At 42.9% G+C, this 288,358-nt stretch overlaps 1 protein-coding gene and 1 long non-coding RNA gene across 6 annotated transcripts; one reads left to right on the top strand and one right to left on the bottom strand.

The window, feature by feature from the left end:
• Window positions 1–93,225: 93,225 nt before the first annotated feature.
• On the bottom strand, window positions 93,226–217,379 carry CXXC4 (CXXC finger protein 4). Of its 5 annotated transcripts, none has more exons than XR_006165648.1 (4): window positions 215,877–217,034; window positions 155,930–156,060; window positions 111,183–111,441; window positions 93,226–93,483 (listed from the first exon to the last, which is right to left on the bottom strand). XR_006165648.1 is itself a non-coding variant. In XM_042796389.1 (2 exons), the coding sequence occupies exons 1-2, from the start codon at window positions 216,951–216,953 to the stop codon at window positions 198,259–198,261; spliced, it is 1,122 nt and encodes a 373-aa protein (XP_042652323.1). In that variant the 5' UTR covers window positions 216,954–217,034; the 3' UTR covers window positions 191,084–198,258. The 5 variants fall into 5 exon arrangements, 2 of the variants coding, with proteins under 2 accessions (XP_042652323.1, XP_042652324.1); XR_006165649.1 differs by lacking the exons at window positions 93,226–93,483; window positions 111,183–111,441 and adding exons at window positions 143,770–143,886; window positions 144,470–144,556; XR_004407805.2 differs by lacking the exons at window positions 93,226–93,483; window positions 111,183–111,441; window positions 155,930–156,060; window positions 215,877–217,034 and adding exons at window positions 191,084–198,303; window positions 203,582–208,548.
• LOC116962823 lies at window positions 118,702–126,710 on the top strand. The gene is made up of 3 exons (XR_004407834.2): window positions 118,702–118,858; window positions 121,405–121,616; window positions 126,047–126,710. It is a non-coding gene; the product is annotated as an uncharacterized LOC116962823 (long non-coding RNA).
• Window positions 217,380–288,358: the final 70,979 nt, after the last annotated feature.

The raw sequence follows: 288,358 nt of genomic DNA, 5'->3' as shown, positions 1-288,358 counted from the left end.
AAAGGGGTGATCATCTTTCATTTATGAGAGGTGTAATTATCATATTGCTTAATGACTGGTTGATTTCTCCATTTATCCTGTCCAATTTACTGACTGATGTTCAGTGTCTGGGCTTGTCGTGATAAATTACAATGCAAAGTAGAAACTATGCATGGCTAATCCTTTCTTATATTATTTTCATGAGTGTGAGCATGATTTGATGAGACAACTTTTGTTATTTCCTATAGTAATAGGAAGATTTTTTTCCTGTGGAAAATTTGCTTTTATACAACTTTTCTTTATTTTTTCTGCTCTTCTTTTCTAGAAAAAAAAAAAAAGCCACTTGAAAATTGAAATTTTTCTTAGCAAAATTTTGAAATTTTCAGTGTAAATTTTCCACATAAACATGAAAGCTGCTCACTTAGAATGTCTATTTCTGTGAAAAACTGTCTCAAACTAATATTTTGACTCATCCCTTACAGTAACAGAGTTTCTATTGTTTATTAATTCAGCTATGTTTTTGAGATGCATGATTCTTTAATTGTTTATATGTATTTTTCAATGAGTGGGCTCACACGTTTCATAGGTGGACTCTGATCTACTCTCCCATCAAAGTAGCTTTCTTTTCTTAAATCCTTAAGGAACTTGAGTAGTTATGCTCATTGCTGATAGCATAACTCAACTAAGAAGCTGCTATCAATTTATTTATGTACCAGGCCAGGAACTAGAGGTTGTTACTTTAAAGGTTGGACTTCCTTTAGACTATTAGCAAGAGTTCAAGGAAAGACGCTCAGCTACTAAGCTGGATCCCCTCAGAACAACAACTCTTCTGTTGCTCTTGGGACAGCATAAGCTGGTAAATTGCCTTGAAATATTTGTTTGCTCTTCTGTTTCAGTTACAACTCCCAGCCGGGATTAAAAATACAGTTAACTCCACCTTGCTTCTAGTTTCTCACTTCTGTAGCGCCTGGCTTTAGGGCATAACAGGATAGCATTCTGCCATAAATCTTGTGTGTTCATGTATGTGTGAAATAAATGTTATACACATCCACAAAATACATATGTACACATAGAATGTTAATTGAATATACTGTTGGTAGGAAAGTTGTCTAATGTGCTTAGATGGAAGGGTACATTTGAAGAAGGCCCGTGGCAACTGGCTACTAATGCAGCTCCTGTGAGGTATCCCGTTACAGCCTGTAGAGCTGCCTGTGCCTTGCCACTTCTTGCATACTACTCAAGTAGCAATGTCTCAATTGTCTCATTTGTCTCTTCTTTCTTGTCTGTCAGCTGAGAGAGATTTTCATGCTTGCTTTTTCATTTGTTTTGACATGAATTCCTGGAAAGATGAATTGCAGTTTTTCATGAGGATACTTGGCATTTATTCTTTCCTCTAGGCTACTTGATCCTTATAAGCATCCCATTACGAGCTTATTGTGGTTTAACCCCCACAGGCAACTGAGCACCACACAGCTGCTCACTCCCCCCCCTGCAGTGGGATGGGGGGAGAGAACTTGAAGGGTAAAAATCATAAAACCCATGGGTTGAAATAAAGACAGTTTAATAGGTGAAGCAAAAGCTGCATGTGTAAGCAAACCAAAATAAGGAATTCATTCGTTATTTCCCATCAGCAGGCAGATGTTCATCCACCTTCAGGAAAACAGGGGTCCATCATCGTAATGGTTACTCGGGAAGAGAAATGACATAACTCTGCATGTCCCCCACTTCCTTCCTTCTTTCCCCAGATTTTATTGCTGAGCATGACATCATATGGTATGGAACATCCCCTTAGGATATTGGGATTGGGATCAGCTGTCCCAGCTGTGTCCCCTCCCAACTTCTTGTGCACCCCCAGCCTACTTGCTGGCAGGGCAGTCTGAGAAGCAGAAAAGGCCCTGATGCTGTGTAAGGACTGGTCAGTAATAATTAAAACATCCCTGTGTTATCAAGACTGTTTTCATCAGTAATCCAAAATGTAGCCCCACACAAGTTACTGTGAAGAAATTTAACTCTACCCCAGCCAAAACCAGTATAGAACTCTATCCACAGGATCTTAAAATTATATATTTTTTAATATCCTCCCATGTGATATTTTGTTTGCCTACATTTTCCAACGTAGGACTTAACACTCCTAGACACACACTTTCACCTCAATCACAGGTGATGAATGTTTTCACTGAGATGTTCCATCTCCATGTCCTTAGATGAAGAAAGAACACATGGGTCTGCAAGGAATAGACAATACTTATAACAGAAAGCACAAGTTTCAAAATGCTGACTGTGGAAGTCAGGCAAACAAAAACCAATGGGAGTAATTCTCTTGGGTAGGTTTGGAAATATCTCCATAATATCTTTTGGTGTGCAAGATGAAAATCAATTTTTGGAGAATTATATAAAGGTAGAAGGTTCTCTAAATGTTCACTTTATTTTTCTTACTCCTCAAGATGGCTTAGAAATAGTTGGGTAGCGAGTGATCTGAGCAACTGGGTAGAATTTAAATACCAAGATAGATGGTCAAGACTCTGAAAATTTTCATTGTTGCATTTCTGTGCATTTCCAAAATATTTTCCCAAAATGTAATTCAGTTATTGATTATTGGGTTTGTCACTGATTCTCTAAACTAAAATCCAAGTTTGGAGGATTTCCTTATTACATTTTATGATATGAGGGTTTTCTTTCTTGCTGTTTTGACAAACCCCTCATACCTACTTATCTGAAAAGAATTATAAATAATTCAGCAGTGATCTGAGTTTTATGCACTTTGAATGTATTTAGTCAGAGAAATTTAATTTGCAGTAGAGATCCAGTTTTCAGTAAGGGTGTTCAGTTTTCACTAAAAAGCATCTTGGGACACCCAAGGATATCAAGGATATTACTTTTACTTTCTGTGAACTGTTGCCTTTAGTCTCTGGTACTGTCGTATGAGTAGTTACCTTGGCAGCTATGTGAAGAAGATATTCTAATCACTGTCAACAGCCCTCTGTTAAAAAGACTAGAAAATTAGATGATACATTTTAAGAAAGATTGGAAGGGGCTTGTCTTTCTCTTAAAATAAAATATATGAAAATAAAATTATATGTCCTTTTGTTCTCTGATGATGATGGGGGTAGCAATCATAAAAAGCTTCTTTCTGGCAGAAGAGATGCCTGCTGCTACTTTCTTGACCACAAGAAAATGTGAGTTGCAAAACGGTAGAGTATCTGTCAGTTCCTCCCCTACAACACATACCTGTGTATGTACCTGGTGTCTTGTGTCTTGATATCATGAGTGATGCCACTCCCTCAGGAAACAGGTTGTGAAAAGTCATGTCACTGTCTTTTTTTTTTTTTTTTTTAATGTCTCAAATATTGTTGTATGAAGGTTTTTGGTGTTTTTTGTTGTTGTTGTTCTGTTTGTTTTTTGTTTGTTTATTTGTTTTACTTCGTAAAGAACAGGTATATGTAATTTATCTTTTGAAAAGAAACTCTTATCCAGCACGTAGGTTTTCAAATAAATGTTTAAAATATTCCCATTCTGTACAGTACAAATTAGCAGTAAAGAAAGATGATGCGTTTGTTGAAAACTGAAAAACCACAGAAACCATATTTTAATATGGCTTAATATTCTATTTCCAAGAAAAGATTTCAGAGAATATATTTTTTTAATATGAGGGCTATCTCTGCTCTGAGACTGATGTTGAAAACAGATAAGTGTCCTAAAATCCCAGACATCTTCGGGAATTTACAGTTAATCAGTAAACTGATGCAAGACCATTTTTTTTTCCCTGCTTAGAGAGATTTTCTCCCAATTACAGATTGCAGTAATTTCACTTCCCTTAACTAATTGACTTAAACTTTTGTAGTCTTAAATTGACTTTATGACAAATCTGTTTGTTGGATAACTTGTTTTTCCTAGAAGAGAAGGTAATCAGAAGCAAAACTGAAACACTGTGGCAAGTTTAATGGTGAAGGGGCTATGACAGCTCCATAATTTCTAGCTAATAAGCCACTTCTGATCCTTGTTGCTGTTTTTGGAACAAGAAAACAACTTTTATGTGGAAATTATAAAGAAGTTAGTAGGTAACACTGCTACTTCTTTCCTGACCACAGAGTCAAAGCAGGTGGATGGACAATTTCTACATCCATAATGCGTTATTGCATCCACAATGTTAATAGTTGATCATCTAGCAATTTCTCTAACCATATTAATCTTTCAACAGCATTGTTAATTTTAAAGGTTACCCTTCATTTAGGGTTGGCACCAGGTAGCATTCTCATGCTATAAATGACTTCTAGCTTTACCAGTCTTTTTAAAAATAACAGTGAAAACCCTTTCTTGTCTATGTTAGCAGTACAGGAAATGGCTCACAGCCTGAATTTTTTCACACTCCCACCCTGGTTCAAAGACATAACAGATGGATGTCCTAAAGTCAATTTTTGTATCTTGTAGTTGAATTATTACTTCAACAAGCGACAAATGAAAATGAGATCTACCGTATTATGAATTTACAAACTAAGCATTACTATAGAAAAAAGCCCAAACAAACCAAACCAAACCAAAAACAAACAGAGGCAACTACCCTTCCCCAGTGCAATGGATCTTATGAGAGAGTAGCTACAAAAAGGACTATAAAAAGAGTTCAGGGTTCTGGGATTTTAAAAAAATAAAATGTGACTCTTCCTTAGCTTTCCTGAGGCAGGAAGAAAAAAAAAATCTTTTGATTAAATCTTCCATATTCCCTTCAGGCTATTGTCTGAAAACAATTTATTCTCATACATGTAGCAAGCACTTAGGACTGAAGCTGTTTTATAAATCTTTTACTCTTTAAAAACCAATACAGATGGTTGGTGTTGATAAAATATTTGTTGTCTCACTAAATTGTTCAGGTAATTTAATTTTGTCAAGTAGGATTTGTAGTGGTAGGAATGTGTGTAGAGGTAGCATTTGTAAGCTGAAGAAATTAATTTCTTGTGTCTGACTTCATGTGTTCAGTGTTATCTAATGGATTTATTTACAGATTAATCTGACGGAGAAAGGGCCCTTTATCACTCTTGCTTTAGAGCACACTTTTCGTGTTATAGATGACAGAGATAGGGAAATCCTGGTGAGCACATGTACTTTGGGTGAATTTTTTCATTGCCCTCATGAAAGACTGCTATCCCAGAAAGATGAACTAATGTTCCATGCTGCTAAACCGTGTTTTTGCCTCATGTTCTTGTTTCTTACTGAGGCAGTGTGTGGGATGCCCAAGAAGGAAAGCAAAGGCTAGTTGCAGTCTGGAGCTGGGGCAGCAGACAATGACAGTCATTAAAACCAACTTCCATTCAGAACAAAGAGACTGAAAACTAGAGAGAAGAAATCCAAAGGAAGAACAAAAGGGTGAAAGACAAATCAATAGATAGCAAGGAAACAGGAGGTTGGAAGGAGAGCACTGAAGATAATTGGGAGTTGAACCAAATTTTTTGGCAGAGGGAGAAAGGACTGAAAAATACACTGTTTTTGTCTGTGGTATAAAGATACATTTTGTCAGGCATCCATAGCGAGACCTAAAGATGTTACAGTTTTTTCTGTCAATGCAGAACAGCTTTGTTTAGAATCCTGTCTTTCATTGACAGGATTTTATTCAGCCTCCATTACCAGAGAGCCCAGATGCTTCTCATGTCTCCAAACCTCAAATGAAAGCATTTGACTTGCGGACTGTGAAAATAATTTATTTTGTGAAATATGACAAAACATTTTGTTAGTTTGTTTTTTTTTTTTGGTTTTTTTTTTTTTTTTTTTTTAAATCTAAACTTTTTAGAAATTCCACTTGGGAAAAAAATTAATCTCAAGCTCTGTGTTGATGTTTTTATCTTGATTCAGGACCAAAATACGTATTGAAACTTCTCATGACTGTACACTGGAAGGTTTTTTTTTGCATACTATCCAGCTCCTGCCATTTCTTCACAGGCAGTCCAAAGCCTTAAGGTCAGAAAACAGTGGTTTGATACTGTGGACAGAATATAGTATGTTTCACTTAAAGGTTTTCTCTATCCAGTTGCATCTCCTTTACCCCAGCTGCCATCAATCTGCAGCAATCAACTGTGTTTTTCACCTCTGTCACTTCTTATTTGAGAAGAGCAAACTGTTCTTTTTTAAAGTGAAGTGCAACCTGGCATTCCAGGTTTATATGACTGATAAATTCATATTGATATGCTAATCAATGCATATTGTCACCTTTGTGCTGAGCTCTTTCCTGTCAGAATGTTCTGCGTCCCACAGGCTTTGCTTTCTGCATGACACTTTGCTAATGCAATTAATCAGCTAACTCAGGAATCATCTCCCATCAGAGAAGACTGAAATAATATTTTCTGCTGTATGTACTCTGCATCTTTTGTCTATGGTGGAATCATATACTCTTAGATAGATCTAGAATGTGTTTTATCATTATGCATCATTACCGGCGCTGGCTCCAAATCCCATAGAAAGGTGCCATTGTATACATACATTTTTTAAGGCTTGTCTGTCTTTACCATTGACTTTACTGAGCATTTGGTCCAGTGGAAATCCCTCCTTCAGTCCTATGATCTTAGTCTTGAATGACACACAGATCCAAAAGCTCTAATGCCAAGGTCTATACAGAGTATTTCTTGGTTAGCATAGAATCTGTGAAACTAGATTTAGAGACAAAAATCCTTCAGTTTTATGAGAAAGGAAGCTGAGTGAAGTAAATTACTTTCCTGAATTCCTGCTGCAATTAAAATATTTTTCAACAACTACTGAGAGTTTCACATGAGGAGTGATGCCGGTGCTGTTTCTTTAATCAGTAAAACAGATCCCAGTAGTTCCAGGTGAGTACAGGATGACTCTGTAAAGATGGGCTTCTGGGTGAAGACCTGGGCACCAGGTCTCTTCCAGCACAAAGATGGATAAAGCTGAGCCCTCACTGTGATGATGATCAGCTGCAGTTTTCTGTGTCAGAAACCGAACCGGAGTAGTGCAATTCAGCCTTTCCCACGGTGTGCCATTCACCTTTCTGTTATTTGGTGTCCTGGGAGTTTACTGAGATCAGAGGGTACCATGTTTAATAGCTGTGCTGAGACCTAGCAAAAGTGGTTTTATTTTTACTTTTGGTATATACATAATCTGGCTGCAAGATCCAAAAGTAAACAATATCCTGTGCCAAAAAGGATTTAATCTTGTCTCTTAAATTTGTGGCCTGATAATTTCTTTGGACTTTCTCTAATATTTTTATTTCTAAAACTCAAGAAATAATCATTCTCTATTAATTTTCTCCAAATTGTTAAGATGTATTAGATGTGTTTCTTTTGCAAGCAGAGGTTTTCTAGTATTTTTAAACCTTCTTGTGTAAACAACACCATATCTCTAATTTTTGTTAAATATTGCTGCCTTTCTCTGCAAATCTTCTTGTTATCTATATCTTTCTGAATGGTTGTAGTTGCATCATAGATTCGTACTGTGGTATAACTGTGTTTTGTTCTTTATACCCTTTCTAACAGTTCATAACATACTATTTGGATTTTGGCTGCTACTGAGTCAGTGCTCTCTGAGAATATCTACATTTATTCTACCATCTTTTTTCTGAGTGAAGACAGTCAGTTAGTGTTTAACATGGTGGGCCCGTAGCCATAGGGGTATGTAGTGAAAGCTCTGTATTCCATGAGAGTCGATACTGAATCATTTGGTAGTAAAAGATCTTCATATACATGCAGTATTGGTTTTTTGCAAGACTTTAAGATTCTTTCATTGAAAAAAATTCTACTACTCTTAGCTGCAGAAGGGAATTTGAAAAATTACATTCATACCCCAAGAAACCAGAAGGCAAATGGGAAGGTTCTGCTAATTTTTAGCCTTCCTCCCCCAAGCTGAGGATTTTCAGTGGACTGCTTTGCTTTCTAAAATCAGAATCCTAATTTTCGGATCCTTGAGATGATTGTTCTTGTGTTAGAGAACTGGAAGGGATGGGTGGACAGAGAGAAAGGATAGGACAGGCTGGCTGTGGAAAACTTTGAAGCAGCCACCACTTGAGGGAAGGCATAGATTAGAATAAATGAGAAACAAGAATTGCTCTGGTGGAAGAAATCTGGGGCTTCCTTCTTTCAATGAAATTCTTGTAGAATTATCTTTGTGTCAGCTAATGAGACGTGAAGGGACAGGTTTTTGTTCTACATTGAGTTGATCATTTACATCTGAGGCAGTAATATGGCTTTACCTGTTTTTATTTTCCTGGAGTATTAAGATAAAATACAAATATGCCTATAGGGCTTTTAAAAAAATATAAATTGGAACAGCAATCAATTGTCAAAACCTGTAGAAAAATGTTATTCCCTATTACATGCTACCTGGGTTTTATGTCCTATAAAAATGAATTGATTTCTTCTAAATCCTGTATGATTTTTCTGTTTGGGATGGTATTATGAATTTTTAAATGAAATTCTTTGTAGGCTTTATCTAGAGTATTTAGCAGTGCCTTTCAGAATTATATAAACCACAAAATGCAAAAGAGAACCATTGAATAATGTTGGTAGGTTTAAAGTTTCCAGAGGGAGTGTAAAATGCATAGATTCTCTCCATAAGGAATATTCAGTACGGTAGATGAAAAACAAACAACAGCTTTAAGTAATAAATCTCCAAACAGGTAGGACTATGGATTAGAAATAGATAAATGTATCCTTTATCTGGCAAAATTAACATCAAAAGAAGTGACAAAACATGTACTTAATTCCTCATTAGGCATAATGAGGTCACAAGTGGTCCCCAGGGCTCAGTACTGGGGCCAGTTCTGCTTAATATCTCTATCAATGATCTGGTCGAGGGGATCAGGTGCACCCTCAGTAAGTTTGCAGATGACACCAAGTTGGGTCAGTGTAGGAAGACTCTACAGAGGGATCCGGACAGGCTGGATCGATGGGCCAAGGCCAGTTGTATGAGGTTCAACAAGGCCAAGTGCCAGGTCCTGCACTTGGGTCACAACAACCCCACGCAGCGCTGCGGGCGTGGGGAGCAGTGGCTGGAAAGCTGCCTGGCGGAAAAGACCCTGGGGGTGTTGGTTGACAGCCGGCTGAATATGAGCCGGCAGCGTGCCCAGGTGGCCAAGACGGCCAATGGCATCCTGGCTTGTGTCAGAAATAGCGTGGCCAGCAGGACTAGGGCAGTGATCGTCCCCCTGTACTCAGCACTGGTGAGGCTGCACCTTGAATCCTGTGTTCTGGTTTGGGCCCCTCACTACAAGAAAGGCATCGATTTGCTGGAGCGTGTCCAAAGAAAGGCAGCAAAGATGGTGTAGGGTCCAGTGCAGAAGTTTTATGATGAGCAGCTGAGGGAACTGGGGTAGTTTATCCTGGAGAAAAGGAGGCTCGGGGAGGCCTTATCACTCCCTACAATTGCCTGAAAGGAGGTTGTAGCGATGTGAATGTTGGTCTCTTCTCCCAAGCAACAAGCGATAGGACAGGAGGAAATGGCCTTAAGTTGCGCCAGGGGTGGTTTAGATTGGATATTAGGAAAAATTTCTTCACCAAAAGGATTGTCAAGCATTGAAACAGACTGCCCAGGGAAGTAGTTGAGTCGCCATCCCTGGAGGTATTTAAAAGATGTGTAGATATGGTGCTTAGGGACATGGTTTAGTGGTGGACTGGTCAGTGTTAGGTTAACAGTCAGACTTGATCTTAAAGGTCTTTTCCATTCCAACCTAAATAATTCTATGATACTATGATAATCAAGCTTGCTGATTAATTTGATCTTCTAATTTCCCTTGTATCTGAAAACAAAGTCTGTGTCAGAAACACCTTGATTGCATAACTGAGTGTCATACTCTTGTGATAAAACATCTAAGAACTACACTGACATAAGAGAAAACTGAAGACAGCATAAATGACAGGACGGGAAGATTAGCATTTGCTTCAGAAAGGCAGGAGGCTGTTTACATTTATGTCTGTCATGCCTAATTCTTAAAGGTCAATACAGTTTCTTTTTTAGAAAACAGTAAATTAAATGGTATAACAATAAGACATCAAACACCATAACAAAATATGTACTGTCATTGAAGACGAATGCTGACATTTTGTAAGAAGTGTTGGGGGAGTCAATGGAAAACATTGAAGAAGGGAAATTATGTACATGCAAACACTAATAAGAGTTAGTGGTAATTTTTTTAGTGAAAAACATGTACTATAATTCAGGAGAATTAAACTGCTTGCAGTTCAATAATGGCATTCATTTAAGGCATTTGAGTCAGAATTTTGATTTAGAGCAGCTGATGTAGAACTCTGAGCTATCAGCCCAGCTAGTCCTGTGGAAGCTAACAGAACTGTTTAAGGAACTGCTCAGGAGCCGGTATTTGCATCTAAGCCTGGAGTAATGCAAAATTATTAGCAGTTACTTGATGACAGTCATTCAGATAATCTAAAAACCATCTAAACTGAGGTACAGAATTGTTCTTGGAAGAGAATGCTGCGTTACTGGTGATTAAATGTTTTGATTTTATTAGTCTGTTTTCATGCCTTGAGGAAATACTACCCATTTTGGAACTTCTGATATGGAAGTTCATGAATAAATTGTGGAGCCTGAGAGGGTTCATCATTGCTCTTATAATGACTTGCATGCACTTGCTGAAGGAGGCACCTTCAAGTCCTTGGAGAAACCTGAAAGATTGGTGCTAATCAGAGAGAAGCAGGAGACGTGGGAAAATGTAAAGGTGCTTGGCTGGAGGAAGAAGCAGCTAGTGGATATATAGAGGCAAAAAGAACAGAGCTCACTGTGTAGCTACTGTCCATTAAAGCAAGCCTCTGTAAAAGTAACAGAATTAATTTCAAATGAGGACTTCCCCCCTCCCAACCAAGCTCTTATTAATATTAGTCAGAATAAGTTTTTATTAAATGTTAGTCAAGCTGGTTATTCCCTTTAGCTGGCTGAGAGCGGAGAGAAACATAGAGCAGGAACAGCTCATTTTGCTGTTAATAAGGTCTAGCATGGTGTCTAATTGGCTGTGCTCAGAAATGTGCAGGCCAGCTAGGACAGTTTGTCCTTTGATGCTGTTTGAATACAAAGACCCTAGTTTATAGGGTGATCTTTCCAAATAGAGTAAGACAGACTAACTTTTAAATGATTCACTTCTTCAGCTGAAGTAGAAAAATAAACTCATAAACAATAATTCACAGTAATTATCCAAGTGATTTTCCAGCAGAGATTTATGTTAGAAGAATGTGGAAGGCAAAGCATGAGACAAGGTTAAAGAAAATATCTCTGGCTTGTGTTCTTTAGGCATTTACCTAATAATCATCTCCTTTGAATGATTGTTTTGTGAATTAAATAACTAACGTTTACAAAGCTTTTTGGAAAATATGAGTAGAAACACTGCACAAATGCTCATTATTACCATTACACATGTATCACTGCATTAAGAACAACAATTGCCTGTCTCAGTTACAAACCCAATCCATCTCCCAGTGTTTTTGATAGGATGTATTTCCTCTAGGTTAATGAGTAGGCCAAAATAATTGACTTTTCCATGTCATTTAGTGAGAAAATAATTTTCTTTCCCAACATTATCATTATATCATTATAAGTATTTTTCTGCAAGTATTCCATCAAAAGTGTCTCCCTTCTGGTGCTGAGGTCTTCCTGTTCAGTTTATTTTATAGTATCTTGTTATTCTATTTATGATGATGCTTAGATAGGGTTTTTATTCTTAAAAAATATTGAATGCAGATATCCTCTGAATGTGAACATTTTTTCTTTCCATTCAGAGAGTATCTGAATTCAATTTGACTCTTCTCTCTTTTTGATGCTATAAAAGTTTAGTGTCATTGGTCTCTTGAATTTATGTCTGTACCTGTACCTGAATTTTATTTACCTATTTTTGAAGAGTGAAAGGCAATAGACTGTGAGCTTTTTAAAGTGAGTGTGTGCTTAATGTCAGGCAAGTTCTGCAATGCCTTGAATTATATTACTTTGATATTGAACTGGCTAGATTTAGAAGTAGATTCAGTTCCAAAAGGTACTGAAATTCTAGTGCTCTTTATACCAGTTAAGCTAAGGTTATTATTTCATCTACTTCTACAGTTGGGAAGACTATGAGACTCCTACTGTAACTCACCCGAAATTACTGCCAGTGGGATTTTGAAGATTTCCTGTGTATTTCCATGACACTATCGCAAGGGTCAGCAAAAGCAGCTATATGATACAAATGTGATTTGCATTAGATGCAAATGTGATTTGTGGTTAAAAATAGATACAGGTATAGAGAACTGTTAATGACAGCAGGGAGTGAATAAAGGTAACTCTAAGAGCTACAAATGGTGAGTGTGTGGAAACTTATGTCTCTGTAGGAATTATAGAAGTCTCACAGAATATCAGAGAAATACTCTTTTCTACTTAGATCTACAACCCAGAATGTTATCCTGAGGGATAATTCATCATAAATAATATTTTCTAATTATTCTGTAACAGAATTTATGCTTTTCAGTCACATTGCTGTTACTGCTGACCATGTAACAGCCAGCTGACTAAGAGTCCTCATCTACAAACGATGCAATTGCTGTGAAATTGTCTAACTTGATGGGTGCTGTCATGAATCTGTTTCCAACTTCCTCAAGGTCTGGATCACAACGCTGCTCTGTACTTGGCACTCTTCTGTTGCAGTTGGGCCAGTGTCCACTAAAGGACTGAAGAAGCAGAACTGGAAGAAGGTGGGTTTGTAGTTCAGAGATGAGAGCACTTGTCTGATGATCTGTGTTCAGATACTTACCTCAGTGCCCATCTCTGTATTTTATTCAATGACAGATTAAATATATATCACAGAAACAAGTGCTGCCTGGGATGGAAGAGGTTTCAAATGCAGCTGTCTAGTGACTTAAACATGTGTTGGGGGTCATAAAAGAGAATGGTTACCCTTAGACATCAAGAGCATTTGTTTTGGTAGTTGGGCAATACACCTTTTGAAGTGTTTATTCCCTAGGACTAGAACATAACTGACTGAGCAGAGAAAAACAGCTGATAAGATTTGATGAAACAATTTGTTGCATACATATTTCTGTGCAAAACTGAAGGCAGTGGTGTCATGGAAAGTTATGGTGATATGGGTCCAAAGAAAGATATGTGAAGCCCATAAAAGATGTACCTTGTTTCTTCTGGTGTTGCACTTTATGGGTGTTCTCCGCCAATTACTGTGTATGATAGCTAGCTTGAAGACAAAAAGGATTTTTAAGAACAGCTTCGGGGATCCCATTCATAAAATGACGGTGTTCACCTTGTGTCTGCCATGCTGCTATATGTGAGAGAACTAGTTTGTTGTTAGAACTGACTTTCTTTTAAATCAAGAAAGTTAGTTTGTGTCTTGTTTTGTTCTGTGCAAACCCTACTGCGAACAATAATTCTTTGTGACCATTGAGAGGGATAAATCTTTAAAAAAAAAAACAAACCACAAACCAATTCCCAATCTCCTTGCCTAAACCCTACCCTAAGAATTTTAATTAAATAGTTGCATCATTCTGTGAGTCAAATAAGAAACAGCAAACTACACTTTCTGGGAATAATATCTTTGTTAGGATGCTTTTAAAAAAAACCCACCAACTGGATTATCTGTTTTGCAGTCCTGAAAGCCCTTAATGTAGTTTACATCTATTCTTCAAATCAAAAGGGTCCGAAACTAAAGCTAACTCAAACTCCAAGGACCCTAAACTGTTTTGATTTATCTTTTAGCTCCTTAGTCTGTAACTAAGGAAAATCATCCCTTCAGCACTCAGGCCTTATGTTTTTTTGAACTCTCTTCCCAAGAGCCAGTAGTGTGTGAGGTTTTTTGGTTCCCCACAAAAGACTCATCACTATATGTCCTATATGTTCTCTCTGCTCAGATACCATTACCTTGGTTAGGGCTTAGAGTGAACATGAAAAAAATATATTCACTAAAGACACTGTGTTTATCAGAGCCACAGCACCTATGATATGCCAGTTACCTATTATACAGTCACAGAGGTTTAAACTTCAGCAGTATTCAGTGGCAAAATATTTGGTGTCTGTCTCTCACTAGAGCTGGGTTTCTTCTTTGCAGGTAAAAAAATAACCCCAAACCCAAAACTTAGCAAAATTTCAGTAGAGAATGTGAATCTTCTAAGGGTCTTTAATTGCATCAAGAACTCTGCACCTCATTCTCAGAGCACCAGGATTTTCACTGACCGCCATACCCAGAAGAGATGAGGAGTTTGGATTGCTGTGCTTCTTGTAGTTTGGAATCATTAGATTCTTCTTCCTCGTAGGATATTTGCTGCCTTGAACCATCTGACAAGAAACATACATGCAGCTAAGACACCTATGACCCTGGGAGAGGGATGGAATGTTTCCAACAGCCACAAACTCACTTACCCACTTCTGTCGCTCAGTTAGAGGTTTTGATGATGTCTTATGCTGGAGGATCCATGGCTCTGTTATCCTGAGCAAGTCTGGACCCTCATTTCTAGGTGCAATCAGAGATGCTTTGGCACGTAGAACTGCAGTTTTCATATCTGATATCCAATATATCTCCATGGCAGATCTTTTGTTTTGAGAAAACAAACATGTTTGATTGTTTCATCACAGTAAGTTGTACTTGGTGAAAAAGCCAGCTGCTCTGACAACACATAGAAGACTAGCAGCAATTTCTGACATTCCATGCATTTCTTGCTATTGAGTCTTGACTTTAGATTTCAAACCAAAGAAATAAAAAATGATTCTTTGGAGAAATGACTTTGTGTTAGAAGGGGAAGAAAAAAAATGAGTGCCATTACTCAATAATCCTGTTTTTACTGCTCCTGGCCTGGTCTCCATCAGCGTTAATGATTTTTTTTCTATTAAGTAAGCATACAAGTAAACCCTAGCAATTGTCAAGGCTGAAACATTTCATACACAGAATAATTCCTCTACAGGTGTCAATTGCTGAAGAGTTCAAAACATATTTACTTAGTTGTTCCTGAAGTAAACTAACTCCACCAGCACCAGCAGTGAGAAAAAGGATTTTTACCCCCAAAAATCTGGCTTCACCTGGAGTTCAAACAAATTACAGTTTCAATTCAAGCAGGTTTATTGGTCCGTGGAACTAATACTGTGCCTTTAAGACTTCAAGGAACAAAACTATCTTAGGATCTAAAACTGACCTGACATAAGGCAGAAAAATGACAGAGAATAGCTGACATGCCCAGAGAGACTGTGAAAGAATTAAATTTTTATAGTTTCTTTGAATATTCCCCCACGCTTTCTGTCTTTAGCACTCTATAACTGCATGCATTGCTCTTCTGAGATTTACACACCCTATTTCCCGCACCCCACCCGCCCCCCCAAAAAGTTCAGAGTAATGATAATATGGCATTAATTTGTGTAAATAAACAACAATTTCAAATTGGACAAAGGGAAGGATAAATGCATTAAGATGAATTAAGATGCTGACACTTATTAGTGTCTGAAGCAAATGAAATTAAGTAAAAGATGCTTTGATGTTTTAGCTGGGAGGAAGTAGCAATAATGGTCTTTACTTGAGTAATTATCGCAATTGAAATTTCCTGCTGTGATCAGTATTTATTAGATGTTAATGTTTTGATAATACTCCATATTGCTGTTAAAATCTAACTAATTGGTGGTGCTTTTATAAATACAACCAAAAGCATATTCAAAGGTAGTATTAGCTGGTATTTCCTAATGAGTTATTCACAACATTATTTGCATTCTAAGTATGCTTCAGCCTTTTGGTGCTTCTTGTAATGCTCTGAAAATACCTCTAAATAATTCTTACTGGCACTTATCACACTTTTTTTTTTTTTTTTTTTTTTTAATAACCAGGAGACAAGAAGGAAGAGTTATGATTAATTTGTCTGTTCTTCTGAGTACCTCAAGTCACTGAGTTCTACTCAGGAATTCCTTCAGGAAAGGAGAAGAGCTCCCTCCAAATCTGACAGGACCACCTCTTCTGGAAAAATGTTCAGTTTCAGTTCAACAACTCCAGGTTCAGCTACATTCTCTGGTAACCTAATACAAATATTTATTCCCTTGACTACTTCTAGTGGTGTTACCAAGGTGTACCCTTCCAAAAAAATTTGTTCCTGTCTTCTAATCAAGATTGCAATTATGTGAAACAGTAGTATCCTCTACCAACAGCCAGCTGTGAGATTGTTAATTCCACAGCAACTCTCTTAATGTCCCTCCTTCTGTCCTTGTTTTTGTTCCCTGCTTGATCAAACTGTTCCCTCTTTTATTACCATTCTCCAAACCTATGCAGAGTTTATCAGATGTTTTAATGACTTCTAGTCCTTTAACCCAGTTTAAGCTGAAATCCTGGATTCTTCTCTGACTTGTAGCCCTATTTCCATCTGTCCAATCGCCTCTTCTAATTACTTGTATGGCTCATTTTGTCTGCGCTTGCATTAGGCTGTTTCCCATATGAGAAATTAGAGCTTTCTTCTCAGATCTTGTATTACCGGTCTTGGTAACTTGATGCAGCCAGGGGTAACACCTGAACAGTCCTGGTACAATCTTTGGATACATTTGCTGTCAAATTCTATAAAGTGTCTATATGCAGGACCTGTGACCTTATATAGCAAGCCACAAATGCTGCCAAATTTCCAGGCTTTGTTCTACATCATGAGATGCTAGAGATTTTCAGTAAACAGTGTACGCAAAATGATGTATTCTTCCAAGACTTCTTCTGTGAAACATCTGGAACTTTCCCCTGCAACGCCCAGAACCCTCAAAAGATCCAAAGTTGGGACTAATCACTATATGATATGAAAATAACCTAATTTCTCTAGTAAGGACATGATCCTATGAACACATATACACAAGTATTATCTTCTTTATTAATGTCTCATTGAAGCTAGCAGACACACATATAGTCTAATGTTTGTGGGATTAGACCTAAAGTTAATGTAATATTTAGAATATGGGGTATTTCTGGAGAGGGGTCAGTCTTTGAATGGGACTGGGTGTAGGAAACTGAAGTGTTATTACAGCAGAAATTGTGCTGTGATGCTGTAGTTTTCTCTTTAGGACTCTTCCTTCATTAACAGGAGGATTTCGTGGAATTTTTGACTAGGGATGAAATGATGCACATATCCAAAATGTGTGCTGGGGGTGGGAGGGGAGGACACATTTACAACTCATTAGTTTAACTAATGTATTGAAGTAATTAATTGGTGCCTTAGTCCTCTAGAGATTACAATGATTTGTTTTCCTTCTCCAGAACCATCCGGTTGTCATACAGCCCTATTTATTAATTTTACCCTTGGCTCTTGCAGCATGAATACAGTGTCTTGAGAATTTCTTAGACTGACTGTGACTTATTTATCTCTGTATTTATTACTCCTTTAAAATAAGTATCTTCCTAAAGTGTCTTTTTGAGACCAATCTTCACAGAAAAAAAGGCATTTTGTGATATATTTCTGGGAGAAATCTGGAAATACATGACTTCTTTCTTTTCTTCTTTTTTTTCTTTTTTTTTTTTTAATGAGATCTTCAGTTATTTTAAATCAAAGCATCTCCACTATTATCAATGATGTATCTGTAATTTACATCTGGTCCATATCTATAAATTGTGCCTGGCCTAGAATTCTAAAATTTCTTTCTAGAGGCCTTCTATATTTTCTTCCTCTCTTTGCATCCTACCTGCCCATTCTCTCTTTATGTTTACTAGCTGAATGTCAATAGAAGCTAGAGTTTTCATTCATTGAACAACCTGTTAGTTGTCATGCTTGGATCTGATATTTCTTTAGAAAACACACACTGATAATATCTACTCTATTAGATTCCTTGCAGTTTTAAAAAAAGTTCCTATTCTTATTCTTCTGAACCATGAAGATATGATTGCTGCAGCATACATAGAAATGATGTGGTTTGTGAACATTAGCTGTCTTTTATATTGCAGAAAGCCTTTGCAATATGTCAAAACACAAACTTTTTTTATTAAATAGGCCAAGTCATTGTCTAGATCACATTGTATCTTGAGACAAAACATATTTTCAGGTAACTTTTACATGTTTTAAAAAATTCTTACTTTCTGTGAGTATGATGCCTATATAACATCTATCTACACGACACAGTTATTGCTATTTTTGCAATATTTTTATGAGCTAGCTCTCATTTGCAAATGATCTTTCGTATATCTGACTGTTTAGTGACATCAAAAGTCACAGAGTAAATCTACAGCATTAGACAGGACTTTCTACTTTGAACTCTTAAACATTAAGTCTTCCTTAAACCTTTTTGCAACCCAGACCTATATCTCCTAAATGTGCCTTTGGACTAGAAAACTCTGTCTTTTATTGCTGTAGCCACTGCAATAACAGATACTTAGAGTTACAAAAGCAGTATCGGGCATTATCGGGCTTTTTTTTTTTTTTTTTTTTTTAAGATAAAGTGAAGAAAAGCTTGCATATTACTTTAAATAACAGGAATATCAGTGTCCCATGGGAAGGACTTTTGATGACCTGCTCTGTTGGTAGATGTCCCATGACTGGACTACTACTTCACATAGGTAGCTCACCACATTAAGATAAGACCACTGTCCATTAACTTAATTATATTTTGAAATTTTGATTTGAAGTTCAAGTCCCTTTCAAGGGGAAAATAATATTTTCAGCTCTGAAGTAGATGCATGGCTTTGGAAAGAACAACTAGTGCTTTATAACCATTTCGCATTACAAGTCAAATCATATATGGACTAAATACAGGTTTTAAAAAAAGCTGTATAAATTTAATGTCTAAACTTCTTGTATAGACCACTTCATCCACATCTATCTGTATTAATCCCTGACTGCAAGCTGCATATATCACAGTGAGATTAGCTATTTCACAAACATATTGCTTTTTCTGTAGTGTAATCACTGAAGAAACACTGAACTCAGTTATGCCTTCTTTTCCATCAACGTTGACTAAGTAGAGAAAATATAACCACATGGGACAGATTGAAAGTTAAGTGAACTGGACACATTCGCTTCATTTTGAGAAATTAAGTGCTGGGATCCCACTCTCACTAAAGTGTAAGAAAAGTCTTTCACTGATATTGGGAAGACGTGGCCTGAACCTCATACCGTGTTTGTTCCCACATCCAAAGAGAATAAGGTGATTTTGCATAAAAATGTTACAACCTGTTGCTAGGAATTAACTGGGGCAGCAGGGCTTTCTCCTTTGCCCTATGACTGCAAAATATTTGCAATTCTTCTGCCTCCCAATGGCCAAACATCTTTGGGTTAGAGCTACGGGATGGGGTTAGAGCTAGGAGGTTATTGCAAGGGGATAGGGTTTTGGAGTTTCCAAGTAAGGGCTTGCTTTAGGGACTAGTGAAAAGAATTAGGCTAAGGGACTAGGGTAAGATGTAGGATGTAGGGTTAGACATAAGTCTTGAAGCCTAACTGAAGTGATCTGCTATAACTGTCCCAACCCCATCGCCGTGATGACTCAAAACCCCACTATTTTTTTCTCAGATACTGTATCCTCAGCTTCATGATCTGAAGGGGCCTGAGGAATGCTGACCTATCGACAGCTGTATCAGTAACATGGTTACTTTTACTGACTTTATTTGTCATAAAGGTTCATAGCAGAAAGATTTTTCTTTTACCTGTTCTTTAGAAGGAAAGAGGAAAGTGATGCTGGATGGTTAGACCTGCATCATGGTCATCATTATGCAGATTGAATTAAAGGTGAATCTTTCTCACTTTTAGATTTTGTTTTCCAGTTTTAATATAACTTCTGTGTTTCACTTAAAAGGTGACATTTTTAAAGTCATAGAAATGTCAGTTGGAGGGATGCCTGAAGGCCATCCAATCCAGCCTCTGGTGAAAACAACAGGAATAGAACAACAAAGAAAGCTTGTTGTTCAGCTATCAAAATATTTTACAGTTTAGTAAGAGTCACTCATTGTCCATTGATGATGGGAGAGTGTAATATTGAAACAAGTGAATCACAGCATTTAAATTCCCTGAAGATCTGTGGGAAAATCCACTCTGAGGGTAGCAGGAGATTTCACGTGATGATGTACAAATGAAGAAATGAGGTTTTGGAAGAGAGAGAAATCTGGCACATGGGATCAAACCCAAAATGACAAAAAGTTGGTTTATGAGTTGTCACTGGGTTCCCCTCCACTAAACAATCTAGCTGAAAAACTGCCAGGAAATACAAGAACTCAGATGGATGAACATTCAGACAGCTTCTGTGTGAGTCTGATTCAAGAGTGGAAGAATCAGATGTTTGATCCTAAGAGAGGAAGGGAAGGCCTAGATATTTAATTATGGACAACAAAGATGAAAAAGAGTAGCTGAAAACTTTATTACAGCTACAATGGAATTTTAAAGTATTGTAATGAAATGGGTTCAAAGCTGTATGAGACACCTACTGTAGTTCAAATCTGTTCTGTATCAGTTTACTTGTTAGGAGATAAATGTGAAATTGCAATTTATTTGAAATTGATACTTAAGGCTGTTTGCCATTAATATATATTAATTCAATTAAGTCATCTTTATGTCTGCTTTTAGTTAAGTTGGTCTAACCTGTAGGGAAAGGCAAGGCCTTTCAATATATAGACAGGAATGCTGCATTATCCCTGAAAGAATATTCAGTGGTACTGATTTTCACTGTGTTTGAGCATGTGAAAAATATTAATAGATATATCTAGCAGTTCCTCCATAAACTAGAAAATAAACATTGTTATGAATCTTCTTTTTGTAAATAGGATTTTACCATGTCGATCAAAATTTTATTGTTTCTTGATAGAAACATAAAAGGGGAAGAGAAGGTAGTGACACAAAAAATATAAACTGCTTGGAATTTGATTGAATTTCCTATAAAATATTAGCTAAAGTGAGTGTGAACTAGCTTGAATAGGGTTACAGTAATAGATCTTAAGCTAACCAGAACTGTGAACATAATAGGCAATGAATAACAGCAATCTGTCTGGAAATTGGTATTAGAAACTATTTTATTAAATGTCTCCTTGTTTAAGCACTCAGAGAGGGTATTGATAATAATTTAATGAAATCTGAGGATAGTACTGAAATGAAAGAGACATGCTGCACTAGTTGAAGCAGATAATGAAATGATAATTTTAAGAAAGTATGAAGTTACAATATGAGAAATTAACAAGGTGAATGTTGGGAAAAAAAAAAAGAGTTAAATTATATAGCTGAGGAGGATCACAGTGATGCCTTATAAAAATTCACATATGCTAGTGGGAAGAGACTCACGTGAAAAGTGCCTATAATGAAGGAGATCTAGGGTGACAAAAATATGGTAGAAAACAATGTGCTTATGACATAGCCTCAAAGAGAATCCATTCAAAGTTGACTTGCCATGCAAAAGCATCTAAAGTAGGGAACTCTTCTTTGTATGGCACTGATGTGACAGCTTGGAGCAATTTATTACCAGAGAAGTAACAAAATTTAGGAATTTCAAAGATTCTGGGATTAGAGGTGGATAGATTAATTTAATAATTAGATGTATCACTGTTACAGAGTCAAATGTTCCTTCATCTCATTTTTAGATCTTGCATGTGCCATTTTCAAGTACTGCATTTCTTGGGTTTATGGACTTTCAGCTGGAATGCTGCTGTTCTCCTCTACTCCAACATTCAGAACGGTGCAGTACACTAAATAATAATGCTTTTAACCTTGCAGTTGGTCATCTACAGATCTTTCCTTCAAGAACTGAGACCAGTGAAACTGCAATGATACAGAAGTTTCCTCCAACAGAGTACAGCTGTCATCTTAATTGCAGTAGAAAAACCTGCAAAAAGGCCTGAAATGTTGATTTTTTTGCACAACCAATATTGCAACCATTTATTTAAGACTTAGCTTTTTTCCTCAAAGGTTTAGGCAGGCCAAGAGCATTAGGCCTAACTCACTAGTCTTGCTTGCATCTATCTGCAAACAACTCAAATCAATAGTCCCTGAAAATGTCTTGTCTGGTTCTTCAGGAACAGTTTTTATTTCCCACTGTGACTCCCCTCATTCCCCAAACAAAATTGCTGATCCCAGCATGCACAGTTTGCATCTGTATTGTGTGCTGTATTTTGGTAATTGGGCTATCTCACCGAGGTAAGATTTACAAGGAGAGGTGTATTTTGTTTTAAAAATACAGTCTTGACTCACGTCTAGATTATCAAGGCAGCACTGCTATTGTATGAATCATCTAAACCTATTTCCTGAGAACTTGAAATATGGTGATAGTCTAAATAACCAGCACAGTGTTACTTACACAGCTGTATAGGCAAATTTTAAATTAGAGGAAAACAACACACTAGGAGGTATGTGTAATTAATTCACTTCTTAAAGGAACAAATTTTCCCAGAAAAGTTTAGATATTAAATGCAGATTTAGGAGAAAAAGAACAAAAAGCCAAATAGTAACAATGAAAATAATTAGCTGACTTTCTCTATTCTTCCAGAAAAGAATTGTCAAAAGTCAACACTGCTAGCTATTGGGAAAGGTTTAATAGTGGTAAAGATCAAAACCAAAGAGGACTGCTATAATTGCTCCAACCAATCTTGTTGTTAGAGCAACAGCTAATTACAGTTGAACTTCAATGATGTAGATGTAATGGGGGTTACTGAATAGTTTCAGATAATTAAAGTTTTGCACAAATGACAGAAATTTCAAAGTAATTAATCTATTGAGAGGATTTTCCTTGTCTAGGGAAACAAATTATCTCAATATTTATTATATTAGATAACTCAGACTCAAAGACTAAAATATCTGTTCAGTGAATTCAACAGTGCATAAAGTAGGAGCGAAGTTTAAGAATTTTGGGGAAGAAATCCCACTATTAAGCTGTCAGGACTGTTTTCCATAGCTCCTCTAATACTGATGTGTATGTATTGAAATTGCTTATGGCAGGTTGAAAATAAAAAAAGCAAAAAATGACAAAATACAGATCTAAGCTATGTAATTCCTTGCCAAAGGCTGTTGCAGATGCTGAAAGTTTGCAGGTGTTCAAAACCAATTGGATACATAAATAGAAGAAAAAATTATCTAGGACTGTTAAAAAAATATGCCAACTCTGGTTCAGAAAATTTCAGAACAAAGAGCTGAAAGCTGGGAGGCAATTCCTGGGAAATATGTTTCTCATATTCTTTCTACTATTCCGTAGGAATCCTCCATTGGCCATTACAGAGAACAGCATATTGAACTAGACACATCTTTCATCTGACATTTTATGGTTGGTCCCATTTTCTCATTGAATCTTTTTAAACCTAGAGCTGTTACTTTATTTAAATCTGGTAAGTGATCCTGACCATTACTTCCCCTTTACCTCTCAAGAAACACCAGCAGGTCTCATAGATGTGATCACTGGGTCCATGTGGTCCATACGACAATGAGACACCTGTTTTTCACTAAATGGTCTCATTTAAAAAGAAGGCATTTTCTGGAAAGAACAAGACTGTAAATAAACAATGAAAACTTTGCTTAAATATGCCCTTTTGGGCAATGAAAATACATATTATTCTGACATGTCACCCATCCCTTCCTTGCAAGTTTCCATTTGCCTATGTTCCTGACCCCTTAAAAACTGACATACAGGTATGTATGGGAACTAGCTGTAGAAACTGTTGGACTTAGAAAAAAGCTGCTGGTCTACAGATCCTTGATATCGCTTGAGGAATAGTGTGCTTTATTTTGAATAAAATAGCATAGCTCTGATGAATGCCTATGAATTCTCTTCATGCAATGAACATTTTGCTTTCCAGATAAATTTAGATGCCTCCGATGTAGACAATTTCCCAGGAAAACTATTTTCTTTTTAGTTCTGCAGTAGAGCACAGCTGTCCTTCAATTTTTGGCAGAATTTTTTCACAGACAATCCTTACTTTGCTGTACTTCATACATTTATTTTTCATCAATTCCACCTGTATTGCTACAGTGAGAAAACCTTGTGGCATTATATTCCCAGGAGTTTCAGGAAAGAAAATAAAGTTGATAAACTTTTAGGTTAACTCTTGTGGTCCTTCCTGAAATGTGACATAATAAAATCAGATCAGTGATCTTACCAGCAACCCAACCACTTGTTTTATTAACAGAATATGATCTTCATTTACAAAAATGAACTGAACTAAACTATAAAGTGAGCTGAACAGAACAGTTAGTGGGGACTCATCTGATAGAAATAGGGCACTCAATGGGACAAATGGATAGACTCTTAAGTTCTAGACTAAAATTTAATGCCCTTGTGAGTTCTTAGTCTCTTTAGCCTGGACTGTGCTCTGTGTTTGCAAACCTTCTGCTTCTTTTTGAAATGGAAATAATGAAAAGTTGTTATTGGGGTGGTCAAACAGAACTAACTGTATCCTGATGTATTTTCAAGGATAAATAACCAGACTAAATTTCCTGAAAAGAAATGTGTGGCTGAAACTGTGATTGCCTCAGTATACCTTTGATTTAAGAGATAAATTTCACTCTTTCCTACTATGAGGTTATAATTTATTTGAAAAGGAGATTCACTCATTTGTAATAGTTAGTGGTAGGATTACTTAAACAATCCTCAGAAAAACCTGTATTCTCTTTTTATATGATACTCTTCAATTAAGTTTATTTGAAATCTAGAATGAAGTTTATGTATAAAAAATTAAGATAGATGTGTAGATCAAATTCCAGTTTTGGATAATTGGAGAAGTTTCAAGGGAACCCTAAATTCTGGTGTCTGATGTGCTAAGAAAATGGTCTATGCAAAATCTACCTCTGGAATAGTCCTGCCAAACATACAAAAATATGTGTTTAAAAAAAGTGTAGTAATGGAAGTGCTAAAAGAGGTGGAAATATTCTTTGTTTACTGTAGGTAGCATTTGGTTAAGGTATACATTACTTTCTTGTTAGCAGTTAAAGAAAAAACTTTCTATGCTGGCAGGGAAATTTTTACATAGAAAAGTAAAAATCCAGTGTTAATCAGAGAAAGACAGTGGTTTAAAGTGATCAGTACTCTGATCTGGCATTCCACACTCCTACCATCTCCTTACTGCTGTGTACTGGGGTAGGGATTGTGATATTTTAATCCTTCAAAACACTGCAAAAATAAATCTCTCCAATCAGGTAATTCAAATGGAAACAAAGCTTGAGGAGTAGTGGAAAGGAGGAGAAATGTTTCTCTGATGGAATTTAAACACCTAAAGAGCTCTCAAGTGTCCATTAAAGATCCATAGGAAGATTGGAATACACCCTCTACAGACCCAACTGATTTTTCTAGGACAAGCCACTCTGTTCAGACAACCAAGAGATCCACCTGAATGTGGTGGGCACATTCTGTTTTCAGCTTTTCAGTCTAGCCAGTAGTAAAGAATACTCATCATGAGTTGTATTTTTCATAGAAAATTGCTAGTGATAAGAAAACCCACTTAGGCTGGCAAAAGCTGAACTGTTAGAGGACAATTTCCATTAGTTGTCAGACTTCTTCCTCTCTCACTGCTAGGGTAGCCGCTTTTGAGTGCCCCCTTTGAACGACCTAGGAGGTAATTCCTGCTGGGTATGTGAGAGTGGATTCCTCGGTGTGGACTATACCGTGCGTGCCCTGCTCCTCCAGGGAAGCTTGCGTGCTGGTTTGCAAAAGGATGGAGCAGAAGGAAGAGATGAATATGCAAGAGAACAAATAAGGACTGCCTGGTTCCTTTGTACTTAAGAGTAAACATCATGTCAAGCAAATTCCTCCACCACTGGTCTCATGGGATGACTCCATGAAATGAACAATCATTAAAAGTTAACAAGCAGCATTGTTGCTAGATGGTCATCTGATGCTCATATATGTTGGTTCTGTCTGTGCTGAAAAGTTTCAATTTACACTGTATGGCAGGTAAACATGCTTACTGTCAAGCCCTGAAGCTGCCTGCAGGCCTAGTGTTTGATTAATCAGAAAACATTTATTTGATCAAGCCCTTAATGGTTATATCTAGGTATACCTCCAACAAAAGGTAATAGGATGCTAGTGAAATTGTGCCTGATTAACTCTGAGCTCACTATGCAAACTAAGGATCCTGCTCTGTAATACAGATGGGACCTCCTCACTCCATGTGTCTGGGATATAAAGACCATTCAATACCGAGGGAGTGAAAGGAAGAGCAAAAGGCTAGGAATTTTCTGTCTGGGAAAGGTGATAAGAATGCATGGAAAAGATGAAGAGGGGATGATTATTCTAGGGTTTGTCATTCAAGTATTAGTTTTGGTTTCAAGAAATCAGGGTTATAAAATGAAATTATGAAGTGGTAGATTTAAAAAGCTGGGGATTTTTCTTTGTGCCTTGTATAGTAAAACTGCGGAGCTCTGCCACGATGTGTTGCAAAGGCAAATGTTGATCTGTTATCAAGAGCCTGTTAGTCCAAAGATATGACCTCAAATCTCAGGATTTATAAATAAAGATCACTAGATGATCTTTAAGGTCCCTTCAAAACCAAACCATTCTATGATTCTAGTAATTTCTTGCACCACAGATCACTTGTGACTAGATGACTACATGGGGAGGAAAAAATACATTCTCTGTCTTATAATCTTTCTTTTACATTTGCTGTTGTGTGCTGTCAGAATAGTTGGATGTTAGGTGAGGCTATCACTATGCAAGCTGAATCTCTCCCCTGATGCTGATTTCTAATGTGGTGGACTCAGAGTTCTAAACTGTAACAAGTGTAATGAGAATATTCATTATAGTTTCAGTGATCTTTGACACAGCTGTTGTGGTACTTATGTTCTGGCATGTCTATGACTGCAGCCCCTTAGATCAGGGCTGTGGGGTCTTGGGAGAGCATTAAGAGAGGAGACATCAAGGAGATGTGAATTTTAGAGAGGGGAGAGTTAAAACAGAATTATAAGACTGCTAGTGCATGAAGTCATCTCTGCTCTTACTGACATTTTGCAAGGTTATATTCAATGATGAATCATTAAACTGCTCTGTCTTTGAAACACCAGCAACAGAAAGCTCAGCTGTTGCTTTTTTTCCTTTGGTTTGACTTTATTCCTATGTGTCAAGATTCTGAAAAACTGCCAGTAAAATTTCTGTCTAAAGCCTCTGAGGGTTGGCATCTTCTATAATATAGATAAATATTTTTATGGACTCTTAATTCAGTGTATTTATTAGACATCCAATGTCCTCAGTAGCAAAGTAATAAACCACATACAGACACATAGCAGTTTTCCAGCTAATTTTTGAAGAAACCTGTTTTCGATTTCTGCTGTATTGATTTCTACTTTTCTTCCTATTAGAAAAACTACTTACCACCTACACCTTAGCGGTACTGTCAATACTCCAGGTCTTACATTTCTTTTAAACTTGATTTCTTTGCAATGTTGAGAGCATTTGCTTCTTTTGAATCAGGAAGGTTTTTTCCCCTTTTTAAAATTTCTTTGCATAGGAACAGGAAATTGTTTCATTTCACACTGCCTTGCATATGTTTATAAGAAGCAAAGATATATTTCTCATAAGAACTTGGTGGAGGGAATTAGATAACTTGGATGAACATTTGTCACAGAAATGTTGATCATGGGTATGATCTCCAAATAGTTTATCTTCCCCCTCTCCTCTTTCCATTACCTCCTACAAAATGTATACTGCAATTAATTTCTAACAGCTATATTTAATCGTGCCTGGAATATGAAACCTATCTGCAACGTACTGCTACAAAACTAGATAGTACAGTGAAAAAGTGAAGAGAAACCAAGATCTCTGCATCTGATTTCCACTAATGCCAGAAGCCATTTGTGCATTGCATGGACAGAGCATTTCATGATACCATTTATCATATATATGTAACTGTTCCCTCTTTTTTCTTTAGGAATTTGTATCTGTAGATACAAATTTTGCACTTTCCTCAGGAAATCAATGTCAAAATTAAGATGAAATTCTTTCTATTTTGTTCTCCTCCTTTAATATACCACTGTGTTTTTAATATAATTTCTGATGAAGATTTCAGTAATTCATCACTATTCAACTCCATTAGAAAATGAAAGAGAGCTCAGGGAGAGAAAGTTGTCTCACTGAAGTCAGATTTATATTTTGTCCCAAGAGAAAATGTCTGGCTATCTCGGACCTACAGATGTAACCAGTTATTAAAATGCTGCATGCCTTTCAATAATACAGTTAACCTAGGTATTAGTCACGAAGCAAAACATACTGTAATATAAATGAGTAACAGTAAAATCACTTAGCAACTCTCCTTTTTGCACATTCATTTTATCTGTTTCCGAAGGTTCAGGCTGCTGTCACAGAACCATTCTGTCTATTTACCTGCTCATGTTTATTCATGTATGAATGACTGGAATTATTACTTAAAGTAAGAAAGCTCTTTCTAAATTATTTTTCCTCCTGTGCTGGCAGTCTCTGGCATATGCCCCTGAAGTCTGGAAAACAAAGTTTATGGGTGAATTGAACGAAGTTTAACATGGTCTATTCAAAATTGTGCTCTTTCCTCTTGCCAAGTGATAGGAGCAGTCCCCATTGACTTCTGACAGTGCTTGTATTCTTCCAAACACTTCAGATAGATGGAATTGTAATATTATAACAGTATAATGGTCTCAAGTAGGTATCCCTTACCTTAAAATTGGCTTCATTGCAGTTATTGGCAGTATCAAATATCTTGTCTGCTTGATTTTCTGAAATTATTTTTTAAAACCAGTTCTTTATATAGATGAAGAAATTCTGCAGATGTTCTTATTGGCGCTTGTGCTGAAATATTATTTTCCTAGAAAAATCACAGAAGATTTGAGTGAAATTTTGAATGCTGTAAATGTTTTCAGCTTGACACAGTGACAAATTTACAAGACTCCCTGCAGGGGCTGAGCTAATTTTAGATGTAATTACGAAGATGCATTTAATTGATTGTGTCTAATTAACATCAGAAGGTAAAACTGGAATTTTTATAATACTGGAATTCATGAAATCTACTTTATTATTTTGGTATAAGTCTAAAACAACACATCTGCAGTATCTCTAAATCAACAGAATACAAAAAAAAAAAGCCATCTCTTCCTGGTTGCATATACTATTCTAGGAACCATTGTTCTATTAATGCATGAAAAGAGTGCAAATGTGCTCCAATCTACACTGAGAAGTAATTTTTATGGTAACAATTTACAGGATACTGTCCTGTATTCTACATCCAATGACATGAATTAATTAAAAATGTAAACAGCATTTCTGTATCTAGAAGGACAAAATTTAAATACCATGGAATATTGCTGCTGTTGAAACATTCATCTGATTCAAACAGAACTAATGTATGTCTAGTTCCAAAACAGAAATAAACTTGTAGTAATGAATTTAATTACTAACGTCGAATTTCATAATAAGTTCATAAATTGTTTTTGTGCAGTGCCTGCTAATGATCTTGTGAAATACACAATTGAAAATATATGTGCAGACACAAATGTGCTTAATGTGCTCATGCTAGGGAGGGGTTCAGCTTATATTTTAAGAGAAAAAATGTTTATGCAAACATTGTAAAACACATTGACACGAAAGTGCTTTACCAATCATGCATAAACACCCTGGTCAGTCCTTTCCAGCTGTTTGCAAAGTGTATGAGACAAACTATACAGAATGCTATATTAAGACTTTTTGTGTTTAAATTCTCATCAGCTCTGCAGTGCGGTTCACCCATGCATCAACAAATAGATAACTTGGAGAGGGGAATAAGGGAGTTTAGCAAGAAAGCAAAAATTGGAGATTTTGATAGCCAATTTGATATCGACTGTTTTCATTTCCTCTGATGTTTTGCTTCATGCTTTTCATTAATGTCTAGTTGGAAATGGGAGCAGTGGGAACGATACTGAATGACTGATAGGCCTCTGGGGGGAGTAAAAGAACTAATACAATCAGAACCCACATTTTCACAAAGTGATGTCTTGTATTCTGTCAATGACCCAGGTGCTAAACTTTTTATTAATGCTTTCCTTATTTTTCCTCTGTGGGCTATCAGGCATAAGTCACACTGTAACGCAGGTATCAATAACCATAGCCACTTTTCAATCAGAAATAAAGCAATCATGGGGCTAGCTGGTAGTAGAAGTGTCTGCCAGGAACGCTGGCTTAATGCAGGTCATGTAGCATGTTACCACAGGAGAGGGAAGTACCTTACTCCTGTAAGAAAAATCTTACATACACATGGGCAAAAAACATAATCCCAGTTCCAGAATAGAGTGTAAACAGATATTCTCATGGCTCATTTAGTAGCTGTGTCCAGCAAAGAAAATCTTGCTTGATTTCAGATATCTGCAAGGTGGATTTCTACATCTAAGTTAGTTGTCTAAGTTCCCTGTGTAGCCAAGTGAGAGGAGTTGCGCACCTCCAGGGTGCTGTGCTTAAATGGAGCTGTTTCATCCCCATCCTGTCACTCCAGTATGATTTCAGAGAGTTTCAATGAGCATCTTTGGAAATAGCTACAGACAAGCGGGGACTCTCGTCCACTTAATGAACTGAACTCAAATACACACTACTGTTTGTATTCCTCTTAAAGACGGGAATCTTCTACCTCATTACTCAAGTTTGTAGTATCAACCCGGTCTTACAAGAATTGAGCCATGTGTATAATATTTATTTAGATAATACCATGGGTATTCTTTTATTATGGAACATTTAATGATGGGTGGAGAGGTGAACAGTAGCAAGATCTGTTGGCAAGATTATGCATTGCAGACAATATAGAAAGGTCTAGAATGTGAGAATGATTCTTTGTTGGAAAAGCAAAAAACTTTACCATTTATTTGACTAATAATGCAAGTGATTTATTTACCATGTACTTGATTTAATTTTAAAAATAATAAAAATCATACCTCATTCTGAGATCAGCAGACCATTTCCTTGCATTATTTTTAAAAATCAATATAATTTCAGTTGTTTTAGTGATGAGAGTAACTGAGAGGACGAAAACTCCAGGTGATGTTTTTGTTCAGATTAGTCAATTGTGCTATTAATTAATTTTAGTGCTTGCTTTGTCATCTTCATCTACTATTTATGTAAACATTCAGAAATACTTGTGGACTGTTTTGATGTTGGCTAGAAATGCTAGAAATGGTTCATTTCTGTTTTTGCTTCTTTCATTCTGCATCTGTACCTATAAACATGGAAGCTGCCTATAAGAAGGAAGAATAATTTTCTGTATGATGTTGTTTTAACTTGCAGGTAGTTCTTTCTTTCCTCCTTCCCAGGTTTTGGTTCATTCTGCCTTGTGTAATGTAATTCTAGTAATAACCTCTGTTGTTCTGATACTATTCTTTACCCTGACAGGAACTTTACTACATCTCATGCAGTTTCTCAACAATATTTTGTGGCTTGTGCTGATTCTGGAGCTACAAAGGCAGCAAATCTTAACTGTGATTTACATAAGGGACTAAAGCATGGCTACATCCTCAGTCAAGAGCATCTATTGTTATTCCCTTAAAAACTTACTTGTACCTAGGCAGCAGGATTTGTCAGTGTTCAACAAAGGGAGAAGTTAAGTTTCACTGTTTTAGATTGTTTAGGAAATAATTAACTTTGGTGTAACTCTCTCTAGAAAAGAGGGCTTCTGCACAGCTGAGGCAATCTCACACAGAGAGACAGTGGTAAATGTTTCTGTGGAAAGATCTAAAAACCACTGTAACTGAGACACTGCTTGTTTGTGTTCCTTTCTGCTTTGCTTTACTTTACTTTAAAATATTCAGAGCTGGCAGAAATGATTTTTCTTGTCTGTAGTTGTTATGTCTTCTCATGTGACTTTTGTAATCATAGTTGTGAATTAGAAAGAAAAGGGAGAAAAATATTGAAATTTGACATGCTGTTTCATGTTTCCTCAGGTCTGTATTCTTGCTAATCTGGGAACAAAAGTACTGGACTTAATCCAAATACTCGTGTAAAGAGAGAACTAATTTATTCTGAGTAGTTTTTGCCACCCTTATTGCTATGTTTTTAATTTGGTATGGATAAATTTCCAACTATAAAAGTTACTCTTTCCATTTAAAATCTAATGTAATTTGTCAGTCTATCATGGATGAAAGTGTTAATACGGTAATGATTTAGCAGAAAATCAAGATTTATTAATGACTAGCAGCATTTAATCATTAACCAATTTAAAGATTTACAAAATAATTCAGTAAAATATGTTATAATTAAAATAGCGATTTAACTACAGATTCAAAGATGACAAGTTTCACACTAACTTATATGTGGTACCTTAAATCGATACATATATATATGTGCATTCACAAACACAAAACTTACAAACAAATACGGACAAAAGTATTTGGATCCAGTGGAATAAGTAGGTACAGTCATGAAAATAACAGTGTATATCCAAACACATCAGTAAGCAGACAGAGAGTGGGTGAAAGAGAAGCTACTTCAGAGTTAAAATTTCCCTCTTACTGAGTTTAGAGTAAATACTGACAGTGCATCAGCATTCCTCAGTGGGTGATAAATGAGACTGAAGCAGGTTGACTTTGCCCCAGCCTCCTGTTGGCTCTAACAGCGGGCGACACCGTAAGATTTTTGGTACCTGAGAGGCATCCCAGTTCAGGGGAGATGCTGGTCACAGGCCCGCTGTGATCCAGGAGAGCTCAAAGGGTCTCACTTGGGGTTGCCATTTGCAGGGTCCAATATAATTGACTTTTATCAGGTACTTTTCACTCTGGCCCAGTTTGAACAATGGAGTATTCTGGTGTTTTCCACCAGTTGCACAAGAACTTGATGGATGTGCAATTCTGTTATTGTTCCCCTTCAACCACATCCCAGGTACAGGTGTGCCAGGCTGTCAGAGGAGGTGATGGACTGTTGGAACTGTTTCCAAGCGATAAGGAGAACAGGAGCCAGGCTCTTCAAAGGGGCACCTTAATGCTCTGGTTCACTGCCATTAGCAGTCCTTACCTTCCCAGGTTGGTCTGTGTCCCAGAAGGGTGGCTGGAATCACAACAAGCACTGAGTGGCCCAGCAAGGAGTGGTGGGGAGGGAGAATTGCACCACCACATAGTTTCTTGGGTAGGGCTGAGAAATTGCGGTGTGTGTGTGCACGTAAGAAACTTTCAGCTATTCTTCAGAATGTAAAAGTTAATATTTGGCGTTAGGACACACTTTGCTAGATTAGAATTTTTGTTAAGCCTCTGGTCTAACCCCCTTTAAAGTACAGGGAATTGCTCAGGGCCTTGTCTAGCTGAATTTTGAATACACCCAAGGGTGGAGATTCCACAGCTTCTCTGGGCACCTAATCCAGTGCCTGACTATCATCAGCATGAATTTTGTTTTTCCATTCATGCTGGCAGAAGTTCTTTTGCTTAAACTTTTGACTGTTTTCCTTTATCCTTTTTTTGGGAAGGTATGTAATGTGCCAATATTATCTATTATTGATAATGCTGTCTCAGTATACAGATATACTTGCCAAATCCTGTATTTCATTCATTACCACGTGGTAAAACAGCCTTGAAAAATACCACTTACAAACAGCCCATAAAATAGTACCTAATGACTTCACTATTTTTTTTTTATATGTGGGGTGCTGCATTTGCAATGCTTATTTAATTGAAATTGATTCAAACTGTATTAACGTCACTAGTCTACTTTTCTAATCGTGACATTATATACATTGGCCACTGTATTTTCTTCCTTTAATGTCTGAAGTAAATCTCCTTTTAGAATACATCCTCTATTAGATTTCTGATATATAATGATTAGGGTCTTGTAAACTAGTTTTTCCCACCCTTACATGCTTGTATTTAGGGATAATATTAAAGCGTCCATTGCAAACACAAGAAGAGGGCAAACACAGAAAATCTTTTTTTTTTTTTTTTTTTTTTTTGTGAAAGCAAATCCTATCTACACAGCTATTCTGTACTGTTCTGAAAAGAAATAAGGTTACATTTAGCTCAAAGAAGAAAACTCTCAGGATTTTCCTGTTTATTTTTTGGTGCAAATTCTCTGAGGTTCAGCCATCCCCTTCATTCTTTCTCTAGAGAAATTAATTTGCAAGTATCAAGAGATGAAACTCCTCTGCAGCTTGCCACAGCACTATCCGTACAATAAAAAAAAATCATACCCTAAATGTCTCAGACAGACAAGTCCAAACTGAGATCCAAGCCTCATGACTATTCAGAAACAGCTGTAATCATTTAATTCTTCATCACAGTTGAGTCACATGAGTGGATTTTACCACAGGGTGGCTGGCTTACCTTAACTTGCTTTCACTTGTCTCCTTGAGCTGAAAATTACTTATTCAACAAGTATGTTAGTGACAGCAAGAGATACCATCCCTAAAGAAGAAAAGGTCTTTACTGTACTCACAATGAATAGCACAAGTGGCTTTACAGCTCCTCCTTGAGAGATACTTTGGTTTTTTTACTTAAAGTAAAACTACATGAGGATAAAAATACAGAAATGTAAAAATACATCAGAATTTCGCTTAACATTTTTAACCTCATAAATACTGAATAAACCAGTGAAAAGTATCTACAGTTGTAACAGGTGTGAATTGGGGAAGGAATCTTTCACAGCTGGAAAAAATCTCCCTCGTTTGCTCCTCCAAGCACAAGAAAGAGAGATCTAAGTAACAAGTAAATTGCTGGGAAACATTAACATTGTTCTAATAAAATTACAGAATACAAATGGGAATATCAATTGGGATAAACCAGTTTGTCATCTCATAACAAATATTAAATATGAAATATTGGCAATGAGTTATAACTATAATCATGTTTTGATTGTGAAGAAATAAGATTGTATACTTTTTAGTTATTCTTTGACATCCACCAAAATAGCTTAATTATAGCCACTCTCTCAGGGAAAAAAATCAAAATATAAAAAGGTTTTCCATGGGATTAAATCACTCTAGTTTATGTAGCTGTGAAGCAAAATGGACCACTGACTCACAACAGTTTTGAAAAGCTGTCCTCTTTGCTGACTGGAGTCCCAGTTACAGATTTATTATGTTCTTTGGTAGCTTCTTAGGCTTCTTTTATGTCTTGGCCCTCCATTATGGATGACAATATATGCACCTATTTTTTCTATGTGTTTTGCAATAGTACCTGCAAGTCCCAGGCACAGAACAGAGTACAAAGGGTCATGTGTCATGGGTTTGGCCAGGAAACTGAACTGAATTCTACTCCCACTAAACTTGGCGAAAGTTTGTGGCCAACTCACAGAGAACAGAGAGCTTCAGCAAGAACTTACCTGTCTAAATAAATGAGATATATGGGGAGCAGAGCTTATGTAAAAGGTCTGGAGTTTCTTACTTGTTTTGTTATAACTTATTGTGGAACACTTTTCTTTCTTGCTTCATTTAAGGTTACCTGGAGCTTTTTCCTTGGTTTGAATAGAAGCTAAATCTCACTCTATTTTTATTATTTCAGTTCATATATTTTAACAAATAAGGATAATAATCAGCATTGTTAGAACCTATAGAGTTTGTAAATTATATTACTGGAGTAATTATAATATCAACACAAGAACTGTCAAAACTAACCCTTGAAATCTCTTGTTATTTCCTTCTAATGTTGTTACCAGTTATGCATATTAACTCTCTCATTCTAAAACTGAGTTTTAAACTATCAGTTTTACCCCTTGCACTTCTTTACCTTAGCCAATGTTATTCTGTGTGATGTATCCTGTGTATTCAAACAAAATAGATTATTTTATTTCCCTTGAACACCATAGCAGTAATGAGGTTAAATAATCAATTGCTAAATTCCTAATTCTAGTAAAATTCTAATATTTTTCCATTAAAAAGACATCACTATCATTACTAATACTTTCCCTATGTTAATCAGAGATCCCACAGTTTCTATCTACCTGGTACTATTTAACATATTCCTTGATATAATTTACAGTCTCATTATATCTGCAAATAAATTAAGTACTTCCCAGCCAGGCAAGGCATGTCATCCCTCCCTGATAATATTCATCTGAATGGCCTCCTCTGACATCCCTTCTCCTCGTAATTCCATTCACCAAAATAATGCGTCATACCCTGCTATTGTCTGGGAGCAACCCCTTGTCTGCCTGCCTGTCTGAAGAAAAGTTTCCCTCCACTGACAGATGAGAGTTTCAAGGTGCTCCCCAGCTGCTGGGTGGTGGTGGGAGGAGGAGGTGGCCACAGGGACGGGAACAGAGTGAAGTGAGGTGTTGCAGGAGCACTGGGGGAGAAAAAAACGAGATTGACCCTCCAGCCTATAGCTCCACTGGGAGCCGTGTTGCACATGGGCTGTGCACAGAGGTGAGAGCCAGCTGGGGTGGTACAGAGATGATGACAAGAACAAAATTTCCAGGGTGGAGGCTGGAAGGACAGATGTATGCAGGAACCTAGACACTCATCTCCTCGACAGTTAAAATGTGTTAAAACTAACTGCTCCTTCTCCTGCCACTGGGAGTGGACCTAGGAGAAGGCTGTAGATGCTGAGCTGGTCTGTCATCCCAGGATGGAAAGCTAGCTCTGACATGAAGCAGTGATAAAAGCTGAATAAACCCCTTGTTATCTTCCTGTGACCATAAATCAGGTGCAAACTGCTTTACCAAGCAGTCAGGGCCTCAGTACAGAAACAGACTGTTGTCCTCACATTTGTGAGAAAAATAGGACAAAGTATGCGCAGATTTGACATCCTACTTTCAGAAAATAAATATGTATTATTCCCATTTCTTTGAATAAAGATTTATGTAGGGATTGTAGGCCATTATCACATTTTTTTTTGTATAGTTGAGATTTAAAAACTTTGAGGCCAGTATTTCCCCTCTGAGACAGTTACTGCATGATCTGATGGAAAAGTTTCCTAAATCAACAATGAAGTGATAGAAAGAACAAAAATGTTTGGCTTTCTGCCTATTAGACTGCCCCAAAGCAGCTCTAGTAAAATATTTAAAGAATTTGCTGTCTATTTATAGTGCCATTTATATTCACCAGTTTCACTAAGAAGAGTAGCTGTCTCCAAGCAGTGTACAAGATAAATGGCAATGGACTTTCTCCCTGTAACATCTCTTAGTGCCACCATCATCACATAATAACAAGTGAAAAACAATGAGAAGAGTAACAGACTTAGGAATCTGCAGAATGACGAATAGTTGGAGGAAAGTTAGTTTTTTATTTCAGAAAACAGTAAAACAAATTTTTACTCCTTTGTTTTTGAGAAGTAATAATTGATCTTATGACAAATCATATTTATTCAAAACACTAAGTCACACCGAATCCTTAGAATAATTTTGCAATGGTAAGTGATCAGTTAGGATTTCCACTGATGTATGAGGGAATGAGTTGCAAAGATCTGAATGATTTGACCGTGCTAACATCTGGTGTACTGGTCCATAAATCAGAACTTGGCCTTCTGGCACTCAGATCTTTTCTCGTCATGTGCCCAGAGCATCTGGCAGCACAGAGCCAGCACTGTGTTTTAAAGATTATATGGGTAACTGAGAAGTTTAGGGGTTTTTTAATTAAAAATTATCAGGAACCATTGGTTGTATGTGGTAGCAAATACAGTGTAAATAGTAGATGTAAAGGTAACTTTTAAATTCTGTTTTCTGTGCAGTACTAAAGCATCCCTAGGCTGCTGGTTTTCTCCCCCATGTACCTGGCATGGATGTCCATTCCTGTGACAATCTACAATAAATACAAAGCAGTCACAATGTCAGCATTGTATAGTTGTCAGCTAATGGTATGAAATGAGTGAATGTAGAAGGGAATGGATATCAGTAGTGAGCAACTACAAAATTTTGCTGGGTAAACTGGGATTATTGGTAACAAAATACTGAAGGGGCACATTTTGTTCTCTATATCTAGTGTCATGCAAATGTCTATTTTTTCTCTAACTTCCTATTTGTTAGGGGAAAACATATGACTAAAAATTTAGTATATACAAAATTGCCACATCAAGAGTAAGACATAGCAAGGAAAGCAGCTCATAGAATTTATAATTTGATGGAAATAAGAAGGAAAAATTGACCTTTGAGGAATCACAGCTGTAAAAAGATAATAAATAGGACACCTCACACCACTGCTGCTTTTTCTGTGCACGGGTTTAAGAAAGAGAGTGCTATCGTGCAGATTTTGCCTCTGTGAAACCAAAACATGGGAAGGATATGATTTACCTTATCTTTCTGAAATGTGATATTTTGGTGTAAGTATGTTCTGAAATCTATTGCTAACTAGCTGTGTGCAGAACAGGGGAAAGGCTACCTTAAAAATGAATATTTATGGTTTCTATCCACTAATGAGATGGGCAGCATGTACATATAGGTATCTACATGTAGAGATATATGTAGACATATGTTATAAAATGGGGAAAGAGGGAGAAAAATCCCTTTCTCCAAATCCATATATACTTCATTTCAAAACACACTGAACCATTGTTTTCATCCTCAAAATAGTCTAGTACCAGTATGAGGAGTTGCTTATTGTGTAGGGTGATTTGAATTCAAGTGAAAGATTCAAGCCTGAAAGGCATTATTCTGATGGAGATGCATTATTTGTTTGTTGCTTTATAAGCAAAAAAGTAATTATGAAAGATTCACTGATGCCTTAAAGCAACTATTCTGTTATGCCAAAGTGGTTAGACTCTTCTACTGAAGAACTAGCTCAAAAAGAAAGCACCATTCCCTTTGTGTTGAGACCTGGTTTGTCCCAACCCCAAGTTAATTGGCTGTCTGAGGGACAGGCAGTCATACAGAGCTCCTCTCAGCTCATTAATCTCAGTGTTGTCACCACTGGTGGTGACTCCAGAATTGGAAAAGTGTCCCCTAGTCCTTCAGAAATGAACCAACATATATCCTGAGGATGTTGTAGCTGTGGGAGCACAGACTGGACTGGGACAGAGCACTGAATACGACAGTGTGTTGTAGACGAATTTTGAAGAAGTGGGAAGTGATTGTATGAGATTAATAAAAATCAGAATAACTTTAATAATTAGCATAAAGGTCCTTGCAAGCTTCTTCCATGGTGTCCATCTATACAAAATTAATCACTGGGGGTTAGACAGGATGGAGAGGGTGATGTGGAAGTGATAGTATAATCTGGGGGACAAACAAACAATAAGGATACCAGTAAGGTATAAAAAGACCCATCTTGCTTTTGAAAGAGACCCAAAACTAGGAGACCTGCTTTGATCCAGTGGTAGCGTGGAAAAGGGAAGAGAGGCATAGTACAAAATAGGACCTCTTGTTTTGCTGGAAGTTTCTCTTTAACCAGGACCCTCTTATATCAAGTATGATATCAGAGCACAGGAAATCTAGAGATTTGGGTACCCATCTGGCTAAGAGAGTGGTGGGGAAGAGAGGAGACTAAGAGAGAAAGAGCACGTAAGGAACAATTTTAAGATTATCAGTTTCAAACCAAGTGTCATGGGTTTATTTTTTTACTCAAGCTTCCCACTTTCTTGCAATGAGATCTCTACGTATGACAAAGTTTCCCTCTCCTGTTTGGTTACCTTCCTGCTAGTAGATCAAATACAGAAGCAAGCACAGGTTTTGCAGCTGGGCTAGAAGCATGTCTTTAGACTATATTAATTGAAACACTGCAAATTCATTTACTAGTAGTTCAATAATGAGTTTAATAAATGAATCCAATTCAGTTGAAATTCCCTCTGTTGTGTTTATGACAAAATGCAATTCCTCAGTGCAATCCTGAAAAAAACCTCCCAGCATTCATGATACTGAGAGTTTTGCAAGGAGCAGGGAACCTGACCGGAGCATTACCAGCTCAGAGCTGCTGTACTTTACGTGAGTGAGTAGTGAGTTGTACTAGTGAAGAAAGAAACTGCTGCTTGATTTTAACCAAAAAAAAAAAAAAAAAAAAAAAAGAGCATTCCCTCCCCCATTATATTTAGCATACTGTGGACTTCATTATAACACACTGAATTGCCTGGTGATGATTATAAGCAACAGGTGGAGAGCAGGGGTAAGGGCAATCTGGGCTGGGTGGGGGTTAGTGGGAGCACCTGGAGGCACTGTTGCTGTGGTCATGGGATGGCTCCGGGCCGGACAAGGGAGTAGGCATTGCTTGGTGCTTCAGAGGTCCCTTTTCCTAAGAAGGGTGTATGATGTGAATTAAGCTGTCTTGGGTTGTCAGCAGGGTAGAAAGGAGGTAATTGAAGAACCTGAAGAAGCAGGAATACTGTGCAAAGACAAAGCCTTTAATGCTCTGTGCAAGAGGCATGCAGAGAAGGGTGTTGTGCTCCTACCTGGTGCTAAAGGTTTTGAGTCAATGATGGTCTTATTACTGTGATTTCTTCTGACCACTGTGGAGGACTAGAGCAGCTTCCAGCAGTTTTCTTTCCATCAGTGGTAAGTATGGCCTTTGAAGGGTGTACCATATTGGGTATTTAGAGGATACAAATAAGTAAAGCTGATGTAGTCTGTTCTTCTTGCGGTTCATGCTAACAAAAGCTTTTAAAATAGTTTTTTAAAAAATAGGATTTTTAAAGCAGTGAAAGCACAGCTTCAGGATGGAATGTTCAGAAATATTTTCTTCAAAGCTGGCACAATTCTGATACTTGAAATGTACTGCACATCCTGTGTAGTTCATATCTGTTTAAGTTGTACTACGTAGCTTGCTGAAAAATGCTGGTGATGTTTTCCATGTGTAAGTAAAACTAACTTTACACTCTGCATAACTAACTGCATTTAAATTATTCTTCTTGATTAAGAGAGGAAAGAAGCTTGTTAAAAACAATGAAAACTTGCAGTAAAAGTTGTCCTAGGGTTTTGCATTTACATTACATATAAAGGTAATCCTAAGGGAAACTAAAATATGGAGAAAACTGTATAAGCACATGACAGCTGATTGTAACAGTATTACATTCTACTAAATGTAGATATCATCAACTATCAGTTGACTATCATTAGATAGTTGTAAGGAAATTATTTGCTGAAAGGTCTTTGTAACTCAGTGCCATCAGGCCTAGAAATACAGAAGTTAAAACAGTTGCAGCTGACTTCTACTACTCCTTTTAATAATGTCAGTGTTGTGGGGGTATCCCAGCAGTCTGCTGACCTGCACATTACTCCTCTTTATGTTGGCCAGGGAATCCTGATTACAGAGAGGTGTGGTGCCTAACTATGCCAAGTCTTACACATCTTAAGACTTTTACGTTTTCCGACTGTTGCTATAGAGTTTCATGTACTACTGCAAATACCATGTAGCCACCTGCCTTACCCTCGCACTGGGCTACAGAAGTTGCTTCTTATTAGTGCATGTGATTTGGCTCTGAAGCAGTCACTGTATGATTAGAAAACAGCGGATTTTAGTACTTTTTTTTTGCCCCTGTCTGACTTTAAATTCAAAGATAGTACCAACTGATATTAGTGGGTTTACTATTCAGTTTACCATATACAAATTATTACTGTAACTGTGAGCTTCTATGATGATAAAGTTCACAAGCTTTGTTTGCTTTATTTTTGCTCTTGTTATTTTTATTTACTCAAGGATTGTATAGTAAATAGCAGAAATTCTTTACAAATAGCTTGTCAATGCCAAGTTGCCTGTGTATACCTAGCTGAAATAATAATCACAGGAAACCATATGTGGGAAGTCTCAGAGCTGTATCATAGACTTCTTCAGGCACAAAGCATATTTGATCATGAGAATGGTACTGCCAAAGTGTGTGGAAAATTAATGTTTTTGAAACTCCTCTACACACTTGTTTCACCTCTTTATTAGCCTATGGAGCCTTCCTAAAGGTATTTGCTTGTAGTGCTCCATTTCGGTCAATGTTTCTGCTGGTAACTTAATGAGAATGAACTTCAGGAAGTGTTTTAACAAAGTACTTGTCTGAGCAGAGCCAAAGAAAAGTTGGGAAGGTACCACCTGCGTAAAGTTTCTCTGTCTTAACACAGAAACAAGGAGGGATGGGGAGAGGAGCATCATGCACACTCTAAATTTGTGTTGCTCACATATTTGGCTCATTAGTACCAAATGATCTGACCTGTAGCAGGGGTGAGTTCCGAGGCCTCTTGACAGATGATACCAGTTATCACAGCACACTGCTTTTTCAGGTTTTATTCACTGTGTTACACATGGTATTGGGGTACCCCAGTTCCTTGTGGTGTTTAGCCCTTGGTGCATCCTCAACAGATAAAGCTACAAGTGTAAATTAGAGGTGTGAAGCTTTACTCCTGTCAAACTGTGAACTGCTGCTCATCTCTCTGGAGCTATTTGCAATATAAATGAGCACTGGCAAGTCCTGTGCTTGGCTGATACATATTTTACTGACTCACTGTGGACATTGGATTGTTTCTGATCAGGCTGCCCAATAGTTAAAATGCAGAATAAAGCCTCTCAACAAGTTAAACAGGTACAAAGAAAAACAAGATTTAACTTTCTAATCATACAGGTATATTAACTGGGATTAGTGCATGTAGCTCACTGCTGGCTTTTGACTGACATCAGACCAGATGGCAAATAATTATATTGAGAGAAAGATGGGCTGGGGAGCATCCACTTTCAGACCTGCCTTTGGGGTCAACTGCAACAGTACTGTTTTGTAATTTCTAGTGTGCTGAATAAGTATGTCAAAGGAAAGATGCTGCTGCTGATAATGGTTCTCCTAGAGCTTGCCTTTGGAGCACTTCATAAACACAAATTAAAGAATCACTGCAATAGGCTTTGTCTATGGGTTGATGTTATTGTCTCTGCTTTTGTGGATGAGAAAATCAGTGCAGAAGGGATGTTTTCCTGCAGAGGAAATCAGCATAGAACTGATACTGTTGATCAGGTCTTAGGTCCCAGGACAGTGCTCAGATATCTTGCTATATAGGGAGGATCCACTGAAAATGTGGATATGAACATCAAGACACTAGAGCAACCTTTTTAAAAATAAATAAATAAAAATGCACAATCTCTTAACAGAAGCAGCTTTCCTGAGTGAGAATGCTTGCTTAGTTCCCCAAATTTATTCTGATCTCAGTCTCTGTCACTAGTGGAAAGAAAAGAAAACCAAGGCAAGTTCTTATTTGCAGTTGATTTTTTTTTTTTTTTTTTTTTTTTTTTCCCAGCCCTTAGTCTTTTTGCTTGATAGCTACTTCTAAAGTCTGGGCTCAAATGCAAGTGTCAAAGGATTCATTACTTTACTAAATGCAAATCTGAAATTGTCTCTCTCTTTCAGAACTTCTCTTTGAATCTTATAATAGGCTGGCTTTCAAAAGCTGCAAATTTTTAACAATTTTTTTATTTTCAAATGGTGTAATGGCAGTTTCTAGCTGCTCTTGTAGTCATCATTGCTTGTCATTTTCTTCTGGTGTAAGTAATGACTATATGGCTAAACTGCATCAAGATGCCATGTAGTTCTTTCTGTATGGCTATTTCAACCTGTCATTATTGTAATGTGTTGTACATTGTATCATCCACTGTGTAGTCATCTCTCACACAGCTCAGTTTCTTTGGAATTCATTTAATGAATAATATGGAGGAGAAATATTTCAAAATTACGTGGCCAATTTAACAATCTGTGTAACTGAACAATCAAATTTTGTTTCTTTTCAACCTTCATGTTCAAATGTAATTCCTAGTTCTGCTGAAATGATCTTTGCAGAGGACCTTGCAGTCACTTCAGGAGATATAGCTAGGAAAAAAAGTAACTTGTTCTTCATTGTGCAGCCTCCCCAGAGATTAAGCTTTAATGGGTATGTGATTTGCATCAGTTATAATCATGTCTTAATATAGAAACACTTAGATTTTTTTTTTTTCTTTACTGATAATCTGTTTGTGTAAATATCTAAGTCTTAATAACTTAATATCATCAATGTCATGGCTGTACAGGTGACCTTAGCGATGTGTGCCACAGATCTACATGGTGTCTGAACTGATAGAGTTCACTGTGCAAATAACTGGCACACAATACAATCTGATGCCAAATGATACTATGCAGTCAAAAACAGAAACCATGTTTTGAACAATCCTAAATTCTTGCTTAAACCCATGTGCCAGGGCCTATGGAAAAGGTGAAGAAGTCTTCAGGTTTGGGAAGAGGGGTGTGAAATCTAGACTGAATGAGGAAAGGACAAGAGGATATACAGAAGGAGAAATGGGAAGCCTCCATTAAAAAGGAAGAGGGAAGATGAGGAAGATAAAAATGTGAACAGAAAAGAACCATGGGTATAAGGAAAGAGCATGTGTGAGCATGGAGGAAGGACCAAGATGCTTAGAAAAGGAAGGAGGCACTATTGTTTACCTAGCTGATGACTCTGGATTTTTAAGAGGTTTTCTTGTTGGTTTTCATATAGATAAGATACTAGGAAGCTGTGAGGAAATACTGATCTGTTTCTGTGTGTGTGTGTATATATAAATATATATATTTTAAAATGTCGCAAAATTATTGATGACTAAGTGTACAAAATCAAATTCTGAGAAGTTAGGAAATGCTAATGATCCTTGACTTTAACCAACCCCACCTGTATATGAGTTGTGATAGTCTTCAATTATGATTACATATGACTGGTTATTTAAAAATAACCGGGCAGCATCAGGATTAGTGAATTTTATTTAATCAAATAGCATGAAATACTTTTTATTGTAATTTATTAGTAAAGGCTTAAACTTCTTCACCTGACCAGGCAATCTAATTGTAAAAGTAAAGTAGCTCTGTTTTCAAGGTGTTTACAAATAGTTTTAGGTGCTACCATATGCCTTTAGAGAGAGCACAGTTCACGACTCACTCTGACACTGTGGTGGCACTTTCATAGATAAGTTGTTGAGTTATAATATCTCTGATCTTCAGCTGCGATTAACATGCCTCGTTTAGCAAATGTAATAAAGTTTTTGGCTTGCATCAGCAATCCTCACACCTACTCAGTTGGAAGTAATATTGATGTGCCAAGAGACTAAACAACTGTAATTGTTAATGGCAGACTCCATACAGGTAGAAAACAGGAGTCCACACTAATAATGGAACTTCAACTTATAGGCTGAATTTATACGTATCCGTGGCATAGAAAAATAGCTTCTTATGTGTTGTGTGCAGCTCATTCACAATAAATAAACAATAGGCCCAGTAGAGTTGATTATGATGACTTTCATTAATTGGTGATGTTTCATTTTTGATGAACTTGTGGACTTCAGTCTTCTGAAAATGCAAGTCCAGAAGCTGATGGCTTTCCATAAGTACTGTAGAAGTTTTAGCTGGCAGGAGCAATACTCTGCATATTGTTGCAGTTGAATTTCAGGCTGCCAAATTCAGTCTTGATAGTTAAGTTTGATTACAGCCTATTTTGAGCTGTTTTGTGCTTTTGAAAAAAATGAGGCAATGTAATTTAGGGGGTTTATTTATTTGTTTAAATAATGGTAGAATCGTAGAATGGTTTGTGTTGGAAGGTACCTCAAAGATCATCTAGTTCCAACCCCCCTGCCCCGGGCAGGGCCCCCTTCCCCCAGCCCAGGGGGCTCCCAGCCCCGTCCAACCTGGCCTTGAACCCTTCCAGGGAGGGGGCAGCCACAGCTGCTCTGGGCACCCTGGGCCAGCGCCTCACCACCCGCACAAGAAAGAATTTCTGCCTTAGATCTAATGTAATCTACACTCTTTCAATGTAAAACTGTTACCCCTCATCCTATCCCTACACTCACTGACAAATAGTCCCTCCCCACCTTTCCTGTACCCCCCTTTAAGTACTGGAAGGCTGCTATAAGGTCTCCCCGCACTTTCTCTTCTCCAGGCTGACCAACCCCAACTCTTTCCGCCTGTCCTCATAGGAGAGGTACAGAAGAAAAACTGAAATTATGTTAAGACTGGGCTGCTTGAATGGGAAGGACTGTATAACTGCACACCAGAAATTCCTTTAGATTTGTTAATATGAAGTGTCATTCACTGTAATTTCATTCATCTTCAGTTCTTGTATGTAACAGTACAAGACCAGGTATTAGAAGCCTGTGAGCAGGTTCTTGGCTTACATTAAAGATCACTGATATCAGAAGTGCTATCCTTTTCTTTATAACATTCATCTAACATAAAAAGCAGCTTGGAGAGAAAGGAACGGAAAAAAGTCTGGTTCTTTCTAAGATGGGCCCCTTGGCTTCTGGGAAAGGAGCACACAGCAGCTATATGGGAAGGAGGCTAGAGGCTTATGTTGGCCTTCATTCAGCTGGAGGTATATTTCAATACAGGTTTAATATGTCTGGAGATTTCAGGAGGTGGCTGTAGTGGCTGATTAAACTCCACTGTGCCTCTTTTTCCACTGCTTACATTGATAGAGATGCACCACTGTCACTGCAGCATAATTTTTTCTATTCATACCATGGAAAGGGTTGAGGGGAAGGTATTAGAAAATTCCACTTTCTTCCTTAAGAAGTGTCATTACTTCTGATTCTGTCTTTTCATCTTCATGAAAAGAAGATGGAAAATGAGATTAGACTAAAGGTTAGGAAAGAATAGAAACATTTCCTTCCAAATTACAATAACAACATTTAATTGCAGTATAGCATAATTTGGGAAGTGGGCAAAGACAGCTGGTTAGCCTTAGGAGTGGCTGTGGTGGCTGCCAAGGAAAAGAGGAAAATTAAATAATATCTTAATATGAACTTTCACTGTAAACATAACCAGGAAGGAAAATTGTGGCCTAGAGATGTGTAGTGAATTGCTTTGTTATTGAGATTATAACCCAAGCAGAGATCGAGCTGCTCCACTTCACCCATCCTTTAGCCTGTATTTGGCTTCGAGGCAGGTGCCCGCACACCGTTACCCTGTGGCTGGTTGTGGCAGGACGACTCCTTCCCAAGCCGTGCCCAGGGACCTGTTTCCCACAGGTGCCAGGGCTTGCAGGAGGGGCAAGGGGACTCGAGAGTGTACGTGCCTCCTCCCCAGCACACCGGCTGAGCGGGGCAAGCAGCTGGGCCAGGGGAGCCAAGAGTGCTCCCACCTTCTGCGCTTGAAAGGCATCGGTGTCGGTCATGCCTGCAGTATCATGTACCCTTTACTTACTCGGTTGGGTCCTGCCCCCTTGGGCAACTTCAGTCAGTGTCTGTTTCTGCAATCCTGAGATTTCTCTTGGAGCAAATCTCCAAATGAAAGGTAGTCTTATTGCATCTCTAGAGTAGGACAGCTCTCTAAACATTACGGACAAGACTACAACAGTTCAGCCTTCCTTTCCCCTACACAGCCTTCCACCATCCTTTCGGTAGCCTGTGTACCCTAAATTAATCCATGTGTTCCTAAGCCCTGGCACAGAACATGCCACACAGTCTACCAGCCTCAGGTTATGAAATACAGCTCTGGTGAGGCGTGACCTGCTGCTTCAGGTGTGTCTCTGTGTGTGGGGGAACATACTAGGATATAGTATTTATGTTTCAGGGTCATTGCATGGTGTTTTCTTGTCACTTGGGCAAAGTGTAAAGGGGGTTGGGTGAGACCAGCCTGCTCCAGAGGGACCCAGCCTGCCCCAGTACACAGTCCCATGCTGTTGGTGTAGCCTTCCTGAGCCACGCTGCACTGCGTGTTTGCTAGCAAAGTGTACGAGGCTGCATAGAATCCACCTGGAGTTTTAAAAGAAAAGCATTGCTGGCTATTTAGGAAGAGCTGCACACAGCTGCTCCTCATGCGTGTTTTAGCACAGGCTGAAACAGAAAGTATCTTCTATATCTGAAAGGAAGCAACTTGGGGGCTTATGTAAGCAGCAGCAAATAGATGTCTGTTATTGAACCAGGAGAATTATTCTCCCACAGAGACTGTAAACACCCAGAACATAGTTGTGGTTGTTCAGGGACTTGATTGCTTCTCCCTTTTCAGGATTCAGCAGAGTAAAGGCAAGGCCTTGCTGAGAGTGCTTTTGTCCTCCAAATCTTACATTTCATGATGCTAATGGCAACCATTTCCCCAGGACAGAGAACTTGATCTGTCATAAAGATGCTCAGCATTTAAATAAATAAATCACTTACCTCTGTCACAGTGCACAGCCTGGGTCTATCTGGTGGGAAAGCGCTTGTTCCCCTTGTTTTCTTTCTTCTACCTTTAAGAGCATGTCTGGCAACATAAAGGGTTTGAAGAGTTTAGAGCTTGACAGTGTTTTTTCTCTCCATACAGGTGTAGTGGAAAGATGCTAACTGTTGAAGTCTCCCAAGCAGAGGAGGTTGTTACTACTGCATGGTATTTCAGAGGTGTGAACCCACTTGTGTGAGCTGATCTTCGTCCTGCTGAGGTAGTTCAGTCTCTTCACTTTAGGCTGGTCTTCACTTCTGTAAGGACACTGTTTTATTTTTAAAATACTTTTTAGTCTTCTGGTGTGTCTTAAAATCTGCAATACCCTGTCTACCACTAGCAGATTCAGGGTGTAGCTTTTCATCACTCTTCAGCCTCCCCTGCTGAAGATGAGTTGTGGCACGAATACGCTCTGTGTCAAGTGGTAAAAGCACAGTGTTGGAGCTACTGTCTGTTCTGCCACAGTTTGCAGCATGCAGGAACACAAGGAAACAGTGTTGTGCTATGTGTGAAAGGAGGAATTGGGGAACCGCACCCTTTATTTGGCTCAGTTGATGCTGGTGGCTCAGGTATTACAGAGGTAGAGTGAGAGATGGATAAACAGCCCTCTTCTCATCTGCTTCCTCTCTGGAGGGTCCACCTAGCTTTTCAGTGCACTCTTGTTGTTTGAGACCTGTTGCAAAACAGTTATATGATTGTGTGAAGGAATTTGTGAACTGTTAACATTATGTCATACCGCCTCCTCTAGTTTTTCTTTCATTATCGTATAGCTTTTCTTTAAAAGGTTAAATGCTGATTCAACTCAGTATGGATAATATATGCACAGCTAAATCTGCAAACTAATTCCCATGAGGAGAATAAGATGATGCTGCCAGTTGCTGACTGGAGCAAAGTCAAAATACTGTAGAATTTAGTTTATTTATCCATCTGTTCAGGAGCGGCATTACAGGGAGGCAAGGCACGTAAACTGAAAGTGAAAGGAAAGAACAGCAGTACCTTACAGGAATACTGTTCATTTAGTAATTTGTTAAGTCACATCTCGCTTATATACAAGTTCCTACCACTTGTAATACTTCTGCAGCCACTGCTCCAAGCTCTGCTGGAGTTAGCAGCTCCTCTGGCAAGTACCACTGTTTTTCTTTGGCTTCTTCTAGTCTGTGTTTATGTAGTCCACTGAGCACAACGGGATGGTGCTCAAGTGCTATATTTTATAAAAAGACATACTGTGCACTGAAACAATCCAATATTACTTTCAGTCTGTACTGAGGTACGGTTTTGCATGGTTATGGTGGTTAAAAAATGAGTTAAGCAGCAAGTGGGTCCATACCTCCTGTTGAACCTCCAAACCCTGTGAAAGGGCTTTGTGTGGCTCCAGGCTGACTTAGAAGTGTACTTTGTGAGCACCAGCTACTGCTCATCATCTTGACACTTCAGTTTGGGAGGGGGAGCAGCTGTTATAGCTGATCCTGTAATAAGCAAAGACTTGGCAATTTCCAGTACCTGTTAATTTCCCACAGCTATCTGAAATCTTGTAAAATGCTTTCTGGCTGCTGCAGGAAAGTCTTGCGAAGCAGGCTACAAGACAAATTCCCTCGAGGAAAATCCCTCCCTGCAGGTAGCTATTACAGATTTCCAGTCGCTGCCTCGCTGCGTGCAGATGGCCGGCCTCACACCACGCTCCGCTTCGCCTGCGGCCCCCGGGGAGCCACCGCCGGCATTGCTTCTGCTGGTGGCACAGGGGCACAGAAAGGGGGTTTTCTGCAGCATTATCAGCTGAGGAAACCTTTTAAATGGCCGTCTTTATCAACGCTTGTTAGAGCACTTACTCTCACTCGTGTTGTCCTAGTGCCACCTTGCTTCTTTTGAATACCTTTTGTAAGATTTAAGGATGGGGAGTGGGCAGTCAGGATCACTCCTGCAGTAACTGAGCATGGCAACACCTTAGTGGATCTTGCCCACCCTCAGCAGCGCCTGAGCAGGGGCTGTCCTTTCTTTTGTACCACATGTACCTTGGTAAGCTTTGAGGCCAACAGGGAGGAAGGGTGGAAACCTGCTTAGAGGTGCAGTGATGACAGTTGTCCCCTTCTGCGAGGGCCCCTTGCAGCTGCAGATCCCCTGCAGAGTTGGTTCTTGTTTCACAAGGGCTGGAATGAGGCAAATCCTCAGGGTTTTGGTTTATCTTCTGTGTGCCAGTGACAAGGTCAGAGTAAGAAGTCTGACACTGAAGCTGTGGAGCTCCTGTTCTTCTCTTGAGTTTTTCAGACTGCCTTTCTGGTGGCAGTCTCCAAACAACATGGGTCTTGAGTACCTCTGTGCTTAGAACAATGAGAGACTTCCTGTTGCTGAAGCCCCTTTAATGGCAAGCCACCATTTTAGCCAATTTGATAAGACTTCATAGTGCTGACCTGCATTTGCAATCTGATTTAGGGCAGCCTGTCTATGTCTAGACACCATGACGGTGACATTTCCTTACAACAGCTGTTGGTAGGGACTTTTTTGATATTAGAGTCTATTTCTAGTGTGCAATCAGTGATTGCCCAGCAGTTAAATATAATAGCTCTCTAATGGCCTCTGTCTGCTGCTGTGCTGTTGCTCACTATGAATGAGGCACTCGGGAAAAGGAACTTGTCTTCTGGATGAGAATTTATTATAGAGAGGGAGTTGGCCTTCCAAAACAGCTTTGTTTGATCCATTCCATGAGGTAGAGAGGAAACACCTGAGGGTACCAAGGATTTTCCCAGAAGAGGGTCTCTTGCAACAGCCCGGGGAGCTCTTTGTGCTGCTGGCCAGGGACTGCCACAGAGCAGCTTCTCCCTCCACAGGGACATCCATCTTCTCGGCCAGGCTGGTGCTACGAGGGCTGCCCCTCTTTTCTGCTGGATTTGCTGTGCTGCTGCTGACAGCGGGATTGCACAGCAGCTGAGGCCTCAAACAAGAGGCAAGGCTTTGCCTATGCTGCTGGGGGTAATCACAGCTTAGCACTCTGGCAGGCTTGGACCCAAGTACCTTAATATCTGTTCTGCCACCAACATTCCTGTCTCTCTGGTCTAAGTGCTGGGCAGGCCTCATATGTGAACAATGCCACCTTGGGAAGCACTCCTTTAAACATGAATAAAACCTTGCTGGGGATTAACTTGAGTGGTTAGTCTGCTGAATACTGGCTCTGGCAGGCTTGTGCTCGTGTGCCCAGGTTGTTCTCTGACCTTAGGCAAAGCTCTTGACCTTCTGGCACCTCACCATTCACATCCTTCTGGTAAAATGCGTTTCACGTCTTAAAATGCTGCTATGAAGTAGGCTGAAATACCTGTGTGTCTATGTGCCTTTAAAATACTACTGTGAGGAATAACACTGGTCACATTGGAGAACTTGAGCTGGGCATCTCAGTGCTTTGCAGAATCACCATGAACCTCTCCACAGGTCCCCCTGGGGTGGGATTTAATTCCTCAGAAGGGCCCTGACAGCTTGATGTAAACAGCTACTTAGAAATTAGCGACAAAAGACAGTTTACTACTGAAGTCCTTTTAAATGTCAAGCCAAACTGCCAGGAACACCCAAAGAAATACAGTGTTGAAGGATAAGGGCATCGAGTAGCAGATTTGAAGCAAATATTAAATTTTATTGCTAAAAGAATTAGGCTACACAGTGTACATAAATTTTAAATCTACCATTTTACTTGGATTTAAACTTAATCAGCTGGCTACAACTTTTTCTTTCCCTCCCACCTATTGCAGCACTAAAAAAACAAGGTAGTTATATGTAATAAGATAAATGATTCAACTGCTCTTGTATCTAGGAAAGCTACTGGAAATGAACTTTTCTTTCATGTAACACCTGACCCTCTCTGAGCACTCTGGCTGTCAATGTATTATCTGATTAATAAAGCCATGGTCTGAGGAAGATACCTTTAAAAACATTGCTATTAAGAGCAGTAAGTGCTATCTCTTGTATTGGTATGAAAGTCTTTCCTAATGCTGTCACTCCCACTCCTTGTTACTCATTGCAGAAACTCAGAGCAATTCAACAGATTAAACGTTTTGGGGAGATAAAGCTTTGCAGTTGTTACAGCCCAGTAGATCTTGCTGTCTGGAGTTCAGCTGCCTTACAGCAGAGCCTGGGTTTTTCCGGAGCTAGATGTCACAGTGCTCCTGGGGCACCCCGTGTACATCTGGATGGGATGGGTGTCCATGGCAAGAATCAGGGTATCAGTGGAAAGGAAAGAAAACAAAGCAGGGCATGTCAGCTCCACAAGCAGAGCCAGGTTTTGCCTGGGTTTGGAAAAGGAGCAGGTTGGTAGCCACTCCCAGATATTTGGAATCTGATTGCTCCAGGTCCCAGTTTAAGTCACAATTCAAAACTTCTTCGCTCCCCCTTTCATGCTCCTGGTAATTCACCACCTCCTTCAAGTGTTGCTGATGGTGGAGCTGGTATTCTGGAGCCAAAACCACTGCTCTCTTTGGCTCCATCAACTGTCTCCTTATCTGAGTCTGGCTAACAGCAGAGCCAGTTGCTTTCATCCCTCCTCTCTAGCCTAGGTCAGCCCTCTTAGCCTCTTCCTTTACTAGGCAATTTTGCATCCTGAGGCAGAGAGACTGAGAGGACCACAGCAGCCATAAAGGTCCATGTGAGCATCTTCCTTCTGTCACATTCCTCTGCCAAGACCTCTTTCACAGCGTGCACAATTGTCATCCCTTCACTAAGACACTAGAGGAGAAATGAGGGGAATGAAAAAGAAAACATGTTGTTGACAAGCTGCCCCCCAAGCTGCTGCTGAAATTCAATGGGATAAATACAAGAATTGTTTGAACTTGCAGGCAGAGTACCAATTTGTTTGGATTTTTTTTTTTTTTAATAATAGAACAGGAAGCCCAGAGACATATGAGTGTGATCAGATCAATTTAAACTCTTGCTTACCGCCCTAGAAATAAATTTTAGGGTGTATGGGAGAGGTGAGCTTACACACAGAATACCAAAGTGCACACCATGATCTTGCTTTGGACTCTGTGTCTAGTGTTGGTCAGCTCAACTGAGGAGAACACGACAGTACTGAAATAGAGTGCGAGGTACAACAAAGACCTCATACTGACGTGTCTCTTTACAGAGCCAGCTTGCCAGCTTGCCCTTATTCAATCCTGAATTATAAATGTACTTCACAATTGCAGGGTAATTTTAATTGTTCAAAAGGAGGAGTTTGTGGTTTTGTGGAAGATTAGGAAGGAGGCAATGTGATAGCAGGAAATCAGACTGCAGCAGCTACAAGTCAGGAGAAGAGAATTGCAATAAACTGTCAGGCTTGCTCTTTTGAAATGCAGATAATACCAGTGATCAGAGAACTACAGAGGTGATTTTAATGATCTCTCCAGTTGCTCCTCAAGCAGACTGATCTACAAAATAATAATTCTTCGTTGTACTGTATGTACTTGGAATCCTTCTTATGAGGGCTAAGTAGTATTTTCCTTGCACTATCTGCTTTTCCTGCAGATCTTTTCTGATGTAAAATTACTTATCTAGTCCAACCCAGAGATAAAGCTTTGAAATAGAAGTGATAAGCAGTCTGTATTTGAGCAAAAATTTGCAGCATTTTCCCAGGGAATATGTTCACTGGGGTTGGCTTTTGAGCCAAAGGGCAAAATCTGTAGCTTCCTTGTAGGAAGGGTCAGCAATGGACAGTATTAATATTTCCTTAACTTTATCAGAAGACATTCACCAGACACTCCATGGTGCTAGCCACATGTATTTCCAGGGCTCTCGGAAGCTGCTGTAACTCAACTCCTTGTGAGACCCTACATCAAAGGGTAAAGCACTGCACCTAACTTGAGGTGAATGACTGAAGAGAAATCATCCCAAAACTCACTTTTCAAATGCCTAAATGTCTAAAACCTGTTGACTGAAAGTCACTTTAACCTTCCTAGTATTTATGCCCCCCCCCCTTCATTGCAATTTAATGTGCCCTTACATTTGGCAAGGTAAGGAAAATCGATAACTTGACCCACGTGCCCTTTGCACCACGCTGGCTGCCCTCAATATCTCAGGAAAACCCGCACAATCACGGAGGGACTGTTACTGAGCCAAAGCCCAGGTAGACTCCGGCGGCAGAAGTCGGGCCAGGTTCCTGCCAGGACAGCTCAGTTCCAGCGCTGCCGTTGCCTTCCCCTCCCTCGGGACAGCCAGAGCTTGGCAGCTCAGCCTGTGGACTTTCTGCAGCCCTGTTACTGCGGGGAGCAACACCCCTGTTGTCACTCAAATACTCTTAGCAAAGTGTTTTCCCAGAAGTTATGACCCTTCCAATATTTTTGTCTCCACACCTGGACTGGCATGGGAAGATGCCTGCCTTTCACCTGCCTGTCCGTGCTTTTTTACAGGTAGGTCTCCAAACCTGGGGTCCACTGAAATTCCTATGTTGGTACCAATGACCTGACAAGGACATCCTTATGCAGACTGAAAGATTGCTGGGTTATAGGACCACCTTTGTTCTTTTTTTTTTTATAATGTATGAAGCCAATAGGTACCCCTACACAATACTGTAAGGCAGCTAGTGACATAACAGAAGATGTTAGAGACATTCTGGAAACCATGATGATGTTATCATCTTCACTCAATCTAGCAGCCACCTCCTCATAACAGCACTAAATGCAAGGAATGGAGTGGTGCTGTCATAAAAATTGAGAAAACAAAAAACCAAACTTTTTTTTTTAAACTGTGTGTGCATTTATGAACTTCCTTGCAAACTAAAACAACAGAGCTGATATTATATATCTTACTTCTGAAGTGATACTTATGATGATTTTTTAATAGCCTTATCCTATAAAGTTTTGTGGAAATTTATCATAGAAATATATAGCATAGTAAATAAATTAACCCCCCCAAAAAATTGTGTCAAAACACAAATTTAACATGTGTGCTAATGATTTACCTCACACCATGCCAACACTAGAATTTAGAATTCTGTAATGCAGAACTCCTGGCATCCAGGTTGGTCAGTAGGTTTTGTTCAGGGCCTTTAATTTCCCCACTTCAACAACTCCTATTTTGAATGGCGTTTAGCTGAGATGGTTATTAACACACTTTGCAAATTTTCTTTGGACACTGAACTGGCAGTATTACCTGTTGCAAACACTTCATGGTTTTTGCCTTGCATCTTCTTTTCTTCTCTTGTGTTCATTAGGAATAAGGAAAGGATATATGGCACATTTAGACAGTAAATAAAAAAAGTACTTTTTGATAATGTTGTAATAATTAAGACATGACGCTTTTATTGAAAAGAGCTACTGTTTCAGGAACAGGATTATAGAATTTCTACATTCAAGTGGGCATGTAGACAAATAGATCCAGTATATTTCCTTTCAAATAGCAATAATACAGACAGGTAATGCTTAGAACACATGAGATTTTTAATGATGGAGGGAAAAAAAAACATAACTGTGTTTTTGGAGCCTGTTAGGCGGTAGAAGTGGCAAAGCCAGATACAGTGAATCTAGACATGAACATCCTTTGGGGATGTGGTATTGCACATATGTCCTGTGCGAAGACATCAAATCTTATGACTGCATGACGTGTTTAAAAATTTGACTTCTTTGCGGACAGCATAAACCAAAGCTTCTCTGAAAGCAACAGCTGTAACTAAACTGTGAGTACTGCCCAGGTACAAGGGCATTTGTCTTTTGAGAACCAGCCAGAACTGAGACACTTATTCCAGAAAGCTGTCGGGACTTCAGGATCAGCTTCAGTTTTGGTAGCGCATGGTTTCATTAGCCAAGCATTCTCAAAATGTACTTTATTTCTGGGTGTTTGTTGTTCATTTAAAATACAGCTGTGTTGACAGATGTCAGGATGCTATTACAAACACCTAAGCTGCTGTTCAGAGGTCAAGGGCCCCCAGGCAGATTTCCCTAGGACTGTAACTTCTGACAGCAGGGGGATTTTTAATAAGCAAGAGAGAAGGAAAGATCTTCATTTACCTTAAGACAGATGACAGCATAGTGCCTAGGCATTCCTCTGGGCTGCTGTAAAAAGGGTTCAAGTCTTTTTAGCAAATTGGATGAAGGGAGATTCTCTGAAAAAAGTCCTTAGTTTGCAATGTTGTATCAGCTAATTTGTTCTGGGAGAGACCAAAATACTTCACTGTTTTAAACAGAGTGAATAGGGAAATATCTCCTGATGATCATTTTCTTTACATTTTAGCCTAAACAGCAGTTTTAAATGTATGAAAATAAGTTCTGAACTGCATATAATATTTATATAGAATTTATATCTATATTTACATAAACTTCTGTATTTGTAAATTCATTTTAAATAAACCATTATTTTGGGGATGTGGGATGGTGCACAGCACCTTAATCCTTTGGTGATACCATCCATAAGGCACTTTGCTAATACCAGCCTGAGCTAAACTACTGTCTTTGTTATATTCGTTTAAAAAAAAAAAAAAAAGATATCCAAAGAGGTAGAATATCTAGGGGTTTCTCTGAAAAGAGTTGGAAACTGTAAAGACGAGATACTAGTGCAATGCTTGAAGAAAGGTTTCAAGTTGATTAGAGGAGTCCCTAGGCTGTGAAATTCACGACACTTAAGAAAGAAAAATACATGCCTCCTTAACAACTGCAAGAACCACTGACAAGACTGAGTTAACTGGTTTGACTATATAAAGTACAGCGCTTAGTCTGGCATCTCCTCTTTTGACCTCCTCCAGTTAGTAGCTGTCCTTCCCATTTAAATAGGGTCATATCTCATCTTCAACGCTATTTAATTTCCAATTCAGAACTTGAAGCTCACGTCCTTTTCCTCGGTTTGGCTACTTGACCATTTTATTTTTGCTGATTTTTATCTCGCATTTAAGAAAATGCCGTGTCTGATTGCAAAATATTCTAGAAGCTACCTGTAGGGTAGAGTTGAGTCATCAAAACCTGGATTAGTAGTTGTTTAACAGTATATCAAATCTAGATGTTCCTTTCTTCATTCATTGTACAGCATACAGTTTAAAATACACATTAGTAAGCATTACGTTGTGATGTATTTTTGCCCAAAAGCAACACCAAGATCTGTGTTGTCTTGTCCCATGGGCTGAATAAATACAGATAGAAGACTTGGAGGTTATCCTCTGACAAAACCCATCGACCAAGTTTACCAGCAGAGGAGTAGATAAAGAAACAGAGATGACCTCTTATTTCTCATAAGTCATATCTTGTGCCACTGCCTTTCATCTTTCCAGGTTTACGCCGCAGGCAGTCTGTAGCAGAGCACCGTGTGTACCTCCCTCTCCCTTTACCTTGGCAGTTTCCCCAACCTTGCACGGTGCCGGGCTGGTCCCCCTGCACCAGCTCAGCCCGAGTTCTGCTGAGTGAGCAGCAAGACTGCCTCTCCCCCATGTCCGTTTGGTTTGTCTTTAAGGGCAGAGGTGTTTTATGGTAGACTGTAGGTGCAGGTCATTCTGTTGACTCTAAGTACTGTGCATCACTTCATGTGAAGCAACTCAAATGTTGCTGACTTTGGAAACCTGAAATAACGGGGTTCTGATGACTGAATATTAATCCCCCAAGGACAGCACATGTTGCATATTGCTCACAGAACTAAAGGGCAACCTCTCAGTTTTCAAGATTTCCTCCTTGAAATCAGGGAGGAAAGACTGCCTGAGGAATAGCAATTGTTGCTATGACATTGGAAATTAATACCAATGCATATTTGCTTAATGGTCTTAGCACTAGCTAATTTCCCATACGGACCAATCATCACAAATCACCTCACTAAACTTCTCTTGGCAATGCTGCTTTCATCTTAGGACACTCATCTTTAGTATCCTGACCATAAATCCTCAGTAGGATAGTCTGGTTTCATCAAAGAATTCCTGCAATTTGCTGGAACAAAGAATTGAAGTGGGTGTATTTAGACAAGAAAATCTTGACAATGACAGGGCGAATGTTTTGGCCTCTGGCACAGGGGGAATAAAGCAAGAGTGTGAAAGACTAGGAGACAAGATACCTTGGCTTGTATCTGAGGGAGAGGGAAAAAAACAAAGATAATGACAAAGTTGTTAAGTTGAGGTAGGGGTAACTGGGGAATATCATCAGCAGAAAAGGTGAACAGAAAAATATGCTCCATCCCTTTTTATGCCTACTTAATTAGAACTATCATAAAATCAGTGCCCAGTGCATGGAGAAGACTTGGAGAAATCTATAGTGGTCCAATGAGCCGAAGGGGACTAATGAATAATGAATAGCATCCAAAATCCTCTAATTACATAGCAGATTGCTTTCTTGGAAGAAAAACAAGCTAATATAAATAAAAAAGGACTAGAAACAAACCCCCTGAAATAATCCACTTGATTCAGCAAGCTGTCAGCTGCACTATTTCATTCCTTCTCTCTTAATCCTTCCCTCTGCTGAATGCCTTCCTAAGCAGCAGCTCTTCTGAGTGGAGTTTTGTTAGGTCTCTGGCTTCCTCAACCTGTACTGATGCATCTAGTGATGCCACACATTTATAGGAACTTTTGAAATGGTTACTTGAAACCTCCAAATCATTTGTAAGTCTGGCTTAGAACCTGTTATTTTCGGTGAGATTTTGTTGGGTTTTTAATTCTGTGAAGAGCTGGGCACTAAGAGGAGACAGGAATTTGATGAAAGAAAAGGAAACTCATGTAAATGTTCTGAGACCCAGATGCAGGAGGGGCTTTATCTTTTTTTAGACCTTGATTTCCCAGTGGCCTGAATTTACAGCATTTCCATTCTAGGAACTTTATCAGGGAAGCAAAGGTCTCGGTCTTTTCATCTTAGAGGCCGTGCGGAAAGGTTGCACGGCTTTCTTGCACTCCTCTGCCTGTCCTCTGAGAATCATAGTTACGTGCCCTTTACAGTACCTTCCAAGATGCCAGGAACATAACTTTTGATAACTCTAATTTGTACTTATATGAAGGCTATATTCACCTATTATAAAGTCTTTCTACAGAATTCTGTCAACAAAGGTCATATTGATTTTTTTTTTTTCTCCACCAAACCCCCTACATTTCATGGATTTTATATTTATCCTCAAATATTTTTCTTTCTATGCATGAGGATGGCTTTCTAAACACAGTGTAATAAAGAAAAGGAAATGATCATGTTATTTTCACTGTGGCTTTAAAAAAAAGGGAGTCTTTAATTTTTCTGTTTTATGGTATGTAGTTGTCTATAAAGAGTAGTGACCAATTAGTATGGGACATATGTATGTACATACACACACTCACCTGCACACATGAAGAGGCTAAAAACTGTCAGAGAAGGCCTAAGCTTCTATTGAAAATGATGTGTAGATCTGTCCCTATGGCTGAAAGGAGATCTGTGTGACCTCTGGAGTGGAAGAACGATTACTGTATATGAAAGATGATACTGTCACAACAACAAATGTGTATAATTTGGCCACATTTAAAGTCAGAAGCCTTCTTCTAATGTTAGAGCAGCTCAGTTTTGGAGTAAACGTCCAAAGTGAATGACAGCAACCATTTGCAATAGGATAGGACAGAACCAGAACTGGATTTCCTGGTGTGATTGACTGCAGGAGCAAAGAGTTGACCACCCTCTAGCAGCTTCCCAAGATCCTTTGGCTATTTACATGCATGATGCCTTCGAAAGTTATTTTTGCTTGGCCTTGCCTTTTAGTTTTCTCTGTGCTGTCATAAGCTACACTATCCAAAGTGCTCCCACTTGCTGCCAATAGCTGGCTGACAGATCCTGCAATCCCTGTAGTGGCCAATAGTTGCCTGTCCACCTGAAACTATGAGCTCAAAGATCAGTAAAGAAAAGAGTTATCTGCCTTGAAGATCAACAAACATGTCAGAGATCCAAAAGAACCAACTTCAAATGCACAAGGTAGAGCTTTAACAGGAGAAAGTCGGAGAGGAGAAATTGGGGAGATTGCAACATGAATTAGGTGAGACAGAAGAGCAGGAGAGGCAACAGTGGGTCATCTCCAGCCACAGACAAAATCACACAAGTCCAAAATTCAGCATACAGTAAACTCTTTTCCTTGCTAACAAAGTTTGGAGTTGATAACATCTACACATCCTAGAGTTTGCTGAGTCCTGAAGCACATGCAATCGTGGATGCAGAAATGCTTAGGAAGTAATAGGTGCATAAACTACTCAAAAAATGCTGTACAATATCAGGGATGTTGTTTGTGAGGCACTTACCAATATGATTAATTTTCTTTCGTATTATTTTATGTACCCAGTGCTTTGGAAGACATGTCAGAGCACTTGTTTTGTTTGTTTTTTAATATACACTTCATGTCAACAGGTGGAAGAGATTTTACTAAGAGGGAAAATTAGGTCTGAATGATACTGTATATTTTGTGATGAGTAAATCGGGCCTTTCTTTTGGTAGGTCACAATGCTGAGATAACTTTTATGTCAGTAAATGCCAGACCAGACTGTACTAGGTCTCTAGAATTTTTTCAATTGCTGAAAACTGTAGGTAATTTTAAAAGCCAAAAGAGTATTTGTACTCTAATTATTGTCAATGCAATTATGTGTCTGTCTAGTGTAATTCTGCTCTTAAAGGCAGAATGCTGCTGGAAATGGGATGCTTTGGTTTTGTGAATGTTCTGTAATGGTGCAGTCAAGCAAATGTATTATCATATTTAAACATTTTAGGTAGGTTTTCTGGGTTATCTCTGTAAGTGATTTATAGGTTCAGATGACAAAGGACAGACAGTATTTGGAAGTGTGCATCAGTCATCTACAATCAGAGATAAATTTTCATAGTGCTTTTTTGTCATCTCAATTACAAGGTTTGTAAGAAACATTTCCTTCTGCAAGAGAATGTGGGACTTGGAGAAAAAAGCACCACATTGCAAAGGCCTGGGGAAGTCAGTGAGGGGATATATACCTAGATTAAAAGCTCCAGTTACAGCATTACTGTCTAATCAGATGAATGGTTTTGTTTTACAAGAATACAGACCTTTGTGTTTTTAGAGGGCACACAGAAGTTTGAAAGTACATAGAATGGTTTGGCTTGGAAAGGACCTTAAAGACCATCTAGTTCCAACCCCCTTGCAACAAGCAGGGACACCTTCCACTAGACCAGGGTGCTCCCAGCCCCGTCCAACCTGGCCTTGGGCACTTCCAGGGAGCAGGCAGCCACAGCTTCTCTGGAAAACTTGTTCTGGTGTTTCACCACCTTCACGGTAAAGAATTTCTTCCTTATATCTGATCTAAATCTACCCTCCTTCAGTTTAAAACCATTACCCCTTGTCCTATCCCTAGACTCCCTGATCCAGAGTCCCTCCCCACCTTTCCTGTCCCCCCTTTAAGCACTGGGAGGCCTCTATAAGATCTCACTGGAGCCTTGTCTTCTCCAGGCTGAACCCCCCCAGCTCCCTCAGCCTGGCCTCCCAGGGGAGCTGCTCCAGCCCCCCAGCATCTTCGTGGCCTCCTCTGGCCCTGCTCAAGCAGGTCTGTGTCCTTCTGCTGTTGGGGGCCCCCGAGCTGGACACAGCACTGCAGGTGGGGTCTCACCAGAGCTGAGTAGAGGGGGACAATCCCCTCCCTCCACCTGCTGGCCACTCCTCTTGATGTGGCCCAGGATATAGTTGGCTTTCTGGGCTGTGAAGGCACGTTGCTGGCTCACAGTCAATTTTTCATCTACTACTACTCCCACGTCCTTCTCTGCAGGGCTGCTCTCATTCCACTCATCTCCCAGCCTGTGTTTGTGCTTGGGGTTGCCCCAACCCATGTACAGGACCTTGCATTTGGCCTTGCTGAACTTAAGAGTTGCACGGGCCATCTCCCTGTGTGCATCTACCTGTGGTTCATCTTTTGTACAAGTGGATTGTCTGTAATTACTGTTTAAGCAGTGTTTTGTCACCTTGCCTGGACTGTGTTGCCTGAGCCTTTGTAAAGTGCTGTGATAGCGGAGGAGACAGTGCTGGGTGTGCTGTACATGACAACAGGTCATGCAGTGCACTTCATGAGCCCAACCCAATGTTTCTTTATGTGTTTTGGGATACTAAATTGCTAGTCTGACTGTCTAACACCATTGTAAATTTAGTTTCTTTTTTTGTCCTGATTTGAGGAAAGGCGTTTTCAAAGCTGTGTTAGCTACTGTGTGTCAGAGGGGCTTGTCCTATACCATCACTAGCACCAAAGCACAAGAAAGGCAAGCTGCTTAGACAAAAATTTCATTTTTGCTGTTTAAGAAACTTAATCTTTACTTGCAGGTGTCTGTTAAAAGCTTTTGAGTGGTATGTGTAAGTAGTCAGCAGTTTGTTTACCAAGAATCTATCAAACTAATTGTGAATCTAAGAAAAACTACTTTTGTCTGTAAGGTCCTTTACTCTCAATAAAGCTGCTCTTCAGCCTTGTAGTTCTGTCTCTGATGAGATATGGGCTTCACCATTATCCCAATGTGGTCAAGTACTACTTTTCCAGTGGTATCAGCAGCAAAATCAAGCCGTCATCATTCCCAAACAGAAGCTAATCTAATAAAGACTATTGTAGGTCTCTGTTTGCCACATATTTTCGTATATAATGTTACAGCCTAGGCATTTTCTCCACCAGAAAACCCCTTTTTGTGCTAATAGTGAGTCTTAACTAATAAAGGCCTAACTTCTGAATTAGCACTTCTATTTATAAGTGAGTTTTTCTCCAAAGTTGTAACTTATGGAGTACTTATTTGTTGTTGTGAAGCTTGGATGATGATACAAATATTTATTTTTTGATGGCAACCTTGGTCTAATTTATTACCAACCAAATATCAGGTAGAAATTCAACGCTGTATGTGATTTTCATGAGATGCAATTAATCAATACCAATTCATCAAAGCCCACAGTCTGTTAATTCCAAAAGAAAATAAATATAATTAGAGAGCAGCTGTCAATAAACTTTTTGTCAGGAATTGAAGCTGTGTTTGAACTTTTCAGTAAATGGAGAGAAGCTGGGCTCAAATAATTTCAAGCTTTGGAACTTGAACAAGATATTGCTAGCACTAACTCTTGATTATGAAAGCATTTTTTCACACTTCAGAACACTATTTGATGTTCCAAACTTCAGTCAGCTCAGGTACGAAGTTAGGTTGGTCTGTAAATAGTTGATGTTCTAGAAGTCTGTGGAGTTAGCATTGATTGGAGATGATGTGGGACTCTCCCAGCTTGTTTTATTCATCCACAGGGCTGTTACTGATATGAAAATTTAGACAGGATATATTTTGTGTTTTCTATCTTCCTTCCGCTATTGTCTGTGGATTACAAATTCTTGGCTTCACAGGGCTAAGTTCACAGCATCAAATCTGTGATAGGTGTTGTTCAGTAACCTCTGACAATTGGCCACAAAAATGTTTTGTTATTTTTGGTCCTAGTTAACTCTCTCCCCGCCCACCCCCATACTCTTCTTATTCTTCATTTGTATCACAGTGAATCTCACGTAGTGGTGAAAAGAACCAGAAATGGCAACCATCACTTCTTTATTTCTAAAAATAAATAAATTGGTAGAGTATCTGTGTTGATGGAACAATCAAGACAATGAATATTAAACAGAAAATTATGGATGCAAGAAAGGTTTATGGGTTTATAATTCAAAACAAATCAGCAGATCATATCCTCGTGTTGCTTATTCAATATTCAGAATTTAAGCACTAAATAATTCTATCACCCAGTTTGATATTTTGCAACTAACTGCTAATTAGGAAGATTTGAGCAGGAAAATTAGCACCAGAAACTGGCAGGTCTTTAAAATTCCCCTTGAAAAATCATCTAGAAACCTTTTCTTCAGAAGCCATTTAAGTTGGTCGTTGCACATACAAACATGTGCCAAGTATGTGGATCCATAGCATGCATATGCTAGGGTTATTAAGCACTAGGGAGTTCTTCACAGTAATTTAGCAATTCATTATCCTGAGGTAGATCTCTCTCAGGCAGTTAGCTGGCAGTGTGTGTGTGCAGTCCTAAATCTGGTGCTATGCAAAATAAAATGGATGCACACCATTGACCACTGATTGTGATAGAAGATGATTTGCAAAAGCTGTGTGACAAAAATCTGTTGTTAGGCTCCAGGATGCTTGACATCTGGAAACTTATGCAGCGTGGACTGCAAACAGCAGCAAAACAGCTTTTCTTTGGAGTGATGGTGATTGTACTTCCGTGTCTAACTTAGCCCTGTAACAGATTAGAAGTGTGAGTAAAGCCAGTTATTGTGCCTCTCCCGTGGATACAATAACCTTCCAGGTGAAATGACCATTTAACTGCTTTGATGCTTGTATTTGTGTTTGTTCACATTCTATTAACCATATGCCTTCATGGAGAACTGTATAGAAATATAAATACCTGAGCTTTAAAAGAGCTTGCTTTGATACTAAAAGCAACACCACTTTGTTAATGTGGTACTCCACTGCTCAGCTGAGTAAATTAGCTGTGTTACTTGGCCCCTGGTGAGTGAGCTCATTTAGACATGAGATAGAGGCATGGAATTAGTTTGGAATTGCTGTTCAGAAATTCCAGAATAACTCACATTGTGTTTACACACTTCTATTTCATAATTTTTGCTCTTGACTCCAGTTTGATTTAGTTCAACCTGCTTCCTAATTGTACCAGAATAAGATACTCTTATTGCGCAGTACAGTTTTCTATACACAGATTACTTTAGGAATAGCTGTCATATTTTATATTTACACCCTGTGTTATTCTAACTCAGCTTCCAAATGTAGATCATCCTTACCATTCAAAAAATCAGAAGTATGTACAATTTGGAAAGGCAAAAACTTTAAATCAAAGAATTAAAAAATTATCAATAATTCTGGCATCTACACTGAGAATATGAGTAGAAAAAGTTATGTGAGATTGTTATCCCAAACGGATGACTAATGAAAACACAAGTTTAGAAGTAAACCGTCCAGAGTGCAGCTTTTATGTAAGCTAAGAAATACAGAAGAAACAGCTGAATCCTGAAGTGGGTAGATATTTGTTAGAGTCACTGTAAAGAATGGATCAGAATCCCACCAACTGCAACCAACAGTGATAAGAAAATCAGTAGATAGCACATTTAATACCAATGCACTGGAAAATTTACAACCATATTACTTCTGATAAGGTTTGTCACAAAAAAATATTAATACCTTCTCCCCACAGACAGAAGCTGTGAAATTAGCTCTGCCTATATTTGCAGTTTTCTTAGCACCAGGTACGACCAGGTATGAGTGTGGGCTATGATATACAAAGACACTATATCCGGCACAGGGATTTTGATCCAATAATCATCGAACATTAGGAGAATATATAAATATCACTATCTGTTGTCCCTCTTCTGGCACACAGCCATACATGTTTGATACTACTGGAGATAGCACACTAGGCTACATGTACCTTTGATTTGTTGTGATACACAATTCTTGTACTTGTGGGTGAGCTGGAGTAAGAAGGATTGATTCAGAAATATATTTCAGATACTGAGTAGGGAAAATTAAGGACGACTATGCAAAGGCAAAACAAGAAGCCCAGTAGTGACGCAAGTGCCACATGGTGTACTGTAACTTTGGATAGGATTTGCAAAGTGGATTTTGATGGCTGCCTGGTTTTCTCAAATAAAATTGGAAACTTTATCGGAAGTTCCAGATACATGATTCAAGTTAATTAAAGGACAGTAGCTTGAAACAGAGTTTGTATTTTGTATGCTTATTCCCCAGCCTGCACTTCAGGTGCTGTGATGCCCACAGAGGGTAGAAATCTGGAGCAAGGTGCCAGCTCTGCTCCTGACAGCAAGCAGAAGGCACAGCAGAAAGCATGTGATTGTATATAGCCTTATGCATAGAGATGAGGCAGTAAAGGGTTTCCTTTGGACAAATTAAGTCAGGGGTTTATCAAAGCATGTGAGGAAATAAAATCTTGGATTAAGAACTGCACTGGGACTGTCTTCAGTTTCTAACTGCTCCTCACCTGGGTACCTCTGAACAAGTTGGTTAGATGGTTTCCTACCTGGGGGGAGGTGTTTGTTTCCAAATCCAGACTGAATCTCTCTTACTTTGAGTTTCTCTTTTGAAAACACAAGGATGCACTTACTAATGTGAAATCATCAAAAGGGCAACTTTCTTTTGTTTTGTGTTTTGGAAAACAGCTAGAACAATAGGGCTCTATCTCAACTGTTGTTTATGGATTCCTAATTATTGCATAATAATACTGTGGTCAATGTATTACCCCCTGAAGCAGAAAAAAATCTCTCCTTTGCCAAGCAGAAAGACACTTGGCAGATGGCTCTTTTTGCCATTGGCCTAAGACAGGACCCAGCACATTCTCTAGGATAATGCCTTTGCAGCATACACAGGACCTTTTTAAACAGAGGTGGGGTCATTCAAATGGCACACAAGCAATTACACTTGCAGGGCTCTCAGACCACTACATCCAGCTCTGTTTCCAGGAAACTGCGCTCATTTTTCTCCCCTCATTTTTGGTGTCTTTCTCTGCTCCTAGCTCACTGCCAATTTCTATATTCTGCTGCACCCTGTGGTTTCATTTGGCAAAACCTCTGTCTCAGCTTTGGTTGCCCTGAATATGCAGTGCTTATTATTCTTTCACTACTAAACACAGCATAGTTCAGGGATGGAAGTATGCATTAGCACCATTTTTTGTGTCAGGTTGATGATGGCTAATGGCCCCTGCAGTCAGTTCCTGATACTGTCATACCAAGAAACTATGTACTCTTGCACTGTGTCCTAAGCAACATTTCTGCTTTATTACATACATGAGGCAAATTATGCCAATATCTTTCCATTACAATATGTGGAGAAAACATGCACAGAAAAAGGATGTGACTAGAAAGCAGAGTCTTTACCTTCATTTTCCAGGCAGAAGAACCAAAGCGCCCTGGTCTCTGAGCCTGGACATTGCAGTTCAGTGATTAAGCTGCAAATACAGCAGCAAAAGAAGGCAGAGAGAAATCATCGCAAAATTTTTTCTCAGAACTTCCCATGCATGTTGCTAAGTCACCTCTGCTTTTATGAAGAACTGTGCTTCTCTGACACAAAACGCCCCTGGTCAAATGCAAAGCTTTGAGTAAGGAACCTCACTTCCATGTCGCCTCTGATGCTTTTTTGTAGACTAACTTTCAGTGAAATACGTACCCAAGTGTTTTTAGATTAAAGCTGGTCTGCAGCACCTGCCAGCTCCCCAGCACAGAGTAAAGTACCAGGTCTGCTCTTACAGCTGTGCCCCAGCAGCTCGCTGCCATTAGGCTGGGAGAAACATCCAGGGAGCACTGCCTTCTGCTCTGCCTCCGTGTCCCAGCGCTGAAACTGGCTGTGAGAGGCTAGGGGGAAGAACGCCCATAAAATGAGAAAATCAGCCTGACACAGGCTGAGGAGCCTGCCAATGGCAGGAGACTGGCACAGGGGCTTTTTGAGCCAGTTTGACTGGGGAACAGCTCCATAAGGCATTTTTGTCATTGGCATGCTTGTGGACTGGGTGGTCTTGCTGTAGGAGTAGTGGACTGTTATGATTATTAATTGATAACACAGATCCTTAAATGTTAGCATGTAGATTTTCTTTGTAAAAAGGAAAAATTTGGGTTTTATTTAGGTAATTTAGGCACTGATAGTGGTATACTAGTGATCTTTGGCCTCCTTCATAAATACATGCTATCTGGGACAAGCTGCTGAACAGGCAAATCAAACCCAAGCCTATAACTAAAGGAGCCCAAATATAACACAAACTGTGATCTTGGAATTAGAAAAGGAAGTTTACATTGAACAGAAACAAGCAAGAAAGAAAACAAGTTTTGTTTTGTTTTTTTTTTTTTTTTTTTTCTTTTTTTTTTTTGTTTGTTTTTTGTTTTTTTTTTTTGGAAAACCAAATCAGGAGCCTGCTTGCAGAAATTATCATGTGCTACTTCTTTTCTGACTGGCTGGGAAAAGCCTTTCAGCTGAAAATAGTTTAAGAAGAGCCTCCAGTTTGCCATAGTTTGTCCACTTAGCCCTACAGTGTGGGTGGCCTCGGCGTTTGGGGCTCCGAGGGTTAAGAGAGACAAATGATGAGATGCTTTCCATAAAAGCCAGTGTGGCCAAGATCTGAAGCGTTTATGCAGTGCCCTTGTTTTCTGGGTCAGCCAAAGAAGCCAGCATGCCTCAGAGATTGTCTTGGTAATCCATCATCTTTGCGAGGAATTGAAAAAGGAAATGCGATGCAAGGCAGCATCGTTATGTTAGATTCGTCACTGTCAAAGTCCAGATGGCTGTAAGATACTGAGCTATGAAATGGCTCCAGAAAGCTAATATATACCCCTCTCCTAGTAGCCCATAAATTTTTTTCTTCTTTTCCAGTAGCATTTCTTGAGAGAACTGGTCATTGCACAGCACTGAAGGTCTCTTGAGAAGCACTAACTGGTTTCCAGTACTGTTGGCCCAAGCTGCCAGAAGTTAAAAGTACTTTGAATTCAGATGCAAAAAAAATGTAAAAAAAAAGATGTGAAAAGTACTTTGAATTTGCAGTTTAGGCTGATCTGAAGGTAAGGAACCTAGGCTGGATACCCCACACCTCCAGATCATTTGGCTACCAACCATTTATTGATTTAAGTGAGCTAATGCTACTGATAGGACAGAAGATTAATTCAGTTGTTCCTTATTTATATTACAGTAGCACCTAGAAACACAAAAAAATGCCAGTTATGTTGTACTTGGTGCCATTTATAAGTATAGTAAGAGGCTATCTGTCCCAGATCATAGCTCATCAAAACCAGAGTCAACAAAGGGCAGAAGTGGAAGTGAAAGTTGAGTAAACTGAAGTAGCTACATAAGGTCATGCAGCAGACCACTGGCAAAGATGGTGTCTCCTGATTTCCAGCCTTGCGCTGTGCCTGCAGATTGCAGATGTATGTTGCTGACACTTCTGAAAGGGATAGTAAAGCAGCTCTAGTCAAAAGCCTAAGGGAGTTTGATAACAAACCATAACATCTATCTGTCCTGCAGTTAACCAGTTGCATATTTATCCCCTTGAAGACAAATAGAGGAGAAAGCAAGCAGCCTGTAAAGCAAGTTAGCCCCTGACTTCTGAGGCGTGATAGAGGAAGGTGCAGTTCAGAGCTCATCGCAGCAGCCACAGTAGCCAAGTATTTTGGGTGATTGTTATTGCTATGCACGCAGATGGTTTGGCTGGAATGGGACAGAGGGCTGGGACCAGCAGATAAGCAGCACCAGAGATATATTTGTAATGAGCAGTTGTAGCTGTACTATATTTTTTTTTTTTTGTCCCACAGTATTTATTATTCTGTTCAGCTGTGCTGCAGGGGCTTGGCCCTGGAGGTGTGTAGCAGTGAACCGATATTAAGTCTGTCACAGAGAGAAATCTGAACTGTAAAAGAGCTGAAGCTATTTTTATATGGTTCAGGGGTGTGTTGGAGGAAAAAAAGATGGGATAAAATCTACTGCATTTTAGGCTGAATTCAGAGAGATTTAGAAAGCATCCAAAAATGTGGATTATGTCAGATCGATAGAAACTAATAAAGGTTAGCAGACAATTACGGCAGCAGTGGCAATAACATTTCTGGCCTAAGTGCCAAGTGAAAACAGATTTCTCTCAATAGCTCCGCTGGAAGAAATAATCCGTTTCTAATTAAAAAGAGCTGGAATGGAAGTGTGGGATGTTATGGCAAATACCCTTAGCTGAAGCATGATTAGACTTAAAGCCTAACTGGCTAATACTAAAGAAACTTTCTAGCTCTAAACGCTGTGAGTTACAGAGCTAGAGAATAAAATGTGCCTTTGGAGAAGTGTATGTGTAGAATATGAGCCATTCCAAACTATAATTAAGGCTGCACATTCAGATTTGTCATTAGCTTTTCCTAACTTGACAATGAATTAAAGAGGTAGCAGAGAAGAGAAGACAGTTTAGCATCCACATCTTCTAAACACAGCCTCATGAACAGAAACCAAGCTTGTAAATCAGGCAGGCTCAAAATATCAGGATCAATGGTCCCTTCACATCATCTTTGGTAACTGAGAATCCCAGGATGTTATCTTGGACTGTAGTCATTTATGCAAACTTCTTCAAGGACTTGGGGAAACTAAGGCCCTTAGTCTGTATTAATGAATGTGCATAAATTAGTGCTTCTGGCCTGACAAATTCATATTTATCATTTAACTCATGTTTAATCACTGCTTTCATGGCTGAATACCTCTCCAGACAGGAGAGACTGCTTATGAGGTAATCTAGGCTTTTGTGATCTGACTAGCAGATAAATCATACTCTCGAGCAGTGTCATAGTGTATTCCAGTTTAGTAGATTGCTTCATATTTGATTCTGAAGTATTTCACAGTATTTGGAACATATTTCAGACAGTGATATCTCTTGCTGCTGCTCTTAGTATAGTACTCTAACTGAGATTAATTTTATTGTAGTTCAAAGGTTCAGTCAGTTCAGTTCTCTCTGAGGCAAAGTGGTACAGCTCCATTTACTTTGGTCTTCAGTCCAATTAAATCTTAGAGGCTCATTCTGACACTCGCCTTTGAGTAGGACATTAGTATGTATGTGTTCTCTAGCTCTCTTTGCACAGGGCAGAAACGGGCTCAGTGATACAGTAGAGCTGCCTCTGCAGAGAGGTATTCAGAGATGGTAAGAGGGTCAAGAACTGACCTTAAGGAGCTATTCAGCATGAAAAATGCTGAAATTATGAGCCCTACAGTAAGAAAATTCTGTTTATTGGAACAAGAGATGTGACACAGGGCTTTCCAAAACTTTTCATGTGGCTGAGAGGGTTATATGGCCAAATTAAGCAAGGAGTTGGGGTTTTTCCCATTTCCTCCCTATCACTCTCCTGCAGCTGAAGTTGGTGCAGACATGAGTGTTGCTGTGAGGGATGAGCAATCGCGGTATCTCTGCAAAGATGTTGAAGATGTGGCTGTTCCTGACCATCTGTCCCCAACAAATGTTGGCCTCAGTGCAGGCAGCCCCAGCAACATCCTGATGCTACACTTAGTCAAGTGTCCCAGCAGGAGCATCTACATGCCAAAACAACAGCAGAACAGCAGACAACCTTGCATGAAGGCTGACACGTACTGTTAGTAATGCTCACAGCTGTAGCTGTCTTAGCAGCATGGTATTACATGTCAAACATCAAAACACCTTCAGCCAGCCAGCATAAACCAGTATTGGGCACTTCAGCCCATGACAAACCTTGCATTGTTTCTCACGGCAGAGTTCAGTGGGGGTCTTCTGGACCTGGCTGGCATCCAAAGTCTTGCCCTGTCTCCTGCCTCCCTGCTCACCAAAGGGAAGCTGGCTCTTTCTAGCAGTAGTTGTCAAACAGCTGGCTGGGAGACAGAAAGACAATAATCGCTCACTGTAGGAATCTCCTGAATTACCAAGTCCTGCCCCTATTCTTAACAAGCAATCCTGACACGTCATCCCTTTCACAAATGAGCCAAACATTACCTTAAAACAATTTGGGTTTTTACCCTGTCTACTTCTTTTGGAAGACTGTTCCATAACTCCACAGTTCTCGTGGTTAGAAATCGTCTAATTCCCAGTTTCAATGTATTCATGGTCACTTCATATCCATGTGCTTCTTTCTGACATTTTTAGGCCCACGATCTCAATTTGATTATTTTTTTTCCCTCAAGGAAAATTCAAAATGCATAAGGTACGGTATAGGAGGCTAAGCCTTGACCTCTTCTGTTCTACTTGGCATAATTGTAATGTGACTGAACAAATAACATGGATGAGAAAGTATAATGTGAGTCTTAAAGTTGAATTGCAAAGAATTCATGCTAATTGAGCCTGTCACCTTATTAGTTGTTTTACAGTGTGTAAAAAGTAGCCTGAAAAAGGGATTTGTTGGCCCTGGAATGTCCCATCAGACATTAAAATGTCAGTGCTGGTCATTTCCAGTTTTTCCCAGAAGACCACCTGGATACCTCTGAGCATGTGCATTATGATCTCTTAACTGGGAAATACTTAATGAAGTTTTCTCTTTCTACTGTCTGCTATTTGTTGGAATTAACTAGATGCCTAAAACTATATATTTTTATAACCTACCTAGGAATCCTTTCCTCCTCCTCATCCAGCCTCCTGGGTGGTTCAGCATGGTCTTTGCTATTTCAGCATTTAAAAGGTTTCCCATGGTTTTCAAACTCTCAAGAACTGAATATGTAAAACAAAACCAAAACAAGGTAAATGGAGAAAAACACTCCAAAAAATAAAAAGCAGCACTCTTTTCAAAGAACAAAGACAATAGAACACACGTCTATTTCTTTCTCAGATTACATCCCATTTCTTTAATGCATTAATTATTTTAGCCGGTTTATAAACATATCACAGATCTCATATATCATAACATTGGGTTAACTGCTTCATACCTGGCATTCAACTCTGGAGGTTTTTCTTTCCTTCACAGTCAACAGAGCCAGGAACAAATTAGGTACTTTTAATCTTTAGGAGCTTCAGTAGAATTTGAATTAATTGTTTGAATTGATTTCAGGTGACATTAAGATAGGAAGAGTGATTTGGCTAAATATGTGTCTGTTTGCTTGCTTTGCTGATGGTAACAAAAGCTGTTAAAGCCCAGGTCTGGTTCTGTTCTCACTTACCTGGCTACAGTGGGATGAGGTCAGAGGAAGCAGTTGTGGTATAAATAAATGGAGTTGGAATCGTCTAGGGATGGCTTTTACTGGAAATCCTCTACTGGGATTTTAACTACTGGGTCTACGGAATGGGGCTGGATCTGCTCCTATAACTCGGCAGAGACAAAGCTACTGGGTCAGTGTGGGACACCACACTGCAGGGATTCAGCATACACTTGCTCAAACAGTTCAAGCTAGATTAAGTGACTGCAATTCCTCTAGATGAAGGACTTTGCAGCCCAGTGCAACTGGACATTTGCACAGGACATCTAACCTTATACCAGCACCTGCTGAAAGGATAATTGTCCTGCTGTGTACTACTGAGCTCTAAGGAAATAACTGCTCGAGGAATACACTGGGGGCTCGACTTGGCTCTCACCTAAGCTGGTGAAGTGCATCCAGTGATGTGAGTAGAGTAAGAGAGATGTAAGTCCAGTCAGAGCGAAGTCCTGTAAATTTAATCTTCCAATGTGCTTGTCAAACACACTGCAGGGACCTACTGAGGTGTATTTAATAAGGTCTGGGAAAAATGTTACTTAAAGTTATGACTAAAGCTAAGAAAAAGGTGGAGTAGTATATAATTTCATACCAGGCAACACAATTTTATTCTCCCACACTCCTTGCAAGTGTAGCACTGTGCTTTATGGTTTGATTTTTGCCTTGCAAAGCAGCTAAAGCCTCCTACCTTTGTTTTGCTGCTAACCAAAAGTGGTGAAAACATTCTAAACTGGAAATTTCTTTCCCCTTACTCCTGAGTAAGGGACAAAAATAAACAGAGTTGGTGATTTACTGCCAGCTGCAGTCTTCTTTTGCTTTTTATCTGCTTGTTTGCCCGCATCAAGATGACAAGCAAAGTAAAATCCTGTTTTGGTACAGCTCAAGATCTGTGGGCACAGGAATACATCATGAACAGAGCTGTGAATATTTTTTAAAAACGGTACTCAGAAATTACAAATTCTATGGCCATTTTTATTGTCCTCTGTTATTTCTGGGATCTGCTGACAGACAGCAGGCACTTTGATTTAGACCCTTGCTTTGCCTTCACTGTCTCTGATTAAAAAAAGAAAACCACTGCTGGCAGGGGAACACTGATGCTGGTTATCTCCATCAGGCAGGACCTTCTCCCCGCCGCTGTGGGCAGGAGAATGCAGCGGCGTCGATATATGTGCTACCCTGAGCCCACTCACATGGCACAGAAGCATCAGGAGAAAATACAGAGGATTTAAGAAAAGGCTCTGCAGTCTGCATTTTAAGCTGCGTGGCCGTGGCTCTGAGACAGCCGCTGGCGGTGTGCACGGTGGCTCTGGCTGGGCTGCACAGGGGCTGCGCGGAGCTGGCAGCCTTGCGCCTATAAATAACAGTCGTGACAGTTATTACAGGCAGCAATGAAAGGGCAGTGTCTTGTGTTCCCTGGGATTTCAGTTATTTATTCATTCTTGCCTTTCCCAGCTTCTCAGCGCCCGGCAGAGACTCGTGGCGTTGTCATTAGCAGAGGGTGTGCTGCCTTGGCTCCCGAGCAGCGACTAGCGGGGAGCGATGGAGAGCAGGGAAGGGGGATCCCCAACTCCTGCCATGCCGAGGGCTCACGCTGAAAGAATAGGAGGGCACGTTCGGGGTCACGCAGCCCTCCCCAGTTCAGGGAACTCATTTCGGGTTTTGCTCTGCATCCTGCGCCCAGCTCCTGCGGTGAACTGGAAATGTCAAACCAAGACTTGCCGTAGGAGGTGCTCACCCAGCTGTACTCTTGGTAGACCAGTTCTGAGAGTCAGTGCAAAACTTTGGCCTGAACATTTGCAGAAGATATTTTGCTTGAGTTATGACCATTATTTCTCTAATATGTCCAGCTTGGAGCAAGTTTTTAGTGTACATCAAATATTTGGAAAGTGAATCCAAAATCCTAGTATTGTATTTCCATCATAGAAAATAAGTTTTCTGATCTGTTTTAACCTTCAGACTTGTGATGCCTCCCAGGTGCTTTTCCACTGTAGTCATTTGACTGTGTAAGTGGGAAAAATCAGTGACATTTTCAATTTAATATTGCTAACAGACTTCAGCTGGTGACTGAGACCACCGCTTTTTTTTTTTTTTTTAAAAAAAAGAAAGATCCTAAATACTACAATGATAGCTGAACATTTAAGAAAATATCCTTCTGCTGTTGTTAAATCTAGTAATAATCTAATTTGAGAGGCAGGCACAAATCTCTGAAATGCAAAACATCAGCATCCATTTCAAAGTTGAGTGTATTACTTATGGAGGGAATAGAATTATTCTGCCTCATGATGACTTCTGTCTGACTGTCCTTCATTCCTCTGGGCACCATAACACAAGTCACTTAAAATTTCAGTCTCAGGACTGGAAGATAATGGTCACTTCATACAGACTCCCTACACAACATCTGGGAAGTTATTAGTAGTGATAAATGTCACTGTATTTCCACAATTTATATTTCATTTATTTTTTGTTAAGTTTCTTTTTTATTCTAACCAAAACATTTGCATAGTTAAATAATGAGAGGAAAAGAAAATCCTCTGTCTGCCGGATAATACTTTTTACAAATTAGGCATTGTAAATTGGCATAGGTCAGTGTGGTGGGTTTTGTTTGGTAATATGCATGAACTTTGTAAGTGTGCTTAAATTCCCGAAGTCCTTTCAAATCAATATTGACTATATTCTCCATGGACAAGCAGTTGGACAATGAAGAACCAGAAAGAGCTTTGCTGAGGGTGCAGAAAGTTACTGCTTGTTGAACTTGGTGACTGATTTCATGCTGGTTGAGCTATAGCCTGGGCAAATTTTGTTCCACTGCCAAAGTGGTAGAAAAGGTGAGATGGAGCTCCCTGTTGAGCAGGAAGCAGCACAGTCCTGTTACTCTGTAAATAATCTGTCACAGTCCTGTCATTGCTCCAGTAAAGCCACTGTTGAAGGGGAGATTCAACAGCTGCTGATGGCCTGGGAAAGCAAATGTCAAGGAAACTCTCCTGATCTTGTCCTACAGGTTTTAGAACCCCTGTGGCATTTTACAAGGATATGTTGTAAAGCTCAGAGGTCCCACTATCCCAGTAACCATGCTTCAAAACATATCAGAAATAGTCTTTGTTAATTATCTGTGAAAGCCATCACAATTTCTCCCTTCTCTTTCCCTTGCCAAAACCATTGGGCAGCAGCTCTTCTGTGTCTTGTGGTTTATTATGCAGCATAACCTCAAAGGCTGAGAAACCTTTACCCACTGAGACCACTGGGTAAACTTACGCTATTTACACTGAGCTGCTCCTGCAAGGTGGGAGAACTTGGGTTTAATTTGTGCTGAGGTCCTTGCTGGATGAAATCCTAGTATTAGTTACCTGTGGTCTATGTTGATAATGTCAACTATATTGACCGTATTTCCACCAGGTAGTTGTTTTACTGAATGAATCACAGATGTGACTGTGGATCTTTGTTATGAGAGAATAAGAAATTGGTGTGAATGTTTTCTAAGCTAGTTATGGATATGCAGAGTAAATGACTTTTAGCATCTTCACCATCTAGAGATACTTGTATCATTTGCAGAGAGACAAAGGGAATGGAAAACTCTCTTGTTCCTGTGTTACAGTTGCATTTCTCAGGTATGGCTCTCTTGGGAACGAAGCATGGCACAAAAAAAACACATTAAACTCTGTCTGCCACCAGCGTCCCCCACTACAGTCACACAAACCCCTTTAGGGGAGCAGTTGCCACTGCCACAAGGGGTGAAGTCCAGCCTGTGCCCATGGTGGGAGGTGGAGGTGTCCAGCTCAGGCTGAACTGGCCCACCTTACCCCCCCCACCTCAGGGGCCCTGGGGTAATGGGTGCCACTGCCTTGCCTCTGGGTCACCCCCGCCATCCTGCCCCCCGGGCCCTGGGAGGGACGGCACCCTGAGTGGGGTGGAGGCTTGGGGACATCCCTATGGTAGCTGGGGAGTGTCGCAGTTTTCGGTCTGTGCCAAAGCTGGGGTGACAGGGAGAGCGTGGGGCCTGAAGGGCTGCTTGGGGCACAGGCTGGGTGCCTTTGAGGAAGGTGCTGGGCTCGGGCAGAGGCGAGCAGAGGGCCAGCTAGAAACGATTTGTAAACCTACCACCCTACTTGTTACTTCACAGAAAAATAAGTTGTTAGAGGGAGCAGAAAACAGCATGCTCAAACTCTCCTCCCTGCTATGTGAGTGTAGCCTAGCACTGCTTTTTCAAATAGAGGCTTTCACAGCAAAATGAAGTTTCAGAAAAACAAATCAGCTTTTATGTTTTGCTTTTCCTCTGATGCTATTGGAGAAATGTTTGTTTGAAATGAAGGATCTTCACAAACTTGGCTCTCCTATGTTTTTTGACTCTCCCAAGCAAATTTGTTTCATTTCAATCATAAAAGAGAGAGACACACAAAAAGAACTACTAGGCAAGCAAACGGGAAAGCCTCGGAGGGCACGCAGTGTGTCCCTGCCTGTACCATACTGCCCACAAAGGTTTCTTTCTGCCTGCACGTAATCTTAGGGATGAAATACCAGTTGAACAATGTAAAAGACAGTGCGCTTGGAAATGTAAAAATATATCAATCTATATCCTATCCCCACTTAGGTACCCCCACTATGGGTGTTGAGCACGCAGTGGCCTGTTGTGCAGAATTGACTCAAAGCTCTCTGGTTCAGCATTAGTCTTACTGGCAACAGCCACAGGATGTTAGGAAAGATAAACCAAGTGTATCCTCTTAGTAAGTAAGAGTTACTAAGTGTGATGATGAGGGTGAGGAAGAAGGGGGAGAGGTGGAGGGTGCTTTCTTACCAGCCGCTGTCTCCTCCCCAGCCAGACTGCTGGCCCTGATGCCCCTCGATCTCACCAGCTGAATGTGCACTTCCAGTTAGCTTCTGGGAACTCTTCATGTGCACCCGCACTAGCTGGTGTGCACTGGCCTTTGAGGGAAATGAAAGAGCAGATTTCAGGTTCCTGATGATATGGTTTTACTTCAGCCATAAGGAAAAGAGTAGGAGTAGGAAGAAACAGTAATAAATTAAGAACTGTAATAAATTAAGATGGTATTTCACAACAGCCTGCTATCAGCCAAAGATCCTGTCCCTGTTTGTGATACCATTTCTGGTTTTAGACTCCTGATTTTTGAGGAAATCACCAAATAGCTGAACTGATCGATCTTTGTATTGCTAAGGAATTGCAAAACAGTAAGCAGTCAGCATTATTGGAATAAATGTTTGCTGACAGCTATTAACCCAGAGAGTTATTATGCATGCAAATCTGAAGAGCCCAATGTATTGGTTCCAGAAGCATAATCCCTGTGCATTAGTCTCTCTAAGCAGTGATTACACGATCAAACATTATAGATAGGCTATTACACAGGATATCTGACCCACAAATTATACTCTGGAAGTGTTTGATATCAGTCACAATAGTTTGGCAGCAAATAGCATAAATCAGCTGCGTACGTTAAACCATTCCCACACTGCTTACCAGCAGGATATGGGGAACTCCTTGTGTTGCTTCACGGTTGCACCTTTTTTAAAAGCCCCAGATCAAGTATTTTTTTTCTCTCTAGGTTTCTTTCAAAACAGTGTTACTGGCCACTCAAACTCTGTGCTTTTAATGAGGTGCGACAGCAGTCGCACTTCTTCTGTGGCAGCACCATTTGCACCGTCAGTCCCTGGTGGCAGCGTGTAAAGCCAAATCTGCCCTTCAGAGTTGCCCTTCGTGTGATTTTTCTGCAGAGCCCAAGGCTGTGGGCACCCGTAGCAAGCACCAGCCTCCCACCAGCTTGCTGCCCTGGGAAGCAGCTGTCCTGACAGTTTGCATTCAGATGTGTTTATTGACTGGATATCTTGCCAGCAGTCCCCAGGTGATAAGCAGGTACTTAGTAGTCAAAATTCTATACAGGTTGTGAATTGCTACCAGGCAAGTAAATGAGGACTTGGCCTTCTGAGAACTGAATCTGTGTGTCCCAGGAACCGTTTCCTTGCTACATTTTGCCATCAGATTTGCTAATCCTCCATGTAACAGTTCCCATAGGCTTGAGCCCCGGCCCCTCTCTTAGCAGAATGGAGCCAATACACTCACTTTGCACTTCCAGAACAACAGACGCAGCAGGGCAGCTGTTAGATTCATGGATTGATCTTTTCTCATCAGTGGGAAAAGCATGAGCTTTTGGCTTTAAGACATACATTTCTACATTCTTCAGTTCACAAAAAGAAAGATAAAAAATGTAAGGGAGTACAGGTGGAGTAAAGAGTCAATACAAGGTATAGTCAGAGTTTGATAAATCTATTTATATTATCTCAGGGGGTTTTTCTGGTTTCTACATGGGACTAGGCATGCTTAGGCTATGCAAATCACTTGCCAACACTGAATTTCCCAGCTGTTTGTGGAAGGACACATGTCTAGATAGTTTTAAAGAAGGAAAGCGACTTTCCCAGATTTGTAATGTTTTGGCACTTCTAATATTAGGGGCTCTTTAGTGAATGGGAATGTTACAGTAGCAGATAAGCCAGCATCACACTCATCACTTTTTATAGCTTCATGCTACTCCAAACATTTCCAGGTGCCAGGTGGCATGCGGGGGGCCAGGAGGTGTTCGAGGCATTTGTCGAGGCAGCGTGGCAGACAGGTGTGTGAGTGGGGCCGTGCCACAGAGCAAGGGCAGCACCATCTCTAGGAGGGCTTTGAGCAGTGGTACCCTGCCTTGCGGGGTTTAGCAGGGGAGAGAAACTTTCAGATGGAGAAGTGCAGTGAGGCAGAGGCCAAGTATGGGTTTTCACGTGGGATACACGAGACTCGCTTTGTTTCTGGGCACCTGGGCAGCGCTTGTCGCAGCCACCACAGCCCTGCAGCAGGATCAATGAGACTGCAGATGAGGCACGACTGCTGCTTTTCTGAGCAGCCACAGCTATCCAATGCCACCTCAGCCGGGGTGCACACATGCCCCACTCCTACATCTCTTCAGCAACCCAGGCTAGCACGGAGGGATGCTCCCCACTGAGGACTGTGTGAATCTAGCCTCTTGTTTCAAATCCAATTATAAACTGTATTATAAACCTCCTAGAAGCCTTGTTACTGTTAGCAAAAGGGTCTTCAGGTACTTCTAACACCCTTTAATTTAGAAGCTGCTAAGTGGGCGTACAGCATGTTGTTTCCCCTGTGGGCCCCAGCAGGAGTATCTAAAACAAGTAATGGGTGGGCCACAGTTTGCAGCTGCAGGAGCGCACAGCCCGACCGGGAGAGGCTCGGCAGGCTCGCACTGCTGCCCGCAGCCACGGCTCTCTGGGGAGATAATTACATCAGCGTTATGAGGGAGAAGGGATAAGAATCCTACTGTGGCAGCAGAGGTAATAAGAGCAGCTGTCTCCCTCAGTGGGAATAAAAGACAAGTAAAATCTGTCAGACAAAAGCAGAAGAAATTCCCTTCTGTGCCAGTTGTTGCACCAGCCCAGAGAGGACTCTTGACCACAGAGCTGACTGATCACACCTGTGACTTTCTTCTTACTGAGAAACTTTTGTTTAGCTCTTCTTGCCACAGGATTCGCTAGTGTCTCTCTCTTCCGTTTCTCTCTAAGTTATTTCTTTACCTAACAGATTCCCATCCCAAGAGCCTACTTCTTCAGAGCCCAAACCACATCACTCCTTTCCGTCTTGGTCTCCCCAAGAATACAAGCAGCCCATCTAGAGTCTCCCCCTGATTTGAATGGCTTTTTCCATGTCGGGAAGCATTCCTTGTCCTTAGCCTTCAGCAAAGCTTTTACATAATCTATCTAAAATACTATCTAAATAAAGTTTAGTCTGACTGAGGACAACTGAACTAAAGCCCTGCTTCACATTAATAAAGCATGTTTATATACCTCACTGAATGAGTACCTTATTTTCTACAAACATTTTTTTATTTCCATTCCCGTTCTATAGTCACTGATTTCAGTTACAGTCTGAGATATTTCCTTAGCATTGCAATAGACACTGTATTTTTTCTGCCCTTGGAGCAGTATATTAGGTATTTCTTGTGTATTTTCTCTCTGTCTGTGTTTGTGTTAGTTCACCTCTTCTGTGTAACCAAGGGTAGAGAAACTGATTTTTAAGCCAATGTTGCCCTCTAGTGAACAATGAGATACATACAAGCACCTCCACTTTTGGGGAAAGAGATGGGTTGCAAGAGAGCTTTGAGCCTTTATTTTCATTGAATGGAGCTATGGCATTGAAGTTTTGGGGAGGAATTCAGCTGAGGATAGAGACCGTGTGGAGGTCCAAGTACTGATCTTAAAGTTTCATATGAGCACTGAGACAATGTATAGATCCAAGGTTTAAAACCCTGTCCTTGTCAGGGCAGCAGGGACCCACTGTGGGCACCACTCCAGCTGCATGGCTGGAATTGCCTCCAGGTAGGAGAGAAGTATAACCTGCTCTCGCCTGTGAGTGTCCACATACGTCTGGCCTCCAGGCACCAGAGTTGGGCATCACCTTGTGCATCGCTTCCAGCTGCTGTTCTCACGAGCCACGTTCGCCCCTCCAGCCTCAAGGCACAGAGGGCTGTTCCCTAACAGGAAGCCTCTGTGGTGCATGTGGCCTTGTGAGAGAGAGAAGTTTGCTGGCATTGGAAAAAGGAGTCCTTCTTGCAACCTATTTCTTTCCAAACTGCCAGAAAGTCACTGTTTATGAAGTGTCTTCTCACAAACTGTTAGTGCAAAGTCAGTGCAAGCCCTCTTGTCGTTTTGCAGAATGAGCAACCCTTAACTGGTGGGTGATGGTTCCACTGCCCTCTGCATGTTTTCACTCATCTATATGACTCCAGTGGTCTGTTACGACCTTGTACAGTGGATGGGACTGGCAACATGACTGAATCCTCTCTGTGGAAAGGTGAGCAGTTTATATTTAAAAACAGGCAAGCTGAGTACAAGAAAATGCAGGAGGCTAGTACTGTCATGACATTTAAGACAGCTGTGAACTTAGACTGGGATGTTGCAATTCAGTGCAGAGCTCTTTCCATAAATATTGAATGCTGGAAGATAAAGGAGAAAAGCCTGGGCCAATAGGAAGGAAACAAGCAATAAACCCAGTAATTGTCTATATACACATGCAGAGTGTATGGGAAATGAGTTCAAAGTGACATTACAGGAAGGAAATTATGACTTGGCTGGTAATGCAGAAATGTAATGAGATAAATCAGAGAGCTGAAATGTTAATATTGATGGAAGCAATCTGTGCAGAAGGGACAAAGAGGAAAAATGAGAAAAGGTTGTACTGTACATCAAAATCTTGTATGTAAGCTGAGTAGCATAGGTGGATATTGAAAGAAGTGGTAATGGTGATTTTTTATTAGTCAAGGTGAGAAAGAGACAATATAAGAAGAAACATGCAGGTAGCTCCAGATATAGATCACTGACGTGGAATTAAGAGGCTGATAAACTGTGTCTGGAAAAGATATCAGAGCTGACGGAGTTGCAGAATTATGAATATGATTGAGCCATTTTCACTATACTGACATCTGTTATACATACAAAGAAGAATATTGATTATCAGTGCACTATGGAAAAGATTCCCATTTTCAAAAAGTCAGTGAGAGATAAATTGTTTCTGAATCCAACACTGCTCACTAAGGAAAACATTCTTGGGAGTAGTAATTCATGAACCACTAATGTTCATTGTATTGGTCCCAAGATAGAGCCACCAATAGTCTTCACAATCTGTAAAGGTGAGATGTTATAATGAGCAGTAAGATGATTCTTTCTTGAGGTTCCTGTATCCACAGAATAGTCTACAGCTGGGTTCCTTTCTTCTTTAAACTCGTTCTTAAAATTAATGGTAAGAGTATTAACGCTAGATTTAGTAGATGTGTGCTGAATCCTACAGCTTACACATGAATATCCCTCCTATAAGACTGTAGGTTATTCCAGATTTAGAAAAGAACCATTTTTAACATTCCTTTTGAAAGTATTCCACCTTGCACAGGCTGAGTATAAATGCAGAGCAAGAGCAATGCTATAGCAAAAGTTTCATGTGCTTGACTGAAGAGGAAAGCCTTGGTTTCTAGTCCTTGCACTGCTGAACATCTAATACAAAATTACTCAGTAGAGCAGAGCTGGAACCCTGTGTTGCCTTCTCCCAGTTAAGTATTCAATCCATTAGGCTTCTACTGGCATCAATGACTCTATATAATTTTTCTGAAGCCTGACTGCCTTTTGAGGAAGAGCAGCCCTTGTCTTCTTTCATCCCAACACGCTTTGCACATCGGTGGTGTTGCATATTCCTGTGATGACTGAGATCTCCTCAAGAGCACTGCATTCACATCTCTCAAACGTTGGTTAAATGCTCTTTGGGCTGGGAAACTGATAATGAAGGCATCACTGGGATGTCGTCAACTGCCAGTGAGAGCATCACCACTAGAAGTGCGCTGTGTGGCATCCGGTGGGTCTTTGAGAACGCCTGCTAGCTCGAGTCCCCACAGAATGCACGCACAGACAAACACACAGTGACCCCAGCAGGATTGTACTGACAAAAATCTGAGTCATGTTCAGGAGCTTCCAATGTTATGTGTGAGCTCTCAGGGCTCTGAAGATCTGAATTTAGCTAGCACTGGCTTTTAAATAGTAAGCAAAGGTTTTGGCATAAGTATTTTTATACTGCAAAGAGTAAGAAAAGTTATTAATTTGGCAAATACATATATTCTCTTACTCTAATTATTATTATTGTGATATGTTTTACTTCTATGTTAGTGGATATAAAGAGATAGAGTAAGAAAATTGTTGTGAAAATAAGAAAATCAACTGTGAAATAGGACAGGAAAACTGTAGAGAAGAGAATACAGTGATAATCGGGCTGTTTGAATAATGAAGAGAACTATTAATTGAATGCATTACTTGATTAACTGTAGAAATTATTTCCAACTCCTGAATACTCTTTAATCACTTGACTATATTTTATAGAAGAATAAGGGAATGTGCTCAAGAAACACGGAGAAAAGAATACTAAAAAAGAAGGGAAGCAAGAAAAGAAGAAGAGAGGTCAAGTTCTCATTCTGGTTTCTTAGTATTGCACTGGCAAAGTAAAGCAGCCATAAAGCAGGCTTAACTGGTTAAGATGGCTTTATAGATGCTTTGCATCAGCTGAACAGCACAAAGTAGCTAAAAGCACGAGTAGATCTAGCCATCCTTCTGGAAAGGAATGATGTCCTAAAACGAGGGATTAACACTAAACTTTATAAATGAACAAATAGATGTTACGAAGGAAATTGCAAAAAGACCGACACAGAAATAATTTGAAATGAGATAATCAAAGGAAGAAAAAGAAAGCAAAACAAAAAAAGAGCTGCAATTTAAGAGAAGGAAAAAGAAATCATTAAGGGTAGTGCACAGTAGTACCCAGTAACTATACCTGTCTGTCAGCAACACAAGTTATTCAGTCGACACTGTGAAATCACCAACTTAAATCTACAGGTAGCAAAATAATGAAGAATGCTTTTTATTTTCACAGTTACACTCTCAAATTAATCACCTTCAGCTACATTTCTGCCTCATTTATGTATGTTATCAAAACTATTTGTGTCATGAAACTACTTTTAGAAAATAAATAGAAAAGCAATTCTTCAGTTGCAACTTCAGGTATTTCAGGGCACCAGATTCTGTATCTGAAGGTCAACATATTGACACCAAGGGTGTTGGTGTGCTTGCTTGAGAAAAGAACTGAGGTGTTATCAGGAAACCTATCTGACCTCTTGCAACCAAACCATCATTTGGGTTTATTTGTCATTAACCCATAGTTGAGCATGTCTGGTGTAAATCTGAGTAACATTTCAGCAGCTAGAGAAAAGCACAAATATGCTTATGGATATTCTGAGTTATGATAAATTGGCTTCATTGGCTTAATGAATAATTTCTAGTTAATTCCTCCATTTGAACCATAACAAAACTCCGCTCTATTTAAGCTTTGTATCATAAATCCAGACATGAGTTTCCTTCATTTATTTTTCTGACATCATCATGTTGTTCCTTTTATCCAATTAAAGGGGAGACTCTTATTTTTGTGCTAGAACAGATCCAGAAATGCCTGGCCTAGTCCCAGCTCCACTGTGGTAAGCACCGTAAAAATGCATATGAAAGAGTTATGCTAGTCACAACAATTTTATAGTTTAAATAGTGAAAACAGACAACCAGTGAAAAATGGCATCACTAACAGCTGAGATGAAGAGGCCAGAACTATCAAGTGAGACAGATAGCTAGCAATGGAACACAAGCTCCCTGATTCCTAAGCCGGTGTCTCTCCTCCAGATCACACTACTACTTTCATGAGATTACTTTGGAGCTTTATACTGAATCCCAATGACTGAAAATATAAACCCCTTCTTATTTAATGTTTCCTCAGCTTCAAATAAGATTCATATGTTCTTGCATAAGCACGACATATCTGCTCTAGGAAACAGTGTTTTAGCCAGGGTGAACACAATACTATTTCGAGTTTGTATGTGTCACACAGAAAGATCCCAGTATTGTATCTTTTAGTGATTTTTATAACTTGTATATAGTATTTTCCTATCATGCCAATAAACAAAAAAGTAACCAGCCCCGGTAAGATTCAGCTCCAATCAGCCCACCATAATAACACTATAAAGTTTAATTCCAAGACAAAATACGATGAAGCTTATATATACCTTCTGGAGAATATTTCCACAGACAAGACAAAAGTAATGATTATAAAAACCATCTTTTTATTTGGATGTGCAGGAACATAGTGAAATACCAGGGTGAATTTGCTGTGGAGTAAGTAAAGGATGAAACATTAAATCTACATTAACCCTATCACAGGTTGTGCCTGAAATGCAGGTGTTCACTTCTAGTGTTTCTGATTTTAAGCATAAATTAATGATGCAGAGACCATATTTACATGGAAATTACATTCACCTGCACTGTGGACTAATGACTTTCAGAAAGCTAAACTGAAGTCAAACAGTCTTTGAGGTTCAAATATAAAAAAAAATCATGTGGCTTGGAGGATGCGCTTGCTGTCTTTGGAGTTGTACAAGAAATGATTGATAATCATCTCAGGTAATAAATAATGATTAGGAACAACAGGAAAATAAAAAGATCTGCAGCATTGTGCCGTGCAATATGTAGGCCAGGTCATTACATCACAGCTGTCATACTTGCAAGACTGTGAATAAACCCAAGAAGAATAAATCACAGCAAATCACAGGCTCAGGCTTCCATCTAGCTTTCCATCTAGCTCATGTTTATTCCAGGTTTGTTCCTTTTATTTTTTTCTTTTTTGACAATGGAATTACGTAAAGACCATCTGTCAAACAGAATATACTGAGAGGTCTCACTATGCAATATGCTAAGTCTTTTTTTAATATAGAGGCTGTGAAAGTACTGGGTCCTTAAGCAAGGAACACCTAGGAAGAGATTAAACCATGCAATGTGTTATTACTGGGAGCTGGAGTAGAGGGCAAAATGTGTCTGTTTCTGCCAATGCACTGCATTTCAAAACCTAAATATAACAGGCTTAGTACTGAAGTCAAATTTAAAGTGAAACAGAAAAGCAATGTTTTCTCTGATTCACACCCTGCAAGTTACATTTGTTAGGCAGTTTTAATCTAGGTTCACAGAAAAATCCAATAATTGGTTCTTCATATAATCATAAAGATCTAATTCTGTGCTCATTAAAGTAATTGATAAAACTCTCACTGACGTCAGTAGTGTGGGATTGAGCCCTAATACAGCATATTGGCTCTTAGACATATGTGTCACATGAGAAAGTTAATAAACGAAAGGCATAGAGGAATATACAGGAGCTACTCAGAAGAACATCTTTTCAAAGATTGAATACTGTGCCCTTATCTCACAGACACACACAGGCAGTGAAATGCTTGATCCAATCCAAGACTACTCCTGTTCCAGGATAATGGTGATGCCCTTAGTCAATGATGCAGATGTAGTGAGAGAAAGGGAAAGCTTATAGATGTGCTTTAGCCCAACAAGGAGAAAACACACTTTTCTAAGATGGTGAAAAAGAAAATGAGAATGCATGCTAATTTTACCAACCACGTGACAGCGATGTTCTTGCAGAATCACACGAATTAATTACAGTATCGAATAAGCAATCTGTGACTTCATTTCTTGAAAAAACAATTCTGCATGCACAAAGCTGAATAAAGGTTTAGTAATTTAGGACCAGCTGACATGCTGAGCATGGTATCTGTAGCTTACACAAGGTGTAATACTTTTTCACCCAGAATACTACTTCTACGTTAGTAACTGCAGACCAGATGCTTTTCTAGTGTAAACAGGTAAGACAGGCTGGACTTTCATTGAGCTATAGCAAACTAAAGCAGTTATAGATCTATTAGCACCAGTAAATTGTGGTTTACACTTCAGGAACACCTGTTAAACTGAGTTCTCTCTTCATCCTCTGCCTTCTTCTCTGAGACCCTTCCACCTGGTGTGGTTTTTATCTTTAGCCTGGTAACACATTTTTGTTCCTCTACTTGCTCTCATTCTCCAAAACACCAGCTGTGTGTCTGCACTCTTTATTTTCTCCAGACCCGAATTCAATCTGCTTTCCATAGTAGGCCAAATCCTAGGTTTATATAAAGTAACAGAGTATAAATTAATTTATGTTGATATTTTTGTTTAGATTTATGGCAACAACTAAAGCAGTCAACCTGCAAAACTCTTACTTCCTTTTAAAATATTATTCATATTTGCTATAATAATGACTAAAAACTAACCAAAAATTAAGTTCCATTGTGCTGACACTGTATAGAAACAGTCTTTGTTCTGAACCTCTAGTCATCTGAGTGATCTTTGGCACTTTTCCTCCCCTGTCTTGTATTCTCAACAATTTATAGAAACTAGTGTAATAACTGTCTTTTGTTCCTTCATATTTTGTGAATAGGAAACTAGTCTCATCAATAGTCATGAAATGCCTCCTTTCTTTCACTTTCTATCATTCATAAAACCCATAAAATCCCACAATCAAATGCTCTTGCAGGATTACACCCACACAAAACCAGACCAGGAATTTAGGCTCCTGCTGACCCAGAATTAAACCATGCAAGTGGGTTCACATCTGCAGATTTGAATCCAAACTCCTTCCCACATAAATTCAAAGAGGATCAGATCTGAGGTTCTGGTTTTGCACCATTTCTAATCCTAATAATTTAAACTTAATCCAAGCCTCAGCCACAGAGCTGTACAATTTTAATCAGGACACTACCGACAAATTTGAAAGTGAAAATAGGAAGCTGAGAGTGACATTTGCAGCTACTGCCATTCATTAGTAACACATTTCATACAGAGTAGGCATTGAAAGAACCTAATTTTTCTCTCAGTCTGCTTCTGCACTGTTGTGACTACTAATTTCAGTGGAGTTATCCCTAACTCACCCTAGTATAAGTAGAAAAAGGTTCCATCTTCAAAACAGGAATGAACATGGCCTTATATAGGCAGCATTAATTTGCATCTGCTCTCTGTTCTTTGAAAAAAATGTAGTTTTTGTTTCTCCCCAAGTTTTAAGTAATTAATTGCCTAAATCATCCACAGTGTGGACTGGGTTTTTGGTTGCTGAGTACATTTTCTGGTTTGTATTTACTGACATGAGGCGTCCTGGCTTTGTAGAACATGTTTTACCAGGAAAAGAATTGGGATTGCCACCAGAGTTTTCTAGACATTGCCTTGATTCAGTCTGAACCTGAGTGCATTTTCAAGTTCACTAAATAAAGCTTCTTTCGTCAGTGAGCATGTCGAATGTGGCTCTGCAGCCAGCTGTGGCGCACGGGCGGTTAAAAGGGCCACATCAATTCTTGAGGCTGTAAGTGGATTTACAGCCGGGATGCCTTGGCCCACCCGCTGCCAGAGGGCAGAGTACAAACCTCCACAGCTTATGGACAGAGAGGTAGAAAAGGTCAAGCTATTTGCCATATCAACATCAACAGATATATTTAAAAACAGTAATTTAAATCCAGGCGCAAGCCAGTAACTTTTTGGTTCAAGCTGAGTTTACAGCTTAGTTCTGCTACACGTGTGAAGAAAGCAGTTCTCTGACTTCATAAATAGATAAAACCTCCAGGCTTGCTTGATAATAACGTAATTGGGAAGTTTTTCCCAGATCAAGCAAAAAACTCATGTTTTGTCTTGCTAAGTTGCAAGCTCGTTTCCTTGCTGGGAATTGTACGTCTAGAAGAATGCTGCTGTTACCAGTGCGAAGGCCATTGTACCCGCTCCAGGCACCTCCCGGCCATACCCGGTTGCCCTCAGGGGCCAGGACTAGCCCCGGTGCACACTGAAAGGGGGCTGCTTGGTCTTTCCACAGCCCCCATTTACAGGCGAGATTCGACATTGACTGAGGCCAATCAAAATTATTTGCTTGTAACCTTTATGAGAAAGAAGTCTCCTTCTGTACCAGAGGGACGAGACAACCTGTTCGGGGCACAGCGGTTGGGTTTGGCACTCTTTTAAGGAGGCCTGTTAATACGGTGAGGCCTCAGAGCCAGCGGGCCTGCACTTGGGCTTTCATTGCGAGGAGAAATGGAGCAGGAGAAGTGCAATTCACGGCTGAGCTGGTGTTTATATTACTGAGCCGAGCCTGCTCCTCAGCCCTAGCTGAGGTTTAGCTCTTGCAGAAGAAGGCCCACCCCACCCCTGGCGCCCCTGAGGGAGCCATCTTCTCTGCCCGCCTGGTATGGCTGCTGCCGGCGCTCCCCGGGGTTGTGGCACGGTCTGCCTCGGAACTGGGGACCCCTCCGCTCCCCAGCTGGAGCAGCAAGGGGTGGCAAGTGAATTTGGAAGCCGCGTGTGGTGTGCTTACCTGGGGGCGGGGGTGCAGCGGCTGGGCAGCAGCTCCCGTGCTGCCGCCGGTGGCCCTGGGGCTGCTCGACTCCGGAGGCACACCGTGGTTCCTGCAGGTCAGGCCGTGCTTTGCTTGCTCGTTTTGTAAGTGCCTGGAATTCGGGGTTCAGTGAGAAGCCTCTGGGTACGTTGCTCTGTCTCGCTGCCCTCCCGTCCTGCTGGCGTCCCTGCAAGCAAGCATTGCCTGCCCAGTTGGACGGAGAGGGATGGTGCCAAAAAACTAAGGCATCGTTTTAGGAAAGGAAGTGTGTCACCGCCAAAATACCCACTATAAATGCATGGTGGGATTTTTCAGACAGGCTCAGGTGCTTTTGAAAATGCTGCTGCTTGCATTTCACTTGTTCACCTTATATGAACCCATGATATACCATGATAACCCTGAACAGCACTTATGTAGAAGAACCAGGAGTTGTTCTAAATGCCAGTAGCCCTAGCCAGTCCATCCGTCCAGTACAACGCCTCTGCTCACAGGAGAGTTTCATAAGCATCAGCAGTAGTTTGGGTTTTCTCTGGGTAGTTATTTCTAACAATATCGCTGAGATTGACCAGTAAGATGCCGGGCCCAGCCAGACACCTTCCCTGTGGTTTGTGCTGTGGGTTAGGTCACTAGTGACAAACCCAAAACAATTTCATGAAGCATACCAAAAAGCTCTTAAATAGTTAAGGTCAGGTATTTTCCAACAGCGTGCATTTGGCTAGGAGTTTGATGCCTGTTCCTCTGCAGCTTGGAATAACGGTTATAAATCTTTCTCACCTTCTCCCATATGAGCAGAGGTGGCGTTTAACTACAGGAAAGTGGTGATTGGGTAATGGTTTGGATACAATTTCAGAAAAATATGAGCACAAAAGAGTTAGAGGCAGCAAAAGCAGGTATTCTGCCTAATGCCCTCAGCTACCATTAAGAAACATGAAAATCTAATTGTACTGAATGGAAATGTACATCTTCATCGCTGATTATGACACGGAAGAAAATTACTATATGATTGGCATCATAATGGCCAATGTTGAAATGTGATGACACGCCAATATGATGTACATCTCCATTAGGAATGATAAATCAAAGGTTATTCATTTGTGCTTGATTTATGCCTGGGAAATGCTACCGAGGGAAATCTTGATTTAAATCTCTTGTCGTTAAAAAAAAAAAAAAAAAAAAAAAAAGCCACGAGTGCCCTCTTCTGGCAACAAATGATAACTGTAGGCCCTGCAGTACTTCTTCCCTGTCAATTTTTATTTCTGTATATAATTTAAATTTTTGGTCTTTCATTATCCCTTTTACCACCACCATAGTCTGTGGTATTTTCAGTAATATAATTCATTGTCCTTTCTTGTATTTTATCCTCTGTTTCAGAAGTAGACTAGATAACATTTAATCCTGTGAAATCTCCCTTCTTATAACCAGAGGCCTTAATCTTGCTGGTAATCTTATTCCAGGAATACAGCAGAAAACTGAACAAGGTCTGTGCAGTTTATTACTGCACATGGAGGAAAGGATTCATATTTTCTGAGTTAGATGATAGACACAACCTCATGGGTATATTGAACAGGACCTAGACCACATGAGAAAAAAAATATTAATGGACTGCACTTAAATCTTTGCTGAATTGTTGGTTTATCCTAGGCAGCTACTCTGTAGTTGCCTGCTTTTAGCAGCTGCAGAGAGGAGAGCGGAACAGGAGATGAGAGGGAGAAAATGCCTTGACGTCTTGCTTGCTACTATTCTCTGTGCCCCCAGTCTCCCACCTTGTTTTCCTTGTGGACAACATATCATGCTATCTGTCACTCATGACTGTATTGGAGCATCAGCTCTGACCTGTGTTACATACAGGTAAAGCCTCAATTTTTCAGCTGCTTATACTACCCCGCCTCCAATTCTTAAATCTTCCAGCTTTTAAGATGAATCTTTTCCCACTCTTCCATGCAGCTTGAATTCTTGCCTAAGTTCTCATTATTTAACAGCTCAGTTACTGCAACATCCTTTTCTCTGGCCTTGACACATGCAGGCTTGCCTTTTCCCTAATCATACTGTATGAGGCTGCTGTTGCTTCAAAGATCATTTTCCTAGCCTGTCTCTTTGAACATGTCACTCCTCTCTTGGCATCCCTGCGCTACCTCCCCCCTCCCCTATCTTGCATCAACATAAGCTGCCTATCTTCATTTTCAAGGCCCCCTGGGACCCTACCTATCATCTGTCATTGTCAGGAGGCAGGAACAGGGAACAGAGCAGCTCCAATAACTGCCCTGCCTGAGCAGACTTCCAGCTCTGCTGTGCTTGTTCCTCATATGCCTTTTTAGAGCAGGATGTGGGTGAACAGGATTGGTCAGGAGCAAAAAAAGGGGGTCACTGTTAAAGGCAGTCAGGAATGCAGGCAGCTGCAACATTTAAATGCTGTTAAAACCTTAAAATGGACCATCTCTTTTTGTTCAGAGTTACCATTCTCTTGTGTTCATCTCAAAGAAAGCCCTTTCTTGTTTTCTCCCCTGTGGTCTCTCTTGTACTTGGAGGGTACCCTGCATAAACACTCTCAGATTTCTGTTGGTAGCTCTCTAGAATCTCCTTAAAGCTCTCCTTTGCCATGACGTCTACAAAAGCTTTGACAACCCTTGGACTGCTAGTGAGGTAATACTGCTGTCAGCCACACTGAGCATTCTCATTTCCTTTATTCTCCCTCTGTCTGTTTGTATCCGTCTGTGGTATCTTGCCCTCTCTTTAGTTTGTAATCACTTTGGGACAGGGCCATCATTTTGTTCGATGTTTACACAGTGTTTCCGACAATATTTGTTTTTAGGGTTCCTGTGTGGTCTAATAATACAGACAATAAATAAAAACAGTAACAGCCTGTGGCAGGTGGTCTCTTCTTGCATAGACCTCATTGATTTCAGGCTGTGGGCTGAGCAAATTGCATGAATGTGGCTTGGGTCTTGTGGGTAACTGAGCAAAGGGCAGAAACAGAAGAGCAGTGCCGTGTGTTCCATTCTAAATGTTGGCAAAAACGCCTTTAATCAAATCTCCCCCCCCTTTTTTTTTTCCCTTTTTTTCTTTCTTGTCAAGCAGTATAGAGCAGATCTAGGGGCAACCTTTTAGCTTCATGTTATTTTCTTCTAGAAAAGGGCAGGGGGGGAAAGAAGGCAAAAGTTTACGGGCTTTTTTTTATTTCTGAAAAATACAGCAGACGGGCTATAAACAGCAGGAGGAAGAAAAAACTCAGACATTTGAAGATCCTTAGAACTCACCTTTTGCCCTTTGTAGTTGGTAGAAAACTACCTTAAAAGCTGTTCTCGTAGCCAGTAGTAAACTGAGTCTTTGCCTTAGTTTTCTAATCTGTAAATTGAGCATCTGTTGCTTTAACAAACACAGGGGCTGTAACCCCTTTTTTGTAAGTCCTTCGAAGATTGACAGGGATATATCATGAATTATTATTATTCTGTAATGAATTGAGTTCCGTTTTATTAGCAAAATGGGTTCAAAGCTTATTTGATTCTACTGCCTGCTCTGACCAACCTCCAGAAATGTCCAGTGCTTGCTAGAGAGAAAAGAGGATACGGCTGTATCGCAAAACACTCAGAAAGGATTCTCTGTGGCTCTGAATTTCAGAGTTATCCACAGAGAGCTCACTTTAGGCTGATATAACTCATAAAGTGAGCAATCTTTGGGATCAGATCAGAATCCAAATTATGCAAAAGTGAGTTAAAGAACTTTAGCAATACCAATACGACACAGAACCTCAGCCTATATGGTTTACAGTACCAGCCAAGAACAGACAGAAAGGAATTACTAGGAGTAATAAAGCAGAGTGCAGTGTTACAAATTCTGTATCGAAGTACTGGATAAATAGGACAAGTATCAAGTGGGATATAAAACAACTGTATGAAAACCGCAGAAACTGGAAGACTGAGCCATACTTAGGGTGACAGTAGAGCCCTGCAATTTTAGTGCCTTTTAGTCTGAAAGGTCCCAAAAAACTTTCAGAATACTGATTAAGAAAATTAAGACATTCTATTTTGTTACAGAACATAGTCCCTGATAATACTAAAATATAAACATATGATTATCATCTGTAAAAGCTAGATATAGTACCACTTGTTGAATTTATTTTCCCAAAAGGATTCTTAATAAAAGACAAAAAGAGCCCCCAAAGAAGACTGCAGGAAACAACCGTCAGGGAGCATAAGAGAAACCAGGATGGGTAATGGGCCAGATAGTGTGATGCAGTAGACAGCTGGAACACAAGATACTGGATTGTAAAGTCAGACTCGTCCTCAGTGAGAATGCTTTGCTCATCGGTACTGATCCCCTGCAGAGCCAGCAGTCCAAGGAAGATTTCACCCTGAGAAAGAGAAGTCAAATTACTAAAGACCTTAAAGCAATGCACCTTCTGCCAACTACTCTCAACTAAGGCTTAGGAGGATCATCAGGTTTATGTTGATTGCCAAAATGTGACCAAAAGTTACATGCCCGAAAGAACACAAACGCATGAGAAAACAGAAAATACAGCACAAAATCTTCCTGTGAGAACTTGAGTGTAACATTTAGATATAGCCTTGGTGTAAGTATGCGAAACACTCAGCTCCCCCTAAGTCACTCTTTTAAATTCTTTTTCCTGTCATATGCCCATCTTTCCTCAGCTTTAAGCTGACCCTGGTATCTGCAACCTGGCTCCTTTTCTGCCCTGATTACTGTCACTAAGCAGATTTAGGCAGAACCTGACCATTAAACATTGAATGGCATTTTTGTTGATGTCATGGGGACCATCTCACAGTGACATTCAATTCGGGAAATATGGAATTATGTTTGTTACGGCCTGAATGTTTTTATTTGGATGGTTTGTTTAGGGGTATTTTTGTGTGGTTTTTTTTGTTTGTTTGTTTGTTTATTTTTGCAACATTTAGTAGATCTGCTCTAGAAGTAGAAGAAAATGCAGTAGGTGGAAAGCAAGGCAGTTAATGAGACTGAACAGGCATAAGAACATAGTAGTTAGATGGTATGCTATGGGCCAAAGTGAAGGCATTTATTTATTGTCTCAATCAAATGGCAACATAAGCTTTTTCTTTTTTTCTGTTATGTTATTAGTCTTATAACATGGAAAACATTTTCTTTCCCTGTGGAAATCCTCCAAGTCAATCCACCCCCATAAGGAAGCCCAACCTTTCATACTTTGTAATAAATAAAACATCAGGAAAAAGATATACAACAACACATTATGACAAATATTACCAAAAAGCATGCACAGATCTGTTCAGTAATGTCTCTTTGGAAAAATCCTCTACTGATGTCTCTAAGCACTTAAGAATTTAATATCTGAGCACCTCACAATCACTAATGGATTTTAGTCTCCCTTCACTCCAAAAGCAGAAAAGTATATTGCCCTTTTACAGATTTAGAAGTGAATAGTCAGTGACTTGCCCAGGGTCATATGTAAATCTTTTGGTGGGAGTGAGGCTTGGAGTCAGGTTTCCTGTGTCCTGGTCCAATACCTTAAGTCATCTTTTTACCCATTAACAGATCTGAATTCTAACATTTTGGAAAGTGCTGCGTGACACTTAATGCTCCTTGGCCTGTTTTAATATCCCAGGTTCTTCTAGTCCTGACTAATCATCAGGAGGAGTTGGCTATTAGCTTAGCCTTTAAAAGAAGCTGCTCTCCAGTGTGGTACATATTTGCCCTGAGTTGAACACAGTCCTCCAACAATTTGTATATGTGCAACCTAATCCCCAAGTGAAATTGTCCTGACAGGGTTCGCGACCAAGGTTTGCAATGTGTTTAAAAGCACTTTGCTGCATATGGTTTGGTTGGGAAAACTCTACACGAGCAAAGTGATAAAAAAACAATCAAATGAGAAAACATCCCTCTGGCCAAGATCTAAAGGAGCGAGTGGTGCTCAGTCGATTCTACACCCGTGTTTAAGTTCTCCAACCCCTACCTAAGGGAGCACTTAAGCACTTTAGCCTTAAATACATGAGCAATCATGTTGCCTCAGGGTGGGGGGTTTGGGGAAAACGTTCATCTGCTTTGCTAGGTCAGGACCCTGACCCGGAGTCTGTGGGTATTTGATTCTTTTGAAAACCAGGCCATTTCCTTAGCACTTTACATGGATTTGGGAGTCTAATTTTAGGCAGTTGTATTTTTAAAATCCAGACCTAAATACACTCCCCATAGGAAATGCAGTGTCCCTGATATTTGGGTTAAAATGCTCCTGCTAGGGATAATTTCTTTAAACCACTGGCCAGCAAAGAAAAAAACCAACCCAAACAACCACCCTGGCAGCACGCTCCCCCCACAAGCCTTTCCTACCCTCAAGGTTAGTTTGGGACCCTGGGTACATTTTGAATGGCTGTTGATACAAAGTCATCCTCTTTTCCTTTTCATGTCATTTATTTAAAGAGGAATCTTGAAGTAGTTGTTTACTGCAGCAATACTTAGGAAGAAAAAGAATAGTGAGTGTATTTTCAAATGCCCTTAGCAGCTTTCTTTTTATTTTGCTCTCCAAGCCCCTGCTATTCAAGTTCTCTTCTCCTCAGAGCACTAACAGCTAAATTGTTCTATGCACCCAGCTCCCATTAGCAAAAGAAGGAGTCATGCACATCATTCCCATGAACCACTTTAACAGCATAGTCCTATATGACAAGATGTGCCTCAAAGAGAGAGGATGCTAGATAAATATTAACCACACAGTGTTCTCATTTTAACTTACGTTTAAAATAGCATTTGGATTTTTAACATGTACGCTTACATTATTTGGTATCAGTCCTCTTTGTCTTACCAGTTTAAGAAATTAGATATGCCAGAGCATAACAAATCTGCATTAGAACCATGAGGTTTGCTGTTTTATGTTGGAGAAAAAAAAGGGGGGGCTGACATTTGGATTTACTGTCATACCTCAATAATCCACAAACCCTGATTTCTCAGCAATGAGTTCATGTCCTTTGCTTTACATTAATTGCATTGAAATTTCCGTTAACTATTCAAACCTTCAGTAGTCACAACTCATTTAATATCTTGCTCCCTGCAGACAATCTGAGGTCTCACTGTGCTTAGATTCATGTATGGACAGACATGGCAGAGATTCCCTTGAAATCCTCTTGAAAAAAGGTCCAGTTTAATATGAATTAAAGTATGCCTCTGACTAACTGTCATTTGGGAAGCATATCAATGGGTTGCACCAAAATCAAACTTAAAAGTATAATCAGAAATGTAAATACTGTTACATATAGATTCAAACATACTACATAGTTTAAAGGAATAGAAATATTGTTCATTGGGTAGTGTGGGAGGAGAGAAAAACACGTTTGTCCTTAATGTCAGACAATTAGTTTCTAATTTATATCTAAAAGCACATCAGTTGGTAAACCTTACAATTTCATCTTAGCTGGCGTAGCTATGGATGGCTTTACAGAAAACTCATAAAAATTTAAAACCATTTTCAAAGTCTAGTAGACTTTTTTTTTTCTCTGTTATTAATGACAGTGAATTCTGGTGTCTAGAGGTGGATTTTGTATCTAAAAAAAACCCCTTCTTTTGGATGAGTTTTGCTTTTTTTATTAAATCAGTGGACCTCTCATTCTTCATGCTTAACATCAGTGATTGACAGTTACATGGATATTTTTGTGTAACCGTTAATACCAGTAACTAGAAAAACAAGCAGATAGTCCCAATTTCATAATAAAAGGTAGAAAACACTCAAAATGACCATGCAACCATGCTTGAGAGCATGGATATAACTTTAAAACATAGCAACCGTAAAGGTGGAGTATGCCCCTGATAACTGAAATTCTCCAAGCAATAGTTACCATTTACTCACAATTTTGGACAATGCAAAAACATAAAAGCTGCTGCTCCCAGAATTGTTGCATATTACCACTATTCATCAAAACGTTGTCTTTGTGGTCAGTGTCTTTTCTTCCCCACTTTATATTATTTTCCTATTCTTTTACCAACAACTTGGAGTCCACAAGAATCTGCACAGTAACAAGCCAGTGAGTTTATGCAGCAAAGGACTGCAGTATGGACAAGAGAAAGATTTCAAGTACTGCGCTTCCAGGAGGCTTATTTAAACCATAACAAAATAATTAAAAATTGCTTGACCAGACCTTTTTAATTGGCTCCCTGATAGAAGGGTTAATAGGAATTCTAATACCTGTTTAAAAAGAAGACAGATAAAGAAAACAGTCTAATGTAAAATAATTCAGATTGTCTCTGTGTAAATGAGGCAATAAATGCCTGCAACACGAAGCTCAGTCTGACTTCACAGCAGGGCCTGGTGCTTAATTGAAAGTCCTAACTAGACCCATTTATCAAAGAAATCACTCAGAGGGAAATTTAATTATCACAATTAATCTATATTTTTTTAGAAAGTCTCAGCAAAGCACATTGAAATTTTCCTTGGGAAGGATTTTACAGTGTTATCACCAAAAAGTCAAGTGCCAAACTTCTCCCCCCACTCAACAATAAAAAAAAAAAAAAAAAAAAAAAAAAAAAAAAAGGCAGGCAGGCACAGGACATGTTGTGAGAGGAGCTCCTTGTAATGCCACTTAGGCACAGCTGAGAGTAAGGAACACCATCACAGCAGGAGTCCAAATGGAAATATTTCTTCCCAAGTCACAAAACTGCTCCATTTGCAAGCTGGAGACAACACCTGGCTTTCTGAGAGAGCTGGCCCACAACATGCCCATAGACTCTGGGTCCTTGCCACAGTTTTGCTTGGCTCTGCAGGACTCCCGGCACCCCTCAGCAGCCCCCCCAGAGCCCGTGCTCACAGTTTGTATCAGTGCGTGCACAGAAGAGCCCAGAGGCACAACAAGGCCTCCACTCAGTACCTAGTGTGTGATGCTTCGGTAAAGTAAAGAGCCAGTGGCACACTTTGTTTGAAGCGCTAGCATAAAGAGGAGATGTCTCGGGTAGAGTTGCCTGTGCTTGCATCAATGTTGAGTTTGCTCCAGTGAGCAAAGGGCCATTCTGAAACCAGGGTATTTCCCCTGAGTAATTGATAATATTCAACTCCCAGTTGGCTTTGCCTTAGCAGTTGTACATGTTGGGAAGGAAGGTAGCTCTGAGCTGCATTCCTACACAGCTTCTCACATTTGGCGTTTCCCAAGATGTTTTCATCCGCTTGCTTTTTAAAGAGCAGGTAATATTTAACAGCCTAGTTAGATTTTCTTTCTTCTTTTGGAAAACAGCCCCTTCTTTTTACACGGAGCCCCACCTCTATTTCCATGCCTCCAATGTAAGCCTGGGGTGCTGCAGAAGGCTACTTGTGGAGCACTTGTGGAACAGATAACAAGTAGAGTTACATCTATGTGCATCACATGGCACTTGACATGCCTGTGTGTAGATGAAAAGAAAGCCCTGAGAAAGTATGCAAGACTGTGCCACAATAAAAATCCCCTTCAGTCAACCAGCAAGCTGATGGCCGGTAGGATTTTAGGTTTTTAGGGCTTCTGGACACTAGCGTGGAACAAGTGATAGGCATGAGTCTGCTCCTTCATGTTGAGAGCGCAGAGCTCCAGCACTTGCATTGGAGGCAGGATGCAGGGAACAGGCGTACTCACAGTAGCTTCAGTGAAGGGCAACAGCGGGCACTTGAAAGGACAGGGAAAATAGGGCCAGAGATTTTCTTTCACTTTGTGTGACTTTCACAGCCCCATACCTACTCATGTTTCCCCAGGCTTAAAGGGAGTCCATAAGACATATTAAGGTAACAGAATTTTCCGTTCCATTCTTCAGAGTCAGAGAACGTTAGAAATTATGACCCATGTTAACAATTCTGTGTGTACCCTTTTTCCCTCTTCTTCAGTGGGAAAAGTTGCAGCTTGATCTCCTGATGTCACTGAAATTGTTTACTGCCTTTATTTGCTGTGCTTCCTACATTATTCAGGTTATACTAATCACCAGAGGGGAAGGAAACAACTCCAGAGCAGATTGAATTACCGTTTAATTGGGCATCCTGTGAAATAAACATTGTGACTTGGATAAGATTAAAATGTGAGTCACAAGTCTGGTGAGTTTTCAAGTGTTCGGGAATGCAGTGAGGGAATCAGGCAAGAACAGCAAGGCGATAGCAGCTAGGAGCAATGCTCAGCAGAACAGCAACTGCTGGACACGGTTACTTGTTTTTGCGAGGATCAGACTAAAGCTCCGGTGGACAGAATTGGGTAAAACAACTGACAGTTCTTTATTTAAGAAGAATTACATTTTCAAACAAATTTCCATTTATATTCATTTGCCTGTACTGAACCCATCTGTGAATGCCCTCTGGCAAAATACCGCTGTCCAGCTCAGCTAAGTTTCTAGATATTAAAGATGAGTACTTAGAAATGCTTCTGAAGAAGGACCTCACCAACAGTTTTGGCATCTTCCATGCACTCTCCATTTGTTTGGTACTTTGCAATACTTTTGGTGAGTAGATTTGCTGGAAGAAACAAATTTCAGACACAGAAATGAAAAACTATATTGTAGACTTTTAATTAAACTATGAATCCCAACTGTGTAATCATGATTGTTCACATGTTTCACCTGATTTACCTGCACAGACATGATGCCACATTTAGGGACAGACGGCCTCATTGAGCCACCTAACACACATCATGTCAATCTCCTACATCACGAGCTTACCTAAGTTCATCTGTCCCTGGACTGCTTTCTCCTTTGCCTCCCAAAGGAGAGGCTGGCTGTTGTAGAAGATTTTGTGATGGAGCTGGCTGTCTCAGCCAGAGGTGAGATGGACCTGTCTGTCCTGCATTGTACCCCGTGGGAGCTGTTGCTGGCTGCTCTGTCTCAGCCGTGGCTGCGCACCAGCCACCTGGGAATGAAAGGCTCCCCCGACTATGACAATTTCCAGAGTTCGCTGATCCTCAGGATATTTCTTGTGTCTTGGAAACGCAAAGGTTGTTGCTTTGCTGTTTACCACCAGGTGGCCTAACTATTCCACCGTTCATGAAGAACCAAGACTCCATTAGAGAACAGCAGCTGGAACTTTTTAAGCTTTAGATATTTTTCTTCCCAAGCCTCCACCTCCCCTCCTTCCTCCTTATTCAGTTGATTAAAAGCAATGAGGGCTGCTCTAATTTCTCAACTCAATCCTTTCCTCTAAGCAATTGAGCAAGCTTGTGCTTCCAGCAGTCCAGCCCTAGCTTTAGAGCTCAAGCTCAGCCATCTCTATTTACCTCTTAGTCCAAATGAACTCTTGCCATAACAACACAGATACCTTGGACTTTTCCTCATGCTTCAGTAACCGGAGATTGATTCTTTTGTTTGCTACCTCTGATATGTCTTTGGTAGCTGGTTTTGTGACCACTGAGGAGTTCTGCGCCGGCCACATAAGCTGGATTTAGAGCTGCCTTGGTTCCCTGGAGAATCGCAGAGTAGATCCAGTGGGCCAGAGGATCTGACTCAGCAAATGGGTTTTGATTTTTAAAACCACAGACAGCTTGGGACGTCAGCAGTCCCCCCAGTCAGTAGTTTTGGGATAGCCATTTGGGAGCTGACTGAACTGATAGCTCCTTGGATTTCAAGAGACGCTGGCATTATGGCTCACTCCATTAAATGTCCTGCCATTGTGGACTGAAAGGAGCTAGACTTACTGATCTAAAAATGAGAAGGAAGATACTCTCAGATGTTCATCTCAGGCTTTTCTTGGTGAGAAGGGTGGGGAAAGCTTTAGCTGTCACAGCAGTATAAACTAAGAACAACTACATTGGCACCAATGGTCTTATGTTGACATGCAGGTATTGGGAGGCCACTGAATGACTTCTTAGGAGAAGGAAGCATGGTTTGAGGAGAAGATGAGTTATTTCATGTACTGCAATACAGATGGCTTAGTGTTGTATTTTTTACCATTTACATAATGCCTAAAAGCTTTCGGAAGGTACTTCCAAAACAAATCTCAGTAACTAAAGTGATTAAGATTATTTGGTTAAAATATCCATGATTCATTTGTTTAGCTGTCTTTGTAATTATGCATTTCAGTTTTGATGTGAGCAGGGACAAGGTACAATGATGGCAGGCAGGAATATCACGTCAAAGCCCATCAATAGAAGCCTCTTCCCAAGATCAGTTCAGATCAGCTCTGGAACTGGTGCCTGATGATCTGAAATCAAAGGCATGCAGTTTCTGAATGCCCCCCTAACATAACATGGTCGCAGCACAAGACGTAACTGCATTAGGCAGATTTTCCTAAAGGGTGTGGTGATTGAACTTTTAAAAATACCAGTCATTTGGAGAAAATTTCAGGAGTCTTTAAATTACTTTGGTAAATGGATTAGTTATAAATAATAAATACCTGGAAATAGGTAGAGACTTTCAGTTGCATCACAAAAATGTCATGAAGTAATACTGGATATTTCAGCTACTTTAACCTAGCCTTGGGCATAGAAGAGTCCAATTCTGATCATTTGCAGGATAAGCAATCAAATTCATGGTAACAAGGCTTTAGCCAAGGTGTTACTCTGGATTTACACCTCTGCAGATAGAATCAGATGCTATCTCCTAGTCTATGCATCCTCTGAGAATAGAATTAATTTTGAATTCTTGTATCATCTGCTTGCTTGTGCACTTATTTGCTAACTGTCTGAGTGAGCTATTCTGGGTCAGTATGATTTAGGCATCCTTTATTACACAGTTTCCAATTCAGTACATTTTTTAATCAAGACTAAATTGAAGTCAGGTTCCAGGTACATATAAATATAATATATATTTAGTGAATACACTGCAAATCCCCAAGTCTAATTTTGAATGTAGCTATAATAGAACAAAAAATATGAAGGTTCTTTTATTTTATAGAAGAGTGTTAAAATATTGCCACTTCTTAAAGGCAAGTTAAGACCTATTTTCATATTTTTAAAATCACATTAGCTAAAAGCTTGTTAAGGAATAAATAGTCCAGAGGATAATTGAGACTTAGCTGGCTTAAGCATTAATGAATCAAAATCAGATGCCAGATCATTAATTAATTCTACAAATTATAATGTTGCCATTACTGGCAAATACTATGAAAACTAATACCAAGGAGCAAATTAAACTGCATAGTTTTCCTTCTTACTACATATCTTTTGCCAAAAATAAAAATGTAGTGGTTATTTTTGGTTGATTACATACAGTGCCTATATTTTTAAAACTTCTGGATGATTCTTGGTTTTTAAAAACATTTCAATTTCTTTAACATGCTATTTATAGAATGTGCCTATCATAGACTATAAGGATATTTCCATCAGTGCTGTAACCCACAGAAAGTAAAATGTAGCGAAAGTGACAGAAAAGTCAATTCAACACTTCCAAAGCCTCACAAAAATTCACACCCCTTCAAATCAACCTCTTTGGCAAAAGACAGAATAATAGATGGGTCTTGCAATGTGGCTTGACGCAGATCAACGCAGAAAATTAATTACGGGGGACGCAAGAGAAGCAAAAGAGAAGGTCAGCTGGACATTTCTAGCCACCAGTTCTCATCCCACAACAAGAAGGAAACTTCAATTTATTTAGAAGGTGGCAAGTTTTAAAAACTCTTTTACAGAGTGGAGAACCGATCTGGGGAATGGGCTGTGACAGGATACCACTGAGGCCAGAGACTTATGAGTAAAAGATTCAACAGTGATGAGGTGATATCACAAGAGATGATATACTGAGTTGATATAGCATTAGTCTAGTCAGAATTAAACTTTAGGGCCAAAATGACAGAGGTTTTGCACCTTTCTCTGAAAACTCACAGTATTTGAACTCTTTGTCTGATGTGGTATATCTTTTCCTCTTTTCCCATTATGTGACAGATGCCAAAATTATCTAGGTTCTAGAACATGCAGGTTCTTCTAGAGCATATCCAAAATGCTTTAATTAAGCCTGGAGACCAATCAAAACCCAATGCACTGCAGCATTAGTGTAATAGTTTGCTCACTTAAGCATCACTAAGTAACTGGCTAGGTGGAATCTCCTCTAGCTGAGATTAAGTTATCAGGAAGGATCCAGCAAAGACTGTCAAGTCTGATGCCTGTAAGAGCAAGCTGTGGAAGAACGTCCCATTTTTTCCTCCATATTGATTGCTATTTTCATTCCATTTCCTTCCTCTTTTTGACTGAAAAAAAAAAAAAAAAAAAAAGAAGTCTGGATGGATTTTTTTTTTTCCTAGGAATAACACTAAGACATTCTGAAATAAAAATATTCTTGCGGTTTCCCAAAACCAAATGCAGCTCAGTTTCCAGTAGGAATCAGAGACTTGTGAATCTTGTTACCGTGAGCTACATTTCAGCTGAAGAATACTAAGGTGCCACCTTATTTCAGCCCTCAGTATCTGTCCACCATCAATGGCAGACAAATCTTCCTCGCCAAAGCAAACATATAATGTAGATCAGAGAGTGATAGCACCATGCCAACAGTCTTTTTTGATGGCTTCATATATATGCTGAATAGATGAATTCTTGGTAATTTGTCACCCTTTGGGATCTCTGAACTACCAAAAGGTTCTGACCTTTGCCATGCAATAAAAATGAAACTGGCATTAGGCAACACTGTAGATAATAATGCATTCTAATATATCTATATTATCTACCCCTACACTGAATTCATGGCTCTTTTCCATGTCTGGAGATGACAGATAATACCAAAGCTGTTTTATTACAACTTTTGGCCTTCTGCCAAAACTAGAGCATCTAAAAATAGACCAGGGATTACGATCTGCCTCTGAAGTTGCTATTTTGAACACTGGTCTAGAAGCAGCTGACAGCAGCCAACAGTGGGTGCTTAGGAATCCTGAGAACAGGACAAGCATGTAGGGATGCTCCCTCCAAGGACTTCTCCAGCCTGCAACTATTTGCAGCTCACCAACTTCTTGAGATATTTAATGGTCCTTGAAGAATTTTTCTTGTATGAATTTGTCCCATCATTCTTTTTGTTAACTCTATATTAAATAAGAAATATAGCCAGTATGGGTCACTCTTCTAGTTTTAGTCTCTGATCAGGCTACCCTGCTAGACTGGTGAAAAGATGAATTTTTTTTTTTTTTTGTAGTGACTCAGAGGTGGAAAGGACTTTCTTTACATGGTTGGGTGGCCAAGTTCACGGTGAAATAGCTGCTATAATTCTGCTGGGATTTCATATTATCATTAATGATTTGATAGGGCACTTGAAGCCTGCAATGCTATCCCTTAAAAGGATTTAAAATCTAAACACATTAAAAAAACCTCTACATTCACTCTGCATAGCTTCCTTTCCTATTTTCTGACACTACAGCCCTAATTCTTTTGATGCTCTGAAGTCTGCCACTGTTAGAATTTATTAATGCCACCATCATCAAAGAAAACTACAAGCCCAAACCAGAAACTTTTACAAGTGTGGTGTGAATGCAGGGAGTATTCAGCTGCTGTAGAAGCACCTTTTGCATGAAACTGTCTTGCTCTTTAGCTTCTGTTTTCATTTTTTTTCTATCCATGGAAGTTAATTAATTGCAGTAATTAACAATTAGACAAAATCTATGTGGGCAAACAGAAACTCTGTTCCAGATGGACTCTGACATGTAATGAGGGACAGTTGATAATGACTTTTTTCCTTTTCAAACGGAGTCCAGTGGATCATGGTTATGGCACTTTGGGTAGAAGGTAACAAACCAATCCATGCAAGTCAGATGTCTGTTGACCAATAACTAACACTAACTACCAAGTGGCACCAAAATAAATGCATATTTTTTTGTCCATTTGTTACTGTCTTACAAGCTTTCAGTCAATTTATTGAGATAATTTGTACAGAATTGATTTTTGTATGTGGTTTTATTGGATAGGTGAACACCCGTTGTCACTTATACATGATGGTCCTATCACACAGTGCTGTATAACCAACAGCCACCCGAAGATTGGATGTCCTGGAAAAAACATTAGATGGAGCACGATTTTTATAAAAAATAGTTATGCCAATATAACTCACTTATTTCCATATACATGTGCCCTTTTTGTCTTGGGTTGTGTCACCTTGGACACTTCTCACTGAATGAAAGCAACTGTATGTCAGCTGAATTAAGTTGCTGTAATAAAGATAACTGTAGTGATGCAAAAGGAAAAACTTTCTATGTAGCCCTGCTGCCGCCTGGCCCTGAGGCAGTATCTCCCACCTTTGATGGAGTGGCTGTGGTCTACAGTGCTGGTGAGCTTGCCACAGCCCTAGCATTTTAGATGCTCCTGGTTTTATACCCAAATATCCTTAATCCAGTTCCGACTGTGTCATGTTTAAATTATATGTTCATTGGCACATGCCTTCAATGAGCTAGCATGCACTCTTCCTGCCCCGCTGTCGTTTACACTGAGGGATGTCACAGAAAAAAAAAAAAAAAAAAAGAGAAAGGCAGCAAAATATACTCAAAGAGCTGTTTTGATCAACAATTTGTAAAATATAAATCACAGTAGAAGCAAGGTGGGTTTTTTTGCTTGTTTGTTTGTTTATGAAACCATCTTAGAAGGTATGACACAATGGGGGAAATTCCACACTTTGGAAAGTTAATGGGAAGCAATTCAGCAGTTGCAACAGGGGCAGGATTTTTCTGATTGTGTATTGTCCTGTTCCCATCCTTCCTCCTCTGCCTCCTCTCCAGCACACACACAGTAGATGGAGAACAGTGCTTCTGTTATTTCAGCTGTCATTTCACAGGAAGAAGGCTGACTTAATTCCCTATCACCACATCACTTAATTGCTTGGCAGTCATAAAGGATAACAATTTTTATTGTTCAATCTAATTAGACATTGTCCAGAATAAAATAATTTGAATTTTCTCATAACATGATCTATCTCTTGAATAAAGGATAAAAGCTTATTTCAACGGGAAATCATGGCTTGAATCACATCTGGAAAAACCCTAGCACCTCAGGTCACTGAAATAAAACTTTGTGTAGTCAAATGCAAAACTTGTTCTGATTTCTATAAGAACTGGGAGGAATATTGAGTGTTTTTTAGCTACGTTGATTTTTGGAAAAAAGGTTAAGCTCATAGCTAGGGAGTGTAAAGAGGGCCTGGGAAAATTGAAAAATAGATTATGTTAATTGATTGTGGCTAAAGATGATATCTGTCCTTAGGATCTACTATTTCTTTAGGTTACTGCAGAACCTTACAGCTTTGTCCTGGGTTGAGTGAGTGGTAGAGTTTTTTGGTGGCAGGGGAGGGGGCTATCAGGGCAGCCCCCTGTGAGAAGCTTCTCGAAGCTCCCCCAGCTCCAAGTCAGCTCCACTTCTGTTTGGGAAATTGAGCCAATCGGCTGCGCCTCTGCGATAACGTATTTAAGAAGGGACGTGGTGACGGGCAGTCAGACTTGTGAGGAGGAGTTGCTACAGCTGCATGAACACCAAGGTCAGTGGAGGAACGGAGGAAGAAAGGAGGGGGGAGGTGTGCTGGAGCAGAGACCCCCCTGTATCCTGTGGTGAGACAGCAGGGCAGCCCCCCCTGCCACCCATGAAGATCTACGGTGGAGCAGACATTGATTTATGGCCTGCTGCTCCTGCTTGGTTGGTCAAGGTTCTGTGCCCGAAGAAGGTCGGGGTCTCATGGGAAAAGGCAGCCCCGCTGCTGTAATTCAGTGCTGGGAGGATTGCAGCATGTGGGGGAGTCCCACGCTGGAGCAGCTCGGGAAGGGCTGCAGCCATGGGAGAGAATCCAGTCGGAGGAAGTTAGTGACCCATGACGGAGCAGTGTGGGGAACGCTGCGGCCCATGGGAGGAATTCAAGTCGGAGAAAGTTTGTGGAGGACTGTCTCCTGTGAGAGGGGGACCACGATGGAGCAGGGGGGAACAAGTTTCGGACACTCCCCTCACCGAAGATGAAGGAAGTGGCAGTGCTGACTGCACCCCCCATTCCCTGCCCCTGCGCCACTGGGGGAGGAGGTAGAGATATTGGGAGCAAAGCTGAGCCCGGGAAGAAGGGAGGGGTGGGGGGAAGGTGTTCTCAATATGTGGCAATGCTTCTCACTGTCCTACTCTGTTATGTGTTGTTAGTGTCTGTAATAAATGTATGTTCTTTTTTTTTCTTCCCCTAACGAGTCTGCCTTTTGCTCGTGATCATAAAAGGGGGATTTTCCCCCATCCCAGTCCTATCTTGAACCCCAATCCTGGCTCTCTGTCCCTTCTCATTGCCGGAGGGGAAGGGAGAGAGAGCTGCTGCATTGTGGTTGGCTGCCAATCAGGCCTAAACCACAACAGTTTTTGGCGCCCAACGTGGGGCAGAGGGTTGTGATGTGATAAGGATGTTAATTGGGAGAGGTAACGAGCAAAATACAGACTGAACTCCGTTAATGGAATGATCTTTGTAATGTCTGTAGTTGTAAGTGTGGGGAAGTTCCTTCCAGTCTGGTTTTGCCTTCTCTTTGTTCTGATGTTGGTGTGTATACTGTTTTCTGTACTGAATGTTGGATCTCTTAATTAGGCCAGTCAGGCCTAAACCACAACAAGCTTCAACAGACATCATCCAGCAAAAATGTAAGTTCTGACATTTTAAAAATTATTTCTGGGGAGGCACAAAGTGTGGGGAGTATATGACCTGTTTACAGAAATGGAGCAGATTGAGAGCTTGTCCACAATAATGGTGCAGAAGGATACCAATTTCAGCAGCAGTTTGCTTTTTTTCTTAAGAGTACACAGAAAACTACTGAAGTTCAACATCTAGATGTTTGGAAGAGGAAGGATTTATGTAGCCCCTGTCTGGCAAAAAATCTGCTGGTCATCTTGGCTCTTCCACTGAGTATGTGTGTCATGACTAACAGGTCTAAAAGAGACAAGGAGGTAGAGCAGAAAGCCACTGAAAGGGAATGCCTTTTTACTTCAAGAAGTTTACAAAAATCAGTAATTGCTGGTGGGGGCTCAAAACTACATGCCTGGTCAAGAGATGCAGTGATTCTGCACTTTTTCAAAGTAGCTTTTTCTCAAAAGCTCTTCTGCAGCAATCAAGATGTATTAATTTTTCCACAGATGGTAGAGCTGATGGGATGAAGTCTACCCAGCTTTCTCCCTTGTTGAGGCCAGCATTTTGCCCAATGAATACACTGAAGCAATATCAGTATAGTGCTTTTTAATTTTAATTTTTAAAACATCCTATTAAACCAGCAAAACTAACCTGATCCAACTCCAGCATAGGGCATGCTTGTTCCGGTATAAAACATCTTCTGTGGGTTCGTGCACGTTGTTTGGAAAGAAGTTTAAGTTGTACAGATAGGAGCCACTGGAACTGGGGCATGAGCTTCTCTCCAGGTGTTATGTCTATGTTAGGTACTGTAACTACCACTCAGTTTGCTGACACTAAACTGAAGAAGCCTGGGACAACCAGGGTGTGGAGCCTTCCTCTTTCCTTTTTCTTCCATTTTTGTTGCCTTCCTGTTTCCTTTCAGTAATCCATGCAGATGTGCCCCCTTTGAAGCCAGGAGGTCACTTCTTCACTAGCCATTGCTGGTCCAATAACTGGAGCTGGCAAAATACGCTGACATGGGCTCCATCTCAGTGTTACTTTCCCCTCAGAATTGTTACCTTCCAAACTGCTTGCCCCTCCTATTACTTGATAAAGCCCTCAGGAAGTCACCACATTTGCAAATGCTCTGTTGGACCTGGTTTACTCAAACCCTGTGTATAAGTTTCTAGTATATGTCTAGATCTTCAGTGAGTTCATGCAACTCAAAATAGATCTGCTAAAGTTAGTGGAGCTGCTCCAATTCACCCCAACTGTAGGTCTGATACATCTTTTCTCATTTGGTTCTTTAACCAGCCCCTTTTTCTTGTTCCAACTTCTTTTCTCATCTACATTTACCAGTATAGTATTTTGAATTTTTATGCAGTCTGGTTTCATTTACTGTGAAAAATACATCGCCAGTATCAGGCACATCATTTTCTAAGCCTCCATCATGCCAAGAGAGTTAGTAAAACATCAGTTTTTCACTTCAGTTCCCAACCCATATGTTTTCAAGTAGCACTAGGGAAACATTTTTTAAAGGACAGACTCCAGAGATGTCTTCTAATATCATCAGCAATGATAATCAAAAGCTGCTTCTGCAGAAGCCTGCGGGATTATCAGTCTCTCAAAAGGAGATTCAGCAGCTTTTCTTGCAGTAACATTTATTCTTCACCCTTCCACCTCAAGCTATCGTTTACCTCAAGGTGGTGACACCCTGGACAACTCCATTTCCATATACACTTCTTATTTAAGTGTTAGGAGGGACCCTTAATCCAGGGTCAGAACCCCTCCTCCCTTCTAAGGAAAATGTAACTTAAATGCTAATAACAGTTCATCATAGTTCATAGCTGACACAAGTTATACCTCATTTATGGTTGCAAGGCACCTCTGAGGAAGTAGTTTTTTGTTTTTTTTTTTTTTTTTCAAATTTAGACATAATTTCAGCTAGTCATGACATCAGTGTTAGGACTTAGACTCCTCCACAAAGGAATGCATTGCTAATTTCAAGCTGTTTTGGCTAATTCTGGACAGGCCCAGAGGTAATACAGCCCGTTCCTGTTTTGAGATTGGCAGTGTGCTGGATGTTTATAAATACCCACGTAATGATCATAATTTCTGCAAACCTTCCTGCTTGTGACCTCCCTCTACTTGGGAGAAGAGACCAACACCCACCTCACTTCAACCTCCTCTCAGGCAGTTGTAGGGAGCAATAAGGCCTCCCCTGAGCCTCCTTTTCTCCAGGCTAAACTACCCCAGTTCCCTCAGACGCTCTTCACAGGACTTATTCTCTAGACCCTTCACCAGATTCGTTGCCTTTCTTTGGACACGCTCCAGCACCTCGATGCCTTTCTTGTAGTGAGGGGCCCAAACCAGAACACACGATTCAAGGTGCAGCCTCACCAGGGCTGAGTACAGGGGGACGATCACTGCCCTAGTCCTGCTGGCCACGCTATTTCTGACACAAGCCAGGATGCCATTGGCCGTCTTGGCCACCTGGGCACGCTGCCGGCTCATATTCAGCCGGCTGTCAACCAACACCCCCAGGGTCTTTTCCGCCAGGCAGCTTTCCAGCCACTGCTCCCCACGCCCGTAACGCTGCGTGGGGTTGTTGTGACCCAAGTGCAGGACCTGGCACTTGGCCTTGTTGAACCTCATACAACTGGCCTTGGCCCATCGATCCAGCCTGTCCGGATCCCTCTGTAGAGTCTTCCTACACTGACCCAACTTGGTGTCATCTGCAAACTTACTGAGGGCGCACCTGATCCCCTCGACCAGATCATTGATAAAGATATTAAGCAGAACTGGCCCCAGTACTGAGCCCTGGGGAACACCACTGGTAACCACCTGCCAACTGGATAGAACTCCACTCGCCACAACTCATTGGGCGCAGCCATCCAGTCAGTTTTTTATGCAGTGAATGGGTACACCTCTCCAAGCTGTGATCAACTAGCTTCTTCAGAAGAATGCTGTGGGAAATGATGACAATCACTTTACTAAAGTCTAGGTAGACAACATCCACAGCATTTTGCTCATCCACTGAGTGAGTCACCTTGTCATAGGAGGGGATCAGGTCAGCCAAACAGGACCTGACTTATATAAACTGTTGCTGACTGGACCTGATCACCTGGTTGTCCTGCACCTTCTGTGTAATGGCACTAAAGATGATCTGCTCCACAACCTTCCCTGGCACCAAAGTCAGGCTGACAGGCCTGTAGTTCCCTGGATCCTCCTTCCAGTGCTTCTTGTAGATGGATGTCACGTTTGTTAATTTCTAGTAAAATTCTGCACCCTGGCAGTAGCCTAATTCTCCTATGAATGACGCCTTGGGCAGAGCCTGTGTGGCCCAGAAAGGAGTGGGTTTTAAATTTTCTAGAATTCCCTAATCCGCTTTATCAGCCGTTTCTCCCTAAACCACTGCTGCTCCCTGAGAGATTTAAAGCCACCATGGCTTCTTCAAGGTCTTTTCCTGATTATTATGTTTATTCTCATCCAGTCAAGACAGAGAACCATTAGCATGTGATTTACAGCATAGGACCAATCACAGATACCAGCACTCAATATTTGAAATTCAAGCAGTATCTACTTGCAGAAAACTGGTCAGGATAAATCTAGAGATAAAAAGGAGGGCCCTACCTTTTTAGAAGGCAGTAGAGATTCATCGTTGAGGTCTGTCATTCTTAGCCTGTCGAGCAAGATGCTGTGCATCTTTCCCAGGAACCAATGCATGCAATGGCACTCACACAGTATTACCCTGTGCTGGGTTTAATTCCTTTCCTTTGTTTATGTTTCTTTTGCAACCATCTGCTTTTCTCTCATGTTTCAAGTCTTTGTATCTATCTGTCAAGCAGGAAGTGGATTCAGGACAGGTTTTCATGCCAAGGCATTCCTTTACCTAATGAAAACAAGTGAATAAAACATAAGAGAAGTACCTTTAAATTAAAAATAGAGAGAAAAAAAAAACTGAAGAAGACCAATATCTGAAGGAAAACATTTTTTTTTCCTATTGAATGGATGAATCTCTATTTCTTCTAATTTGAGTATGGACTTATTATTATACCCTAATTAAATAATGAAAAAGGGACCATGTGTGGCAGCAGAGAAATATATGCATATGTGAAGAGTCAAGACAATCCAGATAAACTTTTGATGGCATGACATATTCATGCAGAGTAGTCACTTTTCAAAACTAAAATTTTCTCCCCAAGGCCCCCAGTTTGTATTATTAATGTCATTTTTCTTAGCCTACATTACCATTTCCATCCGAGAGGAAAAAAGACAAAAAATTTTCTCAAGATTGAAAGGACAAAATGGTCTCAGAGACACAGAATGGATGCAGAAGCCTTTGAATGGATTTCATCCACGTGGTTTTGTAAATGGATAGGGTGAGAGGTGCTCCTGGCCTGAGACCCTGTGCTGGGGGCTCAGAGATGTGGTACAGTGAAATGACAAACTGGGTAGGTGGGGAAAAATGCATGGAAAAAGCATGGAAAAGTCACTTCACTATGGTACACTGCAACAGCAGCCGCACACGATGGGGCCCCTTCCAACCTCCGGGACACCAGTCCCATTTCACAGTAACTTTGGTGAAGTGAGTACATTTGGGCCCTGATTTAAGTGATGGGTAACGCTGACTGCTAGGAGCTAATTTAAGTCTATACCGAAGAGTTGTGAGGAGCCAGGCCATTAGAGCAGTTTCAATCTGTTCCTCCAGGTTTCTGCTGGCTGCATGGAGCCTTGGATGCCATATCCTAAATGTCTGCCACCGACTAGCTGTCCCTCTTCTCTGTTTAACATGAATATCCTGTAATTGGAGTGTCAAGCTTCTTGCTGCCACCACTGAGGAGGAGGATACGGAGGAGGAACCAGAAGAAATCCGTCTTTGCCATAATGAATGCATGCAGTTCAGACCAGATTGGGCTGTTCAGATGTTTTATTCCTCTTTTTCATCTCCTTTGTGGAGGCTCGAGCAGTACCAGAACACAGAGATCTCCTTTTAGGGCTTCAAACCCATCAAAGATCCACCAGGTCCACTGTGCGGGGAGACAGACAGGGAAGGTTTTTAAATGCATCTTTGTCATCTCTATGCTGCCGGCGCTTTTTGCATATCTTGTTGACTGTTGGTGTGGGGACACCTGGCAGAGGATCCCCCCGGGAGATGGGGGCCAGGCAGCCAGTCCAGGCTGCTGTGCTGCTTTGGTGAGGCAGGGCACCTGCCGCTTCGCTCAGAAGGGGTGACAAATAGCTGGTTTTACTGCAGTGTCTGGTGCCTAATTGTACAAGACGGCACAAACTTAGATACAGTGCCCCCGCAATGAGGCACAGAAAGCACAAGCAGGTGTTTGCTGTGATGCTGTTAACTCATTTACAGAGCTGTTTTTAGGGGCCTGGGCAGTAACTGCCACCGGCTGTACTCCATATGGCCTCTGACATTTCCCTGCTGTTTCATGGCTATAGATGAGATCTGTGGTACCAAAAGGCCCTGGGCTTTTTTGCCCCCAAGCTGCTGCTAGCAACTGTTAGGGTTCCAAAAGGAACAATAAGGGGGCCCTTAGCACAGAAAAAGCCCTAGTCGCAGCTATCTACATTAGCTGTCTGAAGAGAGGAGTGCAAGGTCTGTCGGAGCACCACAGTAACGCATCCGTGCCACTGCCACTACCCTGGTATCGCTTTGGTGATGCTCGCAGCTACGCTGCGCCGAGCTGATACTCCCCGGGCTGGTCTTGGCATCATTGTGTGTGCCCATCTGCTCTGTTTGTTCTGTTTGCTTGGCATCCTGATGGATGGAAATCAAAGCTTCCTTTATCACCTTACTCCATTCACCTTGATCTAAAAAGGTACCAGGTACAGCTATCTGTGCTTTCACAAGCCAGCCTTGCCACTCTTCTCATGGCAAATACCATCTACTCACTGACTAGCAACAGGAGATTTTAATAGTGTTTTGTTGCCTTCCTTGGAAAGATCTGAAAGTGAATAAATCACACATGTCCCACTGCTAAAGCTATTGATTAGATGTGTAAAGATTGGACACTTACAGAGATGTGGAGAAATCTGCATCTGTTTTCTAGAATCACACTTTATTTTTTCTTAAGTGCAAGATTTACAATTCTTATCTGGGAACACATTTTAGTATTTAGTATTGCTGAAGTCAAAATTAACACTTGGAATGACCATCAAGTTAATGTTGACCTCTTTCCTCAGTTGTTCTGATCAGGTCTTTAAAAATTGGTTATTATCCTCTCATGACTGGTTATATGGAATTTCCTACACCTATTTCAATAGATCTGACTTCTACAAACAAAGAACAAAATCAAGAATAGTCCATGGTTACCTTGGAGAGATATTCCAGACCTAGCTGAAAAAATACAGGAGCCATTTGTAGTCAGAAATACAAGTTAATATCAGAACATTTGATTTTATTATTTTTTTTAATGCATAGCTAAATAAGATTTCCCGCAGGCTTGAACAAATCATCACTAAATCCACATTTCAACAGAGAACAGGCAAACTGGACTGGATAACTCTTATGCAGTATGGAGTATTTTACATCTTCTATTCATCTATTCACTTTTTCACAATGTTGCTTGGAAAATGTTAGAATTCATACATTGGGGTCCAAAAATAGCTTAGGAAATAGTAGTAGATAAAAAAGTACTTCTCTGGAAAGCAAGATTTAAAAAACATATTCTGTAAAAATTATACTATGTAGATGCTTCAGGACATATTAGGCTAGTGGTGTCTAGGTTAAAAATAAACCATTGAAAGAGAGCTTTTATTTGCAATTTGGAGCAGAACTAGCTGTCTTTTTGCATTTAGATAGTGCTGGTATGCATAAATTATATTATGTATCAGTTAATTGCTGAAGGTTTGCATGTAATCACGTTGTAGTTCAAACCTTTATCCTATGGTAAGGAATTCCATAAGTAAAGGCCTAAGTGAAGATATCTTTCTGGTTTATACAGGAATCTGAATTATTGAAATAGATATCATAGGCATTTCTGACCACAGCAAACCTCAGAAAATAGCCATCAGTAGCCTTGGCCAGCTGACCCTATTTGAACTATGATTACCTCTCCAAAATTCACCCAGATTGTATTGACAACCAGCATGAAGTATGAGTCCAGTCTGCCCAAAAGACTAATAATTTAGCCATGAAGATTGACAACGTGCCCTGTTACTTGAGTCTGCCTTGGGGGTAAGAACGAGCAGTAATTTCCATGGGGAGTCAGAAAATGAATAGAGCCCTGAAATGCAAGCCAAATTGCCTTTGCATTTAGTTGCCTACTAACATGCTAGCTGTAAGATGGTAACAGCACTGGAAGTTTTTGTGTCGACTTGACTTCTTCATCCACAGTGAATAATGATGCTACACAATTGATGAAAGGCACCCGAGTCCTTTCCTGAAATGACAAAGGACTGGAGAACGCTGTGGTGCCTTCTCATGTTTGCCTTGAGCTTTGCTGTATGTCTCCACTCTTCCTACCTCATGAGCACCCAAACTCTGTGCCACGGGAGTGGGTCATATTGAGCCAGCACTGTGATCTGTACATGTGATTAAATCTCTATGTGGGCAGGAGATGTACCAATACCCTTCTCAAGAGAAGTCAGAGCATACACATGATAATAATGAGCATTTATTTCTATACCTATTTGCAAGGTTCCCTTCACTGAAGTCCAACAACAGCTTCATCCTCCCTCATGCGCTCTTTCTCTCTTGCTCTCTCCCCACCCCCCTGCTTTTGGTTATTCAAGCTCCTGCAGACGACCAGAGAGGAAACACAGGGTGCTTGCAGGATCTGCTGGGTGAATGGTGAACCCCAAGCAAACACACTGTTTATTCAGAAATATTTCAGGCTGTTTTCAGGAACCAAGAGAATACTGAGTTCTGATCATGCTTACCTCTTAAAGGGGAGCATACAATTCTCAGTGGTAACTTTCCATTTCAATGGCTACTGAAAGAAATCTGTTTTGGGAATTGCCTTTCCTTATTTGTATAAAAATCCTTTTATGCCATTAAGATGCTGTGCAAAGAGAAACAAGATCTAGGAGCTTGTTCAGGCACAGTTTTCACTACCCAGTAGAGTTAGTCTCATTAAAATGGACCTCGTCTCCTCACTGCTCCTGCACATACTGTCAGTTTATCACAGATCATCTGACATCTCTAAAATGGAAAGCATGACGTAAAGCAGGAAAAAGAGCTTGAGACTGAAGAAACCCGAAACAAAAATTACAAAGACTTTGGAGAAAAGGCTCGCAGGAAAAGATGCCTGTATACAAACTTGTCAAGTCTTCAGGGTGCCTATGTGCCAGCCACAGGGAACAATAAGCATTTACGACTGTGCACCGCTCTCTGCCCTCACCCAGCTCTGCAAGGAGCGGTGCGGACTCCTGGGGCCATGCACACAGGAGTGACCTTCTTAGGAAAGCCCTTCCTCAAAAAACCCTACAGGGACACCTCCCTCCCTCCCCCCTCTGCAGCCCAAGGAGTGCGGATACAGCCATGAGGGGCTGCAACTGGTGGGGGCTGTCAGCCCACCCTCCTGTGCCAACACAAGGCAGCTGGTTTGGGTCTTTCAGGCCTGAATGTTGGTTTACCCTTGAGTTTTGGGCTGGGAGCTAGGAAACAGCAGAAGTGCCTGGATGAAAGAAGACAAAAAGTCCCCTGAGACCTCCTTCAGGTCAACAAGGAGTTAGAATCCTGCGCTCTGCCTGACAAAAGGCAACAACCGGAAAATTACCAGGGGACAAAGGGGACACTGAGAAGCCCCCAGGACATGGAGTGGAGCAGCTGCGGGAAGCACAAGGGGACAGGGCAGTTAGGAGGAGCCACCATGCCTGCCGGGGAAATAAAATCCTCTTTGCCTCTCACACAGGCTGGGGTGCAGCAGCACCCAGCAAAGAGCTGCTGCCACCTTTTCTCATGAAGCTGGGCGGCAAAGCCTCAGCAGGAGATACTGCAGCGCTCAAGTGGATCTGGCGAGGGGAGTCCTCAGTTGATGGGTGAGGATGGCTGTGCGCTGCAGGGAGCTGCTGGTCTCCGAGGTGGCCTTGTTGAGGGCCACTTCCCCCCTTCCCGAGGATGGAAATGCCCCCAGAGGGATCTTACCATGGGAGACGTAAATTCTCCTGTTGGTTTCTGCGTGACAGCAGTAAATTTTTTTATTGCTCCTTAAGCTGAATTTCCATGGTCAGTTTTTCCTAGGAGACTATTTTTGCATGCATTTCCTCGTTGCCTGGACAAGACCAAGACAAATTTGAAGCCAGACCACTGCAATAACTCAGCTCCACACAAGAAACCCGGTTCAGTAGCGGTGGAGAAAACAAACAGTCCGTGGATTGATGGGAAGAGAGATTTAAACAGTGAAGTTGAGTATCTTACACTGGCAGGGGATTCAGTGGGTTTTCAACATAAACTGGCAGAGACTGGAAGGCAGGTGATAGCAGGAAAAGAGGCTGTGGGACAAAACAGTCACTTTGTATAGGTATATGTAAATGTATATATGAATGTATGTTGAATATTTAGATTAAGACCTCTTATCCAATATGTAAAATACACAAGTGTTTAACTTGAACCCAAAACTTTACCCCTCACAGTCCCTCTGCTGCCCCAGATATGTTTGTCCCAGACAGTCCAACTGGAAATACAAATGAATGAAAAAGATAACCAAGCCCAAATCAACAACAGCAGCACAGAAACAGAAAGGCGTTCCTATAAAGCGCCATTCAAGGGCCCGCTAATTGAATGCATGGGAGTGTGGTGTGTGCTTTCCCTGGGGGATTTGCCTCATCCCCCCCCATAGCAGCCTTTGACACCGGGAAAGCAGTTTTTGGGCAGGAGCAGCATGACCCTGCCCGTGCTGACCCACCATCTCCCCATCAGCTGCACTGTGTGCTGCCTTCGCTGATGAAGCGTCTAAACAGGGAGCTAAGGTGGATCTTAAAGAGAGAAAAATAGCCATGGTTGGAGGATGAATGCTGAGCTAACAAAATACACAGGCAAAACCCCATAGGGAGGTGTTGATTTTGCTGCATTTCCCACACCGTACAGGTGACATCGGTTAATGTGTTAAAATGGCTAATGCGTCATTAAAGGAAAATGGGATTGAAATGAAGGATGCTGGATGCAGGAGGCGAGCCCTTTAAATTCCCAGCTGTAAATGCTGGGTTTGTGAATGAGCTGCTGCCGCCAGGTACTTTGGAGGAAAAGCCTAGCTAATAATTGGAGAAAATGGCATGGCACAAAACTCTCCGAGTGCTTGGCCTGGAGGCTGTGTGTCCATTAGAGGAAATCAGAAAGTCAAAACAGACACTGTGTAATTTCTCCGTACTTGCATTAACCATATCCCCAACACTCGCAGTGTGGTTCACTTTAGTATAATAAAGCACTTTATTCCGCCCCATCACAGCTAAGTGTCCTCATCAGATGGAGTATCACAGTGGCTAGAATTCACTTTTCCATTAAGAAGATTGTGCATCTTGCTAAGACATTAGTCTATAGCTCTAGCAATGTTTTGATTATTTTTAAGAGGGCAAAACTTGCTGATAAACATCCTCCTCCCAGCCCCAGAGGAACTTTTCATTTAGTAAAAACCAAAAAATCTTTTAATTTCTACTATTTAGCAACTTCCTTGGTAAAATATTTTGTCTAAATTGCAATTTGCTAATCTAGTTGTTTCACTGCATGACAAACCATTCCTTTCTAGGTACCGGAACTATTTTGCTTGTGATGTTTTATTGCATTAACTATTTGGAGCCACTAAAATCAACAGAGCTGGCAAAGTATAGGGCTCTGAATTTTTTGACCTGGAGCAACTACCTGAAGGCTGGGGAAAGAAAAGTCTGAGCTGGTCTCTTCCCAGACGTGCAGTGGGATAGGAGAGGAGGCAGTGGATGCAAGTTGGCATGCAGAAAAAACAGATTAGATATTAGAAAAAAAATTTTTCACAAGAAGGGCAGTCAAAACACTGGAGCAGGACCTCACAGAGGCTGTGGTCTCCACCTTCAGCAATATTATAACCCCATCTGGACAAGGCTCTGCACAACCTGATTTAATTGACACTGCTTCATGCAGCAGTTGCCCTACATGACCCCTGAGGTCCCTCCCAGCCTAAATTATTCTGCGGTTCTGTGATCAGCACAGAGAACAAGAGAAAGGGGAAAGCAGCGTAGGCAATTTTCCTAGCTCCTCACATTCACCGTACGCCAGAGCCAGCCAAGACCAAGTTGGATCCCCAAACTTCCTTCTCTGATAGTCTCTACCCAAGTGCGTACCGATGCCTGGGAGCCGCGTCAGCCGCTGGGAGGGCAGCCAGGTAAGAGCGTCGCTTCTCTGTGTTGGGGAGCCTGGGAGGGCTGGGGGGTTTTTCAGTATTGCCATGTGCCCTATGGAACATTATATAAAATGTCTTTCTGGTGTGGCACTGAGGGCTCTCTGGCTGAAAATTCCTGAGGTTAGTGTCACAGAGCCAAATTGTGCTCTCAGGTCTGCTGCAACAACTCTGAGATTTGACTGGATTGGTATAGCCAAGGCCACAGTTAATAATGGAGATTTCTGCAGTTAATTTAGCTGTTAGAAATTTCTGCTTGACTTTTAATTCTTGAAGTAATATTAACTCCTTGCTGACATAATTATGTATTGGCTTTTTATATGCATATATCTGTAAAAGCATTAAAACAATATACAGATGCCTGCTAATGTTATAATATAATACCAGTGATAAGCAAGAGCTTCTCTGAGGCCACCTTAAGTCCTGCTGAAACTTAAATGCCAGGTTGTTATTGTGGCATGTTTACTCTCACTTCTAGCTGCATTTTACTGTTTGGCTTCCTAAATCTCAGCAGGGAAAGGACAGCTTAGCTCCCTTGAAGACCGTGCTGCTCTGAAATGATGACTGTTGCTGTGGGGGAAGGGGTTGCGCTCTATGCAACATGATTTGTAGGACCCTCTATAAATCATTTACCAGCATGCCTTCACTGCAAGCCACAGGCTTACAATTTGTGGAGCTTTAAGAAATGTAAGCAATAACAACACGCAAAGGACAGGAAAAAAAACCAAAAAAACAAAAAAAAAAAACAAACAAAAAACATGAAGAGATGGACATCTCTAAAACCCTTGCCTGGAAAATGAAAAGCCTTTATTTAAGTCATAAGGACAAGCGCTGAAAGCATTTTAATGGGTGAGTGCCTTACTGCACGGCCACCACGTGTTATACAAATAGCTGCTTCGTGGCTTCAGAGGCAGGCGGGGAGGGGGGCTTGGCCGGCCCTGCGAAAGCGGCGCGGCTGCGACCCTCGTGTCTCCCTCTTGAAGTCCTTAATAAATCACCCTGCTGTGCTCATAAAGTGGAGTGAGCAGCAAAGCAAAGGCCTGAGCACGCAAAGCTGATTGGAAAATCAAGGGATTTTAAAAGGGGAGGGGAATACCTTCCATTACTGTCACAGAGAAACACCCGTGCGTGGTTGTGGACAATACCAGAGCAACTGCTGGGGACCTAACGTGGAGGCATTGCATTTTTCTTACTGCTGAAGGAGCTTCCTATCATCATTCTTATGCCAAATGGAAGTGCTGATACAGATTTTAAGTGATAATTAATGTCAGTCAGCATTATTATAAATAGAAACCCTGTCTCAAAAAATACTTCTCTTTTTGACGATGGATATGGTGACACAGCGATCCTCCTTCCATTGTCAGGTGCTTCACTTAGTACCATACAATGTGGTGATTAAAAAATAAGCACTCCATGATATCAGTAAAGATTGCATTAAATGGATGAAGAACTGCAGTATTTTTGAGTGAGAGTCAGAGATTTTTCCATGATATCAGTAAAGATTGCATTAAATGAATGAAGAACTGCAGTATTTTTGAGTGAGATTCAAACAGAGATGTTTCCACTGCAGGTCAGAAGTGACCAAGACATTGAAAACATTTTCCACCCAAGATTCTTCATGAAATGTAAAAGAAGTGACAGGTAGCAACAGGTCTGCCACAAGAATGGGGCCAAGAACACCAAATACAGTGATGGAGCCGAGGAGTTATTTTTTTTCCATTTTATTGCCTGAAGGAGACAGGCCTGGGGGATTCATTTTATCCATCTTCCATGGACCACATCCTCCTCCCAGGGCAAATCTGCTGTGGAGCTGGGACATGAGGCACTAGATCAGCATCCTATGTCAGGTGCTAGCCATCTCTCTGAAAGTTCCTCAGAGGAACTGTAAATCACTCAGAAGATGGTGCAACATTTGATAAGGTACTGAAACAAATCGCATCTAAATACAGGCAGGTGTTAAGGCTGGGGATGTGGAGTGGAAGCCACTCCTGGAAATGGGCAGCATGATAATTCCACAATAATGGCAGAGTGTATAAGGTCACAATGGAGAAGCAACTGAACACAGGTTGCCAGGGCAAAGCCACATTAAAAAGAGGTCAAATAATCCCTATATACAAAGAAGGGAATGTGAGCAGATTCAGGCGTGAGCTTTCCTTCTTTTTAAGAAAGCGTGAAAAGTTCTGAGCAAGGTATCAATGGAAATAATGAATCCTCCACCTCTTAGTGTCTTCTGATCAGGATATACAGCTTCACCAAGCAGAAGTCGTGTTTTTGTCAAACATGCCATTGCCATGTCCCTCATTTTCATGAAAGTCGTTCTTCAGCGTTTCTAATAGCTGAGACTCTGTGTGGCAGTAATGAGAAGGGAAAAGCAGAAGGACCCAGAAATTAATCCCCAGAATATTTTTAAATACCCAGTAATTACAGCAAATTTTAAATAATTGAAGAAAGTAGTTTGCACAAAACCTCTGATCCATGTTCTTTAAAAGAAACTCCTGGCTCACAAGCATCTTTCTTTCTGTTCCTTGCAGAAATGTTGGCAGAAACACACCAGCATTTAACAGGTTTTTCCCAGTGCTGCGGCTGTTGATGGCAAAGATTGAGAGATTGGAAATGCAGTAGGAAGGTTGTGAAGATGCAGCAGGCACCGGACAGTGACAGCAGACTTGCAAACCAAGAGCAGCCTAGCTACAAGCATGGGTGATGGCTACTCTAATCACCACCTGTACAGACCTTAGCCCAGGTAAGACTCAAGGGAACATTTTCTTCTGCATTTATGCCAAAATAATGCTACAAATTTTGTTTTCCCTTGTTTGTAATGTCCAAGATACTGAAACTGATCCTGCCATTGGGATACAGGATTCTCTTTTCAAGATATAATATCTAGAGACTGATCAAAGGCATCAATAGTCAGTGCACTAAATGAGAGCTGCAGATGCTGGCTTATATCAACTTGATTCCATTTGAGTGCCTGCTACTGTTTTTGAAGTGCCTAAACTGAAGCCACTAGAGACTGAAAATGTTGCCTAACTTCCCTTAGCTGTGCTTGATCTCCATGTCCCAGAGGAGTAAAGAAATCAATAAAAACTAATACTGGTCAGGAACTGAAACATACCCCTAATGACAATGCACAGGGAGCAAGCAAAGTGGAGTAGGAAGATGTTCCAGCAACCTACCATAACAATGTCCATATGCAAGATCATTTTTTTGTACCATTTTCAGAGCGATTATGAAATTTATTCCAAAGGCATAGCAGGAGCCACAGAACAGTGGGTGGGAAAAACAGGAGAGAGATGAATTAAAATGTAAACAGCTAGGGAAGAGACTGAGAAAAGTGCTGAAGCAGCAAGCTAATGCTCAGGGACACCCTGACTCAGGTTCTGCCATAGGGGATGAACATTTGGGACTGAGGCATTTGAACTTCCTACTCAGATTCCTGCAGCCAGCCTGAGTTTGCTGACATGATTAAGGATTGACTGTGCTCATGTGAATTTAAATTGATTTCTCATCGCAGCATGAATCCCTCCCTCCCTCCTTGCAAGAGGAGGCACAGCCGCTGAAGTCACCTTTACAAGTCATGCTGACTCGGGAGAAAGAGGCTTATGAGATAATGAGCAAATATTTTCTAATTAGGTGGTGAACTAAGGATTTCCCCTGTTTTCTGATCCAGATCCTGTCTGGCAGAAAAGAAAGGAGGAGGAGGAGGCAGGACAGGGACAGGCTAGGAGAGTGCCGCGGCAAACGGGATTTCCACCAAACAGCTTTGCTTCTTCTATGAGCCCTAATCTCCCACAGCTGTGTCTTCTTGCTCTGGTACACATGATTTTTGTTTTCCCCCATCTCCTGCAACGAGTGTTCATATACAAATCCCATAGGCACAACTTTGGAGGCCTCCTAGTTTCCAAAGGAGAAATAAACCAGGTGAACCATGAATTCACTCTGTGGGTGCCAGGGGCTGTTTTCCAACTGGTTTTCTTTTACTTTTAGCCTCTTTCAACCCTCTAATATCATTGATGCTTTAGAAAAGTGCCTCAAATCTGCAAGCACCATCGTTTGCTCGACTATCAGCATTCCCCATCAATAATGGAACTAAAAACATAGCTTAATAGACAACAAGGCTACAGCAGCTGGCAGTGCCGCACAAATCTGGCACTCTTGCTGCTGAGTTTATTAGACATTTTATAGTCCTGGGAACTAAAGATAATGGACCCCATTCCCATATGCTGCATCAACAAGAGCTGGGACTCCATCGTGCCATTGATCTATGAGGCAGCAGTGAATAAGACCCAGGCACAAATACTAAAATGAATCAATCCTAAGCTGTTAAAAGAGACACCATGAAGCACTTTCCAGTTTTCAGTTTCTTGCTTTCTAATCTCCATTCCATGAAATACTCTCCCAAGGGCTCTTAAGTGTTTGCCACAGACTTTGGGATCAGGTTGAGAGGAATTGCCCCTCTGGAGCAGAGACTAGAGCTGAAATTTAGAGCCCATTACCATTACTAGTCACTTGTGAGCTCCACCCATTGCCTATGGAGTAAAAGCATTTTTGGGGTTACTTTCATTTTTAAAAAGTGCTGCATATGTCCATACAGGTTTCCAAATCAATGTTCAGTGTAGAGTTTGCAAAGTTATTCTCCTCAGATGATTGGAAAACACACTTTGATTTGTTTCCAAGTACAGAAAACTGTAAGTATCTGCAGCCTAGAAAATAAATTATACCTATTTAAAAAAAAAAAAAAAAAAAAAAAAAAAAAGCTTTAATCTGAACCTGACCAATAGTGAGTACTACTCAGGTGCTAACATTCACTTCTTCAGAAACTATGTTATCTTCTGATTTTAGTATATGAAGGTACCATGGTTTCTGCAGTCTCAAATCAATTTCTATTGGATCTACATCAGTGTGCTCTATTTTAGCCATTTAAAATACATCATACTCGATACCAACAACTTGTTTTAAAGCAAGCACTCAAAGAAAAGAAAAACCTTTCAAATAGCAGCCTTTAGACTGGCACCTACAAACATAAAACAAAGACAAGAGAAAAGTGCCCTGATATAAAATCAGTTTTCAAAGCAGGGAGAGACTGCCTAGCTGTGTACACAAAATGAAAGCTTCACAAAGACGTTATCGGATCAAATAGTTTGGAGAGTTCCTACTCAAATGCAGGTTATGAAAAGCAAAGACAATCAGCTTGCTTCTCCTGAGTACGGATTCCAAGTGGATCTGATGACGGCCTCAGGCACTTTCATGGCTCCGTGTGCCCCAAATCTCTACAAAGTCACATCAAGTGGCATTTGGTATTTAACCTTGCTGTGCCCTTATGGCAAGAAATAACACTACTTGGGTACAAGGGCTCCACAAAATAGTGAGGGCTTTTCGGTAATTAATATCAAGTAAATAACTCAAAAAGCTGGATGGGGGAACTAAAAAAGAGACTAATGTATTTCTTAGTGTAATTCACTGATGAAAAATCACCACTGGTAGATTACTTTATCCTATATGTATCAGAGTGGGCAGGCAAATAACGAGTCTCTTAGATTTATGGTGCATCTCTCACCTGGGAGAAGACCCGGTTGCTTTGCATCTTGAATCATTCTGGTCATTTGGAGAGTGAAACACAACAGCTGTTTAACAACACACCCAAGTTTACAACCTGAGGTAGAAGCAATGTAATTATTTTGAGAGGAGTTAGACTGCTAATGTTAGCATGTGGATTTATGAGATTAGTTACTCAATGACTGCATGAAATCCAGACTTGGCTTGCAGGAGCAAAGCAAAAAAATTCTACCCATCTGCATAGATTGTCTGGGTGCAGGGAGGGACTCAAGCTTTGTGTGTGATTCATTACTCATGTGGCAGACATTTTATCAGTGCTAATCAAGAAAAATGCATTTTAATTTTCAATACTAAAGAAAGCCTATTAGGAAAGCAGTCTGTTAGGTTACTCCTTGATAGGTATGCTTAGCTGTTTGAATTGTTGACTCAAAAGAATACAAATAAAAACTAATTTAGGTACAAGGGGAATAATACAAAGATTGGTTTTGGTAAAATTCTGTTGCCCCCAAAAGAAATCATCTGAAGACTCTAGTATAAGATGATGATATAATGAAAGTGTTCAAGAGAAGTTAGCAGGATTCTGATTGAAGTCTCTAAAAGCATCAAGATTGTGATCGACATATGCAATACCTTACGTAAGGAGCTCAAAGGGTCTCTATCAAGGTTAAAAAGAGCCCGAAATAATTTTGTTACCCTTTTTCTAGGATCTCTCCTAGCATTATTTGAAATTCATTCTTCCTAATATTTTTCTGAGAGCTTTCTTTTTAAACAGTCATTTTAAACAGCAATTATCCAAACACCTGGGGCCCAAAACACTGCTCACATCTCACAACTGTGCGCACACCCAAAGATGTAGATGCAGTCATAAACATATGCCCAAACTACAGGTGAGCCACTTCACACAAGAAAAACCTCACACGCTGAAGAAGGAGGTGAGCATCACACCTCACAGCCTGGTGTCTAAGGTGAAGGGCATCAGATGAGCTCACGCGTGGCCATCAGCCAGCTGACCTGATGATTTGCCACACGCGGGGGTTAGAGGGATTTGGGTTTGCGTGGGAGTGATGCCCATGGCAGAGGATACGATGTGAAGAGACAGGAATTGGCTGCAGCCCCGAAAGGGAAAACTGCAGAAAAATAGTGACACACTGTGAACTTCAGTAACATTTGTGTTCAAATACTGCTAAAATAAAAAGCTTCATGAAGCCCACACAGGAGATCTAGTTTGGACCTGGCAAAACAAAGATTTTTCAAAGATTTGAGAGATTTTCACAGAATTGTTTTCCTGCTGGGTTTTCCTTTGCCCCTGTCCTCACCCCACGAGGAGAGGAGAAGGCAACTTGGTGGGCCACTGTTCCACACGATGGTGGCTCTTGTAGCCCCATTGCACAGCCCTCCTGCCTTCAACCCTGTTCAGTCCCTCTGTCTTTCTTCATTAACTGAATGATTTAATCTTAACAACTCACTAGCTCAGTGATTCCTAACCAGTGAAATGAGCTCCCAGTCCCTCCCTGCTGGTACCTGCTGCCTCAAAGGCAAAGCAATAAAACGCAGCCTTGTCAGCTTAGTGTCCCCCTTTTACCCAGGCAGGTTTAACCTCTCTTCTTTGCTCAGCAGGTCTTCCCAGCTGCTGAAACCTCTTCTTACCAGCCCTGCTGCCTGGCTGAGCAGGCAGCTCAGTGCAGGGGACCAAGCTGGATGGCTGCCCCTTCACTCGCTCCTGCCAGAAACACGTGCTGCACCCCGGCACCCTTGAGCCAGCATGCAGCCCCTGCCTGTGCACAAAGACCTGCCAACCCCCGCGCAGCCCCGGACGGGCAAGGGGTGAAATAAGACTCTGTTAAGAAGAGACAGCACACCGCAGAGGGGAGGGCTGATGGAGCCTGGGCAGCTATGGGGGGACGGATCCTGGCCGCCGAGGCAATGGAGCTGCTAAGACCAGGCTGCGCCTCAATGGGGCAGGTTAGTCCACACCAGTGCTACCATAATCCCCATGCTGAACTGTGCAAGCCATGAATTAAACCCAGGAAATAATTAAACATCATCTACTTTAACAGCCGCTAGCAGGAAAATAAATAAGACATCCCAACAGAGTAAGATAGAGTAATTTCACGTTTACGCTTCCAGGGGAAAAGGGAATTTGAAACAAACAAACCATCTTTTTTTTTTCCTGCAGAAAGAGAAAGTCAACTGCCTGTCAAAGCGGGACCGTAGCAACACCCAGGGCTCTGTGCAAAATTCTTCTGTTTGCTTCTGCATTTGATTAGCTGCTTGCGTTATGTGTTTTAATTTCCTGCTGTTGAAGCACATTGCTGTCATGGTGATAGATGCTATAGAAATGACTAAAATAAATAAATAAAAGTTCAGAACACACTTTTGACCAAGTCTGCGCTAATTAGCGCGCAAGACAAACAGACAAATGTTTTCTGGGATTTGTGTCAACTGTATCCAGGTTCCTCCCCTGCTTCTCAGATATCAGCGAAACCCCTTCTAGAAGTGGAAATAAAGAAAGGCAGCAGATGGTGCTGGGAATACTCAGAGTAAGATGTCTCCATTCAGAGCCAGATATTAATATTAGTAGCAAACCATCCAGTTAACAGGCACTATGAAGCAGCAAATATTTAATGTGCTGGTAGTAGATGAGTGAGGAAGGCAATATTGCAAAATGACTGGTGAAGGGCTAACCAGAATCCATTCAGAGCCTGTGTGGGTGGGATGCTCCACCTGTGATGGGAAAAGCTGATCTAGCAGGAATAGATGGAAGTGGGAGGGGAAGGAGGAGGGGGCTATCTGTCACGTCGGACAGGGCAGAAATGTGGGAGGATGGAAATTAATCCTGTTAACATAGTTTATAACACCAAAACAAATGGTGTGGTAGCATTCGTCTCTAGTTCTAGACTTCTTTAAAGAAATTAAAATAACAATAATTGTAATTAACACAGGGTTCAACCAAAGGCATCCTAAGAGTTTTACCAGTATAAAACAAAGACTGTCTGTACTTTCAAAGTGAGGAAAGGACTTCTCTGATTGACAGCAGGAACAAAATACATAAAAATAACTCCTTTCCAAAACCAAAGAGGATTTATTATTTCTTGCAGAGCTTCTACCACAAGCCATCATCATCCCCTCCTGGCTGGCTTTCCTGTAGAGATTCAAAGGTACAACACATATCCTCAAGCCATGTAATATCACTGCTCTTGCACTGTCTATGCAGTTCTGATCAAATTTTCTTTGATCAGAAAATTAATCTTAGCTGGAAATAGGAAACTAGAAAGATATTTACTGGACACAGTCAATATTAAATTATCAGATGTTTAGTATTTTTTTCCAGGGTAGCATAATTTCTTAGACAATACGATCCCAATTTAGACTATAAGTGTAAATTCTAATCTCAGTAATAACATCTCCCATCACATTGCACTGTCACCTGCATATACTTTGCAATGCAGATTGCCCCAAATAAATCCTTCCTTTAAACTCGCACCACTAAATGAATGTCTACAGCCTGAAATCACAAGGCATGTGGTTTTGGCCTTGCGCAATATAACTTGTAGACTTTGACCTTAATGGCATAACTGCCCACCACAGTAACTGGAATTTCTGCTGTTAAAAAAAACCTTGCTGAGAAATTATGTCTTTACAAAACAGGGAAGTTTTATCAGTGTTGTTTTTGTTACAACGTGAAAGGAGTTACCGAACAGCTGATGTTGGCTGTGTTTTTTATTCAGATGGCTGTAGTCTGTACCTAGGGAGGTGTGCAGCAGAAACAAGGCTAAAAGAGCAGCAAGCAGGCTGATGAAGAGGGCCAGCACAAATACGTAGCTATGCAGTAAGGGCTGTAAGTAAAGAAGCACAAAGTAAGATCTTGGGATTCAAGGGACCCCATAACACCCTGTTCTTCAAGGATGGACCAACTGTCCAGCCTGGGGACCTGCTGGTGTACACGTAAACTGTGATTTTGGTGCCCCAGATCTCATACATGTTCTGCTAAACTTATCTCTCCTCAGCAGTGCATTTTGGTCTCTACCAAAGCATAAGAATCACCCCCCAAATCTTATCCAGGTGCCACCAGACGATTTGGCAAAATCAGTCACGAGTTAGGCAAGGACCAGCATCTCCTGCAGCTGGATCCAGCTGATCGCCTGTGCCGCTTCAGCTGCAGCAGGAACAGAACTTCAGCCACAAAAGTCCCATGTGAGGTGTCCGCAACCTACAGTGCCCAGGCCTGGCTGTTGCTGGCTGCTGGTCACTGCCACCACCAGCCACAAACCCCACTTTGCCCAGGGGGAGTTTGCCATTTGCTGCATCATCGTGTTTCGATGTGCCATGTCTCCTCCTTGTCACAGGCAGGGTGGTGGCATGGGAGGGCGAGGGTGGCTGTCAGGGTGGCAAGGAACTTCTGAGGAAGGCAAAAAGTGACAGCTGGAGCCTATGGAAACCTGTAGGGAATGGGGGGAAGGTGGAAGGCGAGGCGTGCAGGCCGACACAGCCTCACATCATTTCATACAGCGACGGCTGTACCTGCAGCAAACTGGGGCTGAAAGCCAGCCACGCTCAGAAGCACCTACGAGAACAAATTGGGCAGCTGTGGGGAAAAACACATTTCACTGCGGATGCATTGCTATGAAAATAGCCTAACCTGCTGACTGGACAGCCTGCAAGTATCTAACTAACGCAGCAGGCTGAGTGCCAGAGGTGTCAATTTGCCGTAGCGCAACACATGTACTCAGCAACTGGCAGGGAAGGCGTACGTGAGTGGGAGAGGTTGAGTCCATCACCACATCCACAGCAAAGTTCAGGAGGAAGAAGTTTAACGTTATCTAGGGGTTACTGAATAAGAAATTTGGACTATTTATCTGAAAATTAACTCTATCCCAGCAGAAATTATGACACTTTTCCAGCAGACTAAAGGCTTTGCGATGAGGGGCAGGGTGTGCCCGCTGGTGGCTAATGGAGACCCACCACCGTTTGCCATGGCCGAAGTGGCAAAGGAGCACCTTACTTGTGGCAGGCTCCAACGCAAGGTTCGTGTCAGCCCACGCTGCCTGGCCGAGCGTGGAGGGGCACGGCCGGGCGAGGGGCAGCCTGTTGGGCAGTGGGAAGCACCTTCAGAGCCAGTTGGTTGCTCCTGGCGTTGTTCAGAGCAAGTTTTAAGCTTCACTAAATTGTGCCTCAGGCCCACGTTCAGAGGACCGGTCCCATGCTGGGCTGAGCCCTGTGTCTGTGGCCCCTGCGATGGGGCTGGGGCAGCATGGACCCTGCGGGGTGGCAAGCCTCTTCGTGATACCTGGATGCTCTTGTCACGTGCTAATGGCACACGATTGTACTTGCAGGCTCCAACGAGACAAAATCACCCCCTTAAAACTAGTTGGTAATACTGCTTTTGCTGAGATGCAAAGGAACGGGACTGCCACGGAGCTGTCCTGTGAACACCGCTCTGCAAACTCAACTTCTGAGTGTCCTAATAGTCATTTCCTCCTGGTTTTAGGTGAAGATGCAAATGGTTTTGGGGAGATTTCTTCAAGGCCACATATATCATCAGTCCTGTAAATGATTGCAGTGGCACCAGCTCCTGTCCTTGACTGTGCTTCTTTGTCAAGAGCAGCAGCGATAGCAATCACTCCAGTGTTTTGCAAACCTGCAGATCACTATTGCCAATCTGTGTATAAACAAGAACTAATTAATCTTCACCACATCTTTGTGAAGAAGGTAAGTATTATCATTTATTATCTTTCCTGTTTTACAAACACAAACTGAGATGACAAAACAAAAAATTATTTGCTGAAAGCCAGGCAAGATAAACACACTGCGGGCAGTAAGTATAGTTTTGCTCAGTGGAAGAAGGCAGACTGCGAGATTCCCAGGCTTTACCTTAGTGCAGATAATGAAGAATAGCCACCCGAAAAAAAAAGGTGAAGTGCAGGCTTTCTGCTCTGAGAATAAGTAGAACAGCAGCCAGAATATTTTACTAATTTTATTACGAAAGAAATACAAAGATGAAGGGCCCAAATTTTGAAACAGAGCAGTAGCTGCACACATTTGGTTTTGGTTTTTAAAAAGAGCACGGTTCCCATTTAGGCTTCAAAGTGGCTGCTCTGTCAAAAGGCCCACTGACATATTGAACCTCTTGACATTTTGATTTTTAATTTACCCTGAAATATTGCGGAGGGATCAGTTGAGTGCTGAACTTCATTTTTCTTTTAGTCTGCTGCAGCCAGATGAAGTGAAGCTGTATCTTTAAAATCTTACCCCATTTTGCATGTAGTAGGGACATGGAAAATTGGCTTTCTATGAGTGCAAAGGCAAGAAAGGATGTAGAAAGCTTGCTGAAAAAGAACTGAAAATTGCCTGCTTCACTATAGCTTTGTCTCAGTAAGATGCTCCTTGTCTGCAGAAATAATAGTTGCTTCCTACCACCTTATTCTGCATATTAGTAATTACACTGGCCATTTTAAGAAACTAGTTATGAGTGTGGATTATTCTAATGTCTGGTCAAATGTTGAATAATGATTTAGTATTCCTGTGCCACATTCTTACAAAGCACTTTAAACCGATCTGAGTACATGAGCCTGATCTTTTCAAAAATCTTAACTGAGCAAGAAGTAGCTGAAATTATCCTTAAAATAGGCACTCAGGTGGCATGTCATTTCTTAGCTGTATGAGGTGAGAAGGGGAAAGGCAAGGCAGTGGTAAAAGCAAGGGAAGAAATTCCTAGGAACAAGCTCAGAATACATCTAAAGGGAAATCCCTTAGGGCCTCCAAGCAGGTAAATAACTAACATTAAACTGTCCTGTAGCTCTTCGCCTCACTTATCTTCTTTTTTTAGTTTCCTTCTTATGGAGAACCCTCACACAGTGCAGTGCCCTTAGTTTATTCATTCTTTATTTGACTTGATAGATGCCTTTTCTGTATTTTTTCTTTAAATTCTGGGCACCAGTTGCCAGCAACCTAAAGTTTTCTCCTACTGAACAATGTAGTTAAAGACTAGTCTGAGAAAGTCACCTCTCTTCTGGCTGGGCAGAGCACCAAGGCAACCATCTCAGAGACAGATTCAGGCATTAGCGAAGCAAGAATAAAAGCAGGGATAAAAGAGAGACCTTCCTCCTCCTGTATCTATCTTGGTCACACAGAAATGGCCCGAGTAAAGAATTACTCTGGTGCCTAAAATTAGGAGACATGAGCAATGAAAGGCAAAGCACCATCTGTGATGGGCACATTTCCCCATGCTGCCATGTTTCATTGCAGACTGCTCCGAGGAGGATCAGTGCAGCCTTTGCGATTGCGGCTGCCTGGGCATACAAAGAGCAGCTTGTCTTTACTTGTCTAAGAAGGGAGTTTAAGCATCAAGATATTTGCTTCCTGGTGAGCAAGCCAGAGGCAAAGCGAGACACCGTGTATGGTACTTGCAGTCACCTGGTCTTTTATTTATTGATGTGGGAGGTGAGGAGCACTGTGTGGTTACGTGTTTCTGTGGCAGAGAAGATGATGCCACACTGGGGAACATCACTTTTCAAGGGAGAAGGGGACTGGAAAATGCCTGATGACATCAGCTGTTGGGATGAAGACTTGGGAAGATCATAAGGTTGAAGGAAAAGATGATAAAGTAAATGGTTTTTCCATAGACCTCAAATGGCCTGGGCATCTCTTCAGCTGCTTCTACATAAATTTGTCAGAGACCAGTGCCCCAGGATTGGCGACTGACCGAATGCCAGGCAATTTAGTGTGCAAAGCACAGAAAGGACAAATGTGCATGTACCAGCAAGATGGGGTGCAGCACGCTCCCAAGGATGGGAGTCTGGGGGCAGGGCACCGAGGTCAGAATCAAAAACCGGGGGGGGATCAGAGCAAGGCAGCGACATCTCGCCCTGCTCGGAAAGCAAGGAAGGGAGCCGGGGACTGCTCGCCGTGCGGCGATGTCTGCCCTGTGCAGGAAACTGTACGGTTTACAGAACAGAAGAAAAGATTGTCAGATGACTTGGAGGCATGTTCCATTGCTTCTGGAAGAAGTCCTTAAGCACATTAGTTAAAAGGGAGTTTGCCCTATAGAAAGGTAAGTGAAAGGCAGGGGCGGGCAGTTTGTAGCCAGGCTGCTGCTGAGGAGCACGTGCTGAAGCTGTTCGCCCAGGACAGGTCTGTCATTAACCCGGAGAGGCCACCAACACCTGCCCTGGCAATTAGGTTCAGGGAGACCTTCTCACAGGGAGAAACCCACCAGCTATCTAGTCAAAGGCTGCCCCAGGGCTCCAGGCTGGTAGATACCTCCTCACCATTTAATTACGGGATGGGAACAACAAAAAGGCACAGCTGAAGCAGCAGAGGAGTTTTCCTGGTTTCCTTTCCATTCATTTATTTTAAACAGGTGCCAAGTTTGCAAGCAGACCATCTTACTGAAGTTTAGGACAGATTTGTATTGATTTGAAGTCAGAACATTGCCCAGCTGTGTGAACCTGCAATAAACTAATTTTATGCCAAGTTAAGCCTGTACGAAAAAAAACTTGCAGTGGTTAAAGTGAATTGGCATTTAAACAAAGTAAACTTAATTTGATAAAACTTCAGTGAGAAGATGAGGCTACTCATATTACGGCCCTGTTAGAGTATTTGAGATAGTTATTCATATAATTCTTGCTGCACAGAAAAAAGCCTGGATTTGAATCTATACAGCAACATCAAATAGAAAGGGGTATATGAACAGATTTTTTTTAGAAATCCTGATTACAATTTAAAGGCCTAGTTCTAATTCTATGACTAAAATAATTTCCTATTATAGTATAATTCACTATTCAAAAAGATTAAGGTAGCAGATAGTGTCTAAAGCCAAGACAAAACTACAAGATGGCATGTAAAATAACTGTAATTAAACAATCAAATGTAGCAATTAAACATGAATGATTCTTTATTAGGCTGAATGAGGATGCCAAACAAGACTCCACAGGTGGTGAGTTTATTCCCCCATGCTCGTTGGTATTTTCATTAGCAGCTCTTGGCATAGTCAGACATGCAAATCTGTCCGTGCCTTTAAGAGCAAGCCCCTATTTAGGTACCATTCAAACGAAGGGAGATATGCAAATACCGACAAGGACAGGATTAAAGTATAACGTGGCGTTTGGGAGATAAATTGAAGAAATGTACCGAGATTCAACAAAGTCAGTGTTCTGCACAGAGAATAATGAAATGCATAACTGTAGCACGGCAAAAGAAAATGCTGGGAAGATTATTGTTTTATTAGAGGATCTAGAGGTCACTGTTAAAACCTTAAAAGCAGCGCAAGCCAGCAGTGCTGCTCTTTGACAGATGCAACTGCATCCAGCTGGCCAAGATGGGCTTTGCTGGGCGCCACAGCCACGACCCAGCGGCAGTGCTGTGTGAAGCATGTGAATTCTCCTTGCAAAAGTTGCTATTTCGAAGCCAACTTCTCTGCCAGCAGCTGGAGGTGGCAAGTTTTTTGCAGCCATCGCGCCTTGCAGCCCTGCCGCCGTGGAGGCACGCCAGAGAGGCATCGCCGCAGCTGCCGGGTTTGCCCGGGCTGGCGGCCGACGTGGCCAGCATCCCCCTGGCAGGAGCAGGGCCACCAGCTCCTCCCAGAGCCTCTCACTGCCCTGAACCTCTTTGGGGAAGGGGCTCCCTGGGGCTTTTCCCAGGTTGCAGTACTTCTTACGTCACGCTCGGAAGCCAAGGCCTGTCTGAGAGCAGGGACTGACTCTGTCTGCAAAGCAGTATCTGCCTTTGCAGGGACTTGTAAAAATGACTCCTAGATGAACAGCCAGCCAGCCAAACCCTGCATCAACCTGCGCTCAGGAAAAGCCTGGATTTGCATGCTTGCCAGCCAGAAAAGGTGCCCCAGCAATAAAATGGTTAATAACAGAGCTGTGGGAAAACCAGGCAAGATAATCATGCTAATTATGCTGCTCTCCTTCAGCAAGGATGGCAATGGCACATTGAGTTTGGTTCAGGGCACATTTTTTGTAGAGATTAATTGGGAAGAGCTCACAGGAAAGCAACAAAGGTGATAAAGGATTTGGAAAATAAGACCTGTGAGAGAAAGGCATGTTCAGACTGGAGAAGAGAGGGCTGAAGGGACACATAACTGTCTACAAGAATGTTAAGGGACGTTATAAAGAGGATTGGGACCAATTCTCATTAGTCAGTGAGGACAGAATGGGAAGTAATGGGTTTTATCTCCAGTAGTCAAAAATTAGGTTAAATATTAGGGGTAACTCCCCAAGATCAAATAGGCAATGGATCAATCTGCCAAGGGAGCCTGGATGGTGGCCATGACTGCAGAGATGCCAGGAGGGACCAGACACCAGGCCCCCAAAGGCAGTGGGGAAACCATCTGAGCAATCCTCTAGCAGCCAGGCTGGAGACTATGGCCCACTCACTGAAGATCTCCTCTCACCTGAAGGGCTTGTGAGTAGGACAAGACACACCAGAAAGAGCAAACTACACGAAGGATTAGAAACTATTCAGGTAAGAGCATCTCGGCAATGGGGCAGAGTTTTTCCTGCAGCAGGGTCAGTAGAGATGGGGATTGTCAAGCCACTGTGTCCTTGGTTCCCAACTGGGTTTTCTCACCGGGGATGGAGAGAGATCCCTGTGGGCTGGTCCTCCTCGTGCCTGGCTGTGACACGTACTTGGGGACTGATGCCAGGCTCAGACAGTTCCTGGCCTTTCTGCCCTGTTCTCAGATGGCACAGGGAAACAATATGGTTGCTATAAATGCCAAAGTACTCTCTGAGGGTATGCATGGGCATTTTGGACAAGGCTTGACCTCTGCCAGCTGTGGACAACAGGGAAACAGCCTTGGGGCTACAAAACAGCTGGATCAGAAGAAAGCTGACTCCACAGGAGCCAGCACACAACATGGCATGTTTCATCTTGACCATATGCAATGTAGGAATGCAACAGTGTTTGGTGAATATTTCTTGTTTAGTTGAAGTAAGTTACCATAAGATGCAGTTTGCTTCATATGAGCAAATAAACTCCATCCTTTACCTTTCCTATACTACTACTATAGTATTAGGACAGCAACTTAGCAAAGGAAGAAGCTTGTGTACAGGACATGAAAGGAGCTCCCCTCTCCTTCACCGAGAGCTGTGGGTCAGGTCACCTGCGGGCCTTTTTCCTTTCCAGTGCCCAGTGTATGTAAGGTCCTCTGCAAACAGTTGTACCTCAATTAACAATAGCAGATATGTCTGCCAGTGCATTTTTTTGTTTCATTTCACAAAGAAAAAGATGGAACGACTTTCACTAATTCAGAGACTGGTTTTGAGTTTGCTTTTTAAAACTCTTTTGGCCTAGCTGAAATCTATGCTTTAAAAAGCAATAAAAATCACAAGAAAATCACATTGCACTATTTATATCAATGTGAACAGGCAGTATTCCCAACTTTTCTGCGATGCACAAGGCTCGAGCTCGAGTTGAATCTTGCTGAAGTCAATACCTCTCTTCTCCTTTCACTTGCTTGGGCTTTGGACGAAGGCACAGTTTCCCATGGCTGCAAGTGTCACCTGTCTGGCAGGGACAGCAGCGGGGTTGGGTTCTGCATGCAAACAGGCAGCCCCAGAGCTGGGCCATCCAGCCTGTTAAAAGCTGGCAGTATATTTCTGGTTAATGCACTTGGGAGGTGGAGAGAAAGGTGTTTGCCTTCTGGCTTGGCAGCTCCAGCTGCCAGCCTGCAGCGAGACAGGGCGTGACTGCCAGGTGAGGATCTAAATTCAGTATTGTTGCTACCCCCAAGCAATCAAACATCATGACTCAATCATAAATCAGTGGAATGGTTTAAAACCAGGAAATACAATAATAATAGAACATGAGTTCTTTCCTTGACCTTTTTATTTCTGAACATCTGTGGGTAACTGATGTCACAATTTGAAGAGTTTACATTTCCTTTCAAAGGAAGTAATGTTTATTTTCTTAGGAAATATGTGATTTAACAAACTGATTTGCCTCCAGGATGTGGAATTTTAATGAAGGCTAGAGATATGATCCTATGGAAAAACTGCAAGAGTTGATCACACTGCAGTTACACAGAAGACAAGTTTGTTCTGCTTCTGATATGTCAATACTTACCTGTCAGGGTAAGACATGTGAAAGTTGGACTTTCCTTAGCATTTCTGCCCAATTCTGTATTTATAAACCTTGATTTTGTGTTATCCTGTCCAACATCTAAATCAGTGACCTCTCTCACATCAGTCATGATATTTCTGCAGAAGATGGATTACTTTTTTTTTTTTTTTTTTTTTCCCCCCATTGATCTGGGACTTGAAACAGCTTTGGGGAGGGAGGCAGATAGGAAACAAGAGGGGATTTAAGCCTTTTGCTTCACCTTTAAAAAAAATCCCATGCAATATTGCTGTCCCTGGAGTAGGCCCACATTATTACTGCAGCCACAGCCACATCATCAGAGCTACAGCGCTCAGAGTTGTAGATCATCAGTCTGCTGTCACAGCCGTGATGTATGATGGAAAAAGCCATCCATCTGCAAACGCTGAGCACAAAGGACTGTGGCTGCAAGGATGCAGCGTGGCATGTACACAGCAGCGAGCATTTTCCAAACAAAAAGGACATAAACATGGTAAATTGTGACTCATCGGAAGGAGAAGGGAAGACGTTCAAAGCATCTCACTCCCAGGTCTCCAAAACTGCAAAATGCAAGTATGTTCTTGGATCCAGAAATGACACCTATGAATCCAGCTACTGCTTCTTCCACACGCACTCCTCTTTCCCTTAAAGCTTACATTTGATTTTCTCTTCCAGTGTAAAACCTCAATCATATTTACACCTGCTTTAGGATCTTTACAGACAAAGACATTTAAGGCTGTGAAATCTTGGGAGAAGGTAAAATGACATGGTGGATCAATCAGCTGATGCTTCTTCCCTGCACAGCAGGGGACTCCAGCAAACCTCTTGTATTTTGTGTGGAGACTCAGCTCTGACTGAATTTTTCCTTTGGCGCTATAAGAGCAGAAAGATATTAAAAAAAAAAAAAAAAGTGGGAGACTGAGCAAGCACAAATGCTTATGCATGGCTCCAGGTTTCTCAACTAAAATGAACTGTTGGTTTTCCAGGAGGGAAATCATTTATTGCACGTTACTCTGCTGCACAATACTCCAAGTGTGAATGCAGAAAAGGTTCACATCGAAATAAAATAAAAATGTTTTTTTAAAAATAGCATGCATTGATCACAAAGCCACTCATGCAGATGCATCCTGGGATGTTGATCATCCAAAATATTTCTCTTTAGTTTTTAACACCTGTCAATGGGTGACAAGCAAAGCTGATGCTTTATGAAAGCAGACATTCAGGAAACAGTTTTGTTTTTTCCCCCTCTATGCAAGAAAGGAGAAAAAAAAAAAGTCATTTAAAAATCAGAAGCCACGAAGAAGTGAGTATCAGTGTAAAGGTGAACGGGAGCAAGCAGTTCAGTTATTCTACCATTTGAGCGATGGAAGGGGGAACATTAATTTAATTTCGAACAGCTACAGTGCAATTTTCAAAACATCTACCTCCATGTAACATACTTGAAATACCACATTCTTGCTCATTAATAGTAAATTATGGCACATACATCCAGCTGTTCTTGAGAACGTAAGTCTAGAGGCCTTTGACAAACACATCCTCTGTTTGTAGGGAATGTGGTAGGGCACCGTGATACTAAAAAGCACTTATTTCCTCATATTTAATGTATTTTTCAATATCTTATTTTTGTTTAGGAAAAATTATTAATTTCTAATACTTTGCCACTGACGTTACAATTGTTTAAAAATCTTTTTATGTGGGTCTGCAAAGAAAACATTTTAGTTTAGAACTAAAATTATTTCATCTTTTCATTCATGCTTTTCTCTCAATAAATATTTCAGCCAATATAGATTTTTATTGCTAATAGTTTATTTAAGGAAGTTGGCTCTTTTTGTTTGCCAAATCATCACTTGTGATATTTATTAATTTCTTCATAACTGCAAAACATGTTTTGCAAAGCTGACGCTCCTCTAAATCCACATACCCAGCCCTTGAATTTTCCTAAGCAGATGATGAGCTTTGCTGAAGACAATGGTAATTTGGTTATCCCCCAAAATGGCAAGAAATTTTTAGAACATGGCTGCACAGAGGTGAGTCAACTCTGTCTTTGCGAAGAAGGATTGTGGAAGGAAGGGAGCTGCAGGACAATCAAGGTGGAGCCCTGGGGGGGCAGCCCAGCCAGATGAATCCTGGAGATCCTGGCTGTGAAGCACCAAAGCACTTTTGGCAGCACAGAGAAACTCTTCCAGCCTTACACCAATAAACCCGATTCCCTTGGGAACGCCTGGCATAGGAAAAGCGTAGGAGGGTATGAAAGAAAGCTGGCGGCTGAGGTGATATCAGATCTAAATTCATCCTTCAGAGGTCTACTAATGAATGCATCGGTACTGTCTAAAAGAAAGAAAAGATCTACAGTAAAGCAGGCAGCACGCTTTGCAGGGGAGGGATCCCAGGACAGCGGAGAGCGTGCCACTGTGTGTGGCCACAGCTCAAGAGGGCTTTTCAGTTTTTCCGCTTGAAACTCTGCCCCGTCTTGTGGGGTTTTTTTCTTAAGCTACTTTATTCAGTGCCAGCTCCTGAAAAGAAAACTGTGGGAGAAAAGCTCTTAAGGAAAGAATTATTTTTAGCTTAAATAGTTAGGCCAGCAGCTTACAAAGTCGACAAAGACCCAGGTTGCACTCTCCAGGACACTCAAACCACCATGGGCAGAATTCTTTCATTTAACTCAGGAACTAAGTTTTGGCTTGCATGCTTACCCTGTTTATCTGTATCCAAGTGTGGAATGTCTCTAGTGACGCCTGAAGGGATGGGTCCCCTTTCTGACAGGCAATGGGAAGGAGACGAAACTGCCAAAGTCATTTTCGCCCGCCAAATTGCAACGGATGGCTGACACGCCGCCATCCCGACCCCTACGGCAAAACCTCCAAAGTACTCTCACTCCTGCCTCCTCAGCAGGTGCTCCCACTCCCCTGGGACTGTTGAGTTAGCAGGTGTTGACCTCATTTGCAGATCCTTGGGAAGGGCTGGTAATTAGGATGGATTTCCAGAACAGGTTGCCACCCTTGACAACAGCATGGGAAGAGCAGGTAACTGACTGATATGCAAAAAAAAAAAAAAAAATTACTATACAAGCATTAGAAAGGAAAGATAAAGCAGAAAGAAATATTTTTAAAGGATAATAGTTTTAATAAAAATGTTTAGACCCCTCCCTCATTTAAACATTCCCACTGTTAGCCGTAAATAGACACATAGATAATTAAATATAACAGGTAAGTCTTGTTAAATTATCTAGGAGGTGAACTTCCCATTTGTGCGGTATCTTCAGTAATATGACTTATGTTGCTTAAATGGTGCCCACCTCTACTGTACCTGAGTTTTGTGATTTTAAGTCTTGAGTGACTATAATTAAAGAGCCTTTTCGGAGTAAGCATAACACTGTGCAGTGTAATGTGACATTCAGAATATATCAGCGTCACTTTACACAGGAGTTCTGATTATTTTCACTTGTGCACTTCAGCCCTGTCATTTATCCCCAGTGAAGCTCATCCACCTCAAACCATGGTGTCTCACCTGAGTCATGCAGTTTTCCCCATTTCTATAAACTTCCATTATTTTAATCATGTGTTTTATATGTTTAATTCTTAAGGTAAATACCTACTTTTATTTGCACAGTAACGATTTTACTAGCTTATTGTCTGATGCAAACAGTCCTAAAATAGGGCAGCTAATCAACACAAATGTGAGACACGGAGATCGAGGCAGCATCATCCATTCACATAGTGATGTATGTCTGCAACAGAAGAGACTTTTATTTTTCTGTTAAATAGCATGCCAGCAGGAACCGAGACTGCTCTTTGATTCAGTGATAATGAGTGAACGTTGCACCAAGGAAATTTACATTTTGCCAGTGGTATGAAAAAACACAAAACTATTCTTCTGTGTTCAGATTTAGGCCCCTCAAATACACGCTGATTTCCTGAAGTTTGAGCACTCCAAAGCTCCTATTGATGTAAATTAAAATCTTGGCAATTTAGTAAAAGATGGCATCCAACATGAAAGGTAAAAGTGGGGCAGGTGACTACCTGTAAACATTCCTCCTGGAGGATCATCTTCTCGGAAGCACATTAACTCTTCTTCTTCTTCTTCCCTTTCCTCCACTGAAAGTGAAATCAAGTTTTCATCAGTTTCTGCCATATCTGCTTCCTTCGGAAACCTTCCGAAAATATATTAGAAATCCTGTACAAGGCTCCATATCAAGACAGAAGTGTGTTTCTCTGTGCTGACGCCTACTATGTTAAACTATTATCTAGGCTTCCTGCTGGCTGATGCTGCTGGATGAAGCTGAACTTTGACTTGAGGAGAGACAGCGAAAGGTAATTTGGTCTGTGCATCACATCTCAGGCAGGAAGGAGGCTGCAGGTCTCATCTAACTCAGACCTGTGAGGCCACTTACAAGGGCTGTGGTGGTTCGGGCAGGGGCCGCGAGGCACCAGCAGTCCCACAGGGCTGGAAGTCACCTGGGGGCAATGGGATCCTTCCGTACTGGGGAAGGAGCATAAAGGGCGACTGCCATGTCGCCATCCAGCATATTGCACTGCTCGGATGGACATAGGGCACTGTTTGCTGTTAGGGCTGCAAAAAAAATACATGTATGAATGTACAGCACCACCATATATATATAGACACACCAGGTGAAAACTGAAGTGGGTTGGCAAGGAAATAACAAGACGTAGTCTTCCTTACTGGTTAGTTTATTAGCGTGGACAGTAGTGGTATTTCTGATTTTTTCCGAAAGTACTTCTGGTCTAAACCAGAAACGCCATATGGTCTACCAATGCCTAAGGACCATTTACTGGACATTTCAATGATTGTGTGCTCTATCTGGACAACAAACATTATAATTTTATTTTTCTTTATTTGTGTAGTACCAACCCCGAGTCCTACATTTTCTACAAAATTAACAGTACCGCTATAACCAGATGGAGTAGTTTATATCCTGAAGATGGATCACCAAACATCCTACCACAACTACAGCTGTTGGTATCCCGTAATCGAGGCAAAATACTCTTTCCTGGCAGCAGAGGTCCTACATAATTCCTGAGTGCTTTCAGACTGCTGCTAGCAGAGCCATTCCTCAGCATCTCTCATATTGAAAGTAGGTCTTTTGCTCATGGGTGGCCTTTAACAAACTAACGGAGACTTGCCCAACATCTTGTTAACTACACTGCTGTTACCCAAGCTATTACAGGCCAGCCAGTCCATTTGAAGAGGTCCTTCCCCTATCCAGAGAATGGGGAGGAGGTAGCTGTAGTGATTAACAAGGAAGAACATGAGCTACGAACACCACTAGCTTCCTAGCCTTGAATTAAGAGAAATGGCTGTCCACTTTTTCCCTCCATAAAGGAGGCACTTAAGCAATTTTTGGTACATTTTTCCTTCTGTTTTTGATGAGAAAAAGTAGTGTTCTCATTCTGCCATTAGAAACTATTATATAGCTGATAGTACATTTACAGATAGTAAAAGCAAGCACATCGGTTATTTACAGGCCAAGTATGCAATTGCAGAAACAACAAATTATTTTTAAAATTAAGGGCCAAAAATGAAGGCCCCTTTCAGGTCCTGACACTCTGCTGACCCTGGAAATGCAAAGCTACTCCTAAGTCTTGCATAGTTTTTTCCTTTGGTGACTCCAGTTTCTTTGCTACTGAGGATCTCAACCTCCTTGCTGGTGGGGTGCAGGTTGAGGAAATGCTCTGCTCAAGCGCTCAGGATCGTGCCCTCTTGGTAGTAATACATAGATATGTCATTCAAACAGTGTCTCCAAAGCCTATGTGGGTACCAGCCTAATTCTCTTTCCCTCTTCTCCCACCTCACAGCTGTTTATATCATTTGTCTGTCCCCGCCCCCCACCGCCCCCTGCCTCCCTTTTTTTAATTTATTATATAGGGGCAGCAGCACGCGGCAAATGAAAATCATGGAAGCAAAGCTCATTAGGATTCTATGTCCTTCGAGTGGTACGTAAAAAAATTCTGTGTGAAATGTCATGAAAGTGGATTTTGACAGATGTGAGAAAAGGAGAAATGTTTGCCATTTGTCTTAATGACACTTTAGTACGTTTGGAGAGCCAAGGAAGTAAAAAAAACCCCACCAAGCAACAGTTCTGGAGGGATGTGAGCTGTTTCCAAAAGTGACACTGGGGCTGAGAGCAGGCCCACAGCGTGTCAGTGGGCCTGGTCCTTTGCACAGACTGACAAAAGGGAACAGCAAGTGGGGTAAAAGTAAGTAAAAATCGCAGTCTTTCATGACTTAAGTTTGACCTTTGGGTAAGAGCTGGCTAGTGTATCCCTCCCCACAATTCTATGGCCCCTAGGACTCCTCAAATGCAGCCAGCTTTACAAACAGAAACATAAATACCATAGGAGTGTAAGAGAAAGCCTTTATGTGTAATTACTAACCCTGCCAAGACAATTATTGTCAGTTTTATATCTGAACAAAACGTTCCTTGGGTAAAATCTAGTCCTATAGCAGTCAGACACTAAGTTGCCATCAACTTGAAATTGTTTGATGGCTTTTTAAGTTTTATTTGTTGGCTTTATAGGAGAAGAAAGGATGAGTCATGGACATACCAATTTCTTTTGACCTCTGAGCTTGGGAGTTGACTCTCCCACGTTCATGATTATATGGCTTCAGTGGCTGCATCTTTTGACTCCTTCAGGCTCTAAATGCTCATTTCTCTCCACTGTGTGGAAGTTGCTGGCAACATCAGTTCTTCACACTTTTGGCCAAACCTACTTGAGCTCAGTAGCTGCATTTCTCCAAAACAGGCTTTCACCTCCAGCAAATATAACTCAGCTCCTCTCCAATAAATCATCTTACTCCTTACATCCTTGAGGCAAAACTGCCTGCTAAAGCCGGAAAACGCACTGGGTTCAACGTGGGCATGAGTCACCATGAGCTAGGCAAGCTACAATGCCAAGAGCCATCCTGCATGTAACTGCTTCTGTGAAACACAGCTTTTCTTACAGACCTGTGGGAAAATGAACCCAGAATAAGTGGTTAATAACTGGTATCTATTATCACTTGGGTGGCAGCAGTGGCACAGCAGGGTTCAGCAGGCATCTAGGGCAAAAATCCTTCCCTCCAATCTTTCAAAATGGTCTGAATTTGACAAAATAATTGTGTCATAGCATTACAGCAAGGGACATGCAATTAATGTCAGCATCTACCTCAATGGCAAGAAGTCCAAGTGGAAAAGTTGTCATAGTTTCAAACATGACAAGCTCACCTAGTCTTGTCCCCTTTCCAAGGAACAGCATGGCACCCTGGAACAGCAGTAGAGGAGGGGGTCCAGGTGATGCAGGACTCTTTTTTTTTTTCCACGTGCAGAGAGTCTTATGAAATCTCAATTTCATGATTCAGTATTTATGAAGTCAAAATTTCTGGTGATAAACAATGCAATAGCACAGTAGCATGTTTATTTGAGTTAGAAATGAGAAATGCACAATACCTTATCATGAGGAACTAGTTCTGGTTGAACTATTCATGGCAGAGAATCAATTTGTTGAATTTAGTCCTTTTGCCTGCTTGTGAATTGTCCTGAAACAGATCACAATTTCCATGAATATGGCCACAGCTCAAAATTATCTGACAAGCAATGCAAACATATTCCAGACTGAATTGCTGGTAAGCTGCTCACTGAGATTACTGCTTAGAGTATTTCATATTAAAAATTGAGCTGTTTTTTCCCTGTGCCCATAGTTCACCTGATTTGTCAGTTTCCCAACTGGATAAGCACAGCTTTTTCAAGTACAGATATTTACAACAAGAGTTAATTGCTAGGACTTTCTCCTCCACCCTTTGTTTCCCCTCTGTCTGCTGTACTTTCCAGACTGTAATCTCCAGAGGCAGAATTTCACAGCCTCTCGCAACAAAACGCTGTGCTCAGTCAGGGCCATCGGGCCAGCCTGCGATATTGGCTAGCGATATGACTCTGAGGGGAAAAAAAAAACACAAAACAAATACCTCCTTTGTGTTTTTGTTTTGCTTCAAAGCCAACACTATGTAGAGCTGATGTGAAGTTTCCATAACTGCTGCTACATCTTTTGAGATCTGTGGATGAAAGATGCACGTTTTAAGGTGTTTTCTTAATGGTCTGAGACCTGGAGCAAAGTAGGGCAGAAAATGTTTACTGTCGTGTTCTCTGATTGATTAGAAATGACCAGCCAGCCGGTGGTGTGGCTCTCGCCACGATAGAAACGAGCTCCTAGTATTTTGCTGCTCACTCTCTCTGCAGTGGCTGCAGTGTAATAGATGGGTCTGTCCAAGATAGGTAGCTGCGATGCCAACAACAGCTCAGCCACGTGTCACAGCAAGTATCTCAAAAAAGAATTCAAAACCCACTGGAGAATCTGGGAAAACTGGGGATATAGCCTGCCACTGGCCTCTAGTTACCGCTGTAATCAATGCAACTGCACTGGCACAAATTAGCCAGCTGAGATGCTGGATCTGGTAGCACAGCAGTGATTGCAATATCAAAATCTCTTGCTACGGGTAGCTGGGAAAACACAGAGATAGGCACAGGCACGAATGCTTCCTCAACCTCCCCCCCACCAGCCAAGTGAGCTCATCCACGCCATGGTCTGCACATCTGCCCAAACTCTTTCGCACTGCAGCTACTGAGCATTAGAGTAACTGCTGACAGGAATGAGCTTAAATAATGCTCTCCAACAATATCATTTTGATCATCTGTGGACTCAGGAAAAATTTCCATGCTGGCTTACACAGGTTGCGTTTTTATTTGCAGCTCTGTAAGCTTTGGATTATTATATTGAAAGGAAGGCGGCTGCATATAAAGCCAGCTCTGCAAAGCACTGCGAATAGGACAGGCTCTCGTTTCAGGAGAGATATGGCTAAAATGCAGCTGCCACAGAAAGAATCTGGGAATCCATCACAGATGCATAAACTTCTCTTCCAGTAAATGCTACTAATTTCCTAACAGATCCCTCACTGATGTTTTCAACAGAGGTAAAAAAAAGAGATTCAAATATTTAGATATTTTTTTTTTGCCTTCTCAACACTTAAATCTATTTTATTAATTTATCATATGCAGATTAGCTATTATTATGCAAGTACTTGCACGGCAGATAAGCAAATCCAGGCCGCTGTGAGAAGAAAGCCCTTTCCATTTCAAGAAGTCATCTATCTGCTAATCCACGTTACAGCATGCGATCTTTACTGGTTGCTTTTGCCTTTCACAGGTTTCCCCTGTTTTACAGAGAAGAACATGTTACAGGGAAGCGTGTTTGTTCACAGCCCACAGTGTTACCTTGGGCCTACAGCAGCCCTTCGCATCAGAAAAGGAGGATTTTTTCTTAGTATTACTGCAAGAAAAGTCTATGTTCTTAAAAATGGCATGAATAGGAAGTCTTTTCCCCTGTATAATGTGAGCAATACCGAATTCTGTCCTTCTGCAGGTGCAGTGATGTGAAAAATAGAAAACCTGTACTGCCTGACCCCATGGGTCTGTTTTACATCTGGAGAACCAAACGCAAATAAGACATGCCTGGAAACAAAAGCATGTGCTGTTTGGGAGGGGAAAAAAAAAAAAAAAATACACCTTTTTTTTACATTTATTATTGCTTCTATTTTGTTTTTTTAAATATATTCTTCAGTTGGAGCGTGGGAAACAAAGAACAGCTGTGCTAAGGGCCAGTATCTCCCTGCCCCTTGATGAGGTGCGCAGGACAGGGGAGCACAAAGAGGGGTGCAGGACACCTGCATCCCCCCAGGGAGGGCAAGAGCATGAGGGCACTGCTGGCACCGGCCAGGTGCCCAGGGTCCCGCGAAGGGGTTTGGACCCGCTGCTGGTGACGAGAGAGGGCGTTTCTGGTGGGCACTGGATAAGGCTTTGGGAAAGCCCAGCAGCCCCCACTGGCTTTATGCTGAGACCTGTATAGCACAGGCACATTGGTACCATCCTCCTTTGGAGCAACCTGCTTCCCACAGAGCTGTGCTAGGCCCTCTCTCACCCAGTTATGGATGGAAGAAACAGCAACTGCTCCAGCGCTTGGTGTACGCCACAATTTAATCAGACTTTGCCTCCGAATATTAACGGCATAAATAGACTTATGGACTACGAAGCACTTCAAGAGGTCATCCAGCTCGTTTCCTTGATTTAAGACTGGATTAGTCACAGTATATCATTCCTGCCAAAGCTAGATCTAATCTGCTCATCAAGATCCTCAGCAATGGAGATTTGACAGCCTCACAGGCTGCTGCCTCACCGTCATTACCATTACAAAGTCTCTCCTTGACGCCTAACTTGATTCTTCCTGGCTGTGATTGAAGACCACTGCTCCTCTCCTAGCCACCAGAGATGCAGGAGATTATTCCCAGCTCCCTTGCTGGGGCCTTTCATCTCTTCGAAGACTGGCTTCGCACCTCCTCTTGGTCCTCAGCTCTACAGGCTAAACACAAATTCAGTCCTTTCTTGGTGGCACATTTCCTTCTCGCCTCACTCTGTACAGGTATGTGCAAGCAAACAAGATCAATATGGTTACAGAAAGTGGGGAGAAGGCTTGTGCCTAAGTGAAACCCCCTAAGAGAAACTCTAATATGCTACCTGGCTTTTACACAGAAAGTTGTGCAACTATTTACCAAGCACTCAGTAAATAAGTTTTTTAACCATGGCAACCTCTGTATCATGCAGCCCACATTCATAGAGAGCTGTTTCAAATAAACAGGCAACAGACCTGAAATAGCATCACACTACTGCTTTAATTAGTATCCCATTGATCTTGTATCATGTGTAAATAGGAACATTAGAGAGCATTTTTGGAGGAAAGAAACATGAATCTTAATAAGCCCAGATAAAAAGGGGGCACTGTACACTGACCAGGATAGAAAAGGTTTTGCAAAAATTGCTTCCTCACTGAAAAATAGTAGCCTAGTTATCTAGAAAATATAGTTATTGATCTAAATGCACAGAAAAACCAAAACATGACTGATGTAGCAGAGAATGCCAGGTGCCACCTGCTGTTACAACCTAGTTTTGTTATTATATGTCACACATATGTACCAACACTGATGATAACTATAACATGCAAATGCTGCTTTAATATCTAGGTCCTTATTTGGAGGATATGACCTCTGGGTCTGCATAGGATTTCAACCTACAACTGGTAATGTCTGCAAACTGGTGACTTGGGTGAGTGTCAAACTCAATGTGTTGCACTTTCAGTCAGTAGGAGGGCAGGTATTAATGGATACCAAATGCGGACAGTAGCTCCAAAATCCGTATTGAAGATTATTTATGAATACAAGCCTAAATATCCATAACCCACTCTCTGTGTGAACATCTCATGCGCCCCTCTCTGGTTCAACGTCCTGACATTTGTTACAGCTGCCTGTCTTTATACTTACCCCCAGAAGCTGACCTTTTAATTCCTGGACACATCACTTAGTGGTGGTGACAAAGACAACTCTACCTGTGGCAATATCTGCCCTCAAGTGTCACAACGTTGCCCTGCTCCAAATTTTCAGCACCCACTCCTTTAGCCTTAAGGTTTACCTATCTCTGGGTTGGCAGCAGGTCTCAGCAGAGCCACCTGGGCACAGGGTGTCTTTAAGGATGGTTTCTGAGCTTGTTCTACCCTCTTCTTAAAAACTCCAGCCAGTGCTGCAGTATTTTCTGTGTTGTGGCTCGTGGTTAGCCTATGCAGCAGTACCAGTGGTGGGGTGACCTGGGGGGGTTCGCCAGTCACAAAGCCCTTCCTTGGTTTATTTATGCAGTGACTTAACAGGAGGAGCACAAAAAAGATGGGATGGGAGGTTGTTTTTCTTGAAGATGATTTGATCAAAGGTGGTTTTGGATCAAGGAGAGAGGATTGACCAGGTACAGCAGAACCTGTGCTCCTCGCTGGCTGTGGAGAGCCTCAGCTGCTGACAACAGGCTGTGCTCAGACCAAAACACAGTCGCTGAGACTGGCAGAAAGACAATTTTTACAAATGACATCAAAGACTACATTCTTGTTGAGATTAGACACTCAAAATTCATCACAAGAACAAACTTAAAATTCATGGGTTTTTTTAAAAAAAAAAAAGCATTATTTTTTTTTCATAATTAAGAAAACTTTCTGTAGCAATATACATGAAACCAATAGGCACGCTTTACTAATTCAGATGAAATGTAAACTACTCAGTATGCTCTTGCAATATGCCAAATGACCTTCATGAAAACAAAGTAGATTCTGCCCCCAAAATGACAGGAGCGTGGGGTTTCACTTTGCAGTTAGTTAGTAGGGAAAAGCATGGCTTTCTCCATAGCTCAGCCTGAACATCATGAGATGCAAACAGTCTCCTCCGTTTGCCAGCCCCCACCATAGCTGGGGGTTTCTCAGCACTCCAGAAGCCAAATGAAAAAAGTGATGGATGCAACGTGTCCCACAGAAGAGCAACATCCAAGCAGACTGGACCACCAGAGGTTGGAGCCTGTGCTCAGAGGCGGCAGGCACAAAGCCAGTGTGTTCACCTCAGTTCGTGTTGTGTGAGGGACCTGGCCTTCGTCCCAGAAGAAAGGTGATGCTGCAGTCTAAGATTACAGTCCTGGGACAAGAGGGAGGGCTGTGTCATTCCTCCAGGCTTCCTTGATGCACTCCTAACCCCCCCCCCACACACACACTCCTTTAACCACCTGCGGAAATTGGGATGGCCTTGCAGTAACCACCTTGGACCCAGTGCCAAAGCATCCTGAATGAGCTGGTCTTCACAGTGGTAAGCACCCCTCGAAGATCTAACCACCAAATCTTTTGTTATAAAATATGTATTTGGCTGCTTTCTCTGTTTTTTTGGGGGTGGTTTTCTCTCCCTTACACACGTATGCCTGCATGCATCCACTCCCAATGTCTCCTATTGCAGTAGCTTGCTTAAATCTACTCCTGCAGAAACACAAGGCAAAGATGGCTCATGGCCATTTCCTACCTGAGGTACCTTTCACTTCACCTCAACAGGTACTAGAAGGTAGAGAAGTAGAACACTACGTTTCTGAAGAGATTATGCAGAGAACAATGAAATAACCCCCCCCAAAATCTAACTTTATAGGTGCAAAAAGGTCCGGTGTATTGACGTTTTGTACTGAACTGCAAGATGACCCGAGCAAAGTGCCCGGAAGGAAAGCAGCATCTGCAGGGCAGACACAGGCAGAGTGCAAGCAGGGAGAGGGGTCAAGGCAGGCACCCAGAGCTCTGCCTTTATATCTCACTGATGGTGGAAGAATTCAGACTTTTATGGTTGGCAGATCATACTTTACCCTATTTAGACCTAGTCAGAGAAAAAATGCAGGTAAATATCATCCATAAAGGAAGTTCAAGTCAGCCTTTGTCTACTGCAGGCAAGTATGTGCTAAGAAATGCAGAAAGAAATCTGGCTGCCTCTGGACAGATGAGGATGATGGACTAAATATCATGAGTAGCAAATTGTTGCACATGTTGCAGAATGCATTTAACCGCCCAAAAGCCATTACAAGATCTTTTACTTTTCCTTGAGCCTTCCACCAGCACACGCATGTGTATGGGATTTGGCCTTATATAAATAAAGTAGACATTCAGAGAGGAGTATCTCCAGACCAAGGTGCCTGCACGGTTACAGCCTACCTGGCAGCAGAGTCCCCAGGGCCATATAGCCTCATAGCCCACCTGGGAGGCATTTCTTCTCCGTGGCAGCATACGTGAAATGTAGATGACATGTCTGAATTACATCACAGCCAGCCATGATGGTTTGGTCTCTTATAGTCCCAGTGACAAGCGAGTGATTTCTGCTTTCACACAATTACCCTTTTTACTGCTAATTTTTAAGGTTTCACAGTAATTTTATCACCTGCTTAAATCTTCTCCGCTCTATCTTTCCTCTCTGCTGACAAATAGACTATGCCTAGTTCTAGTTTTTTAAAAATTACTTTAAAAACCCCAGCACAGTAATTCCCTTTGAACAGCCAGACCACGTGGACCCGTGCCTGAGAGTTTGAACAGCAGCTGTTGCAGAAAATAACCTATTCATTAGGCTTCCAAGGAGAGATGATCAAATTACTCAATACAAATAATTTATCTGACAACTTTCTCATTGCAGATCGTCTACATACAGGCCACTTTTCACTGATGCAAAACTGATTATTTTATTTTATTTTACAAAAATGTGTTAAAAGTTTTGCTGTTGTTGTTAAAAGTTTTGCTATTTCTCTTGATGGTTGCTAGGAGCATTTGTTATTTGTGGGTCAGTATTTGTGCTGAGAGATTGGCACGTGCTATTGTTTCCACACTCTGCTGAGATGCCCTATACTGCAAAACAGGCCTGAACGAAATTGCTGAAGCTTTGTCTTTCCTCCATAGGTAGCATACCAAGAGATGAATGTGGAGAAGCTAGCCCAGGGAATGTTAAGATAATGCAAGGCTGTTTCTCCCCAGCTCCCCACCAATATGGGGCAAGGCAGGGAGAGCACTTGACATTATAAATAGATACCAAATTTAAACCTACCTGGGTTCTTTCCTTGGACTGAGACAGAAAAAACATATTTATAAAAGCCAGTATCTGTTGGCTGTTTAGCAAGTTTACATTCCATTTTCTCTTGTCATGCTGACACAAATTATTTGCTCTTGTGTCTGGATTGCTATTTGCAAAGGGTGTAGAGACCACCCTCAGCCTTTCTTATTTGATTAACAGTCTAAAAGTCATAGTTCTTTGGCAGCAGGTGGAAAGTTCCTTATCGAGTGGCCCAGAGCCTGTAAATAACAGAAATTCGCTTTTTCTGTGCATGGTTGGGACCCACTGACCTCCTCTGTTTCATGTCACAGTACCAAGCACTCTGGTGAGGGCCCGAGGGTGTCCCATGCCGAGCCCTGGGGGCCGTGGACTCCCCACCCAGGCAAGCCAGGGCTCGGCGGGGGGGGCCAGCAGCGTCTCAGTCCCAGGGGTGGCAGCTCTGTCACCCCTCGGCACGTCAGTGCAACAGGACACGAGCAGCCACAGGACGACGTTTGACGATGCTGATTAATTTGCACTGCAGCAACACCCGGGCACCTCGGCCACAGACCCACTCCCCACATAGTGGGGGGGGGGGGGGCCCTCTGGTCCAGCCCCCACGGTGCCACCCTCCCGCACGGGACCCCTGGTTACAGCCCTCAGCTGGCTTTAAAAAGAAAAAATTTCCCTCCATGTGATGGGGCCTGCGTGTCAGCCCGTGGCGCGATGACTGATGACACAGCTGCTTCTGCAGCCCCTGCCGGAGATCTCTAATTTAATTAATGGCTTTCGGCATGCGTGTAACATAACTCCTGCAGCACCTCCGCGGCCCGGGGGAGCGCGGGGACCACAGGGCGGCTGCTCCTGCACGGGCAGGGAAATTGGAGGGTGGGAAGACAGATGCGCGTACACACGAGGGCCAGATGTGATCGGGCACCTCTCAGATTTGCATTAACCTTCGCGTGGGCAGGGGCACGGGGAGCTTTCGTTTGGCGAGTGTCCCTCGGCGGGCCGACAGCAGCAGCGGCCTCCCAAGCTGCTGTGCGTCTGCCGCCTGCCTGCCGTGGCCTCAGCAAAGCCGCAAGAAGGTGGCACCACCCCACGCGCCAGCCGACATCTCACCCAGCTTTCTGCCTGCAAGGCACGAGGGGAAACGCCTGGACCCAGGAGCAAGGAGGGGTTTGGCAGATGGGAAGGAGTCATTTGTTTTCCCCTCGATTGGCAGCAAGGGGAGCATCTGAAAGGGTTAATGGCGTCTGTTTAGTCCAGATGTAAAACATTTTTAAAAAAGGCTATCCTAAGCTTTTTCTGAAATCAGGTGAACTCAGAAGAATGCGGCAAAAGTATTTCCCAGTCTCAAAATACTTTGGGATGGCTTTTTTCTCTTCTACCAGGGTGCCTTTGGTCCTTGTCAGGAGTAGGGGGTGTGGGGTCAGACAACAGAACAAGAAACCAGCTTAGAGAAAAGCTGGATAATATGACCCACCCACACCCTCCACACACCAAAAAATCCATGCAAGTTTAGAGACTTAACTGCACCCAGACCTCCCACACCTAACTCAGTCATGCCTAAAGAGTATTGCCAAAATACCGAATAAACTAGATCCAGTTTTGAGGAGTATCTGCCTTGGGAGAGGGAATTGGGGGTATTGGGGGAGCTTACTGAAATAGAGGGTTTTCCCCTGTCTTCCCCACCTTTAAGTTCCACCACTGATGAAGGGTCCCCTGAGCTCAGTAACCTCTCCACTCCTTGACAAAATAACAAAGCTCAGCCTTCAGGAGAAAAGCTGCTCTCTTCCAGACCTGGAGTTCTGGATCCAAGAAAGAGCCAACAACAGAGATGCTAGCATGTTTTTGGTTTGCTATTGAAAAGAAAAAGAACAAGGGCAAAGGAAAAAACTCAGAGAACTTCGTTCAACTCCTAAAACGCTCCCTAGCTGAATGGGTTTGGGATAAAGGGTAAGCATTGTATTTTCTTCAGCATGCCCTGCAGCATTTGTCCATCATTTTCTTTGAAATGAGTCAGTCTCGTGCAACTCCAATATTTACTGGTAAAAATATTCCTCTGTCTTGTTTTCCTGGAATATTTCACCCTGGCACTGCATTCAGGCATTTCTGAAGAGTATTTGCTTTTGCTCACCAGCCTCTTCAACTTTGGACCAGGTTTTAAAAATAGTAAGCTTCTACCTTTTCTTTTTATCTTTTTGGGGTTTTTTTGTTTTTTTTTTTTCCTTCCCTTGCTGTTTCCTTTTCATTACCAAGGTACAGCTAGAGAGAGGGAGGGAGAGACAGAGATTCTTCTTTGTTTTGGACTTTCAGTTGGACCAAAGACTTGTGATTCAGAAAAGCTATGCTGTGTTCCCAAAGGCCATCCTTCACTTCTGTTATGCCTCGTTGCCTAGCCTCCCTACATGAGAGAAAACCCCCAACAATATCATCTCCCTCGAGCTCTAAGAAAACAGGTAATGATGCATGGATGTGCAATGAAATTTCAGAAATGTGCACTGACTTTTTAGAAATATGCCAACTGTCAAATAAAAAATAAAATAAAAAATCAGATCTAGCCAATATTTAAACTGTGAAGTCCTTAATAGCACTGACTCTGAACTGCAGCCTCTGTCACAGCACAACAACTTGCCCAACATTTTTTGCTTAAGATTGAGCCCTGAAATGTGACCTGGTGCTTGACCCAAAAGACGGTTTGCTTATAATTATTAGTCTGTCACCAGCCTGCTGCTGAGCCACTGGCAGCAGCCCTTGAATGTGTTGTGTATAAGGTTTTTATAGGTTTTCTTATTCAAAAAGTCTTATAACAAGATAACTTTGGTTGTATAACAACCCGATCATATGTACAGAGATATCCATCATAAAGGAGACTGTATTTTGTGCTTACATGCAGGTAAAGTAATGGCTATAACCTTCTGAGCTAGGTACAGGAGACAAGCTGTAGATGTAAATACACAGACAAGTCAATAGAAATATGTGTAAACTCTCTGTTTTGAGTCATATTGGTTTTTAATTTTCCTATAGCTGTATGTATTTATGGCTGTACCATATGCTGCATACCCAAAGATTTACTATCAAGTGGGTGTGCAAATTAAGATAGCTTTACACCATGTCTAGTGGGTGTAGATATACATATATATGTAAGCACATGAATGAAAATATATACATTTTATTTTTGCTTAAGACTCATTTTTTAACATGCCCTACAAGCGATTGTAGAAAGTAAATATATATGCGAGTGTCTGTGTGCATAAACCCGCAGGTGTGCTTGTGTATTCCCGCTTGCACACCCACCCACTGGTGTGCATACACGGATGCCAGAGGAGAGCAGCAGACAATATACAGTTAGACATTATAAATGTACAGCGCACAGGTGCTGAGCCGTGGACGGTGGCTCGGCAAGCCGCAGGCAGGCAGGCGGCAAGCGGGCAGGGAACAGGCAAAGCCAACGCCAGCAGAGAGGCCGTCGGGGTATGTGCCGAGCCCGATGGCTGCACGGGCTTGCTCAGCTCCTAATTTACCCTGCTGGGCTCTGATCGAAAACCAACAGGACACGGTTCACCACGGAAAGGCTTCAGCCTGGGGGGTGAGGCTGGCCGTGCCGGGCAGTGCCTGGGCATCGGCATGAGCCCAGACCAGGAGGCTGCAGCCCCACACGTGGCCTCATCTATTTTATGGCTTATTTTAACCACTTAATCGAATTGCACCCCTCTGCTTTTCACTGAAGGCAGCTCAAATCGCATTTGGACAGAGCAATTTTGAAACATATTTTATTGATGAGGGGAAAAGTTAACGCTCATCAGTGCCTTAGAGCAACCCTATAGAACTAGGTTTAGAAATAATCACATGCATGCCACACATTTTCTGATTTCTTTCATAAGGCTTTTCAAACTAGAGCTACTTACATTAACTGGGCTTTGCACTTGCACAGGATTATGGGCGACATCCCCAGCTCTGTGCCAGGGTACTGGTACCCTCGTGGCTGTAAAACCCCGGCATGCTGCCCAGCTGCCTGCCCATTCTCCTCACCTGGGCACCCCAGATGTGCAAACCCCATCCTCCCAGTGTCCCTGTGCCACTGCTGGACACATGGCTCAACCCGGCACGGTCTCACGGGTGTCAGAGCTAGGCTCTGATATCTCTTACCTCCACACACAATCCACAGTATCTCATTAAAACTTGGTATTTATTCCCCAGAATCAGTGCAAAATAAATCAGAAGTCCAGGCCTTCCGCCTTTCAGATTTGTGTTTTCCCTCCTCCCCCACACCTGATGAAAAAATCTCTTCTCTGCAATGTTCAGTTGGCATTTGTGAAAATTACATCACAAAGGATAAAAGTCCAACTTCTCCTCATGTATAACACACTCACATTGGCAAAGAACCAGGCTGAAGGGCTCAGAAGGAGGGATACACAACAGGAAGGGGAAAGAGACCCTGCGAATTTCCTTTATTATAAGATGAGAGAGGGAAGTGTGCTATGTCTTCTTTGAAGCTGCAGGAGAATTGTTTTCCTATAAAATATTTGAAAAGTTTTCTACGTGGCCTTCAACTGGTCTTTCAGAAAAAAAAATTATGAGTATTATTTACTTTGTTCTAGGAATATTTTAAGAATTTAAAAGTAATCCCTGTTTTATAGGCATAGTATACTTACTCCCTTTACATATGCTATAAACGCAAAAATATTTTATATGTCTTATTCAAATCTATAAAATATCATTACAGAAAATTGTTACTTTTATTACTCAAGCTGAACTTTTATGAATAGCTACTCCATTAGATTTATACACTGGCTTTTTAGAGTTAGAAATGACACTGTAAAGCACAGGAATAGCTGGGATATTTATTTTAAAGGCTGCATTACAAATAATTTTCTGATAACAATTCTTTTTCTGCTCAGATTATTACTTCATTACTCTCCAACTTCTTCCTTCAAACAAATCGCAAGGTGTAAATCCAGCACTTACAGTGACAGGTGTCGGAGGAACTAGATGCTCCTTGCAGAGGCTCCAGAGTTTCTTTCCCTCCTCATCCCCACACCTGGCAGATGTTTGCTGCCCAACAGAGGTTGTCCCACGCTGGACTCGAGGGCACGGTCCTGTCAGGCACGGGACACTAATTCAAGTCATGATCTGCTGTCTAAGGCAAGAAGCAGAGCCACAGCTTGGAGTATTTGCAGGTGGCTGGCAACCAGTTCAATTTGAGTATGCACACAAAAGTATATTTATTTCCATGTCTGTCTGCTCACGGACACGTACATTCCCGTAGGCCTCACATACTTCTGTCTGGGGTTTCCCAGATGAGGAAATGTATGCACAGCACACAAAGGCAAGTCAGAAAGCCCCCAACACATCAGCAAAACATCTGCATCTGCACTGTCCTCTGGGATTTCCATGTCTCCCCCAGCCAAACCGCTCTCCAGCTAACCTTACCGCCTGAATTACTCAACTTCCATACAAATAGAATTTCCAGGTACAACAGACAAGGCATGTCTGACGAAACTGGGGAGCGTGTCACCCCACAAATGCCTTCTTCTTGCCACGGCATGAAACCATGGTGGTACATCGCAGTCCAACATGCACTGTCACCACCACGTCAGTGTGTTGCAGCAGCCACAGCCACTCATCACGCAGTCTGGGGCGAACTGCAACTGGATATCAGGGCTACCGCAGGAATCCCAGCCGTCCTCGCCACGGGCAAATGCTGGATCTAAGGTGGCTGGGAACATGTCCCTCTTGGAAGACAGGTGGGGAGCTCATGCAGTAGGTTTCCCTATGTAAGGGATTCCCGTTTATTCTCCTGAGGCCTCCAGTGCTGCTGCTGCCAGAGACGATGCTCTGGACTAGATGCACAGCTGCTGGTGCTTCTGCATCCCTTGGTATAGCTCCTCCTTTCACCTCCTCTATTTCTGCATTCATTCTCTACGTTTTTAAAGACGCCTAGGAACAGAAACCACAATGCTAGAAACAGCGTTTCAGCCAGCTCTCAGATATTGTGAGGTTTTACTCAGCAAGCGCTGGTGACCACCCTCCTGCCCGCACTCACCCCAGCCATGCCCAGGGTGCTTGAGCCGTACAGCAGGTGCCCGCGGTCCCAGCAGCCAGAACCACCCCCACAACTTGCCATAATTCACCCTGAAATGCTAACAAGCAGAAAGCAGCAGTGTTAAATGCCTGGATGAAAGAAGGAAGGTCTCTTGGTGTGTTCGGTCCTCAAAAGAAGAAAACATTCGTATCGCATTTTTTAAGCTAATGACAAAACTTTTCCCATTGAGATAAAACAAAACAAAACAAAACAAAACAAAACAAAAAACCTAAAAAGACTGTGGCCTATAACACTTGTATCCTACAGCTTCAGGCATCCTATTCCTCTGCCTGTCACTTTTATATATGCATATATAAAAAGTGTGATAGCCTGGTACTTTTTACATATAAAAATTTTATCGCAGGCACCAGTGGCGACCACTATATTTTAATGCACAAAAACAATTTCCATGAGGACACTGCCTTGATTTTGCCTTCTCATAGTTTCCCAGAACATTACGTTTAGGGATCAAGACGTTGGTGCTTGTTCTCTACGTGAAGGTTAAGGGACAGAGGAGAGTGCTTTCTTCAAACCAAAATTATTTCAGCTCTCTTTCTTCATACATGAATGAAAGAGGCTTTTTCCTCCATTATTTATAAGAAGTGTTTCATATTCATAGACACAGTTACTATGTTTGGTTGGGTTGGGTTTTTCTTTTTATTTTGAAACAAAATTAGTTTTGCTTTATAGGGATGCAACATGTTAAACTTGCATACTGAGGATATATGCCAAGGAGTTTCCTTCATCTGTTCTTAAGCAAGCACCTACGAGAGTACTCTATCATGTTCAAGTAAGAGCTAGAGCAATACTAAACTACTACATGCTCAGAAAGAGTACAGCAAAGGGCTTGTAAGGCCTCTCAGGCAGCCCCCATTATTGGGGTCTCCTCCCCTTTCTTTTGGTTCATTAGCAGCAACAGGATTAACAGAGGTTTTTGTTGAAATCTAAAGAGAGGTGCTCTAAGAAAGAGCACCAAAGAAAAGCCACGCACAACTCTTTCAGTAGCACTCTACTGCTGCCTTCTTGCGGGGCTCTGGGCAAGTCCTTCAGCTGGCACCTGAACTTCTCCCAAGAGACCAGGGGACCCAGTGCCCGTCCCTCGCACTCGGGGTGTGCTGCTCAAGGCAGAGCCTTCTCGTTTGTGGGGTGTAGCGGGTGCAACTGCACCCACCGTTCAGCCATACGGGAGCTGTGGATGACTGAATGACTAGCAAGGTTTGGGGTTTGAGTTACTTGTGAGAGGGTTTTTCCTCCTAAATGTATGTTACAGACCAGTTAGGATGAAACCGTACTGAAGCATCTATGTGTTCTGTGACACAAGTGAAAGAATAGCACTGCTGAGGCGATATATGCCCCAGAATCAGGGTAATAATTAAAAAGGGGAAAAAAAAAGAGCCCTACAGAAGTCAGCACCTCCTTCCACTCCCCCAGAATTTCAGGTTTCAGCCCAACTATTTTATCCGCTTTACCCACCCCACTGACAGTACAAAGCACTGCAGCTGGTACTGTAGAGGACAACTACCTGTAAGGCTGGTTTCCAGCTGGGGTCCAGACTGACTCATTCCTTCCTATTTGGAGTTTGCCATTCTCGTCACAGATACAGCAAAAGTGTGCAGTTTTTAGAGACCCTCTGTGAGCTGGAGGAGTTCCCCATCCTTGAAAAATCAGATTTGTTTCTAGGCGGGAAGTACACTGGGTATGCCGGCATGGAAGATGAGCTTACTGTATGCTCATAACCTACTTATTACTGCTTATCTATTAATGAGTAAGACCTTGGGAAGACAGGTTTAAAACAAAAACAAAATTGATAGCTAGGAGAAATGAAAAAGAAAGTAAATTTTCAAAAGCACTTAGCGTCAACTTCTAATGAGCACATGGATTTTCAACATCGTTTCCAGTGAAATAGCTCCAATATATGAAATAAGCCATAAATATTGCAAGGAACTAATACTAAATCATAAGCTCCTCATATCCCAGTCTTTACACCAAAGCTGGCACATGCGACTAAGTATTTGGAGGACCTCCTTTTTTAGGATTCAGCTTGAGGCACTTTGCATTTTCACAAGTTGCTCATAATTTGACATCTAAGGTGAACAGGAATGCTGGCTCCTAAAAGTTTGCAGACACTTCAGAAAAATCCTGGTGTTCAAACAGAACTGCCTGAGAAGTCTGGCCAGCCTAGCTGGCAAGAGGCAGGAAGCTGGAAGATAAAAATCCCGCTCAACAGCAACCTACAGAAAACAAAGTTAGTAAGTACCAAAATAATTTTAGAAGGTCAGTGGTGTAGGAAGCAGACATGGAAAGAGAGAAAAAAAAAAAATCTAAATAGATGTAAATCCATTCAGTCTTGCCTCCTACAAGACATCAAATATTTCCCAGCAGCTCTGCGTTAGCTGCTCGGTGTACCCGGGCTCCGAGGAGCGTTTCTGCCTGCTCGCACGGCCACTGCCGCGGGACGGCAAATGGCCCCAAGCCCGGGGCTCCCGAAAGGCAGCATCTTGCCAACCTCTCACGGTGCTGCCAAACACTGTACCCAGCTAAACTGGGGTGGTGGTTTAGGTTGTGGTTTTTTTTTTTTTTTTTTTTTTTCCCCTAATGTCCCTTGGCTCTGAAATGAATTCCTTTGGGATTTGAAAGCGCCAAGATGCACTGACCTCTAGCTTGCACTCTCTGGGTCAGGCTCTTTTCGTGGTGTGTTGCCAAGGTGATGTCAGGAAAGGCTCAGGATAGCCTACAGTGATGGGTTTGGGCTAATTTTAGGGAGGGAGGAATTGTTGCAATCGGATGGGTTTATATTTTCAGGGTATTATCTTAATTTTCTATACTTAAGGCATTCTGAGTCATCAAGCCTGGGCTTAAAGCATTTACCTAAGGCTATGCCGTTGAAAAAAGCAGATAAAAATAAAGGCGAAGGTCGGAGCTCACCATTCATACAGGTTATGTGCAGGGACTGAGCATGCAGGATGCAGTGCAGATGAGCCCGCTCCAAAATTCACCTTCCTCAGCATCCACATTGCCAGCGCGGGGGGCAATGCTGGCCAATTTACCCTGGCTTCTGAGTTTCTCTTTTGTGCCTGCAGGCACAGGTACTGATGGATGGGTCATTTAAAATCACTGGAAAATGAATAAATATTTTACTTCTTTTTTGAAAATAACCTTTTTGTTCAGCATATTCAGGCGTAACTTAACAGCTGAAATAGGTAGTTTATGTCTTTTCCTTGCTTTACAGCTCTTTACTTGGGTATCAAAAGAAATGCAGAGGAAACATGGGGATTTAGGGGAGGGGGGGTGGGACATGCAGTAGAAGGTGCTGATAATCAAGCTAGAGGGTGATGCATGCTTTGTGCCTTCAAATTGTCCAAAGCAGATGCTCAGCTGGTTGGTTGAGTCAGGTTTCTCTTGGGGGAAAAAAGTTTCTTTTTTGTGGCTGGGGCTGGTCCTGCTCTTCTGAAACATCTGCAAACAGCCCTGGACCATGCACCTACACTTGTATAAAAAAATCCCCCAGGAAAACTGGGAAAAGAATGGATGTTTTCTGTCCTCTCAGGCAAAGACTGAATCAAAAAAACATAGCAGCAGCCACACCAAATAGCTTTCTCTGGTCGTCTTTATCCATAAGAGGAGCTCTGAGGGTGGTCCCTCATGGGCAAATCGGGGTGCTGCTGCTGTGCTGGACACCCTGCCAGAATGAGGTGTATAGCATCCATATGTGCTTCACAGGTCCGCAGGGGACCCTCTGGGAGAAATCTGGGTGGGATGGAGAAAAGGGGGCCAGGTAACAAGTCACGGTGTGAATTCAGCTGTTACCCATGAAAAGCGTGGCTGAGAATATGATTTTTGGCGTTACTTTGCAACACTTTGGTGAAATACCGCTTTCCTTGGTGAAAACAAGCAGCCTCTCTGGAGCAGCAGCGGCAGCCTCGCACATTGCAGATTTACACGGATAAGGAGATCAGCTCAGCATGAGCACAGCAGGACCGGCCATGGGGAAAGGAGCCTGCACACCTCCTCGGCGACCAAAGCAGCTTCTGGTAGGTTAATTTTTAGCCACGGTGTATACTCATGCGCTGGGCATCAGGTGCCCTTCCCTGCTATATTACCATCCTCAGCAAGCAAACATACCCTGGGCCAAATTCATCCCCAGCGAGTGGAGTTGCACCGGGGTGGAGCAGGACCTGGCCGTGGAAAGGTTGTTTTAAGAGGATGCTGAAGCAGGATGTAGAGTGTTAAAGAGGGAGAGCAGGGCTGGGGGGGGACCAAAAGCCAGGGAGGGAGGGTGCCGTGGCTCTACCGAGGCCACGTCAGTGGGAGAAAGGAGCATAAACAGCCACGGAGGAAAATGAAGGCAGAGCATTTAAAGCCAGTGTGCATTTTCGAGGCAGAGCGAGAGACATCTACCGTCCGTGCATCCCCGCTGCCGGGGCCCCCTCCCACTAATTACAGCAAGGTTTCCTCTCCTTTCAGCTGACAGCCGGGGAGCGTAATTAGAGTCTAATAAAACCCCGAAAAGTCACAAATGCAAAAACGGGCTAAACAATAAACACTGAGGGCTGAGGAGGGGTGGGAGCGTGACGGCCGGGTAATGCCTTGGCTAAACGGTGTGCGCATTGACACTGTCACGCTCCCGGCAGCCCCGAGCACGCCGGCAGCCCGCTGCAGACAGACAGCTCGAATTAATCCCAGGAGGCGCGCGTGACAGGCGAGCCAGGCAGACAATTAGAGTGAAGGAGGAAATTGGAAATGGCAAAGGTGTGAACATATGTCAAATTACAACTAAATGATAAATTACAATTCTGTCATTGAAATAAGCGGTAATTAAGAAAGATTTCAGCTAGCCCTCTTGGAGGAAAAAGAGGAGGAAGAGGAGAAAGCAGATTTTTCTCTTCTTCCCCCCCCCCTTATTTAAATAATGTAGTTTGGATGTATTGGGTGTATTGTTTCCATCCATCGTGTATGTTGAGGCTGGTTCATCCTGTTTCTTTCTGACTGCGTTTGCGTACTTAAAATATAATACCTTTCTTCCCCCTCCCCATCCCCCCGCCTGGCAGAGTGACGGTGTCAGAAATGAGCAGAGAGCTGATAGCAACCGATAAAAACCCATACGAAGGGATTAAAAAAAAAAAAAAAAAAAAAATCCCACCCCAACCCTCCCCCCCCCAGACTGTTTAAGCCGCCGCACTCTAATTATTTTAAACAAGCCCGGCGCAGCGCAGCTGACAATTAGGAAACCCTGCTCGCTGGCTCGGGGGATTCATGCGAACCCTCCTCATCATCGCCAGCTCCACGTCCTTCCCATTTCAGCAGCGGCGATGGATGCGGGCAGGCGGGGCTGCCTGCCCTCGCAGCCCCCTCCGCCGCCGTTCCAACCAGCCAGGGAACCGTGGCCTTGGGAGGTTGGGCAGCCCAGCCCAATTCGGGGGGCCATGGTACCTGGGGCCCCATCTGGCCCCTGGGCAAGTCTCCAGGGAGATTTTTTTGGGAAATGGGATTTCTGCGGAATGCAACTGCTATTCCCCAGCAGGTGTTATCTGCGGAGAGCCCGTGTCAGTAGTTGACGGCGCTTCTCCCCGCAGAAGGGAAAAGCGTACCCGGGTAATGATGAATGTTTAGCTTTGTGGTAGCACATTTGTCATGTGAAATTAAAATAGTATTGTGTAAACAGCACCTTTCGGCCAAAGCTCTGGAGGTGCTGTGTAAATACAAATGAGGTGGGGGTTTTTAATTATCCGCTATATACAGAGGTAGACCTTGTACATCAGTATGATCTGTTTATACATAAAACAGTTACTGCAGAAATTTATCTATTGACAATAATTGTTTAAAATCCACTAAAGCCAGTTTAGCGTACAAATCAATACTAAATCTCTGCACAGCGATCAGCTCTCCTTGCGTTTCATTACATCTATTAGGTTTAATTAATCTGCAAATGGAGTGACATAAAGATAAAAAAAAAAAAAAAAAGGCAAGATAGGCTAATTACAGGTCAAAGGCTTTTTATATGCATCCTTATAATATCTTATGTATATGTCCATTACACACAAATGGGTAAGAGTTGGCCCGTAGACACATTTGCATATTTACATTCTGGCTTTGAAATGTAAGTTTTTGTGCCAGACTTCTATACTTAAACAGGAAAGAAGGGATAAAATAATTCAAAGAGTTAAACACATCAGTGTGCTTCCCTGACAGTGAGGTTGGCGCTAGTGACCATCATCAGGGGATAAATCATTTTGCAGCCACTGCGGCCAGAAAGTGAAGTTCAGATCCTGGAGAGCTTAATTAGGAAGCATGTTAAAAGTGAAAGGGTGAGAGTCATGTTAATTATGTGAGGTTCCTCTTGGAGCAAACCCAGGCAACAACTGTTCTGTAAGGCTAACGTAGCATCATGTTATCCCTTGAATTAATCAACCTGTGTTACTGGTATGACACAATTGCTTATACAAAAACCCCAACTAAATGCAATTGCAAATTGCAGGTGGAAGCTTGGATTTGATTGTACTTGATTACTGTGACGTAACCGTATGTTCCTAGAGCAGCTTCAGCTCCGAATAGCATTTCAGACACCAAATGGAGTGTTGTAAGAGCTCTCCAACCTTGCCATGAACATGCAGCCTGAAGGCTATGACCAGATCCTGAGGATTACTGGGGATTTCTTTTCACCCTCAGAAAGGTCCATGGAATTGTAGCCATGATCTTGGTTATTACATGCAAGAGAGCTTTAGCTATGTGGCCCCAACAGCTTTATAGAGGAGCAGCTCAATAAATTTCTCTGCTTTGTCCTCTTATTGAGGGCTTAAATCTTGTTAAAAACGTAATTGTGGGTTACATACATGTAACCTCTACAGTTCCTGCCTCAAATTAATGACGATGATGATGGTGATGATGATGATAATAATAATAATGACGATGATGATGAAGTTTGGCTTGAGTAATCCATCAGTGATGGTAATCAGGATCATGGCGAAACTTCTAGCCATAAATGAGTAGCTGCTACTCTCTGAAGCCCTTCAGTTCCCCCACTTCGCCCCTCTGGAATAACCACCGCCCTCAAGAGACCCTGAATTTTTAGAGATCTCTTTGTCAGGCTGACATGTCCTCAGACATTTGCCCCCAAACATGTGTGACCAGCACCTTTTCCTTTGGGAAGCCAACCAGCAGACTACCAGGAGAGGGCACAGACTGGTTTCCCAACAGGAGCCCTCTCTTGGGTTCGAAGGGGTGCAGTTCCCCCTTATAGACACTTCCTTATTCACGTATTGTCTTGCTCAGGCAGTAAGAGGAGAGTTTTGAACATGGAGGGTTTTTCTATAGTGGTGGAGAACCCCATACCAACCTCTGTAAAAGTCCTAGACAGTATACTTGTGCACTGTGAAATCTTCTCTAGTGACAAAGACCTCAACGATATCGTTTTCCTACATGCTCTTGGTTCAGGCTGGGAAAACCCTATTTTTTTTTTCATTCTTCTCTGGACTTATCCCACACAAAACCCCTGCCCTATGAGCATTACTTATTACACAAAAATTTTCACAAATCACTCAAAAATTTTCACAAACCAGTTTTCAGCTGTGATATTAGCCTATCAAGATCTGAGGTGCAATCAATAAAGTTTTACTAAGCAGTCCTTATAAATGATGTGTTAGAGTAGTTCACAAAGGAGGTCTGAAACACTTCATCCTTTCCATAATATTAAGCATAAAAGAAATTAGAGAAACCAGTGGTATTGGCAGGGAAATGGTTGATTTGACTGGAGATCATGCCATGCTCTCTTGCTCTCTCTTTCTCCATTCACTCACCCCCCCATATGCCTGAAGGGTAAGAAGGTCAGCCTGTACTTATGTTTCAAAAGTACCACTTGGAAGCTGCCATACAGCTGACGCAATTTTCAAGCTTTTATCTTGGTTTATGCTTTATAGGCTTCAAAATCCAAAATTCTGTGCAGAGACCTCAACTCACTGAAAGTGCCTGGAGGAAGTGCCAGGAAATGGCCTCCGTGGACATTTCCACAAGAACTGATTTCTCCTGATGGGCTTCTGCCTTAACCCCACCAACATTTGGTATTGCGTCACCAATCTTGAGATGAAAAATAAAAATCCATCTCTGCCTTTGTCTGCCTGTTGCTTGATGTGGGGAGGAAGAATAGGAGGCAGGTAGCTTCTTATACACATGTATTGGCCTGCTATATGTATTAAAATGCATCATCAGACACCATCATTAGCTACTCCAAACACTGAGTTATGGCAAGGAAAGCAGAGCTTACATGCACAATGAAGGGGAAAACAGCATTTAAAGCCAGGAATATATTTGGCACTGATAGCACTCTGAAATTATTTGGCATGAGAATGCCACCCATTACATGGATGCGTTGAGTATGTTGTTCAACCCTTTTGCGGCCATAGGTCTACAATAGTGTATGATTATCACACATGGAAAAAGGATCTGCAGAAAAGATGGCCTGTGACAAATATTAGACAATCATTAACCAACTGAGGCTGTTCTTTGTAGATTCAAAGCAAAAAGCTTAAGAGCAGCGCACTAATATTGCAGGCTATTTTGAGAATCTCTGAAGATACATTCCAAAATTAACTGCATATAAGGTAAAAAAGTAAAGGAAGCTGCAGCGAGAGGCAGACTAACTACAGTTTACACAATATTCTTTCCATGGTTTAAAAAAAAAAAAAAAAAAATCTCATTGTAAATGCTTTATCTTGACAATCTGGGACACTATTACTAAAGATTTTCTACCCTGACAAAATCCCAGAATTATGGCCTTCAAGAATCTTGTATTAGATCACAGCTGTTTTTAGCATTTTGGAAAACCAAGTTTAGCTTCCATTTGAGATTAAAAGAACATAAAACTAGTAGTTTTACTGCTGCCACGCACATTAAATCACATTCTAATAAGAAGCAGCTGACTGCAACAAACAAAGCAGATTCGGACAACTACACCCTCCTTCACTCTGAGTTACTTTTAGAGATTGGAAACAGGCAGGAGCACATCAAGTTTGCAAATGTCAGTCACCGCATATATGTTTGAATTCATAAAAATGGCAGGCTAACTTGGAATATTGTTTTATGGATTCATTTCCTCCCTGTCCTTCCCCCATCCCTCCACACCTTCAGGAAACCTCCTGTGATAGCAGCCACTTAACTTTTACCATGCCTCTCCAGTCAAGCTGTTCTGGCCCTGGCTCAGATAGCTGTCTGCAGCTGCTGCAAATTGATTTATCTCTCCATTGGGGTTGCAGACGATGACCAAAACGCCAGAGTAATTTAGGATTTGTGGTCATCTGTATAATCTGATTCACGCCCCCCCCCCCTTATTTTTTATTTTCAAAACCTATAGACTTTTTACAAGCTAAAGTAATGCTTCAGTCTATCTTCTTCCCACCAGTGTTCTTTGAACTTCATTTCATAACCATAATGCTATGGTAGCAAAAACATCTGAAAAGGATACAGCAATTCGCAGCAAATTAAAAAAGCATGTCCCAGAGTCTACATAAAAATTTATAGTCAGCAAATGAGTATGGAGAAGCCGGTACACAAATCATAGTCCTGAGTCAGCAAATATTTGTCAGGTATCCTGATGTGCCCTGCAAGCCCCGAATGAAACAGGATGAGGAAAAAAGCTGAAGGAGGAGATAAGCCGGGAACTGTGCTTCTTGGGGAGGAAGCAAGAGCATCTTCTATCATCTTCTCAAGAGGGAAGGAGGGTGCTGCAGACCAGTGGCAGACCAGTAGCATGTCCATCAAGGACAGTGGCTGCAATGTTCGCCAGTGACAGCACCTTCAGCCCCAACTTTCCCCTCACACCCCATATTGCACGGGGCCTGAAGACACCCTCAGGCACAACCATGCCATACCCTTAGGCATCGTTTTGGAGAAAGACGGTGAGAAATTACATTGAGACAGAGGTAGGGGAGAGCTTGTCCCACTGGAAGACAAGGGTAGGACCTGAGGTTTGACTTCAAGGAGCCTGCTCTGCTCCAGCCGGGTGCCGCTCCACTGGGGAGACTGGCATGGAGCTGTGGAGCACAGAGCAGCTCCCACCAGGGGCAGCTGCATCAGCACCAGGCCGTGGCCAAAAGTGATGGGGGACCCCACAGGACCCCCCACTGTGTCCCTGAGCTTGTCACTCCAGCCCCAGGGCTGCGTTCCCAGCTCCCTTCTCCTCCCTGGTTTGGGTCCTTTGGCCAGGACCGCATTCGAGACACCCCAGCACAAGGGGGTGTCCCTTGAGCCCATGGGTAGCACAGCAGCACAGGTGCCAAGGGGTGATGAAAGCATCCAGAATACTGGGCTCATCCATGACACTGCTGCTTCCCAAACTCGCAGGCAAAAGGGACTATCATTATCCACTCTTAACGAGGCCCTTAATGATGATCCTGTTGCTCGGTGACTGGCGCATTACTGAGAGGTGAATATAACAACATATATCCGGAGCTGCTTATAAATCGGTGACCTATTCTAACTCATACTTGCTGAGGACCTGACCCAAAATATTTATTCCCTCGTGGAAAACAGACACTCCAGGTCTCCTAATGGTCTCCAGTGTTCCCGGCTGACCCAGTTTGGAGCATGAGCTACACTCAGCCCTATTTCAGCGCTGAACTAGTTCCATCAGAAATGGTTTCCTTTAAAACTGCTGCTACTAAATGACATGCTACGAAATGTTTAATTTTTTTGAGAGAGAGAGAAAGAGAGAGAGAAAGAAAGCGAGTGGAACTAATCAGAAAACATATACTGGGTAAACTGAAACGAGCATTACATAACATCAATAGAGCTCCTAATTAATTCAGATTCATTCAGATTTTACAATTCTCTCCAGAGTCAACATTTCTTTTCAGATGGAGGGGAGAAAACTATAAAATAATGCAAAAAAATACATATAACTGCAGCTTCTGAGCATATTAATGAACGGAAAAGTAGAAAAGGCAGGATTTTTTTGGAAGAACAGAATAGCTTCTACAGTGATAGATGCAGGGTACAGCAAAATAGGTCAGTAAAGGGAAATATGTGCAATAAATTATATAAAGCTGTATGTATAAAAATGAATGTATTGATGAAAAGTGATTTTAAAATGAAGGCTCAGATACAAATCATTAGTCCTATGGCTAAGACTAATATGTATTCTGCTGTAATAAGCGATGTCATTACAAGTGAATAACAATGCTGTAACGGGTGAGGAGCCTCACTGGGGGAGGGGATTGATTATCAAGCAGTTAGGAAACCTTTTCTCAATTATTCACATAGTTTTAGTCGCCTCTGGTGCTGGCAGGGGCCGTTTCCAAAAGGCAACGGTGATGCCGAGGAACCCGAGGAGGAAATTCGAGGTGTGGAGCGGTGATGGGGATCCCTCTGCAGGGATGCAGGCAGGGGCTGGCGCGCTGGATCTGGGGGTGGGGGGGGATCCTACTGCACTGGGTGAGCTTGGGAAGCAGCAGAGACCCCCCCCCCCCCTGCTTTGCCGGGCGACCAGAAGGGACCGCTGAGCGCTCGAGGACAGAGCGTGCAGGCGAAGCTCCGGCTGCATCCCGCTCCGCATCCCCAGCGGGCGCAGCCCCTCGTGGGTGCTACCAAAGCCCGGCCCGCCTGCCGCAGCCCCCCCCCCCAGCTGCTTTTCGCACCTCTAACGCGGGCCCGGCAGGCAGGCATCGCCCAGGAGCCCCCCCGCCGCCCCTCCTTCGCACCATCTCCCTCCGGCCCGCACGGCATCGCCGCACGGAGTGACAGGGCCAGAGATGTGCTGTCCTGCCGAATTGGCGTCTCCGCGGCCATGAGGGAATGGATGTGTAATGCTGCGCTGATACCAGCCGAGCAATATAATGCGGTGCCGTCAGGAGCATTACTCATAGCTGATGAACACATACCTTTTCCAGCGAAACACATACATTCCAGAAAGAAATGCATAGATCATTTGCTGAAGCACATATATTATAGCGAAATGCGTACCTCAACTAATGAAACGCATAGATCATATAGTAAAATGATTATGCTCGTACCTAGCAGGCTCAACCATTTATTTATTTTTAACCAACTTATTTTGGTTAGGAGGCTGAGCGCGGCTCTCCCCCTCCCAGGGATTAGCAGTCCAAAACCCACTTTTTCTTTGAAAGTGTATTTATTTTCCCATGATACAAACCCAGGTTCCCATCCCAAGCTTGCTGAGAATAAATTAGCAGCGAACCCTCTCTTACAGGAGCCGAGCATCCGAGCCAAAGCTGGTTTTGCTACTGAAGATGGATTTTGCTACTACGTATGAGTGGGTGCTGCATCTGGTATGCTTGCTAATTAAAAATTATGTCTATGTACTATAAAACACTTTAGGCACTCTCCCTTAAATGTTAGTTTTGCTGCCCACCTGAGACAACTTCTGCATCCTTATTAGCATCTTCAGCCAGAAATAGGTTGAGTCAGTACCCCTCCAGGGTCAGCCATAAACCAGCCATTCCCAGTACATAAATTCAGTTGGCTCCAGTTCACGCTTGCCCTGAGGAATGAAATGGGTCAAACACTTTGTTTACGACTAAGGAATCCCCTAGTATACATGTGCCAACAAAAACACCAGCTCAGCAAGACTGGGAATGGGTGTAAATCCCAGAGTTATGCTGTAGCACCAACATCACTCACCCACTGACCGACTGGGAAAAAAAAAAACAACGCCCTGACTCGTCCCGTTACATGGGATCCTGGCAGCAGCCAAAGGTCAGCCAGCCTCTTTCACAAATGCTTGTTTGATTAATAGCAAAGCTTTATTTTGAAAAAAAAAAAAAAAATGAGGAGCCTGTATTTTATTAGACTGGCCTTTCTTTCTCTAAATTGTATCTGTTGGAACAACCAACCTAGGGGAGGGGGTTAAAAAACAAATTACTTTGGGGAGTGAGCAAGGAAGGGAAAATAAACCAACAAAAGCAAAAAGCAGCAGAAGATCAGGTACGAAATGACTGCACTCAATATGCCTTTCCCCTTTTTCTCCCTTGAACTCCATTGGCTTCCAATTCTAGAGCATATCGATTTGAATTTTTTTCATGTTAACTTTTAATTGCCTAGCTGCAGCTGCAAAGCAGCGCCTTGCTGAGCCCATTTCCAGCTACCATCCCGAGCGCCCCACCAGTCCCAGCACCCCGCGCTCTCCATCAATAGGAAATCAAGCGGCTGCTCACAGAATAACTCTTCCTACTTTTCGCACTTAGCAGCGAGGCTTTTTCAGCTTGCTCGCGTGTCACCAACCTTCAGAGCAGCTTCGCCGTCCAACTATCAGCTCTGCTGGAGACTTTTTATCTTCCTTACAAACTTATCTTTCGAACATGCTTTTTAATGTGTAATCGTTGTTTGCTTCGGCAGGGGAGGCTTCCTTGGGGCTTATTGTGCTTAGCTGGCCCTATTGTTGTGAGCCTTTCTGATAGAAGATGTTGCAAAAATACATGTGGGTCGGATGGGATGTTTGCGTTTGCATTTCATGGAGACAACGGTGTTTTCCTTAAGTTATACGAGTCCCATTTCATTATTCTGTGAACCTCTCGGTGAACCTCAGGCTTCACTGTATAATTTATGGTCCCAGATACAATCCAACGGTGTAATCTCATGATTTATGTGCTTCATTTATAATTTGATCATTTCGGTATAATACATGTTTTCCTAGATGATTTATGTACTTTCTCCCATAACGTATGTGTTTCATGCCATGATATACGTGTTCATCAGCCGCGCGCTATGCCCCTGATGGCACTTTCCCAGGGAGGAAGGTGGGACACCCCAGCCCGAGGCCAAGTCCCGAGGTTAATTGCAATCAATTCACCTTCCATGCAATTACACTTTCATCTGCACGCGCCTGTGAAGTGAGCATGCTTAACGCCGTATCAGCGGGAAAGCAAATGTGCCTCTTTTCCCCTTAGAGCCAATAAAGCCAGCCGTGGCATAGGATTACAGGGGGGCAGCAGCGACGGTTTAGCCCTCCTTTCTAACATTTCCATTGAGAAGGTGCTGAGAATAATTAATTATCTCCCTGTTGTGCTGATTAACGCAGGTCTCGTTTCAGCATGTCGACAGAAGAGTATCCCAAACGCTGACAAGGCAGCAGCAGCCTGCTCTGATTGCAGGAGAGCATCCTTGTGCAGCACAAAGCCCAGGCTGAAGAGAAAACTTTAGGAAAATAAACCCACCCCCTTCCTTAATTCCTCCCCTGCCATTAAACAAGGGCTGGAAGGAGCCCCAGGGACCACCCTGTCTGCTCACCCGGTGGGATCAGCTCAGTGCCCAAACTCTTCATCACAGCGGCTAACCCACCCCATCCCACCTCTCCCCTGCCCAGGTCACACACTTTCTTCCAGTGCTTTGCACCTCTACTGCCCATTTCCCTCATTTCCAGCCTCCTGGTCCCTTCCTGCTATGCAGCCATGGCTCCTGGTCCTGTCTGCAGCAGGGAGAGCATCACCTCATCCTCCACCTTCCTGCACCCATCATTTGGGGACCCTCAGCCTAGATTAACCCTGCTCTTCCCACCATCACGCACAGGACATGCTCCCTGGACTGCACTTCACCCTCAGTGCTCTCAGCTGAACTCTGGCCAATTAATCCATATTTTTCTTGAACAGCAGTGCTCAAACCAGGGCAGACAATGCCAGCTGAGCCCTTGCTAGCACTGAGTGGTGCAGAAAGCCTCGCTCGCCTGCAATTCCCCTCTTCACTTCACCCAGCAAGGCATCTGATTTTTCCACAGCCGTGCTTCATGTTCAGCTTGTGATGCTCTCCAACCCCAGCAGATCCTTTTTCCCTGTTGATCCATTATTTCACTAACGGTTCCTCGCCCAGGATGTGTGCTGTTTATTCCTACCTAAAACTAGTCCTCTGTGCTTGTCCTTATTGAACCACATTGCCTTTTCTCCAGCTCTCTCCGCTGCCTCCCATGAGCGTGTTGAAGATCCTTCCCATGGGATCCCTGCCTCTCCTCCCTCGCCACCTCTGCTCTCCCTCACCCATCCCAAAGGGATCCATGAAAACGCCGTGCATCCCTCCACGGGGATGGGGCACACAAGTAACGGCTCATTGTGGGTGGTTTTCTCCCTCTCCTGGTCCGCGCCCCCATGGCATCATCAGGAGAGTGTGGCGTGAGACAGCGTCAGGAGCCTCACTGAGAGAAGATATATGATATTCATTGCCTCTCCACAAGGCTTATTGCCCTGTCATAGGAGGAAATAAGGTGAGTTTGACGTGATTTGTTCTTGACAAATCCCTATTGGCTGTTACTTATCTCCATGCTATATTCTAGAGGCTCATAAATAATTTGCTTGATTATTTCTTCCAGCATTTCTCCATGCACTACATAGACTGACTGGTCTATAGCTCCTTGGCCCCCTTGGTTTGCCTTTTTTCAAAGGTGGGCACTCTGGTTATCCTCTCCCATGCTTCAGGCACCTCCCCTAGTCACCACCAGTTCTCGAAAAAAAATTGCCAACAGCTAAATGACTGTTTCTGTGAGCTCACTCAGACCCAGTCTAGTGGAAAATATCCTGCCATCTTCTCCTTCTACCCTAAATTCGACCTCCTTGTGCTGAGATGAGCACTGTCAACCTAAAAAATGTTCATTTGTGATGACATGGGTAAAGCTGGAGGAAAAAAGAAAAAGATACATAGTGCTTTTGTCTTGCTGACTTCACCTATTGCTGGCTTTCCCACCTCATTTAACAGTGGGCCGCCCTTTCCTGGTCATCATGAGAAGTAAATAAAATACCCATGGAACACATTTTTTTTCTTTATGTCATTTGCAGGTTTTACCTATTTTTATACTTTGGACCTTCTAATTTTGCCTCTGCAGCTCCATGGTATTGCTTTCCTAACTCTCTAACTACAGCAATGCTTCTCATAGGGTTTCACCTACCAAATCTTTTAGTTTATTGATGTCTGTCACTGTTCTTTTTCTTTCTATGAATTACAAACCACATAATTTTATGCTTTGTCTCTCCTAACCCAACTTCTAGCTTCACTTTTTAAACAAAATAATTCCTGTTGATAAAGTCCACTTGTTTTCCTTACTTGCTGTCGCAAGCACCTCTTCCCAGCACACCCAAGGCCACCTTGAACAGATTGCTTCGCACTGCACTCCCTTTCCAACAGAAGCAGAGGTCAACACTTCAGCTGTTAACTTTCACCATTTTCCATTACTTGCCCAAATCTGAGCTGAAACTACACATAGGGCAGAGTTGTAGTTCATACAGACAAGACGATGTGCATATCTGCATCAGAATAAGATGTTTCCTTTTCCTCTCTTAGAACTGCTCGAAAAACATATATAGAGAGATGTATATAAATGTATGGATGTGTATAAATGTATACTTATATGGGTATAAATCAAGCTAGCACTTTGAAACCAGAAGGGGTGGGATGCCCATGTGGACGGGGTATTCCTCCAGCACCAACGCTGCTCCTTTTCAGATATCCTGGCCTGCAAGGCAGCATGCCAAAAGAAATACCACCCAGCCTCAGCTTTTTACCACATGATGAGACAAAAGCCCAGAACAAGCTTGGTGTGTTAAAACACAGCTGTATAAACAGTAGGAAGCTGGCGTGTGTGTAGATGCTTTTAAGCATAAGCCAGATGTGAATCCAGCTGTGGTGCAGCCCTTCCAAAGCCAGAATCTGAGGAGCAGGGACTTACGCAGCCCCATCTCCCCCACTGCCTGGTCTCCTCCTTTGTGCAGAAGCTTAGGCTGTTGCATTCATGTTGACCAACACAATGGTCTGCATCAAGGAGGAACATCTCTAGATTATCCCAAGTCTTTGAAATTAAAAATCATTAAAATATTAAAATCCTCCCCATACAAAAATTTAATTGGGGGGGATTTTGATGGTATCTGCTGGGAACTGCCCTCTTCAAGAGGGAAAAATTCTGAGTGGAGACTACTTCTCAAAAAAATAATACCTTTGCTTAATTGGGAATTATGCAAACAGTATTCAGGTCTCCACTACAAAATTAAAAATAAATAAATAAAAAAAACAACAAACCCCACAAAACTCCCGCAAAGAAACATGCAGATCCTCAAAGACTGTAAGGGGACCTGTGAGTAGACCACTTTTGTTAGAAAATGTTGACTATCCCTGACAATTAAAAGCATCTTTCTGGAATGTGGTGCTTAAGGGATCTTATCTATATGCCAGAAAAGCTCAGACCACTTGTGTCTGAGATTAATTATAGTACTGAGCAGGAAATAAACGTTGCCTCGGTACAAGTGTTGAGGGAATTTTGTCCATCATAGTAAAAAACAGCCACCCAAGGACTGGACTGAGGAAGCAGCCGTCAAACTCCCACCACGTCAGAAAAGACAAAGAAGAATTTATTAATTCCTGACTTACTGGGATGAGACCTCTAAGAGTGCAAGGTTAGTTTGCATCCCCCTGCTTATTGCTATTTTTCCTTGGCCTTGATCTCCAAGGGGCAATGCCACAGCTGGTCACTGTGTCGCAGCATCAGGGCCCAGGTACGTCCTGGTGTGTCACCTATAACCAATCCATCACTCAGCACAGCCTGCAGACCTCTATGCTTTAGCAATTTGGGGAAAGGAGAGGGAAAAGACCGAGGGGAAAAAAGGTGCATTGCAGCATATGGACACATGCCAAGCACAACCGCACAGAAAGACACAAAATTTTGAGATATCTCTTCATCATAACCATATCCAAGTTCACAGTGAGTCACCAGCCACCACAGCCCTGAGAGGGCCTGGCAGGGAGGGAGGATGGCCAGTGACACCTCCCAAACTGGCCTGGGTGTCAGGAGCCACCCCAACACCAGAAATGGCCCTCAACAACCACAGGCAGCTGGTGCAGACCCCAGGCAGGGACATAGCCCTGCTGGGGGGCTGTCAGCCATTACTTCTGTCAGGGATGACGTCATGACCGTGACCACATACTCCAGAAATGTGCCGGCCATCAGCCAATCAGTTGCTCGGTGAAGAGTGACCTCACCACCTCACACCTCAGTCTCCTGCCATCAGCTCTCCTATGAGCCACATATTCTGTGTCTGCCCCTGGAAAAATGACCTCACAAGCACATCTCCCAGTCACGTGAAGGCTGCTTGCAGGAACAACCTCACAACCACATGCTCCCATCCTGGGTCTTTTGCTGAGCTACCGGCTCCTCCTGCGGAAGTGACCTCACAGGCACGTACCAAAGACAGGGCTTGCTACTGGCCGACCGGCTGCGCTGGCAAAAGTCACCTCACAAACACGACCACCAACCAGGCTGCCCGCCTGCTCTCCAGACCCCCCCTACATGCCCCCGGCCTTCCTGCCCTGCTTCAACCTCTCTTTCTCTTGACAGCCTTCAATAACAGGTCTGAAATACAGATTTTTCTCATTACTGACAAGGACCCATTCCTAGCTAGAGGAATGTGACCACACCCACCACCATCAGCCTTTACTCTCCCGCGGTGCATCTCCAGGTGTGCTTCTAGTTCAGGAGTGGCCCCAGGGAAGTATTGTGTGGGGCTTGTGCCATCAGAGAGGCAGAAAGCTTTCAGGAGATGAAACAGCTGCCAGCTTCAAGGATTTGCACAGTTCTTGCTAAGGAGCCACAAAGAGTGCTCCAGGGGAGCACCAAGGTGGGAGGATAAAGCATGAAGTTTGACAACTACAACTTGGAAACAAGAACGGTCTTTTCCTCCAGACACAGAAGGAAATGAGGCACTTGTGTAGAAGAGACTGGCCAGGGGCCAGCAATGACCTTGCCTCAGTGTGCTGGGTCTGTTTGCCACCTAGATGGAGATCTTCAAAAATGAGCAAACAAAAAAGCAAAATCTGAGGGGGATCGGGTCCCAACTTCTCAGTAGCAATCTTGTTTGAGTGGTGAAGGGATGGACTGGTGCTGGACTGGAGTCCTGGGTAAATCAAAAGGTGTGGTCAGGTATTTGAAGTGGTATATAAACCTGAAATGTGGCTTTCCATTCAGTGCACTTATTGATACGGATCAAGCTGTGGTGGCTGCAAAGGCCCCTGTTCCTAAACACTTTTGCATCAGGCACCCTCTCCAATAGTTTTTTAAGGTCAATCAATATGCTTTTTTCAGCTGTAATTTAATTTAAAGTATCCAGTAGTAAACAACAGAGGATAAAACCCAATCTTTTATCTTGACAAAGATAATTAAGATAAATGTTTTATTTGACAAGTGAGGACCTTGGCAACACCTGCATTGTGCCCAAGCACGGAGTCCCAGCTCAGACAATGAAAAAATTTTGCAGGTGGGACTTGGATCCGGGCAGCTGCTCAACTGAATAACCTCACCAGCAGTGCAGATGTAACACGGGCCTAGTGTTTTCCAAATATCAAAGGACTGGGCCGGACACAGACCCACCAAACTCTTCTGCAAAATACCAGCACTTGGCTCAACCAAGCACATTTCATAATACTGAGTTTTATGGTACAGGAAGTTAAATTTGATGAAGAGACCTCTTTGTTAATGTCGCCATTTAAAGAGATTATTTTTAATTAAAATGCAAAGCATCATGAAAGATCTGATGGTGGCTGAGGGATTCAAACCAAGCAGGTTTGTTGCTCCCATCATAGCTCAGCCTTTAAGAAGCACAGAGCACACTGGCTGCTTCATTCCACTTCATAACACCACAGAGCAGGCATCAGGTTTGGAAGACTGGACGTTGACCACATTTTAAGTCTTCTAGGTCAGGCCTAGCAGTTCAGATGCAGTAGCAGTTATTGAAGCTGACCATAAGAAGCATGAATAAATGCGCTGATGTTCAGAGGTGGGTTTTGTTAAGGCAGGAGGAGCAATGGGCCATAATAATACAATATTATTGTTAATGAACTTATAGTCAACCCTCTTTTTATCTGATTACCTAAACAGGTGTCCCCTCATACCATGGCACAGATGTAGCATGCATGTGGAACAACATCACAAGCCATATTGATTTAAAGAGAACTCCAATCTTATGACATTTGTCATTGGCTATTTTTTCTGGAAGGTGGGTTTATTTGGTTGTCTTCTGAAGGCTTGGCCAGCTATTTGTTTTTGCCAGCTCGAGATGCCATGTGGCTAGTGCACTGAGACCACAGCACTCTGGGCTTTTAACTTATTAAATCTGCAATGGAAATACCAGAGGCTTTTTGCATCACAAACTAAGTAAGAGCAGCAAGAGATGGAAAAACAGTATGTCCGGCATGAGGAAGACTTGCTCATACTGCCAAGAGTACAAAGCAGAAGACAAGAAACCAAAGCCACTCCGACACGATTAAGCTTACATATGTCTTTTCCTGCCAGAGGTTTATCTGTCCCCTGGAGAGAGGGTACAGGACTGACTGGGACTGCCCAAAGCCAGAGTGGCTGAATATATTTGGTCAATAAAACCGTAAATTGTCTCAGCAGCCTCCCCTGTGAACTGCTGGAGCTGCACAAGGAGACCTAAAGTTCCCATAATCCACAAGGAGCATCTATATTTCTTGTGGAAACTCCCATTGATATTCCTCAGCTGGCACTAATTTTTAGCCCTTCCCTCAACCCCATAGCTGGATGGAGCATTCAGATTACATTTCTTATGCAGCTCTTAAATTTTTTTACTAGAGCCACAGCACAGCAGATGTTAACACCCCAAAAGCTCTCACAGAAGGTGGTGGACATACTGGTGGTAACTGCCAGTGGCCACCAAAAGCAGCCCACGAAGTGCTCAGGTGGGAAGGTGTACCCTGTACCCCCTAACCAGCTTTGGCACCAGCTTAAACCCTGGTTTAGGGACCACAGAACAAGACTGATATGACAGATTTATTCAGAGCCTTGGGAAAGCAGCTCTGGGTTTATAACCTGAGGATTCAAAGAACAACTTCCTTGGTCTTGTACAGACCTGGCCACGGGTGCCAGTTTTGTAAAGCTCACCTTTAGGACAGCACAGCACCCTTGGGACTGGGAGCACCCATTGACAAGGAGTTTTCAACTGGGTGCCCACGGAGACTGCAGGTGGGCAGCAAAGGGATGATTAACGTCGCCCATCCTGTGTTGATGCAGCTTGGGACTTCTTAAGTCTCAAGAACAGAGCAGACAGTCCACTCTTGGAAATAAATCCTATGTTCAAGTAGTCAACTGTGAAGGTACGTATGATGCTACTGCAGCTTGCTATTCCAAGCAGAAATGCCTTGCAAACACCTTCAAGACGCACTGAAGTGAATATAAATTCAGTTTTTGGATGGGAAGAACTGAGCTGCTCTTTGTGCTTTTGCTAGGGAGGATCCCTGGCCAGCTCCGGCCATTTGCACCAGAGCCATGACCAGATGTTTGGGCACAATGTGCCAGCAGCAGCCAGCACACAAACCGGGAAGCTGGTACCCGACCCTGCACCAAACCCACGCGCAGTCCCTCTGCACAGCACCGAACGCCTCGCTCTTTACCCGAGATGTCCCAGGGACACCCCAGCTGTGCCACTGCAGCCCCCACACCTGCTGTCACACTGGTGGAGGTCCAGGACACAGGCACCCCTGCCCACCCACCCCACTCAGCTCACTGCCAGGCAGCCCCCAGGGTACCCCCCGCAGGGAGACTGGGGATACCCGAAGCCACCCCACCCGGCCCCCGCGCGGCCGGGGGCAGCAGATATCCCCTCCCCAGGTGTGACGGGCCGGTTTCTTCCCTTTATTTTCCCCGAGCTGTCAACTTAGCGCATCTCACCCAGCAAAAGAAAAGCCCATTTCTCCCTCAAATGCACCGGGGAATACAGAGTGCACAGCCCGGGGAGGGGGCGAGGGACCCCGGGCTGCCCTCCCTCCCCGAAGGTGTAGCTCCCACACGTTTTTGGGTTGTTTGTTTTTTTTTTTTTTTTTTTTTTTTCCTTTTATTAAGAAAAAAAAAAAAAAAACAAAACAGTGGGCGCTTCCCCTGCCCCAGGACGGGGGCCGCGGAGCTGCGCGGCCCGTTCCGCGGCCCAGCCCCGGCAGCCGGAGCGGCGGGGGGTGGGGGGGGTGTGTATGTGTGTATGTGTGTGTGTGTGTGTGTGTGTGTGTGTGCGGTGCTCCGGCGCAGCGGGGCATGGCCGCGCCGCCCAGGGGTCCCCTCCCGCCTCTGACAAACCGGCAAAACGGGCAGGGCTGCACCCCCTGCCCCGCCGACCAGCACGGCCCCAGGGGTGGGCAAACCGGCGGGGGAAAGGTGGGTCCCAGCCACCCACCCCAGGCGTTTCGGGGGGCGGCCCTCATGCCCCCCCCCCCCCCCCCAGCACACCGCAGCCTGGCCGTGGAGAGAGCAAGCGACCCCCTCCCCAGCCACCGTGCCCGGCTCCTGCTTGCCCCACACTACAGGGGTGACATTTAGGGACGGCGGGGGGACGAGGGGGATGCCCTTCCCCATTACAGCACCCAGCGGGGCTTTTCCGACCCGCTTGCTTCCCCAGCACCTCTTGCCCGCTCACGGGTTTCCTCACGCACGACATCCCGGCCCCGTCGCTCCACCGTTTGAGGTACAGGGGGGCACCTCTGGCAGGGAAACCAACGTCCAAGGAGCTAAAAAGGAAAGAGGAAAAAAAAAAAAAAAAAAGAAAAAAAAAAAAAGGACAACTCTGGTCTCTCAGGCAGCGCTTGTAACCTCTCCTAGCCCAAGGTACAGCACCTTGCTGGTTTGAGGGACAACAGGAGCGGCACAGGCTGCTCCTCCCTTTCAATTTAGCAAATTAGCAAACAAGCCTCATATGAGTTTTCGCCTCCCGGGCAGCCACCGGGCCGTCCTCACCCTGCAGCAGCAAGAGCCGCTGCGGGACCCGGGGGGCAGCGCGGCGGCCGGGCCTGGCCCCTGCCGGGGGGGGGGGGGGTGAGTGGGTGAGTGGGTGGCTCTCATCACCCCACGCAGGGAGCGGGGGCCCTGACACAGGTGGGTCCGTGTCTCGCACGGCTTTTGGGAGGGACTTTCCCGGCCGAGGCGGACACAGGGGACCCGCTTGTACCGGTGCGGTGCAGGTGGCGGGGGTTTCGGTAGGGGAGGCGAGGAGTGAAAATCCGCCACTCGCTTAGGCGGGTTTGAGCAGTGTGGGAATATTGACCGATTACCGGGAAGATTGAAGAACTTTTTCCTGGGAAAAAAAAAAAAAAAAAAAAAAAAAAAAAAAAAAAAAAAAGAGAGAGTCAGTGTGTTGCTCTCGCCCGCAAGACGCCCGTAAGCTTTTGTGTCTGTTTAGCTGCAACCTCCCGGTTTTCTTTGTTGTCGGAGCGCATTTCACTCTCGTGTGAAAGTGTGTCAACTCTAACCTTTCCTTCCGCAATTCTGGCACCCCTCCAGCCCCCCAACCCCCGGCCGGCCCCCCCCCGCCCCGCGGGCTCAGCCAGCCACAGCACCTCGCCGCATAATGAGCAGGCATTTCCTCCCCATCAGCATATGCAGAAAGGTAATTAAAACTGTTTAGGTATTTTTGTTGTTGTTGTTGTTGCTGCTGCTGCTTTCCGAGGCTCAACAGCATAAATGCAACTTCTGCTCAATTAAGCTCTGGGATACAAATAAAATAAAAGACGGTCTTACGGCGGTTCTTTATTTCTGCACGTTAAAACTGAAGCCTGAGATTTACAGACGCCCACTCCCACCCCCAAGGAAGGAAACCTTCAAATAAAGATGTCTCCAGCTGAAATGACCATTATTATCCACAAGCAGGCACGTGTGTGTGTATATATATATATATATATATAAACGCATATATACGCACACACACGTACCTATATATAAACCCCAAATCTGTTTGTGCCTCTTCCTGCTAATGCTAAGGGTACATTCCTCCCCATTACAACAGCATTTGCACATTTATAGGAGGAATAAAGAAAAAAAAAAAAAAAAAAAGGATGCATGATACGTGTGGAGGAGCCTTTCCTCTGCCATCCAGAGAAAGAAGAACTAAAAGGATTATAAAAGTTCAGATTAAAATGATATAAAATCTAGCATTTGGCTCCAACACTAGTGCCTTGGTCCTCTGTAGCTAATCTGTATGCACTCTGTGACCTCCTCGCAGCGAACCCTGCTAAATATATTATTCCCACGGGGGCTTTCACTGCTGCTTGGTGTCAGAAATCAATATGTATGAGGCGCGTGGATGGGAATTTCTAATAGATCTGCCTGGCCCTGTGCTGCTTTTCAATATCTGCCTTGGACTATTAGTGCCGGCTCGGTGCCTGTGAAATAACCGAGATAATCTTTTAAGGTGCACTGTTAAGGTGGAACCTAAATGTTGCCGTTTCAATTAAAAAAAAAAAAATAATAATAAAAAAAATATATATTCATAAATCAGTCAGCACTGCGCGTAACCTTGTGTGTAGCCCGATTATAAACAATGATGGGGATTAAAGTATTAGGGCGAGTATGCTAATGTCTAGATTTCTGAGGAAGAGCTTAGCTCCTTTCTTATTTTTTTATTAACGGAAAATTGCATAGATTCACGGGGCGGGGGGGGTGAGGAATTAAAATTGGAGGGAACAAGGGACAGCACATTGTCTGTGCAATCGCCTCCATGCCGGCGGAGCGGTGGAGGTGAAAGAGCAAGATCGTTATATTACTGCAGATAACGCACCCATTTTACCTAAGCGACACCAGACCATGGTTCTGCAACGCTCTCCATTTTAGACTGGTTTGTGCACTCTGAAATTATTGCCTGATTGATCCCGAGTGTGGGTTGTTTGTTTTTTTTTTTTTAATTATTATTATTTTTGAGGGTGGGGGAAGGCTTTTTTGGTTTTAGTTATTGCATAATTCCACCCGGTCATCCTTTCCCCTTCCTCTTTTGAAGGTGCTGAAGGTGAGCGGGAGAGTGCAGGGTGATGGGTGCCCCCCTGCAGACCCCCGCACCCGGGGCAGCGTGTCCCCCCCGCACAGGCAGGCAGCGGAGCGAGGCTCAGGTTTGAGAGCCGGCTGTGGGGAAGGCAGCGTCCTGCTCTTTCATTCTCCTTCTCACTCTTTGTTTTCAGTTGAATGCACAGAGGAAGCTGTCTCAGCTCAGTGCACAGAGGTGCGGCGTATAAAAGCGGTAACTTGCTAAAGGACCTCTCGCTCTCCCGGTTTGGTTTTTTTGTTTTTTTTTTTTTTTTTTTTTTTTTTTATTAGGGGAAAGGTAATCACTAATCCATGCATATGCTCCTCCGGCTTTGCAGGCAGCCAGGCTGAGTTCAGCTCTGTGCTGGTGATGACAAGTGGAGAGTCACCACCCCAGAGGATCCATTTTAGCCACGTTTAGCTCTGCCGCCCTTGTGAGGTTGTCACCCTACGAGAGGTTGAAGAACTGGCACGCAGCCCTGGTATTTTTCTTTCCCCATCTCTCCTCCCTGCACACTTCACTTAGCATGGTCCAATCTACTTGACAACTCCCCGAAATGCCCTCAACTGCTTGCCTGGCCTGAGCTGGAGGCAAGGGGTTGGGGGTGAGCACCCACAATTAAGGATATGGGTCTGGGGAGAAGCACAGGGAGAAACCTCTAACCTAGGAGTGTTCACATGGTGTCGGGCCCATCCATCAGGAGAAAAGTGAAAGGCTCCAAAAGGAGGTTTTGCCCATCTGAATTTCACAGCAACCCCCTGAAATGAGGAGAAGACAGAGTGGGATCTGTTTGGTTCTGTTTTCCATAATAAGTGCACTTTTCTCTGCAGGTGTCATGGCCCCGCAGGATGCAGCGTCGCTTCCAGAAACAAAAACCCATCAATGTTACCTGAGAAATATGAACATGGCTTTTCAGACACTTGTCTGCATCTGCTTCAGCCACTCTTCTTCTGGTTAAGCATTAGCGTGGTGCACAGCCATAAAGTGGAAAAAAGAAAAAAAAAAAAAAAGGAAAAAACTCTGGGTGGCTTTTGAGTTTTTTTTTTTTCTTATGTTCATCTATAAATAAGCCACAAATCTGCTCCTTGAAAAATTTCACCTGAACATACTTCTGTCCCGCACACTGTATATAAATAGATCAGAGCTGCAAAGCTCAATTCTAGATCTAAGAATCCACCTGCAAAGATTGTGGGTCTTTACACCCAGGGAGCAGCTTGCCAGCAGCTCCTCTGGAAAACAGGACGAGGCAGGCACAGCAGGGTGGGTGCCCGTCCCAGGCCGGAGGCACCGCTGCCCACCCCCTCCAGCCCCCCCCCCCCAGCCACAGGAGCTAAGTTCCAGGCGTGTAGTTTGGATTAACTATCCCCTGCATCTGGAAAAATGCAAATGTTTATAAAGGGCTCCACCATCGCCGGTGGTTTTATCCCGGATGCCAAGAGCCAGCTCGCTCGCTGCCTCAGCTCCTCGCAGTATTTATAATACAAACACTTCTAATCTAACACACGCAATTCCCAACAGTTTAATAGGGCTGAAGTTCCCTTCCCGCCTCCCCTTTCTCAACCCATCAATTAGGTAGGTATATGTGAAAACAAACAACCTATGTGTTTTCTGCATCTCTAAGGAGGTGTAATGGTGCGAAGTGCTGGTTATATGCATTTACTGATGGGAAAAGAGGAGCTGAGTGGGTCTTTGTAAACTGCAGGCTTCGTTTTTTCCACAAATGCTATAAAAAGAGCAGCTTTCAGCAGCGCAGGCAGGGTCGGGGAAGCAAAGGGCAGGGGAAGGGTTGCACGCATGCTGCAGCCTCGCTGGGTGGCCACCGTGTCACTGGCAGTGGGAGAGGTGGGAATGAGATCCAGGACCTCACCCTGACGCCCTGGATGGGGCAGGCACCAGGCTGCAGCCCAGCATGATTCATGTCCCCGGGCGTGGAATTCCCTCACCTGTTTTCCTGATGCGTTCAGTCTCCTGTCTTTACATTTACAGGAGCAGAGCAGGTTGTGGGAGTCCCCCATGGCCCGCAGCTGGTGGTTACTTTTAGTTTGCATTGCTTCAGACAGTGTTGACTACCAGACATCAACTACAGACCCAAGTCCATATCTAAACAAAGAGATTTTAAAAATCCATTTTAAAAAGCTGTACTCATACCTATATTTCAGACAGGTTGCACACCTCCAGTTCTCAGAGGCCTTCAAAGCAGCAAAAACCCACGTTGGGCACCATCAAACCAGAGCCCAACACATGAAGCACCCCTTGATCTTCTGAGTAACTCTTGCGGTGTAAAATATCACCAAGGTGTAAAATCAAGTGTGCACATGTCAAAACAGTGTGTAAGCCACCACTGGCAAAATCACTTAAGCTGTTGAGGGGGGCAGCCTGCGGAAGGTGACCCAGCTGCTCCTCACGCTTGCTACTACCCCGTGCCACATCCGTGCCATCACAGCACCCGGGCAAACGCCCGCCTAGGCAGAGTGCTGCTTTGTCTGACCTTTTGCCATGACCTCTGCCTCATTGCCTCACAGCCCAAATTTGCAAAGATGGGATTTGACAAGAGGTGTCACGTCCCTTCCATCCTAAAGGCAAATAAATGTCCCTTTCGATCACAGCTGTCACCCACTGCTCATTGCTGAGCGACACCCCAGCCCAGCAAATTACTCCTACCCCAGTTGCTGCCAGCATCTGAAATACGATTGACTTGGAAACGCTCCTGGATGAAGGCAGAACCAGAAGTAAGCCCAGACTACAGGTCCACCCTGCAATACTTAGGTGCAATAGATACCATCAGCACCCGAATAAGAAAAATCACTTTTCCAGCAAGCGTGACCTTTTTAAGGGAGGGCATTATACAGCCATGTTGTTAAGGGAAACACCGTTAAATCGACTCACTGGAAATCGGCTGGTGGCTGTAAGGGAACACATGATGATGCAGCCCAGCCCACTCGTGCTCTCTCTCTGTGCTGCCCAGCACAGGTTGATGGTTCAACACCAGGAGCCCCTTCCCCTGCACGTGTGGGCTCAGGCATGCTGCTGCCCACAGCCCTGCTGGCAACGGCAGTGGCCGGTGCCCCAGGGAACTGGGAAGGGAGCAGGAGAGGGGTAGTGGCCCGTGCATAGACAGCAATACTTAATTGGATTGATATATGGGCAATGAAGCTGGAGGTCAAGCCCATGGTGCAGAAGAGGCACCGGTGTGGGAGGCAGCCACCAGCAGCCCCCGTTTACTGCTGCGCAGCTTTGGGCTTTCCTTGCATGCTCTGGGGAAAAAGGCTGCCACTGCCTGGGGGAGGTTGAGGTCTTCTCGTCCACCCTGCCCCCGGGGGTCCCCACCATGCCACTTGGACACCACTGCAGCTCCCCGAATTCCTCCTCTGGTGCCCTGCCTAGGTGCTGGGTACACCTCTGCGGGGCAAGTAAGAGTCAAAGTAAAAACAGGCTTGAGAGCTCACTGTGACAGGTGTCCGAGAGAACAGGAGTGAGGCAAAAATGTCGTCAAAACCCAAAACAGAGTCCAGAGCAGCACCACGTAGTGTGGGGCCAGCACAGCCATTGTGTCACGCTGCAGCCCTCCCATGCCAGTCCCACGGCTGGAGCAGAGCGTCCCTGCAGGGCCCTTCCCAGGGATGTGACCATACCCCTCACACCCCGCCAGGCTCCTCAGCTGCTGGAAAGGACTATGAGGAGCAACTTTACCTCTTGAGGGGCCAGGGAGAGGTGGGTGCTCGACTGGGGAGGCTGCGACAAGGGAGGAGAGCCCAGCTGGGGCCGCAGGCAGGGCCAGGAGCCTGGGTGCACCCACAGGGGCACGGTCATGCACCTGGCACCCCATGCTCACCTCCTCCATATGCCCCCAGGCAGCACTTGTCAGGCTTTTTTCCTCTCCTGTGTCCTCTCCTCGAAGCAGTACCACCTTCCTCTGGTGAAGAGGTGGGGGACAGTTTGACAACACATTTCCTGGCACAGCAAGTGATACTTGCATGCATTTGGTTAGGGCTGTGCTTGGGGTTTTTTTAGTTACCCCCCAAAGCTGCCATGCCTTTATTTTTTTTTGGGGGGGGGGGGGCATGTTTCAGTACTGTTTCAGCACTTCTTCCCTGGTTAAAATATCCTCACCAAAAGCTGTCCTTCACTGCCACAGCTGGATGCCCCAGCGGCATTCACGATCCTGACCCAAAGCTGGGCTCCCCATTAGAAACCTACTGGGAGCAGCTGTCCTGGGGGGCAGAGCCCCCCCGGCAAGGGGCAGCAGAAACTGCGGGCCCCGCTCGGCTGAGGCTGGGCTCCCCCCGCTCCTGGGCCTCTCGGGAGGCGAAGCAATTCATCTTAGCCCTTCTCAGCAAATCACTCCTGTGACCACACAACGCGAGCCGGCCATTCAGGCTGAACCCTGGCCGTGTATTATCCAGGCGGCGAATCCCGCAGAGCCCTGGCAGCTCACCCCCGCTCCCGCAGCTCGCCCTGCCTCCCAGACAGCAGCTCCCACAGGCTGTTACTGCGGCAAAGGCAAAGCTCCATCCTGTGGAAAGGGGGCAAAATTTTACATCTCCCCACCACCCCCCAAAAATTGTGAGCACAGCCACTGCTGCACTTGAGTTTACTCCAGTGCAGTCCCAGCTGCTCCAGCAGCCATCTGGGGCTGGCAGCAGAAATATTCGGGGGGGACCTCCATGCCTTGCTGCAATATTGGTGCATGGGTCTCTGGGGAGAGGGAGGCCAAACATGATGGGATTGCTTGGCTGAACTAACCAAGGTTAACCAAGGTTTCTTGGTCTTCCCTCTTTTTCTCCTCATAAGGAAATGGGGGTTATGGGGCCATTCAGTGGCAAGGGCAGTAGGCAAGGGGGAAGGGAGGAAGATGAAAGGAAGGAGAATGGAGACAAATTGCATGGCGTATCTTTTAAGAAGTAAAAAGTAGCATCAGAATAACAAACCTAGCCTCCAGCCCAGCACTGCCTGGTAACACACACATCCACACACATGACAAACAAGTGCAAATGCTCTGGGACATGGTGGCACCGACGAGTTCACCAGCAGAGACGGTCTTTGGGCTGTGCCTGGTGTGCTCAGGCTGGCTGGGACGTGGGCACAGAAGCAGCTGCAGGTGTACCTGTAAGCCTGTGCATCAGCATGTGCCCACACGGGTATCTCTGCCCCTGCTCCTCTGCCCAGAGGTGTCCCTGGCCCCAAGCTCCAGGAGTAGAGAAGCTGCGTCTGCGCAGACCAGGCCAGCCCTGTACCTCCCAGCTTGGCAGCTGCTGCCTCTCAAATCGAGCCGGGATCTGGCCAGCCGCCTTCGGTGACCCTGTAAGGCAGGCCTCATCCACATCTTTGAGGCCAGATGAGCAGTTTCTCCTCTCAGCCCCATGGGCTGCACCAGGGATGCTCAGCTCCTGTGGTTACCGCAAGCTGGAGCAGGTTTGCCCACCCCAGCGGCTCTTTCCCTGCCTCCTCCCCAGATCCCGCCAGGGGTTTTGGACAGCCCAGTTAAGGCATGGCCTCGAGCAGCCTGCCACCTGGTTTCCATGGCCATTGGTGGCTCTGGTACCCAGCTCAGCCACAACTTATGGGAATATGGCAGTGGTGGCGTTAGGCACAGGCATGTCCCTGGTAGGGTCAGATGAGGAGCGGCTTTGCTCCCTGGGACAGTCCTCTCCAGCAAAAGTGACAAAGGCAAAAGTTGTAAAGGCAGTGTTCAAGGGAAAGGCACTGGAAAAAGGGAATTCAAGAGACAAACTTCATGTTCTGGGCTAAAAAAGCAAAGAAGCACCTGCCAGTGCAAGTTTCCCATTTCCCAAGAGAGCAGCCTTCCACTCCCCAGCCTCCTCCTCCCTTGTCTGCAGGCAGAAGCAGGGGAAAGCAAGAAACACTCTGCATTTAGAGTAATCTAAGAAAAATGCCAACCTGCCACAGTCCCCAAGATTGCTTTTTCATGGCTCTCTATTCCAGGCTATGCTGCTTTGATGCTTAGAGCCTGTGTTAAGGACCACCGAGGCTTGTCACAGCTCAGAGCACCCACCAAGGCGAGCAGAAACAGTCACCCAGCAGCAACGGCCAAATGCAGCATCCCTGGGTGCCGAAACCCACACGAGTTTTGCCTCCTGCATCTGCAGAGGGGCAGGAGCAGACCTCAATTCTGCAGGTGTGGTAATGGCAGCAAAAGGCACTTGGACACAAAAAAATAACTTGTGGAAATAGCAAGAAAAAAAAAAATCTCCCTTTGGTACAGAAGACATCAGGAATTCCAACACCCACTTTGTTTAAGTGGAAGATATTTGAAGGAGCAATGACAGTCCACAGGAGCAAGAACCACAGCGATTCCACATCCCACAGCTCATGCAGATTGCTGCCAAGTCAGTGGGAAGGTGACACATCACATGGAGAACAACAACAACAACTTAAAAATAATAATTAATTAATTATTACTGACAAATGGGGCGGAGGGGGGGTGTGTGTGGAAATCCCAGTTGCTGATACAAATGAAACTTGGCTTCTGGAGTTTCTAGCGATAATAAATATTTAAACACTTTCCTTGTTTTAACATAAAGCAGAAGAGAAATGCAGCGACTGCGGTGGGAGCGGCGATGTGTCAGAACAGCAGCGTGAAGCAACGCATCAGAACACAGTCGGTGGCTCACGCCCGAGCGGTGGGGAGTGGGGAGTGGGCCCAGCACACCCCTGGCACAGCTCTGCCCCCAGGGCATTGCAATCACCCCCGGGGGAGGTTTCTTTAAACAACCTTCCCAGATATAAACTGCCTCTGCGCCTAGCACGCCGGGGAGGGAAGGGGACGAGCCAAAAGCAGAAACTGTGACCTGTGTGGTGCACATGCCAGGTGAGCAACTCACCCACCTGCTCCCCGGGGAATGATTTAGCAACCGTGGGGAGCTGTTCAGCCAGGGCTGCCACTGCACCAGGAACCACAGCCACCCAGCTTGGCTTGCTCAGTAGCCATGATTTCCATCACACAAGCAGTGTTTTATGCTAAGGGGATGCCTACCCAAAAAGTGCTAGCCCACCTGGGCTGCCTCCAGCCTTCCAGGTGGGAGAACAGGCCTGGGTCTTCCCACGCAGCGCTGCAGCTAATGCCCTTCTCGCTCCCTCCTTCACTCCCAGCAAAGCCAGTGGTAACACCTGCAGTCCACATCACCTAAAGTGCCTATTACAAGGTCCCGTCTTCAGCAGTTGGCAGCTTTATTCAGACCTTTAATTCTGCGGGCTGAAAGCTTCCAGGCAAGGTGTCTGCCTTGAGCTCAGTCTGCTTTCAAAGTCTTAGCAAAACCAAGTCAGCTGTTTCCAATAAAATAATCAGGGAAAAAAAAAAACTAGCCAGGGCCTGGCTTATTTTAACCTCTTTTGCAGAACCTGTAACTCTGGCAGGGGAAAGTTTAGGATGTGCCAGTGATGGATCAAGCACACATCTTACTCTCTGCCCCTTAGAAGTCCCCCTCTAGATTTGGTGAGCAGCAGCATTTTGGTGCAGAAGTAGCCTGCATATTCACTGGTGCCATTACAGTCTGTGGTGGTGTCCTGCCCCTGCCATGCTCGGGATGTGAAAAGTTCAGCATCAACTGCTTCAGGCCAGCATCCCCCACTACTTCCCCATGGAAACTGCTGGCGCAGGCAGAAGAGCAGCAGCTGCAGAGCACTGCTCCCTTCCCACCTCCGATGCTTGCCAGGGTGTCGCTCTGCACCCCGAGCACCCTACCTACCTTGCAGGTGCTCCAGACTCCAGGAGCTCCGGCCTCTGCGCAGCCGCAGCCCCGCTGCCTTCCCGGGACCCAAACCAGGCGGCTGGGGACCCGCCGGCAGGAGCCACAGCAGCCGCCTTCCTCTTAGGGAGCGGGGAATTAAAGGAAGGAAATACAGGGGAAGGGAGAACAAAAAAAAAAAAAAAAAAAGAAAGACTGAGCAAGTGAGGTTTTTTCCTCTGTCTGGCTTGGGGGAGCTGCAGTTTTCCCTGTTTTCTTTTCTTCTTTTAGCTGCTGCAATTCTGGCTTACGTTATTGGAGTAAGATGTGCTGGGAAGAAAACAATCAGCTCATAATCCTGCTCATGCTGCTTCTTTGCGGTGAGATTGCCTGGGGATCCATCCACCTCCTATAAAAGTCGCTTTTCTAGGAAATGGAAGGTGGGGCCAGACTGGTGCCCCCCAAAGATCCCTGGCGAGGATGGCTCTGCCTCTGTCAGGCTCAGTGCGTGCAGAGGCTGGGTCCTGTCTAGTCCAGCTGCACAGTTCTGTGATACTTGGTCTCACTGCTTGAATCCAAGGCCTGAAAGTTGACAAAGCATTAGCCTTCCTTCTGCTATCAAATTCCTGTATGCTTTTTGGCGAGATTAAGATCATGTGTGTGACCTGGGCCTCCAGTGGTCTGAAAAATACAATTTTTATGCATAATGTTTGTGACATGCATCAGATTCACATATGGAAAGGATGCCAGCTTCTTTATATCAGACTTCTCTACATCACACCTTTACTTCTTTACGACGTGTAGCTGTACGCAGGCATCAGGCCAACCTATTTCCAGCCCTGCTGCCTCTCCTCACAGAAATGCTATTCCATCCCAACGGTCTCCTTGAAGAGACCATTTAAAGGGTTACCAATTACTGCCAGCTTACTCATCTATTGAGGTGCCTTAAACAGCTATGACATGAGAATTCATACTCCCTCTGTTTACTACCCTTACTATCAGCACTTCCAAGCTGTTTGAGTGTGAGCTAGCCGTCCAAGAGAGAAAATACCTCAGAGTCACCCACAGAGCCATCTCCGACCGGACTTCTGCCGGGCAGCGCCGGAGGATGCCGGCCCCGGCCCGCTGAGAGGTCGCCTGCCCGCACGCGCGCCGGCTGTCCCCTGCCCCAGCGCCCAGACAGCGAGGAGCATCGCCCAGCTAGAGCAAGTGAGCCACACTGGAGGCAAATGCTCTGCTTAATTGGTCTCAGCTGGAAGCTGCTCTGTGCATGTCAGCGTGTTTAAGGAAGCGGGTCTACAGGAGAGAAGACACCAGAGTAACCAATTAAAGAAAACCCCTGACTTCCCTTCCCCCTCTCTCCCAGCTGAAAGTTTGTTTTATTTTAAACGAGGAGTGTTTCTCACTGTCAATGAAATCAACCCGAGAACAAGGTTTTGCTGTTGGTATTTCCACGTTTACTACTGATAGCACCTCTGAAGATAGCTACAGAGACTTGGTTAAATCAAGTCAAGGTTTGTACCTTTATGCCTCCGTTTTAATTTTTTTTCTTAAAAAGAGGAAAGAAGCAACGCAAGGAAACTCTTCATCCAGTTCAAATCCAAGTTTATTAGCCTGTAAAAGTCTGTTTCCACAAAGTAATCATAAGAAATGAATGAATGTTTATGGAGTGTAGCATAAAATATACCAAGTCAGCCATAGGTTGGAGTTTATGATTGCTCACAAAAATTAATCAGCACATCACATGGTATTGCATCAAAAAGGCAAATCAGTCCTAGGAATGCAAACAATCAGGATGAAAAGGCAAAACAAGTAAGAGCAGAATATCAGAAAGCAATAATTAGTTCACAGTTCCTAATGTGGGTGACAGATTTCTTTAGATGAGGTTATTTGCCCACTAATTCTCCAAAAACAGGTTGAAATCCAGTCATTATAATTTCACATTAAACAGTACATTCCTGGTCAGCGTATCAGCTGGTCAAATTCACTATCAATCTCTAGGTATGACTATTAAAATGTTGGCATAAGAGACTAGGTATGCTCAACAGTCCAGCTACTTTTCCTAAAGCCTGGTGGCCTCAGACACTCACAGCTAGAAATCAGAAGCTAACGCGAGACGCATGGGTTGAGATATTCTAGTCACTATCTGGAGGTGCAAACCTTCTCTTAAGAACCCTCCAGCACGCTACCTGTTTCATCAGATCTGAGTGGGTTCACCTCTCTCCTGGGCATAGCAAACCTGACGCCCTGGCAGGGGAAGGGGTGTTGGACATCTTGGCACAAACTTGTGTGTGTCGCGTGTACCAGGGAAGCGGCGGCGGGAACGTCCCCCCATGGGTCCTGTGCGCTTTGGTGTTGATCTTCTGTAGGGTTGTGTCTGATGGCCAAGCTGATGGACGGACTTTGCTCGCAAGCTACAACCAATGCAGAGAACACCCATGCTAGGAGATTTGGGAAAGCAACAGGGGTTCCTGACCTGGGCCAACTCTTCTCTCTCTCTTTCCAAAGGAAAATGTCTAGCCAAAAAGAGATGTATTTCTTCTAGTGTTTTGGGTTTTCCTCAAGAAGTACAGAGGGTTAGTGTTATTAACTCTGTAAAGACAGCAGACTTAAAGGAGTAAGGGAAGAAAGGCGTTCTTTTCTCAGATGTGGGATGCTTACACACATCATAAACCAAGTTGAGGAAAACTGCACTGAGTAATTAATCTGGGCTCTGGCTAACATCATGACACCTGCCGATCTTTCTACAACAATTCTGATGAATTATTTTCTAACAAAGATCCTTGACTCTGCAAGTCAAAGGGGCCTTATACAGGCCAATGAAACCACATGGAGAAGTCCTATTAGACTAAGAAGTATCTTCAAAGTTTAGTGGGAAATAAACCCATTAGGGCTAATTTCTAAAACCCCTTTTTCAGGGAATGGGCAGTATCATGACAAACTATTCCTACTTCTTAAATTAAGAATAATATGACAATCCTTTAACATCATTTGAAAACTCAGAAGAGCAATAGAAATACTTCTTGAACATCACAGCTCCTTTAGGCAGTCTAGATCCTCGTCTTGCATGATTACAATTTGCTATCTGCATTTTCTTAATTCTGCCTATCTTAGGCCAAACTACCTTGCTGAAGGACCCAGCTACTCAGCCAAGGGTATCCATCCTAAAAACCAAATGGCAAACAGAAACAAAGCTACGGTGGGAACAGATTCCAATACCTTTGCTGATGCTGAACTTTATCTTTCTTTCCTCAGATAGCTTCAGTGGTCTAAAACTTTGTTGTATGTTCTGTGGTTATTACTGAGAAGATGTATTTCTTACCTTTATAGATTTTGGGACCATCTACTCGTGCTCACCACACACAGGTGACTGAGTAGATCTTTACAGCAAAGTAAGGTAGAACTTATAACTAAGTCACCTCTATAATATCCTCCAATTTCACAAGCTATATAGTAAAGCCCATGGGAACCTGGGGAGGATGAGAGCCTCCCAGAAGGCATGTTGCCCTGTATCACCAGACCATTCATAATTTAAGGCTTGTTTCTTAGAAAAAATATGACAGAGCACTGAAATGGCTAGTGGCAAAACCAAACTGAGTCCAACACAGACTAGAAGAATTGAGATTCCACACAAAAGGGTATTTTCCTTTCTTTAAATATGCTCAGTAATGAGATTGTCAGTTTTGGCTTTGAAGAATTACCTGCTTGTTGTCCAGGGGTTTTTTTACTTTTTTTTTTTTTTTTTAATTAAAAATTAAAATCTATAAAAAGCTAGAGGTAGTTTTAAACTGCAAGGTTCATATCTGGGGCAAGTATTTCTCTGGAGCCAAGGGACATTTTTCATTCAGACTAGTATAAAACAATACTTGAGGGGAAAAACAGTTGAAAGAGAAAGCATTAAAGGTATAGGAACTCAGAGACCTCTTCCTGCTTCCAAATCGACCAGCTCATGAAATGAGTGTATTTCCTCCCTGTGCATTCTATATTTAATCCAGAGAGATCACTGACTACGCCTGAGCAACCTGGCAGCCCTTTTCCTCCTCTTCAAACAGACCTCAAGATTCACTCCTGGCATTGCCTAATGAACAGTCTACATCTCCCAAGAACATATATCCTTATGGATTTCAATGAGAGTGGACAGGATCAGCGGGAAATCCACTTCTATTGCTTTCACTTTTGTTGCTTCCTTAAAAAAACAAAAGAATACACCAAGGCTCCCCCTGGAAAATCAGTTGACATTGAAGGAATCTCACAGACCAAAGGATCTACCTCATGTTTCAAACCCTTTCAAAATCCTGTTTTGGCATCTAAGAGCAGACATTCTGTTTATTAAAGGAATATTCGCAGAAAAATTCCATTCCAAATTTCACCCAAATCAGGTGATGTGCTGCTGGCACAGTCACCAACTTTCCCACCTATCTGAAGTTGCTTTAATGTTGCCAAGTAGTTTGGGGAAATAAAATGGCAAGAGGAAACTGTTTCCTTTGCTATGTGTAGTTTATGAGGCAGGTAAAGAGCAAAACTTTGAACTGAGAAGCAGTAAAACAAAAAGGAAGATAATACTGCCACTCTTTCACAAACCATATTCGCGATCCCAAATACTCCAACAGCAACAGGATGATCTAATCTGACTGTTCAAAGAGTTACAGATGAGATTTCACCTTCAAATGCTTTTCCCTGCAAAGCTACCTGCTAATTTATCACATCACCCTCACCGGTCCACTCCTTTTATACTACTGAGGTCTGCATTAAAGGGTTGAAGGCTTTTCTGCAATCCATCTTGCTCCTACTTCACTAACCTTTTTGTAGCCTCAAAATCTCAACATAACATTCCTAGTCTCATAAAGGCGTTGTGTTTTTTTTTTCCTGCTATTTCAAAAAAATCCAGAATACAAGGTTACCTTCAAGTACACAACTTACTGGGTTTCTATAGTTTGCCAATTGAGAAGGAACTAGTTTTGTAGCTATTGTATGGTCACTTCATAAGCATTCATTCCCATACGCAAGACTGAGGTTAGAATTTGGAGCTTCTTGCCCATTTTGAGGATTCTTTTTTTAAAAAGGTTTTCTTTGTTTAAGATCCCACAAACAAAACCTGTTTATGGAAAAAGAGAGATATTTTGAATACTAAAGTCCTTTATTCAACAACACAGAAATATCACAAAAACAACTTTACTGGGCAAATTGAATGTTTTTATACAGTTTTGTACATGCCCCATAAGTGATTATTTTTTTTCATAAATACACTGTTTTCCAAAACTGTTTTTTTCCATAATTGCACAAGCATACATACACCTTACACAAATATCTATTAGAAAATTTAATAGATAACTGCACAGTTCAGAAATAGGAGAACACTGTGAAAGGAGTACATTTCTGTGGCCCGTGTTTCTGAAAAAACCCTCCTAGTTCCCTGCAATTGTGAAAATGGAGTACTTTCTAACATAGGAGCTGTCTTTTATTCACTAAGAATACAGTAGAGCTCAGCGTGAAACTGCCAAATTTAATAAAAACAAAATCTGAAACATTTAGCTGTTACATGAGAACCCACTGTTTGATATCACTATGCATCTAACCATGATCAAAGACCCACTACTGCTTTTTGCTGAATGCATTCGACCCTGAATGGTATGTTCATTTAACTACTTTCTTTCTTCATTATTTGATTATAGATATAGTCCATTTAAAGACTTTATATTCTTTAACATTAACTGTAGGACTTACATACCAGGGGTTCTGTACAAAAGGGAGTATTTTCCCTCTTAGGGAGGGTCTGTTATTAATTGACAGAATGGGAACATGTGCCTCCCTTTCAGCCTTACCATTTTTCATAAGTTTATCTGGGGTATGCCAAAAATGCTTCCATTAGGTTTAATGCTCACACCTAGAAGACGGCGAAAGTATGTTCTGCCTTTTTTTTTGCCTCTTTTTTCCTTTTTTTTTTTTTTTTTTTTTGTCGTGAGAATGAAAGACATAGAGGAATACAAATTCTCATACTGGAAAATGAGTTTGAACCTCATGAAAAGTACAAATTTGGTAATTAGAACTTGACAATAACCCGATTGACAAATATGTGTATAAATGGGGGAGAGGGGGAAGGAGGGAGAGGGCTGGGGTGGAGCGAGACAGGCCAGAAAAGGGATTTCTTTCTTCAAACATCACTAATTAAAATGCTCTATGCGCACTACATCATATAAATACTGTTTCAGCAAAATCTAAAAATCTGATGGTGCAAAGGAACAACATCCAAAATGAAAACCATATGGGTAAATCAAAGAAAAATCAACTCTTGTTCATTTTCAGTAATTAACAGGTTTGCTTGCTTGTTTGTTTGTTTTAACAATTTTGAATTGACATGTAAAACACCACAATTACAATATACAGATCCATCAGTTCTTTAAAACAAAACGACAAAACAAAAAAAGAAACCACATCAAGACATGCAACATTAGGGTATTAGACAGTAAGTACATTGCTATGAATATCTTTGTACACCTAATGTAGCCTGAACTTAATTTTGTCTCTGCTTCTGTAAGAGCAATCACAATTTTCCAAAAAGCAAGGCAAGCTTACCAGCCAGATGTGCAAATAAGGCTTCAGTTTGTAAATCAATCAGCGTTTTGGTAGCGAAGACCTTACAGAGCTTGTATTGGTCTAGTGGTCAGTAACAGAGGCCCTAACCAAAAAGTCTCCAACAAAAAAAAATTCATATGCAGCTGTCATACAAACAGACATAAAACTCATTGAATGGGCACTGGATGAGTATTAAACTGAGGATCTCTTACAAACTGCGAGAGGGGCAGCATGATAGAAGCATTTCAAGTGTGACATTCCATCTCTGAAGCCACGTATGGGACGTCGTACAACGCAAAGACGTAGACACGTGCATCGACCCTAAGCTGAGGACGCAGGTGTAAGCCCAGCCCTCCCACGCTCCTCCAGTTACACCGGGTCACCCACGCTCTGCCCGGCCCTGCTGACACACACGTGTGACCTCAGGAGGTTTCTCTCATCCCTCGGGCTTCGCCTTCCAGGCCGTTCCCAACACCCACGGGTCCCGTGAGCTCCCTCCCCTGCCAAAGTTCTCCCCCACCCGCACAGGTCCCACACAGCGGCGCTCCCAACCATCCCGTGTGCTTCACCAAGTGAGTGTGACTGGGGGCCAAAGGCTGACGGACTTAGCGAAAAACAGAGAAAGTGCTGAAACAACAGGAGATCTGAACGTGCTGTGCATCATTAACCGGTTATTTCCACGCCCAGCACCTTGTCTATGAAAATACTGGTAGCCCTATCTTGTATAAAATGATAAATCTATCAAATACATGGCACAACAGCATTTGCTTATTTTGATGAGATGGCCTTCTCACTCATGAGTGGTATGACGAACCCAAGCAATAAAAAATTATGATCAACTGATAATAAGTATCCCTAAGTTCAGTATCCTCCATATTTTTTACGACATGCGAGTTATATCCCTCCGTGTGCTGCCTTTTTGAGGAGCAGACATTTCCTTCGTGCAGCTAGAGCAGGAAGAACAACGGCGGAACATTCTTCTGGGGGCCTAAGGGACCAGCCGTTCAGCAAAGCTGAGATCAGTGGACCAAGAAACAGGTGGGGAGAAGCGGTGTCTTTTTTTAAACATTTTTTTTTAAAGTTCATTTTTATACCGCAAAAATATCCAGGCTCTCAAATGAACACAAGTGCAAGTGAGACCCAAACCAGTCCAACTGTCAAAACTCACTTAACTGTGAATAGCTCCACTTGGACCAAAAATACAGCATTCCACTTTATAAAATATTTACTCCATTGACAGAAAATGTTACATAAGAACTCATAGGTGAAGGGTAATTAGGCTGAGTCATCATTTTTCTAAGGTCTTGTCCTCACTTTGTTTTGCATCCTAGAACAACCTTTTATATAGATGACTGGTTTTGCACATCTACCTATGCTGGGCACTCCACCTCAGAGCACAGTGAAAAGCGAGTCAGACACCAGACAGCATTTTTGGAGAGACACCCCTCTGTAAAGCTCCTCTGGAAGCAATGCAAGTGCACAAACCACTACTCTAATATAGTGCTTGAAAGATTAATTTTAAATGTTATGTCTTCCCCTCTTACACCACCACGACGGGAGGTAATTGCTAGATGCGTCACAATCTTTTTGTCTTGGAAAACTTGGCATCAAGTCTCTATGGAAGGATGCATGGTAAAACAGTGCTGCTGTTGCTGCTGCTGCTAAACAACTAGCAAATTAACAGTTAAAGCTAGAATTTATTGCTCCGGATTTAACTCGCAGAACCACACTGTTGTGTACAAACCGTTAATCTCCATAGATGCTCAGACATGATTGTCTCCTTGTGTCTAAACACACAAAATACAAGCGGCTATCTGTACAGTTTACAGTACTGAAACACATATATTTGAAAATGAAGTATAGATATGTTACTTTTCAAAGATACATGACTTTATAGCAGGGGTTTACCCAAACTTTTTTTTTTTTTTTTACAGCCACTTTAAAAATAGACAACAACTTCACTAGTATAGCTAAGTTACATCAAAGAAAGAATCAGTGTACTGAATGTGAAGAAGCTGGCCAATTCCCCAGGCTCCCAGATTTTTGTCTTTTGCTTTTGAGGAAACCCCTATACATAAATGAAAATAGTGTCTGAGTATATTCTTCAATGGTGGACTAAGCAGTTTCTTAAAACAAGACTTTAGCTTGCCATTCACTTCGGACTGCCTTGAAAATAAGATACACTACTGCTTAAAAGAACCATCGGAATGCTTCAGCGCTGGGAACAGGTGTTCTCTAAAAAAAAAGCAAGAAAACAAGTTAAGCTTTCTTTTGCGGCATTGGCACACTTGAGTTCTTCTAGTTGTTATTTTCCTTTAAATTTTAGGCATACTTTCAGTTATCTAGGAACAAAATGATGCCTCACATTGCTTGACAATTAGTAGAAACATCCTTTCTCCAAACACACACCATTTTAGCATCACACACGTTACACTGTACTCGGTATATAACACACCCAGCATGCTGTCTTCTCCTTAGCTAGTTAAGCAAGGTAGTCATGGAAATGTAAACATCGCTAGAAAAAAAAAATCTCCTGGAAAACAGACAGCGCTTTTAGAATAACCACACAGTTGTACAATGGTTTCTGCCTCTGCTGTGGCATATTGCACGTGGTGGGTTTGCAGGTTAGACACACGCTTTGGCAAGAACTCTTCTTTTGATAGGGGAATAACGAGGGCATTGATCTGTCATTCAAAACGCGTGCTTGCTGTGTCTACAGATGCCATGGTCGGCATTTTGAAACTTGAGGCTGGCCACCTCACTGCATGTTTAAACTGCAATGCAGAAAGCACTTAAGCACATCCTTGACTTCATTTCAGCGGGGGAAACATCCTACTGACCCGGGGGACAGGGGGCTGCCCAGACTGCCCACGTACTTTCTTTCACACACATGCTGGATTTTTGCTTACGTAGAAATAGCCTACTTGCAGAGTTGGTACCCACCCTCATTCCCCCGCCTATTGTCCCCCGCAAAATGATGTCCACTTGCATTCAGGTGCCTCCACACACATTTGAGTACAGGCAAATTCCCTTCCCAGCTTTAAAGTACAACATACATGAGAGACTGGAGCACTGAGCCTCCATGGGCTGTGTAATTTCTGTGAGGTACTTCTTGAATGCAATTTCTTTCAAAGTCAAAAGATAACGAAAGTGCCCTTGAACCCAAGCATCTAGACCCACACGTCTCGCCTCCAGAACTAGTGATGATGCACTGACCAGGGAGGTGAGAGCAAGCCCCGAGATGACTTTGTATCAGTCAGCCCCAGCGCACAGGTACCTGTTTCATTAAGAACTGCCCACAAATAGTAGCATCACGTCCGACAAAATTCCCCTAAAAGCAAAATGCTGGAAATTTGCAAATACATACTTGTAATGAAAGAGTTCTCACTGACTTTTCTGGTGCCATATATAAATACCATGTCTCTTTTTGAAGGATTTCATTCATTTTTGTTTCAGGGAGGATCTTTTAAATGTTTTCCTAGTTTCTCCATAAAAATCCAATAAACCATGGACCCTACAGTGTACAGTGTGCATTGTACTTGATATCAGAATATTTCTTTCTGAATATTCTGCTCATTAGTATGGCAAGTATTTTTTATTGAATAATTAGCCCATTTTGTGATAGTCAGGCTCAAGCAGTACACGGCTCCTCTTTATGTAAAAGCTGTATGAAAGGGGAGCTCTTATTGTTATGTTTATCGCTCATGCCCATGGAAATACCAGAGCTGAAAGTACTTCTGCTGTGTCACCAGAATTCTGACCTGTGGTCAATTCAATACCCACTCCCCTTCCGCAAATGTTAGGCTTTAATAAATCATCTGAAAATTAACTTCCAGAGACAATGAGCTGGCTTGTTGAATACAATCACTCTGACCAGTATGTGTTTTCTTTGTGTCGGTGGTCCAAAAGTAGGAATTGCTCATATCCATCTTTCCCAGTCCCTGTTCTGCCCCCTTACATGTGTCTAGCATGAGCACAAGTAGTGACAAAGCACAGCAACCCTCCTCCCTAGGTATGCCAAGGAGAGCTAGTGCAATCACTAGACCATCCGCACCGGTCTGTGTGGGCTGTAAGATGGCTGCTGAGAGCGAGGTATACAGATTTATAATTTATAAAGAGGTTGACTGCAGAAGAGGCTGGAGTTCAGAATGACAGGAAACAAACATATGACTAAACTGACCTCAGATGAACAGCCAAACATGCAAATGTATTAAACTCAATGGCTTGACTTCACCTGAAAACTAAATGTAATACTCCACTGTGGGTCCATCCGCCTAAACACAAAACCACAGCTAGACAGAGAGATTTAAAGACATAGTGACTGAGATGGCCTTTATTTATTTTCTTGCAGCATCAGGTTGAGTTACTGTCAGACATTGTCATATCAGCTGGAAGTAAAGGTGCAATCTCTGATTAAAAGGTCATTCAGACCTTTAAATACACGGAATAATATTTTTGAAGGGCAGAGCTGTGGTTTAATATGTGTGCTTTTGAAAAACTACAAGATAAGGAATTTTGCATCTGTGTACCAAGTTCTAACTAAAGATATGCATTTACAATTACATATCCATTGTGCTAACCCCCGATTCGGGAACAAATTATTAATCCACACTTAAACAAAAAAGAAAGCTTTTAAAATTGAATAGATGGATCAAGTTAAATCCAAACCAATTTATGTGATGAAATCCATACATTTTACCACTCCAAGAATCAAGGTTATTTCCAGACAAAAAGAGACCCTTCAGCCCATTTAGTGGTTCAGCACACCAACGTACAAGCTTTAAGTGCAATGACCATCTACTGCCTGGCTGTGTAAATCCAGGAGTCCCAGCTGGGGAATCAAACTCTCAGCAAGATTACAGCGCGTTTCTGGATCTCTGTGCTGCTGGCGCGGAATCATTATCCTGAGTGACAGGAAAGACAGATTCCCCTGGAAGCCTGGGGAGGGGTGGTGAGGAGCAGAACCAGAGTTGATCAACGCAGTTTTCCTGTAAAAGCCTTCACTGCTCGTGCCAGTGCAAATGCTGACAAACGGCAGGCTTGCTCCCAGGAGGATGCTCAGAAACCCGCAGCCCCAGCTTCTCCGAGCGGGTAATGCCATAAAGCGTGGCGCCTGAGAGAATTTATCCCTGCACAAACCTGGGATGAAATGACCTCCACGCTTTCAAACTCTCTAGTCTGTTCCCTTCTTGCCAGCTTTCACTGCAAAAGAAGCAGCTCAAACATTTGAAATTTGAAATTTTAATTGCTGCCTGGAAAAATCAGCTTCACATAGGGAACCAAGAACGCTGCATTTTTGGAGGAGGATGTAAAAAGGGCAACCGAAAACAACAGAGGAGCAAAAATCAATTAAGCATAATGGAAATGTGATATCTACGTATCTCTCCTGGTTGCCCCCCACAGAAAGGTGAAAGCAAACCCTTGCTACATGTGTGTGCATGCACACGCTGCCAACACATGAAAACAGCACACTGGCGGGTGCTGTCAATTCCTCACCAGAGACTCCGTTTCAACAGCTGAGCTCTGTGTTTTCACAGCAAAAGCATTCCTTGAAGAGTGATGCCCCTCACTGTCCCCCGGGGTGAGCAGCCAACTGATGGAGCAAGGCGTGGGGTGCCAGACGGCGGGCTCTGCTTGCCCAAGGCCGCCTGCTTGCCCAGCCCAGCCCCGTCCCTCGGCGAGCTCACGCCTACAAAACCTGCCCGAGCTGCCTCTCTCCTCGGCTCTCTGAGTCTCACAGCTCACAGCCACCTGAAAGATTTGGTATGCAGATCAGGAAAGTCAGCCGCTCCTGCTTGGGATGCTGTTGCTTGGGGTGCAGCCCAAATTCACAGCTGCATAACCAAGACTCACTGTAAGTCATCTGTATTATTGTTTTCTGCAAGGCTAGGGAATCACTTGGGTTGGGGTGAACCACATTCAGAAATAAAATAGAATAATAAAATATATCAGAGCGCTACATGATTATGACCTAATACTTTACCGATGTTAAAAGATGTTGCATTATGTAAGAATCCTTTGATGTTTGATCCATGAGCAAAAATCCTGTTCTCATTGAAGCAAACTCACACGTTGGCTACAGCAAGTTATTGGCCAGATGTGGCACTCCTCACTCCTCTTGAGGACTCCTGTCTGAAACAATCCAGCTCAACAGAGGCCCTTTGGGTAGTGTACTGCAGCTGAGGTACATTCAACAAGATCTGGGCTACCTGACAGTCTTTACAAAGACCTTACACAACCACCGAAATAGATAGTGATGAAGCAACTGTGTCCTTAATGAAACTCAAATTCACATGGCAAGGCAAATGAAACCGGTGGATTTCCCAAAGCAGCGGGACTGGTGCTGGCTACACAGGATAAAACAAGGTCTGCACAGAACCCCACGTGAGTTTCCCACCCTGGAGGACAATCCCTTCTTGAAATGCCTTCCATGAGAGGTGCAGTTTGGCAGTTAGAGCAGTGGATGTATAGCATGAAATTTGGCCCACTGAGTTATATACATATATAACTGTGTATGTATATCTCAATATACACATATATGTGCATGTATAGATAGATGATCAGAGACAGAGAAATCTGGTGCTCCATGGTGGCCAAAAAGTTCAGCTGCAAAGTCATGGCCCCTGCCCAAAATGCAATTTGGATCAGTCAGCAGCCCGGCAAACACTGGCCATAAACCAGTGACTATGCTTTTCTTAAACCTCTGCGAATGTGGGCTACACACCTAATCAGTCCCACAAAACTCACATGACTGCCAGCAAGAAAGCAGACTGGCCTTTCCTCCACAACACTCCTTGTATTTCCAGTGCTGCAAGCTACTTCAGATGTCAGCTTGATCACGCTGGAAATGACGTCAAATATATACACAGCGTTCCTCCTACATACACAGCGCAGCATCTGGTGTAAATCCATCCGTTCCAAAACTCACATTCCATCCTCAGTTTCCCCTCTCTGGAAAGACCCTTTCCCAGCCAAGTGCTGGACTGCAGGACATGCGTGGCGGTACGGACCCAGCCTCGTGGCTGGAATGGGGCTGTGCGTCTCGCTGAGACGTGCCAGCAGCCAGCAGAGCAACACCATCTCCCCATGCGTGGGGCAACGCCGTCTCCTGACCTGCACAGCAACACCATCTCCTGACCCACAGAGCAATGCAGTCTCCTGACCCACGGAGCAACGCAGTCTCCTGACCTGCAGAGCAACGCCGTCTCCTGACCCACAAAGCAACACCATCTCCCGACCTGCAAAGCCATGCCGCCTCCTGACCCACGGAGCAACCCCATCTCCTGACCCACGGAGCAATACCGTCTCCTGACCGGCAGCAGACGCAGCCCACCAGCCCCTGGGTGAAGGATGCCGGCCGCCTCTCCTGCACCAATCTGCTCTGCCACTGGTGAATGCAGTCTGGACAGCATCTCCCCTCCTCACTTGCCTAAATAACCGAGCCACCCTGAGAGGAAAGCAGCCTTTGAAAGTATCTATGGCCCACTTTGTTCCGCTCATAAATATACATTACCTACAGCAATGACTTTGGGGAAAACCTCCCGACGCTCAGATTCAGCTCACACAGAGAGTCTCCTTGAATGTTTTCCTTCAGGCGAGGAGGCTCAGGGGCGAGAAACCGGCGTGTGGATGGCACCTCCTGGAAGTGCGGAAGGAAGGAAAAGGCAGAGCCCAAGCACAGGGTGCGTTTCTCCCAACCATTCCGCTCCCCGTCCCGGAGGTGTTGCCCGGAGTCCCACCGCGCCGGGCGGCTTCGGCACACGGGCACGCCGGCCGGCCCCGGAGAGCCCTGCGTGGGAACAGCCTGTACCACAGACGCCTGGTGCCCTCCCACCCAGCCCACGGGAGGGACGCGCCGGCTCCAGACGAGGTGTGAAACAGCCCACGGAGCCGCCGCTCCCCACAGCTGCCAAAATCCCCGGCTGCCCACCGACGCTGCGCTCCCGCTCGCTGTGCGTGTTATCAGGCGGTAACAGATGTCCTCTAATAACAAGCTTATTATTGGACTTAGCAGATAAAAAGGGACACGTATGCCAGGTCAGAAGCTCAGTAGCGAGTTTGCTTCCATAGCCCACCTTAAAATATCTCTCCCCATACCTGAGCTACGGGCTTGTCTCCCTTCATACCAAGGATGAGATTTAACATTTATTTTAAACGCCAGCTTTATTTGCTCCGAGAGGACATGCATCTGCATGCTGGCAGTTATTTTTCCACTTGCGCTGCATATCTCAGGCCATATTTGAGACAAACCAGATTTAGAACATACCAGATTAGGAAACTCATTTGACTTTCTCTGCCGCCAGCTCCACCAAGGGAAAAGTAAACTTCTACCACGGGACCCTGCAAACAGAAATTTCAAAAATGTACTCCTAAGTCGGGGTCGTGTTTTGAAAACCCGGATCCTCCTGAATAGCTCACTCAGAGGTAACCTCGGGAGATTTCAGTGGAGCTAGCTGGGGAATAAAGGATTTGTGCCACAGTCATGGAGACCTGCCACTGCGGGGCCGCATTCTGCCACTTGGACTTGGCATCGGCAGCAGGCAGTAGCTCCCCAACTAAATCAATAGGGTTAGTCTGAGGCGTAATGTGTTTCTCCACAGGAGAAAGAGCAAGCAAACGTGTCCCTCATTTACATTCGGTACACACCATAGTTTATTTTATATATTAATTTTTTTCACTTTATATATGAGATTAAATTTGGGAAATGGGTAAACAGTTTCACTTTTTTGATCTGAAAAAATGCATACCACCACTGGGGAAAACAGATGGCAAATACAGATCAGAAATCATAAGGAATCCAGACTAATGCTGTCAGTCCCAGCAAACGCTAGTGACGGAGCCCCTCTCCGTGCTGGTGAGCACCTACAGCCACGAGCAGCCACGCCAGCTTTCAGCGGCACGGCTCACACACCCCGCCAGCGGCTCTGAAATGCCTGGGGGGGCAGCTCGAGCCCCTAAGCACTGCCTGCGCCCGGGGTTGGCAGGCGCAAGCATCGCCCCAGGACGCAGGCAGAGCCCTGGAAACGAGCACATCTCCTCTCCCCGCTGCTTCCCTCCCGGGCTGGGAGTAATTGGCTGCGATCGCCTTCCAGCACACTCCCTCCCTCGTGCCAGCGCAGCTCTTTTGGCCAGCGAGCCGAGGGACGGAGCCAAGTCTCCACCTCCGCCGTCCCGCTCCTGGCACCCCGCAGCCCGGGGTCGGGATCTCCTCCTGCCGCCGCCTTCCCGCCGGCCTCAGACGGGCTCCTGCAGGCTTTCTGGCAAAGGCAGACGCGAAGACGTCAGAGGTTCGGGTTTTCAGGTTAGGGGTCTCTCATATCTCACCGCCAAAGGGATTCACGTTTCCTTCCCTATTTCTACATCCCTCTCGAGCAGCTCTCGCAGTTCCTTCGTTTTTTCAGCTATTCCTGTACCTGAGGATGGAGCTGCTAAGCCCGCTGGAGTGCCTAATTCAGCTTATGTGACTATTTTGCTTTTTATTTTTTTTTTTTTTTTAATTTCTTATTTGCATTCCGGTGGCATCTGAAGGCCTCGGGCAGGATGAGGGATTGTGTCCGTTGGTTCTGCCTCCCTGGCTGCTCAACCAGTAGGTCTGGCCTGTCTCCTGCTTTTTCAGGGATGGGGAAGGGCTTGTACAAGCTCTAATAGAGTGTTACTTCAGAGCCAAGACTAACGTTAAGCAGGTCAGAAAAGCTGTCACTCAGTGCTCCCATACTGACTGTGGGAATTAGTATCAAATAGCCAAACGTTTTATTAGCATAAAGTGGAAACCTCTGTTACTGAGGAAAGTTTTATAGAGAAATTCTTGGATACAGGTTTGTTACCACCATGCAACATAAAACCCAAGACCCTACAGTGCAAAAGACCCTAAAAATGAAGTATCTGCACCACTGCTCAGCTTCTGGTTTTGCTTAGGACCTGCCTGGTTACTTCTGCTGACTCTCCTCTGTCAGACATTATCAGCTAGAAGCGTGCCTGCCTCCTGCAATGGATGCACCACGTGCATACACCTCCCCCTCTCTCACACACACACTGCCATTCACCTCCCTAATCAAATCCCTGTGAAGACCATCCATCAGTCCCTATCATTTATCCTTTCCCCACACACAAGCTCACAAAACAGAATTATTCTTGTTAACATTCATTCCATTAATGAGAAATCCCTGCTGGTTCGTCATCCAGTGGTACCAGTATTTGCACTCACAGGCTGACATCTCTATCGTCCTCCAAACTGCTGCTCTGGGGTACAGAAATCTCCTACAGACTGGTCTCCAAGCAGAGGGGAGGCACGTTTCTCAGGACCAAACCTAAATTTAAATCTCTTTCCCTTAGAGCTGCTGGGGCTTCAGCATCTTTTTCTCCTGCATGGAACCTAAAATCTGCTATGATGCCTCATTGGTTAGCTAACTGCTTCTGTCCTTTGGGATTTTTCATACACTGTTGATAAAAGAGCCAGTGAAAAATATATCCATTAAATGCTTGGCCTCTGCTCGCTTGTTTCTTTTTCTGCAAAACTTAAAAAAAAAAAAAAAAAAAAAGAAAAAATAAATTCACTCAGATGCAGTACTCAGTCAGTTACCTGGGCTGAGGGAGTATTTTCCGCCAATGCCTAAAACTCATTACAGGTGCCAGCTTGGTGCTCTCACAGCTGGTGAGCACCATGTATTGTCCGATTAGATGCAGGGAGAGAGGCAGCAATGCAAACTCTTATACAGCAGGTCACCATAATTCCTGACTGGAGGGGAAAAACATTAAAATATTGTAAATGGCTCTGACCCCATTCATTCCCAGGTATGTCTTCTGAAATTTTCAAGGATGATAATTAAGACCCATCCCAGTGATTATTTTCATGACACTGTCACCTCCACTGGACTTTGACCTCCAATTTATTTTACATCAGCTTCCAAGCAACCAGCCAACTGTGATCTCCACCTCCTAGAGCCCATATGAACTGGTGATTTAGAGGGAACAGGTTTTACATCATTACTAAGCTCGTGTCACCGAGTCCTCTCCCATCCACTCCCTGGTGGCTAGCTCTTCAAACCCATGACCCTTACAAATATATTTTTTCCTCTTTTGCTCACCCTAAAACCAATGGCCTTCGTTTGACTGATACCACTCACTTTGGAGATCACATATTTAAGAGCACATACTCCCTGCCTCTCCTTTTCCATTCCTGACCTCTTCAGTTGCACCACAATAATCATGCTCTGCCCTCCTTGTGTCTTCTACACAGACGGCTGGAGCTCTTCAGCTCTCTTCTAAGGCTGTAACTGCCAAGGTTGCTGCATCACCTCTGCATCCCCACCCAGCAGTCAGGATGTGCAGAAGGATGGATGTTACTGAACCACAGTTGTTTTGGGGTATTTATTTTGTGATGATGGAGCAAATTCTTTGTATTAACATAGTGCAGACTGATGTGCTGTCAGCATGCTCTAGCTTCCCTAGGGCACGCAGTACACACCACTGAAGAAACCCCTAAGCCCAAGCAGTCCTTGTGCAACCAGTCATCATTTTCAGCCTTTCGTTTGAAAGAATCTCCTCTCTCTTTCACATTTGTCAGCATGTTTGTATGTATTACTTTAGAATTTCCTTAGCTCTCAGACAACTTGTTCGGATCACGCGACTCCTCCCATACCACATGCTCACCCCGGTACCCAGATTTTCTCCATAAATTTTAGCCAATTTAAAAAAATAATTAAAGAAATATGATTTTCCGATCAACAAGGGCACACAGAAAGCCCTGCTCACCCTCATCGAGGTCCCCGCTTCTGCTGTATGAAGTTTTAGCCTTCCCCCAGAGAAGTGCTGGGAAGATGGTTACTGGTGAGCTCTTCAACTGCCTCACCTGAATTACTAATAGCGAAACTCCTGCTCATCGCAGCAGATATATTCCGCACTCTTCTGACCAGGGGAGACTTCACTGCCATTTTCAGCACTGCCATTGTACCCTTCCTGTCAGCAATCACCTCCAGTGCTCGGTCGGCCTGCCCCGTGGGAACTGAGTCACTCCTACGGAGGAGCAGGAACCCTCTCACCAGGGTTCTGCGCGTTACAACCAACCCTCGACCACTTTTGTATTCCTCTCCGAGCACTCTGCAGCTCTTGCCTCCTCCTCTGTCCTCATCTTAAGTGATATGCAACCGGAACTCCCTAGGATTTCCCACCATTTTCCAGTGTCAGTATTACGTTCCCTCTTCCACCCCACAGTCAAATACTGCTTCTCCACTTCCTAAACCACTGAATAATCTCTCTCACCTCTGTACGAATAATTCCTAGTCCAATTAAGTCTGTTACCAGCTAATGGTGCTCTCATATAGAAATACAACAGAGACCACAGCCACAGCAGTCTGGAATCGAAAGGAACACTGTCCTGAGACAGGAGAAGCACCAAGTTTTAAAATGTCCAACACTTCAGAGACTGAGATAAAGGAAAATACTGAGCAAGAGAAAGAATAAACCCCTATGGCGAGTAAGGGAAAGGCATTTGATGAGTTTGCTGCTCACCAAGAATGCAGTATCCAGCATGACCCAGGCTGCCTTTATTCCTTTTACGTTCCCATATCTCACTTGGAGCTGGAGTGTCTGCTTAAATAGGAAGGAATGGAGAAACTCTGGAAAACTGCAAAAAAAAAAAAAAATCAACAGGCTTCACACATACCTGGCTATGGATTTTTATAGTCTTAATTAAGAGGATGCCTAGGAGTTCCAGGAAGGAGAAAATATTTCCCATAATGTCTGAGTGCAGAAGTTAACAAGCCTGCTGGGATCTTTTTAGCCCCTGCAGAGCTAAGGCTTCAACATTATTAAATGGCTGTCGCATCTGAAGTATGGTGCAACATAACTCAACACACAAGAGAAAGCGCAGGATGCTGAAATGGGGGATGACTTCAGATTAGGTTGCAGAGTAATTCAATTTCAGGACAGGTGTTTGCATGTGACTGAGCAAGAAATGACTGTGGAAAACAATAAAGGTACCCAAAAGAAGACAGGAGATAGACACAACAGGCTGGGCTCACAAATAGCAAAAAAAGTCTCAAACGAAACCATATGCTGCAAGACATTGTGGTTCAGTACGATCGTTCAAAGTAGATGAGCTATCAAAAAATACAGACGCTACAGGAGCAGAGAAACGCCTTCCTCGGATGGTGGTACCCCTCAGAAGACAAGGTATCTGCTGGCAGCTTTTAAGCACATAGTCAGTGACTCAGGAATTGTTAGCAACCGAGGCCAAGTCCCAGGGACTTTCTTACAGGGACACGAGTTACTTTCTTGCTGCTCCTAACTCACTTGGGTACCTCGGAAGAGCTTACCTTAAAGCCTTCCCTGCACAATCAGCAGCCACTTCCCACTACAACCAGCGATCGAAAGGATTATGCTGTATTTGATGAGACTTTAAGGTGTACATTCTAGGTTTCCCTGCTTAGAAATATTTCACCAAGCCTAACCCTTAAAATACATGCATGTTAAGAGTCGGAAGACTGCTAGTCTTCTTTTTTACAGATGCAAATTTTTAGGATATTTGGAAAGGACCTGTTCTCAGTCATTGCTATGCATCAATGCATGACACAGTGTACAGAAATTAGTATCCACCTTTTGTTTAACTTTCGAGAGCACATTTCATTTAAAACCAAAAATGCAGTACCAAGATGTTGCTGTTCAGAAAGGATTGCTTTCTTACAACCTAGTTCATTCTCCAAGTGAGCAAGGTCTTCCCTGACTTCAGTAAAGGTGTTACGTGTCCACCTAGCAAATAGAATTGCGTGCAAAGTGTCCAAAAAAAACCCCAGTAATATGAGTATACATGACCCAGCAGACAAAAACTGAGGCTGTTATTTACTGCTACACACCCCAAATAGCAGAATATGACATGATATTCACATATTTACCAGCTTAAACAAGTCTCCCTATATGAATAGGGCATGATGTGTATAGCCCACAACATTTTGTACAAACACAGGATTGGTAAGATTTTCCAAAGTGCTGTAGCTGGCATAGGAGTCCAAGTCATGATGTTTCTATGCACCTCTAACTGAAATATGTAGTCTAAAGTGACTTAGAAAATTTTGAAAAAAAAAAAAGAAAAAAAAAAAAGAAAAAAAAAAAAAGAAGAAAAAAGGTACTTACTATGCTAATTACTGCTCTAGGAAAAAAACTGACTTCATTCATCCTCTTTCACACAACACACGCAACTTCTCCAGCCTAAACAATACACAAGGATTTCATTATGTCAGCTTAAAAAAACAACCTAACCGATCAGTCACAACACTGAAATCCAAAGTCTGATGGAGAATCCTGATGCCCCAACTGTATAACCTGTATTAGTACTTAGAAAAATGTGCAGAGAACTATTCAGCGCAATCAAAATGCGGAAACACCACAACCGGTTAACCTCTCTTTACCATACGGACAATTTCACTGGCAAACAATCATAGTTCAATGATTTAAAGCAAGCAATTTCCAATGCAAGTAGAAAGCAGTGTTTATATGAAAGAGGCTGTTAAGAGCTTGACTGGCCTACAATTTTGCTGAATTCCTTGAAATTCTGTTCAGTTCAGTACCAAATCCCACCATTAAGAGACTTCCTTGGGCAGAAGAAACTTCATTTTTGCCCCCCTTTAACAAACTACACCACATCGAACAGCACTTTATACGATGCATATTCTAAATTTAACGCTAATGTCAGGGGGTTCGGGCACTTCCTTTGCTTTCTAAGTATCACCCGAGGAAAGGGAAAAAAACGACACATGAAATGGTAAAACAGCCGACGGCCAACTCCGTTTCAGAGGCTATCCCTTGCGCACAGTAACTTGCTAGAATGGTAAGGAGACCAAAAGCTCGACTCTGCTGGGCTCGCAGCATCTTCCTCAACCCTAAGTCTCTCGCCAACTGCAATGCATTCCCGCCTTGCAGGATGCGATCCTAATGCAGCAGGTCAAATAGGTTCCAGATTTCCAAGCAGCAGAGATCAGGCGCTGGCGAGCAAAGACGCTCTGCGGCTGCTCTGGTCTCTGGCGGAGGTGGCAGGAGGGGGCCTGGTGTTGTCCCCAAGAAGCTCCAGAGCTCAAAAAGAAAACCCGCCGCCGAACGTAGGCTTACCGCAGTCACGCAAAATCTGGATGAAGGTGAGAAAAACCGCTGCAAAAACGCTCCACAAAGGTCAAGTCTCGCCTTACCAACAGCATCGCCGCGGGATCGGGCGCTGTGCTGGAAGCAACGAGCACGAAGGCAGCAGCCACGCAGCGAGGGCTTTCCTGTGGTGCCAGCACCAGTTCCAGCGCCAGGCACCCTCCCTGCGGGCGCAGGCCTGGAATGGGAAAACAAGAGCACCCCGGGCACGCATAAGGAGGAAAGAGGTAAAAAACCCCAGCATTCGGGGCTGACCTGGGCTTTACAGCCGATAGCCAACGTGAATTGTGCTCGGGACAGGCTGCGGTTCTTGCTCCAGCTGCAAGTGCCCAGGGACAGGGGCTGCTTTTTGCGCCCGCTTGCACGGTGTTCAACACCCGGGGAGCCTCGGCTGGACGGAGGGCTGCGAGGCAGCGGCAGGGAGGTGAGAAACACTGGCAGTGAGGAATGGCAATGCAGGCTCCAAGGTGGTCCTTCTTTCCACCTTCCAGTTAACCGCTTGGATCACGTTAGCTGCCTGCTCCTTATCAGGCTTTTCAGCTCCCCCTCACACTACTCAATTCCATCGTGCCGTCGCTTAACTTATGCATGCAATTTAAAGCTAGATAGACGGCAGGGAAATTGCTTCCTCCGAGGCCCAAACTAATTGACCCCTATCCACAGAGCTCAGCAGTCTTCCCTTAACAGTGCTCACACGCGCTACCACAACACGGAGTGCAAGTTCGGAGGTTGCCAGCGCAGCCTCTCTCCCCCGTGGCAATGCCATATGGTGTTAAGATTTTCAGGATCAGATGCCGTTCCTGCTGAAATCAATCATCGCAACCCTATCCCCGGCGAAGGCTATCTCAAACTCCCGCTGGCTTGAAATGCGACTCAGCGAGGTGCCTCGGATTTGGATGCTGGTATTTACTATTTCAGGTCGGTATGCAAACGTTTACTTTAATAGCGCACATATCAATTAGCGCGGCTGTTAGGAATAAAGCAAGCGGCACCAGCTATGATGACAGCACGCCCAAAGAGCAGACACTTCGCGGGTGGGCCGAACCCTTCAGCCCCTGCCAACCCGAGTCTGCCCCTCCGCCTGACTCTGCCGCCACACTAATGACAACGAGGAGCGGGGCAACTGAGACTCGTACGCTGAATCGGGATGGTTTACTTCAAAGAGAGGGGGATATAAAGTAATGTCAGGCTCCTAATCTTCATAACCTGCAGCAGAAGTTACAGGCGCGTATACCAATCAGAGGAAAATAAGTAGTCTCTATGGGTAAATAAAGATTATGTCTCTTTAAACCGACTGTAAATCTGAATGAACACAGAATATACATACACAAGTAGGCAGCGTGCAACGTGACGTCAATCTTATTTTTATAGATTTATTATTACCGTACATAAAATTTCCTAGTAATAATAACATTCTATGAAAAATACTAGAGCATTGGGACACTTTTAAGGTGAAAATAGTACAAGAAAAATAGGAAAAAATAATGCAAGTGTTTAAAAAAAAAAATGCTGGGAGGGAAGCAGTCCATTAAAAATGCAAGGGTCAGGGACTGGAAAGCATTCATGTGAATCTGTTTTCAACTCTGTGTACTAACCTTGAGAGTTATATCCTATGCCTTCATTGCACCAGTAGAAGAAGAGATTTAAAGGAAAAAAGAGAGAAATGGTTTCCGTGGGATCAGCCAGTTTACTGTTTATTGTTATTATTCTCATTTTTCGTTTATTTCGGTTTTAAACACAGTTCCGCCCCCTGCCTTCAATCATCTCCGCAACTTGCAGCCACTCGAGCGCAATTCGCAAACCTTACAAAGCGAGTAGTGGAACGTGAGCCCCTCGGTCCTTGCCGCGTCTCCGTGGGACCGTGCCCACAGGGGCGAGGGGGGGATCACCCACGCAGAGCGGATGCTTCCCCCGCGAGCGCAGGCCAAAGGCACCCCAAAAGCTCATCCCTCGGGGGGGTTGGGGGGGCCCTGTCGCTCCCCAGCACCCTTCCAGCCGGCGGCCTGGCAGCCAGAGCGCTGCTGCTGCACATGTGCTTTAGGCAGCCCTGCTGTCACTCTTTATTAGTTAATTTAAATAAAATTAAAAGAAAAAAAAAAAAAAAAGAAAACAAAGAACATGTTAAAAAAACAACCATATAAGAAAGTTACTCGGCTTGGGCACTCTTCCTCTCCTACTGACAAACCACATTCCGTAAAGGAATTAGCCACATCCTGTGACAAAACTTTGCGATGGGCCACAACCTGCAGAAAAGTGATGCCTTACTGACATCTCCACAGCTGGGAAGGGAAACCTGTCTCCCTTCGAGTCACGGTATAGCAGCAGAGGAGCTTTTGTGTTTACGTATCTGACAGAGCACAAACAGGAGAGAGCGAGTGGGGGAGAGAGGGAATGAAGAAAAGGAGGGAAGGCAGGTGGTTATGAGAGTACACAAGTGGCTAATAAAACCACGGTTTTTACTAGTCACAGTGGTTAAACAATTTTAACGGGCAGCATTCTCATAACACGCCTGAGCAGTTTTTAAGGCTGTCAAACACCTCTGTTAGGAGCAAGGAAGTTCTGGAAATGTGCTCAGAGATGCACACAAACCCATAGGAAGATCTGATAACATACAAATTCGTTTTTTCCAGAGATAGCTCACTTTCTGCACAAATCGATAAGCCATCAGAACCTATCATTTATCACAAACATTAAATCCCAGCAGCGTCCCGGTTTGCAAGCCTAATGAGGGAACCTGGCACACAAAGGCACCCCCGATGCTGGGGGGATTCTCCACATCTCTGGTTCAGAGAAATCTCTTTTAGGCTGTACTCAGCATTCTAATCCATCATTAAGAGACTGGGACATTAAGGATTTTCTTTGCAAACTTGCTATGAAACCAACGAAGGCATATTATTGAGCAAAACAAGAGTTGAAAAGCCAGTCTAGTTTCTAGCACTGGGGAAAGTCCATCCTGGTTTTTGCGTTTGCGGTGCTGGGTCACCATACATCCTACAAAGGAGAGCTAAGAGGATACAGAGCTACAAATCAAACTTTCAGCAAGGACAGTTCACTCTTGCAAAGAGGAATTAATGACTCAGTTTGATGAGGCTGGTTAGGAAAGAGTTAATTGGCATCAGCCAAATGTCAGTTAAACCCCCAAATGTCGTTTCTGTCCCATCAATACCAACGCCATTACCTCCATTTACTTAGCACAGATCAAATCAATGGACTCGTGGCATTGCTTTTTCCCCGGAATCCCTCATCCCACCTCTTCTTAGAGAGAACTCCTGCAAGGGGGGACTAAGGGCACAACCCACCCTGCACACACACACACACACACACACGCACACGCACAGGCACGCAGAGGGAAGTTGCAATTTCTCACTCAGTCGCTAATTTCTGTGACTACAATTCTTGATGTCACCCAGCACACACTACTCCTCTGTACTAAATCCATCATCCTCGACACCTTCAGACACGTCTGATATGTGCATCTAACCAGCAACACTGTAATTTTAATAATGACAAGGGATTAAGCATGATTACTAGTCTTTCCTCCCCCTTGTTTCCTTCACCTAACGATACCGCCGTTTTCCTCCCAGTTGTGTATTTTGGTTCCCATTGTCTGTTGTACCCAATACGTGAACCGAAATGTCTGCGACAGGGGATCTGCCTGTCTTTCGCACATCTAGCCAACCTGAAAACCTGTCGTTACAGCTTTGGGCAACGCGGTATGTTGGCAGTTCCAAGGACACCTCGTAAGAGTAACCATGTGCACGGTTCAGTCAGAAATCGGTTCAGTCATACCTCTGCTATTTTCCCATTGTGTTTTATACACCATGAGCGGGTTATTTCATAAGAGATATTGCCAAAGAGATTACTTGGGCACGTTTCACCGACTACCAGGCTCTGCGGCCGGTCATCTTGTCTTGGACCAACTGGGACCGGCCTCCCTGGAGATGAACTCGCCATTACATTCCCCTCCACTTCCGACGGCGGGAGCCAGGCGTTCAGCTAAAACCTCCCCTTTCCCACCTCCCCGTCCCTACGAACCGCCCCGGGTCGTCGTGATCGCCATTGGACAAAAAAAAAAAAAAAAAAAAAAAAAACAACAAAAAAAAAAAAAAAAAGAAAAAAAAAGAAAAAAGCAAACCCAAAACCAAACCAAAACAACAAAAAACAACATCAACAAGAAATAATTTAAAAAAGAAAAAAAAGAGAAAGCCACCGGAGACAGCCAGCAGCCTGACAGAACAGCACGGCAGGTAACCCAGGCGAGCAGCGTCCCGGCACGGCCGCGAGCAGGCGGGGCGGGGGCCGGCGCCCCCCGGGCGGCCCCGGGGCTGGCGGGCGGGAGCTCCGTCCCTCCTCGGCGGGGCGGGCGGCCGGGGCCAGCGCCGAGCTCGGCGGGGCAGCGCCGCGGGGGGGGGCGGCGATTCTCATCCCTGCGGGGCGGAGAGGGGGCGGGCGGCGGGGCAGCGCCGCTGTGGGAGGTGGGGGGGGGGGGCGGGATTGGGGGGGGGGGAGCGGTGGCGGGGGGCGCGCCCGCGGCGGGGGGGGCACCCTCAGAGCCTGAAGGAGGCCTCGGAAAAGGGATGCTGCATCTTGAAGCTAGACAAGAAGCACTGGAGGGGGGGGGGCAGGGGGTTGAGGAGGGACGGCGGGAGGCTGGGGAAAAAGAAATCATCTCCTCTGACCTCTAGCGAAGTGCCCGGTTTTTTCTTAAGCTCTTCACATTTCCTAAATTTGCAGATCTGGTGTCCCGTTTTGCGGTTCCTGCAACTGCTGCAGACTCCACAGTTGATGAGCCGCTTGCAGGGCACGCACACCCCGCAGCGTTTCCGCTTCTTCTTGGCGGGGTTGCCCGCCCCGGCCCCGGCCCCGGCGCCGCCGCCGGCCCCCCCTCCGCCGCCGCCGCCTCCGCCGCCGCCGCCGCCGCCGCCCCCCGCGGCGCCCAGGGCGGAGGCGGGCGAGGCCGAGGCGTGGCTCTGCGGGCAGTCCGCCAGGTTGGCGATCTGGAAGGCGCTGTCTGTGACGGCGGCCGAGGCCGCGGCGGGGGAGTGCAGGGCCGTCATGACGATGACCCCGGGGGGCAGGGAGAGGCCGCCCAGCGCCGGGATGGCCGAGAAGGTGCCGACGCGCTCGGGGAGGTTCATGATCTCGGCTTCGGCGGCGCCGCACTTGAGCTTGTTCATGCACTCGCCGGCCAGCGGCCGGCAGTGCTCGGGGGAGAGGGTGGAAAGGAAGTTGCCGTTCGCCATAGGCAGGGCGGGCTGCTCTGCCGGCGGGCAGCCGGGCTTGCCCAGCCGCTGCGAGTCGCTCCGGTGGTGCATGCCGCCCCTGCCGGCGTGCAGCGAGGAGGCGGCGGCGGCGGCGGCCGCGGAGGCGGAGGCGGCGGCGGCGGCGGCGGCGGAGGAGGGCTTCCTCGCGCCGCCCGCCGCGCCGCCGCCGCCGCCGCCGCCGCCGCTGCCCCAGAGCATGGCGGTGGCGGCGGCGGCCGTGGCGGTGTCGCAGTTCCAGGGGGACATGCCGATGCGGGCGGCGGCGGCGGCGGCGGCGCTGGGGAAGATGGGGGTGGTGATGCGGGCGATCTTGGCCGCCTGGGGGAAGGCGCCGCCGTTGGTCTTGTAGAAGGTGGCGAAGGAGCGGTACCTCTCCATCTCCGAGTTGTAATCCACAAGGCTGTTGAGGGCCCCCTCGGGCAGGTGGCTGTCCTTGGGCAGCCCCGGCGCCTCGGGGTTGGGGCCGCTCTCCACGCACACGTTGGTGTTCATGGTGGCCGGGAGGGGGGGGGGTGGGGGGGGACGGGGCGGGGGGCGAGGGGCCGGGGGGGAGAGGGACGGGGCGGGAGAAGGGGGGGGGGGGGGGGTGTCGCTTAATCCTCCTCCTCCGGGCGCATTCCCGCGGGCGGTGCGTGGCCGGGCAGCCGCTCCTCCTGCATCCTCACGGGAGCTGCCGCAGCTGAAACACAGAAAGTCATTTCCGAGGGGGGTGCGCGCGCGCGCGCGGAGGGGGGGGGGGGCGGGAAGGGGGAACGACACCACGACACGGGTGGGGGGCACACGCCGTCGTACCCGCGGGAAGAGCAAACCCGGTCCCGGGACAAGATTGGGGGCGGGGGGAGTGGAGTGGGGAACACGGACACACGGGGAGCGGGGGTTTCCCACCTACCATCTCCACCGGGGAAAATGAAAAGGCAAGGGGGGGAAAAAAAAAAAAAATAAAAGGAATAAATAAATTTAAAAAAAAAAAAAAAAAAGAAGAAGAGAGAGGGGGGAGGCGGGGGGAGGGAGCCGCCAGCTGCCACGGTGTCCTTCGGCGCCCGGCGGTCATTAGCTGCCTGCCGGCACAGCTGGCTCCGCCGGGCACCGGCCCCCCCGGCCCTCCCCGCCGCGGGGGGAGCGGGGGGGGGAGCGCTGCCTGCGGGCGGCGGGGAAAGACGGGGCTAGGTTAAATAAATAAATAATAATAATAATAATTAAAAAAAAAAAAAAACACCACCACAGAAAAAAAAAAAATCCAACAACTTAAGGCAGGCAATTTCACAGCTTGTGATGCCGGCGCCTGCAGCTGTACTAAAGACGGAACATTTATCCCAACCTCTCGGGAGGATTCCCCGGCCCCGACCGGCGCCGGGGTCTGCGAGGAGGGGGGGGGTGCGGGGGGGGGGGGGGGGCACGCAGCCCGCCCCTGGGCCAGCCCCTCCCGGGGCTTCGCCGGGGGGGTACACGGCGGGGGGGGTGGGCGGAACGGCGCGGTACCTGCGGCACTAGCCCTCGGCGGGGAAAGATGGCTCTCGGCTCCAGGGTTAGGAAAGTTTAGGAGGGGGTTAAGGACGCGGGGCTGGTTTTATTTCCCACCGGCGCCCCCCCCGGGAAGCGAAGGGGGGTATTTTAGTTTATGGCAATGAGGAGGGTACATTATGGCAGCCTGCGCGAACTAAAGCAAAACATAAACATAACTTAAAAAGCCCTCAGTTTATGAACACTGCCTCTTTGTTTTCCAGATGCTCTACCTGAATAGTTTAGATATTTCCAGCATCGTTTCTGATGTAGGGCTATCGATCAGAAACGTTCGCTGGGGAGACGCTCGTAGGGCTACGTCTAGTTTCCAGACTCCGGTATGTTTAGTTCAAAATGGTTATCAATTACGGTAATTACGATCATAATTAGATTAATGAACCGTGTGCAGCCCAACCTACCGAGTGCAAAAACTTCGTCTTCCTCCGACGTCGTGCACTAAAAAGCGGGCTTTATGTAAACAAATCCAGATGAAGGGAGCGTAAATCTACGGAAGAAACCTCACCCTCGGCTGCATTAGGGGCTGGCAGGCGTCTTTCCATCGGAAAAAAAGACCCCGAGCCCGCAGGAGCCACCTCTGTGTTTCCACGTCAGGGAAAAACCCAGACTCTCGCTGCCTTCAGAGGGCTGGTGGCAATACAAAGGCTGCCCCGGAAAGCTCTGGGCTAAGCGTCGTCTTGTGAAGAGATGTGAAGGATTTGCATATAGCAAAAAAAAAAAAAAAAAAAAAAACCAAAAAAACCCCACACACACACAAAAAAAAAAAAAAACCCACAAAAAAACCCCAAAACAAACAAAACCCTCTCCCCTTTCCAGAAAGGAAAACCTAGCCGTATGTCCTCGATAACAATTACTCAATAAAACTAGTTTTGCCAGCCATGTGTAGGAAAGCCACGCATCTGGTAAGGAATAAAACGTTAGCGTTCAGCCTTTTATGCTAGAAGTCAAGTAACATACGCATTTTCTTGCCCTATTCCCCCCAGCATTAAAGTGGCTTCTCTCCACAAAAGCTTCCCTCGCGGGCTACCTTTTTTCTCCCCGCAGCCCCCTCTCGGGGTTTCTTGCCACCAGGAGCGAGAAAATGATGGTGCCCACCAACCGGGTCATTACTGTTTAATCGATGCATCTCCGGAGCATGAAAAGGGTACCCGAGACGCAGTTATTGATTTCTCCCCCCTGCCCCCCCCCCGATCCCCTTAACTATCGCCCTCATTTCCACGAGTGAAATAAATAAATATAGAAAATGCTAGCCAGGCTTCACGATTCTGTCCCTGCTTAAGCTAAATGTGACCATACATGTTCAATATTGCATGTCTGCTCTGCCAAAGACAGAGAGATCAAAGGTCATATTTAACATTCAGGAGGAGGGGCGGGTGCAGATTAATTAATAAATTAGTATAGCGGCGCCTTTTATTGCCCAAGTCTAGCATTAATCTACTTTTACGATCCCAGAGGACAAGAACAAAAAAAAAAAAAAAAAACAAAAACCAAACACCTCCCTAAAAAAAAAAAAAAAAAAAAAAACCAACAAATACCCAAAACCAACCACGACGGATAAGGGGGGGGGAGGAAAGGAGAGGGGGGGAAAAAAAGCAAACCAGTCACTTACCAGGCTCTTTATTCGGGGGGGGGTTGAGCGTGCAGACGCTACCAGCCTGTCTGCCTTTAATTAGTTGCACATCAGTCCCTAACACAAAGAAGAAGAAGAAGAAAAATATCCAGATGTGCCTTGGCAGCTCCTCAATTACAACTTTGATACTTGTAAACAAACTGCGAGGGGCGGTGGGGAGGGTGGGGGGTGGGGGGGGGGAATAAATGAAGCCGCCGATCCACTAAACAAATACCTGTAAGTGGCTTTTTTTCCCCCCTCTCCCTCTCTCGCTCGTTGCAGAGAAAGGAGGAGGAGGAGGAGGAGGAGGAGGAGAAGGAGGAGGAGGAGGAGGAGGAGGGGGGAGCAGGGGAGGCGGCGGGGGGCGAGGAAGGAGCAGGCACAGAGGGAGGGAGGGAGTGTGTGTGTGTGTGTGTGTGTGTGTGTGTGTGTGCGCGTGTGCGCGCGCTGCTCGCCGCCCGCCCTCGCACACAGCGCCGGGAGTGCGTGTGCGTGTGTGTCCGTGTGTCCGTGTCCGTGTGCGTGTCCGTGGCGGTGCGGGGGAGGGGAGGGCGGGGGCGATCGCGGCGGCGGAGAGGGAGCGCGCGGGGCGGACGCAGGGATGCGGCACCCGCCGGGGCCGGGGCCGCCTTCCCTTTCCCTTCCCTTTTCCTTTCCTTCCCTTTCCCTTTCCCTTCCCTTTTCCTTTTCCCTTTTCCTTTCCCCTTCCCTTTTCCTTTTCCTTTTTTTCCTTTCCTTTTCCTCTTCCCTTCCTTTCCCTTCCCGCGGCTCTGCCCGGCGCGGCGGGGCGCTGCGGCCGGCGGCCGCCCGGTGCGGGGCTGCCGGCGGGGGCGGGGCCGCGCCGCGCCGCAGAGCGGGGGGGGGAAGAGAGGGAAGGAGGAGGAGGAGGAGGAGGAGAAGGAGGGGGGGGGGGGGCGCCCCGCCGCGCCACCCGCTTCGCCCTTTCACCCTCCCCTCAGGCGGGCGGGGAACCACCCGGAAAGTTTGTGCCCCGGGAAGTTTGCGGGGATGTCCGTGTGTGTGTGTGTGTGTGTGTGTGCGCCTCGCCCAGCCCGGCACCGCCGGCGGGACGGAGCGGGAGGTCAGCGCGCAAGTCAGCGCACGGCCACGCAACCTGTAATGTCCACCCCTAAGCGACTAACCCCCCCCCCCCCCCCCCCCCCCCCCCCCCCCACGCACTACTATTATTTTCGCAGGCGCGTGAGGTGCTGCAGATTTCAGGCGTGTTTAGGCGGCAGGGAGCCAGCGGCGCGCAGGACGTTAGGCGAGGGTCTCGGCAATCCCTGGAGGCGCTTTCCGAACGTTCCCCACTCGCCCGCCGCCGGGGGGGTTCGGGCCAGGGGGCAGGAGGTGCGTGGCACCGGCCCCACGCACCCCGCACCTCAACCGCCCGCGCTCAAACCGCTTCTCTCAACAAGCCACCGACATGCAAACACGCAGCAGTTCCTGAAAGAACTTCAACAACTAAGTATTAAAAAACAAAAACCACCCAAAACCCACCTGCCTTCCCCGGAGTTCTTGCAAGCACGAAAAGGGGCCTATATTCACTGAATAAATTATGCATGGCAAGTTCTTCATCCAGCACCTCTTGGTACCTCCAGAGCGAGCGCTGGCACTTATGGAGACATTGCTTCACTCTGGTGCAGCCAGCATGGGCACTAAGCAGTTAAGAAATGGATGTCTCTGCCAGGGAAATAATTTTAACCACTTCTAAATTACAGAAAAAAAAAAAAAAAAAAAAAAAAAAAGGGAAAGTCGTACCATTTCATTGGCCTTATATGCAAGTAAATGAAGGCTTGATTCACAGACTGAAGTTTTATTTCCTTCTGCTCCAATCTGAATCCAAGCTCGGGGTGCTCAACGCCAGGGAATTACCTGTGGGAAGGTGCCGCAGGAACTTCTTCCCAGGAGCAGTAAGAACAGGTGGATTTTGGCAGTGGGATTTGGTGAGGGCCAGCAGCCCCATGGGTGACACTCCAATGAGGGAGACTGATCAGTACAGGAGAGGGGCAGTTCTGGTCAATCGGGGAGCTCGCAGATCTCCGGGCAGTCGCACCACTGGCATTTATGTTATGGATTGGTACACTTTATTTGGAACCGGTACTGATCATCAAACTAATAATCTGCCTCTAACCACAGGATATGCATTTTAAAATATCCCCAAACATGTATTTATATAATAAAGCGTAACCTCCCGACTAGCTAGCATCATCCCTTATGACAGTTTCGCTGCCTTTTTCAAAGTCTCTTCTGTTTTGATATGAACTTATGGGGAAAAATACAAATGAGGGGAAACGATGTTTCAGTAATGTCACAAAGTGACAAAAAACAAGCGCTTTTCCTGTTGAGGTTCATTCCCTCCTGCTTTTCTCCCAAATTAGTTGTCAAAAGCCATATGTGATACTCCAAACACTGAGGGTGTTTTTCAAACACAGACTTCTCCTGAACTCCAAACTTCCTTTAATCACAACCTGGGTCTTACTTAAGCAATCCTTTCTGAGTTAATTTATTACTCTTGAAGGAGTTACATTTTTAATAACCTAAAAGAGGAAAAGGGGAAAACTCTGATAATCTTTTCTCATGCATAAGGAAGATCGTTTAATGTATCTTTTAATTGTCACGTGAATTAAATTGCAGTGCTATATATAACCTTTCTGCTCCAGCTTGGAAAACTTGTATGCTTTCCTGGGAAGAAGTGTGGAATCCAATTCAGATGGGTTTTCTCTGAACCCCTTTGCTCAGCAGAGGTGTTTTTTTTTTTGTTTTCAGATACAAATCTGTTCTATCCTGCACTCTGCCCTGAGCCTAGGAGCCAAGCAAGACTGGAAGAGTGGAAAATGTACAGGTGTTTATCAGTGAGGTAGCCAACCTTTCAGCAGCAACTTTCTCATGACAAGTCTTAATAAAGCAACTCCAGATTGTCCTTTTCACCATAATCCATGCTTTGATGGGAGGGATGGAAAGTTAAAGATGACAGGCTCCGCTTTTCATCCAGAAACCATTCCTATTTCATTTTTAGCAGGAACGCAGAGAGAGCAGCACGTTGCAACGTTGTGAACATGGGAGCTGCCACGCCTTTGTAAATATTAAGGTTGTCTTGAAAGAAAGTTGCAAAAAAAGGAAACAAACTGAAATTCACTTTCTGTTCTCGCTCATTCTGTTACAGTCTCTAGTGTGTATCTGCAAACTGGCCGCTCTAAATCTGCCCTGATCCATCAGTATTATAAGCATTGCTCCAGAATTAGAAAGAGGAGGTGAAGCGAGCCCTTGGGGAATGCAGCAGTTCATTACAGACTGATAGCTGTGTCTTTTTTTTTTTCTAATATTATTACTCTTTCCTTTTGTGTGCTGTTTTCCTAGTGCTCCTAAAGCCCACGGATCCACCATCAGGGCTGGACTCTCACCGGGCTGCTGCGTTTGTGTTCCCTTCTGCTGGGGCCAGGAGCTCTAAAATATCCCTGCCCACACGTGCTGCAACTGTGGCTCTCCCCTGGGTGCTCCCAGCACCCAGTGTCCTGAGCAGGCTAACCTTGGGATGCGGATCTCTGCTACGGAAAAGCTGCAGCTGGGGACTGGAAAAGCAGCTGCCTCTGCTCCCCTCTCAGTGAGAGATCTCCCAGTCTGCAGTGGAAGTGGTAGGTTTTCATTCAGGACCATGTTCCTTTACAGGTCCCCAGCTCTGTGCCTCACCCCTTGATGAAAATGGAAATGGTGGCTCAGCTCTTTTCCACCCTCGAGAAGAGACACATTTCTGGCACAGACTTTCTTCTAGCACTGGTCTTGTGGACACTCCTAATGTACAGTCCCCCTCTTCTGGGACAGGGGGTTAAGTTGAAGAAGAGATGAACAAGCTTTCTCAAAGTTCCCAAACCAATTTATTTATTATTTTGCTGGTGCAAGAAAAATGTGGAAACATACATAAATGTCTTGTACACCGTCCACAACAATAACAGCACACCTGCAGCCCATTGCCGTGAATCCCTCCTAACTCTTTAACATCCTTTGAGCTACAAATTATTCCATGGACTTGCCGGGACCTGGGCTCCAATCTAACCTGAAAGCTTTGTGTTTGCACTGCCATGATACTGAACCCAGCCCCTCTGAGCTGCAGTTCATCTCCGTGACTTTCAGCAGGGCTAGGCCCCCTCCTTCCTTCCTCTGAAGGTGCCCATCGCTCTGCTGGCACCTATTTACCATTCTTCCTTCTCATGGATGTGCCCAGGCACCTCCTGAACACCTCTCTCATGCCTGCCCCCGCTGCTTTCCACACATGCAGCCCATCCCAGCTCCCTGCCAAAGAGGGATGCCTCGCTGCTTGCCAGCTACTGTGGAGTTCTTGCATCAGTAAAGGAAAAGACCAGGCACAAACTAGTTTTTGTGTGCTGCAAGAAAAGACACCTAAGAACTGCTGTAAGACATAATCTGTCAGCAAAAAATAAAGTTAAAGTCATCCATTAGAATGCCTTGCTTATCATCCAGTATTACTGAAAACTGCTCTCCTTGCTTTTGTTTGAAAGGAAATGCAGTGACTACCCCCCTATTACAGACACCTACAAATATTTACTAGAATAATGTAGCAGAGCAAATTTTTTTTAAAGTTGTCACAGCTTAAATATTCCCATTACTTTGAATCTTCAAGTACAGCCTCTTTCCTGCTGCTTCCTACACAGGAGTCCAGAATGCAGATCTCCAATTATGCAGACTCCCAGCTCGATCCATCGCTGATGCACGTCAACATCACAGCGCTGGGTTCGATGAGACGCTGCCAGCTGAGAAACAGCAGTGCCCAGGAAAAAGAAAACCCAGAGTGACCGTCATACCCTTGACACCGGGATCCTCATGGGATACAGACAGAGGGCTCTGAAACCCAGGTCCAAAGAGCTGGCTACTAAAAGCACCTGGGTTTGTTTAGACCAGATCGGTATCTCCAGATGTTTCTTTTTTTGTGAATGATGGCCCAGGCATTAGTGCCACAGTTTCATTTCTTTCTGTTTCTTTAAAAAAAAAAAAAACGCCCTTTATTGGAAGGGGGCTGGAGTAGCTTTTGCCCTGTAAATGCTGTATGAATCTAAATGACATGTCAGAAATGTCATGCCAGCAGCTAACAAGGGGGTTTAGTAGAAGCACACCCTGGCCAGTATGCAGCAAGCGTGGGCTTGTTTACCTCATCAGCTTTAGGGCTCCTCGGTGCTAAGGGGGCTGTATTCTGGTTTTGGTCAAATGGCATCACACAAGTGCTCCTCTGGGGCAGCTACTCAGAAAGTGTATTTGTTCTTTTGAGGCTTGCATGTCCCCCAGAAAACTGTAAGAAAAGTTTGTATCACTGCTGCTAGTTCAGGATGCCTGACAGTTGTTTGATCTTTTTCTTTCAGGCTCTATTTTCAGATACTTCTCTGTTTGTCAAGTTTCACCTCTTTGGACTAGGAGTTCTCTGTTTGAGGGGTATGCAGTCTCTAAAACTGTTCAGCTGGTTTCCAGACTTCATTGTTAACAAACACATTTTCTGTGCTAAAATAGTAACTATTTACGAACTACTTTTCTAAGGAGCTCTAATGCCTTTGTACCTAGAATCAAATGTTTGAAATTTGGTTGTTGTGAACATACCTCATTCAGCCAAATTGCACAAATTTCTATAAGAAAAAAATCTTAGTTCACACATAAGAGAATAGTTAGAAATGCAGCAGGGAAAAATTATCTGAAGTGTCTCTTTTTGACTGATCTTTGAAAAATGTACCCTCTGTAAACACACTCCCTGCACTGGAAATGCTAAGTGATCTGACAATAACAAAAGGTAAGCATCTGCCACAGAGCATTCAAATTTAGCTATCTCTTTTATCAAGTTAACAAAACAAGGATGATCCCACTTCCAGAGTGTGGAGACAGACTCACTGATGTTTGAGAAGTACACAGGTACCACAGAGAGAACCTGCAGAAGTTTTGGAATATGGATGTGAGGAGTTGGGGCAACTTTGTGAAGGAAGAAAAGACTGATGCTGAAAAGGGACCATGGACTAAATGAGGAAATAATCCTGCAGGAAGACTAGTGTGTGGTCAGGGAATTAAGAGCCTGATCAGGTCTATGTATTGAGTTGGTAGAATAAGGATTGCATGGATAAACTCAACTCGGGCATCTCCTAGCTTTTGAGCACTTCAGTTTCTGACCTTTGCAAAGATTCCAGAGGTTTCTACCGCCTTGGTCTGGCTGCCTCCTGAGTTTTGGTGCTCATCTCATCAATGACAGATTTTGCTTTACCTCTCTACTTAAGTTTTTGATGACGGAGTTCTATTTTCACATGTAATGAATCAGGGAGAGTACTCATTTCATTAGAAAGCAGAGTTTTGTCAATTTAACACCAGCTTCAGATGAATGAGTCATCTTGAGCCACATTTTCATTTCACATCATGTGCATATCACTGTGATCAAGCACCTCTGGTAGCTTATACCAGTGAAGAAACAAGCCCATGCCACTACTGACTGAGCCCTGACTTTGGCCCTGGGATGCCTAGAATAGCTACATCAAGCTATCCCAGGCTCTGTTGGACTGAAAGAGCATCTGAAACCAAAACAGTAAGTAAACCCAACTTTTTTACTACCTCATCAAACAAAAAAAGAAGAAATAGTATCTGCTTCAGGTGATTTCTATAGGAAGGGAATCTGAGTGAGATTTTTCTCTAGAGAAAAGTCTCTTCTCTGTAGCTGTGATGTTGCATAGCTTTGGTCACCTTCTCATTGAAATAGCCAGATATTCTGTTACCAACTCAGTTCTCACACTCTGACAAAAGGCGTGTGTATATTTGTTACTATCCAGTTTTATAAATGCTTTGCTCCCCTCATCTGTTGTCACATTTTCACTGTTAAAGATTCAGACTCGTCTGGAATAAGCTTATGTTTTTCAAATTCTTGATTTCACACAATACTTTTATTTATGGTTAAGGCTTCATTGGGAAGAACAACAATCAATCATGACTCAAAGATGGTCTCAGTGCCAGAAGCACTCATATTCTTCTACAGGCCATCATTCTGGCTTGCAATAAGCACCAGCAGGCAGTGGATGGTCATTTCCCTTACTGTCCCCTGAGGTCATGTTAATCAGCTCTCAGTTACTGTCAGAAGACATAAAGATGGGACTCCGCAGTCTGCACAGTGTAGGACTGACGGATGATCCCACAGACACACTGCTGATCCTCTATCGACGTCCCCAGAACTTGTTTCTCTGATTTCAGAGGTAAGCACAAACGAATAGGGGTGTGGAAGCCAGCTGGCTGCTCCACACACCAGGTGGATTAAAAGATGCTCTAAGTGGCTGGATGCTGACAGCACAGCGCCTGTCATCTAAATGGCTGCAGCTAAGCACCTCCTTTGTAAGGCAGGACATTCAGCAGCAGGTATTGTCTCACAGAAAGGGTAACTGCTGAGGTTTAGATAATAACAGTTTCCATCAGTTTATGACTGTCATCCCAGTCCCCCGAATGCTTTTCAATATTCACCTACTTACAGCCGTGGCCCCAGACGTTCGAGGAAGGGGATGATGGGAAAGGGAAATGATACCCCAGATGCCAATGGGCGGTCAGAAGAATATATTACATCCCAAGAAGGGTGACAAGATATGAGCTACCGGACTTAGGAAGGACAAGAATGAGCAGATCAAAAAGCAAAAGAAAAACAACAAACAAACCAACAAACAACTGGTATGAGCAGTGGAAGAAACATGGATAAACTGTATTGTTGAGGATTTAACAGGAAAATCAGTGCAGAACAAAACACTGAAGGTGCCACAAGGGACACGAGCAAACTTTCTTGTTTCAACAAGATAGCTATCCTTTCTCACGCCTGTGCATTCCCGTCCAAATGTGCTGTCACACCAATATTTTAAGCTGCTCTCTCCTGCCAGCAAGAGAGTTGTGATTACGGCGGTCGGCGCTGGGCCGCCCAGACGAGCCCCCAGAGAGAGCCCGCTCACCCCTCACGTGCTCGCTGGCGTGCCAGCCGATCCCCCGCACACCTGGCTACGTGCTCGGAACGACAGTTACGTTTCAGCTCGCGCTTCAACCCTTTCTGGGTGTAACTTTAGACCCCGGGAGCAGACGCACACCTGCTTTACACTGCATCTGCAGAACAGAAGAAACAAGGCCCTGAGTACAGAGATCTTGTTAAAACATGCTATAGGCAGACCAGGAGATAGTATCAAGCAACTGAACAAGGACCAATATACCTTTTGGTCCTGAAATCCTGCCTGTTAGCACTGCTCCGCTGAATCCGCTTGATTCCAAGTTGCAAAGCATTATCTTAAGCAGGATGGCAGAAATGCCCTTTGTTAATTAACGTTATTATTTTACTACTCTTGGTACTTAACAGCCCAAGATATTTTAGCTGATAATTGAGATCAAGTAACAGGGCTATTTCTTTTATACTTGGCCTGTATGCAAGTGTATATATATTTAATATTTTAATTATAATTATATATGTAAGTGTATATATATATTTTTTTTTTTTTTTTTCTAAAAAAGCTATACAAATACTTTAGGGTAGAGGTCACTCAGTATGCAGAGCTCTCCTTAACACCGCTCAAGCCCTTTTAATATTCAGGTTTGCTGTTACACAAAGCAATAAACTGACGAAAAAACAATTGCCCTTATAGATAAAGTGAACATTAAGGCTTTAATCAACAATGCTGTCAAAGTATTTAGAAGAAATTAGTTTATCATGCATAGCAAAGATGGGTTTCTTGAGACTTCTAATGAAAGCTGATATAGCCATTATCTGATTACTGTAATGTACACGCAATCATTAATACAAAAGTCTTCTTTAATGATCTTTGTTTTATGGCCACAGCCATCCTAGGAGGAAGCTGGGAGGTGAGAAGGGGAAAGTATTGCTTCTTGCTTTTGTTTATACCAATTCTAATGGGGTTGTGACACTGAAGAATGCTAATTCAAGACTGATGTTTATTTCTTGGCCCTGATCACAAGATGTGGGTCAGACTTACTAGAGGTCAGCAGCATTTGATGTCCTGAGGGCAAAATGATGCTATTCGAGATTAATCCAGAGGCTGGGCCAGTCTTCTGCAGTCCCAGGGATTGCCGGTTGGCATATTAAGATGGTGTGAATCCACGCTCCCCGTCGCAGCTGTGCTGAACCAAGTCCTGTTACAAGTAAGGAGCCGTGCCCTGGCATCCGCATGGAAATGATGATCCTGCTCGTCAGTAGCAAAAACATGGGGAAAGTAAAGATGCATAAGGGGTCTGGCAATTATTTCTCAAGTTTGTTATAGCAAACTGCACTCTGTTGTTATTTTGCTGCTTGCTTCTGCTAATAATTTGCTCTCAGTTTTTAAAGAATAGACCCCAAAAGAAATTTGTTGGCATCTGGCTCAATCAAAATGGAAAAAGTCATAATAAGGAAACTGTCTTTCAGAAAGAGCGAAGACTGTGTTCTCTGAATGTAGATTATTTTAATGACTTTGGATTTTGCAGATTGTAGTCATTATACAGCTATTTATGAGGAAGTATTATTGTTGTCTTTGTCAACAAAAAAAGCCTTGAGAACACTGTCTGTCACCTAGGATTAGTACTGCCACAAAATAAATGCTCTCTCAAAATTTTTGTGGATGTTTTCACAGGATCGTCGGAGAACCTGAACCCCACTATTACTGCAAATTAAAAATTATTTAACAGTGCTGCCTGTGAAAGGGTGTTGTTTTTACAGTTGTCAAAGACCTCAGACACTGATCATTTTGTTTAACAATACACTATTTTCTTTTAGTAATTCTAGACAAATTGCAGGTGTTATCTTATGATTCTTTAAATGTCTGTGTTAGTGTAAAAGAAGTAGTATGAATGAATAAATAGTGGCCTAAAATAGGTATTGATTTTGCATCTTTAAAAGCTAGGTACCAAGAACACCAATAATATGTTTACCTCAAAAATATGAATGTCTTCATGTACCATTCAATTCATGCTGCAAGTTTTAGAGCTTTGTGTCTCTTTGGAGAGAGTTCCTACTGCGTATCATTTAAGTGTCATGTATACTGGTAGGTTAAATGGTACATTAGTCTTGTTCTGAATCAGAAATCAAATGTATCCTTTGGGAATGCTCCTAAATATTTCAATTTTAATGATTGGAGCTTTTTTAGCCTTTCTCTTTGTTAAAGTCAGCCTCAGAATTAGATTTTTGTTGCTTCCCCCCATCATTCCTTCTCCTGTCTGGAGAATCTCAGCTGCTAAAACCCACCACTGCCAAATCTGCAGCAGGCTGTGGACAAAAGAGAAAGTTCAATGAAACAGGAACACTCGAGCTTCCTGTTTGTGCCATGCTGTGACTGTAAAACATTGGAGTCGCAGCAGACCTGTAGAGTACGTAAAAAAAATGGACCTTTAAGGAATGTATGTTTTCACACACCAACAGGGGTACTAAGCTCCCACGTTTTCCTACCATATGAAATTCATCACTGTGTATAATTCTATCTACATTCCTGTGGTTCACTTCCTGCTGCAGCCATGATAAATGTCCTTTTATATTTAGGGATTTTAGGGTTACTCATCTTTTATTTCTGTTGTTATCAAATCTGTATTTCAAATATCTGCCTGCATCCTGCTCGTTCCAGTGTGATATATGAGTCTACAGATAATATATGCACCCATGCTAAGTCTGTAGAATTGAGTTCACTGTTTGCCTTGGCTGATATTCTTCCTTGGCCATGGCACCCCACAGCAATCACCTCATCACCATCAGTTCACCTGACCTTCCTCTGCGTTTGATCCGACTCAACAAACCCATTCATTTTACCTAACAAAACACTGGAAGTTTCCAAATGATTTTTGCTTCCCAGGGTAGACTTCAAAATGAATACATGCATATACATATGTACATTTACATATGCACAATGGCCATTTGCCTGTGCAGTGGTCCTGGGGGAGACCAAACTTGAGCGGTCAATAACATAATCTGTTTTAGAGTACAGGTCACAGATAGGTCTGAATGGCATCTTAAAGATACTTATCTATCTCCCTTGACTCAGATTTATATGTTAAAAGGTGAAGTCAGGTGAGATGAGTCCAGTGCATAGTGCTCAAACGATCCTTTCGCAATGAGGAGGCTGGTGCATCAGATGCTGTGAAGACAGAGCGTGCAGGGAAATGACAGGTTTCCAAAGTGCAATCCAAGACTGATCCAGAGAAGACTCAAAGCTCAAATGCTGATCAGATTTACAGCAGACTTAATTTAAGAAGCAATATGATTAGCAAGTGTGGGAAGCAATGAAAAGGGGAAGACCGGAGAACAAATGAGTAATAGTAGTACAGTCATATGTTCACAGCAACTATGCACAACGGCATAGTTGTGAATCAAAGTAATTTTAGTTATTACTAGGTCTGGCTTATGTACGATCTCTTTAACTATAAATAAAATCATCTCTCAATTACCAATCAAGCTAGGTACCTCTGGCAAGGTGTTTTCTTCAAGCATTGCAGTAAAAAGTGGATTTTGAAGAGGGATTTAAAAGGCAGACGTAGCTGGGATGGATTAGGGAACCTTACAAAAGGACAGAAAATTAGTATTGCCATGAGAGGGAAAGGTGGACATGATTTGACTCACTGGTCTTCCTTCTGTCTAGTGGACATGTAAGATCACTCTGTCTATCACCGTGGAAGAGTCTGCTCCGGTTGTAAGAAAGATCGACTGTATTGCCTGTTTCCAGAAATCTCTAGTATGCAAGTCTTACTTTCTTCCTCCATCAAACGACTGTTAACATTTCCCTCAAAGTAAATCTTGCCACCAAGATGAATAAATATGTTAATAGTAATGTATAATTATTGCAATTACTCTAGCCCGGCTTGTCCATCAGCTCTTCAGTAAACTTCGCAATCCATTCATGTACAATCACAGTATGTTCTCCATTGACCCTGATGTGTTCCTCACTTACAACATTTCGGGGGGAGAAAGAGAGCAAAAGAGGGAACAGGTGGAAATATGTGCTGGTCAGAGAAATACCCCGAAGAACTATTTTTCCTTTTTTAACAGTTTCCTCTGATTCAGTTGAATCTTCTCTGTTTACCTTTTATTTTCTCTGCATTTTTCAGGTTTTCACAATTCATTAGCATATCATTCAACAAGTCAAGAGTTTTCAGGATTACATTTCCAACATTTGTTTCTCCTTGCTATATTCCACTTATTGAATTTAAAAAATAATATACTTTAAAGTTAACATTTATTGTTTTATTTATGAAATCTCTCCTTCCCCTATGTAACTTAAATTCCTGGATGTTTCCTCCCTATTTTATGTGATTCTAACTGACTATCCGTTATGGAAATAATGTAATTAAGAAGACAAAAATCAGTAACTCCATATTGAGAAGCTGTCCCAGAGCTTGAGGTCACCCTGATTTGGGGTGCTGGAGAAGTCAGTGATGTAATTAAGGAAGTCCTGCAGTCTTCCTAAACATCCCAAGGTTATCCTCCCCAGACCCATGCCTTCTTCCTTTCCTTGCCACTCCAAGCCCTGTCCCTACCAAAACCTGCCACAGGGAAAACGGGACCCTCACAGCTGGCCTTTGTCATGTTTCCAGCAATATCTGTCAGCCAGATACAGGACACTGGGGGTGGATTTAATTTATTCTTTCATCTGGCGTAAAGGAGCAAAAGGGCTGAAACTCTCACCTTTGCTCTCTTTGTTAAGGAAAATGCATTCAGATCTTTCTGAACGGGAGTTCCCAGTACTGTACGTGTGTTGTACTACGGAAAGAGCGTTACTTGTCCCATTGCTGGAAAGTCTAAACACATTTAAGTCAAAGGCAACTAACACCTCTTGCAGACCCTATCTTGGAAGAGGAATTGCCATAAGAGGTACTATTAAAGACTGTCCAACAAGGGATTTCTGGAGATCATTTTTGTACACTGGGTGTATCTTTTAAAAAGGGGTTTTTAAATTGTTAGGAAGAGCCTTAGACTACATGGGGATCTGCATATACACGTATGTCTCTAATACCACTTAATTCCTCCAGTGCTTTTTACCCAAAAGGATTTATCTTGTAGGCTCTGAAATAGACCTAGCAAGCAGGGAAGTCTGCTGGCTCAGTAATAGTGATAAAAGTCAGATATCATAATGCTTCCATTTCATTAGGAAGCTATCTGTCTCCTGGTTGAAGCTGGTTATGACCCAGGAAAGAGTGGATACATGGCTTGATACAGCATAGAAAACACAAGCTATATATTAATGATCACATGCTGTTTCTATCTCAAAAGGACAGTTCTCTTCGTTCTAGTTGTACATTGTTTGATTTGGTGGTAGAAGAAAAGTGAATAGATGATTAATTTCCTATAATTTGTAAAAAGCAACAACAATTTTAACCTGCATTTTCCCTTCAGCTGTACTCTCATCTCAGTTAAAGCTTCTTGTTTGATGCTTTCCTCCACTGGCTATGACCATGCTTTAAAACACTTGAGATGAAATCAGGTAGATCAAATGGAACATGGTATCATCTGTGTATGCTCTAACAGCATTAACATTATCAGTGAAGGGAATGGATTACATTCTCATTCAACCTAAACTCATTTTTGTCCTCAAGTGCCATACATGTATGGCAAACTAAGGACAAAGAGGATTGAGTAATATTAATTGCATGGTTTGGGGCACCGCTTAGACTAGCAATAGCAGATAATTAGACAGATAAAGCTTTTGGTTTAGATCTCTGTGTGTTGGTAGGAAAGTACAGTGTACCAACTGGTTTAATTCTGTCTCCCCAGTATCATTTTGGTGAGCTGGGGTGACAACTGCAGCATTTTACCTCAAGTTCTAGGTTGAGAACCATATTTTGATATGACATCAAAGTTATTTCTGCAAAGCCCTGCTACTTTTTCCATATATAGAAGCTATTCAGTCATATTGCTGAAGAAGAAAACAATACATCTAGCTAATCTCACATACTCACTTTGCATTATACCTTGCTTCCCATTTATTATAAACACTTCTCCCTCTGCGATAAATTGATAGGTTTTGGTTTTTTGTTTTGTTTTTTTTTTTTTTTTTTAGTTTTCCTGATTCCAAATCTCTCACTAAGCTTGATTTGCTGCTTCTGCTGGGCCACCTAAACTATGCCATCTGTATTATATTTCAGGGTAGATCATTAATTCCTACCTCTTTGATTTAGCTGCAGTCTCCGTCAGATTCCTGCATCATTTTATCTCCCTCAATTTTTTTTCTGCCAGTTTGAAACTCAGCTCTGGTTCTGCCTCCTTAAACATCAGAAAAAAGTACGTTTCTTTTACTTTGACCTCATTTTCTCACCTGACAACACTTGGCTTTCTTACTGATGTCTCCCCCAATCACGTTTTTTCCATTTAGTACTAAGGATAGAGCTTCCATGTTTCAGCAAAAGCAGCTATTTGTGTTCCTATCATGTTCAGAGTCATCCTATGCATCTGCCTCTGCAATTCTGCGTTCAGTGCCAAAACAATTTGGGAACTTGTATTAGAGCTAGAAAGCCCTTCTACTATCTTGATAGCTTAGCTGTATTTGCTGTCACAGTATTAACATGAGCCAGTCGATTCTGCATTCTTCAGTATGTTTCTGTGTTCTCTCTTGTGCTCTGGACCACTGTGGGCCAATGGTTTCTAGTCAAACATGTTCATATGCAATGATGTATTAATCAAATAGCTGTTATATTTCTGTTACTATGCAAAAATTCAGATCTCCAACTTCCACGCTAAATCTAGAGTTCAACCATTTTCATATTTAATTCAGTACTAACTTCCCTCACATTTTACTCATTTAATCTGAGTTCACATTCATATTCTCCTCAGAGTCACGTCCAATACAACATTAGCAGTCCTTTCAGCAAAGTTATGGTAACGTATCTTTCTCTTATCAAATACTTCCACCAAATCTTAATTGTTAATGCTCTTCAGCTTAGATGGTCCACAATTGCTTGTCTCAGTAGTTTTAGTTCAGTGTAATGCTCAACAACCCACCACATCCACTGCAGATTCATCAAAAAAAGCATCTGATTTGACAAAAGTGGAAGCTGGCCTGGCAACCCTGGAGATCAAAGCGCACTAACGTATTTACAGGAGCTGAACATGCAACCGTACAATCTTCTACCATATTTCACTGTGTAATGTGTATCACTTTTTATTCTGGGAGGCCACCTTTACAGGTCAGCCCTTCAGTTCCAGTACCCACTTAGTCAGTCTGAGCCCAGAAAGCAGATGACATGCTAGCTGTGGTTACAACTTCATTTCACTTTGTACATATCTGTTCATCTTCAACTCTTGTCAAGGCACCCAAACCACATCAAATTGTATCAATCTTCAGTTACTACCACAATACTGATCTCCTCCATCTCCACAACCACCATCTATTTCTTAAATGAATACATGGATTAGAATAATTTTCTCTAATAAAAAGCCACAACTGTGTCTACTACATAGCAGGGATGACTTGGGAACTCATTTTCACAGAAGCACTTTGCAACCGTCACCACTATAGGCTGTCGAGATTTGTGCCTGGGAAGATTTTGTTCTCCTTGAGGAGTTTGCCTTCTGAGAGTGGCTTTAGTGCATAAACAAAACAGACTACAATAGGGAACCAGAGATGATAAAATCAAATGCTTTACTAGAAAAGCAAAGGTCCCAACTTGCCATTTGGTCTAACTAAAGACAAAGAGGAACAGTTCAAAAGCTTCGTGACAGAGGATTTTTAGGGGGAAAGGTACAGGAAAATGAAATGCCATTTGTTTTGATCGGGCAAGATGGTATTTGCCAGCACAGACAACGGGCAGGTTATCATGGATGTCATTACCAGCACAGAGCAGACAGGAGTTATTAGTCTGTGGCACGTGTGGTTCTGACAGATGGGGTGACACCATCCTCGGGTCTATAGGAAACTTTTCCTGTTCTGCCTCACTTTCTGTCCCTGACACTTCTTCCTCAGTGTGCTCAGTAGTGCCCTGATCATCAGCGCTCACAACCTCAGCCAAACAGGCATTTTGGCTCATGGGAGAATGTCCTCTGTGTTATCTTGGGCTTTGCATCACTTAGAGCTTTTATTTTATTTATTTTTGCTGGACAGTAGGTGTGGATTAGCAGTGCACAATACTGATTTATTCCAAGGCTGGTGTGTGATCTCTTGCTTTACAATCCAGCTACTGGTTGGAATTCCCCAAAAGCCCTGCACCCCCCGCAGCTGGGACTAGATTTTCAGATTTCTGCTCCCATCTAAGCATCTAAATAAATTTCAAGATTTTCCAGGAGCCCTGCATCTTGAGTGCTGCATGGACTGGCACTATGAGATTGGCTCTTGAAAATTGAGCCCTGTAAAGTGGGAATTGTGCTGTTCCCTATTTGTGATGCTTTTTCAAATGAGATTTAAAATCATTCCCAATATTTTCAGTCATTAGAGATCATAAAGAGCTATGTGCCACATAAATAATTACATCTCTGCCTCCCCCTTCTCTCTGCAACTCTCTCTAGAGAAGATACTTCCTTCCTAACAGAGACTGGCCCACTCATCTGTGACACTGAATCCCTGCAGTTCATAAATGGCTCACCAGAGGCAGTGGGGAAGGCTGGATCTGTAACATATCTGGCATAGGTGCCTGAAGAGGAGGCTTCATTTCCACAGCCAATGCTTCACTGTGGGATCCATGCTAGTGAAGGATGATGGGTTTGTATAGGTTATTATTTATGCCATTATGTCAGTCGTATTGTTCAAATGGATTCAAATAAATTAGCCTTTCTAATACTTGAACCAATTCCTGAATTACTACATAAATTATTAAGTAGTCTGCATTCAAACTTTTTACAGTATTGCCTGGTTTATAGATTGGTAGGAAGGATTTCATGAGGTAGGAATGCCACATTAATTTTACATTTAATAGTGATATTTCATTGCTTCTAAAACTTTTCACACTATCTCATTTCTTCTAGCCATTCCTAAGTCATGTTTTTATCTGCCAAGATGACATGTTCAAAGAGCTTTGGCAAAGCTTGTACGAAAAACTTGTATGAAAAATAGGATGTTGAGTAGCACTTCCCAAATGTGAAAGAGATACAGCAGAGTGTTTTAGAGGCCAATTAATTATGGAATAATTCCTGCAAACTGTAGCAGTAATTAATGAGCGAGTAACATGCAGTATTTAGAAGTGAACAGCAGTTAGCAAATACTATGCATCATCTTGTGACTGTAATACAAGAAACAGTCCTGTACCCATTTATTGATTATGGGTATTAACAGATACCCCTAGTTAATCATGTGTCTTGTGCCTGTATCATCTAGTTCTAATCTGAAATGTGACTACATAAAAAAAAAAAAAACATCACTTTCTTGCATGCGTTCACTGGAGAGAGAAGCGTTTCCATAAGAGTTTCCTCGGGTTGAGAAACCAGCTGTAATTAATTCAGGGAAGACAGTTGCAGGACCACACTGGCCCAGAGAAATTACGACTTTAGTGTATATCAGGAAGAATGCATGATATAACTGTAGGGCTCAGGTGGCTTTCCCCTTACCTGTTCCCTCAGTGGTAAGCAGGACTGCACCCTTTAAGCTTTGTGAAGCAATTCATACACAGCCCTGAGAACAGGATGAGTGGGACCTGTTCCCTTAGCATATCATGAGGAAGGTCTCCCCAGCTTCTGTACACATCTCTGAGCTGGCACCGAACAAACTTTTTCAATTTGTGCATTATCAATTAAACTCTCTGCTAGCTTGTTCAATCAGCCCCACCAGCCAAAATCTACTGACAACACCACTGACCTGCAAGACCTGTTTTAGTACATCTCTATCAGCTCCTTCTGGTTTTAGATCTTCAGGGAAGGGACCATTTCTTCCGCTGTTTGTATAGCACTCAGGACAGGAGACAACCAATATACATTGGCAAGTAGTTCTCTTCATGTTTAAAAAAAAAAAAAAAAAGAAAAAGAAAAAAAAAAGAGAGAGATGGTGATGAAAAAGAAAATTAACAGAGACGTGACCATCAGAGCCCAGCCACATTTGGAGAACTGAACAATGAGAAGTAGCATTTTAACTCCTAAATGGAAGAAAGCTGACTGATTACATCACTAACAACATATAAAAGAAACCCAGAGAACGTTTTTACATAGAGTGTCACTGTGCTTTAAAACTCAAAGTTGTTTTAGCATTGCCCTTTAAAGCTCACAAAGAGAATCAGCTTATTGAAATGCATTAAGACTGGTGGTTTTCCATTAACTACTTCCAATAGGGTGAAAAAAAGTAACTGAGAAAAGGAAGCCTTTTGTAAGGAAACTTACACTTGCTACCCAGGATGTCTGTCCATCCACTGGAGAATGTTTAGGTATGTTCAGACTGGAAAAAGTGGAAAAATACTGCTTCGACAGTGTGTCTATTCACCTGAGAAAGGTGATCTTTAAATGCATTAATATTCTTAATGCCTATTTTTAAACATGCTTAGAAAGATCATGAGCAGAACATTTGGGTCCTGACTTCTATAATTTGTCTTACATACCCCATTTGCCAAATTGAGAGTATCCAGAATTTGGCTAGCAGTAGTAAGGACTTCAGCTTATCTGACTGCTCTGGAGTAGGGAGTATCTTCTTTATAACTGTCTTCCGTAACATGTCCTGGGCTTCCTGTCTTGTCTAGAATGCAACCTTGCTACAAAAACAATTTAAGACTCGAATGACCAACTCCTGAAGAAGGTGCTCAAGTCACAGCAGTCTTCCAGGCAACAAGCTCTCTTCCCGAGGGCACCTGTGTTTTGGTCTCGCTTCATGACTACAGCCTAGTGGCTTTAGAACGGACAGACAGCACTTGGCACCCCACTCTACATCGAAAAGAGCCCAATTTTCAGATATTACGGAACTGCAACAGTTCCACTGAAGTCAAATATATGGGTGCTTGCCACTCTGGATGGGTATTTTTATGTGTCTGAATCTAGTTAGTTGGACTTTTTAAGACACATGAATCAGGTGTGTGAGCGCACCATTCAAAGAAAAAGCATGTGATTCAAGCAGTATTGTCAAAATACTTGTAAGAAGACCACTAATGAATTTAAGCTCCCATGTGTGCGCTTTTTTTTTTTTTCTTAGGCATATTAACAGTCTTGGCAGGAGGTGTCAATCTGAACCCAAAAGAAGGCTCATTTTTCCTCACACTTCCTTCTTACCTTAAATAGCAGAAGTATCAAATATGAATTATTGACAGGCTGAGATTGATCTGTCACGAGGGCATTGAGAATTTATTGTTTATTTCCAGAAAAAAAAAAAAAAATTAAGCAGCTACTTTTATGGATGCCTAAACTGCTTTTACGTTGTCAAAGAAGGAGAAAAAAGACAAATGCTGAATGTATGTAAAAACAACCATGGGACTGCATTCTTTTTGCTCACTTTCTTATGGAAAGGAGAGTGTTAAACTGCCATCCACTAAAAGCAGCGATTTTATGCTGAGGTCTCCAAGTCAGTGAATTTACATTTCGTAAGAACACCCTGAGGGGCTTTCAGCTACTTTGCTTAAAAGGTAGACAGATACATTTACAGCAGCGCATGCAGAGCTCCATGTGCTAACATGGCCACAGAGCTGCAGATTCGCTTTCTGGCACATGTGTGCTGGGGGTGACTTAGTTCTAAGCAGGTAATGCATCCGGACACTTTTATGTGTTGGCTGGGAATACAGTTCAGTAAAGAATGTGACTGTAATTACCAGTAACGAGGATATAAATTTCTGATACCTGCTTTGTTGGCTGAATTTTGCTAGTGTTTCTAAGCATTTACATTTTACAATTGCCTTATTTATAGCCTGAAATTTGGTACACTAGTTTTTCATGCATGTGAAATGCTTTTTATTGCATGTGGTAGGAAACTACTGCCTTCACAAACTAGCTTTTCATAAAAACATTATAACCAATTTAGTTTAAAATATTTGAATGTTATAATAATAGATTATTGGAGATTTTTAGTTGGAACACATTAATCCTATGTATCTTCTTTTTCTTATTTCAAATAAATAAAAACCTTGTATCATTGTGTTCAAATTCACACAGCTGCTACTAAAAAATCATCTGTAAATAAAAAAATTCTCTCCTATATTATCTCCCCAAACTGGGTCATACCTGCTATGTGGAGTTACAATAGGAAATGTGGCATATTAGTTCACCCGTAGCTTCAACCACCCAACGTGCAAGGCAGCAGCTTTTCATTTCCATTCCAAAGCCATTCAAGCAACTTGCATGTACAAATCACTCCATCCACTTCATCACGTGGGTTGAGCAAACAGGTTTTGGGGCCAGGCTGTCATTCACATCAGGACACTTGGAAATGTGTCTTTCTTTGATGGTTGAGCTTTCCAAGACTAGACGCTTGGAAGGTCTGCATGTCGCTAAGCTTGGACATGTGGACACGGAATAAATATCTCCTACAAGTACTGTAATTGTGAACTAATACTTATATAATATTATATGGCTCCCCTGAACATGGAAAAGTATATGGGATGAAACTTGTCCTAATTCTGTTTTTCCAGCACCCATCATACTTGCATCACAGCCTGGGACTAGGATGCCCAGTCACCACAGTAATAATACATTCCAAAGCTGCTCCCTTCTGCAGGTCAAGCAATGCCTGTGTTCAATAATATTTTACATCATTTTAAGAATAGCTCAAGTTGACTGAAGTCAACGCTTTAGGGGCTCACCTTGCCTCACTAGTCAAGTTCTATATAAAATTAATATGTACCTTTGGTGTTGACTTGGCTTTCCTCAACAATGAATCAGGCCCTTTGTTGACTCTTGTTTTCTGAGCCAAAAGATAAAATTTCCAGGCCTTATTTTGGCTATAACTCTTGACTTCAGTAGAATTCCACCCAATTTATATGCATACCAGGGAGAGCAGAGTTTGCCTCTTCATATTTTTCTTTGAAAACAACTTCAATGGAAACATCTAAAGGTGAGCCTTTGATTCTGTGTTTAAGTGGTTTATCATGAAGATGTCAGAGATACCTGATTCTCTTGGAAATACTTCCTGCAGGATAGGCTGTGGTTGGCCATGAAGGGTCCTAAGGGAGGAAGGAGAGGAAAAAGCAAAGATCACAAGTCCTGTATGAGCTGCCCGTGAAGCAACCTCTCACAACAGCAGGGCCCAAAAAGAGACTGCTCGTCTCTTCCCATTGACTTTAAAGAACAAATAGCATGAAATGAGGCGAGAAGGAAGTAGAACACAGTCCTGTTCCCCTCCACTTTGATATATAATGGAATATGAATACAAGAGGGTGCTCCTGACCTGAAAATGTGGGTGAAAGCACAAATATGCATTGATAATTATAACATTATTTTAGTTAGCATTCTACCCAACTCAAACATAGCAGCAGCTAGAACTTAGCATTGACTTCAGTCCTCTCTCCTGTCTTCAGAATGAAGCTAACTGTTGGCTTTTGCTACAAACATCACAATAGCAGCTACTACTCATAGAAAAGCCTGCACCATTTTCACGCTGTGGAGAAGAGCATGTGAGCACAAATGAAGACGCTCCTTGGTAGGCGTGATTTTCCCCTTTGCTCACTCAAACACATAAAACCTTCACCCTGACCACCAGCAAGGTCTGTGTGACTGGATCTAGCATCTACTGGACTACAGCATGTTTCATTTCAGTTTTACCTGATGGACAACGTACCTAAGAAGTAATGTCAGAAATATAACCATTTAATTTCAGAGGCAGGAGGGAAAGCCCAGTTTCAGAGCTGACCTGCATTCCAGTATCAAATGGCAATGTTTTTAAAAGTGAAAAAGTTAAGAGGGGCATTTGGATATATTCACCACAGGACTGTTAATAACCAGGTGGCCAACTTGCTTGCTTACAAGTGGAAAAGTTGAGTTTAAATTCATTGTCCTGCTTTTATCCCTACTGGGACTTTGGCCTCTGTCCCCTAAAGTGGCTACCAGGAATCTAACCACTGGCCTGCAGAGAAACTCTTTGGACCAGAGAATGGTGAACTGTTCCCACAACAAAATACCTCTGACAAGGCTGAGAGAAGGTTGGAGAGGCAGGTAGATAGGTAGATGTGCAGTATAAATCGCCTCTGCACCCAGGCTGGACAGTATATGGGGTCACCAGTGCCCCAGGTGGCCACACTATTTCCCAGGTAGTCATTTTCTCTTCTCTTGCTTTCCTAAAAATTCCAGTCTAGCCCTGAGAAATTCTCCCTGAGAAATCTTCACTGAAACCAACAGACTTTCACAAAACATTTTTGTATTTTTGTAAAATGCTGTATTTTGACAGAAGAATGTTTTTTAGAAGTTTTTTTCAAACAATTGTCATGACAAGCTCTAATGGATGCTAGGGGTGTTTTTCACAATCCAGATAATAGAGAGAAACATCAGCTCAAAAGCAACATCAAATCTTAGGGCACGATCCTGGAAGAGCCCATTGCTCATACTGACGTTGTGACTGCCAGGCTCAGTACACAACCTCAGATCATTCCTCGGCCATTCCTACCAAATAATAACAGGGAGTTAGGGTCAAAGCATCCCACCCTTCTATGCCATCACATTACCTTTAAAAGCCAAAACCTCATTCTTGAAATATTTCACCCAAGATACAATGCAAAATTGATATGAAGAACAGACAGCTAATGTTCCTGACCATATGGACTATTCAGAGATACCACATCCTACTGATAATACATTTCCATGGCACCAGCAGCTGTGTTCCCCCCGAAACCTAAGCCACCAGTCTGAGGAAGTTTAGGAGGGATGACCTTTCATGCAGTAAAGAACTTTTCAATGTAATAGTGGAAACAGAAATCCTTTGTTTTCCTCAAATCTCAAGACAGCAGCTTTTCATCCTATGTTCAATCAGGGCTCAGCAGAAATATTTAAAAGGAGAGAAGAAAGGCTTTGTTTCTACACGGCCCTAAAGCTGCTTCTCCCTCCTCCCCTCCCATGCTTCTGAAAGACTTTTAGGCTCCATAACATCAAGCAAACTTTATTAGACTTGGATTCACTGTGATTTTAAAGGCAGGTGTCAACATTTAGAAAAACCTACAGTGTGCAACTTTGTACATTTAAGTGGATGTGACCTTCTTGAAAAGTCATATTATTATCTTGTGCTTGACTTCCATACGGTTTACACTAGCGGAAGTGTAATCTGCAATATTCTGAGCAGTTTTTTAAAGGGGCAGAAACAGCCATATCAAGGCTTCCCCGGATTTCAAGTTGACTTTTGATTAGCTTTTCATGCAGGTATTCCAGGTGTTGCCATTAGTCAGACATACTGATTCTTGCTTTCTAATTATGTAGTCCACAATTACTATCACCTTCCATTTCATTTTTGACATGACATGATCTATTTGTAGATATATTTTGGGTACTCCAGGAATTAGAGCTCTAGAGCTAGGTATGATGCGACACAAATGGTGTGTTGCAAATTATATGTTCAGGTCTCAGGAGCACAGCTTCATTCATTAGCCTCCCAGGGGGGCTGGGAAGTGTAACAGCAACAGCCACTTACCTGCTTGGTGAGGAAAAGGTATCGAGGCAGCTGGCTCCCTTCTGCAACCAAACAGGGGTGGAAGGATGCAGCCCATGATCTGATGGGCTGGATGCTGCTGGGGAAGGCCACAGGGGATTCCTTGAAAAGGCCATTTAGCTGGTAAAAAAAAAAAAAAAAAAAAGAAAAGCTGGTTCTTCCAACCTCAATGTTGAGCTGAGCAGTAGAAGACAACCAGGACCCTCATAAGTCTTTCTGGCTGCGGTGGTGGCAGGTTGGGGCAGGAGAATGGCCGTGGTGCGGACACCTTGTCTACCTGGGGTTCCAGTGAGTCACCCACACAGAGAAGACTTGAGGTGTCATTTCTACACAAACAACATTCAAAGTACTTCCTTCCTCGGGTATCCTGACCAAACACAATATGCTCAAATCTCAGGGAATTTTGCTTGTCATTTTGGGCTCTAAATAGTAACAGTTCTTGAGGCAAAACACTGCTATAGCTTACACAGGCCCCTAGCCACCTTCATAAAACCAAACTGCCAATGAAGGAGCATCTCTTCACATGTGGGAAAGAAACGGCAAGTGCTGTGTGAAAGTACAACCATGTAATGCTTGCACATCTACCCTGGGTGACAGAAAGACTTATTCATAGACAGCAAAGTTTAAAAAAAAACTGAAAACAAAATTTCATTTCTGTATTTCTTTTTCAGAATAAGTTGGAAGCAAGTCATGTCCTGAGATATACCGACGTATTTAAATGTCTAATGCTGTTTAGTCATATTTCCACTACAGAATATGACAAAGAGCATCAGCAATTGTTTTTTCCTCAAGTGACATCACATTTTACATTATTTACACTTTTTCTGACTAGAAAAAGCTTAGCTTGGAAAACAACTGTATACAGTAGTACAACACCTTATTTTTGTTTTGAAATAAAATTGGAACCATTTTGAATTTAAATTGAGAAAGACTTGGCTAGAGCTAAGCATGCTTTCTGCACAATGAATCAGTGATATATTTTTGTTTTTTCCTCCCTTCCTTTTTCATTTCTAGAGCTCTCTAATAGAGCGCACCCATCCTAACAAATTGTTCTAAATGTCCTTAGGACACACTATGAGACTACTGTTTATCAGGACTTAAAAAAGTCAAAAGGACATCTCTACACAGGTGGACATCTACAGCCTGACTCCGCACTTTTCAAATTTTTTTTTACGGATGCTATATAAAAGTGACAGACGTTTGGGAAGAGCATGGACCACTCTCTGCCCATCTATGCCATTCTGCCTTGCTGCTGGCACTGCTCAGGAGCGCGGTACTGGGTGTCCTGGGCAGAGCTGTGCAAACCAGCACGGCTGCAGGAGGGCACTTACTGCCCAAGCCCCGCTGGCTTGCCTCGCCACCGTGGTTTGGTAGCCAATGCCGAATGAGGGAGTACTGGTTTACTTCGGAGCCTTTTACCTGACAATCAAACACTTACTTAAAAAAAATAGCTGGCTTTCAGTCTCAGTCTAAGGTTGAGCTCAGCCTAAGCCTCTCCTTTTAAAACATTCTAGCTGCAGGCTCTTTTGGGATCAGAAGTGAAGTTGGGAAGTGGAAGAAGAGAAGGAAAAGAGAGCAAGCTCCATGGGTCACTCTGCATACTGTCTTGATCTCCACCAAATCCACCCCAGGCTCTCCCCTAGGTTAACCTCCATCTCTAAATGGTTGCTTTAAGACAAGCAGGCAGAAACACAGCTGCAGAGTCTTAATCATGTTTCCAAAAGAGAATCCAGCCCATTTTGAGAAATGAAGCCTGGAATAAACTCGGTGCTAGCAGAGTGATATGGATTATACCTACACTGGAGATGTACTAGAAGAAATGTGTTGTGTGCAGCTTGACCAGGAAAGAGGTATGAATTATAGCATACATGAAGCAAAACATGTAAAAGACCGTGGCAGCAATAGTGAGAGAGTTTAATTATCTAGACCTCAGAGTGGATTACATTAAGCGGAGGAAGCAAAGCTTGATCTCGTACAGGACTGCTTTCTAATTTAATGTGTACATAAACCGGCAAGGAAGGGAAGAATGCCAGATGTGGTATTAAGCAACACAGAGAATATGATTTAGGACATTAAGGTATAAAAATGTAGAAGGAGCAGTGACTGCTAAGCTAAAACAGCTTCTTCAGCGACATTCTCTACTCCAGCTACAAGGTGCACTTACCCTCCAACACGGAGCACAGAGGTGTGAGCTGTCGTGCCCACACATCCCTGCTGGAGCAACCCCGGGGCCCACAAAACCTCTCACCCTCCCCTACCTGGCTCTGCTACCGTGCAAAGCGCCGGTGCGGGCAGCGCGTGTGCTGCAGCCAGCTGGCACGCCAGCATCCAGGCCGCCTTTCAAACGGGCTACGGAGACCTCGTGGATAAACTGTGGTCGTTTTATGTCACCTCTGCCCTCTCTTGATCTGCTTAATGATCTGCAAAATCAGGCGAGCAACGCCTGCAGGCTTGGGGGCCTGTTTATGTTTTAGCTGATTCTCGGAGGTGCTTTCCGGGTCACAGAGCTGTCGGGAGTCACCTCGCTTGCACGCCAGAAACATCCCTCCCAAAGCAACTCCCTCCATGCCCTCCCTGTGCGCCGAGGGCCTCACAGCAGGTCTCTGAAGTGTAACATCATGCGTGGAAGGGAAAAGTTTATCAGATGGGGGCTCGTGCTCATAACAACAGTGGGACACAGTAAATCAAACACAGTCATGTAATCAAACACAAAACCATACGGAGGTGCCGCAAAAAGTCTAGCGTAGACATACAGCAGCAATAACCTTCTAGGAAGAAAAAGGGATTTATTTCAGAACCAGGTCAGACTTTTTTTTTCCTGAGGAAATACAAGCTTTCCTCCAAAGGGTGTTCTGGCAAGTTTCAGCTTTCCTTGTGAACACCCTACAAAACATTGTTTAGAGCTCTTAACACCAGGCAGCATCGCCGCTACGCCGTGCTAAAAAGCCTCAGGTAATTTATGGGCTATTTCATGTACAAGGCCAGATTCTGGTCTCATGCCACACGCTGTAAAACTAGAGCCACTTCCACTTCAATATATCCAGATCCAGACAAGTTTGCCACTCGGGCCCCTACCATGGTTTCAGTTTCCTCTATTGCATTATTATTATATTACTTAGCAGGTCTGACGATGACATTGCATTCGAAACGGAGCAATTATAAACACTGGCAGGAAATGCTGGAGTAGCAAATGCTTTTTAAAAAATGGCAAGGATGTGAAGAAATTCAATGGAGATCTTTCATCTGATATATGAAAAGCAGAGGACCGGGAAAGGAATCAGTGGGGCCACGAAAGGGAATGAGTGAGAAGTCAGTGACAGATGAGACTGATGCTGTGCTGAGCCTGAATTAATATCCTTTGCCTGAGTATTTACAGAAGAAGCTGAAGGTCATATCCCGGAAACAAGGATCCATTTTCTTGAGGGGGAAAAAAATTAAATGTTAAAAGGCTTTATGATCCAATCTGGACAGGTAGTTAATTAGAACTATTAAAAGTTGACAGGACCTGAGACTTAGATTAACTGCATCTCCGAATTTGGAAGGAAATAGCAAGGGAAATTGGCAACCCTTTAGTAATGCTGCTTGATAGCTTCCTGGGGAAGGTACATCTGAAGATTCCTAGAAGGTAGCTACTCCAGTTTTACTTTTTAAAAAAATTAATATTTAAAAAACAAAATAAAACAAAACAAAAACAACAAACAATCAAAGAAGCACAAAGTTTTTTCTTTTTTTTTTTTTCTTTTTTAAATCAAGGGAGGATTTAGGAATCCACTCACCAGTAATCCCAACTGCAGTCACAGAACGGATATTGGAAACATTAATATGGGATGGGGTTATGCAACATGTAGAAACAGCCAGCCTGGGGAAGGAAAGGCAGCTGGATTCACACCATGTCTGTCAAGTGTGCTTTAAGTTCTTTCAGTACTTTCCTCAACAGAGAGGCAAAAGTGAAGTGACAGGCATAATTTATCCAGATGGAAGAGATTCATTTGGTGTCGCACCCCACAAAGAGATTGATCTGTAGAATCAGTAAAGCACGGTATAGAAAAAGCGCAATAGCAAATGGCTTCAAAATTATCTGTAGGACAAGAAGCAAGGTGTCAGCAAAACGGCACGGTTCAGGGTGACTAGAGGGACAGGAACAAGGCAGTACTCCCAAATTTCAGCACCATACCCGCTTTTGTTCAACTTTTATATAAATGGCCTGCAGGGGATATAATTTTTAAAGTGGAATTTTTTGCTGATAGCACATAAGTGTAAAATGGTGCACAGAGCAAGCAAATTTAAAATGATTTGAATAAATTAGGCTTATGGACAGATAAAGGGCACATCCAGTTCAGTGCAGCAAAGTAAGACATAATGACTGCAAGGCACCAAATATAATCATAGGCAGGAAAAAGGGAGGAGAGGGAATACTGACCAGGGGAAAGGATATAAGGTAATTACTGATAAAATACTAAATTAATGCTTAGAATAACTGGAAAAAAAAACAAAGACAGGCAAATTCTTCATGCTCAGAAAGACAAATTCTTCACACTACATGCTGAGTTGTCTCTTCAGTAAAGCTGAATTGAGACACCTTTTCCAGCACTCTAAACACACTGAGATAAAACCCCAAGAGTTTGAAAGTAAAGAGCTGCATTGTCTCAATAAAGGCACAACATTGTAAGATTTTTAAAATATATTTTCCCCTCCCCCCAGCAAACAAACATCCAAAATTACTTTTTTGCACTTTGAATGTTAATTTGGGGTCTATCTCTGTAGAAAAAACAAGCATAAATAAATTGAAAGGTAGTTATTACCGGTGAAAACAGCCTTTTTACTGCAAAGGTTATGACATTAACCCAGGGAAAAATTCATGAATATTCACAATCACCATTTGTCATTAAGAATCATAAAATGAAATGTTGAGTAGGGCTTTAGAAAACTCCTCCAGCCTACTAAATTCCCACTTCACTACTTGCCATTATGCTAGCATATATCCCACCATTTTTTTTGGCAATGCGTTTTAGAAACCAAATTCCTGCAAGTTTTCCTTAACCATCCCTACGAGTTAAAAATAATGAAGATAGGAATCACAGAGACCTGCAGAAACCTGCTAAAAAATGAACGACTAAAAATTCAGCCAAGGACTTCTTCAGGTGTTTGTAACAAAAGCCAGGAATTCCCCCAAAGAAATACAAATATTAAAAGAGGACAAAGTTACTGGGTTTTCCCTTAAGTATCTCAGAAACTATTTAGTTTTCACATTTGCACCTGTCAGATTTGTTCCAGCCACCAGGTGCTACATAACGTGTGTGCAAACACAGCGGAGAGCCTTTTGCAAGGGAATAAAAGGGCTGGAAGCCTGACTGGGTGAAAAAAATGAGAAGGCAGATGCTTCTCAACCAGGAGCAGCCATAGGCAGGTAGAACGACTGAATAAAGAGACAAAATTAGGTGAGGCACTTCAACTACAATTTCAATAGGCAAACGGCTTTGCCAATATTCTGCAAAGCAAAGAAATGGCACAGACACGGAGCACAAAACTGGGGGTCCACCTACTGAGCGAGAGCAGAAGAAGGCTTTAACACCGGAGGGAAGGGATGAAAAGCCACAGCAATAAATGAAGAGCCATGGCTAAAGCAGAAACCATATGCACTCAGTGAGCAAAGCGGTCTCCCACGTGAGGGGAAGCCGAAGTCCACGTGTGGGTGCATGCACAGAGACACACAATAGCTTCTGAAATGTTTAGGAAAGCTCAACTGGTTATCTACGTACCCATTCACCCTCATACTGTGAAAACCAGTGTGCCAGTGGAGGCCTGTCTGTCCATCAGCAAGAATAGCTGTCCCCAGTGCTAAAACATCCCGGGCCGTTTGCATGTTTACTATGCTCAGTGATTAGCACACCCCAAGGGTGTCAGGGACAGGATAATCCACAGAAAGAGAACAGCTACACTGCAAGAGAAATGGGGAAAGGTACCCAGGCGTTCAGATGAAGGACAGGAAAGAGGGAGCGCATCCCTATGTTTTAGAAATAAGGGAAAGCACAAACCAGGAGTTTAAATCCTGGAAGTCTGAGCCGTGACACGTGAGCTGAGAATGGCGGGCTGGGCTCAGCCCCTCCAGGAGCCCCAGCAGCCCCGGTCTGCTCAGCAGAGGCTCCAGGTGCTCTGGAGAGCAGCCACAGCACTTGGAGGCTTCGGGCTCCCTCAGCCCAGGCAGTAAAAGCCACCCTGATGATATGCTCTAACATCTGTCCGCAGCTGCTGCACAGGCTCAGGCCTGCCAAGTATTTTTGCAACATTAGCTACACGTTACCTAGTCCCACCACCACCATCCCCTGCTCCAATCTCACGGTACCTGGGCTGCCTTTGGGAGGCACATTTGCAGAATGCCTGAACAGCCTTTTTCCCCCCAGAGAGATGAGCAGTGCAATCAGATGTCAAATTCTCACCCTACGTCCACATATTGCTGATGATAGAGCTCACCTCTGGTAGCTAGCGTTCCTGTTGCACTCACATCTTCCCTCTGGCCTATTAATATATACAGGCACTTGTGCTCATTGGCATGGTGACTGTGCTTATGTCAGTCATGCTTCTTTGTATTCTCCCTGCTTAGCCACTCGCTGTTGTGCAAAGGATGTGTGCATCAGGCTCAACACCTGCTAGAAATCTGAGCTCTCTGTGCCCTTCCTCTCTTCCCAAGCACTCTGTCCTCACATCAAGTATTCTGTATTCTTTTTCCAATCTGATTCTCATTTTTATTACTTTTCCCACTCTCATTTTCCAATTATCCTGCTTTCTTGGTATTTCTTGCTTTATTATATTTGCTGTATCACTCAGGTTTTGTTGTATTTGAATTGCAGCCATTCAGAACCACATTAATGGACAAAAAATTTTTTAAAACCTAAAAAATCCCAGCTCCCCTTCCCTTTTCCCTACTTCCCCTTGCCCTCCAGAAAAAAACAAACAAACAAACAACAAAAACAAACAAAAAACCAAAACAAAACAAAAACAACAACAACAACAACAAAACAAAACAAAACAAACCAACCAACCAACCAAACAAACAAACAAAAAAAACCCAACAAAACCAAATGCCAACATGCTGCAAGAGCAAAAAAGTGAAAGACAAGCAAACTGAAATTGTTGTCTGGCCTGACTCATCAACACAATGAATCCTGAAAGCACTTACACACACGGTAGCCAGACTCATAACTACACCATCACCTTATTCTGATGGGGGTCCTCCTGCTACCACACAGGCAATAGCACCCTGCCCCCTCCATGGTCTTTGTTCCTACTTGTCCCCTCTCGCTGGGAGCAGCAGTCATGCAATGACACAAATAAACCCTATTCCTGATCCAAAACCTGACCCAGCTTAAAATCAAACCTGACCAAAACCAACACTTATTTTCAGCTATATCCAATTACTGTGGTCTAGATCTAACCACAAATATATCCTCAGTCATAGATAACCAAAATTCACTATTTCAGTAAAAGGATTTTGGCAAAGCCCTGAGAAAGCTTAAATGCTCTGCATAGACATCCCAGATTTTGGCAGTGTTTAAGCTTAGAAGGTTTCTGGGGTTCAGGGCAGACCCTTGGGTTATTTAGAGGAAGACTCTAATTGAAAATCTAGTCCTTGCTGTGTAAAGCAGGCGTTTTGGTATGGAATAACATCAGGAAAGCATTTGAAAAATGAGATAGCTACAGTAGGAAATTTAAATACATTTCAAACTCTTACCACTTATTTTGTCCCCTGAATTCTCTGTTTCCCCTTTTTCTATATTCATTTAGATCCTAAATGGCACAGTGCTACTGGTATGGTTTTACACTGTATATATTATTACAATATTTATCACTATCAACATTTAAATGTCTTATTAACTCTCAAAGTAGAATTGCCCCTACACACTCTGCAGGATTCCTTTCTCACCACAAAAACTAGGAGTGCTTTGCAGATACATCCACGTAAAACTTGTCCCTACACTGCCTTTCTGAATTGCCTGGGGAACAACACGGAGCCCCAAATCACAGCCCAGGGTTCAAGTCTTACCTTTCAGGAATTCACTTTGCACTGCTTCTATCACCTTGGGGAGATCTGCACAAGGCTGGCCCCCACCATTCATCATTTCCTCTTAAAGATTTTTCTTTCTTCCATTTGCTTGCTGCGTTATTTCCCAGAGGACTGCTGCTGGATTGACTGGGCTTTAATTGCTCGGCCCCACTGGGCTCAGGGTGGAATTTCACCTTCACTTCTCCCCCTGCTGCTCTCCGGAGCTGCCGCAGCTCTTGGTGACTTCTGAAAAACAGCGATTAGCGATTCACAAAGTTTGTCACTTTATTGCCTTCATGTGGATACACATGATGTAGGCCAGCTGATTTGCATTTATTCCCACTATCCCCTCTGCTTTCTAAAAGCCATCTTCTCAAGATCTGTATTACTTTCCAATCATCCCTTATTTTAAAAGTTTCGTGTTGTTATGACTTTACTCATCACTCCTTTCCTCCTCCTCCTCCTCACTTATTAGTGGACACGTTCTTTGTAGCATTGGTCCTCCTGTTGATGCATTTATATGGTCAGTTCTCATTCCCCAGACCAGCTTTAGCCAACTTTGCTACTTCCCCCCCAATTCCCTCCACACAGCTTTTCCTAGGCCATACATTTGCTTTCATCTGCTTGCTTCTCTGTTGACAAAAGGGAACCCTATGCCCTCAGATATACAAATTATCCTTCATGCAGCCACACCAGGTAGAAATTTGCTCCCACATGAATCTCTGGCACAGAGCTGTCAGGAGAACAGGTAAGGTGAATGAGGAGTATGTGCATTACCAGGAGCCCTGATACCTCCGCTGCATCGCTCAGAAGTTGCCTGTATCCTTTGCTACAATCATTCCTCAGACTCCTCAACATGAGAACGAGCTGGGGGCAAAGGTTCTGCAATGGGCAAGAAGGTGGTCATTGTGGAGAGGGGCTCAGCTGCTTCTTTCCTATCCTCTTAATGCAGCTCAAGGGGCCAAAAACCTGAGCCAGGCTTCCTTGCACTTTCCTGTTTCTGACTGGTTGCAGTTATCACTCCTGTGCTCAGTGGGTATTCATTTTGCCTGTGCTCACCTGTCCACATGTCCTGGCCTGGACCCTCCCACCTCAGGACACACAGAGTGCCCAGTCAGTCTCTTTTATTCCCCAGTGCTACAGGCACAGCATCTCCACCACACGATCAAGTAGGTCCAAGTCAAAGGTATACCAGCAGGACTTTAAATTTTTACACAGTCTCAAACTATGCAGCCTCTAGCTGGAAGCACAACTTACAATATAACTTTGGCAAGATTTTCTCAGAGGGGATTCTTTTCAGTGACTGTCTGAGAAAGTGAACCTCCCTTTGCCAACTCTTGCCTCTTCCTCTTAGTTTCCCTTGCTGCTTTATCCTCCCCATGAAGGTATGGTGTGCCTGCTGAGTACATGGGAAAAACACACGGATGAGCTGCAAGAACGAGGGCACACTGAACATCAGTCTAACGTATGAGAAGACCAGAGCATGGACTGATGCCTCATTCCCAAGTTTAATGAAGAGCTTGCCAGCTTCCTGCTCTTCCATCCAAGCCTGCAAGTTCCCTTATGAAAGGGGGAGGAGGCTAGACGCTCACAGCTCATCTCCAGGAGGTCCGTGTCCCGAGGCCAGCCTGCTGCAGAGCACCCTCACTTCCTCGCAGGAACGCAAGAGTCTTACAGTTGCACGTGAGAACTTCAGGATCGCAGCTGGATGGCCGAACCCTGGTGCTATCCTGTAAGGCTGCATCTATTGCGTATGTTGAGCGGAGCAGGAGAAATAGCCAGGGAAAATAAGCAGTAAATAGGAAGGAAAGGCGTCTGCATGAAAGCAAAATTCAGCTGAAAGACCTCAGGAAGGCAAAAAATCCAGGCTTTGGCCTGCATAGCCTCTGCTCATGGGCTTGCACAAAGGGCCTTAGTGTGCAGCAGGTATTCCAGCTCTGGCATTGTGCAGATAATTAAAAACAATAATGAAAGGGAGGTTTTTCATGCCTGCACTCTAGCCACAGCTCCTGAGCTACAGAAGCTGAGTGGTCCCTCTGCAGCAACATTTGCATTATTGCTAATCTGTAATGGGGTTCCCCACTCAGCTCTATGACTCTCTCTGACCATTTTCAGACCTTTACCATTCAAGAGGCTCCATCCTCCAGAAATTATATTAAGATTTGAAAGCATGTTTCCTAATTTGTTTTATCAGACTGCAATGATTTCTGTTCATCTCTACATTATATGTACATATTTACTGCATTATTTTCACAGCATACAACTCAAAAATAAAACAAGAATCATATCAATTTTATAATTCCTTCTAAAATCTAGTATATAGGAATTTTAAAATGCTGATATTGTTACACTTCTCTCATCTAGCAACAGGAAATAATCATGAGGTCTTTCTTTCTCCCTCAAACAATAAGGACCAAATTCACACACAAATCTAAGAAAATCTGAAGTATTCCACCTAAAGTAAGCTAGCTGGTATAAGTAAGCTACCATTTACTTTAATTTTTATCTTCTTACATCCTTCTGATTGCTGTCTTCCTTGCTACACATCTCTTTCAGCCCCTCATCCTGTAAATTATTCCATGTTAGACTGCTTCAGATTCAGTTAGACCAAGAGGATTAATTTCAGAGCTGATGTGTAAGAAGGTGTAAATTCTATGCTGGAGTGTGAGAAGGGATGAGATTTTCCCTGCAGGCTTTGGCTGCCCTCCTCCTGGATTTACACAGAAAGGAATCCCAATCCCTTTATCATTGTCAGGAAAAGGCTGAGGAATCTAGAAGTACACAACATAGCAGCTTAGATTTATTCAGACTCATCTCTTAGTTTGGGCCTGATATGAGTATTGCATAGACTTGTCCCTTCCAAATTTAAGGCCTTGTCTGGAAATGGTGGGAGAGGTTCTTTCTTAGGGAGATAATTCTACAGTTAAACAAACAGACAGAAAGGATATGTAAAGTTATACTGTCCCTAGTAGGACTGAGGACGTACTCAGATCTCTAAATGCAAGCCACATGAATGTCCAGCGTCACCTAACTTCATTTTTATTCACTTAAATGGGAAGCTCAATGATCAGAGCTGCTGTGTGGCTACAGCTTTCGCTGAGCCCTGACTGTTTACAGCACTCCTGGGAGGAGAAAAATCAAGCCATTTATTTAGGTGACTTCCTATAGATGGAGGTTCATAATTTTAGTTTTGCAAGCCTGAATGTTTGCAGATGATATAAAAAGATGTGAAACAGATATCGACTAAAATCACCTCAACATTTAGATAGTTCCTGAATGTAATAAAATGTCCCTGCCAGAATGATCGGTTTTCTGTTGGTGTAAACTCAGCCTGGAGATAAACAGGCACAACTTCAGAGATGCCAGTGGAGTTAGCCCCAAGATAAATTTGGACCTGTAAATCCAGTCAGAACACAGATCCTCACAAATATTTCAGACTTTCTCCAGCCTTGCTGAAAAGATCATGCCTTCTGCTCTTACGCTATGCAAGGAAGCAAAAGATGGATTGCAAATTCCCAGCCCACTGTCACAAGTGAAAATTCTCACTGCAATATTTTTGAAATTCAGAAACTTTTTGTTCATTTAATACGCTGGAACCTTTCCCCACTGGGCAACTGAAAGTTATCACCACCTAATGATTATGCAGTGACATCTGCAAAATAAGTCTGGTATTTTCAGGCCAGTTTCTGCTGGACAGATGTTAGTATCATAAACCATGCTATTGTTGGCACTAATTGGTATCTTCCTTGTCAAGCAATCTGCAGTACGGCAAAAAAACAGAAGCAACACTTACAATAAATTTCCCTTTTGCCTATGCAAGTTTTCCTTCACATCATGGACACTTTCTCTTACCCCAGTTGTTCCTGTACCTTCGAAAAACAGAGGACTCACCAAGGTAAAAGCTCAAGCTCTCCAAGCTGCATTAAACCCAGCGTTCTGTGTGTGGATCCCCACAGAGAAGACACAGACATTAAATCTCATTCTAAACTGTGTTTACTCTCAGTAAATATTTCTTCTTGCAAAAAGCATTGCCATGGCATTGTGCAAAGCTGTATAAACAGTTGTAATTTTTGTCCTACTTTTTGATCCTTGCAGCTTGCGTCCAGGTTGCTGAATTGTGCAGTTGTCAAGGGCAGGTTTAAAAATTTTATGCATCGGCATGGCATGTGATGTAAGCTCTCATGCACCTGACATCTCACGCATGAATAAGTCAGGCATGGCTGGTGATTCACTGTTGAATTTAAAGACAAATAGAGTAGCTTTCTATGAGGATACAATGCAGTCAGCTCAATTTTGCAACTAGGAATTAAAAAATATTTTAAATCTTAAATCAGATTTTATTTTTAAAATGTTCCCTGGCAAACCGTTTTCTGTAAATCACTGAAGATGTGTAACTTTTTCTGTGCAAGCATATGCACACTGGGTCCTTTGCCTGTCTTAGATGTGCTGTAATCTAGTCCTGATTGACTTAGTTTTTACTTGTCCCTACGCTAGTTACAGTTCTCCTTGTTCTTTCTGTGCTAGCCTCATATAATCCTCTTATGTTACACACCAAAGCGCTGTCACTGCAATGAACTATGATTTCTCTTAGGACCTGCTAGGTCTACACGGGCTATGGTACTGCAGGACAGGTTAGAAATCCAAAAGCACTGACATTTTAGATCAGTCACAGTCAAACAACATGTCCTAGCTCTTACTGCATTCAGGACTAGCAAGCAGTTGCAGAGTAGTTATCAGCTTCAGAAACTTATCAGTTTAATTTTGCCCTGTAATCAGAAGATCAAAACATGCAGAATAACTATCTACTGTCCAGAATTTCCTGGTTAATATCTGTCTATGCCCCAAAGCTGCAAACAAAAGCATGAGCTCACTTTAGACATGCAGGCAGCACTCTGTCTGCCGCCTTCACGGTGGGCATTCACATTTAACTGTGCAAGTTTGCAAAATCAGGGCCTTAATTTGGGAGCTCTTGATAATTTTTCACACTGAGGCCTCAAATTTGCCCTTCCTATCCTATTGGCTTCAGTGTGAATTATATATGAATTTCCAGGGGCAAGATAAGGGCCACAGTCATTTCTCTCTCTTCTGAGTTTCCAGTCATTTCTTTTAATTTATTCCACACCAGCAGTTACAAAAAGTGGTCTGGGGATTGGAGTGCCATTCTGGCAGTGAGTAATAGGGAGTCTGGGTTTGTTAATATGGATAGTCTTCAAAATAAACAGGTAAACTGAAAGATACTGGAGGAAAATTATTATGAGGGGAAAAGAGGGATTTATGTCTAGCTCTGACAAACTGCTAATACTAGCTCTCTCAACCAACAACTAGTCCACAGCACTTTGTTCCAAGTGCATTTTCCAGGGAGACATTTCAAGGCAAGCCTCCCAGAGAGACAATCACTCTCCCAGAATAAGAGACACGAAGGATATTAGAAAAACTGAAGGCTGATTGAGAAGGAAGATTTTAAAGGGCAGCCAAATTCCCTCCTATGGCAAACTGGGACATAGCTGTCACCTGTGATTTAAAAAAAAAGAAGAAAAAAAAATCTCCTGGGCTCCCAGTTTAATACTTGTTTTTTTTCTTTTTTTTTGGTCTAATCAGTGAGTATGAGGTAGACACATTGTCCTTCAAAAAAGGTAGTAACGCAAAGAGTTTCCAATTACCCTTTAATTAAAATATTAATTAATTAACAAAGTATATTTATGGAATAATTATATAATTTCACACACCATCGATCGTATTTTAAACAAATTCATTTAATTAAGTTGACATGTACACTGCATGCTCTCTGTAGAGTTATTCTTAGAAACCAGTGCATGTCTGCCTTTAAGGAGATTCAAACTGCATGGGGGAAGTTTACAATGGCCCACAGTGGTATTCAGAACAGAAATGAAGCCACTTCATACTTTTAAGTAAATTTAATACCAGTGACTGTATCCCTGAAGGCTGAAGTCCCCTATCTGCATAAAAGGCACTGGGAAGGCAAGAGCAGCGTGAGTTTTCTCACTACCAATATCCCTCATCCTGACCTGGAGGGGCTGACTTTAATAAACGGTTAATCATTATCCTCTTCGCCAAGCCTGTTAAGCAGCTTAAGAAGCTTGGCATTTCTGTGGTGGGACTCAGCTAAGGCTACCAAATCATTTCACGCAGCCTGCTGAAAGCCATCGCATGCAGACAGCGCAGTGTGCCGGGGCAGCACTTAAAGAGCTCCGGGTACATTTGGCAGATTTCCCCCTGGTGCCATCCATTTTGCTCTGCCTCCCGCGCTCCTGTGGGCTTGTGACGGGTTGTGGCCCCAATTTAGCAGACTGCCGCCTCTGTTTTCCTTCCAGCACCTGCAGTCTGGTCTGATTCTGAGCTGCGGCCTCCTGCATCCTTACTGTTTCTTAAGGTTAACTCAGGATCTCTAACATCCCCGTTCACAGTTTGGGACTCTGATGCCCAGTATCATCTATTGCTGAACAAAGGATTCCAAATTACCTGTGCCACTCCCAAATTTTAAACCTGTTTTAAGTGTTTCAAATATCTCCCTTTCTTTCGGCCTCCCACTGGAAGCTATGGTTGCAGTTCCAGAGTTTCATGCCTTCCAACTGCAATATTCCTCATGTTTTTGCAACGGTTTGCTAACAGTTTCTTACCTCCTCACTTATTAAACGTTAGCTTGCTGAACAAGCCATATGAATAAAGCTACTTGCCCGTTGCTCACAGTCCCTTTCTGAAGCTCCATTCAACTTCACAAAAAGTTGTTTGCTGGACTGCTTTTGGGCATTCAGTGCTTTTCTGGAGTATCTGCTCCCTGGGAGTCCTTAGCTGCTGTTCTGCGAAGCTCTCCACCTCCAACCTTCCTTCCCACTCCTCCCCACACAGGGCACCCCAGAGAGTCCTTTGCTGCTCAGTCAAGGACTACTCTGCTTGCACTTTGCAGCCTTCCCCCGAACAGCCAGCATGACAGTACTTGCCACCCGCTTCCAATATGTGTCTGTTCGGTGACAGCAGCCACATCCTGTTGCATGTATAACGCAAACTTCACAAAATATATCAAGCAAATTCAAATCCGTGTAGAGATGTTCACTTTAACTGCTGTTAATGAAGTAACGGGAGTTATACCCATATATTCATGAACGTGAATATCAGAAGCTGAATCTATCTGAGAAAAGACAATATAATGTACCGCTGGATGCTTACAGTCATACACTTCCATCCTTTTTGTTTCCTTATGTCTTTAAGGTAATTTTTTAGGTCATCAGTCTGAAAATTCAGCTGTTACTCATTTACTCTTTTGTTCTTATCATGAGTTTATCCATTATTTAATGAAAGCTGCGGTGAATTGAAGAAGGGAAGAAAAGCAGTCCTCAAACTCCCCTAACCAGCCCCATTCACTTACCCCTCTTCCAATTTCTCATGACGTTGGAAGTCAGAACAAGGGGACTGGCTGAAATTTTCAAAAGCCTCTTAATGCTGCCTGGATTCTTTAGCTGCTGTTCAGTCACAGCCAAACACGATAAAATCCCACATTACAATTTGCATTTAACTCCATAGGTGGTATAGAATTTGTGTTCAATATAAGACTATACATGTCTGAGGAAAGCTAGCCAAATTCAGAAATAAATTATGAGACTAACAACACAGCTGAGAATATTAGCAGTATACAAGCGCTTCTCACAAATAGGCAACAGTTTTCAAATCATTCAACAGAAACCAAGACGAAGCTGATTCATAACTAAAAACATCCAGGCAGATTCTGTGCTAGCAAGGCTTGCCCCATCAACTTCTCTTTCCACTATTTCAGGTTCTCCTGTTTTTAAGGATGAAAAACTGATTTGGTAACAATCTATTAAAATAGCAGTAATCTGTGCTTTCTGCCATCCAGGTATGTCTTCTGATTGTCAGACATTTACACCAGCAAAGAAGGTAGACCAAGCCTGCCCACTCCACCTCCTTTTCTTTCACACGTGTAAAGTTGTGCCCTTAAATCCACGTTTAGATACTCAGATGAGTGGCTTGAGATTCAACTGTGCTAAGCATCCAGCAGTTTTTAATGAAATCACTGCCCTTTTTACTTTGTTAAAAATTATCACTATGTGAAGCTCTTCATACTGCCTCTTTTGCAAAAGGCCCTTTCCCCCTCTCCCTGTAGATTTCTGAGCATTTTGTCCACAATCAAACAGACCTTCCCAGCTGAACAATTCTCAATCCCTCACAAAGCACAGCACATTTTCTTGCTCTCACGGCCAACCTCTTTCTTCTACCTCTCCCTTTTTCTCACAGCCTCTGCCTGCTGATTCCCAGCCAGCTCTTGGACTTTCCACACAGGTTGGTTGTGGCTGGCCCAGCTTTCCATCTTAATATATTACCCCAGGATCGCAGTTATCTTTTTTCCTTTACTCTCTGTTTCAGCCCCTTTGTCTTCAGCCTGGCCCTTGAATGCTGTTGTTTCCCAGCTCCCCAATCCGTCCACTATTTTCTCTCTCCCCGTTTTCCCTCTCTGACTTTTCTGGAAGCCCTTAATCACACCTCTGCGTCCTCTCTGTTTCATCTCTTTCCCTTTCTCCTTCCCTCCCTCTCTTTCTCTCTCTGGTTACAGCGCTGCAGGCAGGGTTTATGAGCAGGGATCTCCAGTGATGTCCTACAGGAATATGCCTTGGCACACTGTCTGGACTGTTCAAGCCCTACTGCACCCCTGAGTGCCACAAAGCGCTCTACGCAGAGAGGCAGAACAGAAAAGAAATGCTTTACAGCCACTTTCTTGTATGCTATTTTTTTCCTCTCAGCATCTAAGGAAGATTTAGAAGAGGGGGAGGAAGGAGCCCAGATTTACAAACAACAATCAGGCAGGTAAATATTCTGCAGCTTAGTTGCAGTCAAGGGAATACAGAAAGAGTGTATTTAAGGAAGAATCAGCCAGAGTCCCCTGCGCTCATCACTGAACTAGCAATTTCAAATTCTTCTGGTATGTCACCTAGTCACCTCAGTACTAATCATACCTGGAACTCACTTAGCCCACTTTAGAATTAATTAGTATTGTACAGCCCGGTCCAAGCTGGTGACCTGAGGATCTGCTCAGAGATGCTCAGAGTTGGGGCACTGATAGCACCAACTCCCACCACTGAGACCACAGATACACGAGAATGTAAAAATAAATAGCCACGCTTTGCTCTCAGCTATGTTTTCTTTGCTGGTTGATTTCAGGAGAACACTGGTGTCACCAAGAACAAAACTTGGAACAAATTTTTAACACTGATTGTACCTGTGTTACCCATCAGCTCCTGCAGCAGATATCCCTCGGTGTGGCCAGTGGGAGAAGCCAGACTGGCGCAAACAAAGACAGAGTATTTCACTGAGCCATGTGGTCCAGTCTAGTCCGTAAGGCCCAGAATCGTGCCCAGGATCTTTCCTCCCTCCCTCCCTTGCAGCACTGGTTTCTGATAAGATAGAACCCAACAAGGACATTTTTCCTGTTGCATCATGATATCGGCATTACTCCCCCAAAAACCTGTTACCTATCATCCTGGTAGCAGGCTTACCCCCTCTCACAACTCCTTTTAACTTTAATCTACCAGCAGTGGGCTCGGTTTGGACTTTGAAAAGAAGCAAACATTTCTTTCTAAAGATTGAGACTTATCACTTATCTTATGCAGCTCCACACAGCAGACAAAAGCAGAGTCCAACGTCAAAGTGAAGCAGAGAACATTGCAATAATCTAGAAGCCAGTCATACAGAAATCAGGAAAATTTTGGCTCCTAACTAAAGCCAGTTAGAAAACGGAAACTCTATTTACTGCCTCCCAGACTGAAATTTTGAAGTGTGCTTTACATAGCACTACTTTGCTGTGAAGTACCTTGCATTGCTCTGCAGAGACAGGCAGTACAGGACTGCCACCAGTAACTGAGCGACAAAAGGCCCTTAACAATTTACTGAAGCATCCAAGCCTTCCTCCCCCTTCTTAATCATACTCTTTGAAATCGTTAAAGATTCGTGTGGAGTGCAAAGAGGGGAGCTGTTTTGTGTTGAAAGTACCAACTCCGTCATTGCAACCGCCTGGAAACTACACCTCCTAGTCGCATACACCCATGTATCAAAAATAACCTGTGTGTTTCCGTACGAAACTTGAGAGCCAGCGCGTTCTGGCCGGCACCGAGGGTGGCAGTACTCTTCACCGAGCGGCTCTCCTGCCTGCCTGCATCCACAGGAATTGAACATCTATCATAACAATTGATCGCAGAGATGAAGATACTGAATCTATTACTTCTCATTCTCATAATGAATTCAACACTTCTCAGGACAATGAGCCTTTAAATTATTGATCACATAAACGGTCCAAAACAGTCCATAACTTATTAACATATGAAAAGAACAAAAAAGACCCAAGCCTATGATTTTATTTTTTTTTTCTGATGAAAATACAAGCCATTGGAATAAAGCTCAGACAAAAAAAAAAAAAATCTATCCATACACTTAAAGGATTTTATGCAGGGCTTTTTTCCTTAATAAGTTATGCTTAGCAAGAAAAAGAATGTGCCAAAACCTGATATTTTAATTAAACAGTGTACATTTCTCACTGGTTTTGTTTGCTTTTCTACATATGGATTCCTCTAAGGTCCCTAAAGCTAGCAAACCCGAACACTTTTAAAGATGTTCCCCTGTAATGTGTAATTGAAATTCCTTAAAATATTTAGAGAGTTCTAGGAGGGAATGTTCTGCAACAATAAATAACTGTAGTGTCATGGTAGCAACATCAATGGCACGGCTGAGAGGGCACAGTAGTTTTTAAATTCCTATTCTTAGCTACTTATAATTTTGTCTATATACTAAAATTTTTTGGCATTAACTCTAAATTGTACCTTTGGAATGCTTCCCCCCCTCCATTTCTAATTTGGTTCAGCATCGTAAGCCAAAAGCAGTTTTCTCCTAAAACTCCGAATTCGTCATGCCTAGAACTGAATGTAAAGGGCTGGGTTTGTCTTTTTAAAGGAACAGAAGTTTGAAGTATCTCCATCAGGTAAGAGTATTTCTGTACAGCTCGAATGCTTTTGCCCCAACCTATGAGCTTTTCAAGGCTCAACTAGGATGTGCCTTGATGTGGTGTAGCAAGGGACACGCATGTACCCACCTAACCAAGCATGGGGACAGCCCCACAGAGCTCGACACATCCTCAAAGCCAAACACCTCACAGGATACAACCTCCACTTACAAGATATTTAATTCATAAGGTAGAACCGCTAGCATTCCTTCTTGTTCTGTATTTCTGAGAATAAACCAATACATAGCCGTACAGAATTGAAATCTTCGCTATTATTTCATAGGCTTACAATTGATGAGACAAATCTTAAATACATAGAGTGGAAAATAACTGCTCATCCCGTATTTTCATATCCTGAAACAGAAGATCGCTTCCCTTTTCAGACAGCTTAAAATCTTAGTTATTTGGGGCCAGATTTTAAAGTATTTAGGTGCTCAACTCCCATGCAGCTGCTTAATGAGGTATTCAAATACAAGAGGCCTTCACAGCACTTGAGAGACCATTCTGTGCTTTCCCCATTTTAATTGTTTTTCAAGCTTTATCTTTCCTTTAGCTCATTCTAGACATTTCTTGCTTTTGTTTGTAGATCTTTCCAGGGCTTCCCAGGATGTCCCAGGGTCATTTCCTTTCTTCCCTGCAATCTGTTTTAATGCATTTTAAAGAATTACTGGGCAGATTGCTGCCCTTTATAGGGGGCAATGCCAGTAGCACTGGCGCTGCAATAGGGTGCAGAAGCAATGCCATAAGCAATGCCATATTCTCTATCTCGGATGAACATTACCTGTTTTGCAAAGAGATTCTTTGAGTGTATATTCACAGCAGAGAATGCTGTTGCACTACCCTTTACTTTCCAATTAGGAGTAAAAATAGGGGGTAGCAGGACAAATTAACAAAGTGGATGGGTTGAATTAAACGATATTAAAAAATCCAGAGTTAAATGGCTGAGCAGATAACAGGTATGTTATTTTCTGCTAAGTTTTTAATGATATTTTTAAAAACAAACATGTTATAAAGTTTATATGTATCTATGGCTAAGAACGCCTGCAAAGCCAGGAGCTTTGATTTAGTGCAGGCAATAGCGATTGAAGCTACAGCTAGGTAAACAGAAAAAAGACCAACCTGTCCTGCTGCTTTTTTTTTAAAAAAAAAAAAGGAAGAAGAAGAAAAAGCAAGCAAGTGCTCTCTAGTCTGCTAGACCCCTCTGGGGCTGTCGGCAAGAGCGAGCAGAGAAAACCCAAGTGACACAGACCACCCGGACCCTCAAAGTGCGCCCGGCCCCCCCAGACCGCCGCTGCGGCGAGCGAAGGCGCCCGGCCAGGCCCACACCCCCAAACTCCGCGGGTGCGGGAGCGTGCCCCAGGCCCCGTTCCCGCCGGGGCAGCGCAGGGGGAAGGAAGGAAGGAGGAAAGAGGAGGAAGGAATGGGGAAGGGGGAAGAAGGAAAGAGGGAGGAAGGAGGAGGAAGGAAGGGGGAAAGAGGAAGGGGGAAGGAGGAAGGGCCGCCCCGGCGGAGGCCCCGCTCAAGGAGCACTCTGTAGTCCAGCCAAGGATGCTTTATCGGGATAAAAATGCATCTCTCTTTCACCTACTTTTTCTCGTTGTTGGGGTTTTGTTTTTTGTTTTTTGGTTTTTTTTTTTTTTTCCCTCCTCCACAGGTCAAAAGACTATACATTAGTATTTCTTCTTTCTCAGTAACCCATGACACTTCTCACTATACTTAACGGTATCCATAACAACCACTATTCCTTGAGGAAATTTTAATTACCGCATTCTTTGGAACTGTTGATTGTTTATTGTGACAAGACAAAGAACATGGGAAGAGAAGATTCATTGAGAAACGTGCTTCAAACCAGGTGGAGGAAAAGGTTGCTGTACACTCTGATTTCTGATGCATAAAAAGCCACATTAGGCATAAGATGGAAAAGAAAGGCCTTACAAAAAAAAAAAAAAAAAAAGTAGGAAGGTGCCTATACCTAGTATTGCTCTCAGAAAAGTGATCACACTGAAGAATTTACAAGGACAGTGGAGAAGCTGGAAGATGTGCTGATTCCAGATTATAAAGTAGAAGAAAAACAACAGTGCTGGAACTTCCTTACTAATACTGAACTAGATGCTGGCACCTTTAACCATTACAGGCATTTATTTCAGGTGTGCAAATAGTGGAAAAAGGTATTTTTAACGTGAATAAAAGTCAAGACTACATCACAACTTCAGAAGAGCAAACAGCTGTGCAGACTGGGATGTGTATTTAAGGGAAAAAGAAGCCAAGGAGAAAGGAATGAGAAAGTGACAATAAAAACACTGATGGGTAAGGTAAATCAATTAGGAAAATAGGAAAGAAAATATCTGCTCAGTCTAAAAGGATTGGTGGATGATTCTTCCTCCCCATTCTCACCCTATTACTGGCATCTTGTACAGAGAATAAATCCAGCAACTGCTTTCAAAGTGCAAGGTCTTGGTTTCCTTTCTGTGAACAAGGGGTATAGGTAGAAATCCACATCGACTTCAATGTGCTAATTCCATGTGTATGAACCGGAATGTATTCTTAAATAACCCTGTAAGGAACAAACCTAAGAGACTGACAACGGCACAGGTGGACTACAGAAGATATTCAAAGTCATACAGGAAAATGATGAATGCTACCGAATTTATCTTTCGGGGATCAACTACGTTTTAAATCAGATTTTAGATGCCAATTCAAATTTGTATCTGTCATGGGGTCACGTAGTGATAACCAGAAGATCCAGCCATATTCTAGGAACTTCAGGACTGCGTCCTCTAGCCACTGAGCCATTAAATGCAATCTGAAATTTGCAGGCTGTGATCACATTAGCAAACTTTGACACCCATCACAGCAGAGTACAAGTAGACATGGCTCATGCATTAAAAAAAACACCCACAAAACAAAACAGTCCAATATTTCCTCATGCCTCACTTTGTCAGTGTTAAAAATCTTTTCAGGAGTATAATATACCATAGGATGCTTCACGATCAAGAAAGATACCAGCTGGGGCTTTGATGTCAAGAATATCAACTCCCCATGCAAGAATCCATAGTAAGAAATTTCAGAGAAGGAAGAGGCATGCTGCAGAAATCTCAGGAAAAGGCCTTTCAAAGTGAGGTGAGATCACAGCTTTCCATTCTCCTCCAAGTTAATTACTTAACCTCCTAGAAAAAGCAGCAGAAAAAATTGCTTACACATGACCTACAAAGAGCAGGCAACACAGGAGTGAAAAAGCAAATCAGAACTGAGAGCATTCTTTTGCTTAGATGCTGGGCAATGGTGGTGGGAGACACCAAGTTACAGTGTTTTTACTGCGGTTAGCACAGTGGGACCCCAATTTCTGAACTGGACCTCTGGACATCAATACAAGAAAGATAAAGAACAGACTGAGAAACTCAGATACTGAGTTTCCATTTCAAAAACAGTTTAGCCACTTTAATTTACCTGCACCGCATTAGAAAGTGTGTGCAGTTTAGCTCCCCTCTGCATGCTCCTTTGCATTCGGCTTATTTCCCTCTTCACACTCCAAATTTTCTGTTACTTATTCAACTACTGAATCTTCTTCGCCTGCCTGCGAGCAGTCACAGCATTATATTTAAATTCCTGTCCTCATTTGGTTTAGTATTTCAACAAAGTACACCTCTTGTTTCCGGGCTGACAAGTGTGCTGAGGAGCAGCCAGCGCCATGGAACACGGCCCACGTACCCAGTGATTTAAGGTAATTTGAAAAGAGAAAGTTATTTAAGGGGGGGGGGGGGGGGGGGGGGGGGAGAGAGTGGAGGGGGAAAAGGGGAAAAAAAAAAAAAAAAAAAAAAAAAAAGAAAGGAAAAAGACACCTTTCTCATGTTTCCCCTCTGTCAAAATGGGAAAACAAGCGTCGAAAGCTTTGCCTTGTGTTTTGTGTCAGTGCTAATCACGTCCCGCTGCCGCCGGCCGGTTCCCAGCGCTGCGTCCCACCCCGGGGGAAGGAATGCCTCTGAGGGGGAGCACGCTGCTGTTCTGACAATCCCCTTCTTGGCTGCCTGGCAGAGCTCCATCTCATTTCGGCAAAGGCAGTATTTCTATGCTCTGTCCTATACTGGGCCCTGGCTTCACAGCATCCCACGTTCTGATACCCTTTCTCATTTTCAGTAATCTCTCATTTTCAGTCTGCCTCACTGAAACAATGGAAATGTTAGACCCTAAAAACATTACCGAGCACGGACAAGGCATCTTTACTTTCCTGAGTCTCACTGAAAATGAACAGAAAATAAGCAGAGTGAGGTTCTCCTCCACATAAGCAAGAGTGGCAGATTCCAGCCCTTTGATAGCTGTCGATTTTGAGTAATCCTGGTGGGTACATTTAAATCCTTGTTAAGGGCTCCCACATTCATTAAAAATAAATCCAGTAGTTATTTGACTGTGTAATTATTAGGGATAATTTGCAATTAAGCAATTGGCCTCTGATGAAGGGACAGATAATTGATCAGCCTGGTTTGGCATTTTAGAATGGGGTGGGGGGTAATTAAGTAAATCCTGTCAGCTAAATGTCTGCCTTCTCACTACATTTCTTCCCACCTCTAAATGCAAACCAGACCTCATGCAGCTGTGCAGGCCATGGGAGTCTAAGCCTATTAAAGAAATCTTTTAATGACTGTAAAACTACCACTAATTGAAATAAAAATATTTTCACACTATTTTCACATTGTGCAAATGGATCAAAAAATAATTCTTCAAGCAATACACAGTGCACAAACTGCTCTGCCTGACAAGTGCAGCATTTAATTTGCACTAATTAGTCCAAAGAGGGGGCAGTGTGAAATTAACATGATTCATTAATTCTGTGGCTTATGTTTTACATATTGTGTGTTTACATTTCAAAACTACCAGGTTCTTTGCAACCCAAAACACCACACTTGTGAAATTCTTACCAGATTCAAGTCCTCCCCCTATCTCTTTGGGTGCATTCAGATTTGCTTTCTGAATTTGCAACTTTATTTGTTTCAAAGCAACTGGTTGATTTTATACTGCATGGTTTCTTTCGTCCTAATCTTGGCCTCGGCTCCCTTCTGACAAAATGTTCTTTTGGGTGGCTCAGGTCACTGTGGGATAAGCATGAACAGAGCAGCAGGTGAAGAAGCAATTTTCAAACTACTTTATGTTCTAAAAAATTTAATAAACCCGTCGTATCGACTAAATCTGAAGTTTTCATGATGCTGTTCCAATATTTGCTCCTATAATGATATCAGGAGATGTTCATTAAAGATCTAATCCAGAGCCACATGAAAGTCAACAGACAGACTTCCACTGGCTTCAGAAGGCATAAATATGCTAGCTTCTCTTTATGCTACAGAACACAGGACTCCAAGAATCACAGCATTGGCCGAGTTGTCTTACAGAATAAATTATTTCAAGTGAACTCTGCTGAAAGGCATTTTAAAATATATCAGACATAGCTAAATATTACACTTACGCAAATTAAGGTGCAACAATTGTATTTACGTTGTTGGACATACTTGCAATGTCAAACTTGGTCCATTGTTTCCCCAAGATATAGGTTACATTTCTACAGAGACCCAGAGCAATATCACACGGAGAATTAGGTACAATACTGAACGTTCTATGAACTTTGTTTACTCGTTATCAGCAGTGATTGCTAACAAAGTAATGATGATGTATGTGCTTTGAGGCTTAAAGGCCTGCCTGTCCCAGAGAGCACTCAAAATCTGGCTGACGCTTTGTAAACGTGTCTGCCACTGGCACAGAGGCAGAGGCTGGCCTACCCACCCAAACACCTCCTCGTTATTCTCAGAAACACAGCGAACAGACGCGCTGAGATTTACCTGTATTCCGCAATCCGGGGAAACCGAGTCTGCTTTCCGTACCTGAAGGTACCTGGAGAAGGGACATTCTGAGGCGTGAAAAAGCAGCTCCCGTAACCGGTGGGAGAATGATAGGGCAGTGGGGCAGAAAGGACGCCTGGGCTGGGCCGCAACAAGAAGACATTTAGCACGAGATGTCTGGTACAAGCAAGAAGGCAGCCGCGGCAGGAGACCGGCCACTCAAGGAGTCAGAGGCACCTGAGCAAAGGTGCGAGGTGAAGCATTATGAACTGTGAGCTTGCCCAGCCGGGGGTCCTGGAGGAGTGGGGGGGGGGAAGCGGTCATTTGGGACTCCTTCCGAAAAACTGGAAGTCAGGAGGGAGACTGTCCTTTGAGTGACATTCAAAGGACAACAAAAGAGAAAGGAGACATTTTCAATGATACGAGCCTGACAAAAACTAATGCCCTCTATAGTGTCTAAAGTAACATGCTAATGTTTGTAAGACCCGTCCGAGGCAGAAAGCAGTTAAATTCTGGAAGATTCACGGGTTCTCCAGTAAAAAATAATAAAAATACCCCAGTTAGAAATAGCCACTTTGAGGACAGTTTTCATCTTATATTTAAGTCTTCTGTTGTTTTTTCCACTCCCCCCTTCCCCCCAAGTATAAAGCCAGTGTGGTTTGTTGGTCAGCAACCAAAGTCAAGTAAGAAGTAGAAGTAACAAGCCTATTTTCTTCTTTATAGAGACAAACTAACCTGAGGCTGGTCCCATGTTGCAGATCAGAATATGGCCACATCAGTTACCTTGTTGAGAATAACAGGGACAGACCAAATACATGTACATAGCTTCATTGTTAGCAAACGCTTCATTAAAGCAAAGCCATAATATAAAAAGATAGAAAACCGTTTATACGCAAGTCCTCCATTTAGCAAGATTTTCTGATTGGCTGTGCATCTTTAAATGACTTATTTGTGTCACTCTGTTTCAGGATACATCTGGAGCACGCAGTGTCATCAAGAAGTGCTATTTGATTACAGTGCAGTACTTTGGGTGGCTTTTAGAAAGCAATAGATTATAGCATTACCATGTACCGTGCATAACATCTCTATGCCACTTAGCAAGTATGAGGCCAAAATGAACACTCTAACCTTGAAAATACACGATTAAAATGCTGCCTCGTGGATTTATATACAAAATGGCTAAGTTTAGTGATCCTTCAAATCCCGGTTCCCTGGTGAGCACAAAGGGTTCTGATGTACAAGGCTCTGTCAGCCATTGCGTGGGGCGTAAAGGATGTGACGCCTTCGGGAGTATTGGGCTCTGGGGAGTAGGAAAAGTACCTAGGAGAAAAAAGGTATCGTATCCTTTGGTAAAGAGCAGACACTTTCCAGCATAAATTCAAACCTGTTCTTAAAAGCTATAGTCAGGGAAATGTCTCTACAGGTGAACAGTATGATACTGAAATATCCTGAATTAAAGCTGGGAAAATACGGAAACAAGTAGTTTTGGTTTAGAAGATAGGCAACCTCACTGCTACGATCAACTAACTACATTAATTTCTGCTCTGTTCAGAAGAGAAAGCTGGCTCACTATCTAAAATAGAGTTTCTGTGCACCTTGAAATAAGTAACATAGGAAAATCTTTCTAGCCCTACTAGGAGATTCAGCTGCCAATACCTTCTGAGTAAATGGAAGTACAAACTCCAAGCATTGTGTCTTGTAAGAAAGCTACAATGCCAGCTGTTTAACACAGAAAATGACAGTACCATTTTTTCTAACATACTTTTACCAAGACTTCTGCCAGAATAAGAAGTTCACCTATATTGTCTGTGTCCTAAAGTCACTTTTTGTTTGAATGACACAACAGTCAGTGACTCCAATGTGCTCTTTCTGTGAGTATCATAAACACGAATGGCCTACAGCCAAACACTTTTGATACGTATTAAATGAGCTACATGACCAAATGATATCTGGTTTGTTTTCATGTAGATAAACTCAGACTACATTTGTACATTACTCTGTTTCTATTTAAAGCTGTGAAGAACTTAAATCTCTCCTTGTTTTTTAACTACATGATGTCTTGGTACTTGAGGTGCCCTTTTACCTTTTGAAGTGCATCTTTTAATCCAAAAAAGTGCCTGCTTAAAACTGGATCTTCTTTATCTGCATGTGCAAGTGCACGTTTTAGGGGCAGTAGGCTATTACTGTTAAATCTGCACATCTATGTATATGTGTGCCTGTCTATTTGACTGCTAGTAATACAGAGATGGTCTTCTGTCAGGGCCTGCTTGAGACTCAAACATGAGAAAAGGGGTACATTCAAATCTGGTAATTACTGGGCAGGGGGGCGTGGGGGAGTGTAAGAGTGTTTGTAATTCCACACTATTCCTTTCTAATGGGAAACTTAAAAATCTCACTTGCTGTCCTGGAAAGGATTTGCACAGCTCTAATAGAAACGCTCGACTAAGATGGATGGGTCTGGACGTGTCACATGGCCTTCCTGAGCATAAGTTATGTTACTAAATCAGCATATTGATCTGGGAACACAGCGTCCTGGAATCCTGAAAATGTCAGGCACAGTCTCAGTGCTTCACTTCTTTAAAATCAAATTAATTTAGCCAGCTTACTCTGGAGAAGAAATTACGATGTCAGACACATGCAAACAGCAGGGTGTTGGGCAATCCAGGTCCCGCTGTCTTCGACTGTTTTCAAAGGAGACACCCAAAAGGAAATAGCTGGGTTACCATCTAGTTCTCCCTTGGTGGAAAGAACAACCACTACAGGTAATGTGCATCTTGGCTTATGTGAACTCAGGCATCCTGGGGCCTCACGACTCTCCATGGATCTTCCGGGATTCCTAAAGCAGCGGCAATCAAGGGGGTTGAGAGGTAAAACTATATGACTGCTTGTGACGATACTAATCCATCTACCTCACCCACGGGGTACATTTGAGATTAAAGGCTCATATAGTCCATTCCCTTGTACTGTGATCTCCAGTTCGGTACGCATGTTTAATCAAGCATGCTAATCCACAGATGCATGGTCAGGGTTGCAGCATCTGGTGTGAACAGAACACTTTCAGCAAGCAGGAGCCACCAGCATGAATAAGTTTGTAGGCATTAGCCATGTATATTTAACTGCTAGAGTAGTTAGATATTGGCACAAATTGCTTCTGAGGAAAAAGGACAGTCTGCCAAAACATGTTAAAAAATGCACATTTTCTTCTTACCTGACTTGACCAAACATCTAAGGCAAGCGTACAGTGTATGTAAGGAAATGGAATAACTAGAAAGTTTCAAAGAACTAAGCTGATCTATGTTCTTGACTAGAAGTACCAATGTATCCTGTTCTGACCCCACAAGACATCAGGCCTGGCTTTGATCCCTACACCACAAGGACCGGGTGCAGCATGGCAGCCCCAAAGAGACACCAACTCCAGCCCTGCCCTGCTGGACACCAAGAGTGGGGCTGGAGAAGCTTCGCTAGTCATCAACCCTGCAGAGCATGGTTCAGCTCCCTGGCAAAGGAGGGGTCACCACGGCAGGGGCCAGATGCAGGACAACCACCCCAACCTCCCAGAGCTCCTCATGAAGGCTTCCGCCTCCTCCTGACCTGCAGGCTTGTCTGGTCAATGCTACTACAGACATCTCCTTCTGGGGTTTGCTAGCCTGAAGCTGAACACCCCTTTTCTATGCCGAAAAGCTCACTAAAGCTATAAGGTAGGCCTCCAACTAGTTCACTACATGCTGCTACAAAACATTTTAACTGGCCATTTTTTACTAGAAATCCTAGAGGTGATATAGGCATAACTACAGTGATCCGAGGGTCACCAAGAGGCAGATATATCAGGAAACTGCAGACAGAGAAAGAGACAGTAGAACCTTGTCTGACCTGTACCCTTTGGGGATAAGGTGGGCAGGCTGTTGTTATCTACTGCAAGTGAAAAATGCACAGCCACTACTTGCTGACACAGTGAGCTAGCAAAAGAAGGGAAAAAAAGCTTGAATACGTTATCAAGACAACTACAGTTTCTTCACTAGATTTCAGAGAGAAAAGCTGTATAAAGACAGCTTGGCAGCTGCCCTGCCCTTCTTCTCTAAGGCAATGATGAAATACTACCACCCAAATTTCTCTGCTAGCATAAACCAGAGGATTCATACTGTTCATATTTCAAATAGGATTACGCAAAGGAGAGCTGGATTGTAGGTTGTTTGATGGGGAAGGGGGGAAAAGCAGTTCTGCGTCCCAGCAGGCCAAAAACTCCTTCAAAATAATATAACAAAAGGTGATGATGTTTTCTCTGGAAAACATTATATGTGGCAAAATGCTATTTAGCATTTACAGAAACTGAGCAAAAGGGAATACAGATCCTAGGAACTTACTAGGTTCAGTGAAGAGAGTGGGTAGCAGGCAATAAAGCACAGCATAACGTGCACAAATACCTGTGCCCATTGCAGCTAGCACAAACAACTCCCTCATACACCAGCCATTGCTTTTCATTTGTCCCTCTAGCCCCTCAGAACCTCCCCCTTGGCTTCCTTCGCTCAGTACAGACAAGCCTTGATGTGCATCAACAGCTAGCCTTAGTTTCAGCTCTCTGCTTCCCATTTCTCGTCGGAGTGGTACGGGCCATCATCCAGGACCCTGATATTTATTTTTTCTCCTTTTCCTGTGTGAAGAACGGCCCACAGCCACACTGCCTCTGCTGTACTTTGTGACGTTTCTCCACGTCTCCCCTCAGCTGAGGGGAAGGCAATTCCCCGAGAGAGGCTTCATCTCCACTGTCAGGAATGTTCTCAGTTCTGGCTGCTCAGGCACACAAAGATGTTCAAGAATATCATTAAATCAGAGCTAATCAGATGGCTCCCTGTTTGTCTCAAGACACTGTTCAGACTTCTTCATTTAAAACCCTGCATAGATTTGGCTTAATCTGCTTCACAATTCTTTCCTTTCCGATTCCTCCACTTATCCAATATCGCTTTTTCTTTGTTATTTCCCATGCCCTTCCGACACAGCCTTCCTGTAAGTTTTCACCTCATCTCACCATTGATTTTCAAGCCCTGTCTGAAGATGCATTCCTTTTCTCCTCCGTGTCTTAATTTCTCTCCTTGAAAAGCAAGATCTATTTCAGCTCTGCTGCCTCTATCAAGACAGGGAAGAACGCAAGCATGCTACAGTCACACTTGCGTCCTAGCCAAAGAGGGCATTGCTTACAGGATAAATTGAGATGCCACAACACAGTCGTTCTCCTCTGAAGCTTTATATGCTCCTCAGGTGGTCTTCTGTTGGACCCTCTGCACAAGCCAGGATTTTACAAATTGCAAGTAGCTTGCTTTTGATGCTACACTGCTTAGATCTCACATTGAATATGATAAATCATTCCCATTCCTTAGTCCTGATTATTTTCCCTCCTATATTGCATAAAATAATCTGGTATTATCATAAAATATGAAATCCCCAGGACTGTATTTAGTATTTCTTATTTTTCACGCCCTTCCCCCCACAGACACTCGCACACTGAACCTCCTTTGTAGGCAGTCATGGATTTCTATCATCTGAGGATCAGAGCACTATGCATCCATCAAGAAGTGTAAAATATTCACAGGAAGAGACTACGAGATGAGGAAGAGGTCCAGAATGCATAATATGTGTCAGAGGAACAGATGTACACAGAAAATAAAAGTTCTGCAGACCGCAATAAAAATTTACTCCATGACAAGAACTGTGCATTTTTCCATGGCTGTCACAGATTTCATGGAACCAGTGAAATCCAGCCATTTTCAGATATCCCATGAAATTTACCTTTTCACCTGAATCCACATGAAATCAGAATTTTTCCATAAGAGCCCCCATAAAATTGGCATATTTCCTTATAAGACCCCATGAAATTATATAGAATATTGCAGTTTCTTTTACCCTAGTCTCTCATTGCACACCTTAAAATGACAACCTCGGCTATTGAATTTTTGCATTTTTTCCTTTCGGAAAAAAAGATTATGCAAAAATATAACAGGAATGAAAATACTCTTCTATAGGAGAGAAACTAAAAGCCCTCATAAATATAATTAGCACAGAAAGTTTTGATTAATACACAGTGAATTGTTACTAGTTGAAGAGTCATCTCAATTGAACATTCTTTTTTTGACTATGGAAAATTCACATCATGGAAATTGTCATGAACGAAAATGTATGCAAGTTTCTAACAATGCTCCTTACTTCACTTTGGTTTTTAGGAAAACGGATAAAGGATGAAACTACCATTCTGGAACCTGACCAACAGTGAAGAACTTCAAACAAGGAAGTGCCACCACAAACGACAACTTTAGGAGGTAAATACAATGTGGTCAATTTATTCTCTGAACATACAATTTGTTAAATTAAATTCTCAGCTCTAACAAAGAGGAGCAGATGCTGGGGCACAAGTGTTCATTAAGCTCCCAGAGTGACAGTTGAGCTATTTGTTCTGGTCGAAAACAAATCAATGTACCAGCTCAAACCCTGCCTTACACAAGTTGGTCAGCAGGCATCTCAAATTGCAACCCAGCACAGGTCCTGTTGCTGCAGTTCTTAGTTTCATTCAGGGCTCTCACACTCCAGCAAGACTACTGTCCAAGTAAGAACCAGAAATTGGGGTTCCTTCCATCGTCTCCAATTAAGCCTTGATCCAGAAACCACACAACCATTGGTGATAGCTGGATTAAACTCTGGCAGTTGACCTAAACTCAAGAGATCTCATGGAAGGCAAAAATAAAAAGTTTCAGAGAATTGGTAGTGCTGATGAGAAACGTCTTGCAGACAAGGAACAGAAGATGTAGTAGCAGGAAGATAATGGCCTAAAAGGAGCAGATTAAAATGCCCTTAAATAAATCAGAGGCCTTCAAATTGACTGGGCACAATGAATTTCAGCTCAGGATTCTTAAACAGCCATTTATATAACCTCTGAATGGCTGGACAGTCACCTCTGAGAATGCAGGAACAGAAGGTCAGGTGCCAAAAAGCTGCAAAAGAGCAAACAATATATAGCTCTACAAAGGTGGGAAAGCAGAGCTAAGGAGTTACCAGCCAGTCAATTTGTCTTCAATCCTTGGAAAAACACCAGAACAAGTAATCAAACTATTTGTAAGCACCTAGAAGGTAACATGGAAATGAATAGCGGCTAGTATGGATTTGTAGAGAATAAATCCTGTCAAATCAATTTAATTTCCTTCTGCCACGTGGGAAGAGGCCTCCTGGCAGAAGCAAAGCAGGAGATGTCACGATTCTTGATTCAGTAAAGCTTTTGGTGCTGTCTCAAATGTCACTCTCACATTAACAAAACATGGTCTGAATGGAATGGTTGCGAGACAGGTACAAAAGTGGTTGTGCATGATGTGTAGAGAAGGTTATAATTTGCCCATAGCCAGAGCAAGCCACATAGGGGGACAGGAGGATTACAAAACTCTGCTGTGGATATGATTTTGTTCAGTACTTTTGTGAATCATCTGGCCAGGAAAGATCACACTTCTGTGCTTGCAGACTACACAAATAGTGTGCATAGGACAGCTGCAAATATGGAGGCTAGGAGTTTGAAGAGATGTTGACAAATTACAAGAAAAGGGCTGAAATTCAACAAGGGATGGAGAGGAGAAGAGTGCAAGGCAGAGATGGACTAATTGGAGAGCCCCAGAAGAAAAGCAATGGAAGTGTCCAGAGGTCCAGAAAATGAATCAGAGGTTCAGGATAAAAGATTTTAAAACTTTGGGGTCTTTAGAGAAAAGAATTCTTGGGAAAGAAATTTTAAGACTTTCAATGTGTAAAAGCTTGTCACACACAGGGTTCTTGCATGTTACAAAGTTCAAACAATAACAGGGTTAACTTGCAGCAAGATGGATGCAGGTCAGTCATTAGAGAAAAACATTTGTAATAATTAAGATAGCGAAGCACTGGGATGGAGCCTGGGAAAGCGATGAAATCTGGAATCTCCATCACCAGATGTTTTTAAAAACAGCCTAAAAAAAATTCTGCCAGGAGTGACAGAAATATAACCAATCTGCAGAAGCGGGACTACTTGAGGCTCCTTCCAGCCCCACTTTTCTAAATGCCACATGTCCTCCTATGTTTTAAGGCCTCAAACCACCAGAGTATATAAACACAGAAGTAATCCCATTGACTTCAAAGCAAGTACACATGGGATTTAAGCATATATTTAAGTAATTTGCCAGATCAGCGTAGCCAAAGGAAGTATCTTGAAAAAGTAACTGCATTTGTTTAAACTGTCCTAGATATATATCAGCATTATATTTAAAATGTGGTTTCCTGGATTTCAGTGACTGTCTATAAAAGGAGAACATTATGGATTTGTGCTACAGCCTTCTAAACAATTGCTCATTAGCATGAACCTTATAATACAGTGCCTGTATTCACTGAAGCTGGAGGTGGGGGGTAGGGAGAGAAAGGAAAAAAAGAGGTCCAAATGGTGAAATAACACTTTAAGAATGGCAGTATTTTCTACTTATACCAGCACTTTTTTTTTTTTCGTAAACCAGGTTGCATACAGACAGTTTCAATATGTAGTATCTATAATGTTGAGGACACTAGATTATAAACATGTACAGAAAAGTAGAAAGCTTCTTCTAACTGTCTCCCACATCTCCTTCCATATGTTACCACCAAATGTTTTGTTGTATGCCAATTTTCAGCAGATATCATTGGAACCAACATTTATTTAGCATACTATTCAGTAAGATTTGCTATAGATGATTAACCATCCTCCTCCTCTGTCTCTACCATATATCTGCCTTTTCTTTTTTTTTTTTTTTTTGGGGGGTGGGGTGGGGCAGGGGGGTAGGGAGGAGGGAAGATGAGGCAGGTGGGAAATCTCACACATCAGGTCCAAACAACATCAAGTACTATTTCACTGTGAAGGATAAACGTGGCTTTATGCTATGTCATTTAACTGTTGCATCGGGGTTGAGACTGACATGTATGTTACAGGAAACTGAAGGGTACTTTGGTATGCCGGTAGCCTTAAGAACTGATTGAGCAGGAAAAACGCATTAGAGACTGAGCCTTTCCCTTGCCCTGGCTGCAAAGGAACTGTTATCATTTATTTTGTCATTGATTTACACAATAAATCCTCCTATAAATATAAGGTGCACATATTATAAGCACCTAAAATTATATACACCTCTACCTTTTTCAGAGATGGAAAAGAAATTACATTCCCTAGCAACAACACATCCCTTCCTAAGCAAACATCTGATTAAAGACAATGCACTTCTCTGATCTCTGGAGCCCTGTGCAAACCAGCTCTCTTGAATGGAGAGAGAGGTGGATTTCAGAATATGGGATCCTACAAATACACATGCACAAGGAATACCTCCAACACTGCCTGCCTCAGCAGGCTGAACGCTTGCATACTGTTAGCAGCAGGAACACCAATGTGCTGCTCCAGATTTGTAAGGATATCGCACAGCCAAAAGCCACATCACCTACAACTGTGAAAGGAAAACGTAAAATCTGGAACTGCATCTGGAAACAGGCAGGCAGCCACCAGCGTTGCTGAAATACTGCTTTCGTGCATAAGAGGAAGTGCCGTAAAAACAGAAAAATCAATGTGTTTCTGAAGTTCTCTTCAGGCACAGGTCAACACAACTTTCCCAGGAAACCACGAATTCCCACAAAGATGGGGAGAAGCTTGACTGCAGAGAAAAACAAGCTGATTCAGGCACAAATGGAGAGCAAAGGAAACAGGACGCAAGGAAAAACCTGTGTCCAGCTTTGTCAGATCCCACGCTCTTTACCATTCCTTCTACCTGGTCTATCAGCAGCTTTGACTTGGTTTCTCAATCCCCAGCAGAGGAAAATAATCAATCAATCAATCAAACAAACTAACAAAACCACAATCAAAAAACCAAACTAGACCAAACACACACACAAAAAAGCCCAAGCACAAAAGAATAAACAAAAAAGTCCAAACAAAACAAAACAAACAAACAAACAAAAAAAAAAAAAAAAAAAAAAAACCAAACAAACCAACCTTCAACACTTTTTAGTCAGGTTTATCTCTATCTAAAAATGTTGCCTGTGAAACATGCAGCTCCAAGCAGAATGCCTTCTGCCACTCATGTCCTCCCTTTAAGAGAGCTAGCAAATGCTTGAAGACAATGGCCTGCCTTGTGCTTGTGACCTAAGAACTTTTTGTTTGCTTCTAGAAATTATTAATTGCAAGGCATTTTGGAGAAGTGTAGTTTTAACATTTTACTATTTTATTATTATTATAGTGGAGATGCAGAAACAGAACAGCCCACAGAGCTACCATTTAAATCCACTGATACTTCACATTTCACATAGTTAATACAATCTTTTAGCCTACCAATCCAAATAATGTTTAAAAGCATGAATGGCAAGAGGCTGTCTGCTCAGGGCTGCCGATACAGAAAGTCCCTGTATAAATCACAATATCACAGAAGTCACAAAAACTGTGAATTTTGGTGTCAGCTGTGAAAATATTCCATCTGGTTTCTGTCTTGTAGAAAAATGTTTAAAATCTGTCTTAAGTACAGGAAGTTTATTTTTGCTTCATCAGTGCAGCAGAAGCAAGCAGTGTAAAACTGGTGAATAGTGCCTTAGAGCCCTGCTATTGCTCCAGGTGCTTGTGAGTTTTCCAAAACAACATTTCAGGTTTCATTCAGACATCCAACTGCACTACTATTTAATTTCATGTCCTTATTACAGCCTAAGCAACCCACCAAGTGGATTTGTAATAGTTACTCTTGAAAATATAACAAAAGCAATAAAGGGCCCTATAACATCAATTACCTGAAGCTGATTTGGCATATCTGGGCGGGAGGAAACATATCTACACCAGTGTACATTTGCTTCCCTCACATATTAGGTCCCTACTACTAATAAACTACTAGTAAAGTCAGACAATTCACCTGAACATCTACTTGCAGATTTAGGGGTTCAGGCAGCCAATTTCAGAAGGCTAGGGCCCCAACTCTTTTTATGTAGCTCTTGACAGGGACTGATTTTATGCTTTCACTTTATTTCTCTTTTTCATTTAGGTCATTTATCTATTTAATGGAAACTGTATAGAAAAATTATGATAAAAAATTACACAAGAGATATATTACTTTTTAAATCCCCATCACTATCATTACCCCATCCCAGCCAATCTGACATTCAGGAAGGAGCCCAGTATTCATTTTTATACTGTGTCATCTCCCTGCAATTCCCAGAATCTGGAATCTCTACACTGTATCAGTTAGACCAAGTATAAAAAGAGAGCAATAAGCCAACATGGGAAGTAAAAAAAAAAAAAAAAGCGCTGCAAGAGAAATTCAAGATTTCCAGGGACCAGGCTTTTCAAAGGTGCTTAGAACAGACTCAGAGCTGTTTTGAAAGCAGCTGAAAAAAGACCAGTGCCCAACAGGGTTGGGCTTGCCTTCCCCCTTTTATTTCCCCTCCGCCAAGAGCCTCCTTTCCTCCGGCAGCCCCAGTGAAGGCTTCAAGCATGTGGTCAGGTAGAGGGGGTGTCTCATCATGAGCTCATGGGGGTGGCAGTTTGGATGGAAGAGCTTGATAGCCGCTTCTACTCCCAACACCTGGGAGGGGACTGTTTTGAATCAAAAGGAACTTTTGAATGATTTAATAATTTAATGAAATATTTAATGACCCCAGTAAGCCTTCCCAGTCCTGGGTCCTCGTATCACAGCAAAACCTTTATAACAAAGTATGAACTCCCTCCTCTTCAATCTGAAAGGCCTCCCACCAGAAAAGCTCATTGTCACACATATTTTAATCTACGGGTAGAGGTGCTGCTACTGCAGCTTGTTACAGCAGATAACTCCTGTTTCCAATCCTCCATTATCTGGCTGGCTTTTTCCACACCCCCGCCCACTCCAGCAGGTTCTTCAGACTTGTTTTTGCAGAGGGCAAAGAGTGGATGGAGTAGGCTGGAGGCACCTAGCAGAGTTTCTTTCCTTTCCCAGGTGGCTCCCAGGTTTTTTTCCTTTCCCTACTGCACTTTGTGTGCAGGGGGAACAAGGATAAAGAGGCCTTTAAAAGATAGCAGGGAACTGCCATGGTGATTTCAAGATGGAGCATGCAATTGCTATTTTTGATTGTGTTAACCCAGGCGTAATTATGTAATTATCCACAAAAATTTAGTCAGAGTTTTGCATATCTAAATCATTAACTTTAACAATTGACAGGCTGCTTTGATTAGTATTTTCACAGACTAGCATAGCATACATTTGTCAGCTTTCCTATGATTAGTTGTAATTTGGAATTTGTTTATGCAAAATGTTTTTATTGCTTGTTTGGGGGGGAGGGAAAAAAAGGAGGGCAGAGAAGACATGTTTATCCTGTCAGGAGATCCTACAGAACTTACTAGGGTTGCTGCAAATGTATTTTTGCGCTGCTTTAATGTCATTAATTTGGTAAACTGATCCAGCAAATGTTGGCTTGTGTTTGTTAATGGGGACAAGAACTCAGGTGAGCAACTTCTGCCATGCAATGTCGTTGATTTTTAGATCAATATTTAGGTAAATTAATTCAGAAGCACCTAGCACTTTATGCAACACCATTTTTAAGTCTATTGCTTTCCAAACCCAAAACTGATGCACCATGCAATCAGTGTAAACATTTTTAAACGCTGCTCATGTCAAATATTGTAATGCCAGCTCAGCCTTTTAATTCAACAATGTAATCAATATAATAATTTAAGATGCAGTTTATTAAGCTAAGCAATAATAAAGGATTCCATCCTGTACCTGCTAGTGGATCAGTTTCTGTGTTAAGCTCTCGGAAAGACACACAGTTCATCCTTCACAAAGCAAACCCTAATGTAGCAGAATTGTGTTGACATGAGGTACTGCAATGACTTTGAAGTACTGTGGTGTGGAGTCTAGTGATTCCCAAGTTGCCCAATGGGCATGAAGTGCCTGAAAGTTTTTCACTTTCTTACTCCATTTCCCAAGAAAAGGCCACATGTGGCAAAATGCATCTTAAGACAATGCATACACTACCTCTAGATGTTTTGACTGAATAAATGCCACCATTTCTCAGTGGCTGGTGGGCACAGCTTTTTCTCTGGTTGGCAGGGAGTTCAGGTATGACCACAGTTCTTGCCTTGCACCACCATTATGATTTCCATGTCTTGAAGCAGTAACAGTCTTTGCGTTATCCTTTTTTGTACAAATAATTTTAAAAATCAGGTAAACGCTCTGCTTTTTGTGAAATTCTCCCATCCTGCAGCCTCCACCTGACTAGTTCATCAACATTCACATGACTTCTGAGAGGAGCAAGGGAAGCATGCTTTGACTTCATAACCAATGACAGATTGATTTATGACTTTATCTGCCCCGTGGTAGCTGCAGTTTGGTAACTGCAGTTAAAACTTCCCATATGATCCTCAGAGACCACTGTGATGGGCACAGCATAAATCCCAGCTTTGCAGATCCCACATATGCCTGATAACCTCATCTAGTTAAGCTTCAGTTTTCTCCATTAGAAGGGGAAGTTTGCTTCAGAGACTCATTAACAATTAATGTGGAAGACTCATTAGATGGATAATTTTTATTTTTTTTTAAATCCTAAATAATTTCATATATATATAAATACCATGCTCTCATTAGGGGATTATCAGAGTCTTATCATTCAACATTCTCTGCTCAGGCACCTGATGCTTGGTTTTAAAACCTCTCTTCCTAGGTATAGCTAACTGCTGGCATATTCACTGCATCAGCTCTCAAAAGGCTGGCTCACTGCTTGGAATTCATGGGGAGCAGCCCCGTCTGTCTTTGTAGGAATTTTGGCTGCACGACTGAGTACATGAAAATCAGGGAAGCCAGAAGAAAAGAATGATCTGTTACCTGAGTTTCTTTCACCATTTGAAATCCACTGAAAGAGAGGCATCTTTGTAGCACAAGCTGTTGGCAACTCCTCTCTCCAGAGCATACCATCAGTCCCAAGCTTGCAGTCTTTTATTCTTTTAATTTTAATTGGTAGCTCCTGCCTAGAAACCAGTTGGGAATTGAATTGCCTGCGTGTTCCCCATGCTCCAGAGAAATTGCCTGTATATTCCGTGTGCCTCCGAGCAGTTGCCAGCCTGCTCCTCGTGCTTCCTAGTAAATGCCAGTAATCTGTGCACTGGTGTGTAAAACTTACAGTACTTGATTACGTCAGGAAAGAGAACAGCACAAAATTCAGTGTATGCTGCTATTTTCACCTTACCTTAGTATATGCACTGTGTCCAAGCCTTCAGCCTCAGCACTGTGACAGCAGCTCAGCTGGCGGGGGAGGGAGAGGAGGCATTTTTAGAGGCCCTGGATTTGCACCAGTTTATGGATGGCCCCAAGGAATGTCCTGGGGTTCCTGTACCACCCATCTCTACACCTCACCTGCTCGCCCATCCTGCTAACACTGACGTTTAGACAGGTTTGCACTGCTGTCATCCTTACAACTGGATTAACATCTCACAAAGGGTTCCCTGCTGCAGGTTCAGTTTCCCCATGAAGCTGAATAGGTCTCAGGTTCTGCCTGGAGGGGAACAGTACAGCACTGCTACCCTATCATCTCTTCTCCTTGAGCCAGGTAAAGGCAGAAGTAGGCTAGGCTGGGTGGCAGGGAGGAACAGAAGCCATTAATTAAATAGCTCATCAGTCCCTTTTAGAGCCACTTGTTCATGGACTTAAAATGAAGTCCAGTTGTTTCTTCTGCGTTAAATGGGATGAGCTAGCGCAAGAGAGAAACAGATACAGGAAGGAAAGATAGGAAACTTGATTCTTCTATAATGTGTTCTCCCTACTGGCACAACCTCCAAGCAAATGAAAGAAAGGTAGCAGTGACTCACTTCAAGATTAGACCAAGAGGGAAGAAAACGTTACTCTCCAAACCACCAATCTGTGCAGCACTCCTGTCAAAAGTAAAGCTCCCATTACACATCACTCTGGACTGAGCCTACAGGCCAGACAAGCCATGCAGAATCAAAAGGATATTTCTAATGTTTATCAGGAGCTGCAGTTGTTCACAGAAACCAAAGTAAAACAGACTGCCTAAGTATGCACTCAGAGACCGAGCACCACACAGCAGTCTCTGAGCGTCAGGCACTTTTCCATCTCAAATCAGAAAAGTTGCCCAGAGCTCTTCAGCCTTTTATCTGGTAAAATTTTAATTTGATGGATGGACTATTCAGCGGGTAAGATATTGGCTGGATGGACACATCCAGAGAGTAGTGGTCAACAGCTCAGTGTCTGGATGGAGATCAGTGACAAGTGGTGTCCCTCAGGAGTCTGTATTGGGACCAGTACTGTTTAATATCTTTATCAGTGACATGGCCAGTGGGATCAAGTGCACCCTCATCAAGTTTGCAGACAACACCAAGCTGAGGGGTGCAGTTGACACGTCTGAGGGACGGGATGCTATCCAGAGGGACCTGGACAAGCTCGAGAAGTGGGCCCATGTGAACCTCATAAGGTTCAACAAGGCCAAGTGCAATGTCCTTCATCTGGGTTGGGGCAACCCCCGGTATCAATACAAGCTGGGAGAAGAATAGATGGAGAGCAGCTCTGCTGAAAAGGACTTGGGGATACTGGTGGATGAAAAGCTGGACATGAGCCGGCAATGTGTGCTCACAGCCCAGAAAGACAACTGTGTCCTGGGCTCCATCAAGAGAAGTGTGGCCAGCAGGTTGAGGGAGGAGATTCTCCCCTTCTCCCCCTCTACTCTGCTCTGGTGAGATCCCACCTGGAGTACTGTGTCCAGCTCTGGAGTACCAGTAAGACATGGACCTGTCGGAGCAGGTCCAGATGAGAGCCACAAAAAAGATCAGGGGATGGAACATCTCCTGTGAAAAAAGGATGAGAGAGTTGGGCTGGTTTAGCTTGGAGACGAGAAGGTTGCGGGGAGATCTTACTGCAGCCTTTCAATACTTAAAGGGGGCTTATAAGAAAGAAGGGAACAGACTTATTAATAGGGTCTGTAGCGACAGGACAAGGGGTAATGGTTTTAAAATAAAAGAGGGTAGATTCAGACTAGATATAAGAATGACATTTTTTACAATGAAGGTGGTGAAACACTGGCTCAGTTGCCCAGAGAGGTTCTGGACGCCCCGTTGCTGGAAACATTCAAGGTCAGGTTGGACTGGGCGTTGAGCAACCTGATCTAGTGGAAGGTGTCCCTGCTCACTGCAGGGGGTTTGGACTAGATGACCTTTAAAGGTGCCTTCCAATCCCAACCATTCTACAATTCACTCTTCTCGCCTCCAATTCAGTTGCCTCCTAACCTATCCTGGGTTCCCATGCCATTAGCGTCCCCATAATGCAACCATTCTTTGACCTGATGGTGAGCCCCACACTGCTTGGTCTCATTTAGTTTAGCAGCTGTCTGTTTTGTACCCTCTTCCACCCTTCTAATGCCCAGAGCTTCCCTGCTCTAGCGTACTCAGAAGGTCTCAGAAGCAACAGTTCTCTACAAGAGTCCTTCTCCCTTAAGGGCTAACCCCATTACATCGATGTTTGTATTTTCCTTTATCAAGCAGCTCCAATGGGCTATCTATATTTAAACAAAGGTATTGACATAAAGAGATATCCTGGTCAGACAGTAAAACTCAACTCTTAATGTAATCTGAACCTCCTGGAGCCATTCATTGTTATTTCCAGTGCAAGTCCAAATACTCTCCCTTGAAACAGTTTGGCCCCAGTGGGCTCAGTTTAGGTTCAATAGTGTATAAAGATGGTAATTCTTGCATTCTGTATAGAATAACACAGTAGTCCCTTGAATAGGCTGGCATACATTGTGTGAATTACAGCTACTTCACCTCTCAGACTCCTTTCTTTTATAGAGCAGGGAGCTATTTCACCCCGCTTTGCAGATCTCACTATGTCCTTGCATTTGTCAGGATGAGGCTCCTTTCGTTTCCCGCTGCTTCATCCCTCTTTGCTCACAGAAGAGCATCTGGCATTTCTCTAGGTATGCTGCTGCAATGTTCCTGCTTCCCCTCCCTGTGACAAGAATACAAGGCTTGCTGAGAAGAAGTGATGGTACAAAACCAGACTTACTCTCCTTCACCCATCTGCTTACCCAAGTAAAGACTAAGACTGGCTGTCCCGTTAGACTTAATTTTATCATGACTGGGACAGCCCCTGTAATAAATTACAACTTTCTTCTTAATTTTTGTGTGGTATATTGCACACTAAAATAATTCAAATGTAGTACCCTTTTTTAGCCTTACTTTTTACATGAAAACATTTATCAACTCCCATTACCTCCTGCCCAACCCCCAGCTTCCTTTTCAGTTATGATGCAGCAAATTTAAAAATGTACATCAAGGAAACTTCACAAGTGGTCCTGAGATGGACCGGTACAGTACAAAACATCATTCTGGCAGTAATGTTGTTCAGTAGCCATGCAACCAGTTTCCATTAGCGGGAGTGCTTAGATGTATCTGGAGGAGAATCTGACCTCTAAAAAGACGCATATGCCCATTTCTGTATGAAACATACACTTCATCCGATGAGCAAAAAAGGTAGACTAAACTCTGAACTGCTGGCATGTCATAGCTGGAGCTCCCAAACGGTGAGGGGGTTAACTCAGCATTGCCAGACACGCTGCTCTCAGGGGAAGGAACACTGGGCTTTGAACCCTCCCTCCCAAGAACCATGGCTGAAGCTCTCCCAGTTTCTAATGCACTGACAGAACTCTCTCCTCTTTTCTCTTCCAGACGCTTAAAAGGAATTGTGTTTTCTCTTCCAGAAATTTGGGAAAGCAGGGATATGTCTCTTCTTGCCAGCAGAAAAAGAGAGGGCTGTCAAGATACCTAAATTTGATCTTCACTGCACTAGCAGGGCAGGGGTTTGTTGGATGGATGCAGTAACACTGTATAAAAACCACGTCAAAAGGAGCCCATGTAAATCATGTTCACTGACGTATAACTGCATCCATCACTCCTAAATGATATGCCAATCCAGAAAGTGGGGCACCAGATCCTTTCATCGTGCTCAAAATGAATACTAACTTACCCTCCTGGCATCTTCAGGGAGCTACATGCCTCTCAGTTTACCAGAGGTCACAGAACATGACTCTTCGGTATCAAGCAGAACTCATCGCAGGACCGCGACAACAGTGTTTGCAATGTTGTTCAAATGTTCCTCATTTGACAGTGCCCTTCATTTATAGTTAACGATAATGTGACAGCCTATTCTCCCGGCGTACCGTCTAACCACACACAAAATTCTGCATGTGCCTCAGACTGAAATCCTATTTTTATCGGAATAGACATGTGCACTGAGGCTTTAACCAACAGCTGAGACGGGGTTTTAGTGCGAGATTTTCAAACCTGTCTCAGGTATTTAGAAGCACAAATTGCAGTGAAAGACTAATTGAACTGTGCTTCTAAATCCCCCAGGTGCTACTGAAAATCTCTTCCTTAATAACTTGGAATCTCCTAAAGAATAAACCTCATCGAACTTAGATGGGTATGCAGATCCTAGGGTTAAGATTTTGAAAAACGCTCTGTACTGGCTTAACTCCCATTGACTTCAGTGGGAACAAAATTAAGTTGACACTGAGCCTTTTTGAAAATTCCCCTCCAGGTGTGTTTTCTCTATTTGAATTTGAATAATCTGTTAACTGCTGAGATTGCTTTTTGATTTATCAGTATGAAGAATTTTACAGTTTCTCCCCTTAATTTTTGATGAAATGAGACTCAAAAATCTGTAGCGTACTGTCACAAAAACTTATCTGCTAAATCTACAAAAGGAACTATGTTTATTTTCTTTATGTGTTTACTATTATGTGTACTTCAGCAGCAACACAGGAACTGAAGCCACAGACATTATTGTGGGAAGTGCTGTGCACAGTCTGTTAAAATATTTGTATGATACACAGGCAAGCTGTCTAACTTAATACTAATAGTCAGACTCTAGAGTAACCCAAGAATCATAATGAATATCCCCAGTAGGTGTAATTATAAAGCAGCATTTCTGTTACTACTTCACCTCCTCACAGACATTTTCAGGAGACAGGGATTTCCTTCAACTCCCCTGAATGTTTTAGTTTACCTTTTAAATTAGCCCTACTTATATGAACAAGAAAAAAGTATTTTTTAATGTTGGTGTGTGTACCTCACTACAGTTTTGCAGGCTGCACTCTACTCTCTGAGCTGCACAAAACACAAACTTTTAGGGGTACAAGCTGTATTCACTTTCAATTCTAAAAACACACAAGGGCCCAAACTTTGCTTCTGGGGTGCAGGTTTTAATAATATGAAATAAAAGGAAATAGATAGTAAGGAGCCCTCTATTTTGCAACAGCATCACTGGGGACACACTCTCCATGCCCCAGATTCCTTGTGAGAAAAAATAGCTGTGCTTATACCACCCGCAAACAGCACAATAACCACTTTTTTGTTCCCACCAAAGATACAACAGCAGAATCCTGTAAGAGAAGTCATCTGGTATGTCAGCTCATTAAATTAGTCAGAATGGGTGAATGGGGAAGAGGAATATACCATTGTAAATGTATGTTAATTAACTAATGCTATAAGAGAGGCATTTAAATGTATGAAAATGAATATTAATGAGATGAAAACACCTAATTATTGTGCATCTAATGGTATTATCCAGAGCATTCAACAGAAGATGCCTAATTGTCATGCATCTAAGGCAACAGCGCAAACCTTCAGACAAAAAGATTCAGTGTACATATAGATCATATTATGGCTTTAATTATAGATGTTGCAAAATATCTATGCTGAAACTTGAATTTGGAAGTGGTTTTTTAAGTTTTATTTGATTTATCAGAAAAATGTTAGATTTCAGCAATTCCTTATATCATTGTTGCACTTCAAAACTGTATGTTTCTTCTTCGTGCTTCTGAAACATTACCCTGAAGTGCTTCCACGTTTCTGCACACACTTCTCTATTTTGCAAGAATATTATTAGAAATGGTGGGCCTGGAACTGGCCTGGAATGAAGTTCTGAGGAATTTTTCATGAAATTGCATGAAGCAAAACTCTGTCTGTATGAAATTCCTTCCTATGCAGAGGGCTACCAAAGGAGACTCCTGAGTTAAAACCAGTATGGATTCCTGGAATTAAAGACTGCCTCATAATACATATGCATTAGGAAGCTGAAATAATATTATACAGGCCACTTGAATTCTATTATTTCCTAATTACTCAGTGGTTGGCTTTACAACCTTAATGTTCTTTTAATGCAGGTTTTTCAAGGTTTGTTTTTTTTTTTTTTTTAAATGTAATTGCAGATGGAGAGCCAATCTCTTGACCCCAGCTAGAAGGACACGGGGAGTTATGCTTTATAGAGAAATTCCAAAGTGTCCCAGCTACACACATATTCCCTGTCTGAGGCTCTAGGGCATATGCCAGGGACATATCCAGAGAAGGATATATTTTAATGACTATTCTCTGCATGGC

Source organism: Tyto alba, unplaced genomic scaffold (genome assembly GCF_018691265.1).
Source record: "Tyto alba isolate M040663 unplaced genomic scaffold, T.alba_DEE_v4.0 Super-Scaffold_23, whole genome shotgun sequence".
NCBI lineage: Eukaryota > Metazoa > Chordata > Aves > Strigiformes > Tytonidae > Tyto > Tyto alba.
Note: the sequence above shows the minus strand (reverse complement) of the source record. Positions and strands in the feature narration are given on the sequence as shown.

Coding starts and splice junctions, on each gene's coding strand:
- CXXC4 (XM_042796390.1), bottom strand. CDS start 216,953: ATGAACACCAACGTGTGCGTGGAGAGCGGCCCCAACCCCGAGGCGCCG.